A 237,028-nucleotide genomic window follows, 5' to 3' on the forward strand; every position below is an offset into this window, starting at 1 on the left:
AGAGGTGCAACAGGCGGGGAACGAACGAGACGGCAGCAGGAATAGTACCAAACGCTATTCATATCCGTGGTGGGACACACAATGTCAAAAACTGTTCAACAAAAGCAGAGCGGCACAGAAACAATTTTTTTCAGGACAGAACTCCAGAATCCTACTATCACTCGAGACAGGCACAGGCGCAATTCAAACAACAGATACAGAGGAACCGACGCACACACTGGCAGAATTTCTGTAACAGCTTACAAAAAGGGACTAGCCCCACATCCATTTGGAAGTACATTAAGAATGCTCTGACAAAACGTCACACACATTCTGGATTTCACTCTCCTCCCTCTTGGTTGGAGGAATTCCATACTCGTGAAATTGGGCGAGTAGCGACTCGAGAAATTTCACTTCGTGGATACGAGTTTCTTCTTTCTCTGACTTGGGGGCAAAGCGAAAACATTTATTCTGGCATGAGTCTTATATACTCATCTACTCGAGACATTTTACAAGTAGGCAACGTTGAATGGTTAATGACTGTAAAATGTTGAATATGAAGAAAGTGATAGGAAATGGAGAACCCCGAGAATATCCACAGGGTGTTGTCCATCACAAATTGTCACGGTCTTGGGATTGAACTAGGGATCCTCGTGCCAGATGGGTGCACTCTACCAATGGATCAAACTGTTTCCATTTAAAGAAGTATTCCGTACAGTGATAATTAAGAATGTTGTCTAATATTTTTCTCGTAGGTTTTCGTGCTCATGTTGTTAAATAAAGATTTTTTCTACTAGCATTACAATGGATAAATGATGAAAGTGATTATGTATAAGAAATAATAAATATTAAATGGGCGTATCTCTAATATTAAAAGTTAAATAAAATTGAATTACTCGCACACAAATCGTGTTCAAAGAATCAATATATATAAACGTTTCATCCACACCTGTATCACCCTCCTATAATGCAACTAGATAGTTCGTTCGTTTATTATAGTTTAAGTTAAATGCTTGTTGCGATGAAATTTCAAATACGTATTAACAGTCCAGATTAAGAAACATTTCGTATTTTGAAAGTTCATTTATCGCTAATTTTGATACCAACAGATGTCTCGTGAAATTGTTGTTGTCCATCATCACTACCCATGGAATTTTTGTCCATCACAATTGCACATGTTCTGAGATTGATCCATGTAATACCATTTTACAAACACTACCTGGTTTACTGTTAGTTTTAGCTACTGGCATAAGCATACGAACTCATCATCTGAGAAAAATAATCGTTATATTTAATGTTCAGTCTCAACCATGGATAGTCTCAGCTTAAAAACAGAGACTGTTTACCTTAATTCTTTTGCACGGTAGGAGTTTTCAAGTTTATTTCACCTCAGCATGTTCTTATTTTCTTCATTATGTTTAAAGTTGTACATTAAATTTTAAAAGATTCCAGCGAAAACATTTATTCCAACAGGAGTCTTATACAACCACCTAATGGCCTTATAATTTTGAATGCAAGTGTATAAAGCTGTAAAATTGAAACTGTAATCCGTGCACCATAGGTAGTCCTTGAAATCTATCATTCTGGTCCTCTTAAACATTAGTCCAAAAAGAACAAAATAAAATTCATGTAACCTTTGTATCACATAGTATACTAAGAATCTCAAACAATTATTGATACTACTGTGGGATTATAAAATATTCTTCATCGCCTTCAAAATCCTTCACTTCTGGCGCATGATGGATCCATGGTTCGATCTTAGCCCGCCAAGGCATAGAAATCGTATTATTATTCAATTCAAAATCTTTTGTCATTGTAAACTTATAGTAGTAGGGGTCCGCGTATGGCGAACCGAGTCAGCAAAAATTTTCTCGATTCTGATTGGCTGATAGAGGTCACGTGACATTGGGCCCGCCCACGCGGGAAATTCAAATTTTCAGGTCACGTGGTATGACGTCATGAGTCACCCCGCGGGGAAATCCCTCACTCTCTTTTATGACCGGGATTTTTGAAATTCGTTCCCTTTTACGGGTAAGATGAGTGCTTTGATACTTGATTCTGATTGGTTGACAAATGTCACGTGATCTTAGACCCCGGGATATTTGAAATTCGTTCCCTTTTATGGGTAACATGAATGCTTTGGTACCACGATGATGATTGGTTGATAGAGGTCATGTGATTTTAGGCTCTGGGATTTTTTAAAGTTCGTTCCCTTTTACGGGTAAGATGAGTGCTTTGGTACCTTGATTCTGATTGGCTGATGGAGGTCACGTGATCTTAGGTCCAGAGATATTTGAAATTCGTTCCCTTTTACGGGTAAGATGAATGCTTTCGTACCATGATGAAGTTTGGTTGATAGAGGTCACATGATCTTAAACCCTGGGATTTTGGAAATTCGGGTATCCTCTTTGATGTATACTTTGGTACTACGATACTGATTGGAGGATAGAAGTCACATGATTTTATACCCATCACACGGTGAATAGGTTACATGGAAATCCCTCACTCATTTGTTTCATTTTATGGGTAAGATCAATGTTTTGGTATCTCAATTTTGATTGGAGGATAGAAGTCACATAATCTTAGCCACAGCCAATGCTAGAAATTCAATTTTTTTTTTTTAGATTACGTGATATGACAGTGATCACCCTCGACCGGGATTTTAGAATTTTGTTCTCTTTTAATGGTTATCCTTTTTGGTACCTTAAAGTTCCCGTGGAGGGTTCAACACCATCCTTAAATAACCCTTTTATGGTATCATGATATTGTACTGAAGTTTACATTAAATATTATCGTTCTCTTTGACAGATAAGATGATTACCAGCTTTTTTACCTTGATGGAGATCCTGTCCTTGAATTAGTAGCCTATGTCTCTGGAAGTAACAATGGTGAAAGAGGGGTCCATCCTTGTCGCTTGTAGATTTCTTATAACACATTGTTGTGAGTTTAAGCGATTTTTTAAACGCTCAGTAAGCGCTTCATTAATGGAAACAGTGTTGCCAGATTTTTCTTACCTAAACTGCTCCGATTCTTTTCGAAACGGTTCCGCAGAGTGCAAGAAATTTTAAACTAAAAATTTTTCGAACTAAAAAAATTTCAAAACTAAAAAATTTTAAACAAAAATTTTCAAACAAAAAATTTTCGAACTAAAAATTTTGAAACAAAAATTTCAAAAAAATTTCGAACTAAAAAATTTAAACAAATGTTTCGAAAAAAAATTTAAACTAAAAACTATCGAACCAAATTTTCAAATCAAAAAATTATCGAACTAAAAAAATTTTAAATTTTCGAAACCAAAAAAATTCGAACTAAAAAAAATTAAAAATTTTTAGAAAAAAATATTTTAAACTAAAAACTTTCGAACTAAATTTTCAAATCAAAATTTTTCGAACTAAAAATTTAAAAAAAAAAATTCGAACCAATTTTTAAAAACAAGTTTCGTACTAAAGATGTAAACCACATTTGAAAATTTTCAAATCAATTTTTTGAACTAAATTAAAAACCAAATTTTGGACACTATAAATTCTTTAATTAAGTTTTCGAACAAATCATTTAAACCAAATCTTGGATATATTTTCCACCTTAAATTTTCAAGATTACCATTACTTGAAAACAAGTGTTCAAGGTTTCAAGAAATAATAAAACACATTTTTTTTCAACTTGTTGTATTTTAACGAAAGGTATGTGCTTTTCTCATACAAGGTGATTAACATAATAAATACAGGATCTAATTAATGAATATTTTGGACGTGTCATCATCTTCGAATCTTGTAGACGTATCCTGTAAAGAAAAAGAAGAAACAATGGATTACTTTATGAATTTCTTTTTTCCTGAAACAATAAAAACGAGTAAATATTGATAAGAGAGAAATAAAACTTACTCGTAAAAGATGGATGTGTTTAGGCTCATCTTCCTCCTCGGGTACGAGATGACTGCATTTTTTCACCGATGGTGGTGTTGGTGGTTTATGAACTCTTCTGGGTACTGCATTTTTCTTGGTGTTGCTCCTTTATGGTCAAGGTTCCCCCTTGGATACGAGATGACTGCATTTCTTCCACTGATGGCATTGGTGGTTTATGAACTCTTCTGGGTACTTCATTTTTTTCTGGGTGTAGCTGCATTGTGGTTAAGGAGGTAAAAAAGGAAAAGGAAAAAAGAAATGGCGGCCTCATTGGGTGTTTACAGTTTTTTCTTTATCTTCTTCTTTTTCCAGTTCCAACTTCTGTTTTTTAACGTACCCGTAACGGAACCGTATCATAGGAATTGAGTTCTTTAAATCGACGTTTTGTGTATCGGATGCTGTACATTTTTCTTCTTTGCGTGTGACGATGGTATGGTCTTTGTTCCTGCATATTTTATGGGGGATGGTAATGGTGACTTGTCCACGGCATTGATTTGTAATCATTTCTTTTAGCGTGCTGAAATTTAATTGCTGTCCTGCATCATAGTTTAATGTAAATCCTCTAATTTTACATATGTAGCTGGTGACGTTGGTGTCCGGATTGTATATTTCTAAGCTGTAATTTTTCGGCCCTCCACTGACAAATGTCTTGATGTACGCTCGTTGTCCATAAGACTCCATCTCATCCGATAAGCATCCCAAGTACGTTGAAGGTTCAATGGTTGGCTCTCCAGGCTTTTCTGTAAAAATCACAGAATCCGTGTCGAAATATAAAACACGTTCCTGTAACATTTCCAGGTACTTGTACAGTTCCAAACGTGCCTGACATGTTGTAAATGCACCTAACACGACATTGGTGATTCGGTTTTGAACAGGCACATGTTCATTGTACTCCCAGAACGCATATAACATGGTATCATTGATGGGTACAATTTGATGGAGTTTAATGTCGGGGGAAGTGAGTTTTTCATAAAATTCTTCCGGCCGATCAATAATTGTGGTCTGGCTAAAGTTTGAACGTTGCGAAAGCTTTCCCCATAATGCGTTAACAGAAAGCTTAGATAAACTTCTTCGTGCAGGATTATTTTCAATTTTGGACGGATCCAATGCAATACCTCCACGCTCCAGGACGGTTTGTATAAATTTTGTTTTGTCTTCATCGGTGACACAGGAACTGGGCCAGCCAGAAGCTTCCATTTTCGATTTCAAAAATGTATTGATATATTCCGTGAACAAGCCACCTGTTTTCGTGATGGGATCATATTGTTCAATGTCATAATCCCAAATTTCAAAGATTTCCACCGGTTGATATCCTAATTCTATTGCCTTCTGTATTTCATATGATACCCATGTTCCAGTGAGGCACCGCTCCTGATCGTTGTGCGTACACGTTGCTGTAGGGTCTGGGTTCATTTCTTCGGCACACGCAGCACACAGTGGAAACAATAGTTTCTTGTTGCATCGGTAAGGCAGGAGACCATGATAAAGATGGCGACTTGGTAATATCGTCATTTTGATCAGACCATTGAGTTTATTTATTGGTGGTATATTTTCATCACCCTGTAGATAAATTCTAGGATGTCCTACAGGGTATTTAGCACACTTATTTATGTAAGGATAAAGCGAGACAATATCGAAATATTTTATTACTTCTCCTGCTTTTTCGTCGACTAGGTGGTACAATTTCACACAATTGGTCCTTCCTCCAAAAAAGCTATCTCTTGGATTTAATGGTCTGCGGTTCATGTACGGGTGATTCTTCAGATACGTCGCCATTGTTGGATTTTGTTTTAAGAACTGATTAAATTCGCACTCCCACATTTCATGTACAATGTACCCCAATTCACGCAGTCTTGCATTTTTTCTTTGCGTTCGTTCATAACGGAATTCCATGGTGTCTTCTGGATTGCTGTAGATGGGCTGATTACGGCCTGTAGTAATACACACTTTACACCCGTGAAAAAAGCAGCCGGCATGCTCGTAGACGTGCTCCTCTAACGTCTCAGGATCTTGGTAGTAACCATCAACATGGAATCCCGCAATAAACACTTCTTTTTGTCGGGCCGCATGTAAGATTTGTTTCCCTTCGCTTTTTTCAATGTAGGCCAGCCATTGCATTGCAGCGATCGATTGGGTACTTCTCCATCGATAGCCATGTGCCGGTAGAATTCCAATGGTGTTGGGTTTGAGGAAATTCCGGCGGAATACTAAATTGGAAGCACTTGCAATCGTGATCGTCTCCAAGAAGGGATTCACTTTGGTTTCTGCTTCAAATGACGTCATAAACGAAACGCATGCTTGTCGCAGTACATTGACATCTTGAATACAATAATTGATAATTTCTTTCTGGAAATCAAACGTGTCATTACGATGATCGTTGTACCAATGCATGAACTTGTTTCTGTCTTCGACGGCCATTTCATCTGCACCATAATACTTCGTTTCTGGAAGTGGTCCAATATACGATTGATTTTCTTTGGTGTTGAAGAAATGCGGGAAGTATCCTTTGGTTGCGGGTAAATTGAACGCTTTTGACAATTTGCTTAATGCCATAGGCAGGAAGTTCAAAGAGTCAATGAACGTCAGATTATTCAAGGTTAAACTCAGTATCTTGGTCCCATTTAATATGACGTCAGGTCTCCATTGACATTGTTCTACCATGGTCTTTAGAATAAAATGCCCATCGTAGCCCTTCGAGTTGTGAGCGAGACAGAAAATCCTATTTATATTGGAGAAAATCAGTACTGGAGCAGTACTGGAGAAAATCATAAACTGGATCCTGTCCTTGGAAAATATGTTGGCGCTGACCACACGTACTGCAAGACTGCTGGATATTATCGTTTTCAACACATGCGTAACATACTTGTTGTGCAACCAATAAATTCGGAACGTGTACATACATATTATCATCAATATTCTTGTCTTGCATGGATTCTATATCGTAAAAAATCAATAAGGCTTTCTTTGCATGCATGAGTGAAGGAACACCGGGTTTCAAGCATTGTCGATCAGGAAGCATAAAACATTGATGTGATCCCGGAACAATCTTCTTACAAACATTACAAAAGATCTCATTACAATCATGAATGCGTTGTCCACTTCGTACAAAAGAATATACTCTGTAACATTTAGTACATTGCTTCACCATTCTACATACAGGTTCCCCATGATGATATACAATATTACGATGATTGTTAAAACATTTTTCGCCGTAAAATTGACGATTGCAGTCGTTGCACAATATCAGCGTTTGATTCTTGTCACATAGAGGTCTTTGTAAACATTTGGAGCATGTTACAGGACAATTTTTCACATGTCTGTTACGTTCACTATACTTTTTATGGCACGCTTCACAGTAGAACTTGGTTGCAAAACAAGCCGTTAAAGATTGGATGATGTCAAAGTGTCCAGCCAAACAAATCAAATTTATGGGAGTGCGATTTTCATCATTGGGCCCCTCGTACATGATGTCGCGGCCTGTGAAACTGGTGTACACAGTAATTTTATATTCTTTGAGGTATGACTGGAATTGTCGAATTTCATTTACACTGGCACCATGATCCAAATTCACTCCTGCATTTGCACATAACGCATCCACTTCATCGTCCACAACACATTTCGATTGATCTTTATACTGCTTATGTCGTTTCATATCTGTATTCTTGTATGCCTTCAGGCCAATAGCAATAACAAGGGCGTACGCCAAGCACCTTGAATCTTGATTTTTTACACGTACAATCCCTCGCTTGATTCGTAACAATTCTTCATTTTGTAGTATTCCTTGCCGCAAACCGCCGCCGTAGCCACGTGGAATATCCACACGATGAAAATGAACGGTGAATGGTTCGTGCAGGAGAAATGAATTGTTACTTTGTAAAACTCTTTCAAACGAGGCCCACATCGTTTCCAATGTCAGGTTTCGGGCTTGGCGAAAACTCACCCAAAATGGCTTATTGGTATTGCGTGGTGATATTACCGATAAACCAACCATCGCCTCATCGTCGACATTGGCTAATAAATGGTCCAGCATTGCTTGGAAACTATTATGCACGTATTGGATAATATCGGTTCCTACGGGTGGTGCATTAAATTGAATTTCGAGCATTCTGCCCTCAATGTTAAATCGTCTATAATGACGAGTGATTTCATTACGAACAGTAAAACCCGATTCGGCCATGGTTAAAAAAAAGAGAAAACAAACAAACAGGTACGATAAAATATGTAATGGGAAAAAAGGAATTGAGCAGTGTGAATTTACTACAAAAGAAAAGAAGAAAGAAAAATCTTAATCACCTGATAAACAGGAAATCATAACATTCATGATAAATTCTTAACTAAGTAATTCATGTAAAGGTCCTGAGTTTGATTCTCTGGCAGTGGCGTTCAGAATCTCATTATGAAAGCACACGTACTAGAAATCAAAGTTGTTTTTTAATAATTATGTTACTGAAATAAGTGTTTTATTGCTGTCAAACTCGAGACCATTACATCAGCATATAACTGACCTACGGCTCTGTAGTGATAAAAAGAATGCATGAAATGAATGAATGTTTCAACAGTGCTGAGATGTTAGAAAGTACGTGTAAGCATTTTCCCACTCACAACGACCTTTAAATGATGCGTTTGCAAGTTGAAGAGAACCATCAAACATTAACCTTACGCATACGTAATTGTCAAAACAAAATCTGTATAGCGTAAAACTTTTAACCAAATATTCATGCACTCTTTTTTATTTAAGCGGTTAGCGTACATGCTTCTAGCGTGGAAGGCCCTGGTTCAATCCTCGGTGGGTTTGCTTTCCACGTCGGGTCGCTGTCAAGCTTTTTTCTGAAACTTAATATTCTCATGCGTTATCATACATTATTTTCAAAACTAAGCTAAGTGGTTGACGTACACAACTCTGGCCCTGGTTCAATCCCGGGTGATTGCTCGAATATCACGTTAAGCTGAAGGGGACGCTAAACTAAAATAATGCTTTCAAAGGGAATCGAACCATATTATTCTCAGGCATAGAGTTTAAAATTTTGTAATGCATTCTTTTCAAAACTAAGCGCACACATCTTTGGCCATGGTTCAATTCCCGACGGGAGTTCACATTCAACATTAAGCTGAAGGGACGCTAAACCATATCATTTCTCGTGCTTAGTTTTAATGTGTGGGTTCGATCTCGCGAGTTTATTCGCGTTACTCCCACTTTCCCATTCCACTAATTCCTTCATAGGCTAAATATTTCGTACTAAAAATAAAACAGTGTATTCGTGATGCGCCCACAAATATGAAATAAAAATGATTTTGGAATCTTGTGTGAAATATAAAATCTCATTAAACTTACCTCAAATTCAATGAACAAAAAGTCGGTGCAGTAAAACTTAAATGAAGACACTTTTAAAAGTAGACCTTCTCACTTGATAGTTGAGAGCGGTGTAGGATTTGAAAAATGAAATTTAGATTTTTACTTAGGTCGCTGTGAAAACGATGTCATCATCAACCAATCAGAAACGAGGAAATTCATAAAATGATGTCACAACGAACCAATCAAAACGCTGCTTTTCGTCATGAATCACGAACCAAAACGATGTGTAACAATCGATCGTGACGTCATTCACGTTCCTCAATAGGTACAACATCTAGTATCGCAATTCCGATCATGACATCATCCCAAAATGCTTTCTGCCAGGATCATGTCACTACCTGTCGTAAATTGTGACGACATTTCATTTTCCTCCTATTCCGTAAGAAAATGTCAATGTTTCCTTTTTTCATGAATCATGCTGACACGTTCGTAGTAAAACTAAAGTAATACGATACAACATCCGCTGACGTTTGCATTTTCAATCATATGTGCTTCTATGTCAACACACAAAGAAGTCTATCAGCATTAATCCACGAACGGAAGCGTTACACTGCCAGATTTATTTTCTTAAAGTATAAGTGTATCATTTTCAAGAACCATGGTTCGAAACCCACCAAGCACGATTAAAACCGAATTCATTCATAGCTAAGCTGTTAGGATACACGTCTTTGGTTTGAAAGACCTGAGTTCGATTCCGGGAGAAACATTTCCTAGGATTTTTCTTTTTAGTTTTCTAAAAATTGGTTTAAATTTCTAGTTCGAAAATTTTGAAAGTTTAGTTCGAAAAGTTTAAAAGTTTAGTTCGATAAAAAAGTATGATTTGAAAATTTTTAGATGTGATTTACATCTTTAGTTCGAAACTTTTGTTTTTAAAAAACGTTTTAGTTCGACAAATTTTTGTTTCAATTTTTTGTTCGAAATTTTTTTGAAATTTTTTAGTTCGAAAATTTTTTGTTTGAAACTTTTTTGTTTCAATTTTGTTGTTCGAAAAAATTTGTTTAAATTTTTTAGTTCGAAAAATTTTTAGTTTTGAATTATTTTTTTTAGTTCGAAAAAAATTTTAGTTTAAAATTTCTTGCACTCTGCGGAACCGTTTCGAAAAGAACCGGAGCAGTTTAGGTAAAAAAAAATCTGGCAACACTATTTCCATTAATGAAGCGCTTACTGAGCGTTTAAAAAATCGCTTAAACTCACAACAATGTGTTATAAGAAATTTACAAGCGACAAGAATGGACCCCTCTTTCACCATTGTTTAAAAAAAGTAAGAAAGCTGGTAATCATCTTATCTGTCAAAGAGAACGATAATATTTAATGTAAACTTCAGTACAATATCATGATACCAAAAAGTGTTATTTTAAGGAGGAGGTTGAACCCTCCATGTGAACTTTAAGATACCAAAAAAGGGAACAAATTCTAAAATCCTGGTCTAGGATGGATCGCCGTCATAGCACTCTGAATTTCTCGCATGGGCTGTGGCTAAGATCATGTGACTTCTATCCTCCAATCAAAATCGAGATACCAAAACATTGATCTTACCCATAAAAGGAAACAAATGAGTGAGGGATTTCCATGTAACCTATTCACCGTGTGGTGGGTCTAAAATCATGTGACTTCTATACTCCAATCAGTATCGTAGTACCAAAGTATACATCAAAGAGGATACCCGAATTTCCAAAATCCCAGGGTTTAAGATCATGTGACCTCTATCAGCCAAACTTCATCATGGTACGAAAGCATTCATCTTACCCGTAAAAGGGAACGAATTTCAAATATATCTGGACCTAAGATCACGTGACCTCTATCAGCCAATCAGAATCAAGGTACCAAAGCACTCATCTTACCCGTAAAAGGGAACGAACTTTAAAAAAATCCCAGAGTCTAAAATCACATGACCTCTATCAACCAATCACCATCGTGGTACCAAAGCATTCATCTTAATCGTAAAAGGGAACGAATTTCAAATATCCCAGGGTCTAATATCACGTGACCTCTGTCAACCAATCAGAATCAAGTATCAATGCACTCATCTTACCCGTAAAAGGGAACAAATTACAAAAATCCCGGGTAAGGGATTACCCCGCGGGGTAACTCATGACGTCATACCACGTGACCTGAAAATTTGAATTTCCCGCGTGGGCGGGCCTAATGTCACGTGACCTCTATCAGCTAATCAGAATCGAGAAAATTTTTGCTGACTCGGTTCGCCATACGCGGACCCCTACTACTCTTATATCGAGGAAGTTGAGGTTTTAATATACAATGACAATCGTACCTGTTATACTATATATTATGAAACATGATAGCTTCCTTACTCTGAAGAACGTTCTTTAGGTTAAGGGATAAGCCAATTAAGCCAATAAATGAATGCTGTAGGAAATGGAAGTACCAGGAGAAAAAAATGTTGTCCACCACAAAGTTCACTTGGTCGGTTTTAAATCACGACCATCAAAATGTCGTTCTACCACTGAGTCATAGTGCTCTCCCCATATTCGAGTATACCTCACTGTGGGTCTACAAGTTTCAAGAGGTTACCATACAATGTTTATTATCAGGATCAATAAAAGTAAAGCAAAGTTCTTCCAGAACTTTGCACGTACCACTTCTCAGGGACTTCCGCAAGGATCTTGTCTCAGTCCACTGCTCTTCAACCTCTACATATTGGAATTTCACAACACACTGAGGGAACACGTCCGCATTTTCAGTTATTTTGATGATCATCTGTTATATGTTCGCGGTTCCTCCTTAACAGAAATCCAAAGACGCTTACAAGTCGCTCTGAACTTTGTACAACAATGGAAGTTCTCGAACGGCATGCATGTAAATTGGACCAACACAACATATACCATATTCACACGGAAAAGACAGATAGGTCACATTCACCTGCAGATTGACAATCTCAGATTGACACAACAGCCGCAGTTTACTTATTTGGGAATCACCTTTGACCAGCGATTAAACTGGCAGTTACAACTAACATCGTTACATGAGAAGATACGACCGTATATCAACATCATACGAAGTGTTAGTCATAAAAAATGGGGGACGAACGTAGGCCCATTACTCCACATCTCTCAACAATGTGTGGACGCCATTCTTCTCTATGGAGTTTGTCTGTTCGCACCTACGCCTGTGAGACTTTGCCAAATACCACTGCGGCTTCAAGCTACCACTCTCCGTACATTTTTTTCTTTACCACAAACCGCTCCTACTAACGCATTATTAGAGGCTGCCGGTACAATCCCATTCGCAGTTCAAATGGAATACTATGTCTCGAGATTCATCATGAGAAGGTTAGGAACAACAACATCCAGAGTGATTCCGAAACTCGAACTCCTCTACACGCACAACAGACATTACCGTATCGACAGAGACTTCCATGGTTATATCACGCATATGCAAACCTGCGACGCTGGAAACAAACAATATACCGGAATCCTCGTCTACCATGCTATAACCTGCAATATCGAACTACATTGCAATCAGCTACACTGGAATTACCGATTTCTACTAACAAACGAACGAACTTACTATGCCCGCAGAGCGTGGCTCCCAGATGGGACTTTTACATGGCAGCAAACCATTCTCATCACATCCTAATATATACAGATGCTTCCAAAAGAATGCAAGCAGGAGTGGAATACACAGGGGCGAGTATATACATACCTCATTCACTACACGTTGAACGACAACGACTACCAAGTGAGATGTCAATTTTCCACGCTGAACTATGGGGTATACGTATGGGATTGCGACATGCTATAGAACATAACTACCAAAGTTTTGGAATCTGTAGTGACAGTCTTAGCGCCTTAACAAGCCTCCAAACCACGAGCCTCTCTAACCGCATGACATGGATCCACGGTAATATCAAACAACAGATCACAACCATCAAGGACAAAGGACACAGTGTCCTCTTTTTCCAGGTATTTGGTCACACTGGCATACATGGCAATATGGTCTTGCAGAGGAAAGTATACAGTTGGATCACATCACTGACTTCTCGATTCCCATGGAGAGCCTCCACGCCCTACTCCAAAAACAACGACTGAAAAAATGGAGACGATACCAAGATCAACATAGACATCGAGAAGGTAAATATTTTTGGGCACTATTTCCAAGACCCACGACGAAACAGTGGATTACGCCTGCAGGTTGATCGAGAAGACATGTGTGTTTACTTTTTAGATTGGGTAATAGTATACATGAGAACCCCTTGTCTTCCCTGCGCGAGGATACTTCCTACTGTTCCACTACGTAGGGAAATGATGTTATTTCATGTGCAAGTGGTAACAGAACACACAGGAAACCCAGATCACGTTGTATTCACACTCCAACATGAAGTGTGAATACACCGTGATCTGCGTTTCTTCTGTGTTCCATTACCACTTCTACATCTAATAAAATCATTTTATACGTAGTGCAACAGTAAGAAGCATCCACGTGCACGTGACATGCGATATGTATTTTAAATGCCCCACATACTCATACACTATGTACAAGGGCACAAGGACACATACCATATAAAAACATTCCTAGAAAAAGATCTGTAAGTACAAGGGCATATTTCAAGAATGCAATAAAAATAAGGGAGGGAGTACCAACCGAAAACGCGCACACAATAAGTATAATGCTTATATTATTTTTTAACATCAAGAAATATCAAGAACTGTAAAAGTTAATGCCTAGAATGACCTATTCACCAGCATACCACTGCTTACCGCCCGATTCATCACTTTTTTAAATATAATATTAAGCACACTCATTAAGTGCAATAGAAGACGAAGACTTCAAAGCACCAATATACCCACACAAATAAAATTACACGTGGTTCACGATCCACGCACACCACCCATTTTTTGTTCTTCTTCCTCATAGTACTCAGTGTGCCACCAACTACCTGGAGAACAAAAAGCACAACTACGTCAATGTACGCAGAACCATAAAAAAATGCTACCTCTACATAGGCGGAACCTCTGCCTAGAACTGCAGGACGTTATACGGCCCGCAAGAAAATTCCCGAAAATACAAATTACAAGTTAGGCGAGCTATACACTACGAGATCAATCCTAGGAAATATCTTAGGATTTATCTTCGGAAAAATGTTATGACATATCTTGTAGGAAATCCTACCCTTTTTGTGCCATACACGTGAAGAGTTTTCCTGTCTGACCGAATGACGTTTATCAACATTGTGAAATAGTTATATTTAATAAAAGTACAAAGTTGAAGATTTACTATGCTAACCACACTGCACTTCCCAATGATATTGATATCAGGCGCTATATTGTTAAATTGGATACCTCTAAAAAAAGAAAGAAGAAAAAAAGTAAGAAGGCTGCTGAAATACTTTTGGCGCACCACATTTTAGAAGATTTACAAGTAAAATTTAATACTTTGCATAAAAAGACATATTTATAAGGAACAATTTTCTGCAAGCAAGATAATTAAATACAAAGTAATACACCTGTATTTTATGTTTACAACTCTAGGGTTACTAGTGTAAAATCATTATAAATGTTTTAACGACGGATATAATAGGTGAGAGACAATGTTTAGCAGAAAGGATCCAGCAATTTTTCTAAGAAATGTTACAATTTCGGTAGTTTCTATTCACATTAGTTTAGGTTCGTTCAGGTTAGTTACGGTTATGTTACGTTAGATTATATTAGTATATGGGTCCAGCTCAAAAAGTGAAACATTTACCTAAGTGGGTGCATACGAAGATGGCCGGTGATACTATTTTCCACCACCAGTGCATTTCTGCATAATTTACAGAAGCTATAATTTATGTTTACAAGTGGAGCGCTACTACCACGATACCATGATAAGTGCTATTCAAACTCGTATCATTACCAAAACTCACTCGTTTTCACTACATTCACTGACGCGCCTGTTTCCTTCGCTCGCACCCCCTAGCTGACGCTCGGACCCCGCTTCGCCCTGTTTTGACTGGGCTAAATAGCATTCGTACTTTCCAGAGGCCACCTAGCACAACTTGGTTTGCGTTTTTTGCACTATACTTATTATACTATATATCCTTACCCCGTATTTGTACGCAAATCGTAAAAAAATGTAGTTTATCAACAATTGGTTTTGATGGTCTCCTTGAGGAATTTTATCTATGCTATGTGAGATATTTTTTTCATGTCGGTCAACGCAAATCATTTTGGAAACAGTGACAAATTATATTTTTTCAACAATTATATCGAGTTGTACACCTAAAGTAAACCTGCACGATCAGAAGATACCTCATCAGTTGTGTTTCATTTGTTTTGTTTTCACTTTCTCTCACCTGATGTCGCTTAAATCGAAATCTTACGAATTTTCTTTCCGAAATAGAGCGTGCTCTAAACAAGAGAAATCTCATAGGATCGTTCAGAACACAGAAAATGACATGCGATCTGATGCCATACACGTTGAGGTTTTGACTCTAGGACAAATCGTAAGAGATTTCCTAGGATCTATCTTATGGTGTATAGCAGGCCTAACAGAATGTAAACAAGAAAAAAAACTTCGCGTTGCGTTCAGCTCACAAAAAACATCTACGAAATGACGCAAACCTCTACGGAATAACCCCAACCCTTCACTTTTGTGCACAAAAACCGCTAAGGAATCACGCTAGTCCTGCTACTACTGCATACAACTCTCAAACATTTGAAGAGCGTTTGCCGTGAAAAAAAACAACAGGTAAGAAGAACAACAAACACGAAGACAGGTACGTTCTTTTTTATTTTCGTATCACTCGAGACGTAAATCAAAGTCGGTTTGTTACGCCCTTGCTAAGTGCGTAGATACTCAATGAATAATCCCTAAAAGTATGAGCGTCCAGCTCCCGGAACTGACGCGGTTTTACGTATACTATTAATTTAGAATGTAGTGTTGAAAAAAACGGTTTTTTTCTGTGAAGTTTTTTTCAATAAAAAACATCGTTCTTTTTCATGTTTTTTTCAAATGTCTGTTTTTTTTGGCAACTATTATTTATTGATTTAAATTGCAGATTATTGAAATAATCAACAGAACTTGAGTCGAAGCCCTCGTAACTTACAATTCGTTTCTTTCTTTGTACCTATACGAGCAAAATTGTGTGATTAATCCTTTCGGACCCAGGTCATTTTTGGCGTTTTCCTAAATTTTCAGTTAGTGACTTATTGCTCATAAATCATTTATTCGATTGATATGGTTAAGGTCTGGTTTTTAAGAAAATGGATATGGCTATTTTTTGGTGTAAGTTGCATTGCAGTGTTGTCAACGGGTGGGAAATTATTGAGGCAAAGGTAAGAGTGAAAATTTACAAAGAAATCCCTAATTGAATTTTATTTATTTATTTTTTTTTTTTTGGTATCTAGCACCACTGCCACCATATGAGTTCAAGTCACCTAAAAATTCTTTGGTGTATTTACAAGGTACAGTGAGATCCTGAAGTCGCTGGTTTCCATTCATAGAGGGAAAGGAAAAATTCTCTGTCATCATACACATGAAATTTTGACACTTTTTACGCCTCAGAAGCAAAAGTCAACAGATATGCCGGGGCTACAGCTTCTGTAATTATCCTAATGAAACTTTTTATGGTACGTTCTCTAGGTCAAAGAGAAAGCTTTCAGGTAGTGGTACGTTTGTTTCAATGTAGCCAGCAAGAGGGAAATAGTAGATGGGAAAAGGGAAATTTTTCAAAATTTTAACCTAAATTCGGGAATAAATTGTTTTGGCTGGAAATTCTGCCATCAGACAGACGAAACCTATCTGAAAATAAACTTTGGTACCACAAAAATATATCCTACAAGTATCATGACGATATATGACAAAGTAGTCATGAAATTAAAAAAAAATATCTCATTCTACCTCAGAAATTCACCATTTTCTTACCATTTACAGAACATGGTTTATTATAAACCTCAACTGTACTTCCCCTAATTATTCTAGTGAAACATTTTATAGTGCACTGTGTAGGCTAAGGACGAAGCTTTTAGACACTCGTACGTTTGTTTGAATGTAGTCAGCAAGAGGGAGATAATAGAAACAAAAAAAGAAAAATTTTCAAAAATTTCCCCCTAAAATCTGGAATTAAAATTTTCTGTAGCTGGCAACACTGCTGTCAGACACACACACACACACACACACACACAAACTATCTTAAAATAAGCTTTGGTATCCCTCTAATATATCCTACACATATTGTGTGACGATATCTAATAAAGTAAACATGTCAATAAAAAATCTCATTATACCTAAAAAAAAATCACAGTCATCTTTCCAATTAGAGAACAAGGTATACTGTAAACCTCAACTGTACTTCCCCTAATTATCCTATTGAAACTTTCTATAATGCGTTGTGTAGGACAAAGACGAGACTTTCAGATACTGGTACGTTTGTTCCGATATAGCCAACAAGAGGAAAATAATAGAGACAAAACAGATAATTTTCCCAAAATATCTCCCTAAACTTTAGGATTAAAATTTTCTGTAGCTGGCAACACTGCTACCAGACAGACGGGAACTATCTTAAATTAGACATTGGTACACCACTAATATATCCTACAAATATCATGGCAATATTTAAGGAACAAAGATTTTAATTACCAAAATTATATTACGGTAAACAAAAGTAGGGAAAACTAGAAAAGTCAAGGGTTAGAACCTAAGTACGAATTTTTCGTGCGCCCCCTAATTACCCCATTGTAACGATCTGTACCCGCGTTTGTTCAGTAAGGACAAATGTTCAACTAGCGTAAGTTGACTTGCACGGATTTATAAATAAAAAATTCAATTTTTTGCCCAAATTTAGGGTAATTGTAATTTTCCTAATTGGCAACACTGCGCGCAGGCCCGTCCAATTAATGTCAACAGTCAGGTATCCATCCGAGGTATCTGTCTGGCAAGTCTTAAGGAGGTCTCTACAACGAAGGAAGCTGCAGGGGAAAAAGAAGTAAAGGAAATTCAAAAATTTTCGAAATTTTGACTGGGGTGAAATTTGAGAAGGAAATTCGACACCCAGTACAAAAAGAATTTAATATGATAAACTATGGTCCAATCAATTTTGGCAAAAATAACATCCCGATATCTTAGTTAGTGTCCACACAGGAGCGGATTAAAATAGTGACATACCCGTGTGTGCCACTTTGGCCACTTGGGTTTGAAAGGGTTACGAGTGTACATTTGATTACATTCTTTTCATTACTAACCCGTGTTGCTGTAGTAGTTATAGTCTCGACTAAGACTAATATCGTTGTTGTAAACAATAACTTTATAAGGAAAATTTTCTCTCGTTTTCACATCTTAGTTCCAACATTGTTGGTGAGAAAAGCAGGGTGTTTCAAAATGAATATCGGGGTTTTAAGTCTTCGTAGTACTTATTACATTTTACGTACAATTATAAACAATACATCAAGTAAAAGAACACATCAAACAGTCTTTGCTACAAGTATTCGATGTAAGATTCATTCATCACACGGCACACATCTAGTCGATAGGCGAGAAAGGTCCATAAACATTCCGGCATATGGTACAAAACACATTCAATTTAGGGGAGTATCGTTTCAACTGTACCATCTCCTGAGGATTTGCTGACCGCCAGATGCGAACATTATGAGTGTTCACATTAGCTCTTAGGTGAAATGTCGATTTATCACTGAAGACGACACGATCCAGAAAATCTTCATTGTTGTGCAGCAATGTTTCACTTGCGAAGTTGGGCACGTAAACCGTAGTTTGTAGGCTTCAGACCTGTAGCAACTGCAAACGATATGGACGTAGTTGCAAGCGCCTCCTTAATATTCTTCACACAGACGGTTGCACTGTAACTACAGATTCAGACCTTATTAAAACACAACAAGCTTTCTGCTCTCTAGTCTCCATCTTTGCTTTTTGCTCTTTTTGCTGCAAACAGACGAAACAATGCATGTGCATGCGTCCGTACAAAACTGAGTTGATCTTTCGTTTGATATAATATTTATAATTGTAAGTTAATTGTAATAGATACTACAAAGTTTTAAAACTCTAATATTCATTTTGAAACACCCTGCATTACTTCAAATTATCTCATCCTATATTCATGTCTTGTAAATACATATCATCAGGACCAGCCCTACTCAATTTGTTGCAACGTGCAATGGCATAATTTTCCGCTTCCCCCTTTCTCCAGAAAGAGCAAATTCTAAAAGTCATGATTTTAAGTATGCTACTCCAGCATGAACAACGAAGAGAAGGGTAACTGCAGTAGCACTCAGAAAGGCTTAAATACTTACTAAAAATACAATCTCGTTGTGTCTATTTTTTTCTTTAAATATTAATCTATTATGTTAGTGAAAGATAAAGCAAATACCTGCAGAGGAAAGATGGTAATCCTTTTTACAGAATTCAATATCGAGCTTCAATCTTAATGTATCAGTTTGCAATTCCAGTGCAACTAAACTTAGCTCTTTTATCTTTATTTTTTGATTTGTTTTCTACATCTGTTAACATTTAAAAAAAAAAACTTGTTTCTATCTTCAATGATAAGGAACTTGTTTGTGACAAAAACATGACTAATTGTCACATCAAAACTGTGATAACTGACTAAATGGAACAGCTATTCGCTACTATTCGAGAATTGAATTCTTGCATTTGACAACAATCAAGCAATTTGTGCTCGGGTTTATTTGACCATTTGTTTTAGCATTGTCCATATGACCTTAAACTAATGCGACCTAAACATAATTTATGAATGTAGTATTCAAATAGGTCAGCTTGGTAAATGTAACTACCATCATCCTGAAGTCTGTTTCCAACAAGAAATATTTACTTTAAATAATATACTTATGACAGATTTTGCCGGATCCTTCAAACTTTCTGCTCTATGCAAATGCACCTGTTGCACTTTGCACATACGGTAGAGCCGGCTCTGCATATCATACATATCTAGTCAACAAATTATTTATATACGATATTTAGAAAAATACTAGTAAGCAAAGTAGTTTTTACCTTGAGACAAGTTATTTGAATTTTATACTGTTCGTGACATTATTTTCGTATTTATTAAAGGCCTACTTTCACGAAGAAACAAAATTTCATTTCTACTTTTATTTCTTAGTTGATATTGATGAAAACTGCTGAAACCCGATTTTGTTAGTAAGTATGCTATTAATATAAATTGTAAAATATTTGTAGCGTATCAGTATCTAGCGTTTAAATTATGTTGCATTTTACGGAGATTGCACGTACATAAAAATATTTCATACTTAAATAGACGTAAGATGCATTAAAAATGACTATTTGAAAGAAAAAACGAAATTTAGAAAAAAACGAGGCAAAGTTTTTTTTCTAAAAAAACGTACATTTTTGAAAAAATACGAACGTTTTTTTTCTATTTATAACACCGCACCAGAATTTTCTATTTATTAGATTGTACTTAGGAGTTACTCAAACACCGTATAGATTATACCGACAAGGACATCGTAACACACCTCTTTGTTATTGTGCCTAGCAAGAAGGGAGATTATCTTATCTCATATTTCAGTGTAAGCTAACTCCAGCCTACCGTACCACCCTCTATACTGTAATTCATCATTTCCACCATACCACACCAGTGACTGTTCCCTTTATCTTAGCGAATAATATTCGAACAGTAGTGTATCATCTCCTTCAATACATAATAATTAACAACATTTCGCTTTAATTATTTCTTGCACTACAGCTCGGTATAACTCTCAAGTGCGATATATCCTCCTGTAACGACTGCCAATAGTACATCTAAACCACTATAGACGAATCTAACAGAACTGCCCAGAAGACTCTTGTTCTTGTAACCTCATACAGAGGTCATACATAGGGGAAGATGCGGCACCGTAGTAGTTAAGTCCGCTATGGCCCTGGAATTGCTGAAAAAATAAAAAAAATTGATAAATCTCTACTAAAGTAATTGCTTATTGTACATTTGTAACTCGTTGTGTCCAGTAAAAACCTTGAAGAAGATACATGTTGCGTGCACTGAAGACCAGACCTCAAGAGAATAGTTGAACTTAGATATCTATGTTAGTAATGATCTTGAAAATTATCCTAGTGGGAAGATGAAAAATGTCAAATGGATTTCAGACAGTTCTCTGGTGATGAGAGTGATGCATAACAGGACATATATACCATGAAGATTGTCGAGCAATATCATGTTTCCACTGAGGATTGAGTCAGTTTATTATTATTATCATTATCACCACCACCACTACCACTATTATTATTATTATTATTATTCATTGGTGTTCTTGGCTTTTATATTCTGATAAGCTTTAGAAATCAAATTGGAAAAAAAATCACAGGTGAAGTCGATACTAGCACTTTCGCCAGATAAATTATCAAATGCCTTGAAGTTATTCCTTTTATTTTTTATTTATTTAATTTTATTTAAGGTATCCATATAAAAATGAAGAATATATTTGCATCGGGTTTAGTAGTTTTAGAGAGGGATACCATTTATCTATAAAAATTCAATCAATAATTGGATGAGAGTCCAAGAGGTCGTAGCTAAAATTTGTGCAACAGAAAAAGGTCCATAACCAAGTGCTCTGTGAAGTATATTGATCATATAAGATCTGCCTTTAGTAAATTGTTCGCAAACAAAAATTAAATGATTTAAAGATCCAATATCACGCTGACTCCAACATAAAGGTGTAGTCAATTTATGTATTTGATATAATTTATAAGGCGTTAAGGCGGTGTTAAAAAGAAAGCGATATAATAGAATTACTTTGTATCTTGACCAATTATGTATAGTAAACCATGGTTTGGATTGAGAGATAGACATGATTTGCCAATAATGTCGCCCTGGTCCAAGCCTATTTTTAGATTTCCAAGCATGTAACATCTGGACTTGATTTCCTTTGATGATAGGAATAAAATTTAAGTGACTAACTTTAATAAAAGCTGGTCTGTCATTACTTGCAGACTTTGCAGCTAGGTCTGTATCATCATGGAATTTTATATTAGAATGTGATTTCGTGTGTAAAAAATGTATAATATATCCTTGTTCTTGAAGTTGATGGTATAAAAATTTTATATTTAAAAAAAATCCAAGTTGTTTTAACATTCCAATGGGTGTGTCTCAAAGCGTTAAGAACACTGAGAGCATCAGAGCAGATACAGGCATCAGAAAGTTGTAACTTTTTTATTAATAAAAGAGCTTGCCTAATGGCAAAAGCCTCACCTTCAAAAATGGTAAAATATTGAGGAAGTTTGATTTTTTTGATAATATGAAGAGTAGGAACAACAACTGCTGCGCCGACATTTTGATGAATGTATTTAGATGCATCTGTAAAAACAAGTGTACAATTTGAAGATAGCTGATCCACACAAGAGTGCCAAATTTCCTGAAGTCGAAGAAGATTTGTCTGGGGAAGAATTGTCTTTATTTGTACCAAACTCGTTGTATAGTAAAATATGTAGCACGGCAGTGATAGAGATTGTAGGATCATTCCTTCGTACATGTGAACTTTAAAAAACGCTTTGACTATCCATGGTGATTTATTTCTATACGGCACCTTCTGATGTCTGTTTTCCAATATATGTTTAATTTGATGAAGCTCTGCTATAAGAGGATTATTCCTTTTCGACATTCGTGACAAAATAAAAGTTTCTGCTAATTTGCAAATTTGTAAGTCAATAGGAATCATACCAGTTTCCTCAAAGAGAGCATTTTTCGGGCAGAAGGTAGGCTGAGAAGGGATTATCTTAAGTGCATCATATAAAAGTTTGTTTATTCGCTGGTAAAAATAGTTCATCTTCTCCTCATAAAATATGCTTCCATAAATAGTTTTTACCATCATACAATGTGTAATAATTTTGTATAGACAAGTTGGATTGAGTCCCCAACGTTTTGCACTTAAGCTTTTGAGAATGTTGTTGTATGAATCCAATGCGGTTGACAACAGAGCTAAGTGAGGTTTCCAAGTCATTTTTGTGTCCAAATAAAGCCCAAGGTATTTGAAGTGCCAAACATAGCGTAACGTACGATCTTCGATATGAATGGTAGGGCGTGTATAACAACGTCTTCGCGTGAAGACGGAGTATACAGTTTTCTCCCAGTTGATGTCGATACCATTATTTATAGACCAACGTAAGAGTTTCTGTAAGGTTTGTTCAATAAGAATTGTCCCTCGGTGAAGATCATCCGTAGTCAGTATGAATATAATGTCATCAGCATACGAATACAGTTTTACTTCATGGTTAACTTCTGTTATGAGGTCCAATATATAGAGATTGAAGAGAGTAGGACTTAACTTACTACCCTGGAGTAAGGCAACCGATGTAGTTCTAGGTTTATTGTAATGTTTGTTAAGTTTGATAAAAATCTTTCTGTTGATAAGTAAGTTATGAATGATTCTAATAAATTTGGAAGGTATATGTAACAGGTATAGCTTTTGAATGAGAAGATCTAAGATAATTGAGTCATATGCGTTTCTCAAGTCAACGCTAACTGCAATAACAAATTGTTTTTCAAGATAAGCCTGATAAATGTCAAGAATGAGAGGCCCAAGTGCGTCGTATGTTGAGGTGGCTTTTCAAAAGCCGGTGATAGTAGGAGAAAAAATTTGATTATGTTCCAAAAACCACTGTAACCTGGATAAAAGTAAGTCTTCAAATATCTTGAGAGAGCAAGCAAGTAATGCAATTGGTCTATAGTTGTCCGCTTTGCCAATATGTTGTTTGTTTTTAAAATAGGAACAATAAGAACTTGTTTCCATTGAGATGGAATATGGGCAATGTCCCAAATTTTATTATATAATTGTAATAATAGAGCCTTCCTACGAACAGCAAGAGTGTTAAAATGTTTATAATAAATACCATCTATGCCAGGAGAGGTGTTGGTACGAAGATGCTGAAAAACAACGTCGAGTTCCACTTCTGAAAAACTAGTTTCCAAAACAGAAGATCCTTGTGAATAAAAGGTAAAAGATGAAGCCGAGAATTATTGACAGTGCAGGGAGCCAATTGTTGATGAAAACCTATGATCCATTTTTGGTCATCCAAGTGATGCATAGGCTGAGGTCGTGAATTATGACAACGATGAATTTGATGTTTGAAGAAATTCCAAATCTTATATTTGGGAGTGAGATATGAGAGATTATTACAAAAACGTTCCCAGCTTTTCCTTTTGTAATATAAGGTGATCCTTTTAACAATGGCTTTACATTTACGGTAATGAAGAAAATCGTCTTTTGTTCTGGTCTTAAAAAATAATTTCAAAGATTTTTGACAATTATTTATTGCTTGTTGACATTCTACATTCCACCAATGTGGATGATGAGATGTAGAGGTACGGTTTGATGGTTTCCTAGATGGAGGAGTAGTGGAAGTTGTCTTCTAGACTGATACAGCATGTTTGATAAAAGTATGTATGGTATTGACAGAAAGAGACTCTTTATTGATAAGGTGACAAGAATCTTCGATAGTATGTTGATATGTATCCCAATCAAGGTGAAGGATAATAGATTGTAATTTCGACTTGAAATCTTTTGCTATAGGATTATGAAAAGGAGATGTGATGGCTACCGGATGAGTGGAGAATAAGATAGGATAGTGATCACTTCCTCTCGCATCAAAATATACAGACCAGGTAGTGTGAATATAATACGAATTTTTCACAAGAGTTATGTCCGGAACACTCGTCCCATACTGGGTAATGCGTGTGGGAGTGCCATCATTCATTGCAATATAGTAAGAAACAGGTAATGCTTGGAGAAGATTATTTCCTGCAGTATTATTTCTAGAACTTCCAAATAATTGGCATTGGGTATTAGTATCTCTAGTTATGTAATCAAACTGATGAGTATCACAAAAAATAGCTTCTCAAAAATCTGCATGGGGAACAATAGTGGAGGTATGTAGATATTCAGGAAGTTGAGATTTTGAATATTTAAAGAGAAAAGTTGAATATCAGGATCCGGACACGGGATGGAAAGCTGATTGGTGATGTAAGAGAGATTGTTTCTGATACAGAAGGTAATGCCACCATATCCATCTGCTCGGTTTTGTGTTACAATATGATAGTTCTTGAGACGAAAAGGTATGTTCGGTTTTAACCAAGTTTCCTGCAATATAATGATATCAGGATCAAAAAAGATGATAAGATTATATAGAAAGTATAATTTGTTATAGACGCTTTGAGCATTCCATTGAATGATGAAGAGTGGACGAAATTCTTTCACTTCCATACTGGGTATCTATGAAAGATTTAAAGTATTGTAGATTTGTGTAACCAAATTCTCCAAGAACGTATGCGAAGCGTCTATATTTTGAGAAAGTAATGTAGTAGCCAACAATTTCTTCAATGCTTCGGTATTTTTAGGGGATAATTGTGGTGGGGAAAATGAACATTTCAGGGATGCAAAGTTACTAGTAGTATCAGATGTAAGAGTGGTAGATTAGCGTGGTCAGTGGAAATAGAATAGAGTCGAGTGTCGGCTGAGGTCTTAGGGGGTTTTTGAGGAGCATAAGGCTTCTGTGGATCCAGCAAGGTGAAATTCGACGCTTTAACAGAGGTGAGCTTTGAATCCAGTTTATTTCTTGTTTTATACGATTGTGGTAAATCGAGCTGAAATGGCTTATCCTTCTTGAAACGAGATGGCGTTACAGTGGACGAAGAAGGTAAGAAATGCGGAGTAGGAAAGGAAAAAACCGATGGTCCGGAAGACCCCGATGGATAATCCAAGCTCCTTCTCTTTTTTCCTGGGGGTGTATCAATATCAAATGTTAAAGCAGATTTTTTCATGTGTGTGGTAGACACTTTATCACCAGCTGAGGAATGAGATGAAGGAAGGTTAGTATATTCCTTAGGTTCGGTAGAAGGATCCTGCAGTATTGCGGAGAAGGACGGAGTATGTGAAGCTATTGTGGTGACCTTGCTAACAAGTTTATTCGCTTCATTGAACGAAAGTCGTTGTATTGCCATCAGTTACATGATTTGTTTCTGTCTGTGTCGTTCCGCACACTGTTCATAATCCGCGGCATGTGAAGCACCACAGTTAATACAGTGAAGATCACGATCACAAAATCCAGTACCATCAACATGATTAGAATCACAATTTTTACATAATTTGTTTTAATTTACAGGAACGGGCAATATGTCCGTATTTCCAGCAGCCATTTTTGCATTGACGAATGCTTGGAATATATGTTTCAACTGGAACTGATTGATAATAAATTTTAATATCTTTAGGTAACTTTTGAGAATCAAATGTTAGGACAACCGGGCGAGTAGGCTGCCGACCTCTTGTTAAATCATAACGAAAGATTCTACGTGCAGAGGTAATCGGGGAGTCACATTTACTATCTTTTAATAAGTCATCCATTGTGATATCCGTGTCAACGTCTTTGATAATGCCTGTAGTATACAAAACATGATTAGGGATATATGCTTCCCATTTGTTATGTTGAAGAATGTCATGATCCAGAAAATTATTTGCGTTCTGACCAGATTGAAAAGTAAGTTTAATTAAATTTCTACCAATGAGATTAATATTAAGAATACCAGGTATTTCAGCCAAGTGAAATTTGCGGCTGATGGACATTGGATGTTTTTATACCTAAATCTTCTGTAGTAGACTTCAGATAGACAACATACGGTGCAAGGTGAGTAGGTTTGTATAAATTCTTATCAGGATGGAGAAAATGCACATTCTGATTATCGGGTGGTAGCACAATAGTAGATTTCTGATTGGAAGAAGGTGTAGAAGTTGATTGAATATTAGTTGAAACTGCAAAAGTGGAGGAAGAATTGGGAGGAGTAGAAGTAGGTGAATCCAAAGGTACTTGTATTTCCATAGCAATATACTTAGTAACATCTGCATTATTAGCATCAGCATTGTCATCCTCCTCCATCTTGAAAAAGGAGCAAAGTGTAGACCAAGAAATATATAAATTGCAAGTAAATTATACGAGGCCAAAACACATCATGATTACATGCTGTAGTAATATGTGAATCATGAATAAATAACACAATATATGCAAAAAAACACAACAGTAATAATGAACCAGAGCACAGAAAGAAACACGGCAGTAAATATAACACTCTATACACCACACTTAATCAAATTGTAATCGCACTACACTTTCACTACTATTCACAAACTAGATTATAATCTGCCATTTGCATTCAACCCTCCAGAAGACTCTGCATCAGGGCAAAACTGTTCACAAGAAGAAGAAGAAGAAGAAGAGGTTACCAGCTATTACGCAACTAGTTAGATAAGGGAAATTCCCAGATTTCTGAACCGCAGTGAAGCAGGGCATCATCCTCATAGCAGCGATGAATCCAACCAAGTAAGTCGCTCATAGCAGTAGTGCAACCGAGTGTATAAAAGTAATTATTAGTATTACAAACTCCAAAATTTTGGAAACTTTAATATAAATATAGAACAAAATATTTGAATTCGTAAATGACGCTAGAGCCTATGTTTAGCAGAAGGGGTCCAGCTCTTTTCTTAAAAAATGTTACAATTTTGGTAATTTCTGTGCACATTCGGTTAGTTTAGTCTAGCGTAGGTTAGTTTAGTTTAGTTTAGGTTAGGTTAGTTTATGTTAAATTAGTGTAGATCCCCCACATAATTTTCCAAAAAATGATAGAATTTCGCTTATTTCTGCTAATATTGGGTAAGTTTAGGTTAGTTAAGGTTAGCTTAGGTTAGGTTAGATTTTGTTACGTTATGTTACGTCTAAGTATTTACATTATTCATTTCTTCTGTAAATTTTGTGGTTTTTTACGTGCTTCTGGACCTCTTGTAAGGGGTCCACAAACACGTAAAATATACAGAATTTACAGGAGAAATGGATGATGCAAGTACTTAGACTAAACATAATGTAACTAAATCTAACCTAATAATAGAAAGAAGATAAATCCTATCATTTTTTGAAAAATTATGATGGACCCCAACACTTACATAATATAACATAAACTAATATGAACAGCAATTCCCAAAATTGAAACATTTTTTAGAAAAAAGAGCTGGATCCCTTCTGCTAAACATAGGCCCAAAAAAATAAATGAACTGGTTTAGGCACACCACATTTCGCAAAATTTACACGTAAAATGTAATACTCTGCATGTAAAGACGTTTAGAAGGTACACATTTCCATGGTATCAGAATTAAGAGCATTACTGCTGTATCGCCGGAGCAGATTAAAATCGAGAAAAGGTAATATTACTTAGTTTCTTCCCCAAAATACTAGGTTGTGACAATGGCACACTTAGTACGGACACATGGGGCCGGCATTTATAACCAAAAATTGTTAATTCCTGCTGATTTTCAGTATTTTTTTAAAACTAAGGTTACTTTTGGTTAGGTTAATTACATACTACAGTTACTTTTCCGTAATATAGAATGATTTCTCCTCTACACATTTTTTTTTTACCTAATATTGGCTCCCATCTGTCCGACATAACCCGAAATACGGTGTGGACATATGGCTTAAAAACTAGTGCATAGAACACGAACCAACTTGTGCAAGGTGTCCACTATAAAGCACGAATGCTATCTTAACGAGTCGGGGTAGGAGCACAGCAGGGGAAACTAAGGTGGTGCGTCCATAGGAAGCTGGCGCGGCAGCGACATGAGTATACGCATAGACGAGGATAGTGGGAAAACACTTTATATGTTATAAAATGCCTGGATTATGTGTTGCGCAGTTTTGGGGAAGATACTAAATACCGTCAAAAATGTACCAAAATGCAATAGATTAAGTTTGATTAGGTATTCTTTTCTGCAGTGTCAATTCATTCTTATACTTAAGACAAACTGGTTGCTGTTCAGTAGACCATACCTTTCACACAATTTCTACAACTGACACACCTTATTTTTGTATAACTTGATAAAACTAGAACACGATGTGTAACAATCTTGTTACGTACACACCATTTCCACACTGCTGTTCTCAGAAATCATAATAAGTGTACCTGTTGGCCAAATAGTCCCTTCCGCTTCTACATATAGTGTCTCTTAAAAGTTCAATAACAACAAGTATGTTATTTTCTTACCTTCAACTATTTCCCTCACCTGGCTTCCACTCACTCTACCTAACAAACCAGAATATATTTTCTAGTCCGTCTGAGAAATTTTCTAAAATTTGTATGGCAACATAGCAGTTAACTCGAATTAAGTACTAAGTAATGCAGCTGTATTTTATGTTTGCAAGTGTAATATCCTCGCGGGCACACTAACTTCAGTCTCCCTTGACTTGGTTAGTTCGCGGCTACGCCTCAGGCCTGTATATCGGTGGCTACGGTTAGGTAGCATTTTGCTTTGTAGTGGGAACGTAGGACATGTTGCTTTTTGTTCCTTGCATTGTATTTTTTTTTTTTTTTTTCATTGCTAAACATCCGGACGTTATATTCACAAATCGCATTGTAATGTTTTAGCAATTAATTCTGATGGCTCCCTTGAATTTTTTTATAGGCTTACTATAGTATTCGCGCCGAGTCGTGAAGCTTGACCTACATCTGCCAATTTCACCACCCAATAGAACGCGAGGGTATGTTCCGGCCGTCAACCCCTACCCATCAAATTTTGTACTCATTTACTATGTGTTCAAAGTTTGGCAACATTATTGGTGAATTTCAGCTGTTTGACGTTTCCGCAAGTGTGCGCTCGGGAAGTGGCTCCACGAATTGTATCGAAGTTTCCCGATATGTCGGAGCTCAAGCAAAATATTTCTATGATTGTTTAGAGCCCAAGCTTCATGTCACGGCGCGAGTACTATAAATAGGGTAATGACATGTCGCCCAGCGCAATTGGTTTGGAGAACAATGAAATGGAAATTAGTGTAAGAATTATAATTTTTGGTTGAAATTTAGTATCTTTCCTAGTCTTGCACATATAAGATCTCCAGTGTTGCTTGCATCACAAAATATAATTGAGCGAGTAAAGGGGATTAGAAGTCCCGTTTATTTCTACCTTTGTCACAATTTAGACAAAAACAAGGTACTCTGTTCTGGAGCCATGAAACAAGTTGGGGGAGATATAAATGTTATTCCAATTTTTCTGCAGTTATTTTGAGCACTGTGCCTTAACTACTTACGTGGAAAATAAATATGTACGCAAGGAATTTGTGTGTGGGCCCCAATTTTATATCTGCACCACTTCGTAGTCACTGGGTGGTGTGGTGGTCAGAGTATAGGTTACCTTGTACCGTCCAAAGTTAGGGCACATTGTCGGGAATATTTAAGACCACTTTTAGTTTAAATATATATACATATTAAAAATACGGGACCAGTTTCTCAGGGTTTCGACAAACAGGAAAATGTAAGGAAACTTGAGAAATCACGCCATCCTGTTGAGAGTGATAAGCTGCGTTTCTGCAGCCAGCACTGTAATCAACCCCCTATTAACTCGATAACGTCCAGGAGAAAAATCCTTGAGAGTTTTGAACAAACCTTTCAGGTCACAGTAAATATCTTGTAGTTTGAAATTATACATTTATTTAGGATATCTTTCACTGTTTTTCGAATACATGTGTGTACCGGTACGAATGAAGGGGCACACTGTGAAAATCTTACTACATATAGCTTGTTTTACGATATGTGGGAATTTCAAAGAACTTTCCAGCACAGACTGCACATTTTCTGCATTTCCGGACACTTGTCACTTGTAATATTGGCGCGGCCAACCGTCCTCAGACGGCTTCAAAGGAAGCGGAACACTGTAGAAGAAAATTGAATGTTTCTTTGTTATATGAGAGGGTTAATTCAAGTCCTTTCAGTTAAAGCTGGTTTTCCAGTTGAGTTGCTGACCTCTTGCTTACTTATTCTTCAGTATAATCTAGGTAGAGACTTTGTGCTTTTTGATTTTTGAGTTCTGTTATAATTAGTTTTTTCGTTACTTTTGATCTCGTTTTATTTTTATTATTATTATTTCCTGATGGTTGGCCACTACTTCAGAAAACACGTGGAGACCTTGGGATACAAATGGAATAATTTCTCGCGCAAATTTTGCTGCGCATGAACTTTCGGATCCCGAAAAGCCCACCACCAGAACTTTCAGAGAGTCGAAGAAAAGAACAACACAAACTTTAAAATGGACATAGTCAAACATTTGCGAGCAATGTACACTTCTCGAAAACATAAATGCAAGTCTGAATTTTTCGAAGTCTCTTAAAATTGTTGGTTTGGCATCAACGCATTCAAAGTAATAGAAGGGGAAGTCACAGGAGGAAAAAACGAGACTTCCAATCACAGCTCTTTTTTCGCTGCTGGAAATACTCAACTTTTCTTTTGTTAATTAATGCAGTGATACGATTAGAACCAAATAATACTTTGGCAGATGTAGAAAACTTCGTTGTAAGTAAAACACACACGAGTTTCAACCAGAAAAGTCATTTTTCAAAAATTGAAGAGTCGTTAAAATGTTTTTTTCTGTATCCGTACAAAGGGAAAGATTTGTAGTTGTATCGATAGCCATACGTGTTGTTTCTTTTTGTGGAAGTTCAATACTTTTGAACCTGGTTCGAGTCCCAGTCGATGCTTTTATTTATTTTTATTCTGTAACTTTTCAGGTATTGTTGCCGTAGTTTTATAGTATATGTATTACACCGAGGAGACTGACAACTTTCAAACATATCCAAAGATAAGACGTCGTACAGGCGTAAAAGCCTTTTCTGTAATGTGATTTCTCCATAGTGCAAATCACTTCTTACATCGATCCATAAGATTTTGTAAAGTTGAAAGTAAATCCGAAATTCTAGTGTTCAGGAAATCACTGTTAGCCCTAATAACAGCTTTATCATTACGTGAACGTAGTTTACTATTATTATTATTATTATTAAAGTAGGAAACAGAAAAAGGTTTGAGGCTACTAAATTTGGTGAGACATTTTATTTCTTCTCAGTTTATTGATACATCTTTGAACTTTGTTTTCTTGATGCAACAGAATGATTTTAGACAGCTTTTCATATGATCTGACTCTTTTTTTTTTTTTTTTTTTTATTTCAATGCCTTATTACTTTGCAATAGTATACTCCAGTCACCAATCACCGTTTGCTAGAGAGTTTATTATAAGAATACCCTTAGATAGTTCCATAAAACACGGGCCATCATATTACCCCGAATATTCTCACCTGATTATTTTGGGCGTGGAGATGAGAGCAAAACAGGTACTGCTGTTTTGTCTCATGTTCAAAGTGGTGGATGTAAGTCATGTTCTGAATTACGAATTTTACTAAAAGTTGCTTATATCCTTTTTATATAGATATATGATATTCTCACAAGCGAACACTTGCTTACGTTTTCCTATAGAAAAGTTTGTTCGGGATAAAATCAAAATGAGTTGAGGCCACACTTGAACACTGGTTGATATATATATCTTAGCTCCAACCGAGTGAAGAATAGAAGAAGCATATCTGGAAAGAACACTGAACTCACTACTGACTGTTCACCACTCAAATGAGGAAATTAGTCTCGACAATATTTTTCTCATGATCTGCCACAAATTTGTGTATTCACTTCATCAGAGGGTGTTGTAACCTCTTACACGAAATGCCAATAGTTTATATAATACACTAGAGGCCTTCGATTCTGCAATAGTATTTCATGGATGGCATCAATGTTTTATGGGTTAGTGTTGTTGAAGCTGCACCTGAGCAAAGTTCATCATCAATGGGCATTTTATCCTTTTGGAAATCTCCAACTCAATTTCTCACAGTAGCATTAGAACATAACGTGGCCACTGTCCCTTAACGGTTTACACATACCAAGATGGATATTTAGGGTCATACCTTCTTGTAGAGGTACTCAATACCACCTCGGTTTTTCGTCCGCTGTTTCTTGGTTATGCCTATTCAAAGGGTCATTCTGTCGATTTGCGGGGCTTGGGGCAAAAGTAAATTGTAGGGCCAGTGATTTAAGTGAATTCTGTATCCATCATTTTGTGTGTGTGCACGCTAGTTTGAATTATCCATATCAATTACAACATTTCGCAAAATATTTAACACACAGAAACAACAACAATAATAATAGCATCCACTTCATAACATTAGAATATAGTACTTTGTATATACTAAAGAGCATTCGCTATCTTATACATTGCATGAGATTAATTCGAATTAAATAAAAATGGATATATGGACTAAGAATCAAAGGAATAGGCTCTATAACCATCCTTACGTTTTTAGAAAAACTGTGAGCTTCAGATGTGTATATACCTTCCAGTTTCAATTCTGGTTCTATTGGATCAGAAACTGAAATAGATCGAGAAAATTCTTTCATATGAATGTAGCCTGTGAAGAACGTGTTCCATCTTCGACCTTATCCCTCTATGGCAACCGAAAGCTGTAGATCTACCACTTTCGGTTTTAATATTAAAACTCATAGTTTCAAAATTTACCCTTGTTTCACATTACGCAACGCAATCCACCTGCTCATTTAAAATAAATAAATAAATTTAAAAAAAATTGAAGTTGTAAGTTAAATGTACTAATGGGACTGGAAAACATGTAATTTGACACTTACAACGGACTTATTCTAAAATATCGACTAATTATTTTCATTACCATTACTGGTGCTTTTATAATCACACAGTATTTTCAGTGATCCAAGAGACCCAAACTTTAAAAGAAAGGAACTTTCCGACGTTGTCAACTTCTTGTTAAATTAATTTTACACCTATTAATTTCTGGATTTCTTTGTTATTTCACTTTGAATAGAAATCAGTCAGTTCATTCAGGCGTTGTTGGTTCGTGTATGTTCTTAGATATTTGTTATTATTATTATCCGGAATGCTAAAATGCGTTTTCCAGATACAGTTGTAATAGAAATTCCCGGCGGGAGCTCATGTGGTTCGGATTCCACGTTAATCAGTAGGTCCACGTCTCATATAGTCTCGCTGCTGAACGGGACGTTAAACTCAAAATCAAATCAGATCAAATTGTAATAGAAATGGGAGGGGAATGCGATAGGTTACTATCATATTATGTTAGGACAATAGTCTACAAAATTAGTAGCCAGCGCTGTAGCAATCGTTGCAACAATTATTGGATCGATCTCTCCAGTGTTAACATAACATAATGTTATCGGTGAATTCACTTGTGAAAATCCTCTTATATGCAATGTTCCATTTTATTGAATACGGGACAGCCAGATTTAGAGTTCAATAATGTACAAATTCCTATTTAGTACACATGCGTTTTCTAACAAACTTTTGCGGTGTTAAAGTTTAAGTTATTGTTCTTATTCACCAAGCGTGATCGTATTCAACAATATGTTCATAATTTCTTTGAATATTGTCGAACAAACTGCATAACACAGTAAAAGATTCTGAATATTTTATTAAACTTTTCGAACGTCTTTTCAGCGTCCATGGGGCCGTGGTGGCTCAGTGGTAGAGCGTTCACCTCTGATGCATGGGGTACTTGGTTCGATCCCAGCTCGCGCCAAGCGAACTTTGTGGTGGACAAACACCGTGTGCGTGGGTTTTCTCGGGTATCTCCCGTTTCCTCCCACTTTTTTCATTCCACCATTTTATTTATTTCTCATCATCGTCTCCTTCAGCCTTGCCGGCATAACCATGGAACGTAAAACTCAAATATTTCTTTCTTCAGCTTCCATGTCTCAGTCATTCGAACAATTACCACCATCTACTTTTTCCAGTTTGGTAGTGATTCACGTTGCTCCTTTTCAATTCTTTTGCGTTCTGGCGAGTTCTTCGTTTGCAAGTGCATCTCGTGAAGATGGGATACAGCAATGTAAATTTTGTTACATCCACTGTCCACATATACTTCCAATTCAAGTTAATTTTTAAAGTGACAGTATTGACGATGCGACATGGATCTACTAGTGCTAGCTACTGCAGACTATCTGCAAATGAATCGATAGTATTTTGGTTTCAGCTATGTGTCCCTAGTGACGACACTAGCTTTAATTTCTTGGGGAGGATGGCAGAAACGTATTTGGACGGCAGCTAATTTTTGTATTCTAAAGTAATGGTTTTATATTACTTCAACTATATGACAATACAATGTCTAAGGATGGCGTGAAATAATGCTACCATTCCCCCTCTAGCGTCGCCTCTTTGTATCCCCCCTGTCTATAGAACCGTATAGCATAGTAATCTAGGACGTTCTAGAAGAAAACAAGTGCGAATCAGAATAATATGCTACACTAATATTTTTACAATCAATTACAGTCATGTGGAAATATATTCAGTTTCATCAATGCTTCATTGGCAATGTACGGTACGTATTATATACGAAACACTCTTCAAAATGGGTTGTTAGAGCGAATTATGTAAAACAAGATGAAAATAGTAGCTAACTTCGCAAATGGGAATTAACGCAACATTATTTTGAAATTATACAGAGGAAAACAGTCTTCTATAGCTCAGTTTAATACTCGAATTGTAAAACTCTCCAAGATTACAACATATATAAAGCGGGTAAAATGAGTCTAGTACTAACGATTCCATAGGTGCGTATTGTGGATAGGTTTGAGGATGTAGAGAAGTTTTTCCTCAGTAGCGTCATTTTAGATTTGGCTTTCGGGGGGAGGGAGACCCATTGATATAAGTAAAATTCCGCGTTTTTCTCTGACTTACTACTATTCCATTGATAAAATCTATATAAATCTCAAACTCATGGGGGGCAAATGCCCCTCCCTCCCCCCTAAATGACGCCCCTGTTTTTCCTACTCGTCTTTTGTTGACTTGATAAGTGATACACGTGGAACATTTTTCATGTAAAAATTTCATGTTGGGCATGTCAGTTTTTTTAGCGCGTTGTTGTAACACTTACAAGGAAAGCTATCCAACTCGTCGGCGAGTATCGCATTGAAACTTGCACAAGAGGAAGAACATATAGACTGAAATTGTGTGACGTCACATTCTTCTCGTTGCCATGGTGATCGCCATTTTATTTTCTAAACAACAAGTAGCCTAAATACCTAAAACCTATATCCAAAACGAAAACAGTGATGAAATATTTCTGAACTGCAAACATTAGAGTGAAAAAAACACTTATGTTTCTTTTTAAATATTTCTAATCAATGAAAAGGTAGAAAAGGTAATTAGAAAAGAAATATCTTAAATATTGTTACGTGCATGACAAGCATTGAAACTTAAATCAACGAGTTCACATGTATTGTGAAATTTTCCCTCTGATATCGTATATTTTGAGAATTTCTACATTTTCAGGTTAAATTAAACCTTAAAATGTCCTCACCTTGTTCATAATCAGATATTAACTTTAAATAATTCCGGAAAATTTTTGATTCAATAATATGAGTATGATATAGATATACTGTTGCAAATTTGAACAGGATTATTGTTTACTAGCTGTTTAAAATATATACTGAACCATTCATAAGTGAACACTTAATTGGATGTGTAATTATCGTACCTTTTTTTTACATGCTTTTTTTAAAAAAGAAAGTTGATAGAGAATATAAGAAAAGATGTTACCTATATCGACGGATGGTCTGGATTGAATATTTCTAAATGCTAGCCTTTTCTTTCTTTTGTAATGTTGTATACTTAGAAATAATATTGTGCACTCCCATTATAAAGAGTAGACATTAGAAGTGTAAATGTCCCAATAGAATTAACATTATTCTAAAATACTTTTTTTCTTTTTTTAAAAAAAATCATATATTTTTACAGCTTTCTCTGTGCCGACAGTTTGTCAATCTATACGTTACGGAGTTTATATTGCGTATAATTGCTTCTTATGGTGGATTACATGATAATTGTGCTTAGATTAACTATTCGATTTCTACCTTATTACTTAGGGATGCGAAGCTTTTAGAAATAAGCTCCTTTAACTCCATTACCATTACGCGTTTGTATATTAAAAAAACATGGCGATCACCATGGTAACGGAAAGGAAATGACGACACCACTATTCCAGTCTAAAAATGTGCGTACTCTTACGATTTGCAACGTCGTCGAACCGGAAATAGAATGATCGTTTCACCATAGCCTCTAAAAGTTATGTACTCTGGTCATATATGCCAGGAGGTGATACATTGGAACTTGTTTTCTCACGAATCCAAATATTGCAAACTCAAGATGATTACAGTCGGTGGTGACTGGGATCTCTAGTACATCACTGATGCGAATCGATGTCAAATGGAATACGATAAACAATCCTGAATTCCAAACTAGAGAAAAGGCATATGCTGTAACCACAACGCAGAAACGGCTTTCTATTATTATTATTATTAGTAGTAGTAGTAGTAGTAGGAGGAGGAGGAGGAGGAGGAGGAGGAAGAGAAGGAGTTGTGGTAGTAGTATGATTAGCATTATTAATATGAGCAGTATGATGAGTAAAAATAATAATGAGAAGACGACAAGAAATAGGCTATATTGTTGGGCTCGTTAAGTAAAGAAAATCTTCGGGTCGTCTTGAGTGTCCTATAGCACTGCTATAAAGGTTTAAAATCCACGAACAATCATACCCCAGCCGGGATTCGAAGTTGGGACCCTTGAGTCACTGGCTTCACGCCTCAACCAACACGAACATGAGGTCGGCAATAAGACGAAGAAGACGACAAAGGAATAATAATAATCCTATACTAGTGGTTCTCAACCTAATTCCGATCACGAACTCCATATTATCACATCCTCTTCCCAGCGACCCCTTATAATTTGTGGCTTGTAATAAGCTTGTGTCTGATTTTTAATATCCTATTGCGGAGATCTCACTATTATTTCTATAATAATAGAATCCATTTCTTGTATATAGTGGATACAGTAACCTCCCTAAAAACGAATGGATTAAAACCAAATTTGGTCCTTTCATTCATATTACAAATATGGAATCTGATACGTCGTACTGTTTCAAAATGGAGGCCGTTTGAAAATTTTAAAACTTCATAACTCCCTTAATTTTAGGTCATAAGATAATTGCATTCTTCTGATATTTCAATATGCAGTTCTCATTAGTTTCATATCCAGGGTGTCTATCGGTCACGAAAGTCATGAAATCAGAAAATAGTCATGAAAGACGAGAAATTTAGCTTTTGGGTCACGATTTTTTTTTAAATCTGTACAAATATGAGTACAGACTGGAAAATTTTGTTCTATAAATCGTCAAAATTCACCACCAAAAATGTCTATGGTAGGCTTTAAGCACTACCAAATCGCAAGCAAAGCGCGCTTCTATCACATGCATGAAAATTCAGTCCAATTCACTCGAGAATGTTACTAAATTGTATGGTTTGGGAAAGAAAAGGTCACGGGAAAGTCACGAAATTCTATTTAAAAATTTTAGTAGACACCCTGATATCGTACCTCTTTCATTTAAGTTGATTTGTAACTAACTGTGCGCTTGTTGAAAATGTTTAGTAGACCATTTTTTTCTTCGCAGTATGTATACAAATAGGTAAAAATTGTCTATCAGAATAATTCAAAATAATAATTATTTAAAAACATTTTCCGTTTTTAGATTCAAATTAGATTTCTTTCTTTCACTTATCTTCGCGACCCCCAGGTTCAGAAACCCTGTCCTATTTATTTTTTCTTACAGACCTCGTGTTCCTGTGGGTTGAGGCGTCAAGCCAGCGACTCAAGGGTCCCGAATTCGAATCCCGACTGGGGTTTGGTTGATTGTGGATTCTAAAACCTTTATAGCTGTACTAGAGGACGCTCAAGACGGTCTGAACACCTTAGTTACTTAACGGGCCCAACAATACATTTGTTGTCTTCTTCTTCTCATTATTATTACTAATCCTACTACTACTACTACCACTAATAATAATAATCATCGTCATTATCAACCATTTTTGCATTGTGGTTTCAGCGTGTCCCTTTTCTCTACCGGATAAACGTCTTCATTTGGAACTTACGATCGTGTATCGTGTTCCATTTGACATCAATTCGCATCAATGACGTACTAGAGGTTCCAATCACCACCAACTGTTATTATCTTGAGTTTGCAATATTTGTCTTCGTGAGAAAATAAGTTCCAGTGTATCACATTGTGGCATGTATGACCAGAGTACATAACTTTCAGGGGCTATGGTGGAACGATCATTCTACTTCCGGTTCGACGACGTTGCGAATCGTAAGAGTAAGCATATTTCCATCTTTCAATATGTTCTTCCACTTGTGCAAGTTTCAATGCGATACTCGCCGAGGAGTTGGATAGCTTTCCTTGTTAGAAAAAAATGACCACCGCCGTACTGCTCAGTATGCAATTGTTGAAAAACATTCACTTTGTGAATATGGACTACAGAGTAAATATTTGGTTTCATTCGCAAAACGGTGTTTACAATATAATCTACCCTCTCTTATTTTAAAAGCTGAAGCTTGTCTTTCCATTGTCCCATTGCATTCCATCAATTGGACCGAAATGAGCATCCCATGTCTGTAGTTCGCAAACATCTACTCCATCTTCAAATGAAATAAGCGCTTTTAGGTCTTGCGAGTCATAGGCTTCTTTCCTTGTTTGAATATCCGTATCCCTACTCAAGATTTACTGAGATTATTTTCTCCTTTTTCATGCATTAGGATGTAATGATAATCCTGTAATTCTAACGCATATGAAAGTAATTTAGGAGATCAGAGCCTGGAGCAAAATGGCGAAGTCTAAACAGAATCTTCGGATGTAATTTGTGAGACCGAAGAAAGATTTGAGATTTATAGGCGATTTGAAAGCCTTAATATCGTTTATTTTTGTCACTAACTTGGTAACCAACTGAACTAACTATTTGCCCAAGTGCAAGGATTTGTTGTGAAAGTTTGAATTTTTCTACTTACAGTCTTAAACGTACATTTTTTTAATCTTTCAAATACGACGGTATCTATAATATCTACCATTTAGTGTCAATCACTCGTGAAAATAAAAATGTCATCGATATAAAAAGATAAGTTTGCTTGTGCTACATTCACTAAGGTAATGGACATTATGCGCGTGTAAACAGCGGCCGTTGATACGTATCGTTGTGGCGGAACTCGAAGTATAAAACTTCCGTCTTCTGAGATGTTAAATTCAGTATAATCCCTAGATTCTCCAGTAATAGGAATTGTATAATGTAGGATTTTACTCTCTCTCTCTCTCTCTCTCTCTCTCTCTCTCTCTCTCTCTTTTTTTTTTTTTTTTTTTTTTTTTTTATTCTTCCTATTGTTTTGGTCCCACACAAAAACATTACTAAACTTATAGCAAAGCTCTATCAGTTTCTTCCTAACTTCCGGATCTGCTTTTTCTCCTATGACTAACTTGTTTTAGTCAAACTTTAATTTTTCTTTTTTCTAATACTTCGTTCTCCTACTCTGCAGTGTTATATAAATTACATTCTTTCTGTGTAGTGCAATCTTCACCATAAGCTATTACTGTGTTTACTTTTAACACTACATTCTTGTCTAGTAGACTTGTTATTTCTAACAAATTTTGGTCTTTTGATAGCAGTGTTCTAGGAACTAAAATTTTGTACTGATCCTCCAATTTTCTGTTAGGTCCTAACAAGTATTATTTCCCGAACAAGAATGTTGCAATTTTACTGGCACATATACTTTTGTCCTAGGTGGAAAATAGAAGTTTTGCTAACTACAAATTTAGGCAGTTAGGCAAGCTTAATTTACAGCTATTTTGTTTACTAAAATGGAATTCGGAGTTATCCCTTTGATTCTTGTCTTTATATTTCTGACTATAGCTCCTGGAGGAATTAGATTCTTATTAATAATTGATAACTGATCGGCAGAATCAGTTATAGCTCTAATAGTTTATTTTCTATATGTACAGTTAAAAATACCATGTCATTTTTACATTGAATTGAGGCTAGATTGTTTCTTTTTCAGTGCCCTATCTATATATATAAAAGAGAACGCACAAATCCTTTGTTAGCTCATCACGCTAATACGGCTGAACCAATTTCTTTCATTTTTGGGGGGTTATTAGGATTTGGACCCTAGATGGTTTTTATCATATCACTTTAATTTTTAATTACCAGTGTCTTGAGATAATTGACCATTCAAGTGTCCATCCTTTGTTAGCTCATCATAGGTATAAAAATAAACGTATTTATATGCAACCCGCATGACCGTGTCACTCGGCGGGTTAACATAAATGGCAGGCGATTTAACATAAATGACAGGCGATATAATGTTAACATTTAGTGCAATCTAATGGTTTTTATCATATCACTTGAAAGCGAAAAAGTAAAAATTATCTAAGTAACAAAGTTTATTGCGTTCCGGGGTGACCGCAGCGAAGCGGGGTGAACGCTGCTAGTACGCTATAAATATTCCCCGACCATTTAGAGGCGTTCTAGTTTAAATTCTGGGGTTGACCTTGACAATTTTAACGTGCAAAATACCTTGATTATACAGAACAAAAGACATTGCATTGTAGTTTAAATTTGGTTGAGGTTATGGTTGATGCTGTTCATATTACATGTGAATTTCAATTATTCCAACTTTGTCTTTAGTTATTATTATATTTTCTACCTTTCCTCTATTCGAAATATAATTTACTCTATTTTGACCATTGTGCCCCTTATTATTTGAATTTCTACCGTTATTCCAGAATTGTCCATTCTTACCATTTTGATTTTGGAAGTTCTTTTTTCATCACATTATATGATGTTACGCCGACCTCTTTTTCTATCTAGAAAAATCTTAATCCACCCTACTCTGACCTTCGAATACACCGGCAATAACGCTTTTCTTTCTATCATTGTCATATCTGTTTATCTGACAACAATCATCGAAGTCCCAAAAAAATGAGATATCGCTTCCGGATTTAATATCAAAACGCGGCAATTTACATAGTTCTGTCTCAACATTAACATGAGCCAACTCGATATGCCTGCATATTTATTGAACTTGCTCACTTTCGTTGCGAGAACTAATTGCTGATGTAAACTTTACTGTCGTGCCAGAAACCTGAGTGACTTTATATTTCGGTTTATCTTCTTTCCTTTGCCTAGGCGGTGTTAACATTGAATTATCTGATCAAGAGTAGAATATAATTCATCAATAGTTTGTGTTTGCTTTTGAATTTACTTTTCGGAAAGACATACCAGTAATAAATTATATTTAACTTGATACCACAAAACCTAATATTCCATTATTCCAATTCTTGTTGTTTTGGAATCGATGTCGGATTAATAAAAAATATACATATAAATTATGCGAATTCGTAAAATGCTAAAGTTCTTCTTCATAAGTTTAAACCTCCACCATGCAGTTATGCTATGAGTTATTTATGATTAATATGTTAAGAGACGTACGCGAGAGGTATCGTAGTCATAGCAATAACCAACTTTTTCGCAGAAATCTAGACATCCATAATTAACACACCAATATTCATGAACATTCTGTATATGATGAAATGAAAGAATAGTTTTGTGGAATGATTTTAATGCGTGCAATTTATGTTTATTCGTGTGTGTCAAAATGTTCCAAGTACCGTATCCTGACTGTGCATTGACAAATATGAAGTGAGTACATACCTTAGACTTATAGATCTTTGTCTAATAGAATTTCTGTAGATGATGCACTTCTGTATTTCTCTAATGTTGAGATCGGATCCACGATTATGGGGCGTTTACACTTAGTCGATTCGCGTTCGATTCAGTTGAATTGACGTCACTTTCAACTTAATCGACCGTGTAAACCAGACTTCAACTTAATTGCTTGTTGATCGAAGGCGACTAATCGACTGTCAAAGACGTTCTATTTTCTGTGGTCAATTCGATCAGATTGCCTAGCGAATGCTTCTAGATTGCCTAATGTAAACACCTGATTCCAAAATATTTTCAGGGAAAAGGAAAAGTGTCCGGCATGCGGTTATGCTTATTTTACATTAAATTACTTTTATAATAATATGAGAAAAATAAATGTTTATGGAATACAAAAAATACGCTTCACAGAAATATTGCTACTAGAGGAACAGCACTAGATTTATTCATCAAATGAATTTAAAAATCACAACTGCTGATCTACGTAATAAAATTAAAAATATTAAAATGCTTCGAAAAGGTCAGGTGCAAGTGTGGAAGATGTACCTCAACAAAAGATAGCTTGGTTCATTAAGCCGATCGCTTTTTACGCTAGATTATATAAGCTCCATTATAACGTACAGGTCTACTTTTGCCGCATCACTAGGAAGAATTGCTGAAAAATTATAAATCTTTCACTAATATCCTTGTTATTATAACCTAAAAAGTTTCCACTGAAGACCATGAAAATACCTCACTTGGCATAGATAAGATCCAAAGGGGCCACAAAAAGTAATTGCTGAAAAATTACAATTCTTGTACGATTTGCGTATAAATACGGCTTCCGGACGCGTATAATAAAACCTAGAGTGCGACTAAATCGACCAAGTGTAAACGCCCCATTAGGTGTGGAGTTCTCTTCTTACTGACAAGTAAACCTTACGTTTGGGTGAATCGAGTTGCTGACTGAGACACATATGAGAAAGTAGTACTAAATGTAGTCAGTATTTCAGTGAAGTTTTAGGTGCGAAGCTCCAGGGGTTTAGGAGATACAGCTACCAGAACATCACATGGAAGTACAGAATAGTCTTCATACAGTTGGAGGTAAAAGCTCTGTAAGACCTCTTGTAACGACAAAAGGTGAATAACAAATATATGGGTACATATTAGGACTAGGGGAAGTCATATAGTAAGGGTATACCTGACGGCGGCCATCTTGAAATCCGCCATTTTGAATTAAGGTTAAGTTTTTAAAATAGGAATAGGGTCATGTGATACATGATTTAAGGCGCAAATTTAATCAGAAGAACAATGGTGACGTTAATTTTGATTTACGCGCAATTGATAAAAAGTTACAGGGAAATTAAATATTATTGAAGTATATGTATTAGTCCTTTACCCCACCTTGTAAATTTTGTGTTAATGATAATAATTAAATAAAAAGCAGGTGGATAAATATTAGGTCTATGGTAAGAGTTGCTTTGATGGCGGCCATGTTCAAATCCGCCATTTTGAATCAGACAAAAGTTTTAAACAAAACGCATAACAGTGACACCTTATTAATAGCAAATTTTACCATAACTCCAACGGTATAACCATTTTTGCTTTATCATTAACCAGCATTTGTTATCGCATAAACAAGTCGCTAATTTAAGGAAAAATGACCAAAGTGGAATTGAGTCATAATTGAACTTGGGTCTTTGTTCCAGAAAAGTCCTCAATTAGTACAATCAGTATGTAGTTCAGAGAAGAGTGCATGACTTGCACAAATGCTCTGCTCACAGTGAGCACACCTGACAAAGGCAATCGAGTTACACTTGACACATTTGTCGTTAACAATTCCGTCAAAGCAGTAGTCGTAAGGAGCGATCCATTTAATTTTGTGCTGGTTAATGATAAAGCAAAAATGGTTATACCGTTGGAGTTATGGTAAAATTTGCTATTAATAAGGTGTCACTGTTATGCGTTTTGTTTAAAACTTTTGTCTGATTCAAAATGGCGGATTTGAACATGGTCGCCATCAAGGCAACTCTTACCATAGACCTAATATTTATCCACCTGCTTTTTATTTAATTATTATCATTAACACAAAATTTACAAGGTGGGGTAAAGGACTAATACATATGCTGCAATAATATTTAATTTCCCTGTAACTGTTTACCAATTGCGCGTAAATCAAAATTAAGCGTCACCATTGTTCTTCTGATTAAATTTGCGCCTTAAATCATGTATCACATGACCCTATTCCTATTTTAAAAACTTAACCTTAATTCAAAATGGCGGATTTCAAGATGGCCGCCGTCAGGTATACCCTTACTATATGACTTCCGCCTAGTATTAATATGTACCCATATATTTGTTATTCACCTTTTGTCGTTACAAGAGGTCTTACAGAGCTTTTACCTCCAACTGTATGAAGACTATTCTGTACTTCCATGTGATGTTCTGGTAGCTGTATCTCCTAAACCCCTGGAGCTTCGCACCTAAAACTTCACTGAAATACTGACCACATTTAGTACTACTTTCTCATATGTGTCTCAGTCAGCAACTCGATTCACCCAAACGTAAGGTTTACTTGTGAGATTAGCGCCGCAGCTGCTACAACTTAGGAAAGCCAGGTCGTTTTGTTTCTCTGCTAGTGCTGAGCTCATGCACTTAACTGTACTCGTGGTGAAATAGTAAGTACGTGTGCTCAAGTTTGTCAATGCATGAACTTACACAATTGAGTTGTGTAAGGTAGTTGACTTTTGGTACGTGGAAACATATACGAAGTCGACAGAATTATAAAGCAGATTTGCAGATAAAGAATTCATAAGTTAATCAAAATTGAGTTTTGAAATGTCCAAAGTTTCACTATCCTTTGTAACTCATTTTGAAGAGTATTGAACTAAAAGTACAATCACGGATAAAAGTTTAATGAGTTAGTTTAACTTAGTCCATGAGAATAGTTCGGTAACATACAACGTCGGTTTCATGTTCTTCCGCTCTACATTTATTGAGGTAGATTTAATCTTAGATTTTATTTCGAGTCTGATTTAATTTTCCTTTTAGTGGTATAAGTTTATGAAAGATTAGGAAATGTGGAACTGGGTGGAATTTGTAACACGATGTAAAGAATTAGTATACAATTTCGTCTGTGACTTTGCTGTGTGTGTGGAGTATAGTTCTGCTTACATAACTAGCGTTCTCATTATGGAAAGCTGCCACAAACATATTTCTTTCTTATTTCGTAAATTACGATTTTTTTTCTGGAACTTCTGAAATTCGGATTCGGAATAGTCATCTTCTTCCACTTGGTCTTACCTCGTGTCCACAGCCATCTAGGTTAACAACCCCAGCGAAATTCATAAATAAAGAATCTTAGGAAATTCTAAAGATGGCGATTCAGTGCATAGACGATGCACTCCATATCACTGTTACCTCCAAATAAGTAACAACAAAATAAATAAATAAATAACATGCGAAGGATGGATAGTTGGCCGTAGATAAAAGATATGTCAGTGTACGGTTTAAGGAAAACCTTTCCAATGTTTAATTTCTTTTAGTGATTGCTTTGATTAAATGCACTGCACATTACGTGAATATACTGAATAAAGTGACTGTCTGCTGCGTACACAGAATGCACACTATATTTCCCCATTCTCTTCACTATTCAGAAAAGAGAACACAATTTTGTTAAAAATCACTTTCGAATATGATCCTCACTGCCGGAAGGCCGCTTCAGGTGATTCATGGTAAGATAAATTCATACATTAAACCATTAAGCCAGGGAGTTGAACCCTCAGCTATGTTGAAGCAATGCACCACAAGAATTACGAGTTATGAAATAAATAAATGAGTTGTAAAAAAAAGAGAGAGAAAAAAGTTATTCACAATATAACAATGTAGAGCACTAAATTGAATTTGAAGCCAGACTTGCAGTTTTTAGCTTGGTCACGTGACTCGTGAGAAGTATGAGAGATGATACGAGGTGTGTTTTTTTAAGTAAGTACTGTTTTTAAATTCGGCCGCTGCAGCGCTGCGGTTGGCATTTGCGTATGCGCGCTGTGTACATATATGTATGAGTGTCTTGGGTTCGATCCTTGTACGTCCCTGTTCAGGAAGACATATATTACTGTATGTGGTTCTTGTCCTGCAGTTCCGGGGTTCGATCCTCTATGTTTTGGACGTCTCCTTTAGACTTCAATAGTAGTTTGGGCTTTCTACTAAAGCCGAACATATAAGCTGAACTGGACAACACGGTTCAGAATTCGGGTCAGAACATTCTGGGAAATCGACATAAAAGCTGATTCTAATCGTATTCTCAATGCCGATACAATTTAATAATACGAAAATTATTATGTTGTATAAGCATTAGTTATTTATGCTGGAAAAAAAAGTAAATTAGGTTATCTCAAACTAGAAAATATGAATTTACACCATGATAATTATTTTAATAAAAGATATGCGAAATTTCACTTTTCACTTTAATAAACAACATTAAAACTGCACAAACACATATTACATTACATTTTCTCACTTTGTTTCAAATAATTAAATATGAGAATAAAATTTAACACTTGACCCAATTATTCTTATTACAATCGCGGAAGACGCGGTAGTCGCTGGTTACCGGTTGAACTTCACTACATCGTTAGTTTCCGCAATTTCGCACTGTCACTTTTCACTCACTTTGATGCTGGAGAAAAATGATTTCTGGCGGTTCCAGGGGGATGTCCTTAAGGTTGGGGGGTTGAATTCCCTTATTTTTCATTTTATCTTCTTTTGGGTGGTCTTAAAGTTTCTTTTTCATTGTGCTGTTACTTTTGATGCGCTAAACACTGTAATTGTATGCATTACATTTTTAACATAGTTCGCGCAGTGTTATTCGTCTGCCTATCTGGAGCTGACATCTTCGTTACATGCTGTTGTTACACCAGAAACAATTGTCAGACTGATTTAGTTTTTCTCTCTGTCTCCTCGCGTTTCTACGCAACAAAGAGGCTTGCGATACAAACTGTTGATATCAGAGCTAAAAATAACTATGACAACCTATAGGCAGGAATTTTTGGAGACGAAGTTTGCTCTCTGTGCTGAATTTTAGCACCTTATTTGGAGAGACGAGAGGGTTCACCAAGCCTTCCGTCGCAGACGCGACGCGTGCACACATATGCATATTCCTTTGTTTGCTGAGAGAAAAATTCTTAAGAGTGCTTTTATACGAGGTTCACTTAAAAAGTTAAAATTTTCTTCATTAATATTCGAGAAGCTGAACCATATGGTTACATATGCAAGCCACAGACACCATTACAGAAGCATTCGACTCTGTTTACATTTGTTTGTGAGTATTTAAAATGCCTCCGCCGACTGTGAAACACGCGCCATGATTTATTTTCTTAGTGCTAAAGGTGTGAAAGCGTCTGAATTAATCGCCAATTTAGTGAAATATATGGGGAAAACATTATGAGCGATGGAATGGTACGGAAATCGGATAGAACTTTTAAAGATGGCTGCTCAGATCTTCATGATGGGGAACGGACTGGGCGACATTCTGTCATGACTGAAGACTTGGTGCAGAAAGTTGACGAAAAAGTGAAAGAGAGCAGATATTTTACGATTTCGTCGTTCTCTCATAAGTTTCTTCAAGTTTCAAAAAGTGTTCTTTATAAAACATCTGGGTTGTTAGCGCCACGACAACGATGAGGTCAAAATGGCTGTGTTGCAGTGGTTGTCAAATTAAACAGTTATAAGAGAATGGTATTCAAAAGCTTGTACACTCATGTCCAAAATGACTGTCGCATATCTATAACTGTCTTCTTGTAAGAATATAATTTGATAATGATTTTGCAGGGTATTTTTAATACTGATACTATGCGTATAATCGGGAAATGTATATTTGTGGTAAATTTCATAGGAAAAGAATTATAAATACGAAAATTATAATAAGTAAAACAAAGTGTTGCTAAATGGACAAGAAAATTTATTTTCGTTTTATTGTTCTTATTTACTGCTCTTTTGACATGAAATTTGCCACATGCATGTCTTTGCCGATTATACACATACTAACATTATGAGAAATACCGGGCGAATTCGTTATCAAATTATATTCCTACAACATATTTATAGACATGCGACGATAATTTAGGACATGAATGTACGTACAATACGATAAGTGCCTTAATATTGGCAGAAAATGTGTAGAGAGTAGATTAAGGTACAGGCTTCACCATATGAGAACAATAAGATTGATTTTGATATCTATGTATTCAAACTTCAGATACATTTTGTACCATGGAGAAGTTATATTATGCTGAGAAATGAAAGTAATTAAAATTATTTTATTACATTAAACTCTGCATTCTGTTCGTAGAAAACTAAAACTTTGCAGGCAACCTTACATGAAACTGTACCTAGGAGAACAAAATAATGAATTAGCACACAATATTGGTATTTAACTGCATACAGAATATATTTTAACACAATATCTAAGCAATGCTCGCCAGTTTCTAGTATTTTGAAATACCCTAAACAATGGCATCGTATTTTTACACATTAAACAGCGAATCTCTAAAAACAAGTTTATTTCTTCCATTGTACCCTATTTAATGTATCAAAACCCAAGCATTTCTTCTCACAAATTACATTATTACTTCTACACGAAAGTGCGTGTATGTATTCCTCCACTACTTTCACTCTAAGCTAACAACCTAAGGGAAAAGAAGAAAATCATGAACTATATAACGCATATATTTTATGACCTTGACTTCGCAAAAGATTTAAAAGCGGATTTAGTATTAATTCATGTGCGACTCGTAAGCAAATTATTTCAAAATATCTAGGTAAATACTAGGTACAGAGGTGAAATTTTGAAAATAAAATTACTAATGTTACGAAACGAATGCAGTGAACTGATAAATCAAACCAAAAAGTAGTTAATACTGAAAAAAAAAAAAAAAAAAAAAAACCTTAAATGTGCAGATTTAGAATTTACAGTTTTCTATCTACGAACTGAAAATAGAAATATACACATGGTATGGATTAAACAAAGGGGCGCTACATGTTTCTAAATTATAACAACTATTAAATATGTTGTGTAGTGCCAGAATATACCTCCCCCTTTATCTATTAAACGAAAATATATGTACTACGTGCTAAAGGTGGTTATGACCTGTACCAATTTGGAGAACATGTTAGAAGTACATATTAAAATGCATATTGCACTGCAAACAACTAGATCGAACAAAAGAGACTGGTGGAACTTTTGGTCATGTTCACGATTATTTAGAAGTTCAGTCCTAAACAAACACCACCGAAATCACTACCACACATTTTCTGAAAAGATAAACGATGTCTGAAACATTAAAGCAAAACATACATTACTACAACTGGAAACAGCTCCCTAGATCCAGAATACCTCTGGTTTCTTCCCATGACTTTAATGGATTTGGCTTCAGAACGGAATTCTGCTAGATTCTCCTTGCTGGAAAGAGCTTTTTGATACAGGAATCTTTAGACACCTTATCCGGTAAACAATAATAATAATAATAATAAAGAAAATGTCATCCAGGAACAGTACATTGATAGCAGTTTCAAATTAATATGGACCTCGACTACTGTAAATTAATACAATTTGTCCGTCGGAGGGTTGAATAGCAAATGAGGGAATTGTTTATGATAACAAAAATTTATTTATAACACTATTATTAATAATACATTAATATTGTTACCATTTTTTAAAATATTAAACATATGGAAAAATAATAATATTTTAAAATATTTTATACTAGCATTTTGTCATTTTAAGAAAATAAAATTTATAATGAATTTAAATACAAAGTGGGTAAAATATTACTTAAGACTCTTATGCCTACTTTTTTTTTTTTTTTTTAGTTCTTTCAAAGATATTGAGGAATATGAAAAAAATGTAGAAAGTGAGCCAGGCACACAAAACACATATCTACAAAATACTAATATATGAACTAACAATAGCTTTTTCAATATCGCTCGTATAGTGCATAAATTGGAGTGCCCAATAACTATTACATCATAAACCATGAACCCAAGTCTCTGGTCTATAAGAAAAGTTTGGAAACGGTTATTTTTTTTTTCTTATTTAATAGCATTTTGTAGACACTGCCTGGCTTACTTTCTATGTTTTATTATTTTTCAATGTCTTCAAGTTATTGAATAAATTTTAAAAAAAGTGAAGGTGAGGTTAGCGAAGAGCCTTCAGTTAATAAAATATGAAAATTTTGAAATGCTATCAATATAAATAATTATTGGGTTCTCTGAAATTACACATTTTCTTTCTTTATACAAAATAAAGGTTATTTTGTAATAAAATTTAGAGATTTGGAATTTTTAACATACAAAATTATTGACATTAGAGAACATATCAGGACCTTGGAAGAGAACGGGCGAATCCCGAAATCGGAGTGTTGGGAAATAAGCTGAAAGATTTGCAGGCACTTCAAGATAGCAAGGGCGAATTTTTGTTTATCTAGAAACTCTGAGAATACTAAGGGCGAACCAGGGCGAAACGCGGTATCTATGTGTTGTCCAGACCTGTCTTATGCGAGGAAAAGAACGAAAAAAATAATCGATTTTTCGAGTTCGCTCTTTCTCTTCCAAGGTCCTGATATTTAAAACTTAACAAAACATATACAGAGCGTCCCAAAATATTGATACTTCGAAGAATGAGAGGTATCAGCTAACCATGGAGGAACTTAGGTCCAGTAGGATTCAGTGACTTGATGATATACAGATGGTGATCAGAAAAATGGAAACACCTGTAGTTGGCAACACGTCAGATGTATGGGTTGACAGTGGTGTCGTGGCGCCCGCAGCGCCGGACCGCTGGTGGTGGTATGTTAAGTCGGTCTCCATACTACGTCAGGCGCAGTGGAACAGCGGTGTCCAGTGGCTGCAGCAGACGGAGGTAGTGTAAAATGGAAGACACCTCAGATTTTTAAAGAGGGCAAATTGTTGGTGCGCGGTTATGTGGAGTGAGTGTGACGGCAGTGGTTACTGTGTTAGGTGTGTCGCGTGGGACAGTGTCGAAGGTGATGACGGCCTACACAACACACGGGAAAACCACATCGGGGAAGCGGAACAGTGGGCGGAAAAAAATCATGAGTGACAGGTCACGCCGGATATTACAGCGCATTGTCACGCAGAACCGTCGAGCCACTGCGGAGCAAGTGACGGAGGAACTTAATCAGCACCTCCCCCACCCTGTTTCGACAATCACAGTCCGCCGCAAATTACATGACATGAACTTACGGGGTCATGTTGCACAGGCCAAACCGCTCATCAGGGACCATAACGCTTTCGCACGCCGCAAATGGTGCCGCGACCATGTAACTTGGACCGTTGAGGACTGGAAACGTGTAATATGGTCGGATGAGTCATCCTTCACTCTATTCCCAACCACGGGCCGTGTTTGTGTGGAGAACGCCCAAAGAAGCTTATGATCTGCAGCGTCTCCGCCCAACTGTGAAATATTGGCGGCGGTTCGGTGATGCTGTGGGCCGCAATATCATGGTTTTCATTGGGTCCTGTGGTCACACTTAGCGGACGAATCACTGCCAACGATTATGTCGCAATTTTAGGAGACCACTTGCATCCTATGCTCCGGATGTTGTTCCCGGACAATGACGCCATTTTCCAGGATGATAATGCACCCACTCACAGAGCTGGCGTTGTTTCAGCGTGGTTTGAGGAACATCGGGATGAAGTTCAACACCTCCCCTGGCCCGCCCAATCCCCAGATCTCAACATAATTGAACATCTGTGGTCCGTCTTGGAAACACGACTCCGGCGACGATTTCCACCTCCATCCTCTCTCACAGAACTGGCCGATGCCCTGTACGAGGAATGGTGTAAAATTCCACTTGCTACCATTCACGACCTCTATGCCTCCATCCCACGTCGCATCAAGGCTGTTCTGAAGGCGAAAGGAGGCCTGACACCATATTAATCTGGTAAGTTGCAATTTCGTTCAGGTGTTTCCATTTTTCTGATCACCATCTGTACCTATGTAACTCGTCATAGGATAGTGATATACTTAATCTTTACTTGTGTCAGAGACTGAAAATTTGTTGAAGTGAAAAATATACATTACTCGCTATTAGAGCTTATAGCTCATGTTAAGTTCATTACCGCCGATACATAGGGTGATCGGCACTCTGTTAAACGATGGACTAGAAAAGGACTACTAGACACTCAGATTTTAGATATGGTTGACTTTTTTATTTGGGAATTTCAGACTTAGAAAATTATCTGTTTTCCTCTAACGATGTGTAACAAGGAATATGATCTACAGCTGTGCAAATTTTCTTTTGTTTTCGCGTATGCAATGGAATAATTGGTGAATCATCCATAAACTACACTTGGATCATAAATGAAATGGGAAATTCATTTTCAACGCACGCATAATTCCAATTATTATTATTATTATTATTCGTTCCCAGTAGTTTCGCTTTTATCGCAGTTTTCTGTCTTGGATCAAGTGAAAATAGCTTATCACCGAAATAAAAAGATTTTGGATCACGGTTATTCGTATTGAGCTTCTATATTTCCATTGTTATATATATATATATATATTAATTTGCAAAGAGATTTTGTTAGAAACTACTTGTAAGTTTACGAAAAGTGCTGATATGGATAGCCGGACTACGTAAATATGCGGTATGTCTACAGATACTAAACCGTACTTTCTAACTAGTACATATAATGCAATATTTATTAGTTGTCATACATTTGAAGGTTCGTTTTTAATCATTCTCCCTCCATCAATAGTTATACATTTATAATAATTTATTAATGATGATGCAACAGTTTGCTAATTATAGGCTTTGTTTATGGCACACTTGTGTTCAAATTTTTTCCGCATATGTAGAAACTACATAAATAGAAGCAATTCCCTTCCTTATGATAAAAAATGTCACATGTCTTCTTGGAAATATGCAGAAAAAGAAAACATTTCCATAAAGATATTTCGATAAAAAAAATTAAGAAAAAAGCAAACTTATAATTTAAAAAAGAGATCTCTGAAACTTTCATCGCAGGATTCTAATTTCCATTTTCGTAATTTCCATTTACTATAATAAAAAAGAGAGTTATTTCGATTTATGTAATTTCTACAGACATGCGACAACGATTTTGGTCACAGGTATACATAAGTTCAAGTCAAGTTACGATCTCTCTCTAATCATTCTTTGAGCCAGATTTTGTATCTTTTTTTTCCGTTGGCAATAGAAATGTTAATATTCTATAAAACAAGATTCTTTCAGACAAGACGTGTAAAAAATATAACCTTAATGCAGCATTTGAGGAAGAGGCACAAAAATCCTCTTTAGACGGGAGGTCATGCCACTTATGGGAAATCCTCTGATAGCACGCCTCTCCAAAACTAAGTAACAGATACGAGATTTCTCTATTTAATATCTCAGAGCAATGAAAGAAAAGAAAAAAATTGTGGTTAGAATTTGCGGGTTCAAATTATCTTAAAAATGTACCCATTTATTTTAAGTATGCTGTTGAAATAAGAGTACTTCATAATATGCAATTCCTGTTTTAGTGTTGACATCTTCCAGAATTTGCTAAAGAAAATTAAAATGTGCTTGGCAACAATGAGGAAATAAAGCGTTTTGAGGAATTGAACTAAGTTACATGATTACTGATATTTTTTTCTAGAGATATATCATTAACTTAACTCAGTCAGTGTTATGTACATACATCGACCTATTTATGATTAGTCTCACTGACATTTTCCTTTCATATGTGATGAAATTTTCATCATGCGACTAAACTTAAAGATTTCAGTTTCAGGTAAGAATTTTCATTAGATGCTTTATTTTAATTAGGTATTTGTTCTGTACATTCACAATGAAATATTATTGTAATTGATTAAGGACCTGTACATTCACAATGAAATGTTTTTGTATTATTCATTATTGTAGTTGATTAAGGAAAAATAGGTTATTTATATATCATTATTGCCGTGTTTTCTTGGTCTTGTTTTTCCATCGACATGGGAAATTCTGTGTGTCTGATTATAGAAAATTAAAAAACAAAATTCTGAGAAACCGGGAAAAGTCAGGGAATTATTTCGTGTAATTCTTGCAGTTATCTTGTTAATAGGTAATATGAAGCATTAATAATTGGCTTTCACTAACCAGTTTCAGAATATAAATGTTACTCCTGGCTTAGAGAAAACATTGCGATTTGTTTCGAGGGGATAGTAATATTTTTACTGAGGTGTGTTTGCTATTCGTTTATAGTAATCATAATTATAGCTTAAAAAGCATATTGTGACTTTTAACTCCAGTGATGTTAATACTATTGTTTGGCACTTCTGCTGTTTACATAAAAAAAAAAAGAAAAAGAAAAACTATTGTGTCTGAGTTTCGTGTTTTGAAGTTGAATATTGAAAGTTTTATCGGTTTACGATTTATTGAAAAGAATTTATGAAAATACAGACATGAACGCTTCCAAGTGATCAGTGTAAAACAATAAAATACTAAGAATTCAGTTTTCTTTCTTTTTTCTTCCATTTCTTAAAGGAAGCAGTAGATTTTAGTTTTAGCTGTTACCTACATGTACACTTACGTATAGGATTTGAACAACCAAACTAAAGAATAATAATATACTGATTCACCTGTAATGTTCCTTCATAATATATTTTTAGCCAATATTTCAACTGAACTGATGGTTAGTCTTCCTCAGGGCAACAGGCTAAAATTCTTTCCCTGTATGCATGTCTTCACATACGGTAGTTATGAGAACTAAAAGTAAATTTATATTTTTTAAAGTTATTTTGATTATGAGTTTCTTTGTAACATTTTCACAGACATCTTGTACCTCACTGGTTAAGAACTCTTAACCTGTTACTGTTTATATAAATTCAATTAGTTTCTTTTTTCTTTCTTTTTAAAGAAGTCACTCAATGAGATTTTGCGCTAATCATTATGTCTATCAATCGTTGAGCGCTTAAAATTTCTAAAAGTTCATAGTTGCCAGATCAAACACTGTTACCAATTCCGTAACCATTACAATCCAGAATTGATGATTTTTTTAAAATTTTTAACACCAAACAGATTTTAATAAAGTATTTTGAAGTCCTAAAATTTAATTTTGTAATCCCAGTCTTTTTAAGTTTTCGTTATCTGTGTTTAGTAAAGGGTATTTTATCATAGTGTAGTATGCTTCAAATATATTCCTTCCTATGGTGGAGGAGCCCTAATGTAAAACTGTTACATTTCGTTATTATTATTATTAAATATTCTGCTTGTTGGTAGGTCCTAGGACTAAAGAGGTTTTTTGAAGTTTGGGCCTGGAAGTGTTTCTTCCACGTTTCTCGATCTTGAGCTTCCTCGTTTAACTTTCAATATTTTCTCCTATATTTCAAATCATCGATCAGTTGTGTTCTTCTTTCTACTCCTCGCTTTCCTTCCATCTTTCCTTCTATGGCGGTATGAAGAAGACAATTTCTTCGCAAGATGTGTCCAATCCAATTGGTCTTGCTACGAAGGATGGTGGCTAAAATCGTCCTCTTCTCTCCTGTTCGTTTTAAAACGTCTTTGTTTGTTTCTCTCTCTGTCCATTTTATCTTCTCCATCTTCCTCCAACATCACATTTCGAAGCTCTCTAAATATTTCTTCTCTAGTTTCCGTTGTGTCCAAGTCTATGAACCATACCATCCAATACTCCGTATATAGCACTTGACCAACTTCTCCCTTCGTCCAATATTAAGCCTGCTAGTTAAGAGTGATCTTTTCTTGTTGAGTGTCTTTTAGACTACGGCAATTGCTGACCTGATCTCTTTGGTGCAGTAAGCGTTTCGTGAAAATACTTCCCAGATACTTGAAATTATCGACTTCTGCAAGTTTTCTTTGTTCTACTCTTACCCGCAAGAGCGCGTTTCCACAGGATAGTTTCATTACTTTTTACATTTCATATTGAATGTTTAGTGATTTGGAGATATATTGACAATCCTGATATAGCTTTTTTTATTCTCATGAGATTCCCTAATATGTTCCTTCAGTCTGGTGCCAATATTTCTCTTGGTTATCGCTATATATATAGTATCACACGAACACGTCCTAGTAAATACTATTAAATGAACGTATGTCCACGAAAAAGTTTTTGTAATGACTTAATGATATTTTCATATTAATAGGAGTCTTAAAACTAACTCCGAGATGTATCTTTGTACTAGTTATTTCTTTGTTTTTTAATTTGTACGAGATCCCTGAAAACAGCGGGAGGGAGATCCAACTAGTATCACTGTTACTTTTTACTTTTATTTACTGTTGTTATTTTTACGACGTATCACTGTTAGTTGACTCAACTATGTGAAGATCTGCATAGGAATATAATTTAATCCCTTTGTCCTGAGGGAGATAGAGAGTTAGTTCAATTGAAATATTAGCTAAAAGTATATGTAGGGGTGATCAGTATATTGTTATTACTATTGCAAATTGTGTTCTACATGCCCAATAAGTAATTATAAACTAAAGAACTTGGTTTGGGCATAGAATTGTATGTAACCCATGTTATTAGGTCTAGACAGCAATATATATTTCAGTATCTGTGACCAGAAGCATTTTGAGGCATTCCGCTTGTAGTGACAGACACATTATGTAATTCTGGTTGTGTTATATGTTTCCTTGAATAATACAACAGTGTGTCGATAATGTTGAGATCGGGTTACTATCAATATTTTTCTGTCATACTATAATAACAATACTATTCTGTCAATATTCTTGCTTATACTGGCACTTGGATACATGATGATGCCACTACTGAATGCAGGTTGGAACTAGTGGGTGTGTTCCAGAATAATGAGTAAACATTCCAGTACTACACAGCCTTTGATTTGCATTAATTGCATTGTTGGAACTGGCATTGGCCTTAGTTACTTTACATAAAAGATATAATTATAGAGCATAATTCTCATTGACATGAATCTCTCATCGAAAATTCTTACAGAAAAAGGAACAAAGTGTCGTTCCTTTGTGCACTGGCGCAGCTGTAATCTTTGTATTCGTACCAAAACTTCCACAGTTATTCCTGTTTTATGTGTTTCCCGCTTGATACGACCCCCATCTTCAACTATCGTAGATACTGTGATTGTAATTATCCCTCAAGTTCAGCACAACAGTTCGTCCTGTTTTGAATTCTGATAGCCGCCATTATATTTCGTTATTCTAAATGTTCGATGTATTTGATAAATGGAGGAAATAACCGATTCTATGTACATATCCCTCTATAGATTCGAATTTAATTATATACAAAGTGAAAGATTTACGACTGGACCAGGAATCGAACACGGATCTTCGGGTCACCGTGCCGATAATTTAGCCATTACGCTGCTCGGTCAGCTGTCTGAACAGCCATGTATTCTATCACCCTTGAGGTCAGTGTTTGGGTACTCAATGACTGTGCTCCAGCTGTGATATTCAATTATACAAGAAAAATTACCAGCATAGTTGTAGAACGTGGACCGCTTTATTTATCGGTGTTTGATTCATTTTCGAGTGCCTATATATATATATATATATATATATATATATATATATCTTACATGTTTCAGAGTAAATGTTAGAAGTAGGTGTGCAAAATATTCAATGGCGTTATTTGTATCAAAAGCATTTTACTTCAGATTCTTGTAATCAAAATTAGGTAATTCAAGGCAGTTAAAATATATACACAATATGCAAATAACATGATAATTAGTTAATTGCTATTAAACAAATATAAAAGAGAAAATTTTTAGTCGAAACTTGAACGTTGAAATCGGTTCAGCATAGAGTTCATAATATACACTGAAATAACACTTCAGGGCAGGGATAAAAGTGAGGGTAACGCAGGCGGACGTCGTTTCCCCACTTTCAAAAACTATCTATGGTGTCCCCCACTTTCTAAAAAAAATACAATAGTCAAACATAGGTAGGGGAACGGCATGACATCAAGCGTTCCCCTACCTTTTCAGATCCACTTTTACCCGTGCTTCAGGCGATAGTAAATATTCATTTTTTCACAACGATACGTTCTTCTTTTCATGTAAAATTAAATGTATTGCTGTTTCATGAAAATAAAATGTCAGTCTCCACGAAATACAGAACGACAATGTGTTTGAGGAAATTACGCACTGTATTCTGACTTTTGCGCTATGGATAGAAATCCTGTCTACAGAAAGATCGTCACTATCATCCTTACAATATCCAAGTTATCCATAAGCTTGCTGAACGGTATAAATCGAAGTGACTACAATTTTGCATCTAGTTCTTGGAGCATCAAGCTGAAGGTGATACTGTGAACAGGTTTTGGATGTCAGATGAAGCCCATTTTCACTTCTCCGGATATGTAAACAAACAGAACTGTCGTTTCTGAGCTTCAAAAGACCCATGTGAATTGATGGAGCGTCCTATGATAGCGGAAAAGTGACAATATGATGTGACATTTTATTTTATCCCAACATGTTATCGGTCCGTGTTTTTTGACTGCACAGTGGGCACTTACGCAATGCTATTTTCAAGAAATAGCGATACATATTAATTCTTCGCAACTAAAAGAATGTATCGTGAAAAAAAAAAAAAAAAAAAAAAAAAAACCTTTGAAAGCTATTTTATTTTCGAAACCGTAAGGGGTTTCCGGCTAGCTATTTTTTTTAAATGTAGATTAAAAGGTAAGTTTTAATATTTATAGTTGCTCAGAACAAAAGGATACCGAATTCAAACTGACGTGTTCAACTGAGTTTCCTCACCTACTCCTTTATTATTTACACTAGTTTTAATGGTACCTGAAATTTGTGCTAAAAATGAATTCAAAGAAACGTAGAGGACACACTTAAAATGACGTAGTTAGCACTTGTTTTAGATGAGGTACACCGAAAATTGAGTTCATCGCACGGCATAACCCTTAATGGAGTAGAATTTTAATCTTTTTACGGACTATTTCCAGTCTTGAAAAGTCAGTGTTGTCCAAGTGGCCATAAGTCATGCTAATTCAGTTTTAAATAAGAAATTAACAGCTTTTTAAAATAAATTTTACCTTTAGCTTACGTTTCTTAACAGGAGTCGAATTAGTCTGTTAAAAATTTAATTCATTATGTTATTCAGAGGAGCATCCTCGCTGATTTCAGAACTTTCGTAATAATAAAATTAAGAGAATGTGAGTGAAGCACACAAACTTTTTGCTCAGCTATGATCCATTACTGGATTCAACTCCTATATGAATCTTATTCTCTTATAGCTGCACATCTTCTGACGTAAAAAGTTGTATCAAATTGGAAAGTAATTCTTTATTTTAAACAGGGTGGATTGATTTAAATCAGTCTGATTTAAATCACGATTTTAATCAAGATTTAAATCACTTGATTTTTTTAATAAAATCGTTGATTTAAATCAAATTTCGAAATAAATTAATTTAAAGTGAAAATAAGTAAAATCCCGTTTCTGTTCTGTTATTTCGATTATGGAAGATAATAATCATAATACAATGAGACTCAAATGTATGTACAACACAGTATGAAAACGAGTATCATGCAGAGGATGATTAGGAAAATTCCCGTTTTGAACGGGTAACGGGAGAATCCTGCTTTCTTGTTTTCGTAACATAGGGTTTTTAAATCGTTAACTATTCCAACGGAGAAATCACCATCGACATTTAAGACAAAACTTCTTTTATGTCCACGTCTATTTGTTTGTTTCCAGATAATAGGGGCGTATTTAGAGGGGCCCGATCCCCTTTCCGAAACAAAAAATAAATAAATATATAAAACTTTAGGCGAAATTTATGTACTAAATACATAGAACGAAGTTCCTCGGGATCGTAATACGGCAAATTTTGGATGCGTTAAAATATCGAATAATACTTTTGATAAAGTGGATTCTTTCAAATATCTAGGATCAATATTAACAGACGAAAGCGATATCTACGAAGAAATTAAATGTCGACTAAAAGCAGGGAATTCGTGCTATTATTCAGTTCAAAATCTCTTGTCACGAATTCTGTCCAGGAATTTGAAGATTAAAACATATATGCTTGTTGTTCTCAGGCTGTCTAGCAAGCAAGCATAATCAAATTCCATGACTTTCCCTGACAAAATTATAATTTTCCCTGACTCTGTCATTCTTTTTTTCTTAGTAACTCATGAAAAGTAACTTATATTTAAATCATGAAAATGAAATCTTTCAGTTTTACGTCCCACGGTTATGCCGGTTAGGCTAAAGGAGACGGTGATGATGAGTAATGAATGAAATGATGGAAGTGGGAGGAAACAGAAGAACCCCGAGAAAGCCCACGACCATGGTGTTTGTCCACCACAAAGTTCACACGGTGCAAGCTGGGATCGAACCAGGGAACCCAAGCACCGGAGGTGAACGCTCTACCAGTGAGCCACCGCGCCCCTAACTTATATTTAAAGTGAACTGTAAGTTTTCACCATTGTTTATATGCTTATACAATATTCTACAAACGTACAAATGAACCAATTCATTTATCTATAATTTATGACTATTTTAGTGGCATTTCTTCACCCCTCACAGCCTGGGAAAGATTTTTCCCTGATACACAATGAAATTCCCTGACATTTTGCCGATCCTGCAAATTCCCTGACTGGTAGACACCCTGCTTCTGTATGGTTGCGAAACATGGTCGCTTACTATGAGGGAAGAACGTAGACTGAAAGTATTTGAGAACAAGATCCTGAGACGAATATTCAGACCCAAGAGGAGCGGGAATGGGGGAAACTTCATAACGAGGAACTACTTAATTTTTACGGTTTACCAAACATTGCTAGGGTCATCAAGTCTAGGAGACTCAGGTGGGCAGGTCATGTAGCCAGGATGGAAGAAAATAGGAACACTTTCAAATTCTTAACTGAAAGACAATCGGAAAACGGCCATTAGGAAGATCTAGGCGCTGATGGGAGGACAATATTAAGATGAATCTCGCAGAAATAGGAATACAAAGTGGAAACTAGATCCAGTTGGCTAAGGATAGAAGTCAGTGGAGAGTTTCCGTGAACGCGGCAATGAACCTCCGGGTTCCATAGTCCATAGAGTTAAACAGTTAATTTTGGGCGAAATTTATGTACTTTAGATGTATTTCGTGCCGCTGGGTAGTTTCGATGTTTTAAAAAATATACTCCTGCAAAATATCAGGAACTCTCGTGAAAAGAAAAGTGTCATGTTGATAAACGTTGCTGTACGTTTTTTCCTTAATGCTTAAGAAATATTGTTTCGGATTGAAATAGGTTAACGATTGAGGATTAATTCGAAATTAAACCAAAATACTTTCACTTAAATGGCATAATTGTCATTTAATATTAATTCCTAATGTTTTTTCTCCAGTTCGCGACTTGTTTTATACGAGGAGAAAGATTTGATTTAAATCAAAAAAATCGATTTAAATCAAAAAAATCAACAAAAATGATTTTTATTAAAAAATCATGATTTTTTTCCACCCTGATTTTAAGCAATATGACCACAATAATTAAGATAGTTTTCCTGAAAAATCCAAATTTTTAATTTTCATTCGCTAGTAAAGCACTCTTCCTATCTTGTAGTGTAGGGTAAAAAATTTAAAGAAAAAGTCCATGGTAGTTGGGTTAAAAGCTAAGGTTAACTAACTCTATGGTCTATGGAACCCAGAGATTTACAAAGGCTCTCCATTGACTTCTATCCTTAGTCAACTGGATCCAGTTTCTACTTTGTATTCCTATTTCTGCGAGATCCATCTTAATATTGTCCTCCCATCTGTGCCTAGGTCTTCCTAATGGTCGTTTTCCGATTGGTCTTCCAGTTAAGAATTTGAAAGCGTTTCTACTTTCTTCCATTCTAGCTACATGACCTCCCCACCTAAGCCTCCTAGACTTGATGACCTCTAGCAATGTTTGGTAAACCGTATAAATTGTGTAGTTCCTCGTTATGAAGTTTCCGTTATTCCTCATTCTCGTTTCTCTTCAGTCCGAATATTTGTCTCAGGTTAAATTTCGCTCAGGTTAAAAGCTAAGATTAAATTTCGTCTTCTCTTTTTGAATGATAAGAAGTGGGATGAAGAAAGAAGTAAAATTAAATTAGACAGTGAAAATTCTACAACAGAATCATCGATCATCGCAAAGTTAGTATATCTGTAATCGAACCTACGAATTTTCACTGAGGGCAAATAGATCTCTTTAGAAAAGCTTATTTAACAAGCAAGCTTGCGCTAGATGTTCAAAGGGACATAGAAATAACACCTAACATACATACATACATACATACATACATACATACATACATACATACACACACACACACACACACACACACACACACACACATATATATATATATATATATATATATATATATATATATATATATATATATGTCATGTCTGCACGGCAACTCTGAAATAATATGACTGTATTCTCTTTTTAAGTCTAGCATCCGCTCTCTACTCGTAAACAGTGGTTACAGCTTAGGGGAGACAAGGAGTGCGCCTGACTTCTCTGTTGCGCTTATCATTGCCCACTCTTTTGAAAGTTGAAATTTAGATTTTCGTGTATTGGGAGTGTTGATGTGATTTCAGATTTTCAAAATTAACACTGCGTGTGTAATTACTGATATGAATATTTCTATTATCGATTATATTTTACTGTTCAAGATTCCAAAGTTGGATATTCAATGAAGTTTCAGCATTGTCTGTCATACCCATCTATAGAAGTTCTACTAAACATAACTGGATTCTAATAATCTAAGATCAGTTTGTTATGTACCAGTAAAGTGGGGATTGTCTGAAATCAAGGACAAGCCTTGTCTTCTACATACAGCGTTAAATCTCAAAGTAATCTCCATTAGCATCCAGAACCCTTTGCTAACGCACTTGCAGCTGCACTTTTTTTTTTCTTTTTACAATAAAATTTAGGGGCCTTGGAAGCAAAGAAGTTCGTGAGTGCGTGGCACATGTCTGTCTCGTTCTCGAAGAATTTCCCCATGAAGGTGGTTGTCCAGGAAATTATACAGATAGTAATCTGATCGCGTTAGTCCAGCACGTACAGTGGATGGTATAGTGTCTCTCAACCAGGTCATTGAATAGTATTCCTGGTTGTCCTTGTCATGTGTGGTATCGCATTGTCGTGAAGGAACAGCACACCCTTGCAATTACCTAACGCTGGCTTCTGCTGTAACGCATGTTGCACTCGTGGCAATTGCTACGAGTACAGATGCGTAGTGATAGTCTGGTCCGATACAAGGAGCTTGTAATACACCTTTTGGTGACTGCGGTGCGGATAAGTCTGATTCCTCGGAAACCTAGAGTCGTTCGCCAAGTTCACATGTTTGACTGCTGTTCTCTGTTACTGCCTTTAGTACTTCGTCATCCAACATCTGTGGTCACCCACTGCGAGGTTCGTCACAAGTTTCAAGCCTCACGACCTGAAACTGCCTGGTAGTGCATTCATTCACAGCATCTTCCCCAAATACCTGATGTAATCAACGGATTGGTGCGGCCGCTGAGAGTCCTACCTTCAAGTCATATAGCAAACAACCACGAACGAGCTCCTTCGATGTTTTATTTTCTACGATACTAGCCAAGCTGTGATTGTTTGTGTGTGTGCGTCACGTGCCTGTCACGTGTGTGCAACGTGCACCACGTGGGGGGAGGGAGTAGGCCAGGTCACACTAACCCCCATCGCTTTACCAACACGTGAATCAGTTCATTTCCTCTATGTTAGCGCTTCATCAAATGGGAGGTCAAAAACAGCAAGAACTTTCTAATTCCTTTGTATACTTGAAATCATAAAGAGAACCACAATTCTTATTGGTGTCGGGTACTGATTTGACATTTGGTACTTACAAGTTACGAGAAATTTAGTTCAGGAGCTGATTAACCCAGGCAATCTATAAAGCAAACACAAATCCTTCATTGAGAACAATAGGTTCTCTGGTGTATTCGCTGGTGAAAATGGGAATAAATGCATTACTAAATGGGAATTACTAAAAATAACTACATAACCACTTCTTACTTGGCCTTACAAGGAACATCATAGCACAATTGTTCAGCAGGAAACTGCTAGACCGCACATGCCAAAAGTCATCATCCAAAATACTTGAGATTTCGATGCTGACCTGATATTACTAGTTATTTCTTTTTCTTTTATTTATTATTAGTCTAAGAGACACTAAGATGTAGCTACAAATACGACTATAGCAAATAAAATATCAATTTTTACTGCAGGTTCAGCTTTAATTTTCTTTGTAGTTAATAAAGTCCATCAAAAACAGCAGGCAGCCTATATTTGTCAATAATCATTACGAATTTGTGTCAACAAAATAGAAATTTGCTCAAGTTTTTAATAGGAAATTGTAGGAAATTGATTTCTGTAAATACTCTACTTTTTAATCCATTACATGCCTCGACTCTGTGTCCGTTCCGAACACTGCCCGAAATAATGCCCGTTTTTGCGTTTTTAAGTGCGGTCCCGATTGAAATTATAAGTTAATGATAAATGCCTGTTTATTAAAATTAAAATTGGTATCCAGATTTTCACATTAAACACTGATTTTGAAACTGGAATTTGTTTCAGGCTCTTGGAATAGCGTAAATGAATGAAATGAGTCAATCAATCAGTGCTGGTAGCCCCTGTTTAATAATTACACAACAGAAACACCAGGTACAACAGTTAGTTTGGCGGCAGCTCAGCGAAGTGTGACACCAAATATTACAATGACTGCAAATTTCACCACACTGAATGACAGTAGTTTAACGGAACAGGATCTGTCTATGGCAGTACCTCCATTTCAGCCTCAACCAGCTACTCTACCTGGTGTACAAGTTCTTGGCAGTGGAGCTCCGACTCAGAGTCGGGATTCAGCTCGGTCAGCAGACCCTGAGATAATAAGATTGAATCAACAACATAAATGGATACACCAGCGTTTGGTGTTACTGTTGCATGCCCACAAGTGTCAGAGAAGAGAGAGTCAAGCAAATATGGCAGGTGAAGTATGGCAGGTAAGTGTACCTTTCCTTCAGTATTATAGTGATACTGAAGCTTTAATCTAGATATACTAATTTCACCACACAATAAAACGCAAGGGTGTTGCCGTCCTCAAGCCCTAACCATGAAATTTTGCCAGTGTCTCCTCTCGCGCTACATGGATAAAATTTCCTGAGAGTACGGTGTTGTCGAATTTCAACTAAGTTTCGTTATGTTAATTTTTTGTTTTATATTTTTGCTGTTATTATTGTTACCGTTTTATTCAAATGTTATAGTTATCTAATATTTTTTGTTGTTTGTTCACCATGTCTGCAAAGTTTGACATAATTGGTGCACTTGTCCTTTTTGACGTTTTCCCAAGATTGTGTTGAGAAGGAAGTTCCACGATTCGTACCAAAATCTTCCAATGTATTACAAATGACGCAAAAGATTTCTGTAATTGGTGTAGACCCTAGGCTTCACGAGTCATTGGGGCCATTCTAATTATTGAAGTTCATATATATATGACTATTTTAAAAATTATTTTCCTGAAAAATGTTGGAAAAATTCTTTTAAATACTATGATAAACAGTATATTAAGGAAGAACATAAAATTTAAATAATTGAGAGGGTAATCATTAATCTTTAGTAGACACGAAAGAATGGCTATAATCTGATTGAACCCCGTTCGACCTGCTGAATTCAGTAATTCGGGTGAAAAAGTATTTGTCTTTGAGGGAACTTTTTTCTTTTGAAGTATCATAGCACTATTCGTATATTCGTAAAGCACTTTCGTAAAATTTTTGCTTTATACACAACATTAAAGGCTTGAACGAATAACTTTGTCGTGTAGTTTATATGTACAAAAAAAAAAAAAAAAAAAAAAAAAAAAAAAAAATCATATAGACTTCAAACAGAATATATTATAAACAAATAGACTTGCATTTTCAGTAAGTCACAGACGAATTCTAAATTCTATTCTTTGCATATAAGTGATACGGTCAATGATGAAAATGAGAACAAATGTGTTTAGTTTTGTATTTCGAAAAGACTTTGATGCCAATATCAGATTATTTTGTAAATACAAAGGAAAATAATATAGTGGAACTTCACGTTTGTCGGATAGTGGCTGATATTTCTGCTTGCAAATTTAGCAGTCAGGAGAATTAAAATGAATTCAGGCCCTACTGAGAGAGTTACCCCAATGGACAGTGTGACAATTTTTGTTATTGTTTACCCAGGTACGTTGTGCAAGTGCATACAACTTGAAGTTTAATTAATATTTGAAAATATGGATCACAGTTTTTCGTTTTCAGCACAACGAAGAAATGTCATCTAAATCGCACGCAACCTGTGTCAGCTTGTATTTTGTAATAAGCAGAATTTAAAATCACATAGTAGGTTTAATTTAGAAGTAAGCTTTTAGAAATTCTATTTCTGTCAAATATTTTTCCGAATTAGACTCAAGTCATTAACTTGATTTGCAGTAATAGCGAAATATTTTCCAGTACATTGTTATTGTACTGATAGTCACTAACAGTACAGTATTAATTTTTTTTTCTTTCTTTCTTTTTTGCACAGTGTGATTTACCTAACTGCAAGATGATGAAAAATGTCCTAAACCACATGGCGAGATGTCAGGCACGAATATTGTGTTTAGTTCCACATTGTTCATCATCTAGACAAATTATTTTACACTGGAAGTATTGTAGGCGCATCGATTGTCCGATTTGTTCACCTTTAAAAGAAGCCAAGATCAGGAAGCCAAAATCAGGTGAGTACTTATTTAGGAGACTTGTCAGGAAAGTAAAGATATAGAAGAAAAATAAGATATGCAAGTAATGTATTGGACGAAAAAAAGAACTACACTAGATATACTGCTACATAGGCTATTTCTTCACGTAAGTGATACCTTTTTCTAACACGGAACAAGTTTTTGTATCCGAAAATGTTAAAACTCTGGCACTTTCATCTGGAATCTCGTTGTTAATTCTTCCCTTATTCTCGTCGTGTGATTCAAGTTTATTGTCAGTTTTGTCAATTGTGGTACACGTTTCCCCCTAACATGCAAATGTCTTTTTGTATTTTTACTTTCCTCGCAAGCCTCGTGTATTTATTGAATTTGGGTGAACTAATGGTGCACAATAAATTGAAATAGGAAGAAGTATCTTTCTCAAAGCAATAACAGTGTCTTTGTTGTGTAAGCAATGAAATCTTCCTGGGTCAGCTTAATTTACTTCATAAATAATGCTTGGAGGAACTAGGTTAAATCCTTACTTAAATGTAATTAATAAATCACAGTTTACAAAACATTATAGGAAGTATATAATTTTTGTATTTTCCTTTAATCGACTTATTTATTCAGGGGGGCGCGGTGGCTCAGTAGTAGAGCGTTCACCTCCGGTGCTTGGGGTCCCTGGTTCGATCCCAGCTCGCGCCGTGTGAACTTTGTGGTGGACAAACACCGTGCTCGTGCGTTTTCTCGGGGTGCTCCGGTTTCCTTCCACTTTCTTCATTCCACTATTTCACTCATCTCATCATCACCGTCTCCTTTAGCCTAACCGGCATAACCGTGGGACGTAAAATTAAAGATTTCATTTCATTTCATTTGTATTTATTCAGGATTAGAGTACTATTAGCAATAGCGATTGTTTTCAGTTTCTGATCTTGTATGCTTACTCCTCCCGTCCCCGTTTTTGCGCAGCAGACCAACTTCAACTCACATCGGATTTGTGTGTCAGGAACAGAAAAAAAAAAAAAAAAAAAAAAAAACCATAAGCGATATGCAAGCCTTTCCAATCTGAGCACCAAACATGACCTACTATAGCGAATGAAATAGAAAAGCTTGTTGTCATGAAAAACGAAAAGCTGATGTCAAATTGTTCTTGTGGATTTTTTGCTTTTTAGGGTATTGATTTTTTTTTTTTTTTTTGATGGGTAAAAGCCAAACTCAGTGGCTCAGTGGTAGAGCGTTCACCTCTGGTGCTTGGGGTCCCAAGTTCGATCCCAGCCCCCGCCAAGTGAACTTTGTGGTGGACAAATACCGTGTGCGTTGGTTTTCTCGGGATTCTCCCGTTTCCTCCCACTTTCTTCATTCCACCATTTTCATTCATTACTCATCATCACCGTCTTCTTTAGCCTAACCGGCATAACCGTGGGAAGTAAAAATCAAAGATTTCGTTTCATTTCATTGTTTATCTTTTTATAAATAAATACTTTATTAACAACCCTACACGCAGAATGAATCATTGCTCTGAAAAAATACAAACGGTGTAATTTACTCTATGGGATTAGTTCTTTTCGCACAATTTTCTCAATCACATTTCATAAATAAATATTTTACCAATAATACTATATAACTAATAATACTAATAATAATTTACTATATAACTTAACAATATGCATAACTTGTTTATCATATAAACATCAGAAGTGGTAGTTTATCCTCATTGTTTTTCCCGACGATTTTCCCATTAACGCCACAGGTAATATTGTTCATATTTCGTAAAGAATTGTTTCGTTAATAACCTAACGATAGTGTATAACTCATTTGTCCCGAAAGAATGCAGGAGTGGTTTTTTCAAGGGGTGAAGTTTTTTGACAATTTTCTCAGAAATAACTGTGACGAATGTGTTCATACTTCATTAATAAACGATTCAATAGTAACCTTACAATATGGCATAACTCGCTTGTCCCGAAAAAATCCGTAAGAGGTAGTTTTCTTTAAATGTGAATTTTTTCCCGTCGATTTGCTTAAACATGACTCGAGGTACTTGGTCCATATTTCATGCATAAATGTTTCATAGATAATTTCCAAAATGGCATAGATCGTTTGTCCTCAAAGCTACAGATGGACTAGTTTACTTTTGGGGTGAGTTCCTTCCGATGACCTCAGAAACAACTCAGGAGATGTTCATATTTTATAACATAAATAACCTAAATTATGTACAATTCCCTCATCCTGGAAATCCAGAAGGGGTATATTACTTTTAAAAGTAAATTTTATTCTGCGATTTTCTCAAGAATGACTCAGGCGATTTTGTTCGTATGTCATAATAAATGTTTTATGAAAACACTAACAACTTAGTATTACTCGTTTGTCCTGAAAACGGGTAGTTTATTCTTGGGAGTGACTTTTTTGACGATTTGCTCAGAAATTACTCAGACGCTTTTGTTCATAGTTCACAAACAATTATTTCTTTAATAATTCTAATATATGGCATAAGTTATTTCTAACGAAAACATGTTCAATAGGTGCATTACTTTTTGGGTGTAATGTTTCTTCGAACAAAATTTCCGAAACATTATTTTATTCGTATTTCACAATAAATGTTTCAGTAATAGCTGCAGCCTAACACGATTCAGTTTAAGAAATTCGAGCGAGAAAGTTTAGTGCGTTGGTCCCTACCCTTTCTTAAATATATTTTTAAAATGTTACACTTAATCACAATTTTCCTAACAAACTAGAAACTTTTTTTTTTTTTTTTTTAAATGTACCTCGTTGTGGCCAAGTGGTTCAAGTACATTGGTCCTGGATTTGGTTCCCAATGAGAGCTAGTGTATTCATCCAACGTTAAGGTATAGGTAACCACGTCGGTGCAAAAAAGGGTGTTTCAATAAGCCTAACCAAGCTAATCAATCATACAACAAATAATACAAAAATATCGAAGAAACGTTATTAATATCGGATTGATGTGACTGAAATGTCCAACTGATGTTTGTCAATTTCAAAGGTAAAACAATGAAAAATACATTACCAGATTAATCAGTGGTCTCTGGGTAAAGCTATCCAACTAAGATGTTATGGAGATACAAAAAATGTAATCAGTGGGAATCATGTTAAGAGAAAGCAATGGGTGAGATAGAATTTAATACTGCAAATCATGGATAGTTTGCACCTTGGTTTGAGGGCGAATATTAAAGTACGTATATAGACGTCCATTAAAATAAACATTAGAACACAATATCTGTTGAACAATGCTGGAGGCTTGCGGACAAGGTTTACAGTGCATTTCACGGGGTTCGATATTGTAACGATCCTACCGAACACCTGAGCCTTCCTCACTGTACACTATAATTTTAAATCGAGCTTAATTAAAGCTATACTTATTTAAATTTAAGAAATGTATAATAATAATAATAATAATAATAATAATAATAATAATAATAATAATAATAATAATATTTGAACATAACATCTATTAAGGCAGGTAATTGCAATGGACTTATGCTAATTCTCTCTTTCTCTCTCTCTCTCAACGCAATAACTCTTAGGATGCGAAAGCGTAGAAGCGGACTTGTGGTAGTCATGACTTTGAGGTAATGTGTGGTCAGAACAGCGGCTCCCTTTGTTCTTAGTCCTAGCTTTCTAGACCGGATGGAGTTATCTACTTACAGAATACCAGAAAATAGTATTTTCTATTTCTATAAAGTAAATAATTATACTCATTTCAACAATGTGATATTTGTGTCAGCTTAACTGTATACAAACAGCTGATCCGTGGAAAAATCGTTGATAATAATAATAAATAAAACAATCTCAACAAATACTTTCTTTAATAATAGGTAAAAGTTTGCAACGTTACACCAGTTGTCGCACACTGGAATATAGGGTATGGCTTTCTGATTTTCCACAATTATTTTAACAGCTTCAATTGAAATGGATCTTTAATAATGAGAGAGCGAATTTACGTCTTCGATTTAGAAATAAAGTGCGCAAAAATTTTAATAATAATAATAATAACAGTAACACGAAGATTATTATAGAGTAGTTTCTTTTTATTCAAAATTACATACCTTCCTGTAATTTTCGGAGGTTGAAATTATTTATAAGAGAGAAGGACTACTTTATGAAAACTTGATAACGAACACGTTTATTTAAAAATACCAGCTTTTCATGAAACTTGCTTATACTTTCTTTCAAGTTTTCAATAATGTTTATCTTGAAGGCTAGTTAAAATTGCTGAAGAACAAGCGAGCAAATTCACTTCTAGTTTAAGTTCATACCTGTCATAATAATAATGATAATCTTAAATAAATTAAAAGACACTCTGAGTTTAGTGCATTGGCACAATTCCACGAATTAAAGAGAATGTGTTTCCTTTTCATGTAAGTCTAGAGGGACCTAAGCCCTGTTGTTTTCAATATACAGAGAAAATTTCGAACTATCAAGTGATTAGCTACATAAAACACCCTAAGCAACATCATGTAGTATAGAGTCTTTCTTTCTAGAATATCTGATGAACACTTTTTTTTTTTTTTTTTTTAAAGCACAGAGAGGAAGGAAACAGGCAATGCTCAGTTTTATCAGTTTTAACATGTGTAGACTAAAGGCTAAATACCAAAGACAAAATCATTGTCAAGGTTTTATAGCCTTGTATTAGTAGCCAATCAAAATACTGGTTTCTAAGCTTTACGACTACATATATAAGGCAACCCATTCAAAACGTCATTATATCGGTGCAATGGCAGAGAACGGGAGTTCGAAAAGAAAATTTCTTGTTTTGGTTCAAGAAGGTTATAGTGCAAAGTAAGCCGCTGAAATATGTTTGATTTCCTCACGAACCGCACAGTTTTGATTACAGCGGAATCAAGAAACAAGGGAAACTGCACGCCGTCCTGGAAGTGAAAGAAGAAGTTTTATCTCTCCTGAAGATGAGCAGACGCTTCTGAGGACTGCAGAAAGACCATACCTCATTTCCAGACAGTTGAGGCCAGCAGGAACTTTCCCTGCGTATCGCGATACCGCGAGGAGGTGGCTGAGAACTGCTAATCTCTTTGTGAGGAGGGCAGTAGTCAAAGAGTTCCTGTCGGAAGGACACATTTAACGGCGTCTTGCATTTGCTCAAGAAAAAGTGAATTGCGACTGGAACGATGTTCTCTTCAATGACGAGTGCATATTTTCTTTTTGATCTCGTTGTTGTGTACCGCTTAAACGGAACGAGACATGACTCACTATGCGTTTATCAGAGAAGATTCTTTAGTAGGGTATCTGTATCCGCTTGAGGATTTATCTCCTCTCATAGATTTGGGCTACTTCACCGTGTAGAGGAGAGATTAACAGCAGCACAATATTTACATATCCTTCAGGGAGTAATATTGCCAGCCGTTCGCAGTCTCTATCCAGATAGAGTAATTCATTTCCAACGTGATAAATCTCCAATCCATATGTCTCGATTGGTTCAAGGATGCATTTCTGGTGAAGCACATCTGGTGCCCTAGATTGGCCTCCCACAGGTGCTGGTATGAGAGATATGTGGCCCCTACCACCTCCAACCACATAAAACGATTTATGGGAGTTAGTAGAGAAGGTTTGGAAAGAGTTGGCAGAAAGTCATAATTATATCAAAAAGCTGTAGCAAGCATGTCACGACGACTTCAAGCCGTAATTAATGAAGAAGGACGTTGGACTTCATACTGAACTCCCCGAAACAATTACTCAGCTACATTTTATGAGCTACATTTTAAATTCCATAATGTTAAATTATAAACACAAAGTAACATGAATCCGTTATTCTAAATAATGTTAAGTAAAATAGTTTTTTAAAAAAATATCTGAGCGGATTCGAACCGCTGACCTTCAGCTTAAAAAACACTATCTTTCCGCTGCTCCACATCCCATTCCCTACAGAAGTCACTTGAAAAAGCAGAATAAGAAGCACAAATTTAAGTAGAATAATTTCTGTGTTTTAACATTGTAGATAAACGATAGTAGTGTAATAGGATTATTATTGTTCTCATTTTAGAAAACTAATCCAGGGAGGGGCAGATTTAAAGAAGAATAATTCAGAGAATTGTCGATTATTCAATGAACTGTAAATAGTTGTTTGAAATATACTGGGAGTGACAGCCATATACTCTATGTCCATGGAAATGTCGAAAGAGACGTTAATGTGTTATTTGCGAACTATTTTTGAAGAGAAAAAGTTAGGGAAATCTCTAAAACTCTGAAAACACAGATACAAATTGATTGTTACATAAAACTCCAAACTTTGAATGGGAAATGAATGTGAGAATTTATAGGTTTTCATAGTTTAGCTACTTACATTACTAAAACAGTTTTGATGATTTTGATATAAAATGGCACCCATATATATATATATATATATATATATATATATATATATATATATATATATATGTGTGTGTGTGTGTGTGTGTGTGTGTGTATGTGTGTATGTATGTAGTGTTGTAAATAGAAAAAAAAACGTTCGTATTTTTTCAGAAATGTTCGTTGTTTTTTTTCGATGCTCCATTTCTGTAACACACAACAAAAACACAACTTTACTGATGGCGCTGTCAAAAATAATGTGTTAGCTGTACGGAGTTGTAACTCGGACTGAGGAAGTGGAAGGGATAAACAAACCGGTCTAGCACAGGTCGGTAGACACGACGTTGCCAGATTGCCCGCAGTGTTGCGTCTCATTACTTTTGTCTCACACCTTATATATATATATAACGGATTTATCAAAAGTAACTTACAATTTCGAAATCGTGTTCTGGTAACGCTAACTAGATTGGCGAAATTAATCTGTGATAGCTAGGTGATGTGTAGTAATTTAGCGTGGATGGGTAGATAATTCAACAACGTATAGGAATCATTCAAATTTATCATCAAAATTACTGTTTCACGGCGAAGAGTACGTGGCTAACATAATCGACCTGAAGAACGCTCAATTTACTGATTTGGGCAGAAGAAAATCCGCATTCAATTCCAGAAGTGTCCCTTCATTTTTAAGAAAGCCATTGTTGTGTCACTATTTGGGACAAAAATATGATCGGCCCTAATTTTCTGAGGACGAACATGACATCACATTAATGTCAATGACAAGCCACTTTTTGCGTGCTCAAATGTCAAATTATAACATTATCAACGACTGCACATAAAGTTTCCAGGATGCATTATGTCGAGAAATAGTAATGTGAATTGGCCGCACAGATGAGGTAATCTCTTCCCTCTAAATTATTTGGAGTTACCTGAAGTCTCATCTCTGAGAATAAGCCAAGAATAATTCGTGAAGTGAAAGGGAACAGTGAATGAACCCTTACGAATATACAACGCAATATAAGTCTAAAAAAAGGGGCAAAATCGAACTTTTAGAATCCATTCCACCCATCGAAAAAGGGGAGTTCATTTGAACGACATTATCTTCAAGATATAATGCCATCGTTTGCTTTTCACAACAAAACAAATATTGTATTCTTTATTATTATTATTATTATTATTATTATTATTATTATTATTATTATTATTATTATTATTATTATTATTATTATTATTATTATTATTATTATTTTAAAAGAAATGAGAGAATATACTATTCTAATACCATGTTGAGCTGAATGTGAAACAGCCTTCGTACTCTAATGAAGTTTTGTAGATTCATAAGATAGACAAATATATAAATATAAGGAATAGATAAATGGATTGCATATAAGATATTTAGAGGAATATTTATCTTTGAATTGTTAAATGATGAATATAAAATAAGTACAGTTTTCAAAACTGTGGGAACGATGTTTGGAGGAACCACTGTCGTCGTGTTGAGTCAATTCTGTATGTAATTTGACCTTAAATATTATTAGATAGTACAGTTGAAATAATAGTTTGTTTCATTATTTCCAGCATTGTCGAGTCAACCTGCGAACACGCATCAAAATCCACATCCAATTCCATCAGACGTAAATCAAACATATGACGCATCAGGAATTCAAAGTGCACCGTCTATGCCAAATGCTGCTTGTGTCAGATCTGTTGCCCCTACTGCAGCATCACAAGGCTCAGCACCCAATGTTAGTGTGCCTCTTGTTGTTGGTGATCAGGCGTGGCCAAATTCAGCATCAATTCAAGTATCAAATATCCAGACTCTGTATGCAAATACCCCAGAGAATCAACAGAATCAACCTGGAAATGTAAGTATTATACGTGGTTTTTGTATTATTCTTAAGTACTTAAAAAGCATTTTACTATTTTATTTGTAACTAAGTTGGATGTTACTGAAAAAGATACTACCAGAAATGTGCGAGTAGAAGTATTTGTTTCCTGATAGTAAATTTAAAATGCATAGGCGCCTCCTGATATCTGACGTTCAGGACAGTCGTATTCATTTGGTAATTCTACGGCCATAAGAATTGTTCATTTGGATTGAGATTTGTGTGGTTAGAGTAAACTATTGCAATGTCCTTAGAACTTAATTGCGTCCAGGCAATGGAACGTGTGGATATTTTGCCTCGTATGCTGGCGAACAATAACATATGCTGATGACTACATTGAATCTTCTGCAGCAAATCTGTTATGAGCCACAACTTGAAACAGACCTCGTTGAGACACCACCAAACTCTGAAACTTTTTCACAATCTTCATACAAGAAGTATATGGTGCGTCCGATCTTACCGTGGTGTCCCTACTGGCAAGGAAGAGAACATACGGTAGAGATCCAGATTACATAATACCAGGCCCTTTCACGAGTGAGTGAAGAATTTTCCTGATATCCTTCTCAGAGGATCTAGCAGGAGAGCAGGTTGTCATTCAAGGACTTCAAACCTTCCCTTCAACACGTCGATGTCTCTTTCCTCCTAAAGATGATGATAGCTACCGAACGGACCGTGTTCGTCTGGTCTGACTATCAGGAAGTCAAAACCCTTCGGATGGAATAGGAAGTTTTTCCGTGAACACAAACGCAGTGAAGCGTACCTGGGTCTAACTGAAACAACAGTTCAAGATTTACATCCTATACGTTTCGGAGAACATTGATCGGAATGTTTGTGGTATATGTTGAAACAACGGCTCTTTGACGATCTGGTAGATAGTAATCCGTAAGTAGTGCAAGTTCACATCACTGCCAAATGAGGCGAGATATCTCACTTCCACATTATCAGAAAAAGCTATTCCTTAGTGTGCTTTTGGTTTTGTTCCTAATGAGTAGTGTTTGTGCAGTAGAACGATATGCTTTCTGCTTGTATTCCTGTTCGATCGTCGTCCCGGTAGTTTAACCGATACGAGAGAGAGAGAGAGAGAAAAAGAGTATATATATTATCAGGAGTGTCTACATATTGGTGTTCCGCTTACAACCATCAGTGCCCGGACACAGAAGTTTGGAATGTATCTAAACATGTATAAATAATTAGAATTTTTATTAGAACTTTAACTTTCACAAAGTAGGCAAATTTTAACTCACCTTTATAGAGTAGTTGGTTAACGTGTAGCCCTATGCTCTTTATGCTTCACTTTTTCCATGATCATTAGTTGAAGTCTCATAGTCTAAAGTAAACTTTTTTTTCTTTTTTTTTTTTTTAAAGCTTGTTTCTGCCAGTTCATTAAACAACAATCTTTTGTTACAAAAATTTTTCGTATTATTATCCGTCTCATTTGAGTTTATTTGAATATTTGAGGATTTCAAAATCCCGTCTTTAAAAATATTAAATTTATCAAGATTTTATAAAAGGAGAATATTCCGTTTTAACCATTGTCATAACCAGAAAGGAAAACTTGTAAATATTTGAAACTGTAATGAACATATGGTCGATCTTTAATGAAAGAATACTAAAATAAAACACAATAAAACATTACTCTGGATAGTTTTTGCAGGTTATATGTGCAAAATGGACAGAAATAATAAACGAATATTATTAAAAGTACAATAGGAGTAGTTCTCAATCCAAGTAGAAAATCACATTTTGCTTCATAAAAATAATAAACATTTTACAATAATAAATGCAGAAAAATAATTTGATAACATTTACCGAGGGAATGTAGGTCAACTCGGGAGTCCCCAGATTCTGATTTTGATACCAAGGATCCTAAACTGGTGATTTTGCAGTTCCACCAGGCGAATGCCGGGATACCTTTAATACATAAGCCTTCGCTATCTTTCTTTAAAAGTTTATTCCTTTGTTATTAATGTTTCAGTGTAAAATGGCCCTTTATCTCCTAAAATCTTTTTAATAAATAAATAAATAAAAATACATCTGACGTTTAATGCAATCACCGAGGCTTGATAGTTGATTGAGTACAAAACTAAGGTTAAAAAATACTGTCACCAACCGTTATACTGTGAAATGTAGAAAGTAACTATAAATTATTCATTCTAAATAAACTATTGTAAATAAGTGAGAATAGAATATGGAATTTTCCGATAAACTAATAATTTCCAATGATTTCATCATCTCAGTCATCAAGTTATAGTGATCTGGGTATACATCTACGTCTTCTCCATCCTTGTTGATGTCGTTTGCATTATTTAAATTCTAAGAAAATAGACTTGATTCAGAAGCATGAAAAGCATTTAATCAAAGTTCGGTAATTTTTACGAATTTTCTTCGGAAAATTTTCACACACACAAATCCACATCTCAAAGTTGTCTTTTGTAGTAGTAATAATAATGATATATAAGATGTAGTAACACAAAGTGTATACAGTAACGACTCTCACGTAATAATGTTAGATACAGGAAGGATATATTCAATTTTATACACCAGTCCAAATTGTGGTTTTATATTGCTAAGATGAATAATTTCAATGATTTGTCTAATATGACGAATAGCTTGTAATTACGTATTTCATATTCAAGATATTTGTTTCATTAGTTCATTAAGTAGTCAGATACCATCGAGAAAGGAGATCGAATAAAATTTCGATTTAAAGAATACCAAAAATAATATATATCTATATTATAAATATGAAAACATTGTTTGTAACATGATAGCCAGCTGAACTATTTGAAAATAATTTTTGAAGATAACTAACATTGTGCTCGGTCTAGAATTTTATATAAAATTTATGCCAGAAATGAATATCTCAGAATCCTCTCATGTCATAAGATGTATTTGATTTATGCATTTATTAAAATGATTTTAGATGCAGCTGAAAGCCATTTTACACTGAAGCAGTAACAACAAAGAAATAGATTTTTAAAGAAAGATTACCAAAGCTTATGTATTGAAGGTACCCCGGCATTCGCCTGGTGGACCTGCAAAATCATCTGTCACGATGTTTGGTGTCGAAATTACAATTTGGTGCCGAACACAAAGCACCAACGTTAGCCATTAACTTACGTTCGCTCGATAAATGTTATCAAATTATTTTTCTGCAATTAATTAGTATCGTAAAATATTTATTATTTTTATGAAGCAACGTGTGGGTTTCTACTTGGATTGAGAACTATCCCTGGTATACTTTTATCGATAAATAATAGTTTACGTTTATTATTTCTGTCCATTTTTCACATATTACCTGCAAACACTATTCGGAGTAAATATTTTATTTTAGCAACGTTACATTGAAGTCCGGTCATATGTCATTACAGTTTCAAATATTTAAAAGTTTTCCTTTCTTATGTCAAAAGTTAAAAATGGAATATACTATTTTTATAAAGAAAAACTTGATAAATTTAACATTTCTAAAGACGGGATTCTAAATTATTTGTAAATATTAAGATAAACTCTAATGAAGCGGATAATACTCAGAAACATATTTGGAACAAAATATTGTTTCTTAATGAATTGACAAAAACGAGCTATAAAAAGAAAAAGTTTACTTTAGACTATGGGACCTGAATTGATGATCATGGAAAAAAATGAAACACCTAGAGCATATGGTTAATCAACTACTCTACAAAGGTGAGTTAAAATTTGCCTACTTGATAAACGTATACATCCAAATCAGTAAGACAAAATGCCTGATCGGTTCGCATATTTGGTGTTTATTTCTGTTTAGTCCTTTGTTTACATGTAAAATATTTGATGACTATGCATATTAGAACTTTGCCATACATACAATAGCTAACATTATGTGAAATTTATTTTATGTTTGTAATAATAAATCATAAAATTCCCTCTATTTTTGTGGTAAATTTCGCTGTGCGTTTGCCATATTTACAGAAACAAAAAAAGGCGATGAAAGTTTGAGATTTTTTTTATTTCTTGCTTATTTAAAAAAAAAAATCATGAAACATCTTTTAGTAAATGTTTTTTTTCCCTGCACATTTCGATGAAGACATGAAATTTTCTTTCATCAGAGAGTTATTTCTATTTATGTAATTTCTGAAGACATGCAACACATATTTTGGACATGAGGTTGTCTATTAAAACACGAAGTAGGGAAAAATTTTTGAAGTTAGTTTTGCAGTTGAAATGCAGGTTTTAACATTGTAGTTTACGTTGCACAAGCTAGAGTCAGAATCTTGTACTAAACAATATACTTTAAAATATGTATATATAGCAATTGAATCTTTATTTTCTTCAACCTGCTACGTCTACATATGTTTGTTTATCAGTTTTAACGTTAGTCATCATGCTCACTATATGACTAACTTATATATTGTGTATTTAAGACATAGAGATGCAAAAACAATAGTTAAGTAAAGTTTTGTCAGCTTGTACAATGTAGATATTAGTTTTGTCCTAAGTTAAATAAAAATGTGACGTGTCATCTTATATCCATATATCATTACATCGGATATAATTGTTTCTAAAAGATAAACTAAGGTGATGGTTTATTTTGTATAGGAAATAGCAGGAGTTAATGAAGCTGCTGCAGAGAATAGGTTTTCTCCTAGTTTGCAGATCCCTGGTGACGCACAGCCAGGCGAAGTGACTTCTACCTCAATTCAAGGAACTAAGGAGTGGCATCCGTCTTTGATGTCAGACCTCCAAAGTCATCTTGTCCAGAGCTTGTGGGAGTAAGTATTCGTAAAGCTTTGTATATATACTTACCTCACAAATAGTTTTTGCTAGGCTTGGTTCTGTATAAATGAAATTTTACCTTATTATTACGAATTAAGTGAATTAAGTCTCATACAGTATATAAAGTAAGCGCTTTGCCCATTATAGAACCTGGATATTTGCTGAGATTTCAGTCTTTGAGTTAGAAAGTAACAGTTTAAATCACGAGTAGTAAATTATTATTTTCTTTGTAAAAGGTGATGGTATGAGCTAAGACAAGGAATTCCGTTAAGAAATAAACCTGGGCTTCAAGTTGTGGTTGGGCATCTCTATTTAGGTTTATTATGAAATAATACACTGTTAAGCAAGCTAAAAGTATATGAAGTGAAACCAGAGTTGCTCGTATCTTTTCACCATATGATGAACAGAAGGTTGATCGGCTTACTTGACTGACTTGGCAGCTGTTGTCAGCTGTGTAGTTAAGCCAGAAGCATGAAACCGTTGTTTTCAGCGTAATGTCTCTGTTTATAGATGCCGGAGTTTCATATTGATGCTACTGAAATACCACCGAAAATAAACTGTTACTGGGAGGATGGCTCTTTTCCACCAATTATTTCGTTCAACCGAATGGTGAAAAATTGTCGGAAAAATGGTTTAACCATCGGAGTGACTAGAGCTTCAGATATCGTGGCCAAGCAAACAGAAATGAGGCCCATCCAAAAATATTCGCCAACAAAAGGGGCCATTCGGAGTTTCCAGCTGTAGTATCGCGTGAAATACTTCGTAAAATTCGTCGACTGGCAAGCCAGGAGAATCTATCAACTAAATTGTACCCCTCCCTTCCCGTCATTTTGCTGAGCGTACTACTTCCGGTAACTGTGTGAAAGACACTTGGCAGGATCAAAATGGAAGATGATTTTCACATTGGATAAGGCCTACATATCTCACGCATACTGTAATTACACATTTGGGCAATTACGTACCGTAACATTTATAGCAAGAAGGTACTGAGTTTCACGGAGAATGCGGGTTCTCCAAGGAACCATGATTGCCGCCGGACAGGATTACGAGGACAAGTTCGAGGTGGAGAAAAACGAAAGTGAATTCTATCCATTTCCAGGAATTCATCGTGACCTCGTGTTGATAAGGATATCCTTCCTTTGTACGAAACTAACAAGAACCAGATGCGGATCCACATGGACAAAGCGTCCAGCCATACCGTAGCCATAACATACTTCATTTTTATCGTGAATTGGAACACAAATCCAAAATTCGTGTTATTTCCTTACATGGCATTGTTGTTTAAAGCTTTAGCGCCAGCTCAATGGATTTCCACGAAATTGGACTGTTAAATCATCGTCTACAATATCCAACATTAATATTCTCACTGGGCTATGGCAAACTTACCGGGAGGAATGGAATAGGCTTCGTATGCATCTGCTCCAATGAAGTTTGTTGCAGTGGAATTTGCTGTTTGGGCAAAGATGTATAATGCTGAATATCTGATACAGCACAGCAGGTGGTAGTGGAACGGATTTTCATAGAACAAATACACTTTGAAGATCAGTCAGATACAAACCGATCAGCCTTCTATATTCTCCCTTTACACTATCGATGCGAAATTTCAATAAATCCCGGACTATCAGGCATTTTGTGGCTATTTTTATTTTTTATTTTTAGGAAATCTTCGTACCCCTTCAATTTTATCTATTTGAATGAAACAAAGTGCTTTATACTCAGAATAGATCTTTACGATGGAATCATTGTATTTGTTATGAATTGTGTAAGTTGCTATATCATATGATAAAAGTTAGAAAAGTGGAGGGAAGTTCCCCGCTTTAAATTGATCTTTGATATCATTGTATTAGTTACAGGATGGTGACAAACTTCGAAAAGTGAGAAATATCAGCGAATTTGAAAAATCAAGAAAAGGTCATAGAATTTGTGTGGTAATAATAAGGGAAGCAAAGATAGCTCATCACACAAACGAAAGTATCTTGGAATAAAGCTACTCGTATTTGAGCTTCCTATTTTATAGTAATCTATTTTAATTTCCAAAGAAGTTCCGAAGTGCTTTTGTGTTTACAAAAATTGCTGATAAAGTTGTATTCATTTCATCAGCGTATTCATTTCATCAACATTCAGTGAATAATTCATTCGAACTAATTTCATCTGACCGTTGATTCTTAAATATGTGATACATCAGTAGATACCAAAATGTACTTTCTGCTTTGTGCCTATAATGCAATATTTATTAATTGTTATATATATTTAGGTAGGTCATTATTCATTAGTAGTTATATATTTCTAATGATTTATTAATGATGATGCATCTCATTGTCTCGTTTTACAATTATCCGGACATTAAAAAATGCAGTATTTGCGAACAAAATTTACGTAAATCAGTTCAAATGAAGTTACATTCTCTCTCTCTCTCTCTCTCTCTTTCTTTCTTTCTTTTCTTTTTTTCTCATTCTTTGTGCCAAATTTTTGTATGCTTTTTCAATGCCAATACGAAATGTTTGAAGTTCCATAAAAAGATTCAGACAAGACATGTAAAAGATACTTTGTAACTGGAATGCAATTTTTGAGAGAAGGCTTGAATTGGAGGGTGTGCTATGCATCGGGACATCCTTGTTCGGACTCCTCTCTAAAAATAAGTAACAAAAACTGAATTTCACTATTTAGCAGTTTGCAGTGAAATGAAAAACAGAAAAAAAAAGTTAGAATTTGCAACTCAGATTATTGTACGATAATATTCCTTTGTTTCCTGTGAAAGTTACGAAGTTCTATGATATGGAATCCGTGTTCTATTGTTAACATTTTCATACCTTACTGAAAATCAAAATACTGCAGGATTTTTTCACATCTTAAGTGGTATCTGTGTCATCTCCATATCTTTCTGTTCTATATATATGTGTGTGTGTGTGTGTCTGTCTGTCTCTCTCTCTCTCTCTCTCCCTTCCTCCCTCTCTCTCTCTCTCTCTTAAAAACCGTGGATTGTGGAACTAGGGAAACAAACATATTCATTCTTACTGATGTTATATTCGATGAAGCAAAGTGATCCAAGGGAGCGATCAATGTAAGATGTTATGCGGAATTGACATGCAACTTGACTTTAAGGACAGTTTGCATCCTCAGTTTGTGGTGGATTGTACAATGTAATGTTAATTGGGCCTCATTTAATGATTTGGCTGTAGTAATGCTGTGGTAGTGGATTGTCACAGGCTGTCATATCCCGGAGGTTCTTTTGCAAAGATCGTGTGAATTTGACTGATGCCCTCTTTAAATGTGATTTCGTTAATAATGTGCGTTATGGAGGATGTTATTGTGCATAACGTTTATTTATAACACTCCTATTGTTCCGTCCTACTACAAAGCCATTGTTACGTGCCTGTCCTGTTGCGCGGGAAATTCTAAAGTTTGCATGGGAAAGAACAATTACATTTCCTTTCAATTTTTTTTCGACGGCATTATAGACTGTAACATTTTTACTGTGCTACACAACAACTGAGAGTCTAATACACATATGCTTCTCTCATCTGACGAAACAGATACACTAGGAATATGATACCCACAATATAATAGTTTCTCAAAAATACATTATACACCAATTTATATAAATTGAAGATGTTGAAGCACAAAGCATGTGAAGGTCCTACTGCATAATATCATATAACTTAGATTTTTGTGATATATATATATATACAAGCCAAAGAACTATAATGTTTGTCCATGTTCGATATTTTACAAACACAGTACAGTCAAGGTACTGCTCATAGACTGCTATACTCCTGCAGAAGAAATTCCTTTGGTACATAAGGCTCTTCTTCCGCGTGGTAAACCAGGGTGAGTATTTTTTGTGTGATGCAAAAACTGTTCCTCACCTCTATTACTATGAGCTTCGTTAAGGCAGTACTCTTCATTGCAATAGTTACCATGGAACTGTCAGTAGCAAGGAAGTTTCTCACGCAGTATGGTCAAAATTGTGAATGTAGCATACATAATAAATTTTACGATAATTGCTTCGCGATAGTTAAGAAATAAGCAAGTGTTTTTACGAGGACTGCAGAAGAAGTTTCTGCAAACTACTGCTTACAATGGCGATATAAAATTCGGAAGAATAGGCTTCTCTATGTGTAAATTATCGTTGATTGTTTATTCCAGCCTTTTCGTTTATTTTTCATAGCAGATTGTAAAAACCGCAGAAACCGCTGTTCGGAATGCATCAACAGCTTTAGGAATGCATCTGACAGAAATCGCTCACCACACATCTTATTTCTCATGTAATGGAACAAAAAGAAGTCGTCCAGATTATATCAGGTGAGTATGAACAGTGAGGCAATAATTCGATATTTTACTGGAAAAAATTCAACAGTTATATGTGCTGAGTGGGAACTGGCATTGTGATGAGGTGAAGAATGAACCGAAGATTTCGGCTTATTCTACGCAATTTATTGGTGGCCTCTGGCCCATAAATTGTCTATCGCTCAACACTTACAGTTCTACAATTTTATAAAGCTATGGTTGCTGCATGTTCAGTAACCGGAGAAAAAGTAATCATTGGTTTATTTCTGTTCACTTTGAAGCACCCAAACGGTTGTTAGTTCCGTGTTCGTATGCGCAGATGCAAGTGTAAAGGAACGATATACAGGGTGCGGCACGTAAAACCGGCCCGTAAAGTGAACACATAAAATGAAATGTAATGTATTGAATATGATTAACTACAACACATAAATGAAATGTAATGTATTGAATATGACTACTCACCTTCACAGCAGCCTTCACAGCAGGTGCTGAAAGTGTCCTCCGCCCACTTCAACATACATGTGAGCACGATTGAGGAGATTCATATATACCCTTGTCAGTTGTTGTGTTGTAATGCTATTGGTGACATTCTGGATCCTGGTCGTGAGTTCTTCAATTGTGTGTGGATTTGTTTCGTATACTCTTCCCTTTAACAGTCCCCATAAGTAAAAGTCACACGTGGACAAGTCTGGTGACTGAGGAGGCCACAAGCCTTTGCTGATTGTCCTCTCTGGTGTAAACATCTCATGCACAAGGGACAATGATGCAGCTGATGTGTGGCATGTTGCACCGTCCTGCTGAAAGTAACATAACTGACGCTCCTCTTCGGTCAAGTGTGTATAAAATTCCTCCAGGATTCCCATATACACGTCACTATTCACTGTCGTCTCAAAGAATATGGGCCCAATAACGCGTGTGGCGAAAATGGCACACCAAACACCAATCTTCTCATCATGCAAGGGTACCTGGTGGATTGCGTGTGGATTTTCTGTCGACCAATACCGGTTGTTTTGGGAATTTACGTACCCAGACAGGTGGAACCACGCCTCGTCACTCATGATGAGCATTAGTGGATCCAAGAAACCAATAGCAACATTGCTCAACAGCCATGAACAGAAATGTACCCTCTTCTGCAGGTCAGGTTCCTTCAGTTCTTGCACAACACTTATCCGGTACGGTTTTAACTTCAGTCCCCTTAAAACACGTCTGCAACTTCTCTCACTCGCATGAACCTGTTGACTCAATCTCCTGGTTGACTTTCGAGGACTTCTTGTCATTATCTCCTCCACCTGCATCTTTAATTCAAGTGTGCAGACAGATGGTTGTCTGTTCCTGGGAGCATTTTGAACCGATCCTGTACGCCGCCATTTTTCAATCAATTCCTGAATGGTGCTTTCTGCTGGCACAGAACGTCCTGGAAATTTCTCCCGAAACAAATTCTTTGTTTTCACAAAAGATCCAGTGAGAATGAACCCTTCAACAATGGCAACACGCTCGGGTATCGAATACGGCATTATCACACACTGACACTCACCCGGCTTAACACAACGAGGCCTTTTTCTCAACTGGTTTCGACAAGTTTCACTGGCTGCGGCTGCACGTGACTGCTGCAGGTCACGTAAGTCGACCCGACCTCGACACGCCATCTCTTGGTAGGAAGGTAGATTATTTAAGTGTTGCCAAAAACACAATATACCAGAATATTACGACGGGCCGGTTTTACGTGCCGCACCCTGTAGTACACCAAATTTAACTGACCTCGGCTGTATGTTTTGAGCATTTCTGTGCGTCGACACAAGCGTATTTTTGAACTTTGGTCAAGTTGTACGGGGTCTAACGGTTTGAAAGTTTCCTTACAATTAGATGGCCATGGAAAATCGTATGTATTGCTTTCATGTCAATATACAAGGATTCCTGAATCTCACGTTATGTCACATACTGATGTGTCTCAATCACTTCACGCACAGCGTCAATATTACTGGCAACAACCGAGGTGGATGGACAACGGTCATGAGAAATGTGCAAACACACTAGAATTCAAAAATCCAATTGTACACAGTTATATGATGTCAAATGATGCCGCTCGATGCATTATTTCGATGTTAAACTACACTTAAAATTGTAAAAAATCATTGCCAAAAAATGTTCATGAGAAATTTCCATTTCTCACACGAAACTACTACTTCAAACTGCTGTGAAAAATAAACTAATAGATTTAATAAAACAGCCAAAGGTAATTTAATTATAGAAATATCTATTCTTCCGAATTTTATTATAGCGGAGCATTAGCGTCATTGTAAGTAGTAGTTTTCAGAAAGTTTTCCAGCAACCCGTGTACAAGAAAGAAAACAAATGTTTTAAATTTTATTTCATTATTTTATTCTACTAATTTTATTTTATTTTATTTATTTATTTTTGAATGTTCGGTCAAAGTATCTCTCTCTCTCTCTCTCTCTCTCTCTCTCTCTATATATATATATATATATATATATATATATATATATATATATATTAGTTAGTTAGTTGAAGCGACATATAAAGTGGGTGCAGCTGTCTTCACTTGTGTGGCTGAACAGTCGTGATCTAACAACGTAATTTTGTTGCTAATCCTTTGTGGTCTTGACTGCATATTTCAGTTTTCCTGAGACTCGTCCCAGCGCAGAATTCAGTGAAGGGCAAAAACAACATATCAAGGAACATGACCTTTGTAATGCAGCTTATTTTGGAAATGAGAAAGAGTTGCGACAACTATTGAGGAAATGGAATGTGCAAGATAGAATAGATATGAACTGCAGACCTTTACACTATGCAGCACAAGCTTCTCAGTTACGTTGCATGAAAATCCTAGTATTATATGGAGTGCCAATTGATCAGCCAGACTGTCGTACATGGAGACCTCTTCATCATGCAATCGTTTCTGGCAGTCTCGACTGCGTTGAGTGGATTCTACAAAGAGGTATGCTTTATAAAAGTATATAATGTAAACTGTATAATACAATTGATCTTATTTGTAACAGATCAAAATCTACATTATAATAATTTTTCATCAAGATATGAATAGGGAAAGAATAAATGGTGTATTGTGAACATTCACAATTTGTGTTTGTTTATAAATGTGTCTACGGTACGATATAAACATTTTGAAGAAATTACGTATTACTAAATTGAGAAAGAAAAACTTCCTGACGGAACTCCCCCGAAAACTTATGACTGATGAGATGGGATTTACTTAGGTAATATGTGGTCAGTCAACTCTTATTACAGATATTCCTGACATTTTATTTAGCTCCCTACAATTCAGTTCTTTCTCTGGTTGCCTCACCCTGCTTATTGTGTGTAGTGAATGAAATAGTTTCTCTTTTTAATTTGTAATTTGCATTTAAAAGTGGTATGTATGTGTACATTTCTAGGCAGTATATACTTAAAAACAATCCAATTTGCTAATAAATTGGTGTGAGTAGCCATTTTTAAAAATGCCAACACGAAAGACAAACAGAACTTTCTTGTGGTTATATAGGTAGCTAATTTTTGTCCAGAAACATAACGATATCATTATGTGAATTATAACCCCCCCTCCCCCCCCCCAAATGCTTTTTGTGTGTTATATGACATTTTAAGATAAAAAGGTGCACGCGTTGGCCAGCGCGTTGAGCGGGAAAAAAAAAATATGGAAAATTGACCTCAAACTCTCATATGGAAGTCATTCATCACAGCTGAAAACACGGTGAAAAATATGACAAGGTGACACTTAAGTAGAGCTCCCTTGTTTACAGGAGGTGTGACTGAGATAGTTGGAGAATAGTCATTAAGCTTTTGCAGACACTATACTGACTGTTGCGAACCGAGACATCTGACGTCTTTTCAACTTGATTAAGAAAGTGTAATAAATAAATGGAAGATAATAGAGAACGAAAATTGAAGTTTAGCGTCCCTTTTCAGCACCAAAACTATATGAGACAATGACCTCGTTATAAGGTGAAATTCGAAGCACCATAATACGTTCAAAAATTTCCACCGGAAATCAATTCTTGGAGTGAAACGTATTTAGAAAATATAATTATTTAAAAAAAATAGATAAAGATAGCAGAGATAATAGGAAAGTGTATAGGAAATGAGGGTTAAGACCAGGAGCGGTTCGTGGAGATGGTGGTAACGTGTCTTCTCATCTCTGTCTGGAAGACATGGGAGAATCTGATAGAAAGGTTTTGAGAATACTTATACACAGGCGTGGTGTAATGTACTCTTCTGGTAGAATGTACATATTTATATTTAATTTTTCAATACTCTTTTCGCATGTTACACACATTTTCCCCTTCGTTTATTATTTCCTCGTCCTCGTGCACTTTTAAAGACTCATTTGCTCCATTGAATATTTTTCGATTCATATCTGTCTGTTTCAGACTGGTAACTCCATCACGCGATCTTGCACTCTAACTTGGCGCCCGCCTGGACACTTTGTAGTTACTTGACTGTTCTGTAAGTTTTTCTCCCCCTACTTCGTCCGTTTCGTTAGTTAGTTTGAGTTTAATGTACTTTTCAGAACTGAGACTGTATGAGATATGGTCCTACAGGTTAACGTAGAATTCTAATCCAGGCAGAGTTCTCACCCACCCAAAAATCCTGGAAAACTCGAAACGTTAGGGAATTCAGCTTACCTGTGAAAAATCCTGAAAAAGTCAGAGCATTTCATGAAAAGCTGAAAAACCGTGGAAAAGTAAAGGAATTTTAAGTACGGATTTTTACTTCTCAGAATCCATTTTTTCTTTACCCAGCTGTTTGATAGGGTATATTTTATGAAATAAATTTAGTTTATTTTCCAAATCTTCTGTGCCTACACGCACTATATACATGCATAGTATATGAGGAATTTCCCTGTCATGAAAAATATACTTGCTTATATATAGACTAAGATGTGTAGACGGACGTAAGCAGAGGGAATGTCAGCACCTCTTACCAGTTAAAACGTGAGATTGTTGTGGGGACTACGCCGCTAAGGCGTCCTCAACTGGTTAAAAGATGAGAGAGGAGAAAAATACAAGATACTGACGACTCTCTCTTGATTATTGAGAGACGAAGACTTCGTGATGAGACCCTTCTGCTTACTGCGTGCAGAATATTATTATTATTATTATTATTATTATTATTATTATTATTATTATTATTATTATTATTATTATTATTATTATTATTATTATTATTATTACTACTACTACTTAAAAAACAAGAAAGAAGAAACGAAAAATGTGATAACTAACTCTCAAGTATTTCCTGCCCTTGAAGTTAATTTAATGTCAGAATATAAGTGTACATTTTGTTTGTTCGTTTATTTGGTTCTTTGGTTCGCTTATCAGTACGCTATACACCGTCCTTATCTAATAAGATCTTGAAATTTGTAATTCATGCTCGCTAAATAACTGGGAACCCTGCCAAGTCTTCCACTTCAAAAGTAGGTGCGCTAACTATATAGCTACGAGGAAGCTCGTTATTTTCCTCGTATCTGATATTTGACGAGGTATGCGCTGACTTTCCCCAACTGTAAGTAGTTGTGTACGATGCATCGCAGGATATTTCTGGGTAGTCCTGTCACAGCCTCCATTTCAGAGAATGTGATGCATTTTTACTCCTGAATGATAGTCTAACCACGGCAATGTTGGCTGGTATTGTCACTGTCACTTTCCTTCCAGAACTGCTTCTCTTTTTCGTCGAGACGCTGTCGACCTTCCAAACTTCTACCCAGTTGTACACTATTTTCCGCGACGGTGCATGCCCTCACACACTGCTACAAATCGCCTATGGATTTCAGCAGCGGTTACGCCCTGTTTTTACAGAAATCACGACGCACAGTGGGGCCAAACACCCGTTTTACGGACAAAATTCTCGATAATAGGGTAATGTTGGTAGAAGAAACAGACGATGGTGTGCTCCCTTGTATATTGTGGTGGTGTATCAAAGTAAACCATTTCCGGAACATTACGACTAACTGCACTCAAGATTTCTCGAGATATCTTCGCAAACAGAACATTAAATTGATCTATGTGAACTTCTGATGCATACAATGGATGATGCTAGTCGGAAATATCTAAAAAAGTAGAATTTAAGGAAGCTCGACTCTGTATAATATTGTAGAATAAGTAAATCATAGAGAAATAACATATACAAAAAGTATAAATACAATATTGTGTTTTTTTATATCTTAATTATAATACAAAGAAAGTGTACATTTATATGAGTGTTTTGATAAGTCCGTGACTTGGAAATTACAAAACATAGATTGCAGTCTTCAAAAACGATTTTTGTATATGATAAAGTTCTTCTCGGGCAATCAGTCAGGTGAAAACTGGTGGATAGGCCAACGTTTCGAGAGCTGTCATCGTTCTCGTCATCAGGGCAATTATGTAGAGATCAGCGGATATAAGTAATATATACTCTGGGCTGGAGAAAATGCTGGTTCCTGATTGGCTGGTTCAATCTGAAAAACTGGAGCTGTGATTGGCTGGCTATGTTCCGTAGTCCGTGCTATTGATTGGCTGAGGGTTATCTGGATGTTTGTGTGTCGTTTTCTTTGCTGTGGTACTGATGACCGGGTTCCACAGGAGGCTGAGTTGAAATCCGTTGTTCGGTTCATGAACTATGGCGAGAGATTCGGCTACTATCCTGGTCCAGTAACTGGTGCTCTTGGTAATGATGGATGTGTCCTTAAATAAAACTTTATGGCCTTCTGTTAAACTGTGTTCAGCTAAACCTGATTTTTCTGGATGGAATAATCTAATGTAATTTTCATGTTCTCTGCAACGTTGTTCAATGGTGCGTCCTGTTTGTCCTATATAAGCCTTTCCGCATTCACAGGGTATACGATACACGCCTGGTGTCTTTAAGCCCAAGTCATCTTTGATCGGGCGAAGTAAGTTCCTGATTTTTGGTGGCGGCTTGTGTATGGTCTTAATGTTGTGTTTTTTCAGAATCCGGGAGATCTTTCCAGAAAGTTGTCCAGTGTATGGTAAAACTGCTATACTCAATGGTTCTTCAGTTTCTTCTTTGGATTTCCTCTGTTTAGAAAAGGTCCTTTTCAGGGCCAAACTGATATCATGCTTCTTGTAATTATTCTGGAGTAGCGTCTTCTTGAGATGATCCAGTTCCCGAGGGAGGGATTTTTCGTCTGAGATGTCTTTCGCTCTATGTGCTAGTGTGCTGATGACGGTGTTTCGCTATGACTTATGATGAAAACTGTTGCCATTGAGATAGAGGTCAGTGTGAGTAGGTTTCCTGTAGACGCTATGGCCGAGACTACCATCGGGCTTCCGGCGGATGAGAATGTCCAGGAATGGCAAGCATCCGTCCTTTTCAATCTCCATTGTGAACTTGATATTACTATGTTGTTTATTAAGAAATTCGAGGAACAAATGCAGTGTCTTCTCCCCGTGAGGCCAGATGACAAATGTATCATCTACGAATCTATAAAGACATGACGGCTTGAAAGGTGTCAGTTCTAATGCTTTTTGCTCAAAATCTTCCATAAAGAAATTCGCAACTGCTGGTGAAAGTGGTGATCCCATGGCGACTCCATCCGTTTGTTCATAGTACTGTCCATTATATAGAAAGTATGTTGAAGTTAAGGTGATTCTGAATAATTCCACAATTTCCGGTGTGAAGTGTTCACTAAGTAGGAGTAACGTATCTTGAACTGGAACCTTGGTGAACAATGAAACCACATCGAAGCTGACTAGAAGGTCTCCTGGAGCTGTGCGTATTGTTTTTAGTGTATTCACGAAGTCGGATGATTTTTGTATATTTTGAAAGTGAAAAAACAACTTGCTTTATTCATGTCAGGAAAAGGCTGTTCATTCTATTAACAATGGTGTAAAAAATATATATTCTTCTTTTATGTATAACACACTTTAAAAATAATTTACAGGAGGAACTGAAAAGACAAGTGTTTTTCAAAGAAAATCTAAATGAATAATCCTGTAGCTTCAGTAGTTAAAGGAAGATGGTTCTTCTTTAGTTCGGGCCTCAGGAAAGTTATGTATGGGTCTGATGACTCGAGGATTTTATGGAACGCATCTTCATTGGTGACTGTAAGGGAACATTTTCTTGTGTGGTGAAGCCTGTAATCCTTATAATCTTTATGAAAAGTTTCTTGCGCTTCCTCTGAAAGTAACCCGATAGGTAGAGCTGCAGCGTGTATTATTTCGGCCCCCGTGTATCAATACTTTGTGCACTGTGGAAGGCATATAGTACCACGGGTATAACTAATTTAGCCGTTTCCGCTGTGTACAATCTAAGTTTATCCGAATCAATTGCAGAGTTGCTGTTAATTACCTCCAGTACTATACCAAGCCGGCGAATCAAGTTTTCATCTATGTGTGTAATCTCTGCTATTAGAGAAAAATGTCGGAAGAATATCCTGGAGGTATTTCCGGTATTCGTCGAACCATAACCCTGTTTTACATCAACTTTAATCCCGAGCTCATTCATGAATCGTTGTTGGATGCGTTTCTTTGCAGCTTCTTTGATTGGGAGAGTATCTTTCGTAGTCCTCCACGACTTGAATTGTTGATTGTAGCTTAGATGTAGTACATATTCCATGAACTTCATTCGAGCATGAAGAAGTGAAATCCCAAGCTTAAGTCCTTTTTCATTAGATTGCTTCAGTTCAAGTTTCGATAAGTCGCTCATCTCCGATGGGCGAGCCCCACAAATGAAGCAGCTACTTGCTGCAGATGTCTCACTAATATGTTGAGCAACTTTTCCGTCCAACATTGTCATATGTAAAACATGTTTTACAGTGATACAGTTGGGCCCTAGGTTCAACCGTGTTTCTTGCAAGTTCTTGATTTCCCTTTCAACCCTCAATTTCTCAGTTTTTCAGTTGTCTCTTTTATGAATTGATACCTGAGTGATCGACAGTGTCGCGTGGAGGAAGGTCGGGGATTGACCCCAATTGATTTATCTTCATTCCCAGGTAGGGTTCTTTGTAAAGGCACAATAGAAGTCATAAATAAATTAGCATCTGATCTCGCGTCACTTTCAATCGCAAACCGTTGAGAGAACTCGTTCTGGCCAGACGGGCCATTTTGTATGCATTGTCAGTGCCTGACAGTTCAACTTTTCTAATTCCTTCTCATTTATTGTTTTTAGGATCCTTTCGGCTGTATGATTAAGTAAACTTTGAAGCGGGACTTCTGAGGAGTGTAGTGGATGGAAAGTGCATATTTCGTTAGTAGCCGTTTTAATAATGTAGAAGAAAAGTGTGTAAATTAATTTGTCTGTGAACTTGTTGTCGTTTATTATTCGGTGAATAAATAAGGAATTATTAGAGTAAAATGATTGATGATTATTTTTCCAGTTCTTTTCAACTAACTATACTGGAGTTTTATGTCCAAAGTATTTTCGGCGTATTCCTGGTTCTATGTCTTTGTATCATAGCAGAATGTATTACTATCATATGGAATTATATGAAAACGTCTAAAGTTAACAAGGAAGTCTCGGTAATTTTGATATCATTAGGGTGACAATCTTTCTTTCCGCGCTGGATTTATATATATAGCTGGGGAAAATATTGAACCCTTTTTCTTTTGTGGCAGCTCTGATTGCCTCGTATTGATATTTGGAAAGTTAAGCCTGTGTAAAGATTGATAATGCAAAATCAGCACTGAAACTTTCCGATGTGTTTCCTGAATTCGACGAAGCAGCAGCATCTATTACGCTTTGGAAATGTGATGCTCTTAGATCGTGAACATTACATCTTTTACTTCTTTCACAACAATCTGCAAAACACATTTAAGGCCTTCCAACAGGATTGGAAGACTTCGACGAATGAGCATCACCACTGGGGAAACTAATCACAAATTCACTATTCATCCATTCGCGATACTTCTTGCGAAAATATGTTTTACTGTGATTAACTATTTTTAGTTTTTGTACATAATGCGGCAATTTTTTTTTTTATTATTATTATTATTTCATCACAAATTCGAGAAAGTTTATCTTCATGCATGTGCTGATATCTTTCGCGAATAAAACACTCCACTGATCCACCTGTAAGTAGCACTTCACAAAGTTCGGCATATTTTACTACTTCTTCCATTATGCGGAACGAGCGCACACTCTCACTGAAACAACTACTGTAACTACTGAATAGAAACTTCATGACAGCCAATTGATTTCATAGTACTCGCTGCACACTTCCCTGTTTATACTTCCTACTATGTTGCTCCACACGGGAACTGGATTTTCTTAAAGCAGTCAGCCAGCTTACAACGGTGCTATGGCTACATTTTACGGCATATTGTGGTGCAATTTACAGAGAAAGTAGTTTACTACAGTAGTTTCATGAACACGTTTTAATTAGAGCGGAGTTCAGCAGAGCTTTTTTTATAAGCCTAGACATGAGTGCAATTCCTTGAAAAATTCTCTATTTTGCTCAAATTACCCCTCCTATGTAACTTTTTTTTGGTGAACCAATTGTTTGTCGCATGTTTGCCTGTATTCACATCAATCACGTTAGAGCAGCTATTTTTTTCCATAAAGCAAAACTGTATTTTACCCCTCAATAAACCTACGTAAACTAAACAAATTCAACAATATTGCGTTTTAAATACAATTTACTAATTGCAAAAGAATGCTAATTGCAAAATCATTATCACAACCTGATTCCTTGGTTCATTTACTATAGAAAACATATAGATTATCGCCCAAATTGTCACTTTCATGACATTCCATTTTGTCCGCCTTGGCCCCTCTGTGCGACGTCCAGCGCTGTCATCCTCAATCACCTTCCATGTTATCTGTTAGTAAGACTCACCGGGGTTCAAGAAAGGGCTACACAGAATGCTACTGTGTCCCCATTGCCAGTGACGCTCCCATTATAGTACACCGTTCGTATATATAATTCTGTCCTTATTCCTATATTGAAACTGGAAATGGTAAAAGTTACCATTTCCGGTTCTAATATTAGATTTCTGTAGAGCACAAAATGTGAATACAGCTCACAATAATATGTTCCGTGGCCGTCCTTATCTTGCTAGTGAAACTGAAAGTGGTAAAAAATTCCAATTTCAATATTATATCTTCCGGAACAGAAACTACAAAAGATATCAAAATTCAACTGACTAACATAGGGTTCGTGTCTGCCATTATCGCTTTGCTGAAATCTGAAGTGTTAGATCTCATTTCGGGTTTCAGTTATTTATTTATTTTAAAAAGATCGTTCACTGAGGCTAAAGGAGACTAATGGTGAGATAGGAATAATGGTAGAATAAAGGAAGTAGGAGGAATGGGAGAACCCCGATTAAATCCAAGCAGACGGTGTTTGTTCACTACAAAGCCTACATAACAGAAGCTGAGATCGAACCAGGAACCCCTTGCGCCAGAGGTGAGGGCACTATCACTGAGCCATCGCGGTCTCCTATAAATTTGAAGTCTAGCGTAGTTTCACAATGTGAAACGACTCTAACCTGTTAGTCACACTGATGTACTAAAGCAACAATTTAGACACCCAGAATGTAGTTAAACGATGATAATAAGTCTAAATAATGCAAATTGTACATCTACTTCTAGAAATTTTCGTCTCCTTTCCGGTGAATACTTGCGAAATAGATTGAAAGCTTTCCTATTTTAATTTCAAAAGCATTTTGGTGAATGATTATATATTTCATCAGCACCTTGTTTCTGTGGTAGTTAAGTCGTATATTGTATTTTATAACGGTAACCAAGTAAGTTCTGTCGCTTCGTAGAGATTTCTGTTCAATAGGGCCTCACACAGTGAGTTGAATGAGTTACGGAGATAAACGCGAAGGTCAGTTGTTGGTGTGGGCATACAATCTGGTTGCGGCAGTTCGATTACACCGTGAACTTGCGTAGGGACAGAGTGAATATGGGACCTCCATAGAGCGTCATAAGGGCGTGTATGCTTTACGAATTCAAACTGGGAGTCGAACACCGCTGCAGCGGAGCAGAATATATGCTAGGCCTTTGGTGAGGGTGTCGTGACTACGCGGACAGTGCAGCAATGGCTTAACAAGTTTAAGGACGGTGACGAAACACTCGAAGACGCACCACGTGTCGGAAGAGCAACATATGTATAAAATGAAGATCTATAGGCAGCAATTGACGCGAACAGTGGCCAAACATATGAGGAACTGGGAATACAATTCAGTGTGAGCGGAAGAACCATTCGGCAACACCTCCATCAACTTGGGAAGCAATACAAGTTGGGTCGATGGGATCCACATGATTTGACTCCAGGCCAGAAGGCAACGCGAGCAGACACCTGTGTTTCTTTGCTGTCTCGTCTGATGAAGGAGTCATTTCTGGACAGGGTGTTTACATGTGATGAGAAGTGGGTCCTGTATGAACAGGGTTTGCCCAAGTGGGCCCAGCCCGAAAAAACCCGGTGGTTTTTTTCGGGTTGGACCCACTTGAAAAAAAAAACACTTTAAAACCCACCTGGGTTTTTGACTTATTTGTTAGTATATTATTGGTACAACTAAGGTGATCACATTGTAAGTGATTTTTATCAGATTTTAGACTTTCCTTGGGCGAATTAGAGGCTTTTACGTTAAGGTATACAACAACATTCAACATAAGAGCTTTATAAAGTTCTGAATGCACTAAATGAATTTAAAAAAACACCTTAGCTAGAGATAGTTATAGAACAAATTAATGTATGGATTATGCTTATAGCCTATTTGAAGTGAAACAAGCAATTTTGTACGGTACTTTAGAAAATATTTTCCGTGAATAGTGTGCTCGTTGACTTCGTGACATCGAGGGACATTATCACTCATACGTTTGACGGGTTTAAGGTCATAGGTGCCGGTACTAATAGTACATATGTAAATACATTAGTGAAACTATTAGTATTATTTCTTACCTTTGATGTAAAACACAAGTTTCTTCAACTAAAATTTGGTTTTCCAGCAACAACAATTTAGTTCAGTCATTTGTTGCTACTCTTGAAATAAGCACTCTGTAGAATCAACACCAGCAATAGCGTAAAAATTCTTGTCAAATTTAAGAAGCTTAATGCTCGGGGTTCCGAAGACTATGTAACGCTTACTATTTCAAGTGCTGAGTACAAATTTCCGTACTAGTGAAAGTTCTGATGTACACGCCGTGAAAGAAGTGCTCGGGAAATTCCCGAATTAAACGCAGAAGGACCGGAAATGAATACTTCAACAATAAAACTATTTATTTTACGCTTAAGCCTGCCATACGTCCCGTAAAAAAACAGGAATGTCCCGTTTTTGGGCCCGATTGTCCCCGTAAATTTAGTTGGGACAGGGAAATGTCCCGTATTTTAACTTCGTTCCATTTCTGCTATCAATATCAGTAACAGTTTCCAGGAAGTTATTACATCATCCTGTTCGATTTGATAGCGAGCGAAATTTGGAATGCTACTTTTTCCATTGCACTTGATGGAAACTCGGATACTCTCCGTATTAAAAAAAAAAAAAAAAAAAAAAAAAAAAAAAAAAAAAAAAAAAAAAAAAAAAAAAAAGGCTTTGAGTGTTTCTACATTTACAAACACAGGGCAGATCACTAACTTTTTCTCCAGCAACACATTAGATAAATTAACAAGAATCATAATCTTTTTCAGAGGCTAGGGGCACAGAATTGTGCTTTGGTCCAAGTCTTAGAAAAATGTAAATCTGGTCCTGACAGTTACACACGACACAAGGAGAAAAATCAGTTTTTCATCAGATTAAACTGACGAACGTAATTTTGGCAAATACAGCCATGTAAATGGTGGGGTGCTGATTGCCACGGGTGCTGACTGCCACATCCAATTATTGGTGCTGATTGCCAATATCAAGGTGCTGATTGCGTGCTGACTGCCACGAGCCTGAGAGAAAGTTGCTAGACGTAACATTACCGGACGCCAAGAAGCATGAAAGAAACGTAATGAACCTTAGGATCATGTTGTTCCATCCAACTCCTAACAAACGTAAACATTTCTCTGTATGCACAGTGTTCTCACTTCAACTCCCTGTGTCAGCATGAACTGTATACATCTGCGTAAATTATTTCGAGGAGCTCTTGGAAGTTCCATCAAAAAACACTGCTGGCTGTCCCTCACAAGGGAAGTCCGGGAGAAAGCACTCGCCTGCAGAGAAACTAAGCATGCCATTTGAAACCCTAATTCATGCTGATTACAACAAGCTAATAAAATTTCTGTACAGTTGAGAACTGTTCGAGATATTCGACTTGGAAGTTTATATGAGAAATTGAGGATATGCGCATTTATACGCGTTAGTAACGAATATTGACATACAAATTGAAAGCTATCGGAAGTAACAGAAGAAAACTGTTTCGCAATAACTAACGGGTTTGTTAGATACAATTAGTTATTATATTGTTCACAATAATGATAACTTAGAGATGAAAATTTATCACTGTTGTTTTTTTGTTTTATGAAGAAATGACGCAGGCAAAAGACTCCCTTGCACCATGAACATTTTATATGTGCAATTGCGTTGCATCCTTCAAGGTTCGCAGAACCAAAGCAAAAAGCAAATTCGACAAGTGATTCAAAAGTTATAGGCCTATAATTTGTTCATAACCTGCTGCTTTGTAGAACGGAAACTGAAACAATCCAATGTATCGCAGTGATCGGATCTGATTCGTATGGACACGAATTGTATTTGATTGTTTCGTTGGTACATCATAACGTCCGAAGAAGTTTCGTACTATGCACAAATCTCCTGCCATAATCATTGTTGGTCGGAATCCAAACATATCAAATGGTTGTAAATATCGTGTACAGTTCTTTTGTATCTTATCAACCATTACGTCTTTGTCATTCGTCATGCAACTTGTAATGGACAATTTGTCAGTAAATGGACCCCAGTGATCAAGCAATAGCAAGTTCAAACCATTAGGCTTCGCCATGGGAGAAAACACTTAACGCATTGAAACGTACATACACTCATTTTTTCATATAAACTTCCAAGTTGAATATCTCGAACAGTTCTCAACCATACTAGAATTTTATTACCTGTTGTAATAAGCATGAATTGATCTTTCAAATGGCATGCTTAGTTTCTCTTAGGCGAGTGCTTTCTCCCGAACTAACCTTGTCAGCGCTGGCTTCAGACCATCATATCCAAAACAAAAAATCAGTTTATCTTATTCCAATCTATCGTACTGCAGAAAGGAAGTTCCGTCTTCGAAGCGAACATGATCCTCCGGAAAATCTAGTTCTTTAGACTTGGAATTGTTTTGCTTTATGCCAAGAGCTGTCCTTGCATTGTTTTAAATGGATCTTCCTTTGATTATATATATATAAAAAAAATAATAATTAGGGTGAATAAATACACACTATTTTACTTTATAATATTGATACATTAAATAATACAATAAAACAATTAATTTAAACAACGAAATATGCAAATTGTACATATAACAGGAAAGACAATCCCTTTGTAAGCATCCAAGCGTATGTCGTTCCACTTAGTGAGTAACTTTGTGACTTACAGGATGCCACATAGATTTACTATGATGATTACTAAATTAATCCCTACTAAGTTAATTACTAATCATAAATTTAGTATGAGGGGTTAATTCCGCTCTTTCCAAATACATTTTCTCCCAGACTTGTGGCAGTCTGCACGCCGCCGTGACAGTTAGCACCTTGATATTTGCAATCAGCGCCAGTCGTGGCAATCAGCACCAATAATTGGCTGTGGCAATCAGCACCTATCCATGTAAATAAATATTGCTAAGCGCTCGAAAAATATTTTTTTGGCATCTTAAGTTTTTAGGCATCTTCAGTCTATACAATTAATTGCAGGGTGCGAACAGAGAAAAGCAGCAGCTGCTTAGTGAACTTTCGCCTATTATATTCTTGAAAAAAATAAATAAATAAATAAAATGAAATCTTTTAGTTTTAGTCTCACGGTTATGCCTGCTATGCTCAAGGTGACGGTGGTGATGAGAAATGAATGAAATGACGGAATGAGAAAGTGGGAGGAAACGTGACAATCCCGAGAAAACCCACGCACAAGGTGTTTGTCCACCACAAAGCTCACTTGGCGCGAGCTGGGATCGCACTAGGAACCCCATGCACTAGAGGTGAACACTCTACCACTGAGCCACCGGGGTCTATTATATTTTTGTTCATAACCAGACTACAGTTCATTGCATTGTGTTGGAAAGTTGACGGGGGGGATCTGAGGTGTCCCATATTCTCATGGAGAAAATATGGCAGGTTTATTTACGCTTAATTTCATATAAGACATTTTAAAACATTTATTTATTTCATACAACATGAATTGTACCTTTGTTTTAAATGAATAGACCCCTTTTGGTATTCATATTTGGCGAACGTCAGTCAGGCTTCTGGATGACTTGATCTCGGGGGCGGATCCAAAGGGGGGGCGGTATCCCAAAATTTGGAGCCCTTAAAAGTAGCAGTATGACAACCCATCGCACCCCCTGTTCCCCAGAAGTCGGTCCTGGATCCGCCGCTGCTTAATCTACATTTGTTCGTTTGTCTGCCGAGCTCCTTCATGGCTATGCGGTTAGTGTACGCGTCTTCGGCGTGGGACCCGGGTTTGCTTCCCGGAGGGAGTTCATGTGGTTCGGATTCCACGTTAATCAGTAGGTCTCGTCTCATAGCCTCGCTGCTGGAAGGGACGTCGAACACAAAATCAACTCAACTCGTTTGTCTGCCCCTATCACACACACTACAGGCTACAACTTTCGACCTTTTAGGTTAAAATTTTCAGAGTACAAGCACGAGACACTCTAAATTTCCTGTATAGATTTTGGCGGCATATCAACGTAAAATGTCAAAATGGGGCCATTTTTTCAAAGCAGCGAGTATCCATGCTACAAAGCACAATTTTTCAGTCTTTTAAGTTGAAATTTTGACGGTGGAAGCACGAGATATGCTAAATTTGCTGTATAGATTTTCTCGGCGATCGAATGTAAAATTTCAAAATGGCGGCCATTTTTTTTCAAAACAACAGTAAGTAGAAAATTGTTGCAAGTTGTGACAATGACAATCTTGAAATATAAATCACATTTTAACACTTTTACCCCAAAGACATTGAAATATTTCGAAAAAAACCGATTAAACCCGAAAAAAACCGAAAAACCCATATGGGCCCAGGTGGGTTGGGCTTTTTCAAAAAAGCCCGGGTTTTTTCAAACCCTGTGTATGAAGCTCCACGGTGCCGTCATCAGTGGTTAGTATTCCATGAGCCGGTTGCAAAACAGCTGAAACCAGCACTGCACCAGACTATGTGTTTGGTGGACTGCTCGCGGCATCATGCATTGGGAAGTGCTGCCAGCTGGTCAGAGCATCAGTGCAACTGTGTACTGTCAGCAGTTGCGACGTGTTGAAGAAAAACTCAAAACTCTGGAGCCAGCACTTCTGAATCGCAATGGGGTCCTCCTGTTACGTGACAACTTTAAGCCCCACGTGACTATGATGATCCGGGACACCCATTCTACGCCTTGGATGGGTATTGCATCTGATATACTCCACGAACATTGCACCGTCCGATTATCACTTGTTCTATTCCTTGGACAATCACCTTAGAGGACGCCAGTTCAAATCCCTAATAGAGGTGTAAAATGCACTTGATACTTTCTTCGCTTCATGGCCCACCAAGTTCTACCGCGATGGAATCCATGACCTTCCAAAACCTTGGCAGAAGGTCGTCGATGTTGATGGGGACTATTTTTAATATTCCAGGTACGTCTTAGGTGACATATCAATGTTCGAAGGTGATGGGTGAAAAAGTGAGAGAACTTTCTTGGTTACCTTATAGAAAAAAATCCGTGTGTATGCTTTTATAAAATCAGTTATTAGTTTTCAGTTATTAGTTATATAAAATATGGCAATCATTGCAAGCATATTATCAGTTAACACTAATTTTTATTTCAAAGTAGTTCCATTATCTTACATATTCTGTTAGTTGATCAGTTCTGAGTACAATCAATCGGAAGCAACATAGGCAGGTTTTTCTGTAGGTTGCAGTGCTAATTAACTACTGGTAAAAGAAACCAAGAGGATGCATATCTGCATGGATATAATAATCATGATATTTATTTCTTCAAGTAGAGTACAATCTTCGATGTCTTAAACTTACGAATTGCGATAAAGTAAAATATTGTTCCCCTGAGATATCTACCTTACATTACGTAAGAATTAAATTTGAGGTTGGCTGTTTAAAGCAAATAGTAACCGGGAATTCAGACAACTCCTAAGCTTCATTTTCTAGAAGACAAGAGATCAAACTAGAATACCTAGGAAGAGTTCAATGTTGTTTTACTTAAACATAAACTGAATGTTTAAATTTTTTCTTATCCTTTTCAGATAAATTATATGCATACGATGACCTTTACAGCCCTTTATTAATAGCTTTCTCTTCGAAACCAATTTCATTAGCAATAGTGAAGCTGCTTTTGGAAAGAGGTGGGAATGTTAACGAGAGAACACCAGATGGTCATTCATACATATACAAAGGCAAGTAAAAATTTTCATATTTCTAATTCTGCTTTTTTAAAATCAATATATTCAAATCAAAGACACTGCCATGGGGGACCTACGTGACCTTTTCCTACACCAATCTGTTTATGGGGCGCCTGAAACAACACACATTCAGCTCACAATTTCAGTATCTGGCTTCGATTGACAGAAAATACAGGGTGATTTAAAAAAACTCACTGATTTCATTTGAGTCTAGAATTTCTGACTGAAGTCTGATTTTCATGTGATTGGTGGCAAATGATCAAGGAAAGATGGGAGACTTATGGGAATCCCATTATAATTGTCAGGTACAGTGACGAATATTTGCTGTTTTCGTGATGCGTGTCCGATATTTCCGATGAATTTGAAACAGTAAACATAGTCTCATTTTTTCCCATCCTTCCTTGATCATTTGCCGCAAACCGCATGAAAATCAGACTTCCGTTAGAAATTCTAGACCCAAATGAAATCAATGAGTTTTAAAAAAATCACCCTGTATATTCCTAACCAAAACCTACAGCCAACCAACATAGGAAATTTTAAAAATGATTGTTCCTTCCTTTTGCTTTTACATTTAACATTATAGCGATAGTATTTTTAGATGTAATTACAACAAGTTTATGTAATTATATAATTCTAAGTAATGTTGCAAATTTACCAATTTTATCAGTGTTACAAACATCCGTAAACGTACCAATTTTGGAGGCATCACAATAGTAATAACGTAAATGAAGTGGACGTGTCAATATACATCAGAAGTATCTTACTGTCGAATATTATGACCATAATTTTATATATTTGTAACAAATATGAACAAAGTTACAAGGGATTGAAAATTGTTCTTTCTTCCAACGGCTTTATTCCAAGAAAGTCCTTAAATAAGTATCATATCAAATTACATAGATGATTTGCAATAAACGAAAGACCACAATGCCGTTTGCATAAATTTGATTGGGCTGTGGTGGCTCAGTGGTAGAACGTTTATCTCTGATTTCTTGGGTCCCTGGTTCAATCTTAGCTCGCGCCAAGTAGGTTTTGCTGTGGACAAACACCACGAGTTTAAGTTTTCTTCGGGGCTTTACCGTTTTCTCTCACTTTCTTCATTCCACTATTTCATTATTCTCATCATCATTGTTTCCTTTAGCCTACCTGATATAACCTTGGAACATAAAACTAAAAGATTTCATTTTATAGAGGGAGAGAAATTTCGTAGATATGATATGGGTAGAGATTGTTTTACTGCTTAAAATGACGTAATTGTGGAAATTTGATTTTAAAAATGTTTTCGCCCTTTCTGCAAGATTATTGAAATATTTTTTGTAGTTGTAATTACAAGAAATTGTGACAATTACATAAATTTAAGCACTGTTGGAAACCAATCTTCATCATACCTCCGGAATGTGTTGAAATATCAAATTTCTGTGAATGGCGTTATGTTCTCTTCGTTTATTTTAAACAATCTGTAATAACATGCCATATTTATATGAGCACTTTTCGAAATAAACCATTTGAAGGAATTATTTGAAAGAAAACAACAACAACAACAACAACAAAAAACGCATTATGATGTTTAGTCTATTAGTAACTCCTTGGATATGAAACTTATCTAAAAACTTTTTCGAAATAAAGCCCTCATGAAAAAGTCAAATTTTGAGTTCGTTGTAACTATGTTCCTATTTATTTGAAATACATAATATCATGTTTATAGTATACGATACTAATTCGCTTTAGATATGCATCACGTTGTCCCCGTCAGTTGATTTATTACTGTTGTAAAGTTCCCTAAAATTTGGGTATTTTTTATACTGTATCATCCTTAATTGGGAACACCGAATACTAAATGTAGTATTGTAAGTTTTAGATTTATGTGTAGATTTGTCTAGTCCGACAATATTGCAGAGTATGTCAAAATACTTCTCTTCTTGATGTTTGCTTTTTATCAAATTTCATCTTTTTCTGTGTGAATTAGTTTAGAAATTACAACGAGGGATCACTACAAGTGGTTCACACTGTATATATAGAAACCATTCCGGTACTTTAGTGAGTACACACTTCATTAATATTTGTACTTAAAAAATCAAATAAGACCACATAGTTATTTACTAGTTCTACAGAATTACATGAAGACATTTAAAGGAAGAAGGGGGAAAATAGCAAGCAGTCATCGAAAGATACCGTTATAAATAATAAAGAATCAGAAAAAAAAAGAGTTTGAAGTGAATACTGATTTCTAGTAGAAATGAAAAATAATTTTAAAATAAATATGTTGGTCATACATTAATACAGCTGCTGTTTACGAAACTAAGTTGATTTAAATATAGTTATTAATAAAATATTAATGAAGTTTTTTTAAATAGCAAAGCACTAACGATCACTCACAACTAACATAATAGCAGGTATGTGATGAAATCTTGACATGACTAAAAAGAGACTTGTAATAAACAGTTACTTACTGAAAAGTAATGAACCCAGAGATACCGAAAACGACATGAATTTTGATGTGAATTCGTTTGCTTAAACGCAAAGATGCTCATTGTAAGCTCTTCATCTAGAACAAGTCATCAGCAAATGACAGTATTATGATCTTACTTATATGGAAATACTATGTATGTATGAGCAACCTAAATGAAATCTATTATGCTATTAATGTGCTACTTTCTCTTTTTTATAGCTGCTCAGGATAATAGATCAGATTTGGTCAGCCTTTTGCTGAAACGAGGAATTAAAGATAAGCATATAAGAGAAGCATTTTCCCTTGCAATAGACAAAGTAAGAACTTTTGTCTAGAGATGTTTTATATAATAACTTATAAAGATTTAATTTTACGGCTAGTATTTCTATATTGCTGAATAAATAAACGTAGCATCACGAAGTATCAGGTTGTCTAAATAGTATTGAGCGTTTACATACATACATACATACATACATACATACATACATACATACATACATACATACATACATACATACATACATACATACATACATACATACATACATACATACATACATACATACATACATACATACATACATACATACATACATACATACATACATACATACATACATACATACATACATACATACATACATACATACATACATACATACATACATACATACATACATACATACATACATACATACATACATACATACATACATACATACATACATACATACATACATACATACATACATACATACATACATACATACATACATACATACATACATACATACATACATACATACATACATACATACATACATACATACATACATACATACATACATACATACATACATACATACATACATACATACATACATACATACATACATACATACATACATACATACATACATACATACATACATACATACATACATACATACATACATACATACATACATACATACATACATACATACATACATACATACATACATACATACATACATACATACATACATACATACATACATACATACATACATACATACATACATACATACATACATACATACATACATACATACATACATACATACATACATACATACATACATACATACATACATACATACATACATACATACATACATACATACATACATACATACATACATACATACATACATACATACATACATACATACATACATACATACATACATACATACATACATACATACATACATACATACATACATACATACATACATACATACATACATACATACATACATACATACATACATACATACATACATACATACATACATACATACATACATACATACATACATACATACATACATACATACATACATACATACATACATACATACATACATACATACATACATACATACATACATACATACATACATACATACATACATACATACATACATACATACATACATACATACATACATACATACATACATACATACATACATACATACATACATACATACATACATACATACATACATACATACATACATACATACATACATACATACATACATACATACATACATACATACATACATACATACATACATACATACATACATACATACATACATACATACATACATACATACATACATACATACATACATACATACATACATACATACATACATACATACATACATACATACATACATACATACATACATACATACATACATACATACATACATACATACATACATACATACATACATACATACATACATACATACATACATACATACATACATACATACATACATACATACATACATACATACATACATACATACATACATACATACATACATACATACATACATACATACATACATACATACATACATACATACATACATACATACATACATACATACATACATACATACATACATACATACATACATACATACATACATACATACATACATACATACATACATACATACATACATACATACATACATACATACATACATACATACATACATACATACATACATACATACATACATACATACATACATACATACATACATACATACATACATACATACATACATACATACATACATACATACATACATACATACATACATACATACATACATACATACATACATACATACATACATACATACATACATACATACATACATACATACATACATACATACATACATACATACATACATACATACATACATACATACATACATACATACATACATACATACATACATACATACATACATACATACATACATACATACATACATACATACATACATACATACATACATACATACATACATACATACATACATACATACATACATACATACATACATACATACATACATACATACATACATACATACATACATACATACATACATACATACATACATACATACATACATACATACATACATACATACATACATACATACATACATACATACATACATACATACATACATACATACATACATACATACATACATACATACATACATACATACATACATACATACATACATACATACATACATACATACATACATACATACATACATACATACATACATACATACATACATACATACATACATACATACATACATACATACATACATACATACATACATACATACATACATACATACATACATACATACATACATACATACATACATACATACATACATACATACATACATACATACATACATACATACATACATACATACATACATACATACATACATACATACATACATACATACATACATACATACATACATACTGAATGAATGAATGAATGAATGAATGAATGAATGAATGAATGAGAGTAACATAAATTGAAGTTTCGTAGTCGGAATGGCAGTATTACAAGTTCCTGGTGTATTTCAGTTCCTCTCAGGAGATGATGGTCAGATCGTTGCGCAAGGTGAACATCGACGAGTTCGTATGTTAACAGAGATTAAAAATTAAATACAACAACGTATAACATTTAATAGTTTATTTTTATTTTTTCACATTTCATTAAATACACAATTCAATTTCTTACATTCATAATTCAATTATAACACAGTTTTAGCACATTTGGCCTGAAAGCTGGTGCAACTAACTAATAAACATCGTTAAAGCCGTGTCTAACGTTTTCAGCTGAGATCATCAATCCTATATAATAACATGGTGAACATCTTTCCAAAGTAATTATGAAAACTATTTGTCTTATGCAGTTCAAAATTTCTCCAGATGTTAACCTACCCCAATACTACATATTGACTTTTTTCATTTTTAAAGTAGCTCTTATAGTTCATTAATATTACTTTTTACAAGGAAATGTGACAACGCTGGAAACAACGTTCAGGTATTGCAGAATCGGCTGGGTTTGATTTCCTACTCGTGGAGGTGAAGAAATAAACACGCTCTTCTGATCCACTCACACCATTGTTCCTCACTGATCTTCAAAAAGTTGGTAGAGGAGGGAAAGAAGTTACGAAATGAGATAAGATCGTTCATCTAAGAATGTGGAGAATGCATATATTCGAAGTTACGTTAGTTGATAACTGATCATATGGTCGGAAGAAGCAAGAGTTGCAAGAGGCAGGACTGACTTCTGTCAGAAATGAGACAAACTTATCTACCTTCACATTATTTACTTGTACTTTATAATAAACCTTGTCAAACAGGATGCACTTTCCCTATTTTCATGTTTCAACCATTTTCGATTCTAAATCTTGATTATTGTGCGGTGAAAAAGGGAGACACGTCAGAAGAAACGCAAAACTAAAAGCATTATCAGCAATATTTTGCTTTCTAAAATACGGAAGTAACTTTAAAGAATACAACTTTAAAAGAAATATCTGGGAAGATAAAAGAACAAATCATGGCATTTCATGCGTGTGCGTAACAGTAATATACAACAGAAAGAAAGAAATATTACAATATTTGTGAGGGTCTAGATCATTTGAAGCCGATATTGGTATTCTAAGGATAAGCAAGTGAAATATTTTTTACTTGATTTTGACTGAAAACATGATTTACAGAATTATATATATATAGAAAACCTGTAATATATAGATGTATGTTTGTATATGTATGTATGTATGTGCGTGCGTGCATTGTATAGTATTTTGAGTCAGTTTCCTGACCAACGTTACGTTACATCTTAGGAACCTACAATTACGTCACTTTTGAACAAGGAGACGTTTATCCTTGTTTCCCCTACGTAGTTCATAACACTCCTTAATTCTAGGGAAAAATACCTGGCAACGTGTATCACTTCTATTCTCCTGATTCATTTAAAGAACCAATTACCGGTTGGTCGCAAACTGGAATTATTATTTTCGATTGAGGGATCTTGTCAAACTCTCAATCAAATTTGGCCGATACATAAACTTGTTGCAGATTGGAATAATCACAAATCGCACGGAATCAATAAAAATATATGCACAGAAAGCTATATTAGTCCATATATCCACATTCGTGTGTACTTCTACAGTATTTTGTAGTTGACCATCCATCAAAACAGAGTTAATACTTGATCTGTTGATGATTTGTGGATGAACCATCTCAACCAAATTCTCGCGGTCCACGATCTCCCCTGGTGAAAACCTCGCGGACCAAAATCTTGCATAGCCGAAATCTTGCAGGACGAAATCTAGCCTGGCCATCTAAATCTCCTGGTATCAAATCTTCCATTAGCGATTTCTTATGCGTAGAATGTTTAAAATATATATTTAAAATATTCACAGTACAATTGGAAAATAATAATATTATAAATAAATGACAAGGCGGAACATAGTAAGTGATTGTATTAATTTTTAAAAGAGGAAAAGAAAGATAGGTAAAGAGTTAGTTCGCAGCTTATTAATATAGTAACACTTGCGTCGAAAACAGATCTTCACAGTTCACACTCTTCTTATAATATAATTAGATAGAGGTGCAGAACAAGAATGAGGTGCCACTTTGTTTTGGAAAACTTACGGGTAACACCTTTTAACTGAGAAACTAAGAACATATATATGTAGCCGGATAACGCGTAGCTCATGTAACTGAGATACAGCATTGAAAAGTTTGCTCCATCACCATGATATTGCTTTATGTGAACAATGCAATGAGCGTAAGTATTTAGTAATAGTATAAAGCGCAATTTACATTTATACATTAATAATTATAACAAATATGTTTTGCTCAATAACGCATTTAGGAGGCTATTGGACTCAAGTTCCTACCCCCCCCCCCCCCGGAATAATTTCATTATTATTTTTTCGCATTATATGTACAACACAAATGCTTCTTACTGATTCTCAAGCCTCCCTCTCCGAAGCAAGATCCTAAATACGCCACTGGTTTTGATAACATTTGAATCAATATTATAAGTAAAAGTACTTTATAGGAAGTTCAAACCCTAATTATTAAAGAAATAAAAACACGTAAGATGTTAGTAACTGTAGTCGTATTGTTTAACAAACTCCTAAAGGACTGACCTCTTGAAAGTGTCAAAGACACTTGTACAAATAATTTGCATTTGAAACTAACATCTCTACAAGTTCCTTGGCAGTTTACACTGGAAAATATTTTACTATGGCGTAAGAAAAACAGAAATTGGATATTTATCGATATTCAAGGTGTATTTAAATTTTAGGAATTCGAAATGTATATTTTATTTCTAGTTCACATAATGGTTGGATAAACTTCTAGTTTATGCACAGACCCACCGTTGCTAACTCATCTGCTCCCTACAGACGCTCCCCCGCGCAGGTCCACCAGTTCATCTTTTCTGAACGTAATGGTGTCCACGAGACCAGCAATTTCTCGTCTCGTCTTGATTATAATCTCGAGAACCACACAAGAAGTACCTTTCTAAATTCGAGACGAGGCAAAAAACACAACAATTATCGTCTCGTTTTCGAGACGAGAAATTTCTCGAGTCCTGTGGGCAACAAAAATTCACCCAAGTCTTTTACCTCAAACACTGTTCCAGTGTCACGTGATTCATATGTTTAAAAAAATCTACAAAGTGGTAAAATGATGGGACGAAAGCAATGAAGAGCATTTATTTACGTTTAAAATATCCAAGTCATTACACAATTTACTCCAATAATAAGTATACTTTAAATGCTGTTATATCGCACTATTTGTGGACCAATCGTGACGCGGAACGATATGATAACTTCGAGATGAAATTATGAAAAAGATTAGGGCATCTATTTTTTTCTTTACATAAATGGAACAATAACATTTCGAGACAAGCGTGAAAGAAGTTTTCGAGAATCGAGACGAGACGAAACCTATTAAATTTAGGAGACGAGACGAGAAAATCTTACTTCTCGTCTCATGGGGAACACTATCTGAACGAAATAGATATCATTCTTGCTGGTAAGAGATATCGAGAAGGGTTTTCCGGAATCTATCTATCTAGCGTCCTAAGAATAGGTTCCATATCTTCCGTTAATCTTAACTATATATAAAACTTCATGAGCTGACATAAATTACACTAGTTAACAAATTTAAACTTTTTGTTTGTTACATGAGAAAAATCACCTGATCTTAAAGGAACTTTTTGCGCTGAATTCGAATATGCACTCGGTTTCTCTTCATCACGTACAGTTTTCCCGTAACAGAGGGATTTTCGGGAAATTCCCTCAAAAATTTCCCTTTTTCAGATATTTTATTCCCCTAGCTCCTGTTCCCTTACGTATAGTAACATAGAAATTATACCTAAGTATACCTTGATTTATATTTAATAAACCCTAAAAGTTTCGTAAAAATCGCTTTGTTCTTTCTAGAGAAATAAATATATTTGTATGTATACTGTGTGCACTGTTTATTGCACCTGATAGTAATGCTTTCAGATCTCCTGAGTTGGGGTAAAAACGATTTGCTTTATTACTACAAACACAGACATAAAAATGAATATTTACAATAGTCAACAACACACTTGTATTGCTCTTTGTAAATACTTCCAACGTATATTTTTTTTTAAACGTACAGTATATGTATATCTTAATACATATATATACAATTCTCCAAGTTTTTTCGTTTTGTTCATGAAATGGTTATCAATATTTGTTATCAAATGTAACAGAATGCAAAAGAAAGAAAGAATGGAATACAGACTCATTGTTGACAACCATGAACTAATGCAGTCTGAATTTTCCACTACGGTATCGTTTCCCCCCTCCCCCGCGCATTTCTTTCTTTCTTGTGTTCTTGACACCTGGTGAGGGAGTTTTGTACATTTTTATATTGACGTGTGGTTTAACACTACTTCACTTTCAAAGTTGTCTTTGCTGCTAAGAGTGCTTTCATGTTTGATCTTAACGGCATTATACCCAACTAAGGCCAGAAGTTTAGTTTGTGATCAGTACAATGGCGTCAAGAGGACGGCGTTCGTGTGTTAACTCACCAAATAGTTTTTGTTATGTGTGTGGCCAGTTTGTAGTTAAAGGACAGTGTAGATCCATTACGCCATCGGTGAAACTAGCATATTATAAATATTTCGGATGTCGTGTGGGAGATCAGGACAAAACTTGGGCACCCAACATAATTTGTGCGTCGTGCTACGTCACTTTACTTGCATGGGCCAAAGGGAAACGGAGGTTCATGAAATTTGCTGTACCAATGGTGTGGAGAGAACCCATCAATCATCTGGATGATTGTTATTTTTGTCTCACAGTAGTTAAGGGACATTCTAAAAAAAGCAAATACACAATAAGTTATCCCAACGTTAAATCCGCAATTAGACCTATTCCGCACGGGGATGAACTTCCACTTCCCGAGCCCCCTACCAACTGGGAAGAGATATGGCCAAAAGACTCTGATGATGACCATGACCTTGATGAACCATCGACATCAACATGTACATCCAAGGATCCAACGTTCATCCCTGACTGTGTTCGCGAGCCACATTTCATCCGGCAATGTGAACTTAATGACCTAGTCCGTGATTTGCACCTGACAAAACAAGAGGCGGAACTTCTGGGATCAAGGCTCCAGCAGTGGAACTTATTGGATGCAGAAACGAACATATCAGTGTACAGGAAAAGGCATGTTCAATTTTCAAGCTATTTCTCAATGCAAGATATTGTGTGCGTATGTACGGATATAAATGGGTTGATGGCGGAGCTAGGAATTCCTTACGTTCCAGAAGAATGGAGGTTATTTATCGACGCGTCAAAGGTCAGCCTTAAAGCTGTTCTTTTACATAATGGAAATAAAAAACCTTCTATACCACTTGCGCAGTCAGTGAAGATTAAGGAATCCTATGACACCATGTCAACTTTGCTAAATCTTATAAGTTACAAGGACCATTGTTGGCAAATATGTTGTGATCTCAAGGTAGTTGGTATTTTATTAGGACTGCAGTGCGGTTACACGAAGTACCAATGTTTTTTATGTTTATGGGATAGCCGAGCTGATGACAAACATTATGAAGTGGAGGAATGGGAACCTAGAGTGAATTACGTACCTGGATAATGCAACGTCAAATACGCTCCTTTGGTAGATCCTAATAAGATATTACTACCGCCACTTCATATCAAGTTAGGACTTATGAAAAACTTTGTCAAAGCCATGGACACATCTGGTGAAGGTTTCAAGTATTTGCGAGATAAGTTCCCTAACCTGAGTGATGCTAAGATTTCAGCGGGGGTGTTTATTGGTCCCCAAATTAGGAAATTAATGCTTGATGATAGCTTTGACAGCAAGTTAAACAGTGCTAAGCTAGCTGCTTGGACAGCATTTAAGTGTGTTGTGCGCAACTTTCTGGGCAATATCAAAACTGAGAGTTACACAGAAATCGTACAGGACATGATACAGAAATACAAAGAGTTGGTTGTAGGATGTCTTTAAAAATCCACTTTTTGCACTCCCATCTCAGCTTCTTTCCTGCTAACCTAGGTGCTCTCAGCGACGAACAGGGGGAAATATTCCACCAAGATATAATGGCAATGGAGAAAAGGTACCAGGGACGATGGGATCCTTCAATGATGGGCTAATATTGTTGGGGTCTTGTTAGAGAATGCAACATTTCTTACAAAAGGAAGTAGTGTACGTTTTTGTAACTCAATCGAAGTTTCATATATTGTGATAGTTTTGATTGTCTTTTCATGACCGTTTGGTACGTTTGTATTATTGTTTATTGTAAATTGTCACACTTTATATTGTATTATATTTTATATATGTGTTTGTGGTAATAAAGCAAAACGTTTTACCTCAACTTAAGAGATCTGAAAGCATTACTATAAGGTGCAATAAACAGTACACACAGTATACATACAAACATATTTATTTCTCTAGAAAGAATAAAGCGATTATTACGAAACTTGGAGGGTTTGTTAAATATGAATCAAAGTATACTTAGGTATAATTTCTATGTTAGTATATGCAAGGGGACAAGATCTTGGGGTGTAAAATAAACGAAAAGGGAAATTTTTGAGGGATTTTCCCGAAAATCCCTCTGTTACGGGAAAATCGTACGTGATGGAGAAAAACCGAGTGCATATTCGAATTCAGCGCAAAAAGTTCCTTTAAGAACAGGTATTTCCTTTTATGTAACAAAACCTTAGTTAACTAGTGTTATTGAACACTTCCTGTAGGGCTACAAAGATTAAATTTGGCATGATTGTAGCTTTTTGGGATAAACCCACAGGAAAATTGCCAGCAGTGAATATTTTAAATTTTTAGGGGGTCTAAAGAGGGGATGAGGAATTTCCCCATGTTATTTAAATGGACCTTTTTTCGGACCTATAATCTAATGTTTTAGGCACATACATGGAACATCCGTAAAGTGTTGCACGCCGATTTCAACGAAATTTTGCAGGTAGATACTAGGCACAGAATAAAGTGACCCGTATATTTTCGTTTCTGCGGAAAAACGGTTTGAAGGGGCCTAAGCCCCTCCCAAAGTATTTTCAAAAAAGCTTCAAATCTCAAAAAAAAAAAAAAAAGAAAAGAAAACACGAGCAATTTGTAGAAAAAGGCGTATACACATACTAGGTACAAAATTAAGGAATACGGGATTTTTCTTTTGTGTGAGGAAATGGTTGCAGGGGGAGCGGCCTCTATTCAAATATCTCCAAAAATAATGACAAAGGCCAAAATCAAAAATGGTACAAGCGAACTACGCACGCAGGTACTAGACTTAAAAGTAAGGAACACATATTGTTTCGTTTATGCGGAAAACGGTTTGAAGGGGCCTAAGCCCCCCCCCCCCCGAAATATTTTCCAAAAAGCTTGAAATCTCCAAAAGAACATGAGCAATTTGCAGAAAAAGGCGTATACACATACTAGATAGAAAATTAAGGAATATGGGTTTTTCCTTTTGTGTGATAAAACGGTTGCAGGGGGAACAACGGCCCCCATTTTGTAAACGGGGGATTTTACTCGTGGGTGGAAGGAGGTGTCGCCCGAAGTAAGGAAGAAATACAATACTCTCATATCTGATAATTGAAATCATGAATAAATTTTATTATTATTATTATTATTATTATTTCTGTATATGTTCATTTTCGAGTTAATCATTCCATATCGGATTTCCGAAGAAAAAAAACTATCGAAACAACTTATTGACCGTGCTGATACCGACTACTCCCCATCACGACCCCGTTTTCAATTTTGTCAGTGATAGGAAAAAGAAGAGTGAGAAAGAAGAGTAGCAGAGGGAGGGAGGGAAGAAGAGAAAAAGAGAAAGAATGAAGAAAGATAAAGGATTGGAGGAGAAAGGATTACTGGATAATTCAGGAAATATAGTAATAAACTTGAATGGTTATTAACGAAGGATCAATTCTGAAGTGATCCGGAAATAGACACTTGTCCATACATAGGAGCTTGACCTGGGTCTAGGCGACTGCACAAGAGGGAGTTGCCCAAACCCAGCCCAAGCTAGGTGAAAATGAAATTTAATTGGTTGTAAGGTAATCCTGAATGGTAAATATTAACTATCCCGTCTCTGAACTCCATAATCTGAGATCGACCCATACATAAATTAGCCGAAGAAAGGAAAAAAAAAATCAAAGTTATCAACTTAATATATTTATGTATTGCATCAATAGGAATTTCAACTTTTCTGACAGAAGACGTCGTGTTCAGGCTCATCCTACTATTTTGGCTTCTCTCTTAGAGCCGATTTAAATCAGTTAGTATCGGTCCTTCATGACCTTGGTTATTAACTCTAACACATATCATAAATCATGACACATATAAATGTTAATACAACTAAACAGTATCACTACTACAACTTAAAAACTAAATTTATCATTCAGACACACTCATTCACACAGGACAGTGTATGGGGTTAGCATATATCATTAAAGAAAACCATCTAACTACGATTTCGCAGACATTTATTACATTTATGGAGAAGAAAGAATAAAAACAAAATTTAGTGAAAGGACTAGTTCTTAGTTATACTTCAACAGAATACATAGCATTACTTTGAATTTAGCTTTATATATTTAATCACATTGACAAAGGAAAGAAAAAAAATAATATAATTACATGTATCACGTCTTAGGCATGCTAAATCAAATTTATAATTCACAACATAAGCAAAGGAGACATTCATTTTACATTAAAAGAAAATTGAACGAAGAGGAAAGAAAAAAAAAAAAACTTTTGAATATAGTGGAAAATTGTCTCCATCTCACATAGAGACATTCTAAAAATTCTTATACGTCCTGTTGCGTGTATCAAAACTGAGCGTTCGAAATCATTAGTAATGCACTATTCATAGTGTCCAAACATTTCTCTCCATTTAATTTCGTTTATATTTATACACCCCCGCCAAGTGAACTTTGTGGTGGACAAACACCGTGCTCGTGGGTTTTCTCGGGGTTCTCCCGTTTCCTCCCACTTTCTTCATTCCACCATTTCACTCATCTCTCATTATCACCGTCTCCTTTAGCATAACCGGCATAACCTTGGGACGTAAAACTCAAAGATTTCATTTTTTTATATATTTATACATATATATAGATATATTCATACTAATCATTTATTGAACACATATGAACTAACAGTTTGTAGATGCACTCGCATGCTGAACAGTTTTTCCCACCTAAGGACTTCCAAAGACAAAATTTGGTCAGAGGATGTTTTCCCCTTGTTTCAGTCCATTTACGACTTCATTATTTGACCAATGTCAGGTTACTTGTTCGTCACTGAGACACCTCATAACACCTTTCAGTTATCACGTGTAACTTTGTATATAGTGTTTAGATTTAAGACTATCTTTCACAGGTGTGAGGATTATTATTTATATTAAGGAAACCACTGGTTAGGTTCTAGAATATATATATATATATATAGGTAAGAGGGATTCAGGGCACACTTTCCAAAAGAATTTTCGGGTTGGTCACTTAAGGATAATATTCATTATGGTTTGGGTTACGTTTTAGACCTGCCATTATTTCAAAACACATGCCATCGACAATAATTCCACAGAAGATTGCTAATTACATCTATTCAGAACTGGAAAAAATGTATATAGTTTCGCGGCGGTATTCTTAAAAGAAAATCTACATATTTACATTCGTCGGATAATTGCTTCGAAACTCTGGCAACCACTTTACGTTCGGGGTAGACACGAGCGCTCTTACATCTATCCATATAATCCATTTAATATTCTACGTTTTACTTTACTATCTTATTCACATATTAAACACATTTACATTTCGACGTATACATTTAGCTATATATATATATATATATATATATATATATATATATATATATATATATATATATATATATATATATATATATATATATATATATATATATATATGTATATATATATATATATATATATATATATATATATATATATATATATATATAATATGTATATATAATATGTATATATTAAACGCGCACACATTTAATACATTGACTCCCACAATAATTCTTCAAAAGGTTGCAACATTGTACAAAGAACAAAGAACTTCCCACATATGAAAGAAAAAAAAAATATTTATACCGCGTGTCTATGAATTTTGTGGTTTTCACATATGTATTTCGAAGTAATCCAAAAAGTACTTAAAGCAGGCACGTAACATAGAACATTCCTAGTTATATATGTATAAAGAGATAAACTAAACACAATATTAATTTTGGGCCCAGAATTATTACAAGATTTACGAAACCAAAAGGGAAGGAAAGCGACCAATGGATTTAGAAAGAATCCCAGAAGGACGACGGTGAAGGAACGTAACTGAAATGTCGTCAAGTACGAAGTCATTATTCACTTCGGCAAGGGTCAAAATATGATGGAAAAACCCAGTCACTATATACTTCATCCATGAATCGTGTCTCGCAGTGTTTCAGCTGGTAATTTCAGATCAGAGTTATACGTTAAGTAATTGGTAATTAACAAGTTCGAAATTTGGGGGGGGGGGGGAGGTTGAGATTTTTAAAAAAAGTCTTGAAGAATGGAGAAGAAGGAGAGAGAGAGGAGAGGAGAAGAAGAAGAAGGATGGCGCGCCAAAGACTTAAGTGAGAATAACTAAACCTACAAAGATAGGGGTCGAATTTCACTCTCAACAAGTCCATAGCCAAAATATTCTTGACATGCCGAAAAGGTGGTCTACCCAAATACGTAGAATAAAATAAGTTGTCTCCAAACTCACAGCGAGTCCGTGCCCTCAAGGGAATTTTCAAAAAGGCGGAAGCTTTAAGGAAATTCCCCCCTCACCGTAATCTGGCTGTGTCCTTAGAGACTCCGGCCCTACCGGAAGGTTGGTGTAGTCTCTTAATTTAGAATTTCAAAAAAAAAAAATTATCCGACCTCGTCGAAAATGAGAAAGGTCGAGAGGAAAGTACGAAAATTAAACTAAAGTCGATGAAGTAAGAGAAACCCTAATTATGGATTTGCCAAAAATTAAAAAAAATTAAATTAAATAAACTGAATTTTTCACTGGTGATTTTCACTTGCCAAAACTCACCAGTAGCTCCCCTTCGCAAGAGTGCCAAATCTTGAAGGTGTCGATTAATTTCTATAACTATCTAGTTTTAAAACTAAGAAAAGAAATGAAAATATTCAAGGGGGAGAGGGGGTTCGACACCTGGGTACGAAAAGGAAAGTTTTCAGTAACCAGTTAATTTAATTATTTAAATCTATCCGACCCGTCGCCTCTGCGAACACTGTATGTTAGCCAGAAATAGGTGACGTAAAAAGTATCAAGTCGCAGGATTTTCTATTTGAAACCGACCGAAACATAATTCACTACAGCCCCAAGTTCTACAACAACTATTGTCTTTTCATAATTGATTATTAAACATGTCTAGTCAGCGATTATATGATGCTACCCGTGCTGCCAGACGAGATTCTTATGGATAAACACTACTGCTATAGCATACTAAACTGTGAAGTAATAACATAGTCCAACAATATATCGCCCTCCTGTTCGCGTGAAGTTCCGGCGTAGGGGTCAGAACCCGAGATGTTTATAGCACGTACAGATTTAATATATATATAGGCCAACACGTGGCGAAGTATACACTGGGCTCATATATATATATATATATATATATATATATATATGGGTGTCCTATCACTTATATTCTTTACTACAATATATTATATAATATTATATTATCATTTTATTCATTTATTACGACGCCGTATTTTATAAATACCCTATTTCATCTATCTATACCCAGACTATATACACATTTCATTATAATATTTTAAAATCTATAAATCACTATAAACATTTCTCGTTCCGATCACTACACAAAACCTCACTCGAACTCAAGACTCTCTTGCCACACACACAATACTACATAATACTTCGCAGCTTCATTAAAAAAAATTATATATACGTTCACAGAAAGTAAGATTATTTGCGATAATATTATTTAATTTTATAAAATTCTGAAATGAAATTATTCTGTAGCCACGGAAAAAAAAATAATATTGTAATTTCAGAAAGAAGACTAGCATCATATCAGCTGACTTCTGTTAAGAATATACGCAATGTCTATTTACTTAAATATTTTAATTTCTAGATTACGTAGAATGTTGTAATTTTTGGAAAACCTTGGCTTCGGATCACTTTACCTAAATGTATGTTCATATGGGCTGGGGATTATATTTGCTCGGTGTTAATCAAAAAAGAAAGGTCAATCTCATAGAAACTAAATCACAAAATGCTTGAGTATCGACATGAATGACGGGTAGTACTAAATTTTGATACTAGGAGTTAACAACGATACGATCAACCCTTGAACCACTGAATGTGACCTTATACACGGAATTTTGATACTATATCACTCTCATTTCCTGACATTGCTATAAATCAGTATGATGGGTTTAGTTATTAATCGAATACGAAAATGTAAATAGCACATGATATACTGTCCACACTTAATTATTTCACACACTATTCCATCACTCAACTACAATTGTTACTAATAATACTACATTACACACATGCCACATCTATAATGACAGAATACATTAATACATGTTATAATACATACTAATCATTACTACTAACTCACATAAACAACACCCAAACTTTACCATATTAAATCGGCTCTATCGGTTTACGAAAGGAAAGGGAAAGAAAGAAACAGGGCCAATTGGCCCTTGTATTCACTAAATCACATTCTTAATTCAAACTGTTTAGTTAATGCCCAAACTCTTTATTGAAAAATATAGCCCCCTTTCCTGAAGGGAAAAGAACCTTATGACAACTATACGTTCAACCCATCCCTGCTGGAAGCTGTACCCCCAAGTTGGGAGTAAACAGGAGCCCTCTTGAAACTTTACACATGCATTATGATCATTATCCAAACTACAATGAAATTAAATACCGCCATGTTACTTCTAGATACGTAAAAAAAAATCACATTCACTACATACACGAACAGAAACGGCACCGGGACAGGCCTTACGTAACCCTAATAGGAATAATTTTCAGGATAAAAGATTTAAAGGGAGAAATACTACTCCTCCGAAACTGTTTATGGATCTTTAAGGACAACTAACAAACTGATGCACTTCACATGGTAGAACCTGTCCATCACTAATTATATCTCCAAAACATGGCGTCACTGACTTACACTTCCTATTTCAGCTTTTCAGTCCGGGTTTTTACTCTGAAATTTAGTAGATTATGGCTCCGTGGCTTCCTAGATGGTATTGATTCAACTATTAAACTAGATTTACCTTATTAATGCAGCTTTTCTAGCTAATTTCTACATTTTGCTGAGCTGGGAAAATCTGGGTCTGCTGTCTTCGGCTTCTTGGTGTAGTATATGGATGCTCGCGCGTTGATATGTCGCGTCGGTAACTGCACCAATCAAAACAAAGCTTTTTTGGCGGTGTAGCATTTGAAACGAATAAAAAATGGTAAAATCTGGATTAAACTAGATTTTAGACAGACATAGATATCTAAAAGGGGGTGAAGATAGGTCCAGACAATTCTGCCCAAATTTTAGATCGGTTAATTATTCCAAAATTTCAGTCCAATGGTGGGCCTATATTTCCGAATAGCACTGACACCGTGAGATTTGTAATCATCCGTTTAAAATATCCATATACGAGATTTATAATTAATTAATATATGAATAAAGACATTAATCCTCAAAAATATGATTCCTAATGAATTTTTACCATCTTCCATGTTGATTTGGAATAAGATAACGAACAAAGACATTAATTATATAAACAGAAAGAAATTTTTTGCTAAGTGGGAAGTACAGTCGGTGCAAAAAAATTCTGGCACCCTCCTATCAAAAATATCATTACATCAGATTGTAATGGTACATTACAATTTAAATATCTCCAAAAGTAATGACAAAGGCCAAATTCGACAAAAGGGTACAAGCGATCCCGAGGAAACTATGCATGCAGCTAGTAGACTTAAAATTAAGGAATACGTATTTTTCTTTTGTGCGGAAAAAACTCTTTGAAGGGGAGTAAGCCCGTTCCGAAATATTTTCCAAAAAGCTCTAAATCTCCAAAACCTCACAAACAATTTGCAGAAATTTCCAACATATATTTCTGGGGCCCGTATATCTTTCTATAACGAGCCAATGTATATGTCCCACTCATGGAGAAACTACACGTAAAAGAAAGAACTTCTGAAACGACATACGAATATCTTACATGTTAGTCTCACAGACAAGAAGCTGTTACAGTATCATTTACTGAACAAACAATGCGAGAGATATGTATTCTGAAGAACGGTTTCAAAGGTTGAGTGCATATAATTGGGCAGCAGAAGATATCAAACTGTATTATGAAATATGTATAATGTTATTTTTAGTAGCAAGCCTACGAGGTGGTCATGCTCATCGCTGCATATGATAAGTTTGAGCGATAGTAATTTTATCTGTATGTGCAAAACATATGACCGATAATTGACAAGGCGGTGTGCAATTATACTTATCTGGCCCTTGGCTTGTGCAATAACTTGTTTACTTGTGATAATGATACATGAATGCCACAAAAGAACAATTTAAGATAATGAGCCACACGTGCAAAATGAGATATCAGTATCTACCTTGTGTACATAAGTAATCAAAAAGTTAAGTACATTGCGTCAGATACTCATATGTGTATGATATAAATTCGTTGTTCCATCAGCATGTTAAAGAAGAGAAATCCAGCATGAATCCCGCTAACATTCTGCATTTACTGTTTGTTGCTTTTGAAGTGATACATCGACCAGAGTCGCCAATAACAGCACAGGAAAGAAATACAGCACGCATATTGCAATGCTTGCTGGAATACTGGATGGACGATATGGTTATGTTGGACACAGAAGAAATATTAACATTAGCAATTGAGAAGGACGACAGGGAAGAGAATACCGCCCAATATTCTCCTGTGGATGACGACATAGAAGAGTGCTTTGGCGGCACAACCATACATGGTCAAGGAGACATCACCTTTGCATACAAACAAAAGGCAGTCAACTACTGGAGAAGTGGTATTTAAAGACCGCTATCCCTTCGATCCGTACAAGCAAAATTTAGAAAGGTAACCTCAAAGCAGCAGCTAGAACACTGGGAAAAGCAAGTCATTGGTGGAGGAACACGGAAGGATAAGATATCGCAGGTATTTCAATACGTTCTTCGAGAATTCCAAGACGCTCGTGAAGCACACTTTCCAGTACACGATGTTGATCTACGACGATGGGCTCTGCAGGCCAGCAACAGATTTCACCTTCCATCATTTAACGCATCAAATACCTGTCTGTGAGGGTTTAAAACAACACACAAAATAGTATCGCGAAAGGTGACGAAATTTATATCTACGACACATACGTCTGAAGCTAAAGAGGACGTATTGAGAACCGTAAATGTCTTTATTGACAATGTAAAACACCATATTATCCAATTCAGCCCAGGTAATGTGTACAACTCCGATCAAAATGGTTTCCAACTAGAAATGCATGGCGGTCGCACCCTGGCTGCCCAGAGAATGAAGAAAGTGGAAACAGTTGTCCAATCCATGAGTGCGACAACATACAGTTATACAATACAACCGACCATTACTCACTGTTCTGAAGGAGCCAAATGTTGAGTTTGGCCCACGCGTGCACAATACTTTGTTCCGCCCCCGTAACGTATATCTTGCCGCCTCAAAATCAGGAAAACTCACAAAGGAACTTTATCGTCGTTGGCTAGAGCACGTGTATTTTTCTACAACACAGCGTCAAACAGTTCTTCTATTGGACGCTTGAAGTGGACATTGTGAAAATACCCTACACTCCATTGAACCGGAAGAGAAAAATACTGTGCTACTTACAATACCTCAAGGTTTAACTTGGAAGCTGCAACCACTAGATGTGTACTTTTTTCGCTTGTGGAAGACATTTGTGCGCCGCTTTTCGGACACGGTTATCTTACAACAGTCTGATATTAATTTGCATCTACGGGATAACATAATCAAACTACAATCTCTGACACAATCAATTCTCCTCTCCAAGATACAAAGATGTCATCAAATACGAGTGGTATCACATTGGCTATACAACAGACAAACCGGCACAATTTCAGACCCCAGCAGAGTTCTCCTTTTCCACGAATCACATCCCGACATGTGACATTTGTGGACAGGTTGCTGTGATTCGTTGTGGTTGGTGTAAGAGATCACTTTGTTTAAAGCATTTTTTGTGGAATATTATTATTGTGACACATTTGTTGCGTAAGATATTGTGTTTATCAAACTGTTGGTCTGTGTTATAAAGTGGTCGATAGTACTTGCAATATGTATTTCTTCATTGCACGTCTAACAAATGCCTTTATACTTTCATCCGAATTGTTTGTGATTATTTGTGGATTGTGACCTTTGTAAACTATTGGGATGAATTTGGTGGGGATGTGGCTCTCCTTGCAACAGTTTTTCCGCAGGAAATAGCAAATACGTATATTTTACCTGTATATCTAGTATGTACATACTCCTTTTTCTGCAAATTATTCCTATCCTTTTAGAGATTTCGAGTTTTTTTTTTCTAAATATTCCGGGAGGGGCTTAGGCACCTTCATAACGTTTTTCCGCAGAAACGAAACAATATGTGTTTCTTACTTTTAAGTCTAGTACTTGTATACGTAGTTTTCTTGGAATCGCTTGTGCCCTTTTTCGATTTTGGCCTTTGTCATTATTTTTGGAGATATTTGAGTAGAGGCCGTTCCTCCCCCTGCAACCATTTCCTCATACAAAAGAAAAATCCCATATTCTTTAATTTTCTATCTAGTATGTGTATACGCCTTTTTACAAATTGCTCATGTTCTTTTGGAGATTTCAAGCTTTTTTGAAAATACTTCGGGAGGGGCTTAGGCTTCTTCAAACCTTTTTTCCGCAGAAACGAAAAAATACGTATTTCTTACTTCACGAAATTCACTGTTGATGCAAAGGCCGATAGATAAGAAATGAGGGGCCGTAGGGCGAGCAGACTCGGGGGTCTGGGGGCAGAGCCCCCAGCTAGCCAAAGGCTGGTCTTCTATATAAATCGGAAGTGATAGAGATTGACCACTTACGGGCCATAAATCAAAAACTATAATAGCTAGCAACGAGGGTTTTCGGAAATTGATTCAACGGCTCTAGAAAATATACCTCTTCATCTCTGTCTGTCTATTGAAAATCGGAACTGGTAAAAATTTAATGCTATTTCCGGTTTCAATGTTGATTTTCATAGCGCAAAAACGATACGATATATATCGAAAAACAGTTCTCGATCGTTTTCTTCTTACACATATATTAACCATTTTGCAGTTCGCTACATATCACAAGAGGGTAAATCCTCTTTGATCTCTTTGTGAACTTTTGTTAGTTGATGCGACAAATAAGCGAGTTTACTTTACACTACGCAGTTCAAAACTACTTTTGTAAGATGAACACTTCCCTTAGTTAAAAGCAACATAGACAGATTTTCTGAAACTTTCGTACGTCGTTAGTTCCAATATGCCTCTAGAAGTAACTATTCTCGGAGATCTTGTAGTATAAATGAAATCTTTAAGATCTATGAAGAGAGAGAATTTGCTCTTATCTGCTGTCAATCTGCATTCCATCGGTTTCTTTATCTGCGGGGACAACCCAAAGTTCACGCACGTGACCTAGCGGGGGGCAGAGAATGAAAGAAACCTACCTGATTAGCCTCCTATCTGCTGTTCTGTGTTGTTGCAAAATGTGGGGCCATGTTTAAAACAGCTTTTATATGGAAGAAAATTAACTTTTAATTGGCGCGCTCTAATATTACCTTAGCAAGAAAAAGTAAAGTGAACATACAATATTAATACTAACAAACATTCGGACGAATTTTGAAATGTATAAAATAAATAGTTTTCATAATATTTTGGAAAGAAATATGCCATGTTATTATATAGGGAAATCCCAACGCATTCCGAGTGTTAGACATAGCCTTAATGGTGAAAAAGACAAGGTAAGACAAGACAAGACAAGTTTTCTACAGCTGTTTAATGCTAGTGTTACGAATAAGTTGCAATGCGAAGTGTTTCCAGTAGTATATCATTCAAAAATAAGTTCTTCGAGCACAAAGAAGTTTAAACTACATCATTTTTCAACCAGTCACACATCAAAAAGCGCAAAATGACATTCAGGGATGTAGGAATAATAATAATGTGAATTTCCAGTAGCATGAGAAGCAACAGAGATTACTGAAAATAGAGAGCATAATCCAAGTACATTTTGATGCGTAAATTATGATATTTTACAGATTAACATTTCACACCGTACTGTGACACATCGAAAAGTATTCATCTTTTTTAAACCACTGTACAATAAATCGAATTGAATTTTCGATAATAAAAGTTTAAGAAAAAAAGTATAAGTTTTCTTCCAAGGTGTTATCTCGTAACGGTTTTGTTGGTGATGTAGGCCCACCTGACATGTTACGTAGTCGACAGCACATTCAACCTAATGTTATGACAACACAGGCAACTCTACTCAAACCAAAGCATTAATATTTGATGTCAAGGTATTAACTGCTTAATTTTTAATTTATTAACCGTGTTTCATATGTAACTAGAAGACTGTTTTACGTAGTAAATGTGAACAATGTAAGATACATGGATGTTTTTAAGGAAGTGCACCAAAACCTGTGTATTAAACCTATTATCCATCCCGGCATTCTTTTAGTAGAGCTGAGGGAACCCTGAGAATAACAGTATGACGGGAATAAGGATTCTAACGCAGGATCTGACTACTATAGAGGAGAACGTAAACAACCTGAACAGTAATACATACTAATACAAGTAATACACAGGGAGATTATAAATGATTAACCGAGCTTGAAAGGGCTGTATTGAAAACTGTATAACAGATACAGTAACGAATGATACACGAAAATATACAGAAACTGTTCGTGTTTCATACATACTGTTACAAATGTTCAGTGTATGGCTTCCTTTTGTCATACATCACCCGAAGTTGTTGGTAATGGAGACACATGCAGTGTCTTTCACATACCCCCGAAAGAAAAAGTCACAAACTTCCAGATCGGGGAATCTAGGAGGTATGGGAAAGCGCTAAGTCATCTTCATCTTTAGCACAACGCCCAATCTAAAGACTTGGGAGTATATCATTCAAGTAGCGATGCACTTCAATGTCACCAATGCGACGGTACGGAATATAAAGTTATTGGAATTCTCTTTCATTGTGGAAACAAATACAACTATAGCGTATTGAAGAATGGCATACCCCTCACAGTGTTTCCTGCCTAGAAAAACGAAGCATACACATTTATTTTGACAGTACCGAAATACATTTACTTTTGAGGACTCATCTTCGTTTTGCGGTTAATCTTATTACTGAAATGGAATGTCGTCTCGTCACTAAACAGCAGAAGGTCAAGAAAATCATCATCCTCCAAAGAATGTTGCATAGAATTACAAAATTCATATCGTTTGACAAGGTCGTCCGGTATTAACATTGGCAATAACTGTTGCGGTTCGGTTTCAGTTGCAATAAAATTTGAAAAGTCTTCCAGACAGGTGGTTGCAGAATATCAAGTTCCCGACTGATGCACAGTATTGACTTCTGTATGCTACACACGAAACTCGCCCTAATTCGCTTCTTTGTTTCATCAGAAATGCTTGGACATCCTATGATTTTACTTTCACACATGGAGCAGTGTCCTTACACTGTTGATACCATCTCGGAATCCTTTGATGACCTGATGGTGCAGTTGCAAACTGTGTACGGAATGTACGGAATGTGTGCTGTATAGTAACAACGGAAAACACTTCTCATATTCCAAGTCAGAATACTTTCTGCTTCATAGACGCCATTATGCAAGGAAGGCTTCTGCTCCCATATGTCACTACAGGCAAAGGTTACGAATATAAGAAATTAACCTTTCAAATGTGAACAAATTATATGTAATAGTTTTCGACATATTTCACTTTGAAACCCAATGAATCATTGATAATAGGCTGTACTGTTACATATTATGTTGTACCTTGTTTCTAACGGATGTAAGTTTTCAGTTAATTTTCTCGTATATGTGTTATATTTTATAACATTATCATGATATAAAAGTGTATCACGTTATATACAATTCTTAATACGCTTTTTGTTTGTTTAGTTAGTATGTAATAATCATTAACAATTTGTAGTGATATTGTCGAAATGGAAATTGCTTTTATAATTGTAGGTCTTTCCCGATGTGCTTATCGTTCTCTTGGAACATAATGGTATGGCCTTATATGAATTGGACGATCAGTTAGGAAATCGATCGATTTGTGATATATATGGCCATACACATGAAGTTAACAGGTTTGTATATTTTCTTTTTCCGTTCTGCTCTTAAATATTTTGGTCAAAGTTTTTAACACTGTGATTCCTTTCAAATAGCAGCTAAATCTGTTTACCTTGGTACGATAGCTCAGTGGTAGAGCACTAACCTCTTGTGTGATAGATTTTTGTTCGGCTTCAGGCCATGTGAGTTTGTGGTGGACAACATCGTGTCCGTAAGTATTCCCGTTTCCTCCCAGGCTCTCATTCCTCTAATTCGTTCATGATCCAATCATTTTCATTAATAGAACCTGTTTCCTTTAGCCTAAAGGACAAAGCATGCTGTTTAAAACTAGAAGTTCCTGAATCTTCAATTAAGTTTACTTACTTGAATCAGCGTTGTAAACTTAAATACCTAAAGATTTGCAGTTAATGTCCGTTTTCAATACCGAAATTATATGACATGGATAGATCCAAGTTAATGTGGGATCCAACCATATAAACTCATATTGAAGATAAACTCATGTTGCAGAGAAACTTAGAGATCTCTTGCTCCAACCACTACCCATTTTCCCCCACACAGCTCTCGGGTAATCTTAGACAGCACGTGCGCTGTCGTTCCCTTCAATGTTGCCGTACTTCTGTAACACTTGTATGGATTCTATCGAAAGAAACAAAATTCAGCATTTTTTTTAAAAAAAAAAAGCAATGAATGGAAGATAAAATAAAGGGGAAACAGAGAGATGTGGCAACGTTGAGTTTTAGGTAATAGGGATCATAAATCTCGAACAAATATCGCCAAGAACAGCAGGGAGAGTTGTGAGGACTTTCCAGATTCCAGGAAAAAAGTATCTTTAAGTATGTCTGCTAGTATATATATATATATATATATATATATATATATAGTCAAATATCAATAGACAGTAATGACAATAGAACATAGGCGTCTCTATACGAGTAAGGTGAACTTCACACCCTCTTAGCTGTGACTACTGTAGTCTGGATTGAGAAAGAATACTGTTTATTTTTTTTCCATTACTGATTGTGAAACAGACCTTAGACCTTCCGATGAATGCACATTTTCATTAGAAGCGTAACTGAAATAAGAATTTAAAAAATTAAAAATAAAAATAGAAGTATGAGAGAAAGGAATGGATCGAAAAATATTAGAAAGAAAATTCGGATAGTTTAGCAAATAAGCTAAAATTTGAAATTTCGTACTTTAGTTATATCTAGATAAAAGGTAAATTAAATCATGTAAACGTAAACTTATACGATGGTTCTACACACAGTGTATAAATCCTCGTGCCTGGGAGGAAAATAAATCATAAAAGTCATACATAAACTTAAAAAAAAAAAATGCTAAAATATTATTTGTATTATGCAGCCTCTTCACAAACTGTGAAACTGGAGATCAGTCCATTATTTGAACCTGAAGTTCTGTAAATTATTCCTAATAATGTTCAAATATTATGTTCGATTTGGCCGTTGTTGCGTATGGTTATAAATACTAGGAGATATTGAGAATATGTTCAAATATTATGTTCAATTTGGACGTGTTACATACATATATAAATATTATGGTTACTTTACTTGAAAAGTGTCAAGAATTGTTTAAAATACAACAAAAATTTCTGTAAGGACAAGATCTCTTATTGACCCACTTCTTCATGCCCTATGCTTCGGAGTAGTTTCATCCATCTTCTGCTATTTTTCCGCTCTGCCTTCGGTCTTTTTTGATTCTTTTGATTTTTCGTAAAAAAAGAACAAATAATAATAATTAAAAATAGTCATAAGGACAATATATATTTGTACACATCAGTGAAACTCATCCGATCTTCTGAGAACTTGATGTGCTAGTAGGCCTTAGGGAAAATTTCTTAATCGCTATTTAGAGCTAAAATACGTGAAACAAACATGTTCTTAAACGTGTCTGAAATATAAAAAGGTGAATAATGAGACGGTTTGTTAGCTGTGGTAAATGCAGTGGGAGAAAACATTTAATTCGGTGAGACCGGAGTTTGAAGAAAGATTTCATTTTCAATATATTTTCTTAAGATTTTATTAAAGCATCATTATCATCATCATACTGCTACCACTACTACTAAAATAAAGTAATAATAATAATAATAATAATAATAATAATAATAATAATAATAAATATACTACATAGGTGCTAATGTTTTTAAGTCTTCTATTAGTTATTCTGTTAGACGTTATGTTTTCAAAGAATTGTAATGTGCTTTCAATATGTAAACAGAATACCCAATATTATCATTTCTTGCTAATTGTTAATTTTATATGAAGAACCCTATTATCAAAATCGTAATGCGTTTTGCATGTATTTAATTTCCTAATTATGCATTTAATAGTATGTTTACTTTGCAGCATTGACCATGCACTCCTACATGCTTCTGAGAAAGGAGACGTTTCGTGTGTGAAGGCTTTAATAGCATATGGAGCAAATCCGTGTTGTATATATAGAGGGAAAATGCCAATCCACAGAGCAATAGAAAATAAACATTCAAGGTAAGTGTTCTAAAATATAATTAAAATTGACCACAGTGTAGAAAACAGTCTAAGTAAAGGAAGAGGAGAAGTATTTTACAATAAATAAATAATTTCCTTCATTATTGTTTTTACTATATTCTTTTCCCCATAATTTTAGTTTAGTTTCATCATCAAAGTTCAACTGATTGAGTAACGGTTACTAGCAAAACTTGAAACATTTTGAATCTATATTTTCTTTTATAATTTTGTTTTTGTGTCGAGTGATCTGAGGTATAACATGCAGGTTTATGGAAATTGGATCCTCTGTTTTCAGAATGGATGAAAACTAAAACTGCGTTAATTATAAACTTCTTTTGTTATTTAATCATGATCATAATGTTTTTTACACTAATATATTAAATAAATACTAGTTCAAGAATAAATTTAAAGATTCTCAAAATACTTATTGCGACTTCATTATTTTAGATGTGGAGACGCGGAAATTCGGCTACTGCTGCCTGGCCGAGTGTGCTTTTTGTAAATTTTAGAACAAATTTTGCTTCTGTTCGCTAGGTGCTGTGACAAAAATAATTATAACGTTAGATGCAAGTAGCTGTTGTTAAAATTGATCGGACGTTTCTGAAAATCATATCAAATAAAACTTAAACCGAGTTGACTCAGCCACATAATCTCAATTAATGGCAGAGTTCCGACTTCAAGAGGAAGAGGAATGAAAGTGTTTGGCTGTGCTGGTTAGAAGACAAACTGAGTAGTGTAGTGTTTAGTACAACGATATGGAACCCGCAGACAAGGACTTAATTCTCGAGCCAGTCGCACTTTGTCACCCTTAGAATTTTATATGTGTGCCTTTATTTATTATGTATCGTATAAAAGAAAAAGAAGTAAGTAAAAAAATGTCCTGAAATGTTTCGTGAAGTGAAAACTGACAATATGGCTTGCCTACTGAAAGTTTGACATAATTGGACAACATACTTAAAATTTTTGACTTCACTCTTCATACAGCCTAAAGATTTACTATACCTACATAGACTGCATACGATATTTTTTCCATAAAATAACCAGCAAATTTTAGTTGATGTGGTCATGTGAGAATTTCTAATGATTGAATGCCAGGGCCGGTGATGTGGTCCTGTAGGCCAGTTCGTTTGGAGGAGAGATAGTGTACTGTTGAATGAACTATTGAGGGTTGATCTTATGTGATGTTCTCTGCACGGGATTCAAGTCTAGGGCGAGCTCCGAAATCCACTTTAATAGTACAACACATGACAGTTGCTTGGGAAAAAACGCTTTTTTCATAACTTTTGTTCATTTGGGTCCATCCAGGCATTGTCAGAATTATATCAGTAGAAAGCGCTAGTGAACCATTGCACCAATCAGTTGAATTGCTGCGTCAAGAGACTGGCGTGCTCTGGAGTATTGTTACCAGGAAAAGACAGCGACACTAAGTGAATACTCACGAAATATAGTCAAGTCGTGCAAAGTGAATAAGTCTGTTGGAAGAATGCGGGAAGAGTTCATCAAAGTGATTATGATCGTCCCAGAGCTGTTGGTCGGCTGTAGATAGATCAAAATGTAGAGACGTTCCACATGTGATGGGCGTATCAAAGACTGACATTTCCTGACTTCAGAAAGACTCTTTAGAGAAGAACAATTGTTCGTGTCTATGGCGGAAATTGTGGAAAGTTTGTTGGTTGATTTTTATTTTAGGTATCTTTTCAGCACCAAGGTTATGTGAGACGTGCACCTGCAACTTAACGGGGATCCGAACCATTTGAGCTCCCACCAGGAATCGAACCTGATTCTTCCACACTATAAGCGCGTGCTTTATCCATGTAACCATAAGGAGCTCAGTCGTCGAAGATGTGTAACAGTTTAAAAGATGTGTACATAGTCTAGTTAGTATAAATTAATCAATTTATAACTTCAGCCCAAATTGCTTATGCATTTGGCTATACTTATGATGTCCATATGTCCTCTAGAACCATTTCATGACAACTGATTAGTGTTCAGTTGTATGAATGGAAGCTAGTGTAGTGTGTTCCATTATCCCCACCCACCATTGTATCAAATTACGGTGATGTAGGGAACATTATGACAGGGACCAAGGAAGATGATTCAATCTATTGTTCTCAGATGAATCATGATTTTGTGTAACAAGTGATTCTGGACATCACAGAGTATGCAAAGAACGGGGAGAACGATATCATCCGCAGCACATCCGTAAATATGACAAGTTTTAGGTCCTGGAGCTATATGTTAGTCGGGGATACTGAAAAATAGATAGAACACCATTACATATCTTCGATACAGAATTCTTTACTGTAGAATGATATTCTATCAAAATCCTGAAAGGATATTTCCGTAATTTGTTTATATGAATGACAACGCGCGCCCACACAAAACTACTCAAAGGGCCGGGATTGATCAGTGGAAAAGCGTTCACCTCTGGTACATGGGGTCCTTGGTCCGATCTCAGCTCGCGCCAAGTGAACTTTGTGTTGGATAAACACTTATGCGGAGGTTTTCTCGGGGTTCTCCCGTTTCCTCTCACTTTCTTCGTTCCCCATTTCCTTCGTTTCTCATCATCATCGTCTCCTCTAGCCCAGCCGGCATATCCATGGGACGTAAGATATATATATATATATATATTTGTATAACAAAACTTATCCATTCTATAGAAATGCTGGAGAGTGATGGTATCAACCGTATGGATTGGTCAGCACATTCCTAAACCTTAGTCCCATCTTGTATGCCTACAATGCTCAGAAAGTGAGTTGCACATAGGAATTCACCGCTCCTGACCCTCAAAACTCTTCAAAAGTGCACTTAAGTAAACAAGAGGACAACACCCCAGGCTTTCCTGATGCTAAACAGATGCCGAACAGATGTGCTGTCCGAGGTGGCCATATGGCTTACTGATGTGATCAGAACTCTGCACTCATAGTAACTTGGAAGCATTTTATGTCATCTACTCATATTTGCTTTGCACCTCTGGTGTGAATGGTCCCTAGTTCGATACCTGGTCATTCGAGTTGGTGGTGGACAACATCTTTTTCGTAGGGTTATTCGAAGTTCTCCCCTTTGTTCCCACATTCTCATTTCACCAGCTCATAATAATTCACTTGCATTAAATCATTCATCTCATTTAGACTGAAGGGCATAGCCATGGATGTAGATTTACAAATTTCATTCCATTTTTTATATTGCTTTGCGTTTTTTTTTTTTTTTTTTTTTTGGTTTATCACTTCCCATTTCTTTGTAAGGAGAAGAATTCCAGCCATCTTTTGATAATAAAAGCTGGACCAATTAATATCGGTAATTGGATGTTCTCAATCTGTTTCCATAAGTTCTGGGCCAATTTGAATTGTTCCTAGCAATGGTCAAGCAGTGAGCGCCCGTTCTTCATAAACTCGATACTGTATTAGGACACAAAACCTCAAACTCTAATCATACGTGGTAACGAGTGAGGTCTAGTTATTGTTTGTAACCTGAAAAATATATAAAATGCATATTCATCAGTATTCAAATAAAACAGAGAAAGATGAAAATGAAAGATTCTAAATTTTACATTATTGAGCTATACTTAATTATTAGTTGAACCACGTTTCTTTCGTATCCCAAAGTCTCAATGAAAATTATAAGCCAAAGAGATACATCCTTAGCTTGAATTGAAATGTATTTGTGTGTTTGTGTGTGTGTGTGTGTGTGTGTGTATGTGTATGTGTTTCATAACAACACCGACAACGTTTGGGAGGTGATTCCTGACACCAAGGTAAGACAAAAAGTATAGACCAACCTGGGTGCACAAATGCTTCCTTTCGAAGTTATAGGCTGACGAAAATATGAAAAAATGAACTTTAAAGGTCCATAGCTCCAAAAGTATGGGACCTACCATAGTCGGGTCAAGACTTTACATAGGAACTAGTATATGCGCTATCCAAAAATAGATGTTTTAGAATCCTAAGATACTCACGCAACAATTTTTATAGAGGGAGTTTTGATACGGGCATTTAATTTGAAGTACTCACCAACTACCTCTATAAAAATTGTTGCGAAATTACCGCTGGATTCTGAAACATGTATTTTTGGATAGCGCACATACTAGTTCCTAAGTGAAATCTTGATCCGACTATGGTAGATCCCATAGTTTTGGATGGACATTTAAATTTCATTTTTCCATGTTTTCCGCAGCCTATAACTCCGAAAGGAAGCATTTGTGCACCCAAGTTGGTCTATACTTTTTGTCTTATCTTGGTGTCAGGAATCACCTCCAGATGTTGTCGGTGTGTTTTGAAACACCCTGTATATGTATTGAATATTGAATTACTGATTTTTTATTCGTCTTTTTAGTTCTATAGTTTTCTTTCAGTAATCTATTGTTTTCTTGTTTTTTAATGTAGCTCTTTGTTTCTTCAGCATCCCACAATTATGCTCCAAGGTTACGTGAAACAGTGATGACGAGATTTAATGAAATGGTGGAATGAAAAAGTGAGAGGGTAGGGAGAACCCCGAGAAGACTCACGAACACATGTTTGTCCACCACAAAGCTCACTTGGCGCGAGAGCTGGAATTAAACCAGGGACCCAGCGCAGGAGGTGAGCGCTCTACCATGAGCTACCATCGTTCCCTATTGTTGGTCGTAATATGGATGTTGTCTCAAGTGTTCAGAAGAAAATTTAAGGTTTCATACAACGGTTGATTTATTGATTATTCGAATTTTTCGTAAAGTGTTCAATTATACGAGTAGTACAGAATTTTAAGAAAACAACTGTATAAACACGTGATATAAGTTCTTACAGAAACGAAACTAATAATGATGGCTGTATGATTAATAAGGCAAAGGTTAGGAATGTTCGACCTTCAGATTCATAAAGCGTGGCCTTCTGGGCCTGTTGTGAAAAAGGCTAAATAAGAAATATTAATCTTCTTCATTATACACTGCTAAGGCTCAGATGAAATACCAGACAAGGTGTTTCGTTAAGTTTGTATTTGACTCAGATATAACGTACAAGAGGAAATATACAGTAGAAAAATCGAGTGCACATTAGTGTTGGAGCACGAAAATCGTTATTCATATGACTCAGGAAACAAGAGGCAATATGTGTACCTCTCGAAGTGCCCACGAAAACAGGCAAGACAACAACAGTAATTGTTCCCTAGTAAGATGTATGATCACTTCGAACAGTCAACACTGCCTTACACCAGTGTGACATGGATTCGATGAGATTGTCAATGTGTTCTAGCTGTGGAATGGTGGTTTAAGGTACTGGCCGAGCCGCAATTCGTCTGCCAAGCATTTTCTAGACAGGCTCAATGAGATTGAGATCTGGGGACTCACCAGAATAAAGCAGAAGAAAAGGTTACAGGATTTCATCCCTATACCCGTAAGCCGTCAAAGAGCCGTTTCGGATGATTGGAGCTCAGTATGCCCACCAGTGCTGATTCCTGCCCACACCTTAAGTCCACCACGATAATACTGGAATCTTTCTCGCACAAACATGGGATTGTTTTGTGTTTCACACTCCCTCCAGATCAAAACACATCGATTGCCAGGTTCCACATTGAATTGCGACTCGTCAGAGAACAAAACATGTCTCCATTCGTTGCGCCTCCACTCACGATATTCCTCCGCCCTTAATCTTTGATCAAAACGATGTCTTGCTGTCAATGGCACACATACCATAATCCTACATGTATAAAGGTCCTTTTCTCGAAGGCGATTGCGGGCCGTTTGCCTGTATGTTGGCGTGCTCTTGCTGTTTGGAAGGCTCGCTGCAGCAGAGTTGCATTCTGCCGCCGATTCCGTCGGGCTGTTAACAAGAGACAACGATCGTCTCTATCTGTAGTTACCCGTGGACGGCACTGTCCTCGTCTTCTTGGAACACTTCCAGTCGTTTGAAATTGAGTCCACAATCGGGAAATCACACTTTGTGTCACTCCAATTACATTTGACGCTCCCGCTGTGACTGGCCAGCTTTCAACCTTCCGATGCCAGTGATTCTGGCAATTCAAGCTGTTCAGCAATTTCACTACTTGGACTTGTCCCACACTGAATACTCAAACTGAAAACAGATGACTCCTGGAACTTGAATGTGTTGCCAGCGCGACATTACAAAACGCCCTCTGGCAGCAGTAGGTCATAGGTCACGTCTACAGGTGTGTGGAACGATGCTTTTCCACATTGTGCATTCATGCTACTCGATTGTACTCCTAACTGGATCAGTTAGTGTTGTTGCACTCTTTAGTAGGGTGTTTTAGGTGATTTGTCATCTGATCCTCTAATTGTTTTGAGCAGTGTAGTTTTGGAAATGTTCAGCAGTATTAATAATAATAATAATAATAATAATAAAAACTGACCAAACACTAGATATATATTAATAACATTTGTGTAACACATGTCTGATGAAGGCGATATTACATTGTCGAAACTGTTCTTAATATATATTTAGTGTTTAGACAGTTTCGTTTTATTAATACTGAAGAAATGTAAAATATACGAGAAATAAGTGTTGAGGATAACATAGTATAGTTTTATATTTTCACGTACATTATTAATATAACTAATAACTGTAAAATAACTATAAAAAGTAAGTCTATTCAAAAGTATCATATTAAGCCTTGTTGGGAAATCGGCATTGTTAATGTGGCCTTTAGAACTTAAAAGGTTCCTCACTCCTAGATAAAGTAAACTTGTACAGATTATTTATAAAATTACCTAAATACAGACTTAGGGCACATTTTCTATTAATTGAGGAAGTCCAAGAGCACAGAAAAACAGAAATAGTTTCCAGAGAATTTTCTAGTTTTGCTACAAATTCGTATTAAAATTTTGATAAAAGATAGAAAAATGTTAACTTCATCCACCTTGACTCTGGAACTATTACTCAAACTTTACTGACAAGAATATATACTTATTTTAAAATTGTAATAAATAAGTATATACTCTGGTCAGAACAGTGTTAATTATTTGAAGAAAGTATGCTTTTACATTCTCATAAAAAACAGATAATTTGCATATTTTCTGAAGACATTCGAGTTGCAGCAGTAAATAGGATATTTTAGTACTGTATTTTGTTTTGAAATAGGAATCTCAGGCACATCAAAATATTAACGGTAGATATAATTTCAGTTATGAATAAAAAAAAGAAAAAAAGTAAATGGGCGTTCTTCGCTGGTCTAGTGGCTTACCCGCGTCTTTGTTACATGAAGTCTTGGATTCCATTCTTTGAGAGAGAAAACTGAACTCATAGTATGGTGCTTCTGATTCACCTTAACTGTAGGTACACGTCCCATATTCCCTTGATGCTTAAAAGGAAGCTAAATTTCAGGAACCTACCAAATGCAAACCAACGTAGAGTACAGGACTTTTGAATGAAAGATAGGTTGCCAGATTTTCTCAGACACATTTGTACGTAATTTTTATCAGAATTCTATGATTTATTATTTTCCTTTTTTTTAATCCAACAACGATATAGCTCTCAAATTATAGGAATTTATTTATAATAACATAATGTGTTATTATATACATTAAAAACAAAAGAGTACGTAATCTAAAAATTGTTCTAATCTTCGTTCTGGTGTTCTATTAGATTGGTGCGAATGAAATGTCCTTCCGGTAGTCATTTCCAAAGGCCAGAAAAACTAAAACTACAATATCTGGTTAATTTAAATGGCTGCCATCTACACCATACACTTTTGCCATCCCTCAGCCAACGACAGGAATTTGTGGCGAAACAAATCTGGAATCTATGATGTGAAGAAGTCCTCCATCGCACGTTGCACCACCCGATCATAATGGAAAGTCTTGATTGAGATGCCAAGAAGAGATGGTAGTGAGTGGGAGAAATATCAGGAGAATACAGTGGGTGAGGAAGGGTTTCGTGGTTCATGGAGAGTCTGCGTTGTTCTTTGTGCGGGATGTGGACGAACATTGTTGTCTAACATGAAAACACCATGTCTTTTGACCATCGCTGGATACTTGCAGATAAGTTTGGAGCTGCATTTAATATAGTTCAACACTATAACGATCTGCATGAATGGTCTCTATTCGTCTTAGAAAGATATGTTGGATCATTTCCACCATACTAGCAACAACACCTTCTATGGGTGAGGAAGTGGTTCAGAAAGCCATTTTGGACACAGATCACGACCCAGCCATTGTTCTGACCGTTTACAATTGAGGAGTTTGATGTAATAAGGGCGTAAGCGAGGTTACGCCCCTTTCTTTTGCTTCAAACGCATAAGTAGCTTTTACCATGGTTATTTAGCTCCCTGTCAAAATTTCCACTCAGTATATAGATTCTAGAGATCTGGGGAGCTCTTTGAAGCAATAGCAATGTTAGTCAGAGTAGCGTGAAAACATGGGTTATCAGCTGATAACATTGTTTCTATCCCGCCAAAAGCTGTTCATTTTCCTCCAGACCCCACAATGCAGTCGTGTATCGTACTAATTCCGAATATGAGTGACTTAAGCAGTGAATCTGGAGATGAAAGGCAGGAAAGGAAGAAGAGAAGAAATAGTGGTAAAAAATATAAGAGATCTATTGCAAGTCATTGATGGCAGTGCAGTTTTAAGAGACTGGAAGAATCTTTTCATGGACTATTTCTACCCAAAACTTAAGAGCAAAATTCTGTTCAAACTTCTATCATATGTAAGGCTGCAGTGATACAGTTCTAGCATCAAATAGCTACGTGCAGAGATGTAATAGAGCAAATACAGGGATATACGGCGTATACTCACCTAATATTTTCATAGTTTACTTTAAATAAAGGGTGTAAAATGGTGGACATTCACTATATTTTTCAAAGTATCCGAGGGTATACCTAGCAAAAAAATCTAGCAATACATTTCTGACTACGTGCCATTGTATACGCCATTCCAATATATCATGAAAACCGTTTTCTGAAAATATAGTGCTATTATTGACACCAGTAACGAAACCAAGGATAAAAGCCTCCAAATTATCTGATCATAGAAATCTATCGGTTTGTGTCAGAAGCTGCTAAACCATGATATGAGCATGTTTTGTCCCAGAGCTTTCCGCAAAACGAATAAGAAAATTGAGTTGATGGGAAATAGATCAAACGAGGAAGAAAATTCGGAAAGTGATGACGTTTCACATGACAATGAGAGTGACTAAAGAAACAGCACTGACAAGCGTTTCAAATAGTTTTCTTATATATTCTTACTTTTGTTTCTAAGAGTTACTAAAGAGCAACAGTTTAGTAAATATCTTATTAATTAACTTTTAGTTTTAGAGAACACTTTTGATGCAAAAAGGGCGTATAACATCAGTTGCTTTCTACACAAATACTTCTAAACAGAAAGCTAGGTACAACGTTAAAAACGTATATTTATCTTCATTAATGTGTGATTTAGCAACAGCAGGAAAAAAATGCTGCATATTATGTTGTTTTGTGTAAGAAAAACACAACTTAAATTTTCAACATTGTTTTTCCTCAAAATGCATATTTCAGACTTACGCCCTTATTGCATCCAACTCCTCAATTGTCATAGCAAACCCATTTTCCATCTGAAATGACAATCTGATGCAGGAAACTTTCTCAGTTATTCATTACACTCTGGGAACAACACACCTACGGACAGCGATTTTTGTTGACCAAGGTGATCTCATGTGGCACTCATGTATGTCCAACTTTTTCACCTTACCAGTTACATGGAACCGCCGAAAGACAGCGGTGTGGTGTATGCCTAACTCGTCTGCGATAGTACGAACTTTCCCGAGGGTCTGTTTTCACAGTCCTCCTGAGGAGCTCATCCAAACATGATGTTGGTCGGTGCCCACGGGCCCATTTTGCAATGCTGTCACCAGAACGGAATTTAAAAAACAAGTAGCATTTTGAATGTTTTTTTATGGTTCGCTGTGCAGAATGTTCTAGTTTGAATTCATAAAGAAAAATAATTTACAATTGTGTGTTATCTATAGTGCACTTTCATACAATCCTGTTCATCAACGTACTACCTCCTGACCATAAGCAAAGATAGATGGAACGCAAGCTGCGGGGCACAATATCCCATATATCTCGTATCTACCAAATTTGACCAGAGTCCGTTACCTCTTAATTCAGGCAGCTCCCTAGTTCTCTCATGATGCTGAATTAATACCAGAAAATCTCTAACAGGGTGACAAGAAATCATGGAAATGTCAGGGAATTTTGGTAAGAACCCGGAATTTCGATTTGCTAAGAATGATATTTTAATCACGTTTAAAAATGAAAATTTGAAGATAATTTCAGAACTGGCAGAGTGCTTTTTTTTAATTTATTATTATTATTTTTTTTATTTGGCAACTTCAAACTTAGGAACTTTACTGAGTTCTCCACTATCGATATGTAAGAAACTTATGATCTGCAGCTGTGCCCATTATCTTTTGTTTTTCGCCTTAGTAGTGGGCCACAAAATGCAGTAGAATCAAAGATGTAATGGTAAATTCATTTTGACGCACGCATAATTCTAATCTCTTTTTTCTTTTCGTTCACACTAGTTTCGATTTTATCACAGTCCCTGTCCTGTATTAAGTGAAGATGGTTTATCACACAAATGAAGGGATTGTGAGATACAGTTGCCCGTGTTTGAGCTTCTGTGCTTTCATTGTAATGCATATTAATTAACAGAGGTTTATTTCTAAAGTGCTTACGAGTTTACGAAAATTGTTAATAAAGTTGAGCATAAGCGTATGCATTGGATAAATATTCAGTGGATACCCGGAGAAACTTCATGGATTCCTGGATTCTTAAATATGGGATACGTCTGCAGATGCCAACGGGTATTTTCTACTTTGTGCTTATAATGTTATATTTATTAACTGTCATACATTTGTAAGTGCGTATTATATCATTCTCAATTAATAATTGTACATTTGTAAAGATCTATTAATGAGAACGTGATCTATTAGTGATCTATTAAACGTTGAAAAACTATTGTTTATTATTTTAAAACTAATATGACATTATAAATGATGCAGTTGTTTGTGGACTATATTTATGGTACGTAATTCAAATGAAGTTCCATTTTTCCTCTCATTCTCTCTAATTATTCTTTGAGCCAACTTTTTGTATGCTCTTTCAGTGCCAATACGAAATATTCAAATTTTCATAAAACAAAATTCTTTCAGACGAGACATGTAGTGTAATGGTGAAAGATGTACCACCCATGGATACACCCTTGCTAGCACCTCTCTCGAAATATACGTAATAAAGGTTGGACTTCTTTGTTATATTGGGGGCATTGACCCCATGCCTCCCTGCATCTTTATCTATCCTCCTGACTGTGTAGAGACTCCAGTCTGTTGCTGGATGTGTATAGAGTTTGTGACGTTAAAGATGACTTTAGTCCACATCTGTGTTGTTTTGCTGAGATAAGTCCTGCCAGACGTTAAAATGTACATTTCGCACCAACCTAATAATTGTTTTGATCTAACATGTACGAGAATAGTCGGAAAATTAGTTTCTTTCCCTTGGCTGCTATGAAGCGAGATGTTTACGCAACGTAAATAATATACTGCGTTAATAATGAACAAGATGCACTTTATTTTCCATGTAAGAACAAAGAACGTTTTTGAATTTGTAGCACTTTACAGGATTTAAAATCTTATTTTGAAAAAAAAATGCGTGTTTTGCATAGGACAAATTCCTGCTTGGTTCAAAGTTCTTTGGCGACCTTATTGACTGTGACACCCCTGTTCGCTTGAATAATTTCGTCCACACGCATTTTCTTCCAGTTCCTGTTTACGTCCATCCACGTCTCAGGGTATCCATCATAGGTCACTTTCCTTTACAAGACATATGGACTATACGAGCCGGTTATTGATTTCAGCACTCGATGTCCCAGGGGCGCATTCGTACCAGATAATCGCTCGCGTTTCCTCCTTTTACTACGAGTTCAAAACACCTCTTCTCTCTATAGTTACCTGGCACTCAATAGCCCGCTCATCCGCCTCTGTGCTAGCACTGCAACAGTGCTATCTATAGAATCTTGGTCGTACATCACCAAATAAAATATAGACGGTTTTCATTTTAAATCAATTTCTTATTTACCCCATTGCTTTACGATTTGTCGGAAGAAAAACAAAGGAGAGGAAACTTAGTTACCGACTTCTCTTCATGCCTAATCTGTATCGCTAAATGATTGATGTTCCTACCTTCGGTACCATATATCAACATTTGTGCAGAGATGTTCACATTTTGAGAATTTCCGACCGCATACATTTTCCGAAATTCCCTATTTGTTCGCATTTCGTAAGTTCAAGTGTATTATCTTCGTAATGCTCTATTGTATTGGTAACAATGATCAATGAACAATGTAGACATTGACTATCTTGACATGACAGTCGCTCTTCTAGCGCTTTGCGTTGGGTTCTTTTTTCTTTCTATCCTTATCTATGCGTCCTGTTCCTACTGCTAAGCTTTGCTATGCTACTTTTTCGTAAACATACTTAATGTGCTATGTTTAAATATTAGATGGTTAAATCTAGGCTCACCATGATAATATTTCGTATTATTGTTCTTGTTATTGTGAAAGTTAATATTTATATATAACGAGTTAGCCGGATAGAAGTGTGTCCTCACTTTTTCATTTCAAAGTATGATAAACCTAAGTAACACTTGTTCAGTTTCCATTTGGAGGACAAATGGATCTCTCGTAAAGCTATAAGGTATACTCATCATGTAATTCTAGTTCAAAAAATGACGTAAAGAAAAGTAAAAGGAGGAAAACTCAAAATACAATTCTCAGAATCGAAGTAAACATTAAAGATATAAACTTAATTAGGGCATTCCATGCGTCATATCCAACTTGTTTCACATTTCGACGTTCAATTATTTATGCTTTAACTATTTTTCTTATTAACCCGATTTTATTCCTTACTACTGCAATTAGTAGTTTATGAACTTTTATAACACTTGGAACGTGCACGGAATCTGTAATAGAAAATAAATTACTTTAATGATTCATAAATTTTATATAACTTTTCAGAGTACTTTATCCCATTTCTAACTAAACAGTGGCAAAACACTGTGTGTGAACTATCTCCAGTTTTGCATTGGAAACTTCTTTTTAATTTGCAGAGTTGTGAAAGTTTTGTTAGGGAAAATGGACCCAACGGTTCTTCGTAATATTTATGCTTCACCTGAAAACTCAAGGTTAATGGGATTGGTGGATTGTGCACTTAGCGTTGGTAAAAAGTGGTAAGTTATTTGATTCTTTTAGTGTTTTTTTATAGTAATTCTTTTGAAGTTTTTTTTAGATAATAGACCGTTTCCAAAACTGTGGGTTTACGGAAGTAGAAGTAATATTTTCGTTAGTCATATAAGCAAAAAGAAGTTCGGTATTGCGATCACTGTGGTCAGAGCTGTCGCAATTAATAGAATTAACAGATTCAGTCAATTAATTAAAAGTTCATACCTAGAGCCTTTTTTTCTCTTTGAAGATTGATTGCTTTAAGCTATTATTGTTTTGTTTATTACAGCAATGTTATAGATTTATTTTAATTGTTAGTAAGTGTTGCGTGTTTGTGTGTGTGTGTGTTACATAAAATTAAAAAAATTCTGCCGGATGTACGTCAGATTGAAAACAGTGTCTGTGGAACTTTTCATAATGCAGGGGAAATAAAAAGAAATATTCAGAGAATTAGAAAACAAAAAACAAAAAAGTCAGGGTTCTCTCATGCAACACTTAAAGAGTACACTAAGCGTTTGCAATTGTTTGGAAATGGGAACCATATGCTAAGGAGAGTTTTGTTAATATACAGAGTACAGTACTTCGTTTTGATGTTTGAATACAGATTCATACAGCTAACATGAAAAGAAACCTCAAGAGCTTCAAATCACATCTTTCTCGTAAATATAATAATTATTAACAAGTGAGTTCTGTTTCACATTGTGAAACTACGGTAAACTTTCAAACTATGCGAACTCAATACTGAGACTGGTCGTAGTAGATCTTTAATTTCCAGTTATAATACAGGAATAGGGTCAGAGATGGACCTTACTCTTAAGACACTGAAGCCAATTCTGGCTCTCTTACAGTTTTTGCTATAAAGGTGAAAGTGGTAGTAGATTTCTACAACTTCTGGTTGCACTAGAATAAAATCGGAGATGAAACATAATCTTTGAACGCATAATCGATTGCAAAAAACCGCTTGTCATTATCACTTGCCGCATTTGTTTTATGGCGATCGACGTTGAAACCGGAAGTTGTTTCTAACACTTTCACTTTGAATAGAGGTAACGGAAGAAATGAAACCTATTATTGTGACCCCGAACGATTCCAAAAGACCGCTTGTGGTTATCACTTACCGTTTTAGCTCTGTGGAGATCAATATTAAAATCGTAAGTAACAGTGAATTTCTACTGCTTCCGGTTTTAGTTGAGAGATGGAGATGAAGGTAGTGTATTCTCTTGAGATGCTGAGCAGATTCGAAAAAAAGAATTCGTCGCAATCTGTTCCCACTTTTGATGTATGGCGATCAACATTGAAATCAGAAATGATTAATTTCAACTACTTCCAGTTTGAATAGAAGATTAACAGATATGAGACGGAGCTTATTCTTTGGACGCTGAATTAATTCCAAGAACGTCTTCTTGAGACTTCTTATCATTTTTACTGATATATGTTGACAGACAAACAAACAAACGTAGTCATTCTAGAAGATTACCAATACCTGTGCGTTGCTTAGTTTGGAAGTATAAAATGAAAGTTGGTAGATTCGTATGAATATTTTAAGTGGCATGAAATGATTCTTATATCTGTTATAATCTGTGTTGAATCCAAAAGAGAATATAATTGAATCAACTAGTTTCTGCCAATAAAAATTTATTAGAAATATAAAAAATCCAGTGAAGATAATCTAAAATGCTTACAATATGTCCTTGATTCCTTGTAACTCTTGCATGGCCTACTGATCTTCAAACATAAGATTTATTTCATGTACACTCAAATAAAATTTTTATCGTATCATGCATACTAAAGATGTTCTTTACCAACTATCAGTTGAACCAAGCTTCTTATGAATCATATTACCTGCGAAGCTTTAATCTATGATTACCTACCATCTACGACTTTCTTTATTTTTGATAGACCTAGCGAGTTTAGCTGATTTGTTCCGTTATATTGCTATAGTACAGCCTTTTTCAACCTTTTCCACACTGCGGCTTCCTTTAGAGTCTACCGACGTGTTTAAATTATTAGACTTAACATTCAGTTTCTGAATATTTTACTGTTCTTACAATATCGTTGTGTGCATATGCTCCTGAGTCTTACCTGGTCTCAGAACACAGCGCACATTGAACGTTCTTGTCTAGATGAGGTTTCCGTACCTGCAACCTAGAACGTATCTTCATTTTTATATTTTTAGGGAGAGCATTTTGGGTGAATGAAAGGTACACAGTTTTCGAGGAGGAAATGTACGAGTATAAAGGAAACATTCATTCACAGCAAAGGCAATGTGTGAGGCTTTAATGCGAGTGCCTTTGTTTCTTAAAACGAATCTAATTTGAAATTTAATTCCCGATAAAATTTTGGGTTAGTGTTGGATTGGAAACAACACAGCCTAAAAGGAAACATTCAGATATGAGAGCAGAACGGTGAGTATATGTATAGAAACTGCAACTGACTCGGATTAGTCAATAAATGAGTACTACTTACGGCTTTGGTTCCATCCATTCCAGTTCGTTGTAGTCTGTATTAACACTCACACTAACACTTCACTAATACACAGTTCCTGAAGGTTGTTAAGTGACACTTGTCTTAGTCCGAAAAATGAGGTGGGAAGGTCTTTAGTCTATTAAGCATCTAAATTGCTTGGAGATTAGCTCTGGGCGGCGACCAATTAGGAATCTGGACTCCAGCATCGTAGACTGCTAGGCAACCATCTCTTCCTTCTTTTCTGTATGGGCGAAGTTTTCGGTGATTTTCCCTCTTTTGGGAGGACCACGAGGGTGTCTCCTAAGGTTCTAAAATACCTTAAAAGTCTATGACAGTCCTTTTCTCATTTTAGGTATTTTCTTCAGATTCGTATATGCTTGAATAACAAAATAAGACAAATCGGAGTATCTCGCACACAGAGGTGTTGCGAGTTTGAAATACCGAGGTAAAAAGCTCAGTGTTACAAGTTGTTGCTTCTATTTGTAACTTCGCTTGGCGTTGTTCGAAGGATCTAGCGTCCCTATCTCAGCAAATCAATTGCTTGTGATGAGAACGTTCTCTTCAATGTGTTTCCATCTTATGTCTGCAGTTTCATTGTATGTTTTTTTTTTCTATTTTCTGCTCTATCTGCATGTTTGCTTCCGGCTAATGTTGAACGATTGCAAGCTAATTGCATGAGACACGAAAAGAAATCGTTTCTATGCAATGTAAAATTAAATTTAGAATATTCGCGTTTCTTGATTATTTCCTTTTTACTCTTTTCTGATTTATTTTGGTTTCCTTTTAGAAATTACAAATTAGATCTGTTTTACGATATGTCAGAAAACGCGTTTGAACTTGGTCCAAATTACTGTTCTGTAACTCTGATCTAATTTCTTGTGGTCATGGCACATGGTTTTCAATATCAATAAAATAAACGCCCGAAGACAGACATCACATGTCAGACCATGACTAAAGTAGGATGCTTCACAGTTTGTTGATGGCATTCCAACTTGAATTCGTCCCAAAGTCGTCGTCGCACATATTGTGAACATTAACCCTTTGGGGATCTTATCGTACATTTTGTACGATACGCATTTTTCATGGTGCATTGCGTTATTTCTCTTCTATTTGAGCTTTTTCGTCCGGTTTTTTTGTTTTTCAAGTCCAGATACATTGTAGAAGACATTACGTATGGTTTCAGACCGTCCTGCGTCCAGACATAGGAGGTGATGACGTCATAAGTCTAAAAGTTATATTTTCGTGTAATACTTTTTTGGGGGGTTATGTAAAGTATTTTTGGCGGGCTTATTTTTGCACGTAGAAGATTGAAATTTTGCACAAACATTCAGTCCACCGAGTAGTATTTACCAGATTTTATGTTCCGATGTCAGTGCTAAAACAGGGGGGGGGGAACCAGAGGGGCAAAAGGGTGAAAAAAGGATATTTTTACCCCCAAAAACCGGTTTCTCGTCATTTTCCCGCCTCACATACATGATGGGGACACGTGAGTCATACCGTCTGAAAGGCAGTTCCATTCTGAAGAGAGTGACGGTCGAATCATTATCCTAGGGTAATTAGGAACGTCTCAGGGATTTTTTTGAAAAATATACTTCTATATAGGAAAAAATGGGACATGGTGGGTATATTTTTTGACGGGCTTACTTTTGCACCTAAAAGATTGAAATTGTGCACAAACATTCAGTCCACCGAGTAGTATTTACCAGATTTTTTTCAGATTTCTGCGTTAAAACAGGGAAGTACAGAGGGGCTAAACGTTGAAAAAGGGAAATTTTTACCAAAAAATACCTTTTACGGGATTTTCCCGGCTTAGATACATGATGGTGACAAGTAAATGGTACCACCTGAAAGGCAATTCTATTCTGAAAAGAATGATGGGCGAAACATGACCCTAGGGTGATTAGGGATGTCTCTGGGAATGTTTAAAAATTTCCCTCTGTATACGGGAATATGGGACATTGTCGGTATATTTTTTTGGCGGGCTTACTTTTGCACCTGGAAAATTGGAATTGTGCATAAACATTCAGCCCACCGAGTAGTATTTACCAGGTTTTTTGTCAGATCTCTGCGTTAAAACAGGGGGGTCCAGGGGGGCTAGAAGTTGAAAAAAAGGATATTTAGACCCAAAAAATCTCGTTTTTCATCATTTTCCCGCCTTAGATACATGATGGAGACACGCGAGTCATACCGCCTGTAAGGCAGTTCTATTCTTAAGAGAATGATAGGCGAAACATGACCCTAGGGTAATTAGGGATGTCTCATGAAATTTTTTACATGAGTTCATGGTGTTTTACAGTGAATTGGGGCATGGTGAGAATTCCTGATAAAATTTCTCCCGCCCTTGGTATTCCCGATAGAAACTTGAAATTTTGGCATACACATTCAGCATACCAAGTACTATTTATCAGATTTTTTAAAGATAGCTACGTTCACACGGCCGCTCCAGAGGGGCCCAAAGTGCGAGAAAAAAATTTTCAATCCAAAATTTTCTCTTTGACATCATCTTTCCCGCTCCTGGTATATGGTATGAGCATGCAAGTAGTATCATTTGAAAGCCAGCTCCATTCTAAAGATAATGAGGTATGAACCATGATTCTAGGATAAATAGTGACGATGCAGTAGCTGCTTGACTGAAAGTCTAAAAAATAGCTTAAAAAGCCAAGATCCCAAAAGGGTTAATTAGACACGAAGACACATGAGCCATCACTGAAACACTTATTCTCCAGTCATCACCAGTCCAATATTCTAGGCCTCCTGCCCACTCGAGGCGCTTCGTTGCCATGATTGGAGTCATTTTTGTTTCCTTTCTTGACCTGAGTGATTTTATTCCCTGAGCACAAAGAATCCTTCGAACATTTTCAGGCGAAATGTCTACCCCACCATACTCAGCCATTTCTATGCTTAAGTCTCTAGAAATTGCGTTTCTGTTTCCCAGAGCCAATCTGTTTAGTTTTCTGATACTTCTTAGCGATAGCTTTGGTTTTCGCCCACACTTCCCAACCCTATTTTGCTGATACATTTGTTTCTTGCTCATTACAACGTAGATTTTACTAACAGATTTTTGCCCTACCCCAACTCTACTAGCAATTTGTCGTTGCGTATATCTTCCCTCCACCAGAAATGCTTTGACAACTTCCACTTTATGTGGAGAAAGGTCTCTGGCTTTTCCCATTATGCCGCGATTACAGGACTTCAGAGAATAAAAGATTAATACACAAAACATGTCGCGATCACTTAAAACGGTACCATTGGAACTGTTGAACGCTTTGAATGTCGTAACTGCTTACGACTGCAACCACAATACTTCTGATTGTAACTTGTTACTAAAAACCACAATAGCTGTCTACAACTGAAATACCACTTTCAGAACTCCCTCCCCTCTACTAATGCCATCTGCTGTTCAACGGTAATATCACCATTTCAACTGTATAGTAAACAAATGAAGGATCTTATATTGGTGGTTTAACCCATTAAATTATGAAGAAAAAAACATTTGTTTTTATTCTTTCAAAAATGTATCAAATTAACGTAAAACTTTTTTACTTCACCTGGTATCTGGAGGATAGCGACTCAGTATATCGGCGATATAATTTTCTCTTCCCGGGATGTGTTCAAATTGTAAGTTATATCGTTGCAACTTTAAGATTAATTTCGTCGTTCTAGCGTCTAAATTTTTCATTGTGAAAGCATTGGTTACTGCGCTGTTGTCGCAGTGGACAATAGTTTTTCTCCCTAATATTTAAGTTGAAAAATATTCACAGAGATACAAGACCGAAGCTAATTCTAATTGGAACACACAGATAATTCATGGAGTTTCAAACGTCGACTGGCGTACGCTATTACTACCGAATCAGTAGAATTATCTTGAAATTTTGCGAGAAAACCTGCTAAATTTCGAGCACAAGCGTCATTGTATATATGGAAATCCTTAGTGAAATCAGGTTGAGCTAAGGCTGGAGCCTCGCTGGCCACAATTCGTAGGACATTGAAAGATTTTAGTGATTCTTCATCAAAAACAAATGGACGATCCTTTTTAATAGATCAAATAGAGGTGCAGTCAGTTGAGCGAAATTTCTTATATGTCTATGACGCCAACCAATGAGACCTAAAAAGGCACGTAAATACTTCTTGCTTGTTGGTATTGGAAAGTATTTTATGGGCTCATTCGACTTTGGATTGATTTTCACTTGCTTCCCATTGACTACATGACCCAAGAACACTATCTCTTTTAGGTAGAATTTACATTTTTTAATGCTGAGGGAGAAATTTCCTTTATCAAAGATGGTAAAAACAGATTCCAAATGCTGTAAATGATCCTCACAAGATGCTGAGAAACATAGAACATCATCAAGATATACTATAACGTAATGTCGGGTGTTCATTGTGAAGAAACGGTTCATAGTTTCCTGAAAGATAGCAGGCGCCGAACGAAGTCCCATAGGAAGCACAAGCATACAATATTGCCTGCCCATATACACAAAACTCGTACACTGGTAAGACGATGGATGAAGCCGAACACCGTAATATCCTGATGAACAATCAATATGCTTGCCCCGGATAGACGTGATAACAGTTCCGTAATGGGCTCCGCCTGCACCTTAGGAGAAATAACTTTTTGATTTAATCCCCTTAGATCAAGCACTGGGCGTACTCCTCCATTAGATTTGCGGACGCAATGCATGAGGTTGCGGTAGGGCGAAGCCATTTCTTTAGCAATACCATGTTCGACCCATTTGTTCAGTTCCTTCTCAAACTCGGATCTCATAGCTTGAGGTATCCCATATAAATTACCATCTACAGGCACATTATCTGTCAGCTCTATTTTGTACGGGTCCGTCTTAATACCTCTGGGATATTCAGTAAATAAATGTTTGTATTTGGAGAGAAGTCGAAATAATCTTAGTTTAATTTCTTCATTTAAAACTTCTCTTTCGTAAATCATTTTCCTCAATTCATCCTCAGTAACATTAGGGTCGGAAATAAGATAATTAATTTGAGGTTCTATTTCATCAGCTTCGTGATTATTATTGATTATTGTCATGAATAGATAAATGAATATGTGTAGGTTGCGCTGATTTAATAATAATTGCATTTCCATCCTTGTCTGTTAATTGTATCTCTTGTCGGCCACTATCTACTATACCTTGATATCTTCTTAAAAATGGGCTACCCAAAAGTAAATCAGGTTTCATTCCTTGAACTACAAATACGGGAACTTCAAACAAATGATCTTGTATACAGAAATTTAATAATTGCATTCCCTTAATGTGATACTGTTCGTTACCAGCAAAAGTTCGAACTTTGATATCGGAATATGTTCTCAATTTAGCAGACGGAAATTTTGATTGAATTGGTTTCCAAATACGATCACAGTAAATTTATCTCGGCTCCCGAGTCTATTATTCCAGTTAAATTAATAGAAGCAACACTGCAAAAAAGAGTAGGAGACGGAAAACAGTAATCATTAATTCCCAAAATAGCTTCCTGATCTACGTCTTCTTCTATGACAAACAATACGGTATAGTCTACTCCCTTAACATCATCTTTGGCAGGATAATATTAACTAAGCAACTCATTTCGGAATTCCTCAGAACAATTGAATTGTTTTAGATTTCTAAAATTTTGTGTACCTATAGATTTTCCCGTTAAGGTACTCAAAATTGCACAATTTCTTAAAAGCTTAGTAACAATATAAGATCCAGTATATGTTAACATATATTTATGAACTTTATTTTTAGAGGCTACCGACATCGGATGCGTTTTAAGCATCACTAGATCATTCTCCTGGATTAACAACTGCGAAGAATTAATTTGTTTACTTTTTTTGCATTTCTTCTCTTAGCTGAAGTGTCTATTAGCACTTGTCGATCTTTTACGTCTAACGACAATAATTCAGACGGCCATGGAAAGTGACGTTTGAAGTTGTTCGTGACAGAGAAAGATATAAATTCTTCAGCAGGGCATTTTCCTGTAGAAACACTAAGGGAATTATTTAACAAATCTTGCACTTCCTTTAATATGCTACTCCATTTTGTGTGGTCCTGATGACATTTTAATCGGAGAATCCTATTCAATTCCCGATGCTGGCGTTCGATGAGGCCATTCGCTTGTGGTGAGTAAGGTGACGTGAGATGATGAGCTATGTGATACTTTTTACAATAATCACTCCATACTTAGAGAGGAACTGTGGTCCTTGATCAGTAACAATATGTTCTGGATAAGGGAAGTTATGAAAATATAGACGTTGTAAAACACTAATTATTTCTTTTGTATGCGCCGTTCTAAGTGGATAGAAACACACAAATCTGGTATATACATCGACTACTGATAGAATGTATTTAAAACCTCTACCTTAGGCAACTTTCCCACCAGATCTAAACACAGTTTTTCGTGCGGCTGGTTCGCATCAATATGGCAAGTTCCCTTTATTATTGCACGATTTCGATATTTCGTTCTGGCGCAATCTAAACACTGTCTAATATGAAATGTGAAATCCCGTTTCTGTCCTCTCCAATAAAATAACGACCTAGCGAATCCGACACATTTCTTTACACCAAAATATCCCTGTTCATGAATTTTTACCACATATTCCGCAACAAGAGATTACGGTATTACCAACAGCTATCTTTAATTGTTTTTATCTTTTACAAACAAAACACCTTCCACTATAGTCACATTTTCCGCCCGGTTACCACTATCAATTACATTCCTTAGTTTTCTACATTACTTCTCTGTGGCCTGCTCTTCTAAGCTTTTATCCGATGAAAAGATGTCGGCATCTTCAGTATATACAAAATAAGATAAAACTTCGGTGACTTGTGGAGGGCTTTTCATCCTTTCGCAACCGTATCCCCCTTCTAGACCCGGTTGCTCACCATGTTTCCCGAGTTAACGGCTAATAATGTCTGCTCGGACGAGAGATTTTCTGGACTGCCATCAGTTGTTTGACAGCTCTGATCAGTACGATAACGTCTCCTGTTATTCCGATAAAAATTGTTACGCCCCTGAAAGTTGTTATTAAAGTTTCTTCCTCTTCTCGAATATTGCCGTTCATTATCACTAGATCTACTTGCTTGCATATTAGATTCATTATTTTGGGCCTTCCAATCGGTCTGTGCCACTCTTACATAAGGCGTTCCATTTACGTTGTTGGAATTGCTTCGATTCGATGGCACTTCCACAGATGTCGCCTCAGTGAGTCGTTCTACCAGCTCTTCTATCGTTTTAATTGGTATTACCCTTACTAATCGAGATTCTTCGGGTGGGAGACATGTTAAAACGATATTCACTAATTCCTTTTCATTATATTCCTCCACTATTCCCGAATATTTGTCAATTAATGCAAATACATATTCCAAAACAGTTGAATATTTAGATTTGTCATATTTCATCGACAATAAATTTCTTATTTGTGCCCTTTCCAGAGTTTCAGATCGGTACTTAGCCTTAAACAGTTCTTCAAATTCCGCAAAGCTCGAAATCTCTTTCTCGATTTTCCGATACCATCCATAAGCCGCTTTAGTTAGGCATTGAGGCACGAGTGCAAATTTCTGTTCATCTGTTATTCCAAACAATCGGGATAATCTGTTGAATTCTTCGAGAAAATTTCTGGCGCTACCAGGAGTCATCTGTCCCGAAAAACGCGGAAAATCACGCACATCTCGAGGTTTAAATGAGGAATCCGCAAAATTTACTTCCTTACATTCATTTAACCTATGTGTTTTAGAGTTTGAATTTGAACAAATATCTCCAATATGTAAAGGGTTAGTCATAGAACTAACGTTGAACGGGTTTCTATGTACATTTTCTAAATTAACACTAGGAGATGACATATTACCAAACATCCACGTTTCCCTGGGTTGACCATTGCTTACACTATAAGAAAAATTACTGTTAGAACCAGCTACAGTCGTTATCGTATGCGTAACACAGGTTACATTTGATGTAACAGTAGGTACTACAATAGCATCATTATTAAAATCAGATTGGTTAGGACTTACTAAATCACATGTAGCATTCGTAACTTCAGGTAGGTTTCCTTGTTTAGTTTTCAAATAATCTACTTCCTTCTGAAGTCTGATTAATTTGTGGTTCACTTCTTCTGTATGTTGAACACATTGCATTTCAATGCCTTTTGTTTTGGTAGAAAGCTCTTCAATTTCTGTCTTACAAGTTTGCACTTCCTTTGCCAATTTCTCTACTAGAAGCTGTAACATCATCTGAATTCTGTTCAAATTCACCGTCTACTTCTTCATCTGTTGTTTCTTCACTTCTTACAGATTTTGTCTTTCTCCCCTTCTTGCATTTATTACAAAACCAGTCAACTTGCATTTTGCTCAATTGATCATATTTAGCATCTGGGATATTCACACAGCAAAAGTGAAACCAACTTTTACATGTCCCACACATCACAGAGTTCACCAAGTCTTTATCTTCTAAAGCTGAACTATCACAACACATAAGTTTCACTACCACTGTGTCCTTTCTTTCCTCTAAGAACTTTCATCTTGATTCCATGTTGATTCCAACTTCTAACAACAACTTCGTTTTCGTTCCTCTTCTGTGTTTTCTCACTCTCTCTTCACTGACTGCCATTCCTACGTTGAACTACGTCGTTGGTCTACGTAGTTTACGTTGTCCTGTCACGGTCGCCAAAAACTTACGCTGTACCTTGGGACGGGATGTAAATCTTGTTACAAGGCTTCTAACAAGTATGTGTTACTTCTAAATGGTTCCATCGCTGTGACGCATCTCGAGCTACGCACGGCGATTTAACATTGTAAGAAGACTGCAGATAAGGGAATGGACCTCAGTAAAGAACGAAGCAAGAAGAGGTGTAAGTAGACTCCAATCTAGATTACATGAACTGTAAATTTATGTTTATACATGTTGATTAAGACTATTATTCAATCTTCCGTTATGTCGTTTATTAATTCCATATTATTTGTCGGCAGTTTGTCAAACTACATGTTCTGCTGCATATAATTACATAGTATAAAATACATAGTATTTCATATCCTTTGTATTTATTCATTAATTTCTTTTACCATATTTCATAGTATATATACTTAACAAGCAGAACTACATTCATAAGCATAGATACACACTTCTTATAAGTTACTAAACAGACATCGGAGATACATATTTTTGATTGGAGTTCACAAAAATATGAAGAAATTTAGTTGCTTGGAGCAGAATCAGTTTAAATTAGCAGCTCATATTAAAGTAATTCATAAACACAATATTAAACATTAAACACACGTTGCTTAAAAATTACTTAATTATGTCAGAATATTGTGACAAACTATGACAAATAAATATTATTTTCGATAGAATTAGAATCAATTATTGGCGAATAATCGTCATAAAATTATTTAACTTCTATATTTTTTTAAGAATCACAGAGTAAAATCATGTCAACAACTTCTTTTTATTTATTTTAAAAAAAGAACGAAAGTGGCTCAGAATTTTAAGTAATTTTTGGCCAATACCCTGAAACAAGGTGCAGATAAAGTATAAGTCGGTCAAACCGAATTGTGAAAGATCATAATAACGTGATTCAAACATGAATAAACACGAAATAAAAGACAATCTGTAACATCCCGTTTCAATTACAAGTTCTAGAACTCCGAAACTAGAACTGAAACATCAATTTTGCAGTTTTCATGCGTGAGTCCAATAATTTGAACACGTCTGTACAATACATGTGAAGGACCCTTGCATTATATACGGTTAGTATTTATATTTCTTCCCCATGTAAGTATGTATATATATATATATATATATATATATATATATATATATATATATATATATGTGTGGATGTGAGTGATTTTGTTTTTCTTTGCAGTGATGTAATCATGTTAGAGTGGTATGATGCCTACTCCTTAATTGGGTGGTCCTGGGTTTCAAACCTGTGGCCCGACACCTTGACTAAGGTGTTGCAAATATATAAATAAATCCAGTACGAAACAAAACTAAATCACAATAGCCTACCCATCAGGTATAGAAAATGTAGGTACAACAGAAAATAGCTTAGACAAGGGTTTCTGACAAACGAAAGGATGCCGAGCAAGAATTTCTCATTTCCTCTTTTCTTTTCGAGTCACATATTGTAAAAAAATTTCTTTCGAAGATATTTTACAAAAGCGTTCATCAGTCTCTACACGCTTTCTAGCTCTGTCCAAAAGAAAGAAAAAAAGCGTTGGATTATAGGCAACTTCTTACGCAAATTGACATCATTATTAATTTGATCATTTAACTTAAAATGGTATATTTCTCACCACTGTGTCTGCCTCTTACAGATTAGCTTGCGGACCCCCTGAGATCGTCTTGCGGACCCCAGGTGGGGAAAGGCTGCTATAGTATATTTGTGAAATGTACCGTATGAGAATTACGTTTTTCAGTTTTCATATGGAAGTACAAAATTACGGTACTGTTGAAACCTGAATATATAACTGCCAAATCATGTTAATGTAAATAATATATTCAGAGTCCAATGGTTCCATTGGTTCAGACAAAAGTGTCCATGGAAAAACCTTGTTGTTCGTATACTTTTGCGATTGGTGGCAAAAACTAAGTACCTGGAAAATAACTTCCAGCGCACTTTTCCTCCATCACTGCTGCCCTAAAACTGACAACGGATATCAAGAACATTGAAGTCAGGGAACTGAACTAACTAGGGAACTTGTTGCAAGTATGTTCCTCAAGTCACACCTAAACACGCCTGGTTGTTGTGTTCGCGCATTGTCATCCTGAAAGACTGAGTCGTTGTGAGGATATCTGTACCATAGGATTGTCATCTGAAACATCCATGTAATCCTTGGCAGCAATCCAACTTTTGAGAGTAGTAAATGGATCCACAGATTATCTTAAAATTGTGGCTCACACAATGCAGAGCTGTGACCATATTTAATGGTGAGAAGTATATGCCTTCGGAACATATGCCTTTTTGGGCATCCGCAATACCTAAACGAGACCTAGTATTGGATGGAAATAAAGTGAAAGTTTACTGCGAGGGTGGATCAATAAGAAACGCATAACAGTTAATGTAGAGAAAAGTATAAGGTAAGGACTCATATTAAGGTGATTTTTAATATTGCCGTCAAGTCTCTCAATTTATTTCTCCCACCAAACACAAGTTTTAAAATAACTTGCTCATAGATATCCATCCTTTTGGAGTATAGGCACTTGCACAAATATATTTGACTTCCCCATATTACCTAAAACGTTGTCCATAGTCTCTTGAGAGATTCCTCTTCAGACCAACCTAAGACTCATAGACTCATTACTTGGCCGAACTCACTAGTTGTCGTCACCAGGATAACGATAGAATTATTTCTCACCATCCGTTACGATTTTCTGCCATAACCCATGCCATATGAACTTTTCAGCAAATCCGCCAGGACGCTGCTGAAGTTGCTTTATATTGAATCAACAGAAAACATATTTGAAGAGGATGTTTTAAGTTATTTTCCTTAAGGTGTACGTGTACATACACCACTTGTAACGATCAGGGGTGCATTACGAGGGAATTTGAGTAGTCATTATTTGTTTAATTAGATTAATAATAGTATTTATTGTTGAATTCAAGTATTAAAGGAAAAAGATAAATCTTACGGAGCATGATTTTTTTTCCGTCTGGCAATGTAGAAGTCTTTTTTGTAAATGTTTGTGTCTCCCTGTATCTCCGTACAGCTTATCATATCATCATATCATAATTTATTGCATCCGTTCATCGTCATACAACAAAATTGGACATGTCATTTATATACAGAGTGAATCAAAAGTCTGGACACGGTGGAATAAATCGAGAACTTAACTTCGGATCGAAAAATCAAAAAACACGTGTTTAGTAATATTAAAAAATCTATCTGATGAAACCAAACTTGACTCTCTAGACCCACCCCCTGGGGGTTGGAGTGGGGTCAATTTTGAAATTTCTAATGGAAACCCCAATTTTTGATTGCAGATTTGGATTCTGCGACCCAAACTATGTAAAGTTTCATCAACACTTTTCCGTCGATGCATAACATGGCGCAGTAATCGGGGAAAATAAATGTCCCCTAAATACTCCCATTTCGTTCATGAGCTTGGTAGTCTTTCCGATCTCTGTTCTCGTTCAGTGTCACTGGTTCACTTCTCTGTTCCTTCTCGTCACTGGATAGAAGCACACTACACACAGACAGAAGACACAGAGAAAGGCACACCTTCTTCATTCGGGCTTCGGGCAGTATCAGTGTTGCAAACCAGAAAATTCAAAAGCGGCGAGTAGAGGACAAAAAATAAAACAATTAAAAGTAAAAGGAAAATTGAAGAAAAGTATAGCTATTGAAGTATCTGCTTATTGCACTATGGTGTTTTTTGACTTCTGTGTCTAAGATGAAAATGTATTGATATAACTGTTTTCTAATCGCTAAAATATGACATTCATTAGGGTCGATTGTACCATTCTCTGATAAAGATAAATTATCGGAATGATCCAACCTTGTCGCGGTAGTAGATCTCATCTTACACAAAATAACACATGACCACTGCGACCAGTGTTATCTTATCTGACTATTAAAAGATATCAGGATAGTGTAGAATTGGCCCTATAACGTGCAAATGTTCGAATGGTGTGAAATTATCAAAATAGCATGTAACTGTCAAGCTAATTTATGTTTGAAATAACGGGTGAACCAAAAGTTTGGCCACGGTAGAGTAACTGGAGAAATACACTTCTGATCATAAAAGCGCAAAAAAACGTATTTAATATGTTTCAAGAAGCTATCCGATGATACCAAAGGCAACACTCCGCCCCCACCTTCTGAAAAGGAGTGGGGGGAATTGATTTTTCAAATGGGAACTCCAATGTTTTATTGAAGATTCGGAGACTGCATCCCAAATAATGTAAGGAATAATCAAAACTTTTTCGTCGGTGTGTGATATCATGCTGTAATCGGCGAAATTAGATGCTCCCCTCTTCGTTTATGAGCTTGATATTAGCTCCGACCGTCTGTACAAGGTGTAGTATTTTGAGAAATACGCGTCGTATAAACAAAGTTATTCAATGGTACCAAACATGATACCGCACCCTACCGCTAGGTGGGGTTAGCTGAAAGATTTGAAATGGAAGCTTTTATTTCTTATTGCAGAGTCGGATTCTACGCACAAACCTGTATAAGATTTAGTCGAAACATCGTTGTCGCTGTGTGACGTAGCGCTGTAATGGCGAAATCAGGAGAACTTCCTATATAAACTTTAATTAGATCAATGCTGTAGACGTGATGAAAGAAGTATACATGTGATCAAAAAACAAAAGAAAATGTGACTATTGGGTTTGTTAGGGTGTTTATCGTTCCTTGTCCGCAGTGGGACGAGAGAGACGGGACCTACAGTTGAAAGAGAGATCCGAACCTCTATTAGGTTTTGGAACCGAGACGTTGCCCATGAACAATTGCCGACGAAGTTTGTCCGACCGTCGTCGATTATTGGGTGACAGCAGCGAAAAGAGTGTGCTAGTGCTGGTTCAAAGGTGGCTGCCTATTTGTCGGCTTGGCAGCGAACACCGTGACGGCCCCGCCGCTGTTCAGGAACGGCAGCTATGAGACAGACGGTTGTCTTGGCCCAGCAGTGGCACGACGTCGTCCCCCGAAGCGACGGCATCATGATTTTTCGCCATCATTTCGCCTGATTTGTGCGAATAGTCGGACTGCGACTCACGAGACTGCTCGCAGTCTCGCATAGTTTTAGATGGGTGAAATTATTATTGAATTCTTTCTTTACTTCTTCTTCTTCTTCTTATTATTATTATTATTATTATAGTATATTATATTATTATCTGCTAGTAGTTGTAGTAGTAGTAGCAGCAGTAGTAGTAATAGGAATTGTAGCATTAGTAGTAGTTGTTGTAGTAGTAGTTGTAGTAGTAGTAGTAGTATTAGTAGTCTGTAAAGGGTAGTAGTCTGTAGTAGTATGTTTTATTTATATTTTTAATCCTTTCATTCTTTAATTTTTAAATGTCTATAATGTGAGTGGCGTATTTAGGGGGTGGCTTCCTGGCTTAAGCCCCCCCCCGAAATCTTACTTAGTATAGTAAAGTAAATGAAATATCTTGCAGAATTTTCACATTTCCAGGCAAAGTCCCCCCTAAAGTTAGCAAAGCCTCTCCCGAAACAAAATCGTAAATACGATATTATTAATGTGCCATCAGTAAATTGATTACATCGGATCCTAGACAAGATTAGATTCTGTCGTTCCAATATAATTTCAAAACTAAAGGAGTTACCACTAAAGAGCATTGTGTAAACAGAGTGCACATTTCAATACATATGTACGGTACCACCTTAATTTCGTGGCATGGATGGGGCCACGGTGGCTCAGTGGTAGAGCGTTCACCTCTGGTGCTTGGGGTCCTGGGTGCAAAACCTGCTCCCGCCAAATGAACTTTGTGGTGGACAAACACCGTGTGCGTGGGTTTTCTCGGGGATCTCCCGTTTCCACCCACTTTCTTAATTCCACCATTTCATTCATCTCTCTCATAATCACCGTCTCCTTTAGCCTAACCGGCAAAATCGTAGGACCTAAAACTCAAAAATTTCATTTCATTTTCGTGGCATGGAGTTCTCTTAAGTACGTTGATCGAACTTTCGTTCGGGATAGACATGACGAAGGTTATAGGCGTAACCTGTAATTTGGGCATTATAGTGGAGCATTTGTACAAGAAGTGATACCTGTGTGTGAGGGTGTGTGTGTGTGTTATTCGTTTCATTATTGTTTTCTCTTCTAACATGCAACGTATGGATGGTTAAATTATCACACGTTTAGTGGCACGTGACATGGGATTGCAACATTGGGATGGCATTGCTCGTTCGTTCATTCACATGTTAAAGCGACGTTCACCTGAGCGATTCGCTTGTAAGTGGCAGGTCGTTAACCGTGACGGATCTGTTGGTAACGATTCTCGGTCTAACAGCAAAATGTCTTTCTTTTTCACCCCAATCAGTTAATTTACTTTCGCCGATTATGGCGCCATATAATGCATCGACGGAAAAGTGTTGATGAAACCTTACATAGTTTGGGCCGTAGAATCCAAATCTGCAATCAAAAATATGGGTTTCCATTTGAAATTTCGAAGTTGACCCCACCCCAGCCCCCAGGGGGTGGGTCTAGAGGGTCGAGTTTGGTTTCATCAGATAGTTTTTTTAAATATTACTAAACACGTGTTTTTGGTTTTTCGATTCGAAGTTAAGTTCTCGATTTATTCCACCGTGTCCAGACTTTTGATTCACTCTGTATATACCAGTATACATAAACATACATACTATTCTTACATATAGATTCTTATGGTTTCACTAATTTACTTACTATACATTTAATTTTACGTATACGAATTATTTTCTACATATTCTTCAACCGAGTAAAAGCAATGTTCTATCAAGTACCTTTTAAGTTTGGATCTAAAGCTATTGACACAGACCTGATTTTTTATACATGATGGAAGTAGATTGTATAATAGAGTACCTTTGTGCGTAACTGATTTATTGAATATATTTGTCCTATGTGCATGCAAGTGAATGTCGTCTTTACTTCTTGTGTTATAACTGCGAATGTCTTTGTTAACAATAAATTCACTATGTTTTTTCAAATACATTAATATTTCGAACAAATGCATTGAGGGAAGAGTCATTATTATAAGTTCCTTAAAAATATTTCTACAAGAAGAGTTCCATTTTACTCCTGCAAGTATTCTTACTACTTTCTTCTGTAGCCTAAAGATAGCAATACTTTTAGGCGCATTTCCCCAGAACATCAAGCCATATTTTATTGTAGAATGAAAATTTGAGTAATATATACACTTAGCTGTTTTTACATTAATCTTATCTCTTACAAATCTAATTGCATAGCATAGTTTGCTTAGCTTACTTCTTACATGTTCTATATGTGGTTCCCAGTTGAAATTATTAGATGTTTTAACTCCGAGAAAGGTAGCAGTTTCTACATATTTAACTGTTTTATTATTTTATTTTATTATTGCATTGGCTTGATTACTTTAACCATTGTTAAAATTTAAGGCACATGTTTTATTTACATTAATGATTAGGTCATTTTTATTCATCCAACTTGAAAATTGGTTCATTGTCGTTTGGCAGTTTGAAGCTAATTCGCATTCATCTTTCCCACTAACTATTATGTTTGTATCATCTGCATATAAAGTTACACATGAACTATTAATACTTTCAGAAAGATCATTTATATAAAGAAGAAAGATAAGTGGTCCTAGAATTGATCCTTGTGGTACTCCACGATTAATAATTTCTTCACTTGACACACATTTCTGAATTTTATTTTTAACTATTCCTGTGATTTCAGTTACTTGTTTCCGATCTTTAAGGTATGATTCAAACCATTTATTTGCTAAGCCTCTAATACCATAGCAACTAAGTTTTTCTAGCAATATATGATGATTTACTAAATCGAAGGCTTTTGTTAGATCTAAAAATATTCCTATAGATAATTTTTACTCATCCAGTAACTTTCTGCAGTTTTCTAGAAAATGAAAAATTGCTGTCTCAGTAGATTTACCTTTCAAGAAACCATGTTGTGTGTTGGATATAATAGAATATTTATTAATGAAATCCATAACCCGATTGAACATTATTTTTTCCAGAATTTTACCTATAATGGGTAGCAATGATATCGGTCTATAATTTTCTATTTCATTGAGTTTACCTTTTTTGTGCAAAGGTTTAACTTTAGCAATCTTTAGTTTATCAGGAAAGGTTCCTGTGGCGATTGAAATATTTGAGAGATAACATAATGGTTTAACTAAATATTTGTAACAACTTTTTACGAAATTGTTAGATAATTCGTCCGACCCAGCCGAATTCGAATTTTTCATTTGTTTTATTATGATGATTATTTCACTCTCTGTTACTGGTTTCAAGAATATAGATTTATCACATTTTTTTAATTTTAAGTTCCGATAAGTTAGTTTTACTAGTTCCTTTGTTTTTAATAAGAGTTTGCCCTACATTTGTGAAATATTTATTAAAAAACGTTGCTATGTCCTTTGGATTTGTCATGTTCACGCCCTCATAAATTATGCTATTTATATGGGTACTACGTATTTGCATGTTGAGCTCTTCTTTAATTATTTTCCACATTGCCTTTGTTTTATTGTGTGACTGAAGAATTTTCCTACTGTTATAATTTTGTTTCGCTATCTTCAACAATTTTTTGTAACTAGTTTTGTGTTTTCTGTAAATTAATTCATTCATCCCGGTAGGGTACGCTTCCTAGTTTTATTTAGTTGTATGTTTACCATGTTTGCTTTTAAGATTTCAGGTGTAATCCATTTTATTTTTTTCTTCTTTATTTTACTAAAATTATTTTTTATTGGAAATGCTACTTCAAAACTATGTTTTACAGTATCATATATTTTCTCATATACGTCATTCACGTCGGTTAGTTCATAAATATCATCCCACGTCTCCAAGCTAAGCAAATAAACAAAATAACTAACATTATTAGAACTAAAACATCTCCTTAATATAGGTGTTTCATTGGGTTTCTCTATAGTTGCAGGTGTTTGTTTTAAAATGTTTACTTTTACAATTTGTGCTTCATGATCTGAAAAACTATATTTATAACTTCTGAATAATTCATTACTAATGGATTTACTAAAATCTGGTCAATGTTAGATACTGAGTTTTTTGTTATTCTTGTAGGCAATTTAATTGTGGGATTTAAGTTGTATGTTTGAAGTAAAGATTCAAAGTTTTCATTGAGTTTTCCACTTAGAAAATTTACATTCAAATCACCTACAATAATTGGAAAGTATTTTTTAACATGAAAATACGCCAAAATTTTATCCATCTTATTGATAAATATTTCAATGTTACTTATTTTCTTTTCACTTTTATGAAGAGTTTACATCGTCGACTTTAGAGTATAACAGAAGGTTCTTCTGTTTATGTTAATAGATCGAGTCGGTTTCATGAAAGGACCTTCTTCATTTATAAGAGGGATCTTTGTCGACATAGTTTTCATCGAAGAATATTTAACAGTGTTTAACTACGTCGAACACTACGTCTAGTGTTTAACTACGTCTAGTGTTCTATCGAAGCACTGAGGTCGTGTGTAAACGTATATTGAAATTGAGTTTTCGTTTGAATGGGTTTTATAATTAGATTTATCGAAAAAAAAGCATTAATTTAAAGCATATAGAAGTTAATTATATAGAATTGGCTACTAATAGTGAAGGTTTTTCTAGTTTTGAATTTGAAAAATTTGAAGAAAATCGAAAATAAAACTCGTCAAAAAATAGCTTTTACTTATTACGTAATACTAGTTGTCATTAAGGCTCGAGCGAAAAATTATTAGAATGTCTTTTTTAGACGACTTTTGTGTTTGTTTGTTAGGGTCAGATCTTAAAACTTAAACTTCTATACCAACTAAGGCACTGAAATTGTGTACAGATATATTAACCTGATAACAATACAATATTTTCATGTACTTTTCGTTTTAGTTTATCGTTTTACTGTAATTATTTAGAATAAATTATCAAGCATCTGCTCCTTGTAAAACCCAAACTTTTATGCAAGTATGATTGGTTGCAGACGACTAGGCGTTCCGTTGATTTTATATCAACAAGTATGAGCATTCACAGTTTGTATATCCTTTTTCAAAAATCTTGAATGAGCTGTTGTAAGTATTGTAAAATGTCCTTGAACAATAACATATGACAGCTCACACAGTGGAGTCAAGTAGTATTTGCAAGTGAAGGAATTGTAGAACATTGAATTAAAACTTTAAAAAAAATATAACCATAAAAAACTTTTAAAAACAATGCTTTTATAAACACTTGTTGATTGGTTGATTTTTTCCAACTGCTGATACTTCTCTTGGGCCTTTGTCCTAACTTATCGTATTTCTGGGGACTTCTATCTCGTGAATTTTTTGTTTGGCTTTTTCCCTATGTTGTTAAAATTAAAATGAGCTTTCAACCATGACAGAACATTTCCAATCTGATTCGTGTGTTGTATCCACTGCTAACATTTGTCTTCTTTCTCAGCAAAGTATGCTTGGAAATTCTAGTAGATGCCAAACTTGACAAAGAAATCTATTTTGGTAAGAAACTTCCTTGGACCAATGAAGTTGAACCTGGTCTGCTGTATTATAATCTTCCTGTGAAATATGAGAGAAGTTCTTCTCTTTTTGTTCTGTGGGATGTATATGATGGTAATGATTTTATAGATTTGCTGCCACTTTTAATCAAAGCAGGTAAGAACTCATAATTAACTTTATTTTTGACTTCTTATTCCAACGATATAAAATAAATAATACTTACGAAATTAAAGTTGAATTCATTCATTTGAAAATATTATAAATATGTTTCTTATTTATTAGCAGAACTCGAAGTACGACTTAATTAAATTCTTTACCGGTTATCCCAAAGCATGAATACTGTTGATTGGCATAATTAAAGTATTGAAAATAAATTGCTAATAGAAAAGAATCAGAGATTAGACTATATGATCCGATGTTGATGTTTGTACACACGGAAAAGAAAATATTTGATAGTTGACAAATATTCTTTTGCTAATAACTCAGGAACAAATGAATTAATTTCGATACGTTTGTTGTTACCTTTAGAATAGTTATAATTTGATAACTTGCCAAAATTGGTACTCTAATACGTTAATTTATTTTTGAGTCATTAGGGAAAGAAAATTTCTCAATCTTTCTTTCGTGACTGTACAAATTACCAGGAAGAGCAATTTTTATAACATAACTTTTCTTTATTATTCACCTAAATGTTATAATAAATTAGAAGGCCTGTAGACACATGCATGCAGATACATACGAAAAGACGTTGCAAATCATTGTATGTACAAAATAATGAATTTAAATGTAATTAAATACATGGTAATATTTAAAATTATAAAATAGTAGTAATAGTAATTATTACACAAGGAGCAAAGAACTCAATTGACAATAGCACTTTTAGAAAAGAAATTGAAGTAGCATGGTTTTACTTACCTGTTTCCCGACTCAGTATAAATTTAGAGATCGTTTATTATAACATTTTTTTTTATCTGAGCAGTCACACGTCTAGTATACAATGGTAAATTGCGAGATCAAAAGTGTAAGTTTAATAGATTTATTGTGTCCATTGTGTATGCGAATATCTGCATAATTGAAATTATTTGAACGTTTCTTAACAAACACAGCATCTTCATATTCATTGACCGAAGACTGAATTATGACCACCTTCCGAGCAGTGGGTTTGACCTTGTTTCCACGTGAATTTCGTGATAGGGTAGCATGCAACCCGGTGATGCATAGCTACACGTCCATGTGGTCAGGCAGTAGTGAGAGTTCGCGCGTAAACGCCAAGATTTATCAGGATTTAAGAAAGATCAGATCGTGTCATCTCGAAAGGCTGGTCCATCAATCGCGAAAACGGCTGCACTAGTAGATGTTCTAGAACAGCCGTAGTGAAAGTGCAAAAAACTGGTGTCAGCAAGGGCAGATGATGAAATATCGACAAAACTGCAGAAGACGGTGCAAGGTTGGTCGCATTCAGAACTGTATAGGTTCAGAGGCGCAGGGCTGTAGGGTACCTGCCTACCCAATTTAACCATAGTCAATTTGAAAACGTCTCCGATGACTATGCTGAGTTTCATCACCTTCCATGGTCTCCATATTCCCCAGATTGCAATCTGAAATGAAGTGAAATGAAATTTCTATTTTTATGTTCCGTGATTATGCCTTTACGATAACGGACACAATGATTAATGAGGGTGAATCATTTTGACAGAATTGGTGGAATGAGAATGTGGAAATAAACGGAATAACGTCGAGATTGAGCACCTGCGTGATACCATGAAATATCGCAAGCAGTCTCTCGAAATTCCACCACCACCTCCATTTTGACGTTAAAGACCGCATGACACGGAATTTGATTGGCCACAGCGTACTACTACCGACATCACCTTATATCCCTGCAACATCAGGTCGCTGTTATGCGGAAGACGAAACGAGGACATATACGTTATTAAGTAGGTGGTGACAACTGAGGGATTGGCCGATGTATAAGAAATGCCTAATTAAGCACAAAAGAAAGCACTGATGCAACGTCAGTTTTGGTCTGTAATATTGTACCGTAGTAAATGAAAGAAGTTAATGGTTAGAATCATTAATCGTAGGGCAAAATTTAATAATCAGAGATAACAGCAATTCACAAAGAGAGCATACCATTGTACATGTTAAACCGACAGAGGTTTCCCAGAGAGCTATAAATAATGAGGATATAAGTATAGGAAGTCAAATCTTAAATTATAATATGGAGAAAATTAATTGAAAAATTTTGGAAAGAGAAAAGCTTGTAAATGAAATACACTACAACTATCGAAGAAGCTACAGAAGAAATACAAAAGGAACTTAAGAAGTAATAATAACATTAACGAAAATTAAAGAAAATGTATAAGTTACATATGAACAAAATGAATTTCAAACTTAAAGCTCATAGCAAAGTACAAAAACGCCGAATTATCAATAGGTCTAAATTCAAAGGGAACAGATAAACTGTGTGGAGAAACGAAACAAAGATTCCAAAAGAAGTACTAAAAAATATAAGCAGAATAGTTAGTGAAACTTTTCCTCAATGGAGTAAATTTCGTTCTGTGAAAGATAAATCATAATGAGAGAAAACGACGACGACCTTGTTCACCTTGAGAGGATAGATAGTACATGCAGGGAAACCATGAAAATAGCTGCTAAGAGACGATGAGAAAGAAGATCAAGATACGCAAGAAAATAAAATGATAAGGGAAGAATTTAAGTAAAATTTGATAAAAGGAAGCACAGTAAATGACAGATGGAGAATTAGAGGAAAGGATGGGTCATGATAAGGGCCATTTTTTGCCTAACAATAGATTGTTATAAAAGTTGGTACCTGTAATCTACACGATATTCCGCGTGAAAGGTCGTTTAGATTATGCTGAGATCATGTGCGGTTGTCCCTGTAGAGCGTCCGGAAGTTACCCCTGACTCCAACCTTCGAAAAGTCGAGCTGGGTTATATATATATATATATATATATATATATATAGGGTGGCTCAAAAGTAGGTGTACACCCCTGCATTGATCAATTATAACATTCCAGCTTATAGCTTTATTTGCTTCGGCTGTTCTGAGCTTAAGATATAAGTAAAAAGACATTAAGAACAAATAATATAGAAACTAACAAGGAGAAAGCAGACTTTGGTAAATGAACTTCGGGGCCATTTTTTGCAAGGTGATAGTGCACATTTAAAGTGTTCATATTACAAACTAGGAGAGCGTAATGGCCTAACACAGCAGAGAAAGGCGTCTTAAAGGTTTCGACTCGCCGCATATGTCATACGTTGCGCAGTTTTATCAAGTAGACTGTAGCATCTGGGACTCAGGTGCGAAGGGTCCCGGGTTCGATTCCCGCTGGAGTTAACTTCGTTTGTTTTTTGCTTCAACTAATAAAGTGGCCACTTGTAGTTACAAGTAAACTGTTAATTCACCATATGTATGTTTATAATGTATTAAAACAATAGAAATATTCAAATCAGTTTTAAAATCTTTCAATGGTCCATGTTAATTAGCAACGAAATGTAATCTATTTCGTAAATATATTGATATCACGAGTTATATTATGGTTATCACAGTCGTTGTGTAAAAAAAATAAATGTTCTTGACGCTTCGTGTCTACAACTGTTGACAGTATGTGTATTAAAAGCACTGGCGCAAATGGCACGAGGGGATGTCCCCTCCAGTCTTGGAACTCAGGGACTATCCCCCCAATAATCCTATTTGAAATGTGTTTTTTTGGGGAGAAATGTGATGATTTGCGTCGGATTGCCACAAAGAAAAATGAGTTGAAATTGATATCCCCCAGAATAAGCCACAAATCTGCCCGCCTCCCACTGTTGAAGACAACTCTGTTCCCCTGATCATCCAAAGTATTGTTTTTCAACTTCATAAATATTTTGAACATCGCTTTAAAAAAATATAGGAACGGTCTTACCCATCCTCCCCCCTTCAATGTTGAAAACAGATTTTCGCCGCTTATTTCAAGGGGAATAAGGGGAAATCTCATTTCGTTATAGTAACATCCAGTATTACCAAAGGGGATTTTCTTCTCATCCCCCTTGTAATTTTCACACTGTCAACAGATGTGCGTTAAGAACGTCACAGGAAGCGTCAAGAACATTTTTTACAGAACGACTGTTCTAACCATAATATAACTCGTGATATCAATATATTTACTAAATAGATTACATTTCGTGCCTAGTTAACATGGAACATTGCAAGATTTTAAAACTGATTTGAATATTCCTATTGCTTTGATTCATTATAAACATATGGTGAATTAACAGTTTACTTGTAGCCACAAGTGGCTACTTTATTCGTTGAAGCAAAAAACGAAGTTGACTCCAGTGCGAATCGAACCCGGGACCCTTCGCACGCGAGCCACAGTTGGTACTGATTCTTCCACGCCGTCACTTGACAAATTTGGGCAACGCTTTAAATGTGCACTATAACCTTGCAAAAGATGGCCTCGAAGTTCATTTACCAAAGTCTGCTATCTCCTTGTAAGTCTACCTGATGGATTACAATAAGAAATGATATAAAAAGCAATGAGTTGATCAGTATGGGACTGTATACCTGTATATATATATATATATATATATATATATATATATATATATATATATATATATATATATATATATATATTGAATAAAGTGTTTCCAAAATTTATATATAAAGCATTTGAGAAACCTAATAAAGTTATAAATAAAACTCTTTTAAAATGTCAATTACTTCTAAAGATAATATTGGGTACCTGGAAAAGTTCTACCAGTGTTCGGTGTGCATATGAAAGTGCGAACAACACTAAAAGTAATTCACCTAGAACTGTGTATAATCATGAGCATAATCAGTGACTTCTTTCCATGTTTCCGGTAGAAGATGAATCCCACGTCGATAAAACTCCGCAGATTTGAAAACTCACGTAAGACCATTTTCATATCCTTCACGTCGGCAAGGACGTTCTCAGTGAATTAGGTTCGCAAAGCGCGTAAAAGATAAAAATCTATAAGGGTGAAGTCAGGGGAATAGGGCAGAGAGGTAAAATTTCCCAACCAAGGCCCATTAATTTCTGATGTGTCATCGCAGCAGAATGTGACATACATATAACATCCGTAAAGTGTTGCACACCGATTTTACCGAAAATTTGCAGGTAGATACTAGACACAACATAAAGTGACAAGTATTTTTTTCGTTTCTGCGGGAAAACGGTTTGAAAGGGCCTTAGCTTCTCCCGAAGTATTTTCAAACATGCTCGAAATCTCCAAAAGAACATGTGCAATTTGCAGAAAAAGGCGTATACACATACTAGATAGAAAACTAGGGATGGGGCCACGGTGGCTCAGTGGTAGAGCGTTCACCTCTGGTGCTTGGGGTCACGGGTTCGATCCCAGCTTCCGCCAAGTGAACTTTGTGGTGGACAAACACCGTGTGCGTGGGTTTTCTCGGGGTTCTCTCGTTTCCTCCCACTTTCTTCATTCCACCATTTCATTCATTACTCATCATCACCGTCTCCTTTAGCCTCACCGGCATAAGCGTGGGACGTAAAACTCAAAGATTTCATTTCATTTTTTACCTTCTTCGGCAATTCCAAGACGCTCGTGAGGCACACTTTCCTGTACACGATGTTGATCTACGACGATTTGCTCTGCAGACCAACAATAGATTTCACCTTCCATCATTTAAGGCATCAAATACTTCGCTGTCGGAGTTTAAAACAACACATAAAATCGTATCGCGAAAGGTGACGAAATGTATATCTACGACACATACGTCTGAAGCTAAAGAGGGCGTATTGAGAACCGTAAATGCCTTTATTGACAATGTAAAGCACCATATTATCCAATTCAGCCCAGGTAATGTGTACAACTCCGATCAACTCCAACTAGAAATGCATGGCGGTCGCATCCTGGCTGCCCAGGGAATGAAGAAAGTGGAAACAGTTGTCCAATCCATGAGTGCGACAACATACAGTTATACAATACAAGCGACCATTACTCATTGTTCTGAAGAAGCCAAATGGTGAGTTCGGCCCACGCGTGCACAACACTGTGTTTCGCCCCCGTAACTTATGTCTTGCTACCTCAAAATCAGGAAAACTCACAAAGGAACTTTATCGTCGTTGGCTAGAGCACGTGTATTTTCCTACAACACATGTTCAAACAGTTTTTCTATTGGACTCTTGGAGTGGACATTGGGAAAACACCCTATGCGCCTTGAACCGGAAGAGAAAAATACTACGCTACTTACAATACCTCAAGGTTTAACTTGGAAACTGCAACTACTAGATGTGTAATTTTTTCGCTTGTAGAAGACATTTGTGCGCCGCTTTTCGGACACTGTTAGGCTAGTTTTAGACGGAAGCATTTATCGTAGCAAAAGTCGTATCATCGATATCCTATCGTGTAAAGTAGCAAATGCTATAGCATTTCCCATGCCATGGCATATCCTATGGCATTTCTTGTCGATAGAACCTGCTCTATTTCGTAGCATTTCTGGTCCGATTGCAGCGCCGTGGTGTGTTAAAAAGAAGCGACATATTTTGTGCCAAATATCCATGCTCTTTGTTTCGTGTGAGAAATTGAATTGTAGTAAAGAAAAATGAGTTGGAGTAGGGATGCTCTTTGTCCACATACTTCTTTGTGATTTTCGTTTTTTAATATGACCGACGAGAACTGTTGTTATAATTACTATAGCTTTAGCTACCTCACGCTTAATTTCGGAGCCATAATTGCGCTCTTCTCCAGTGATTTGTTTGCTACCTCACAACAGATGCTTATCAAAATGCTACCGTTTAAAAGCACTATATACTTTTATTGCCATAGAATATTATATGAAATTTTTGGAAGCACATCTGCTACGAGAAATGCTACAATAAATGCTTCCGTCTAAAACTAGCCTTATCTTACAACAGTCTGATATTAATTTGCACCTACGGGATAACATAATCAAACTACAATCTTTGACACATAATCAATTCTCCTCTCCAAGATACAAAGATCATCAAATACGCGTGGTATCACATTGGCTATACAACAGACAAGCCGGCACAATTTCAGACCCCAGCAGAGTTCTCATTTGCCAAAAATCACATTCTGACATGTGACATTTGTGGACAGGTTGCTATGATTTGTTGTGGTTGGTGTAAGAGATCACTTTGCTTACAACATTTGTTTGTGGAATATCATTATTGTGACAAATTTGTTGCGTAAGTTATTGTGTTTAACAAACTGTTGGTCTGTTTTATAAAATGATGGACAGTATTTGCAATATGTATTTCTTCATTGCACGTCTAACATATGCATTTATACTTTCATCCGAATTGTTTGTGATCATTTGTAGATTGTGACCTTTCTAAACTATTTGGATTAATTTGGTGGGGATATATCTCCCCTTGCAACAGTTTTCCGCAGGAAATAACAAATACGTATATTTTATTTATATATCTAGTATGTATTGTACATACGCCTTTTTCTGCAAATTATTCCTGTCCTTTTGGAGATTTAGAGCTTTTTTGAAAATATTTCGGGAGAGGCTTAGGCCCCTTCAAACTGTTTTTTCCGCAGAAATGAAAAATACATATTTCTTACTTTCACGTCTAGTATCTGCATGCATAATTTCCTCGGAAACGCTTGTGCCCTTTCGTCGAGTTTGGCCTTTGTCATTATTTTTGGAGATATTTGAATAGGGGACGTTTCACCCCCTGCAACCGTTTTCTCACACAAAAGAAAAAAACAGTATTCCTTAATTTTCTATCTAATATGTGTATACGCCTTTTTCTGCAAAATAGTTCGTATTCTTTTGGAAATTTCGAGCTTTTTTGAAAATATTTTGGGAGGGGCTTAGGTCCGTTCAAACCGTTTTTCCCAGAAACGAAAAAATACTTATTTCTTACTTTTAAGTCTAGTATCTGCATGCATAATTTCCTCGGAAACGCTTGTGCCCTTTCGTCGAGTTTGGCCTTTGTCATTATTTTTGGAGATATTTGAATAGGGGACGTTTCACCCCCTGCAACCGTTTTCTCACACAAAAGAAAAAAACAGTATTCCTTAATTTTCTATCTAATATGTGTATACGCCTTTTTCTGCAAAATAGTTCGTATTCTTTTGGAAATTTCGAGCTTTTTTGAAAATATTTTGGGAGGGGCTTAGGTCCGTTCAAACCGTTTTTCCCAGAAACGAAAAAATACATATTTCTTACTTTTAAGTCTAGTATCTGCATTATAGCTTCCTCGGAACCGCTTGTGCCCTTTTGTCGATTATTTTTGGAGATATTTAAATGGGGACCGTTGTTCCCCTGCAACTGTTTTCTCACACAAAAGAAAAAACCCGTATTCCTTAATTTTCTTTTAGTATGTGTATACGCCTTTTTCTGCAAATTGCTCATATTCTTTTGGAGATTTCGAGCTTTTTTGAAAATACTTTGGGAGGTGTCTAGGCCCCTTCAAACCGTTTTTCCGCAGAAACGATAAAATATAGGTCGCTTTATTTTGTGTCTAGTATCTACCTGCAAAATTTCGTTGAAATCGGCGTGCAACACTTTACGGATGTTCCTTGGTATCGTCATCTTATAGGGGGATAACCCCTTGCCGATTGACAAGGCCTGGCCGCTTCGACCTTTATGTCCGATTTTTCGCGACACACAGTCCTGTGACTCTTCACGTTCCGGTACATAACCCACTTCTCATCTCCTGTGGCAATCTGTGTCAAGAAAGGGTCATTTTTATACCGGCAAAACAAGGAAATCCATGTGATGACACTCCTCTCTGGTTGAGTTGCACTCAGCTCATGTGAAATCCAACTATCAAACTTTGTGGTAAAACCTACCTTTACAAGCCTTCTTTCCATTGTTTCCCTGTGCTAATCCCTCTGCGATTGTATTCGGATTTACTATTATGGCCTAAATCAGATTATCTTCGGAAAATGCTAATGGTCGCCCAGGCCTTGGCTGATCTTAATAGCTTCTGTCGCCGTCCCTGAACTTTCAAAACCAGCGACGATATGTGCTTTCGTCTATTGCATCCTCTATTAATTTATAACGCCTTTCACCAGGATATATTACAAACGGGTAGAACTTTCGTAAATACTTATTACTAAAATTTGAAAGAAAGTAATGTTATTGGCAACTTCAGGTGATGAAGCGAGTTTTGAAGATATCAAATACTCTAAAATTTAGATAAAATCAATAAAATCAGTAAGAACAAATAGGTTTCCGACGTCTTTCCTAACAATAATATTGGGAAACAACTAGCATAATCCACGTTAGTATCAAACGTAGAAGAGAATAAAAATAGAACATATAACCACAAGGGAACTCTAACTCAAAAAAAGGAACGCTGAGTCATAAATAGTAGTTTTTATTATTGACACATCACTCTGGAATAAATATACTTCGAAGTACAGAAAAAAAAACAATCATGAAAATAAAATGTTGATATTAATTTACAATATATATATATATATATATATATATATATATATATATATATATATATATATATCATAGTGTAATAATTCCACAGTGCAATATTGCTTATAAACATTCATTGGCAATTTAAAATACATATTATTGTAGATTCCATTTAAGCTGCAATTGTATATAAAAATATACGAGATATACACAGTGTGGCATTTGAAATCGAGACTTTTTTTTTCCACAACCTGTGGTGCAAAAAAAAAGAGAGATGTTTCATGAGTACCTGATACCAAGTGTATTGATCTTGACTGATACTTACGTGTGTGAGGTGGCGAACGTATATAGGTGTTGCTAAACTGTGTCGTGAACCCAACATAGAACAACGAGCGAACAGTGCGCGTCTGAGTAGGACTGCTACAGAAACTTGTCAAATGCTGCAATAAGTGTATGGGGCCACTTGTTTATCCCGTGTACTTGTATTTCCATTGCACAGGCGTTTCAAGGAGGGGCGGAAGTCAATTGAACACGAACATCCAGGTCCAGCGAGGACAGTGAGAACACAAAAATTGGTGGAGAATGTGAGGACACCGACGACAGAAGACTAAAATGCGACATTGGGAATCCTTGCCGAGAAGTTCCACATGAATAATGAAACTGCGCGGCAAATAATAACCCACGATCTCAACAAGACGAAGGTATGTGTCCGTTTCGTGCCTCATTCCTTAACAAATTACCAACAAAGGGACAGGATTGATACTGCAAAGACTGATCCGTACCGCCAAAAAGGATTCTAACTTCCTCCTGACTATCGTTATTAGTGATGAGACATGAGTTTTACAATACAAGTCGACAAAACATCAGAGTGCAGAGTGAAAGTCTCCTAACTCTCAACAAGCCAAACAATTGCAACATCCAAAATCCAAATTAAAGCTTTTGCTCATTGTTTTGTACAATAGTAAGGGCATTGTGCGTAAGGAATTAATGCATACAGGACAGACAGTTAATGCCTCATTTTACCTTAAGGTATTGAAGTGGTTACTGCAACGTACCACACGTATGAGGCCTGAATATAGGGGTGATGTTCAGTGGGTCTTCTCCATAACAATGTCCGAAGTCACAAGGCACTGATTGTGCAAGACATTTTGTTCCGCTAGCACTGTGCGATTATTTTCTGTTTCCTAAGCTGAAGTCTGCCTCAAATTTTCGTATTTTGATAATGTAACGGACAGACAGTTTCTACTTCGGATTCCCATTTCTGTGAGATCTTAATATTGTCCTCCCATCTTCACCTATATCTTTCCAGTGGTCTTTTCCTATTGGATACCCGACTTTCTAATTTCTTCCATTCTGGCTACATGGCCTGCTCACCTAAGCCTCCTAGACTTCAGTGTTTGCTAAAAAGTATAAGTTATGCAGTTCCTCGTTATGAAGTTTTCGCCATTCCCACTCTCGATCCTCTTGGGTCCGAATATTTGTCTCAGAATTTAATTCTCAAATACTTTCGGTCTGCGTTCCTTCCTCAGCGTAAACCACCATATTCCAAAACCATGCAGCACAGCAGACATGATTATCTTTTTATATATTTTAAGATTCAAATTGCTCAACAGAATTCGGGAAGAAAAATGATTTTGAATTGAATAATAACACGAATTTCCTGCTTTTAATCGACATATAATTTCTTCGTTTATGTGGTTTTTGTCCGTTAAAGATATTTGAAAATATCTACTTTGTCAAAAGTATTATTTAATATTTTAATGCATTCATAATTTGCAGTATTACGATCCCGGCGAACTTCCATGTATTTAGTTTTCTCCGTACTTACTTCCAAACTCATGTCCCTGCAAGCGTTTAATAATACTTCAGCATTTCTTTCTATTGTTCTTGTATCACTCCTATCACACTTATATCATCAGCATACGCCATAACCTGGTGAATATCATTCAGCTCTAGATCCTGGCTGCTGTCTTTCCTTTTCCCTATAGCGTACTCCAAAACAAAGTTTAATAAAAATGGCGACAACACATCTCATTGTTTCAAGCCATTCTCGACGTGAAAGCTCGTAGACAAGAATGTTCCTACTCAATATTTACTTTGAGATTCATTTAAACACATCGTAATTAATCTAACTTGCTTTTCGGCATTCCAAATTCTGTAAGAATGTTACACAATATTTCCCTTCTGAGTCGTAAGTCTTTTTAAAATCAATAAATAATTGATGTACCGGGGTATCGTATTCCCATTTGTTTTCGAGTATTTGTCGAATGGTAAATAGCTGGTCCATAGTTGATCTATTTTGCCAAAATCCTCACTGATAGTCTGCAATAATTTCATCTGCGTATGGGGTATTATTATTATTATTAGCTAATGTATCTATTTTGCTTCTATTTAGGTATGAGCGTAAATGCAGAATGTGAAGGTAGCGCACCACCCCTTGTTGATATTTTATATCTCCAAGAAGTAGATGAAGAATTTGCAATGCTATTAGCTCAAAAATTGATTAAAGAAGGAGCAGATATTGATTATCGATCACAGTAAGTTGATAATTATTTTGTTTCTATCTCCTGTGTTTATGTGTGGTATCATCCAGTATATCACGTTTATTCATGTACATCAAAATATAATGTTGCCTTTCAATTTTTCTCCTTGGATCTGTGTAAAATGGAACGGTAACTTTAAACTGATAATATCGCAAATGGAGGGTACATTACTGCAGAGGTCAGTTTTGTTTCACTTAAAGAATTATGCATAAAATATAAATAGAAGTAACTAAAGAGAAATTGTAACAGTTTGAATGAAAAAAAAATGTATTTATACAAGAATTTTGTGAGTTTTGTATACTTTGGTCACCATGTTTTCGTCAGAAGAATATAATTTTTAGTGCAAGGAACTGCTAATAGAATCAAAATATTAGGAAATTTCAGTTCCTTAGCTCGTGGAATTTGAACCTGCAACCTTTCGATTATGAACGTTAACCATTGAAGCAAACAAACAAACAAACAAACAAAAAAATTTTTCGTTGTGTAAAACGGAGATGCGTTTGTTTGTCCGTTATGCCTGTACGTTAAATGTGATTACTATAAAACCATATGATGTCAATGTGCCAGTCACGTCTCTATGAATTCTTTCCAATCCTTAATGCGTTCACTTCGTTGAACTTTTCAGATCGTCAAGCTAGTACTTGTGATTATCCGTCTGGCGCTTTGTAAGGGTTTTACATTTCATTCTGTTTTCAAGATCAATTGGCAGTCAGCTCTGAAACTCAGTGTTCAGTTCTGCTGATGTTTAAAAGGACCTGACAATAAATAGTGTTATCAATGAATGGCAATTAGTATAGTAGACGTATTTCAAATAACTTTTATGTAAGTAATTCAGATTGTTCGTAACATACCAAAATAGTAATTCAGTTTGTTATTGTGAAAGTGAACGTGTAAGAACTGAATTTGAAAATCCAGAAATTTAATGAATGTCTTTTGTCACTTCTTTGCTTCTAATGTTGCCAACTTCGTCTTTTGTTTGTTTATTTTACAAATTAAGTGCATTTTGTTTATTAACAGAGTAGTAATCGCCCCACTTGGTCTCACTTTGGACTTTGACCCCGACCTTTGTGACGTCATAGCTCAAAGGTCAATGACCTTGGCCCGGGGTCAATGACCTAGGGGTACCTAGGACCAACCCCTCTAAATTTTGGCAGGGGTACCTTGGCCCACCCCCTAAATTTTGGCAGGGGTACCTAGGACCACCCCCTTAAATTTTGGAAATTGCCAAATCTAAAAATTTGGTATGGTAGCCTAGGACCACAGTATGTACCTCTAACAGTATTGGGTGTCTATGTCGTTCCCTTTTATGGGTAAAAAATTGCCAAAAAGTCAAATTTCGGGGGTTTTTGACCTAATTTATCCCCTTTGATGAGGTGTTATTACCCTATATGGTTATATGGGCGTATACAGGGGTCCATTCCCTTTCATAGCATATGGGTATATTAATGCACCCCTTGAAATTTTTGGGAGGGGTACCTTGGCCCACCCCTTCAATTTTGGAAATTGACCAATTTAAACATTGGGTATTATAGTATAGGACCCTAATATCTATTATGATAAATTTGGGTGGTCCACCTCATTCCCTTCTAGGGGTACAAAATTGCCAAAACTATAAACGTAAGCAATACGTTATACCACGTGTTTGGTTTTTGGCTCAATTTATCCCCTTTGATGAGGTGTTATTACCTTATATGGTTATATGGTCATGTATAGGGGTCCATTCCCTTTTATAAGATGTGGGTATATTTGTGCACCCCTTGAAAAATTTGGGAGGGGCACCTTGGCCCACCCCTTAAATTTTGGAAATTGACCAATTTAAACATTTGGTATTATAGTACTGCACCCTAACATGTATTATGATAAATTTGGGTGGTCCACCTTGTTCCCTTCTAGGGGTACAAATTTGCCAAAATTTTAGTACAACCACGTGTTTGGTATTTTGGCCCAATTTATTTCCTTGGATGAAGTCCTATTACCTTATATGGTTATGTATAGGGGTCTATTCCCTATCATAAGACATAGGTACATTTGTGCACCCCCAGGAGGGGTACCTTGGCCCACCCCTTAAATTTTGGAAATTGCCCAATTTAAACATTTGGTATTATAGTACAGGTCCTCAATATGTATCATGATAAATTTGGATGGTCTACATCGTTCCCTTTTAGGGGTACAAAAATTGCCAAAATATAAACGTTGTACCACGTGTTTGTTTTTTTGGTCCATTTTATCCCCTTTGATGAGATCCTATGATTACAAGGGGTCCATATCCTATCATAAGACATGGGTATATTGTTGCACCCTTCTTAAATTTTGGCAATGGGGGTCCACTGAAATTGTCCAATTGAAGCATAGTACAGGACCTCAATATGTTTCGGTGGTCCTATTTTCAAATTTTTAAGTACAACCATGTGTTCGGTTACTGACTCAATGTATCCTCTTTGATAAGGTATGGACGGTATCTCCTTTCAATTTGGTAGTACCCTTCGGGTGTAGTACGGTCACGTGATCAATGATTTGGTTTTTGATGCGCGACGAGGTCCCTGGTCAATGTTCTCTAGGAAAGATTCTTGGCATTTAAAACTTTTTTTTTCAACTTTTCAAACTAAAAAAAAATGAAAACAAAAATTGAAACGAAAAAATTTCGAAACAAAAATGTTCAAACAAAAATTTTAAACAAAAAATTCGAACATTTTTTAAACTTAAATTTCAAACAAAAAGTTTTTTTAGTTTGAAACAAAAAAATTTTAAACAAAAAAAATTGGAAACGAAAAATTTCAAAACAAAAATTTCGAACAAAAAAAATTTAAACAAAAAATTTTGCAACAAAAAAATTAAAAATTTTCAAACGAAAAAAATTTCAAACAAAATTTTGAAACAAAAAATTTCAAACAAAAAATTTGGAAACGAAAAAAAAAATTGAAACATTTTCAAACAAAAAATTTTGAAAGAATAAATTTACAAACAAAAAAATTTCAAACAAAAATTTGAAAAAAATTTGAAAAAAAAATTTTCAACAAAATTTTTGAAACAAAAATTTCAAAACAAATTTGAAACGAAAAATTTTCAAATAGAATTTAAATCAAACAGTGATCAGCTTTCACGGTTAACCGTTAAACTTTATCCGGTTTTTAACTATTCGATTAACAAATAAACGGTTTTCAACTATTCGATTAACAAATAAACGGTTTTCAACTACTCGATAAACAGATGAACTGTTTCTTTCCTTTTCACACCAGTGAGTGCAAGAATTTACAAACTAAAACAAAAAAATTTGTACTCGCTTTAAATACGCATCATTTTTGAAACAAGGTGTTAGTGTTCATCATGGATACACAGTGGAAACATCCATTTACCTGTATTCTCGCAGGGCCTAGTGGGTGTGGAAAAACGTATTTTGTGAAGCGATTACTGTCACATCTCCCAACCATGATCAATGCAAAATTTCGTAAGATATACTGGTATTATGCAGAATGGCAAGACGTGTATGCAACAATGCCAGTTCCAGTAGAATTTCACGAAGGACTTCCACGAATGAAAGATTTTCAGCCTCAAGATGGACCACATTTGATTATTATTGATGACCATATGCGAGAAGTGAATAGTGATATTGTTGATATGTTCACAAAAGGATCACATCATCGAAATATTAGTGTGATTTTTATAACACAAAATGTATTTCATCAAAGTAAAGCAAATAGAAATATGAGTTTAAATTGTTCGTATTTGGTGTTGTTTAAAAATCCACGTGACAAGTCACAAATCAAGCATATGAGTTATCAAATCATGCCTGAGCATCCACTGTTTCTACAAGAAAGTTATGCAGACGCAACAAGAAATCCACATGGTTATTTACTGATGGATCTTAAACAAGATACACCCGATGAAATGCGATTTCGTACAAATATTTTTCCCGACGATTTGCATCATTATGTTTACGTACCAACAAAACATGTTTAAATTATTGTGCATGTGAAAAGAATGATTTAGTCTGTCACGATGTCTCCTACAGTGAAACACGCTGATCTGCTACGTGCTCTGCACAAAGCTAAACCAAGATTGCGTAAAGCTATTATTGCCAATGCAGACGCTTCATTAATTCATAGTATTTGTGAATGTTGTTATAATGTCTTAAAAGGCAATGTTCCACTGACAAGTGCGCAGAAGTCAAGATTAAAGCGTTACAAGAACACGCTCCGCTATCTGGTGGACAATACAAAATCATTGGATAAAAAGAAGAAACATTTAGCCGTACAACAAGGAGGATTCTTACCTGCATTACTTGCACCTATTTTAGGAAGTGTGTTATCCAGTATTTTGTTCAAACAATAAACATCATGGAACATAGCAAGAAGATGGTTTTAGTGCCACCAGAAATGCTTCAACGAATGCATGCATCATCATCCCGTGTGAGTGAAAATCGAGAATCTAATCTCGATCGTGAAATGCAATCTATATTGAATACATCGTATCCAAGTGATGAAGAAAAATGGAATCAGTACAATAGAATATTACAGAAATATCTTTATGTGATACGTAAACAAGAAGAACCAATACCACTTACAATTACATCAATGAAACCTGATGGTGACGTCCCGAATGTTGGCGATAGCACGAAACAAGAAATTTTAGCCGCAATACCACAAATGTATCGTAAGAAAGCCGAACTACTATTCCGTCGTTTAAAACAAGATGACGCAATTACGTGGGATCATAAAGGAACAGTGTACATCAACGATAATAAACTACATGGATCCAATATTGTAGATTTAATGTGCGATGTGACTCGACCGAGGAAACATTCTAATCCTCAAGGCTGGGAATTGTTTTGCAACTACCTTGCATCGTCAAACACACCTCAAGAATTGATCGGTAATCCACGGAGATTAAACTATATTGTCAAGCATAATAGTACAACAGCATCTGAAGGATCTGCACCACCAAAACCGGCACCTGAATTATTTTCTTCCGGAGAAGCAGAAGAAGAAGAAGATGATGATGATGATGTTTTAGAAGTCCGACCAAAAAGAAAACGTATCATTCCACAATGGTCAACGTACAAACCATGAACAAAAAGTTGAAATCCATTTATTACAATCCAGCACATCCTGCATCATTTTCTACTGCAAAGAAATTATGGCAAGCCACAGGAAAATCTATACCTCTAGCCAAAATAAAACTTTGGTTAAACAAACAACCTACCTACACGTTACATCGTCCTGTACGTCGTCGTTTCCGTAGAGATTTTTATCTTGTCAACAATATTGATGATCAATGGGAATGTGATTTAAATGATTTACAATCACTTCAAAACTATAATGACAATTACCGCTATATTCTTACAGTGATTGATGTGTTTAGTCGGTACGGGTGGGCTGTACCACTAAAATCAAAAAGTGCCGAGGATATAGTGAATGCATTTGAAATGATTTTCCAGGAGAGGAAACCAATTGTGCTACGTAGTGATCAAGGAACTGAATTTACCAACAAGACAGTACAAAAGTTTCTCAGGAAACACAACGTGCAACATGTTACAACAAAGGATCCAGATATTAAAGCCAGCATCGCAGAAAGATTTAATCAGACATTGAAACATCGTATGTGGAAATACTTTACCAAATATCAAACATACAATTACATCAAAGTATTGCCTTTACTTGTAAAAGCATACAATGAAAGTCGGCATTCCAGTATTAAAATGGCACCTGCAAACGTTTCTCAGGACAATTTACTGGAGGTGTGGCATAACTTATACGACAAAAAGCTACAACGTTCAAAACAAGATACGGATTTATCTGTTGGTGATACTGTTCGTATAAGTAAAACAAAACGTATCTTTGACAAGGGTTACCTCGAGAACTGGACTTGGGAAATATTCAAAGTAAAAGCCATTGTACCAAGAAACCCACCAGTGTATCGACTAGAGGATTTAAATCATCAACTTATCGATGGTGTTTTCTACAGAGAAGAATTACAACCAGTACCGCTCCCTTCGACGTTCATCATCGATAAAATATTACGTACAAGAACAAATGGTCGCAGAAAGGAGTATCTCGTCCAGTGGAAAGGATATCCTTCCTCATTCAATTCGTGGATCCCTGCAACTTCATTGAAGAAGAAGAAGAATGGAACCTGATCAAGATTTTTACGTTACACTTCCCAGTAATAGTTCCATGGATTATTTTCCAGAAAATACATTGACTTCATATATTACGAAATTACAACGACGTGTAGAGTTTCGCCAGAAATGGGATGTGGCAATTGTAGAGATTCATTATCCACATTCTTTGCTGAACATTAACAGTGAAAACAATAAAATATATTACAAATCATCAAGTAGTAATGATCAAGAACCGTGGAAGGTTGTAACGATCCCTGTACGCTATTATAACAATATACGGGATCTTATTCATGCAATTAATATACATCATAAAGAAACCAATTTATTTATATCTCATGACGCAACTAATAATATATGCCTCATAAGACATCCCAAAAAGGAAATCCATACTTCTGTACAAATCTCACCAAGTGTTAGTTTAATGCTTGGATTTGAACCGAAAAGTGATTTAAAAGATATGGAAAAGGGACAATATACACCGGATGTACGATTAGGCTTACCATCACAAATGTACGTCTATTGTGACATTATTGAATCTGTCATTGTTGGAGATACAATGGTACCCTTGCTACGAATTGTCAACATGGATCCTGTGAATCATACTTTTGGAAGTCATGCAGTACAAATCTTTAATCCTGCACATTATGTTCCGGTGGAAAAAATGAATTTTGAGCAAATACAAATCTATATAAGGGATAGCACAGGTCATCGTATGCCATTCACCTTTGGAACGGTGTGTACAAAACTACATTTCCGTCGTCGTCGTCATGACTGATCCGTATTTGCAATACTACCAAAAACAAGCGTTGTCCGGTATCGGCAACGTCTATGTGGGAAGTCCCTATCAAGCAGGACATGGCATTGGAAGTTTCCTTGGTGGCTTATTTCGTTCAGTGTTACCACTTGTGAAGCAAGGCGCTAAAACTGTGGGAAAAGAATTATTAAAATCAGGTGCCAATATGATTAATGATGTTGTGATCTCGAATCAACCGCTGGAAGAATCGTTTCATCAACGTATGCAAGAGGCAAAATCAAATTTACAAGAAAAAGCTAAAAATAATTTGAAAACTATGCTGGGAAGTGGATATCATAAACGAAAATGGGATGACAGTAGGGTGGGGACACTTGGGCGAGTTTTTTTTCCTACTGCGCATGCGCAAACCCTGGACGCTGATTGGCTGGGGCAGGTCACGTGACCCGGCCACGCCCCCTGACGCTGATTGGTCGTTGCAGGCCACGCCCCCCGGCCACGCCCCTTGACGCTCATTGGCTGGCCACGCCCCCCGCCACGCCCCTTGACGCTGATTGGTCGATGTAGGCCACGCCCCCCGCCACGCCCCCTGACGCTGATTGGCCGGCCACGCCCCCTTGACGCTGATTGGTCACGCTCTTTTACGACCTCCGATTGGCTGGCAGCGGACCCCGCCCCGTACGCGCCGATTGGCTGGCGCGGGACCCCCTTCCGATTGGCTGGCGCCGGACCCCCGCCGATTGGGTGACACCGGACCCCCGCCGATTGGCCGGCGCAGGACCCTCCCTCTTTACGCTGATTGGTCGGCCACGCGCACGGTCTGCGCAGATCGGTCGACGCCGGATCACCGTCCACGCACATGTCACATAGTAGAGCAGATATCACATTCTTCATCCACCTATTTAACATAGCACATATCGTTCCCTTTTATGAGCACTCTTTTAAACAGCAAAGACTCGTTCCCTTTTATGAGCGCTTTACGAACACATAGCAGAGCAGATATCACATTCTTCATCCGCCTATTTAACATAGCACATATAACATAAGACTATCTAACATAGCAGGGGTGCACTCATTCCCTTTTATGAGCACTTTACGAACACATAACATAGCACATATAACATGAGACTATATAGCATAGCAGGGGTGAACTCGTTCCCTTTTATGAGCACTTTTTTTTCAACATAGCAGAGAATAATGGGGGAGTATTCGCCCTCCATTTTGAGACCAATTTTTTGACCTACTGCGCATATGCGCAGAAACATAAAATAAGACATAACACCTCCGTTCTCTTTTACGAGCACTTTATAGCAACATAATAGAGCAGACTGCAGATTTTTCCAGTTCAGGAGCAGACTACGGCTACGCGCAGAAACATAAAATAAGAAGCAGAGAATAATGGGGGAGTATTCGCCCTCCATTTTGAGACCAATTTTTTGACCTACTGCGCATATGCGCAAAACTGTTCCAATTCCGCCGTTAAAAAAAATAACAACACACACAGCAGACCGCAGACTGTTCCAGTTCAGGAGCAGATTACTGCTATGCGCAGAAACATAAAATAAGACATAACACCACCGTTTTCTCTTACGAGCACTTTATAGCAACATAATAGAGCAGAGAATAAAAAAAGATAACAACACACACACATACACACAGCAAATCGCAGATTGTTCCAGTTTAGGAGCAGATTACGCCTATGCGCAGAAACATAAAATAAGACATAACACCCCCGTTTTCTCTTACGAGCACTTTATAGCAACATAATAGAGCAGAGAATAAAAAAATAACACACACACACACACTTGATTGCTTATGCGCAGTAAAATTAAATTTCCAATTAATTACACATTGCACGCATGCGCAGAAAAATTACACTAGACTACAGACTGTCCCAGTTGCAGTGCTGGTCCCTGTTCAATAGAGCAGACTACGTGCAACAAGCAGGTCATAAAAGACTATGACCTATTTTTCATCACCTAAATAACATAGTATACTCCCACACTTGGTTGCGTATACCAAATCCGATTTAGTACAAATAACACGCATGCGCAGAAACATTTACATTTCCGATTCGACCATGCTGGTAAAGAATACCACACCTATTTCTACCAGGGTCTTATAGTTTATGTGGGATACGCCCTTTCTATAATAATTTTAACCGATTTGGATGAAACTCGGCATATGGGGGTTTTCGACCATGCTGAGTACGAATATCATACTTATTTTTAACCGGGTCCTATAGTTTTTGTGGCATACGCCCTTTCTATGACAATTTTATCCAATTTGGATGAACTCGGCATATGGGGGTTTTCGGACATGCTGATTACCAATACCACACCTACTTTTACCTGGGTCTTATAGTTTATGTGGGATACGCCCTTTCTATGACACTTAAAACCTAATAACTCAAAAACGGATCCGCATATTGAGATGGTGTTTCCAAATCTAGTAATTGGTCATCAACTAGTACATGACGTACCGACTTTCGAGGTCAAAGGTCAACATACTTAAAACCTAATAACTCTTAAATGGATCCACATATTGAGATGCTGTTTCCAAATCTAGTAATTGGTCATCAACTACCACAAGTTCCAAAATAATGACCATCGAGGTCAAAGGTCAACATACTTAAAACCTAATAACACGAAAACTGAGCCACATATTGAGATGCTGTTTCCACATTGAGTAATAGGTCATCAGGTACCACAAGTCCCAAAATAGTGGCCATCGAGGTCAAAGGTCAACATACTTAAAACCTAATAACTCTTAAATGGATCCACATATTGAAATGTTGTTTCCACATTTAGTAATTGGTCATCAGGTACTACAAGTTCCAAAATCATGACCATCGAGGTCAAAGGTCAACATACTTAAAACCTAATAACACGAAAACTGAGCCAAATATCGAAGTGGTGTTTCCACATTGAGTAATAGGTCATCAGGTACCACAAGTCCCAAAATAATGATCATCGAGGTCAAAGGTCAGCATACTTAAAACCTAATAACTCGAAAATGGAGCCAAATATCGAAGTGGTGTTTCCCCATTTACTAATTGGTCATCAGGTACTACACGTTCCAAAATCATGATCATCGAGGTCAAAGGTCAACCTACTTAAAACCTAATAACTCGAAAACGGATCCACATATTGAGATGCTGTTTCCACATTGAGTAATAGGTCATCAGGTACCACAAGTCCCAAAATAGTGGCCATCGAGGTCAAAGGTCAACATACTTAAAAAATAATAACTCTTAAATGGATCCACATATTGAAATGTTGTTTCCACATTTAGTAATTGGTCATCAGGTACTACAAGTTCCAAAATCATGATCGTCGAGGTCAAAGGTCAACATACTTAAAACCTAATAACACGAAAACTGAGCCAAATATCGAAGTGGTGTTTCCACATCTAGTAATTGGTCATCAGGTACTACATGTTAAAAATAATGATCATCGAGGTCAAAGGTCAAAATACTTAAAACCTAATAACTCGAACACGGAGCCACATATTGAGATGGTGTTTCCACGTTTAGTAATTGGTCATCAGGTACTACAAGATCCAAAACATTGACCATCGAGGTCAAAGGTCAACCTACTTAAAACCTAATAACACGAAAACGGGGCCACATATTGAGATGGTGTTTCCAAGTCTGGTAATTGGTCATCAGGTACTACAAGATCCAAAACATTGACCATCGAGGTCAAAGGTCAACCTACTTAAAACCTAATAACACGAAAACTGAGCCACATATTGAGGTCGTGTTTCCACGTTTAGTAATTGGTTATCAGGTACTACAAGTTCCAAAATAATGATCATCGAGGTCAAAGGTCAACATACTTAAACCTAATAACTCGAAAACGAACCCCCATATTGAGATGTTGTTTCCAAATCTAGTAATTGGTCATCAGGTACTACATGCCCCAAAATAATGACCATCGAGGTCAAAGGTCAAAACTCGAAAATGGATCCACATACTCAGGTGCTGTTTCCACATTTAGTAATCGGCCACCAACTACTACATGTCCTAAAGGTACTTACCACGGAGGTCAAAAATCAGACTAGTAAACGAAGCAACATATTGAGGTGGTGTTTCCACATTTAGTAATTGGTTACCAGCAACTACATGCCCCAAAAAGGTCAAATATTTAAACCAGAATAACTCGTAGATTGAGCGTCGGAAAATTTTTGTATCAAGGAGAAAATGTGAAGGAGGAATAAATTTGAGTGCCCTATTGAATTTTGTACCAACGAGAAATCTCATTTGCAACTAGCTTAGGATTTCTGTACCTGTTTGGGTTATTCAAAATTTGGATAGACTAACGAAAAAGAAAGCAAAGATATGCCATTTTAGCTAGCTGAGAATTTAAATAAATAAAAGGGAACATACTCAATTTTCTAACGACGAGAAATGCCATTTCAACTACCTCAGAAATAAACGAAGGAATATTGTACCAATGATAAATGCCATTTTTTTCTAGACCATGTTCTAATATTTAAACAAACGAAGGGGTGAATTTGAGTGACCTATTCAATTTTGCACCAATGAGAAATACCCTCCTATTTTAAATAAACAAACGGATAAATTTAACCGGCTCAAAAGTGTACTATTTAAACAAACGAAGGTCTCTTGAGCGAGGTTTCCAATTTTGTAGCAAGAAGGACTATTTTCTAACTAACTCAAATTTGGATGGAGTGTTTAGTTTTGTTCGAACCAGAAAAATTTGATTGGATTATTTCCTTATGTACCAACTGGGAAAAGTGAAGGAATAAATTTGGGTAGAATATCTAGTTTTGTACCTAGCAAAATAAGAAAAAGAAGTGAAGAACGAATAAAATTTGGATGGACTATTTTCTTATGTACCAACAAACAAAATGGAGCACCAGCGACAAAAAAGAAACCGAAGGAGGAATAAATTTGGGTGACCTAATCAGTTTGTAATAAGCAGAATCAGCATTCTATACTTTTTTTCTGCCATTCATTGGGGTTGTCCTATTTCCTTTTGTACCAACGAGAACCATTTTTAACAGACAGAATTTGTACCAAACAGAAAAGAGGAGCTACACGATTAAACAAAGCACTCAATTTTTAACTAGCTCAGAATTTATGTGCCTTTTGTAACGAAGAAACAAATTTGAAGGAGGTTCATTTTAACTAATCCTTCGGCTAGTAGATCAATTAGTACATAGTAAAAAAAAATAAAACAATGTGGTATTATTGCGACTTTCATTTTCGAATACATACGAATTAGGCCACTATGGCAAAAAATTCTACTCTCTCCTTATGCTTTAGAAACCCGCTAGTAGGGCGTCGATTCAGTAATCCATATTGGAGTATACCTTTTATACAACAAACAAGTCTACGGTCTTCGGCACGCATTTTAGACCAAGGGCAGCAAGACACTATATTAAATAACACTTCTGCTGGATAGAAATTCGATTCTCTCGATCTTCTGCTTTACTTGGAAATTATCCACATCTTAGAATTTATCAGGTTACATCTAGTAAAAGAAAACGAACAGGTAATTTTGAGACAGTTCCATATGGGTAAATACAGTATTAGTAGAAACGATAGTTTTTAATTAAGTAGAGATAAGGAGAGAGTGAAAAAAAATGGAAAATTAAATTTTAAATCATTATTATTATTATTTTAGAGGTCAAAAGGAAGAATAAATGAATTTGAGTGGCATATGTACGGAATTTAGTTTTGTACCGGGCAAAAAAATTGAATGGAATATTTTATTTTGTATCAGCTGGGAATTTAGTGTTGTACCATTGTATCAATTTAAGTATTTTGTACTATTTAGTACCACCGAGAAGGTGTAGAATATTTAGTTTTGTTGGCTTCTTTATTTTGTATTAACGACTAAAACCTTTAACACATACTTGGTTGTGTGCATTACAATGGCCGAAGTTTTTCATTTCCCTGTGGTACAACGTAATGGTCGCCCGCTTATTCTAGGTCTACAGTTAGATATTTTCGATTGGATAATGGTATAAAGCCACGTTTTGTTGAGCACAATGCCCACTATAACGATGTGGTAGACAATTATTTGATGGATAGATATTTGTTTAATAGTCGCTATAACAAATGGTATATGGTAGAATTTGTTAAGCATTTATCGCAGGTAGATATTAAGATAGACTTTTTGTCGTTGGTTACTCGTTTAACTGCACACAGTTCTCTTTTCCAATCAGCTACCTTTTTCGCCATGAAAACTAAGGGTAATAGTTATACTGTGACAGCTTTCTTTCGCTATGGGGGAACGCAGGACACTTTGGATGAGTTATTAAAGTTTTGGAATCATGTGTGCGAGTTCAGGCCAAGTATCCAGATTGCGGATTTACTTGGTTGCTTTACACGATGTGGTAAAACTGGACTTTTTGCGGTATCTCCTGATACCTATCTGTTGGACCTCGCGGTATTTGGAGACTTGGTGAAAAAGAATAACAAATGGTTTTTCTCACAATAAAGCTATACATACAGAATTATCCATTATGGCAAAAAAAAATACTACTTTCTCCTTATGCTTAGTTGGAGTAGACTTCGATACATTGTGTAAGAATTTCCAAATAATAGCGGTATTGCACTGTACTTATAATAGTCTGTAATAGTGCAGTTTATTGTAGTCTACTAGCAATAATTATCTCTAAGAGAGTTATTAGGTAAAGATAACCATTACACCGTCATTCTGCGAACACATTTATACGATCCAATTTCTCAGATTTAAACAAAGAAAAACCATATTCTGCCACTCAAACAAACGAAGGAATAAGCTCAGAATTTCTATACCTTTTTGTGTTATTCAAGTAAACGAAGGAATAAATTTGTGTGACTTATACCATTATAACACGCTCACTATTTTTATACCATTCTGTATTACTCTATTTCATTTTTGTAACAACCAGAAGAAAACAGCTCAGCATTTTATACCTTTGTGGTGTTACATTTTGTATATTTTTGTGTCATCCAGAGAACAATTTAAATTGCCTCTCCCGTCACTATATGGGTATTGACGTGTGTTTAGCGAATTAGGTTTACAAAATACTAACGGCGACGCTAAAGTCCAAAGTTTCCCGGTCACTAACTAAATATTTGAGCATGAGATTTAACAAACCGGAGTTGCGTAATAATTGTGTAGAACAGACTACATAGCAATTAGCGTAATATCATGCATGGCCATTTTTGATCACCGCAGAAGAAGAGATTATTTCAAAGTAAGAAAAGTTTTCAAAGTTCCATGTTGCTGCAGATATTTAAACAACGTTATGAATGGGTTACCTAACAGGTGTATTGCCTATTGCTCAACGATTCAATTATTTTTAAACTTTCTTTCCTTGTCTAAGTCCAAAAAGACAAATATATATTTTTGCATTTATGTATTTTATTATAATGGAAAATAAGATTATGGAGTATATTTGGAAATAATAGAACATACATCATGACGTTAAATTAACGAATTATTTTGCATTGCCTTGAAACATATTATTAAACACGGAGAATGCATAGAATGCTTTTATTGTAGGTATATAAGTAGATGTGTCACACTTGATTTGTTTTTGCTGAAGAGCAGAAAAATGACTAGCATGGAAATTGTTTATGTTTCTCCTAGAGAAAAAGAAATTCAGCGTGAAAACGAAAAACCTATACTGTTAATTCACCCGTCTGACCCCGATTTGCCAGATGAATTACGTGATAAAGTGAGAATCATATATCCAACACAGGAAATAGAAGACGTGTATTATTTTAGACGCTATAATAGATATAATGATGAAATACTCCCGGAAAGTGATGATGAGAGTGTTTCAAATATTACCTGTTTTGAACTGGAAGCTAACGAGTGCGGATGTACTAGTGAAAGTATTAGTCATACATGTGTTATACAATTATTTAATGAGTATACACCAAATTCAGTATTATTATGTGAAGCATGTTCTAAACATAATGAGAATGAAAAAGATCACAACTGTTTGCTGCAGTATGATTACGAATTATTGCAAAAGGTGTGGACGATCTTAATTAAACGTGAAATGAGAGAGAAAATCTATAAACTCTATTTAAAGAAGCATTTTAAAGGTTGCAATATTAAGAACACTTATACTTTGGAGAAAAAATTTAATCTGGTATATGAATACATTACAGAGTGTGATTATTATATCAACAAAATAGTAGAAATGTTTTTAGAAAAAGATAAACAATTATTTAATTCTGTAAATGAATACTGAGCCCACTGTAGCATATACATTTGATTGTGAATGAATAGAAGAACTTGAACTGATAAATGGATCAATTTGTAGTATTGTAAAATTAAGAATTTAATAGATTACAAACATTGGACTCTGGCAGCTGATTTGTCAGGGAGAGGCAATTTAAATTGTTCTCTGGATGACCCAAACATATACAAAATGTAACTCCACAAAGGTATAAAATTCTGAGCTGTTTTCTTCTGATTGTTACAAAAATGAAATAGAATAATACAAAATGGTATAAAAAATAGTGAGCTTGTTATAATGGTCCTTCTTCCCTTTTTGTGGGTGGTACAAAACTAAAAGTGAATAGGTTTATTTGAATAGCACAAAAAGGTATAGAAATTCTGAGCTTATTCCTTCGTTTGTTTGAGTGGCAGAATATGGTATTATAAATGTGTTCGCAGAATGACGGTGTAATTGTTACCTTTACCTAATAACTCTCTTAGAGATAATTATTGCTAGTAGACTACAATAAACTGCACTATTACAGACTATTATAAGTACAGTGCAATACCGCTATTATTTGGAAATTCTTACACAATGTATCGAAGTCTACTCCAACTAAGCATAAGGAGAAAGTAGTATTTTTTTTGCCATAATGGATAATTCTGTATGTATGGCTTTATTGTGAGAAAAACCATTTGTTATTCTTTTTCACCAAGTCTCCAAATACCGCGAGGTCCAACAGATAGGTATCAGGAGATACCGCAAAAAGTCCAGTTTTACCACATCGTGTAAAGCAACCAAGTAAATCCGCAATCTGGATACTTGGCCTGAACTCGCACACATGATTCCAAAACTTCGCACACAAGACAGTAGACTTGTTTGTTGTATAAAAGGTGTACTCCAATATGGATTACTGAATCGACGCCCTACTAGTGGGTTTCTAAAGCATAAGGAGAGAGTAGAATTTTTTGCCATAGTGGCCTAATTCGTATGTATTCGAAAATGAAAGTCGCAATAATGCCATATTGTTTTATTTTTTTACTATGTACTAATTGATCTACTCGTAGCAGGATTGGTTAAAATGAACCTCCTTCAAATTTGTTTCTTCGTTACAAAAGGCACATAAATTCTGAGCTAGTTAAAAATTGATTGCTTTGTTTAATCGTGTAGCTCCTCTTTTCTGTTTGGTACAAATTCTGTCTGTTAAAAATGGTTCTCGTTGGTACAAAAGGAAATAGGACAACCCCAATGAATGGCAGAAAAAAAGTATAGAATGCTGATTCTGCTTATTACAAACTGATTAGGTCACCCAAATTTATTCCTCCTTCGGTTTCTTTTTTGTCGCTGGTGCTCCATTTTGTTTGTTGGTACATAAGAAAATAGTCCATCCAAATTTTATTCGTTCTTCACTTCTTTTTCTTATTTTGCTAGGTACAAAACTAGATATTCTACCCAAATTTATTCCTTCACTTTTCCCAGTTGGTACATAAGGAAATAATCCAATCAAATTTTTCTGGTTCGAACAAAACTAAACACTCCATCCAAATTTGAGTTAGTTAGAAAATAGTCCTTCTTGCTACAAAATTGGAAACCTCGCTCAAGAGACCTTCGTTTGTTTAAATAGTACACTTTTGAGCCGGTTAAATTTATCCGTTTGTTTATTTAAAATAGGAGGGTATTTCTCATTGGTGCAAAATTGAATAGGTCACTCAAATTCACCCCTTCGTTTGTTTAAATATTAGAACATGGTCTAGAAAAAAATGGCATTTATCATTGGTACAATATTCCTTCGTTTATTTCTGAGGTAGTTGAAATGGCATTTCTCGTCGTTAGAAAATTGAGTATGTTCCCTTTTATTTATTTAAATTCTCAGCTAGCTAAAATGGCATATCTTTGCTTTCTTTTTCGTTAGTCTATCCAAATTTTGAATAACCCAAACAGGTACAGAAATCCTAAGCTAGTTGCAAATGAGATTTCTCGTTGGTACAAAATTCAATAGGGCACTCAAATTTATTCCTCCTTCACATTTTCTCCTTGATACAAAAATTTTCCGACGCTCAATCTACGAGTTATTCTGGTTTAAATATTTGACCTTTTTGGGGCATGTAGTTGCTGGTAACCAATTACTAAATGTGGAAACACCACCTCAATATGTTGCTTCGTTTACTAGTCTGATTTTTGACCTCCGTGGTAAGTACCTTTAGGACATGTAGTAGTTGGTGGCCGATTACTAAATGTGGAAACAGCACCTGAGTATGTGGATCCATTTTCGAGTTTTGACCTTTGACCTCGATGGTCATTATTTTGGGGCATGTAGTACCTGATGACCAATTACTAGATTTGGAAACAACATCTCAATATGGGGGTTCGTTTTCGAGTTATTAGGTTTAAGTATGTTGACCTTTGACCTCGATGATCATTATTTTGGAACTTGTAGTACCTGATAACCAATTACTAAACGTGGAAACACGACCTCAATATGTGGCTCAGTTTTCGTGTTATTAGGTTTTAAGTAGGTTGACCTTTGACCTCGATGGTCAATGTTTTGGATCTTGTAGTACCTGATGACCAATTACCAGACTTGGAAACACCATCTCAATATGTGGCCCCGTTTTCGTGTTATTAGGTTTTAAGTAGGTTGACCTTTGACCTCGATGGTCAATGTTTTGGATCTTGTAGTACCTGATGACCAATTACTAAACGTGGAAACACCATCTCAATATGTGGCTCCGTGTTCGAGTTATTAGGTTTTAAGTATTTTGACCTTTGACCTCGATGATCATTATTTTTAACATGTAGTACCTGATGACCAATTACTAGATGTGGAAACACCACTTCGATATTTGGCTCAGTTTTCGTGTTATTAGGTTTTAAGTATGTTGACCTTTGACCTCGACGATCATGATTTTGGAACTTGTAGTACCTGATGACCAATTACTAAATGTGGAAACAACATTTCAATATGTGGATCCATTTAAGAGTTATTATTTTTTAAGTATGTTGACCTTTGACCTCGATGGCCACTATTTTGGGACTTGTGGTACCTGATGACCTATTACTCAATGTGGAAACAGCATCTCAATATGTGGATCCGTTTTCGAGTTATTAGGTTTTAAGTAGGTTGACCTTTGACCTCGATGATCATGATTTTGGAACGTGTAGTACCTGATGACCAATTAGTAAATGGGGAAACACCACTTCGATATTTGGCTCCATTTTCGAGTTATTAGGTTTTAAGTATGCTGACCTTTGACCTCGATGATCATTATTTTGGGACTTGTGGTACCTGATGACCTATTACTCAATGTGGAAACACCACTTCGATATTTGGCTCAGTTTTCGTGTTATTAGGTTTTAAGTATGTTGACCTTTGACCTCGATGGTCATGATTTTGGAACTTGTAGTACCTGATGACCAATTACTAAATGTGGAAACAACATTTCAATATGTGGATCCATTTAAGAGTTATTAGGTTTTAAGTATGTTGACCTTTGACCTCGATGGCCACTATTTTGGGACTTGTGGTACCTGATGACCTATTACTCAATGTGGAAACAGCATCTCAATATGTGGCTCAGTTTTCGTGTTATTAGGTTTTAAGTATGTTGACCTTTGACCTCGATGGTCATTATTTTGGAACTTGTGGTAGTTGATGACCAATTACTAGATTTGGAAACAGCATCTCAATATGTGGATCCATTTAAGAGTTATTAGGTTTTAAGTATGTTGACCTTTGACCTCGAAAGTCGGTACGTCATGTACTAGTTGATGACCAATTACTAGATTTGGAAACACCATCTCAATATGCGGATCCGTTTTTGAGTTATTAGGTTTTAAGTGTCATAGAAAGGGCGTATCCCACATAAACTATAAGACCCAGGTAAAAGTAGGTGTGGTATTGGTAATCAGCATGTCCGAAAACCCCCATATGCCGAGTTCATCCAAATTGGATAAAATTGTCATAGAAAGGGCGTATGCCACAAAAACTATAGGACCCGGTTAAAAATAAGTATGATATTCGTACTCAGCATGGTCGAAAACCCCCATATGCCGAGTTTCATCCAAATCGGTTAAAATTATTATAGAAAGGGCGTATCCCACATAAACTATAAGACCCTGGTAGAAATAGGTGTGGTATTCTTTACCAGCATGGTCGAATCGGAAATGTAAATGTTTCTGCGCATGCGTGTTATTTGTACTAAATCGGATTTGGTATACGCAACCAAGTGTGGGAGTATACTATGTTATTTAGGTGATGAAAAATAGGTCATAGTCTTTTATGACCTGCTTGTTGCACGTAGTCTGCTCTATTGAACAGGGACCAGCACTGCAACTGGGACAGTCTGTAGTCTAGTGTAATTTTTCTGCGCATGAGTGCAATGTGTAATTAATTGGAAATTTAATTTTACTGCGCATAAGCAATCAAGTGTGTGTGTGTGGTTGTTATTTTTTATTCTCTGCTCTATTATGTTGCTATAAGTGCTCGTAAAAGAGAACGGGGGTGTTATGTCTTATTTTATGTTTCTGCGCATAGACGTAGTCTGCTCCTAAACTGGAACAATCTGCTCCTGAACTGGAAAAATCTGCAGTCTGCTCTATTATGTTGCTATAAAGTGCTCGTAAAAGAGAACGGAGGTGTTATGTCTTATTTTATGTTTCTGCGCATATGCGCAGTAGGTCAAAAAATTGGTCTCAAAATGGAGGGCGAATACTCTTCCATTATTCTCTGCTATGTTGAAAAAAAGTGCTCATAAAAGGGAACGAATACACCCCTGCTATGCTATATGTGCTATGTTAAATAGGCGGATGAAGAATGTGATATCTGCTCTGCTATGTGTTCGTAGTCTCTGTGTAATATCTGCTATGTTCAAAGTGGTCATAAAAGGGGACGAATACATCCCCTGCTATGCTATACGTGCTATGTTAAATAGGTGGATGGAGAATGTGATATCTGCTCTGGTATGTGTTCGTAAAGCGCTCATAAAAGGGAACGCATCTTATGTGGGATGTGGCAGGTGCGGTGTTCCGGCGTCGACCGATCTGCGCAGACCGTGCGCGTGGTCGGCCAATCAGCGTTAAGGGGGCGAGGTCCGACGCCAGCCAATCGGCGTGAACGGGGCGGGGTCCGGTACCGGCCAATCGGAGGTCGTAAAAGAGCGTGACCAATCAGCGTCAGGGGGCGTGGCCGGTGTCAGCCAATCAGCGTCAAGGGGCGTGGCCTGCACCGACCAATCAGCGTCAAGGGGGCGTGGCCAGCCAATCAGCGTCAGGGGGCGTGGCCGGGTCACGTGACCTGCGCCAGCCAATCAGCGTCCAGGGTTTGCGCATGCGCAGTAGGAAAAAAAACTCGCCCAAGTGTCCCCACCCTACTGATGACTGCTCTCAGTTTGAGGTTGACCTTCCAACGATCAACAACACCATCAATCCTACAAAGAGACGTAAATTATCACATAAGAAGAAGAAGAAATCATTGGCATCGTCACCAGATATTTTTGATTAATTCAACGATGGCTTTCTTACATCATCAATCCTGTGAATGTGTAAAAAGTGAATTGGACATTTTTTCAACGTTGCCCACGCAAACCAGTGTTCTGGACAATCGTATTATAGGCTACAAACCAATTAGTTCAATAGCTGAAAATTCACCAATAGAATTTGTAGTGAGTGGTAGCAGTGATGAATATATTGATTTGCCACAAACCTTATTGTACATCCAAGCACAAATTGTGAAACCAGATGGTTCCTCCTTCATCAATACGGATAAAGCAATTGCACCTGTCAATGATTTTCTAAATGCTATGTTTAGTGAAGTACAAATCTACTTGAACAATAAACTGATTTCATTTCCGTCACATAAACATCCATATCGTTCGTACATGGAAAAACTGCTCAATTATAGTGATGGAGCTAAAAATACACATTTACAAACAGCAATGTGGTTTCAAGATACGGCTGGTCATATGAACGCAACCACAAGTGAGAACAAAGGATTTCAACAACGCTATGAACTGACAAAACAAAGTATGAAATTCGATATGATTGGACATCTTCATTGTGACATTTTTAATCAAGATAAATTTTTAATTCATGGAGTGGAATTACGTGTGAAACTTATTCCTGCAAAACCAAACTTTTGTCTCATGGCCGGTGAAAGTGGTGTCAGTGCAAAAATCAATATTCTAGATGCATCGTTGCAGGTGAAAAAAGTCAACATTAGCCCTAGTGTTAAATTGGCACACAATAAAATTTTACAATCTACACCGGCAAAGTATCCTCTGACAAGGGTTCAAATGAAATCATTTACCATCCCGAAGGATATACAATCCAAAACTATTGATAACCTGTTTATGGGAACATTGCCAAATCGTATTATTGTAGGATTTACATCGAATGAAGCATCCAGTGGAACTATTACCACCAATCCATTTGAATTTCAACATCTAAACATTAATTTCTTTACACTGTACGTGGATGGAAAAGCTGTACCTTCAAAACCATTGCAACCCAACTTTGAAGAAAATCTCTACATTTCATCGTACCACACATTGTTCTCAGGCTCTGGCATACATTTTACCAATACTGGAAATACAATTTCAAGAGCCGACTACAAGAATGGATATACACTGTTTGTATTTGACCTAACTCCCGATTCTTCTGCTGGAGATTGTCACTATTGGAATTTACAACGACATGGAGCCATCCGATTGGAAGTTCATTTCCAAGAGAAATTAGCAGCACCTGCAAACTGTATTGTGTATGGAGAGTTTTCCTCACTCCTAGAGATCGACCACCAGCGCAACATTATCCTGGACTTTTAAATTACAAGGTACGTATACGTTATGTATCATTTCCATTCACGATGTTGAATACATTACAATTAGCTAGTGCTTTACACGGTAGTCCGTTGTTCAGAAATCATTTTACCGGGGTATTTGCAAGCGATGAGTTGCCCTCACGGATTTCTCTTCCTCTGGCAATGATTGTAAATACAGATCCATCCACAAAACTAGGAAGTCATTGGATTGCAATTTATATTGATCATCGCGGTGTTGGAGAATATTTTGACAGCTATGGCCTTCCTCCTTATGTACCACAACATGTTGCATTCTTAAAACTTCATTGTATGTACTATAAATATAATAATAGCCAAATGCAAAGTCTTGGTTCATCCGTATGTGGCTATTATGCTTATTTTTATTTGTGCTGTAAAGCCCAAGGAAAATCTCTGCGTGAAATTCAATACTTGTTCACAACAGTACCCACGGTTAATGATCGTAGACTGCTGCAATATACCTTCCAGGTAATTTTATCATATTTATCATTGCAAATGTATTGTTTAATCATCATCTATTTCTATACTAATCATCTTTTTCCTCGTTCTTTTTTACAGAATTCACAATACGAAGCTTTGCAAACGGGTGCTATGCTGCAAAACATGGAAACAAATCATTACAATCAAGAAGAGGAGGCGGTCTAATGAAGAAACCCAGCTCAATATACAAACATTGTCAATAAGAAAGAAAAAGAAGAAACCAGAAATATGAATAAAATACAATTTATACTTATTTATGTGTTTTTATTGTTCATTCCACATACAACGTTATCAGATTCTCCTAAAGAACTGTGCGATATAAGACGAGAACCCTGGACAAAGTTTCCACCTAATTCCTAGAGAACATTGACCAGGGACCTCGTCGCGCATCAAAAACCAAATCATTGATCACGTGACCGTACTACACCCGAAGGGTACTACCAAATTGAAAGGAGATACCGTCCATACCTTATCAAAGAGGATACATTGAGTCAGTAACCGAACACATGGTTGTACTTAAAAATTTGAAAATAGGACCACCGAAACATATTGAGGTCCTGTACTATGCTTCAATTGGACAATTTCAGTGGACCCCCATTGCCAAAATTTAAGAAGGGTGCAACAATATACCCATGTCTTATGATAGGATATGGACCCCTTGTAATCATAGGATCTCATCAAAGGGGATAAAATGGACCAAAAAACAAACACGTGGTACAACGTTTATATTTTGGCAATTTTTGTACCCCTAAAAGGGAACGATGTAGACCATCCAAATTTATCATGATACATATTGAGGACCTGTACTATAATACCAAATGTTTAAATTGGGCAATTTCCAAAATTTAAGGGGTGGGCCAAGGTACCCCTCCTGGGGGTGCACAAATGTACCTATGTCTTATGATAGGGAATAGACCCCTATACATAACCATATAAGGTAATAGGACTTCATCCAAGGAAATAAATTGGGCCAAAATACCAAACACGTGGTTATACTAAAATTTTGGCAAATTTGTACCCCTAGAAGGGAACAAGGTGGACCACCCAAATTTATCATAATACATGTTAGGGTGCAGTACTATAATACCAAATGTTTAAATTGGTCAATTTCCAAAATTTAAGGGGTGGGCCAAGGTGCCCCTCCCAAATTTTTCAAGGGGTGCACAAATATACCCACATCTTATAAAAGGGAATGGACCCCTATACATGACCATATAACCATATAAGGTAATAACACCTCATCAAAGGGGATAAATTGAGCCAAAAACCAAACACGTGGTATAACGTATTGCTTACGTTTATAGTTTTGGCAATTTTGTACCCCTAGAAGGGAATGAGGTGGACCACCCAAATTTATCATAATAGATATTAGGGTCCTATACTATAATACCCAATGTTTAAATTGGGCAATTTCCAAAATTGAAGGGGTGGGCCAAGGTACCCCTCCCAAAAATTTCAAGGGGTGCATTAATATACCCATATGCTATGAAAGGGAATGGACCCCTGTATACGCCCATATAACCATATAGGGTAATAACACCTCATCAAAGGGGATAAATTAGGTCAAAAACCCCCGAAATTTGACTTTTTGGCAATTTTTTACCCATAAAAGGGAACGACATAGACACCCAATACTGTTAGAGGTACATACTGTGGTCCTAGGCTACCATACCAAATTTTTAGATTTGGCAATTTCCAAAATTTAAGGGGGTAGTCCTAGGTACCCCTGCCAAAATTTAGGGGGTGGGCCAAGGTACCCCTGCCAAAATTTAGAGGGGGTGGTCCTAGGTACCCCTAGGTCATTGACCCCGGGCCAAGGTCATTGACCTTTGAGCTATGACGTCACAAAGGTCGGGGTCAAAGTCCAAAGTGAGACCAAGTGGGGCGATTACTACTAACAGCTTATTTCATGTTGTTTAAATTGCTTTTTTTATTTTTATTTTTCTTATTTATTTTATTTTATTATTTTTTTAGGAGTAATACATTTCCAGCTCCGGATATTTTCGTCCACACAATCTTCGTTAATCCGAAGTTTTTAAAATTATTTCTTCCACGTACAAGATATACTCATATTGACATTATCAAGTGGTGTTGTATTGGCTGTGAATACTGTGATTTTTCAACAGAATTTCGTGGATGTAACCTCCGTGGTTTTCTAATCGAGCAGTTGGGAAATGTTTTGAAGTATCTTCTTCAATTTGGAACATGCGGTGTTCGCAAATACATTGCGAAGGCAGAAAGGGATTTGTGTATTCAGAAATCTAAGTGGAAGGATATCCATGTAATATTAGGTATGATTTCTGTCCTTAAAATAATATTTAATTCTTTAGTGTGTAACTTGAATATGGTATCTCTATATGCTGTTCTTTTTCTTATTTTTATTATTTACTTCTTTAACAAAATTCAAACTGAATTACATAATTTGAGTTCGAATATGCCATAGTTGAGTGTAAGTAACTTTTCTTAACTTCTTTAATATTCATTTATGTACGATATAAATATGATCTTTCAATAGTAGGGATATTTTCAGGTTCAAAAGTTAAACTAAGGAAAAATATTCTGAATGAGAACCTTAAATCGCTTCCTCTTAGATATGTTGTCATCTGAAATTGAAATAAATTATAATCCTGAACGAACTAAATGATGCACATAAAGCGAAAAAGTGCGTGATTGGACGAGAAATCGAAACAAGAATCTTCGACGTACCATGCCGATGCGTTAACCACTACGCTACCCAGTCCACTCTCAGAAGAGCCATACACTCTCTCACTCTTGAAATCAGTATTCTTTTACTCAAACCATATGGCTTATACCACAGTTCTAATTGGACAATCCGTTCTCCATATTCAGAACACCTCTAACGGTTGTATTATCATTATATTAACGAAAGGAAAAAAACAGTCGGTTTTTAACACACTTATTTCTCTGTAGGTACAAACTCAATGCTACACAAATAGCGAAACAATGCATGGCTAAACCGCGACTCGAACCCAGAATCCTCGGTGTACCTTGCCGATGCATTAACCACTACGCTACCCAGCCTGCTCCCAGAAAGTCATACACATTCACACTTGAAATAGGTGTTCTTTCACTCAAACCACATTAAGAGAACACCGATTTTTGTTCTGCGTATATCATTTGTTACATATTTGTTTCAGTGACACAGCACCACGCAATTTTCAGATTGCTGAACCATTTATACCTAACCGGAACCGCAGAATTTGAATTTAATTTAATTTAATTCTAATTCTGAATTCAATTTAAGTTCATTAAGCAACTTTGACTCACGCCTGACGGACGATGAAAGAAGAAATTGGTGGAATGAGGGAGTGAGAACCGTGAGAAAACTCACGCACATTGTGTTTGTCCACCAGAAAGTCCACATGGTATGAGCAGGGATCAAATCAACATCCCATAGCACCAAAAGTGAACTCTTATCATTAAGCCACTACGGCCGTACACAGGAATCGTCTATCTTATCGTTACTGATAGAATTTTGAATTTATTTATGACCTTACTAGTCTTATTGACTAGTAGGAAACAATAATACCTAACCAGACCAGGACTCGAAATGTGTCCTTGTGGTACTAAGTTAGTAAGCGGCTGCTTTAATGAGCTATTCTTACAACCAAAAACATATGTCCAAGATTTGTCTTTTTAAAACGCCATCAGATTGAGTCACGCTAAATGAACCATTTTACTATACATCAATCATTTTAGATAAGGAAAATCAGAATGATTTAGATTTATAATAATGAAACAAATTTACTGGTTTCATAAGGAATGATATTGATTTCTGTCTATTGATTTCGTTACAGAACAAGCCTGTCGATGCTTCTTCTGTATTTAAATACAGAATGTATATTTTGTGCATGTAAAGCCAATATAACAATCCAATTCGTTAAAACAACTGTTCTTATGTATGAAAATTCATTTATGAAAACTATTTTTATTAATATCGTATTTCTTAACGCCATTTTAAGATTCCTTTGGCGAATGTTGACTAAATTGTTTCCCACAAGGGGAGTGTCGTGCAAGTAACCAGTCACATGCCAATTACTAGTTGTTACTTGTTTCTTGCTGCTCACAGCTCAGTGCATTGATGATCATTGACAGATGCTCAGCTGAATTACTTTATGGGAATTGGAGGGCTATACTGCAAATGCAGCTGGTAGCGAATAAATATCGCGGCGTTTGCATCCAGGCAAGGGATTCGGTAGTATGGTACTGGTAACGCGATCTCCTGGTCGTCCTCGTGTGTCTACCGAGGCGGAAAATTTGAGATTAGTAAACGAAGCATGGTTGACCCAGTAAAGATGTCTAGACAGCTAAGGAAAGCTTTCCACTTTCTTAGTACTATGCAGACAACGCTCCGAAACCTTCGTCGTGCTGGGTTATGTGGCCATGTTGCTACCGTGAAGGAAAAACTCTCAGACGAACACAAAATTTACCGTCTTGCATTTGCAAATGGTAAATGTCATGTATCTGTTTCATGTTAGGGTAGGACTTCCAGTCACATTGCGTGACAGCTTCACAGAATTGGAGGGCACGTGGATAATGGTCATTACAATGGTCATTATAATGATACATTACACATTATAAGTAACATCACGATGCCATGAGTACGAGTAATTTACCCACATGGCCATTCAGTCCCAGCAATACCAGTCCCCAATACTTTCCATGTGGTTCAGGAGTGGTTCGCAAGGCAATCTGAGAATGATTTAATTAACTGTCGCATCGTGGAGCAGACCTCAATCCCGGAAAAATATGTAGGTAGAAGTGAAATGTACCCTAAAGGATAGTTAACCTGAGGCAGATCCATCAAGAACTCTGGATGACCTGTAACGTTCTGTTTCCTTAGCATTGCTTAGGTGGGGGAAGGAGATAAATTTGTCGGCCATCTAATAGATTCCATGGCCAGAAGAATGGAATGTGTAATACATGTAAAAGGGTCTCGGACACAACATTAGTGCCCCCACCCTAACTCCCAAAATAGCCCTTTTTAGGGCTACCTAAACTTTTTTCAAAATATTTCTTGTACCAGCCACTCCTTGTATCATATTTTTTCTACATTATACTAATAAAGAAAAAGTTTTCAGGATTTGAACTCAAGACCTTACGTTCGGTAATCCCGTGCTTTACCAGTGAGCTAACATCAACATACTGTTACGACTTGCTTTTTGCAATTCAAAAGATTAAACCCTTTATTTAAGTGTATTCATCATCATACAATTTCTGCCATTATTGGCAGGTCACTTTCTCCAACTGAGAAGCTTCCGTGCTACACGGTCTTCCGCTAACCTCTTCGCCTTCATGTACGATTTATCTGTTTTGATATCGTTTATTAATTGTGGTATCCTCTGCCCCCTCCTTCTCTTTCCTGCCACCATACCCTCTAGCACATCCCTCATGATACAGTTCCGTTTTAGCCAATGCCCTAATTAGTTTCTCTTCTTCTTCTTCTTAATAATATCTAAAATTGTTATTTTCTCCCCCACTATTTCTAATACCCTGTCATTTGTTTTCCGCTCGACCCAGCTAAATTTCTCCATTCTTCTCCACACCCTATTTCGAAAGTTTCCAGTTGTTTTTCATGATTTTTGCATAATGTTCGTGTTTCTGACCAATATAGAACAATACTCTACATGAAGCATTTTATGAGTCTTTTTTCCAACTTTTTATTCAAAGTTCCACAAAATAGTACTTTCTTCCTCTTAAAGGCTTCTTTTGCTATTCCCATCCTTGCTTTTATTTCACGTTCACACTTTATATCATTACTAATAATACTACCCAGGTATCGAAAACTAGTCACCTGTTCTATTTTCTCTCCTCCTACTTCTATATTTGACACCGACCTCTTCGTTCCAATCATATTATGGCTTTTGTCTTTCTAATTTTTATTTTCATCCCATCTTCTTCAAGGTTCTTCCTCAAGTTTTCTAATATCTTATGATTTTCTCTTCAGAATTCGAAGAAAATTTTTTGCTTCATGAGATATGGGACCAATAGCTCTATAATCCTCACATGTCTTTGGATTCGACTTCTTAGCCATCGGTATCATGATCGTATTCAAGAAGTCTTTTGACCACTCTCTTTTTCGTATATTTCAGTGCACAATCGGAACAATTCTTTCTTGCGCTTGTCTTCTATATTCCTAATGAATTCGATTTGTATATTATCTTTCCCGGTTACCTTTCCATTCCTAATCTCAGATATCAAACTCATCCCGAAGAATACTAAACACTTTATCATCCTCGCCTACTTCATTTTCTAGTTAATATCTACGTCACATGGTCTATTCAGACTCCCGTATAAGTCCTGAACATATTCTTTCCATCTTCCCAATACTTCACTTCTCTCGCTGATTACCTTCCGACTCTTATTTTCTATTGTCATCGTAATAACACCTTGTTTTCGCCAAAGATCTATAGATTTCACCTCCTTGTACCTTCCTCGTATTTACAAACTCTTTCTAATTCTTCTATTCTCGCAGTTTCTTTCGTAAAACTCTTCCCTTGGTCTGTCTGTTTCCCTTCGCAACTCGTTTAATTTCCTGTACATCTTTCTACCCTATTCTATATAAACCTGTTTCCACGTCTTCCGTTCCCTCATTTTCTGACTTTGCCCAAGGACTGCCGCTATCTTCTGATAAACTTTAGGTACAAATTTGTTGTTGCTGTTTTAAATAGAGATCTCTAGATAGTTCAGTTAACCTCCTTTTTCTTCCTCTTCTGTAAATTTTGTTCCAGGATTTATGATGTTTAATTTCTATAACAAGAACTCTTAATTGTTTTTATTCCATACATGAAAACCGAATCCGTAACGAATCTATAAGAACTCGTGTTTTTTAAAACTCGTCTGTTTCGAACGAAATAGTGTTCACCAGCGTCGAACACCATTTTCCGAATGCCATTGGAGGCACTAACGTTAACATTATGACCAATTTAACTCTGTATATGTATGTATGCGCACGCGCATGATGTACATGCGTGTGTATAGAGGTTATATGACGGACTAAAAAAGTATATATATATATATTGTGGCTAAAATTTCGACCCAACTTTTTGCGATGTTTTTGCAAACATCCTGCACATCCACAAGTTTTCATCTACATACGTTTCAAAAATTTACGAATCCTTTGGAATAACTCTATTTCTTAAAAATTTAGAAAGAACACAGATATTAAGAAATGTCTGGCTCCCTTCCGTTTCAGACATTCCTCTCAACCCTTACGACCAAGTATGACATGATAAGATTCTTTTTTTCATCTCTTTTAAAATGGCTTCTCTGTTTTACTATGAATCATCTCGCCACGTACAACCGTTGGTGCGACCTCCTGACCATAACACTTGGTTTAGTCCGTTCCCTATATGTCGCTATTACCATATCTGATACCAATGTTACCAATCTCTCTTAGAGTATTACCCCTAGTATTAAATAAGAATCTATATTTAACGCTGACTCAATACGTTTGAACAGCTGCAGAGTTTGACCTTTGTACTGAACACTGGTGGTGACTATGCGTCATCCCATCTGGTGTAATGTTCTACAATATCAACTGGTTGTAGTTGGAACCCATGTGTGTATTTTTTTATTTTTACCATGTGTTATCTTCGTGAGGGTGTGAGCATTGGAAATCTCAAAATCACTTAGTTGATGCGAGCCTATCCTGCGTCTTATGATATCATCCACAACCAATCAGATGTCACCAAGTAGCCCAAACTATGACCTCATCGGTAGGCAACCAAATTTTACAGAATCATCCCTAACAATTGCACTATCTGATGCGATACCAACACACCTAAATTCAATCCACATAAAATCTCGGATCTGAGATCTCTCGGAGGTCATTACCAGCGACGTCCGCGATGTGCACGTAACTCGTGCTTTAGCCAGAGGCAGGACTCTGCAATTCTTCCAGGGTTAAGATACTTGTATTTTACTTAGATAAGACGTCGAACTTATGCCTCTGGCGAGGCATGTACTTACAATGGTGTGTTTGTTAATTCCTGGACATCTTTGGCCTTGTTTAGTTAATTACGTGAACTGTGAATTGTTTTGTGCCAACTCTATAAGTGTGAAGTTGCAGCTACCATGTCCACATCTTACAAGTGGGACTTATATTTCCGTTTGGGCCGTAAGTACTGAATCGCCTATGGTCCACTCAGAGGGCCGTTTTCTTTTGTCAACTGTCGCTCTAAGCATTTTTTGAATTATTTCGCAAATTAAGTGATTTATCTCCGCACCGATTCTTTGTGCGCATCTAACAACGTTCACTATGTCGACTTTGATTTCTACCAGAATACCACACCTACATCTAAATTATTCGATCTTTGGAAACCTGTGAACTCTGATCTTATCTTGGGACTTACCAGTAGGTCTTAAACACTCCTGTAATTACGGTCTGTAAAGAAATTGAACTCTTCAATAAATCTTACTGCAACACATTCGCTTTGTTGTTAATCTCGTCATTGCTCGTACAGACCGGTATAAAAATCCCAAACCTTATCGTAAGCATGTATTAGGTAACGCCTCCACCTTGGACCACACGCTGTGAATGAAGTGATAAGCCGCCTTCCGGTGGGCCGTCTTGAGAGTGATTTCTGCAAACTGTCTAGTGTTTCAGAGTCCTATTGACTTCCAGGGATATCTTTCTACATCGATGGACATCATCTGGGTAAGTTACGCCGAGATTCTGTCTTCACTAAAATGCATGCAGTTGACGTCTCCGCCGCCTCCACCTACAGGTAAGAACTAATCATCCTTTAGCCAATGTGCTCGGGCTACTAATAATCCTTCTTCAAGAACCGACTGTTAGTGTGTGAGTTAGTTTCGTCTACGATAATAAAGTGTTGTGATTTGATTCGCAATTTGTGTTGCGTGGCACCAGTGAATAGTTTAGGAGGGCTTTGGTAGGAAAGTGCCTCTTAACGTCACCGTCACCCTATCCTTGCGTTTATCAATCTTGCTGTGGTGATCTAAATTTTTGTAAATGATTAAGGGGAGTCGCTTCCTCAATTGGCCTATTATTCGATGTGTAAATGAATAATTCTTAAACCTTTGAATGTAATTAATTACATTGATAATGTTCTTTTGTAAAATTGTGTGGTCGTTTAATTACCGTACATTCTCAATTGCTCATTTGCTCGAACCCTCTATTTTATGGCGACGGCGCACTTATACATTGTTGTTTCGTCCGCCTCCTTTTGATGTAACTAGTGATAGCGGGATGTGTTTGAAATCCCTCCTTTGTTGCACGAGATCTGTGGAGTATCACCTATGGCCACCCGCGTGGCCCACTTATTTCTATTAATTTATTATGTGTTTCAATTACTATAAATGTGTATAATTTAATAATATGGCGGGCAAGTAATTCCTAACTGTCTATTTTCATCATCTTGTATTATGACTTCCGACCGGGTTTGATGATTTATTGCGCCACTATCAGATTGATCGACTGACCTATTGTTTAGGCCTTAGCCTCTACTCTAAGAAACATAAATCACACCGCTCCTTGTTCAAGTCCAATGCTATCGGTGTGAATCCTAGAGAATTCATCTAAATCATTTTTATTGTGTTGGCCATGTTTGTATTGTCTTATTAAGAAATAATAATAATAAAAAAAGATTGATTGCCATAGGGCAAGCAGTATAGTGCTTGAAAGGAGACAAATAGATTCTTAAAATAATAATACAAAACGTGGGTTTATTGCATATGCGTACATAATATATGACCGTCACCAAAATGATAAGAGAGAAATGAATAACATTTAAAGTAACTGAGGGTATGGAGAAGATAATAAATAATATTTTGATTTACACGGGGTTACATATTCTCGTTCTTATCGTAAGACTGACATGTGTATATTTCATTATGATAACGGACAGAGTTCATGGTTGCGTACTTACACTTGGCTGAAGTCCATGTTCAGGCACAGTCAATTGACAGCTGAATCTGCACACTGCTAACGCTAAGTAGAACGCCCTGTAAACGATGTTGTGCGAATGCGTTGAGGTTGAGTTGTGATTGCAATATGGTGATTTTTGTAAGATTTCTAAAGTATATATATTTATTTTCCATACTTTCATTTTTCTATTTCGGATTTGAGAAAATAGGATTTTTCATTTTCTGCTGTGAAAGTCTTCCGTGTTTACAATATTTGTTTTTAACTTTCACTATTTACCAGGATGCTTTTCGATACTTTATTTAAAATATTTCACTTTTACTAGTTTTTTGTTTGGTTTCCCCGAGAGATTAAGAAAATACTTCAATTTTTAATATCACAAAATAAAAGAATGTCTTATTATGGATCTCGTAGCCAATTGTGAGATTGAGGAAGCGACTAATCGACGAGCTTTTACCTTCAGTGCAAGAGATAGAAGTAATGTTCTTAATATTAAACATTAAAAAATCCTACCGGTGACTTCGCTTCGGGCCTGGCCCCTGACGGCTCGGGCGTACGCTACAACGGTAACCCGTTCACCTGTGAGTGTTGTGGTGTGAAAGTGGAGCGGTAAAATGGGCGACCTGATAGACTTCCAAAGAGGCATGATCGTTGGTGTCCGTCTGGTTGGAGCTTCAGTGGCAACAGTGGCGAACCTTGTGGGGGTATCGAAAGGCACTGTGTCCAATGTCATGAGGGCATCACAATTCATGGGCAAACGACGTCTGCAAAGCACAACAGTGGTCCAAAGACAGTCCTGTCAGATAGGGACCGGAGGGCATTAAAACGGATTGTAGCAGCTAAAAAGAAGACCACTGCAATGAAAATTATGTCTGAACTCAATTCCGGCCTACAGAAGCCGGTTTCATCGAAAACAGTGCGACGTGAACTTCATAAAATGAAAATTCATGGCAAAGCCGCTATCGCCAAACCCCTGGTCACAACAGTAAATGCGAAGAGGCGTATCCAGTGGTGCAAGGACCACAAGACGTGGACTCATGATCAGTGGAAACACGTAATGTGGTCCGATGAAACGACCTTCACCTTGTTTCCAACAACCGGTCGTGTTTACGTATGGAGAACACCGTTGCAGGCCTATGATACAGACTGTCTGCTCCCAACTGTAAAGCATGAGGAGTGGTTCTGTTACAGTATGGGCAGTGATATCGTGGTTTTCCGCAGGTCCCATCATAGCCCTGCACGGAATGATGAATGCTAAGGCGTACGAGGCCATTTTGAGGGACCAGGTTCTACCCATGGCCCAAATATTGTTCCATGATGGTGATGGCATCTACCAAGATGATTTGGCACCCTGTCACGCTGGAAAAACGGTAAAATCATGGTTTGAGGAGCATGACCAGGAGCTATCACACCTCCCCTGGGTCCCACAATCACCAGATCTGAACATCATTGAGCCATTGTAGTCTGTGTTAGAAAGGTGTGTTCGGTCTCATTACCTTCCACCAGCATCCCTTAAGGAACTGGAGCATGTTTTGGAGGAACAACGGTATAAAATTCCACACACCACGATTCAGGAGCTGTATACACCCATTCCACGTCGTATCCAAGCTGTTTTGGACGCAAACGGAGGCCCTACACCATACTAGTTATGATTTTCACACTTTGGCAAACATTTTAGATTTTTTTGTCTAACCCCTGTATATATATATATATATATATATATATATATATATATATATATATATATATATATGAAACGTATATATACACGTTCGGAAAGTTTATATATTTCTATACCTTACTAGTTTCTTCTTAGAATAATTTAGCAGCAGTCTGTTCGCGAATGAATTTTAAGTGAGGATTCAAGTGACGCGTCATAAAAGCCTTCTAAAGTCATTTCCTTTTTGTAGTTGGGGGCTTATTAAATCGTTCTCTAAAGCAGTGGTTCTCAACCTAATTCCTATCAAGACTCCCATTTTATCATACCCACTTACCAGCAACACCCTTATAATTTCTGATTTGTAATAAGCTTGTGTGGGACTTTTGATTTACCTATTCCGGAGATCTCACAACATTCATTTTTTTCTAAAATAGTAAAATCCATTTCTTGTGTATAGAGGGTACACTAACTTCCCTAAAACGAATGGATTAAAACCAAATTTGGACAGTTCATTCATATTACAAATACCGAATCCGATCCGTCATACTGTTTCAAAATGGAGGCCGTTTGAAAATTTTCAAATTTTTAATTTTGGATCACACGATAAAAAATAAAGTGATTTCTAATTTTGGTTTTAAAAACTTGGACAGTTATTAAAATGGTATTGAGTATTTTAATTTTCGAGAGGACGCCATTTTGAGTTACCTCATATTGTGAATTTGGTACATTATTGTGTATGTGTTCAATATCACCAAAACCTGTTAAAACAACTTGTTTACGTTTAAAATTTAGGAAACAAAATCCCATATCAAAATACCTTCATTGTGGCCAGCTTGCTGAAGAAAAAAAAAAAGACTATTCGCTTACACACACACGTGTACAATTCTGCAAAGAACGACAAAGGATCCTGAACAAAAGCAATCCCTTCTGTCCATTGTTGATTTATCAGCAAGCGCAACACAGCTATTGCGGATTAGTGTTTTGGCTCTGTGATTACCTCAACATCACAGCGCTGAAAAAATAATAAATTCTTATTTGTTTCACTTATATATTTTTTAAACAACCTATAAACCTAGTGATTCGGGTACTAACGGAGAGCACTCATGAAAAAAAAAAAAAAAAAAAATGCGATATTGAAATATTTTGAAATAGGACATGTCATCGACTTACTTTGCGTAATCCTTCTTTGCGATCGAAAACGAACCGCAAGTTTTACGGGTTATTTACAAATATACCTGGTGCCATTGTTAAAGATCGTAGACTTGTTTCTTCTCATTCCAGGTTCATTATTGTTCAAGCAAGTTTCTTGATCACAAAGAAATGAACGAATTTATTGTTAAATATTTTATAGCAAATTGCCTCATAACTTCATCTGTTGATATGTCTTCAACTTAAGTTGAATATAATATCTATCACACTGTTGCCAGACCGATCAGTTAGAAAAGCAGAAGACTCGAAGATAAAAAAAACAGGAGAAAGCAGTAGACACATAAAGTGGAGGAATTTGAGTGCAAAACCAGTGGAAACAAAAAAAAATGTCATTCTTAATGAGACGGTGGACAAACAAGTAATCCAAAAGTCGTTATTACTTTCATTTCAAATTAAAACAATACATACTAAATATACATTTGAATTTTAATTACTTCAAGATAAGTTTCATAAAGAAAATTTTATTCGACGATTAGGTAATCTTTTGGAGGTAGAAAGACCATCATGCCCTCTTTACATTAATAATGTTTGATACATACGTGTGTGAAGTAAGAAGGAAAAATGTATTATCATGAACCTAGCGATAGTATAGCTATATGATACACTCGCAGCTGATCGTGACATAAGATGACTTTTCGCTGACGATCGTGGAGAGGTGATCTAAGCTACTCTTCCAACTCAAGTCCCAATCTAAAACAACACATACTCGTAAATCTTACAGTAAGTCATAAAGATCGCCAACCATCATACATTTACAAAATGACGTATAGTGTATCCTTGTATTCATATTATATACATCAAACCTCTAGAACTATATGCTCTACGAAGCTTTGTGTATACATACAGAGAATGTTTTTTATGTAAGGAAAAATATGAAAATTCAATATTAATAATAATATATTTCTTTAAATTCTTGAAGTAGAGAAAAATCAGGAGATTGTTCACTTTTCATTTTCTTTCGCAGTAGATCAGTAGAACGTAGAAAAAGCAGGAGATCTCCTGTAAAATCAGTAGCTCTGGCAACTCTGGTCTATCATTGAGTTCAGTCAGTTGCAAGGTGTTTTGTTTGCGTCACCAGTTTTCTGTGCACAAAGGTAGCTAATACATGAACGTTGTTGTGTTGTCGGTTGGCTTGTGATAGTGTGTAGCGTCGTGAATTGAATTCTGTGCTATTAGTAAAAGGTCAAAATGGACAAATTTCTTCAAAAACCTGAAACTTTTCGTTCCGCAGATGATTAACCATCACAGAGACAGAAGATTACAAGATATGATAAATCGTATTTGAGGTTTGGTTTTACGGTACTTGGAAATCAACCGCAGCGTGTGTGTGTGTGTGTGTAATGAATTGTTATATGCTGAAAGTATGAAGCCTTCCAAGGTGTTACAGCACCTGCAATCTAAATATCCTTCGGTGAAAAATAAACCATTCGAATTTTTTCAACGCAAACTCTTAGTACTTGAAAAGCAGAAGTCAACCATTACTCACATAACTAATGTGTCAAAAAGCACTTCAGGCATCATATCAAGTATCTCTGAGAATTGCTAAAAAAGGCAAACCTCATACTATTGCAGAAGATTTGATTCTTCCTTGTGCACATAATATATTGTCAATAATGATAAACCACGAAGATACTTAGAAACTGTCAAAGATTCCATTGTCAAATGATGGATGAAGATTCCATTGTCAAGGCGTATTTCTGATTTGGTCCAAAATGTTCGCGACCAGCTGAAGGAAAAGATCAAAAAGTGAATAATTTTTATTCAACTGGACGAGTTCACAGATGTAACAAATTGTGCTCAGTTTTTGTGTTTCATCCGATTCCAATCGACTGACTTAGGGGAAGAGGATATATCGTTTTGCAAACTCTTGCCTCAACATACAAATGGTGAATCTCTATATGAGGTGTTTCTTGGGGCTACAAGTCCATTTGAAATAGGCTGGGAAAAGTGTATATCAATCTGCAGCGATGGTGCCAAAGCCTTAACTGGTAAGAAGAGTGGGCTTATGGAAAGACTTAAATCATTAAACGTATTATACCAAATGCGAAATGGGTGCATTGTTTGTTACATCGGCAAGATCTAGCTGGAAAAAAAAAAAATGCCCAGTGAACTTCAGGTTCTACATGATGCTGTCAGAATTGTTAATTATGTGAAGATTGGCCATTGCAGTGTCGACTGTTGGAAAAGTTGCGCAAGGAAATGGGTTCCGACCACAAAAAACTATTATTGCCCACCGAAGTAAGATGATTGTCTCGCAGAAAGGTGTTGAATAGATTGTTCGAACTGCGCTCGGAATTGTTACTATTTTTTCAAGAATCCAGTCTCCTACTAATGATTTTTCATCTCTGAAATATGGCTACTTGAACTGGCTTAACTGACCGACATCTTTACTCATCTAAATGACTTAAATTTTACCTTACAAGGGCGGAACAAGACCATTTTATTTGTTCAAGACAGAGTAAATATTTTGCAGAAGAAATCAGAAGTTTGGGCTCTAGAGTCAAAACCCACAATTTTGACAGTTTTCCTCTGACGCAAGACGATTTCACCTGGCGATTATTATTTTGATATGGAAGAGTTTTCCAGTTAATCTGTAAACATCTAGAAGGGCTTCAAAAGCAGATGGTAGAATATATTCCTTACGATGAAAGTGTTGGTTCAAGATGGATATTAAACCCCTTCCTAGAAGAGGCCATCAAAGTAGCTGGTCTAAGCCCACAACTTCTTGACCAACTAATAGAATTATCGTGCGACAAATCCTTGCAGCTGGTTTTCTGTAACGAAGACTTGGACACGTTCTGGCTGAAGAGGAGAGAAGAATATCCTCGTTTGGTATCAGATGCTTTAAAAGTAATAATTTCATTTGCTACATCGGTACCTGTGCGAAAGTGGCTTTCCTTCCATGATAAGCATTAAAACAAATACAAGAAATCGCTTATCAGTTGAAAATTATTTGATAATGTGCGTCACGAAGATTAAAGCGGATATTGCCGCACTAGTGAAATCACACCATGCTCAGGTATTCAATTTTAATTGTATTTCAATATGCACGTTGCGTTTGTATTTTTCTGGTATTTCAATTCTTATTAGTTTCATATAGTGCCTCTATCTTTTAAATTCATTTTTAAACAACTCTGCACCTGTTAAAAATGTCCAATAGATTTTTTTATTGTTATTGTTGTTGTTCTTAACAGTATGTATAAAAATGAAAATATGCCTATCAGAACAATATTCAAAACAATATTTAAAATAATTTCCGGTAAAAGATTCTAATTATATTTATCTCTTCTGCTTATCTTCGCGACCCCCATGAAACCATCTCACGACCCCCGGGTTGAGAAACCCTACTCTCGTGTGATGGTAATTGTATCCCTTACACTCATGACACCTCTCTTCAACAGAAAACGAACTTGTGTGTGTCACTTCAACTCACAGAATGATTGAATGAAGCGAGCTCGGACCAGATGAAGCGAGGCGAACAATGGGCAATAATAATAATAATAATAATAATAATAATAATAATAATAATAATAATAATAATATAGTAGTAACTACAATATCAGCTACACCAATATCAACATCAAGAAATAATAATAACATTAATGTACTAATATTAGTAATAAATATATGATAAGCTAATAAGAAACAGTAAGGTACAGGGGTTTACAGACTTTCTCGAAATACTGTACATAAGAGAGACAGAGATCGTAAGGAAAATTTGTACTAGCGGAACGCTGCCTTCAAGGATTGCTGCATTTAATGAAGGTACGAAAAGTTACATGTCATGCAACGAAATAAAAATTGAATTGGCCAGGCATTTTTCTCAGAATTCATAACTCGGAGGGGTACTGCAGCTGTGAGGGCAGTTGTCAATAGTAAATCTTAAAATATTATCAGGAACGCAAAATTCCTCCTGTCTTTTGAACATTGAGGATATGAGAAGTTATTAGGAGAGTAGGAATATCACTAAACACACAAACAAACAAACAATAAGTTGCACGATAGGGGGATTGGAGAAGTCAGTATTTAAATATGTGCAACCACACCCACGTCACGGGTTCTTTTATGAAGTGGGTATGGTATTTTCTAAAACAATTTACCTTGTACTCCCGCCAACAATGAGTTTCTTAGATGGAGCAATGCTCCCATGAAGACGAAGAACTTCAGAGCCATGCATTTTTGCTCCGATGTAGACGGCGCCAACTGTAATGGTAAAATCAAGGGGCTCCCGATTACCAAACCTTCTTTCTGTTCAAATGTATTTCTTTAAATAAAATAATTACTATCCAGTCGTACCACTAACATCTTCGTAATCTCAAATATTTCCTAATCTGACATTTCATCTCTTCTAAGACGTTTGTTTACAAAATCTAGGTGTCCTAATATTATGAGTTGTACATCTATAATATCAGTGGATGCCATTTTCAAAATATTTGCGTTTACTAATGAACTGATTTACGTTTTAATATATATGTATTTATGGAAGCTTACTCAAAGTTTGAGATATTTGTGGTATGTATTTGGTCCACTATTTCACAATACGCAGGATGGCTTTTGCCTAATCTGATCGGTAGCAATGGTTCCCTAATTAACCAAGCCCCCTAATTTTTGTAATTTTTCTATCCAGAGTTATTTTTTTTCTTAATATTTTTTTATGTGTATTATGAAAGGAACTACCAATCGTTATACTAGATAGAATATTTTCCAGTTCCTTACATTTTTCATAAACTTGTTTATTTATTAATTTATAAATGTATTGTTTCGTTTATAACCTCTGCAACAGAGCAATAACTTGTTCAGATGTATTAGAAATACTTAGTGCCTCTGAGTGATCAGAGTTTCCATTTCCAGTAAAGATTCCATCTTGATTGAAGAATTTAATTGATTTAGCTAATAATATTTATGATACTAATGTATGTATAAGTAATGCTCTGTGTCTTTAACAGATGAACCCGATAGTTTGGAGCAGTTATGTAGAGTAGAAGTGCGAAAGTGGATGAGGAAACAAGTGTCAAAAGAAGTGCCACTAGCGAAAGCATTAGAAAAATTGTTGTTGCCTGAACCCGTAAAACGTTATCTCATGTACCAGGAACGTTGTACGTATAGTCCTCTACGTGCAAATATTGAATTATTTTACTCGGATGATTTTTGAATTAACTCGAGAAATAATAATTTCTGTGAGTGTTGGAAGAAACCGTCCGAAAAGAGACTATTCTTACACCCGTGTCTGTCATTCTTATATTACGACTGTGATAACTTATTTTTTCAATATAAACGAAAGGCTAAAAATTACTTACCACATGAACACGTGTTCGAAACGATAATGCTGGTTCATTGATTGTAATCTACTAATTCCATGCAGATGCTTGTTTGAATCCATGGACATTATACAACCTTTTACTTATTGTGATAATTAGTTGCACACTAAATCAACTATACGTTGATTCGAGAAACTCAGATTAAGGGTTGTAACAACAACAACATTTCTCAAAAAATGTGGTGAACATTTTTCGAGTTGGAAGTATCTGAGCAGGACCAACTAAATACAGTGAATTAACCGGAATCATAAGGCACGTGGAAATGTGATGACTAATTTTTAGTCATTTTAAAAATTTGTAAATGAAAATGAATTAATTAACTATTATTTTGTAATTATTACATCATTCAGAAATATTATGTGACTGAAGTTTAATACAGGTACAAAAGTTTTATGTGAAATAAATTCCCTATCTTATACATAACAAAACAGTCTTTCCTTACTATATATATATATATATATATATACAGTGGCGGATCCAGGATATGATCAAGGGAGGGGCTAAACCATATTTTGCCGTTTTATCCAGTGTAAAGCAGGATTGAAGCCCATTTTATCCAGTGTATATCTGAGCGTCAAGGGGGGGGGGGCTATAGCCCCTATAGCCCTCCCCTTGGATCCGCCACTATATATATATATATATATATATATATATATATATATATATATATATATATATATATATATATGTGTGTGTGTGTGTGTGTGTGTGTTTGTGTGTGTCTGTGAGTAAATTTTTATTCAGTAAACTATTTGAAATTCCTTACCGTTGATCACAAACTGAAGATGGGATTGTTTGTAAGGTTTTAAGTAAATATTGCTTTCAAATATTGTGCTTATTCTTGTGGAAATGGTAGTTTTTCAAGAGTGGGGGAAGCAAGTAGAACAGGTTTTAAATCTGGAAGTATGAAGTGTTTTGGGGACCTTAGTATCCAATCAATTTTGAAATAGAGTATTTAGATTTTAATCACTGGGCAAGTTAAATTTACTGGAACACCACATGAAATCGACCAATATTCGAAACGTAATTTCTACATATTAAAATCTTTCGAACCATTAATGAAAAAAACTTGATCAAACACAGATCTAATCTACATTATATAGAGTAGCAGTGACGATAAACAAATGTAGGGAAATTCCACTTGAAAGAAACTAAGTTGAACCGAGCTCAGAAGCACCCAGCGTGCAAACTGTGAAACACAACCACTGTTGCCGAGCAGAGCCTGTCCTTGTTCTATCTCATCTATGTTTATTCTTTAGACAATGGGTTACTTGCCCATCAAATTTCATTGAGATCCAGCCAATAGTTACCAGGAAATAAAGTACCATGTACACTCATGTCCAAAATGATTGTCGCATATCTATAACAGTCTTCTTGTAAGAATATAATTTGACAATGATTTTGCAGGGTATTTTTAATACTCATACTATGTGTATAATCGGGAAATGTATATTTGTGGTAAATTTCATAGGAAAGGAATTATAAATATGAAAATTAGAATGAGTAAAACAAAATGTTGTTAAATGGACAAGAAAGTTTTATTTTCGTTTTATTGTTCTTATTTTCTGCTCTTTTGACATGAAATTTGCCACATACACGTCTTTGCCGATTATATACATACTAACGTTATAAGAAATAGAGGGCGAATTCCTTATCAAATTATATTCCTACAACACATTTATAGACATGCGACAATAATTTTGGACATAAGTGTACATACATATACGTGGAATGAAACTATAAGTTTCTGTGCCCTCCTTGCTCGTATAGTGGCTAACACGTGGTCCTGGTTTCAATTCCTGGTGGGAGAGCACAAAAAATGTAGGGTTATGGCACTATATATCGAACACTTAAGGGCATTGGTATGAATTGGTATGAATATTTAATCAATATTTTTTGTCGGTGAGGAACAGGCCCCTGTATGAGCTATAAAACTTTAAGGGTCTTATTTATTGGTTGAATCCAGCCCATTAGGCAATTATAATTAACAATTTTGAAGTTCGAGGTACATTTAAATAGCAAAGTTGTATTACTTCTTGTACACTCAACCACAAAAGTATCTCCCCCCTAAGTGCTCAAATTCCATTACTTGGGGTCCAGGTCATTTGCAGTTGTGAGAACGCCTAGACAGATGCAACCCAACTTACACGTAACTTTTCTCGGCACTGACAGCAATTGGTAGCACTGAGTCAAGTCTGTATGCAAGTAAAATTGTGAGTAAATGACGCAAGAAACATTTCTCCATTCAGAGATCAATCTCTCTAGTTCAGACCGTGTTGTCCAATGAACATCATATGTTAATCTCAATATTGTTGTGTATGTAATGTATTATTTCATTATATACTGTAATTCAAAGAAATAAAAACACTGATCACACATAATCAGAAAATGCTTGAAAGTAGACGAAAATATCAAATCTAGAAAAACTGCTAGAAATAAGTTCGTAAATCGCTGTTTCCATTGACAGACCTTCTCTAATTCTCCTTGGGGGCGCGGTGGCTCAGTGCTAGAGCGTTCACTTCCGGTGCTTGGGGTCCCTGGTTCGATCCCATCTCGCGCCGTGTGGGTTTTGTGGTGGACAAACACCGTGCTCGTAAGTTTTCTCGGGGTTCTCTCGTTTCTTCCCACCTTCATTCCACCATTTCATTCATTTCTCATAATCACCGTCTCCTTTTGCCTAACCGGCATAACCGTGGGACGTAAAACAAAGATTTCATTTTTTCCAATTCTCCTTATTCCAACATTTTTTTCCTTCTAGGGAAGAGAAGAACTTGCTTGTCACACTGAGTATGCATTGAAATTGAAATTGAAACAGAAACACTTGAAAAAGTTTCAGCCTGGCCGCGATTCGAGCCCGGGTCTACCGAATAGAAGTTGAGTACACTAACCACTTACCTACCGCGCCACTTAACCTTCCACCAAAACTAATACCTAGTTAAAATAGTTTCATGGAAAAATATAAACAAGATACTCAAACATAACAAAAACAAACAAATATAAATAAGAAAATAAAAGCAACTTGTGTGTGTGTCTTAATGACTTACTCGAGATTTACTTGTTTAACTCAAAAACTAGTTATATAGACGTTGCTCAATTGAAGAAAATATCACGATATGTTTTTCAAGTTGAGCCTAAGTCATCAGTACAGCCGTAACTTGTTGGAAGGCAACTGACCCACCAGAGAAGCTCCCCGCCGTCCGAGGGGGCTCATTTTGAGAAAATTTTCTTCCTCCATATACGATACGAACATGAAATTAGAAATGAAGCATCAAATAGGGTCGCTACATTGCATAAACAAAACAGCACAGAAAAGGTAAAGAAAACAAAAATCAGTAGTGGACCCATTTGAGTAATACTTATTCGTATGGCTTTGAAATTTATCAATAGTGTCTCGTTAAGAATTTTGTCATGTTTGGAATGGGCCCTGGGAGTAACTAACAGACCTTGCCGTGCGGGAGGGCTCCCAGGTTCCTGTGGGCCCATAAAAATTAAGAGAAAATTGGATAGAGGGCCCAATAATTAGAAAAACAACTTTTTCTAGGGGGCCCAAATAAGCTTATTAATGATTGCCCCCCTCTAGAAAAGAATCTAAGTTACGGCGCTGGTCATCGGTTTCAGGGATGGTCACTTTTTACATTACATTTCGTCTTCACCGTAACTTTTAATTTCCAAAGAAAAGACGACAGAAATTATTTTAACATTCTTTGAATTGTATCAACACGTGTAGAAATAGACGGTTCTATGTTTATGTTCCATAACTACTAATTTATTTTCTTATATTCATATGAGGAGTTTGTGGCAAATTGAGCCGGTGGCACTAGCCGAGTGATCTCGGGCGTTCGGGTTCTGATCATGAAGTGTAATCCACTAGGGATTCGAATTCCTCTGAAGAGCAAGGTCGGAATTCTAACTGTCCTCAGTATTTCTGTGTTCGTGTTCCTATAGTGCTTGGCATACGTCGAAGGACATGAGGTGCCAGTGGCGAACAATACTCCGGTTGGGGCGATTTGTTTTTTAAAAAAATTGTGAAAGCAGGAAACTCCCATTGCAGCTACTTGGGTTCAAATCCCGTCGTGGTAATTAGTAATTTTTCTGAATGGGAAGATGTTTATGTAATTGGTATTGTAATTATGTTATTCCTTTATTATTATTATTATTATTACCACAATGGAAATACAAAGTAATATAGTCGAACAAGGTATTCATAGGAACAGAAAAGATATAGAGTATTTCAGATGTTTCTTAGGTTTACACATGAACGCAATATTATTACATTTATGGATTTATAGATAGAATTATCATTTTATGAGATGAAATGGAATATAAATATTTGTTAGCTAGCATAAACAGTAAGCATTTTGTTTCGCCCTTCTTCTAAGTAGAAAGGTGAGGTGACATCTTAAATAGGATCATTCTCGTCACTAGCGATCCTATTATAAGTTCGATCACTAGTTGCAATTTGTGCACAGCTACGAACAATTCCTTGGAACTCATATTTGGGCCATACTACAGCAGTAAGTACGTGTTTAGCCCTTATGTGTGTCATCAATTCTTGTCCAAACACGTTACTTGCCAGACAGTTACGAACGATGGTTAATACAAATGAGGTAATTTTGTGTTGTTGGCATTTCATCTGTAAAAGAAGTCTCAACTCTTAGACCAAGAGAAATTGATAATTTTTCTTGTTGGTATACATCAGAAGTGTCAGTTTTGTATATTTAAAAAATTCCTGAATTGCCACAGCCGGAATCGAACTCTCGCCCCAACATTATGAAACTAACGCTTAAGCCAATATAAGACATCGCTGTTCTGGGAGAAGGAAAAAATTGAGCTGCAGTGAATTCAGTAATTACACACTTTTACGATTCCAGTGTAATAATGGTGAAACTTTCTGATTTCAGTCATAATAAAATAGTAATGTATTGTGCAGAAGGAATAGTTCGGAGAAGTCAACTTTAAATTGACAATTTATATGTACGGAGGCGCTGGCGTATGCTCTCGCCTCGGGCCCTAATTTTTCACGGCACGGCATTGGACAGATACTTATATTGATTAGAATGTGTTTCAGGATACTGGGTTATTTTTCTAAAGTACACTAATTTAACTAACATTCCTTAGTACCTTGTTTCCTATTTTGACGCGTTTTACTCAATTTTACAGTTTTCCACTCTTTAAGAACAGGGACAAAAACACAGAAACATGGAGGATATTAAAAATCACAAACAGTATTCGCGCGTTCTTCCCTTGCCAGAAGTAAAACAATAAAATATGGTTAACATGCAATTCTTGGTCTTCCATTTTCTGTGGTGTCAAATCCAGAGTTGGAGTGGGTCAGTGTGTCAAATGGATCGAGTTTTCTGAGTGGGTCAGTGAGTCAATAGCATGTGACCCACTGCTACGCACCACCCACCGTAACCCACCAGTCACTGTGACGCACTCTGACCCACCAACCCTCTGCTCAGTGCATTGTAGACAGCATCTTGTGACGTGTCAAAACGCCAATGAACCAGAAAATTACTCCCCCAAAATATGTTAAATCGCCTATATGTGTGATTTTATTACATTAAGGTGAGTCTAAAAAACACTAAAAAAGTACCCAGGAGGGAGCTCGAACCACCAACATTATGATTACTTCGCCACGGAGGCGATGAAGGAGACGTCGCTTGTAAGGGGATAAATCGTTGAGATCTTTTTAATTTGGTCAATCAGATTGCTCCTTTAACCGTGTATACGAGACAATAACTGTTTGGGATAAGATAAAATGCGTTCGCCATGTAATTTTATAACAAAATGACGCATGTCTATTTACTTTATTTAATAGTTCTCCCATACTCACTTTCTAATGATCGACGACAGTTGCCATCTAAATTCATACAATTATCGCACTCAAGATTTTTCACTTCATGATGTTGAGGCAGGGGTTATTTTTGACCCCCGGAGCTCACTTTAGGAACAATTCGTCAGGAAAAAAATAATATATCCGCATGCACATGACAGGCGATAGTTCGTGTTGGTCCCTTCGCGATTCTCCGCGACGAATCGAAAGAGCGCGGACAAAAACGAAGTCCTCGCTGCTACGCGATGGTAACTTCAACGCCTCGACTCGACGAAACCCTGCCGCCAGTGGGACATAAGCGACAATCCTTCGACTCGTCTCTATATTGACGATCGACGTTTACCCACAAGTGAGCCAGTAAGTGTTGGCAACGTTTACGGCATGAGGTAGGTCTATGTCTCATATAGCCTCGCTGCTGAGAAGGACGTTAAACTCTAAATCAACTCAACTCAACAAAAAATACAGTGCTTCGCGTCATATATCCATATATGGTTAACATGCGCTTTATAATAGTTGCTAAAGCTTGTTTATTATATGGAACGCTTAGATCACAGGGCAATCAACCCATAAATTTGTGAGAAAAATAGACAAACTTTGTAATGTAAGCTTCTGTATGTTGGTCTACGTACCTTGATTTGGGACTTTCAAATTTCATCCGTTTTTCCACTGAAAACTATCGATAATTCAACAAGGAAATAATTATACCGTGATAATTTAAATGAAATTCATCTTAATATTGCCCATGACAAACACTTTACCATTTTATATCGTAAAGGTCAGATGCATCATTATTGTAATAGAGCGGTGCTTGAGCGATTGACCGTAGAAATTCACACTCCGATTAGTTAGAATTTGACAATCTGGTTCTATTACAAGTATAAAGTCTAGTCGGTAAAAAAGAACGTGGATCATGTGTCAGAGTTGATTACGATGTGTTTTGGTGTGTCAGTGGTTCATTGTGGGTGGTAGGTCGGAATGGGTCATGGTGGATAGTGGGTCAGACTGGGCCAAGGTGGGTGGTGGATCATGGGTCAAAGTGGGTTGCGGTGGGTCAAGTTTTCATTGACCAACGCCATCTTTGATCATATCTGTAAAACCAAACCAAAGAGGAATATTAATACACAAAACGCTCAACATCTTAGCTATTCATGACAAACTATTGCATGATCTGAATAACTCTAGCATATCCACAAACCATCAATTGTCATATTTTACCGAAATACGTTATGACTTTTCTGACAACCTGATACTTTAAATGTTATTACGCTCATCATTGATCTCATCACTTATTCTCTTATGATTATCACAACCTTTACGGTACTTCCCGTAGATATAGAAAGATGAAATGTAGTATCCAGGCTTGGTGTAACGTGAAATAAACAAATGAAAAGCAACAGGGTAATATTTCCCTCCCCCAACCCCCTAAAGTGGAGTGTGTTGATTATTTAACAAAAAGACTTGAAATCCAATCAGAAAATTCATAAAATATAAAATATGTAGCCAATTCTCGACTTTGCAACAACAACAACGATAATAATAATAACGAAATCAATTACGTAAACAATACCTTCCAATTAAGGAAAAATGATAGCCAGGACACAGGGCCGTAACTTGTGGGGGTAGGGGGCCACTGCTCCCCAAGGAAGTTCCCAGCCGTTCGAGGAGTTCCCATTTTAAGTCAAAATGTTCTTACTCCATATACGATACGAAAATGAAATTATAAGTGAAGCATCAAACAAGTTCGCTACATTACATAAACAGAACAGCACACGAAAGGTAAATAAAACAATGAGTCGTGGGCCCATTTCAGTAAAAAATGTCTACTATTAGAGGCCCATAGAAATAATATATATTCGTATATTACTGTCAGATTTGTCAATATTGTCCCCTTAATTAATTTGTCGGTATGGAACGGGCCCAGAGACGTAACTAACGACCCCGCAGACCTTGGTGTGCCAGAGATTCCAAGAATTTCAGATATCCTGTAATCTTATTGGCAGATACAGATAGCGGAAATTAAGGCCAACTGCTGTCGGCCCTCGTGGCCGAGCATTCTTGGACAACGTTCTAGTAAAAAATTAGTTTTTGGCGTGGGTTCAAACCTTGCCCAAGGATTTTTAAAATTTTCATAACACTTTTTTCATTAAAATAAGCATGCAGTTTTACTATACGGATCCATAATAATAATAATAATAATAATAGCAGAGGCAGCAGTAGTAGTAGTAGTAGGAACGGGTTAGAAGTCCCGCAGGGATTGGTTAGGTTATGTTCTCTTCCTCAAATTTTTCTGTACGTTTTACATAACCAACTTCAAACAGCAGGCTAGGGTAGCGCACGAATACTGAATCTCTTGGTATCGGCGTAAATGCTGCCGGCTCTTCTTTGGAAATAGAAGTTACGATGAGGAAGAATAGTAGTAATGTAAATCGGGAGCTCTTAAAAACGATGAGGTAGCCTCAACTTGAAGAACGTTTCGTGATATTTTCCTCATAGACGAAGGTCTATATAACTTGCTTTTGAGTTAAAGGAAATCTTGAGTAAGTCATTGTGATACTTAAAAGGAACGTCTTCTTATACGAGCATTAGCATTTTGTTTAGTCTTACATGCAACGATTTTAACCAGCTAAAAGTTTAGAGAAAAGGTTAAGTGACGCGGTAGGTAAGTGGTTAGTGTATTGAACTTCTGTTCGGCGAGCCTAGGTTCGAATCCCGGCCAGGTTGAAACTTTTTCAAATGTTTCAGTTTCAATTTGAATACATACTTGGTGTGACAAGAAAGCTCTCCTCGAGAAAGAAAATAATGTTGAAATGAGAATTGCAGAGGGTCTCTCAATGGAGTCAATCATTTACTAATCTATGTCTAGCAATTGTTCTAGATTTATTTTCGTCTACTTTCAAGCATTTTCTGATTCATGCGTGGTCAGTTTTTTATTTCTTCGAATTACAGTATATAAAGAAATAATACATGCACAGCAATATTGTGATTAATATATGGTGTTCTTTTTAAAACACGATCCGAACCATACAGATTCATCTTAGAATGGAGAACTGTTTCGTGAGTCACTTCCTTTACAATTTTACCTGCATAAACACTTGGATCAAGTCTACCAACTGCTGCCAGTGCCGAGAAAAGTTACGTGTAAGTTGGGTTGCATCTGTCTAGGCGTTCTCACAACTGCAAATTACCTAGACCCCAAGTAATGAAATTAGAGTGCTTAGGGGGGAGATACTTTTGTGATTGGGTCTACCGAGCAGGTTGTGCTATATATCGATCAATGACATTTTAATTATCGAACAGGATGTTTTATATACTGAACAGCGGGATTTAAATATCGAACAGAATATTTTATTTTAAACAAGCTGACTTTAAGGTTTATGTTGATACAATAACATTATAAACACATTGCAATAATTCTAAAATAAAGACTAAGATAGCAGATGCAGAGAAATACAATTAAAATGTTCTCAGCTACATAATATTTGTTTCATATCGCCACTTTTCAGCACAGAGCGGAGCATGTCTTACATTGATCTTTTTTGTTTCCTTCTTCAGTTCTCGGTTTTCCTCGGGAGATGTTACGTAAGTATTCTTGAACTAAATTTATGAGGTTTCTCCTGGGCTTAAGAAAGTTGGAGAAATTCTTTGAAAGAACCATCCCTATTACTTGAGGAAGACAAGCATGCTAATTCCGCAGCGATCTTATCTTGATGCTGGGCCGCGGTGGCTCAGTGGTAGAGCGTTCACCTCTGGTGCTTAGGGTCCCCGGTTCGATTCCCAGCCCTCGCCAAGTGAACTTTGTAGTGGACAAACACCGTGTGCGTGGGTTTTCTCGGGGTTCTCCCGTTTCCTCCCACTTTCCTCATTCCACCATTTCATTCATCACTCATCATCACCGTCTCCTTTAGCCTAACCGGCATAACCGTGGGACGTAAAACTCAGAGATTTCATTTCATTTTTTATCTTGATGCAGTAATATTGGCTTGTGAATTTTTACCCCATATTTCGAAATGACGGCAACTGGAAGATCCTTCTTGGGTGAAGGTGCGTACACTTCTATGCATTCATTATTCCATGTGAATTCGCTATCATCACTGTTTTGCTCTTCGTTTTCTTCTGAGTTTGAACCACTTGTTTCGTTTTGATCATGTGCGCACTGTACCGAGTTTTAACACTTTTAAATAAGCATACAAATCTGGGTCATCATCTCTCTGTTCCTCTTCATCACGCCTTAGTTTGCCATGGAACATTAAGAACACGACGAGGCAGGGATTCTTCCAAATCATCAAATACGAACTTTAGTTTCTGATGAGAAGTACGGTACAGTTGTTGGGAAGATAAAGGGATACTCTGGTCATTCTGGTGCTTTGGTTTTCTCACTGAGGTCTTCAGAATATCGGCAACACATTTGCTATAGTCCACGGCAGCAGAATTCAATGGGATAAAGATCAAACTTACGACATGCACTTTTCACAATTTCTTGTTTGATGGCATCATCCCAAAATTTCTTGAACAGGGGTGAAAAATTTACCTTCGTTACAGATGTTCCGAGGGAGCAGATTTTCTAGTCCTGATGTGAATTGTCCCATGCTCGTTTCAAGGGTGAAATTACGCTTTCGTTTGCTGATTGTAGAAGACGAGTGACGTTGGAAAAAACACAATACAACAGCATTCCATTATCGTGACAATATTCACTGACCCGAAGTGATAGATGACCCATGTGTCATTAAGAAAGAAAATAACCGGAAATGTGATTTTTTCAGTCTAACCACGACCTAAACTATTGGAGGTAAATCAAAAATGCTGTAGCCTTCATCCAGCCAGTGTCTGTTTTCTCGTAGATCCATGGCTCACGTACACTATTTTTAATAAGTTGCTGAAGACTCATGTTGCCGTAGACGATCATGGTTGGGGCGTAATTGAACCCAGCACAGAAATTGCCATGTACTGTTATGCTCTCTTTTTCTTTAGATGTTGCTGTAATTTGAAACTGTTTTCGTCTCACACTAAGGTACTTTCCCGAAACCGTGTGGAACTGGAAGTTTGTTTCGTCTGCGTTGAAGATCCTTGGGTCTTCCATAATTGCACTTAATCCTTCAGATTCGTTAAAGCTCAAAAGTTCAGCAAACCAGCCCCGTATTCTCTCTGTAACGGCATTTTCACAATAAGCCAGCATTACCTTCTGCAGGTTAAACTCCTCGCCACTTACCGCACGTTCTTGGTGCCAGGCTTCCAGTTGTTGTCTTTCTTCCCCGCTTCGCGACTCAGGGTCATAGTACTCAAGAGGAGGATAAAGACCGACACAATTTTTATTCTCTTCTGTATTAAACAAATATGGGAAATCTCCTTTAAATTTTGACTAAGGCCTAAAGTTTTCGGTAATTTGGATAATTTAACACCAAGGAAAAGAATCACGGAAGAAGATACGATTACCTGTGCTGATATTAAAAATTTTCTGACCCTGGATAAGAACACTAGGAATAATATGCTGCTGTTAGAGTTCTAAGGCAGAAGAGGTCATTGTAGCGTCTACACATATGGGCGATCGCTACTATCTTCTGAAAGACATGACGCTCTACTAACACGTGGTTCATAAAGGCCGTCATTGTCTTAAAAGAAAACGAACGATTTCCAACATTGTCTCACGTTTTACAAGGCTTATCGATGCCATTCCTTATACAGTCGTGGCAAACATTACAACAGACCAGTATAACTTCGTGTTTCACCGCGTTCATTTGGTGCCTTCAACATCGTCTCTACATCATAGGTTATGTACATAAACCTTTTCGTATGAACAGGCCGCTGTCTCTGAACAAAACCTGTTTGGTTTTGTATCAACATGTGCACTACAGATCGAACAGAAATGTTAACTACACACGTGATCAGATTTTGGGCGCCTGTTATCAACCGTGACACCGCAATCGATGCAGACCGTTACATTATCGCATACAGATCTAGCCGATTTATTACGGTTCACATGGTTATCGAAACATACACCCTCAGCAAACTATTGCACGCATTGCATTTAATTTTGTTAGCTGTATAATTGCGTTCGTGAGTGTTCCAAAATAGTTTCACACTTGCGTTTCCATGACCTTTCATCATACGCTTTCAAACAATAATAACAATACTTCCGAGCCTTGAGAAAAGTTCTAATGTTACGAATGGGCTCGAAATGACCAACAATGTTACCTCTTTGATAGTGGATAAAAATCTAATTTTCTGCCTGTTCTCCCGAGTAACATAGTAATTATATTTCCGTTTATTATTTTCATGCTCCTCATAAATCACGATTTGATACTCTCCTTTCAAATATGATTGGAAACCACCAACATCTGAAAAGTCACAGCCTCCCTTTAAACGTTAACTCCTGCCATCTCGCAGAGAACTGCTTTAAGAAGCCATCTATCTTGGTCTTTTGTTCTTAAAAGATACAAACGTTTAAGAGCACTTGTATGCTTGGTTATCCAATATACAATGGCCAGAGGGAAACAATAAATACTCTTATTTTCAATGCGTATTAAACGCTTTTGCAAATGGTCTTGGTATTTTGAATATTTGTCAGCCGCACTGGCCATGCAAGCTGTCGGCTATGTAAGACCAAAACAGTACTTCATGCTCCAAAAGGAACACCTCATTCGAATTTAGTACACGTTCGATTGAAGTGAGTACTGTCCTAGCAGAGATATTGCCTTTTCACCTCCACGGGACATATACTGGTTTGTTGTTGGTATTGTTGCTACTGTATATGTATAGACCAATGTAGTCCGAGAGGCGTGCATTGGAGATCACATGTTCCAACGCGGAATTGATTAAACTTTCGATATAGGCCTCTGGTTTATTAATATTCCGTTCATCACCCACAGATTTGACTGTAATTTCATGGCCCGTAAGATGAAACTTACGAAACCTTTGTCTGCTTTGTCTTACAATTACTATTTCTTTGATTCTGCCCATCAATATTATTATCACTACTACTACCACTTGTACTAACACTATTAGCACTACTAGTAGTACCAGTTGTACAATTATTGTTGATGTTGCCATGTCCAACCATTGCTGGAACACTAGCATATGACGGGCCAGGCTGAGGAGGAAATGTTTAGTTCCCATAGTCATGAATATCCTTTAAATAATGTTGAGGGGAATTGTATACAGGATTTTCTCCTTGCACCTGTTGCGTGGGTATAACCACAGAGTTCTCATTTTGAGCTAATCTCCTAATTTCTTCAACTGGTATTTCATCGAAGTTTAGATTGCCAATCCCATTTATTTCATCTAAGAAATCCAAATCTTCATTGCTTAATTGATTTATAACAGTGGTGTCCAATTATAATGAGCCTGAGGGTCATAACCGTCTTTGCTAACAAGATGAAGGGCCGCAGCTAATAATAATAATAATAATAATAATAATAATAATAATATTAATATTATTATTATTATTATACTACAAAAGAAAAATATAAAAATGTATTTGAAATGTTACATTCAATGTGATAAATGCGGGTGACTAGGAGAGTTTACAAGGGCTGGGATATCTACATCCAATCCTGTTGTTGCGAGCCGCAGAAGATGTAAAAGAGAAGAATCTCCAAGACAGCTTCTGAAGCGGTTCTTCACAATTTTCATGGTGAATTGGTATGGTTGGTTTGGTTTGGTTAATTGAAGTAATCCTTTCAGCAACGATGCCTTGCCTATAGCTACATTACCGACTCCAGTGTTGCCTTGGATGTCCGGGCCTTTTTGTTGTACAGAAGCGCTAAATGGATGCCTTATTTCGAAAGAAGTGTGAAAACATTAAAAGAATGAACATAAATGAAAATATTATCAGTAATAACAATCTATGTTGTGAGAGCTTTGTGGGCTGTAGAAAATGGTTTGGCGGGCCGCATGCGGCCCGCGGGCCGCCATTTGGACAACTCTGATTTATAATATTATGACTCAAGTTATGATTTTCTTGAGGGGTCACGACTGTCGTATTATTTTCAGGTGGGTTATGCATGGTTCCGAAACAAAGCGCCTGCCAAAAACAAAAAAGCTCGATAACCCTGTATTTTATCCTATCCACATGACCTTCCCCACAAGATAATAAATACATAAGTTTCTGCTGAGCCTGATCATAAGTTTCTTTAGTACGGGAAAACCCATACACAAACAAGTCTAGGACGTCGGCACTGAATACAGTGCTGGAGAATTAATATATCATTACCTTCAAAGGCACGAGGGGCGTGTAGTAGTGCATCGCATGTCTCCAACCCCCGATGTCCCAGACGCTGCATCTCCATGATACATTTCCAGGGTAATCGTTTAGACCGCGCACCAATTCTTGCATGTAAATTTCGTCAACCATGTTAATTTTCTCGCTTGGGCAGAAGAAATCCATTTGAAAGAACAACTATTTTGAGTTATCAATTTCATTTAATATATCACTTTAATAAAAAAGAGACCAATCAATTATTTTCAAGCTTCAGTTAAATTATAATATGTAAAAGTGGAAGCAATCAATTATTTTCAAGCATCAGTTAAGTTATAATGATATACAAAAGAGAAAGCAATCCATTATTTTTAAATCTCAGTTAAATAATGATATGCAAAAGAAAGCAAACTGCTTAGTTTATAAGGAATGAGTAAATATTTACTTTATATCTAGTTGTAAACTATTATTTTTAAAGAAATAGGTATAAAAATAGTCTCTGTTCATTAATAATGGTTAAGAACAAATGAACAATTAGGATATGTATGATTTCCTTCTTTTTAAAAAAATCAATAAGTATGAGATATAAATACAAACCTCTGAAGCCATAATTGATTTTAATAATGTCTCAAAACAAGAAAAATATCGACTCTACGTCATAGTAAGACGGCTCAACAAAATGGTTGCTTCCCCTCAACGCTGTTATCACCACTTCCAGTTAAGCAAGGCTTCTTTGTCTGTAATATAATAGGGTTCAATGAATATCTTGAAAATCCTATATACTTTACTATTAAAAATTGTATATACTTTAATTAAAATACGCTTAGTTGGCAATAGAACTCGTCTTCGATTTTCTACGTACGCTGGCGTAAAAGGAAATGACGCCCGCTCACACCAAATACACGTTATATCATGTCCTTTCATGTATCGCGCATATCATGTTTTACTACCAGTGACCCCTAGTGGCAGAATTCTGAATTAGACCTTAGTTGAGCAGTGGATGATCTTCAGTGCACACGTATATGCTAGAATGTTCTATATAATTCTAGATATTTTAAGGCGAGTATAGTACTGTTTATCTCAATAAATAGTATATTTGTATTACTTCTTTCCAATGCTTGATAAAGCACTAGCACATATTCGATATTTCGATCTTAATGTAAGACAGTAGGTATTATTAGCAGAAGCAAAACGTGTCTTCCATGCGTTAGGTTTCCTCTCACCCACAAGATTGAGGCAATTTTCAATACTCCCATAAATATGAATGTATGCTCTGGTGATCTTAATATAAAGTTAACTATTGGCTTTCAAGACAAGTATGAGTAAACTTAAATAAAGTTGAACTATTGGCTTGAATAGAGGCATAAAACCCGGTCTTTCAGTAAACCAAACTATCTAGTTGGGGGACCCTACTACCAATATGCGGGCATAGCTCCCTCTTGCAATATTGGTGTAAACGTTTCGTTTGAAATCCTATTACCCAAAAGATGGAGTAAATGGTCTTTCAGTAAAGCAAACTATTTAGTTGGGGTCCCTACTAGCATCAATCGCGGACATAGCTCCCTCTAGTACAATTGTAGTAAAAGTTTAGTTTGCAATCCTATTATCAAAAAAGGAGTGAATAGCGCTCGATGATGCAAAAAGTCTATAGGGACTACCTAACAACAAATACGGGCAAAGGCTCTCAGCGCGGAAGGAAGTGTTCGCTTTGGAAATGTTTAATAGAAAAATACGAATAAATATTTCTTACGTCTTCGGAAGCAAGTCAGCGCTCATTTCCTTTCGCAAAACTTGCTATGGCAATACTGACCCACCGTAAATCCAAAGAAAGCCTACCGCTTCCATCATCAAAAATAAACAATCATGTTTCTTTCTTTCGAGTCTAACTGTAGAAAAGCGCCACAAATCTACAGGAATCCCAGCACATCCACGTTAAAATGGCAAACCCAGTTTCTAGGATGATCAAATCTATCTCAAGAAAACTCTCGCTGCAAACTGAATCCGCTTTTCCCTCACATCTATGCACTTCTAGCTGATTACCTTATTATATCTACATTTTTTCAGTATAAGATCACTTTTTCGAACACATTTAAAACATTTTTAAACATTTAATACTAATTGATTTTTAAATACCTCGCAATACATTTATATTATAATTTTTCTTTCCATTCATTCTTGTTATGCAAAGCAAGACAAAAGTCAATATTTCTGTTGAACTTAATTATTTTACATTACAGTAAATAAAACAATATTTACTACAGATGTTGGAAAGTATATAAGCTATATGTTTTAGTCTTCTTTATGTATAAAGTACTCATTTCTGCGGAAACACTTCCCAATTTGGTCAGATTCTCAAAAAATAGTTCACACAATGTTATAACAGTATCTACATTATATTTACTCAACATAGTATTACAAACAATCAAAAATGTTGGCCAGTACGCAATTCTGTTTATTCTAGCTTTCAGAAATACGTATAAAGCATGCAGTTAAGAAATTGCAGTTAGTTTCAGCACTAAACTATAAACTATGAGCGGTAAAAATATTTTTTCTTTCTTCACTGATGGCTCTGAAAGACATCGCCAAACCTTTCTAAAAAAGCCTGACAATTTTTCGTAACTAGTCGGTTATTTTCATGTAAATAACACGGTAACTTGTTCAAAAAATAATTGTTCCCCTCTGCCATTCTTTCAGATGTCTAGAAATACATCGAAATGTGTACACAAGTGATAATAATAATAATAAAATAATAATAATAGTTGCTAATCATATAATGTATCTCGTGCTATACTTCTTTCCTGGTTAAGTTGTCCAAGAAACGAAGCAATCCCACACTTCAAACAATAGACTTTTGGATTGCTTATGAGACGAGACAAAACACACATACTCTTCAAACAACAGTTTAGTTGGCCCTAAAACAATTTTCAGTTCCGTTTACATTAGTTAGCTCTCGCATGCCCGAAAATGCTCACCTCCTTCAATGCCTAAAGGAGTCATTTTGACTCCTTGAGAGAGAATATATTTTGCTGTTGTCTTTTTTTACTAAATGTATGATTGTTATCAGTTTCTTTACATTAGAAAAGGATATATATATATATATATATATATATATATATATATATATATATATATATATATATATATATATTGCATTGGTTGTTATACCTTTTGTATTTATATTGTTATATCACACCATATTTATTTTGATATATCACATTACAAAAATTGAACTACATCTTTCCACAATGATAATACATTTTATAGTGATATATTACTGTATAAAGCACTTCGGTATCTTCTTAAATCCACTAAACTAGAGTCCATAATGTAAAAAAATCAAGAAACATATTGCAGTTTTTTTTACCTCTGGGCTTACACAGCACAATTCACACAAGTATACTGGATTTTAGCACTGCAAGTATCACACACTGCTTTGTGGCATCTAGCACATGAGCCAATGGTGCTATTCTTACAGTTCTTTCTCACTTGACAGTATTTTGTGGTTCTCGCTCCAGGTGAAGTCGCCTGCTCCATGTTTACATCTTCACAGTTCTCAGTGTGAATGCCTCTTCTGTTTATATTTGGCTGAGCAAGCTCTTTGGACAGATTTTGTAATAATGTTCGTCTTTCGATGTTCTCTCCTGTACCCTACCTGTAAACGATCCACGCATTTATGGCTATTAAATCAAGAGTATTTTGGAAAGACTGAACTGGCCACCTTCTTGTGCTAGTTCTTACAGAATATTTTCTTCCCATTTGGTCTACTACGTCGACGCCGTACTTGGTATCATTGTAGCACTCAACGGTCTCGGGAGTTTTCTTCTTGTCCTCAGATATGCTTGCTGACTTGCTAGTGCTTGCTACTTAGAATGAGAACATTTTTCTTAGAATTACCTTGGAAACAGTGAGAGTAATTTCATCATGCTTGTATACCTTCGTAGATTATAGTTCTGATTTCATTGTTTTGATAACGACTGGTACTTCGAGTCACAGTTTATTTACTGTTCCCAAAAGCGTAGTGTTTTTGGCTCTCAATTTCTTAGCTAGATTGAGAGAGAAGTAAAATAATTATCTGTAGTTACATTCCTTCCCATGCTACATACGGTTTCATCAGGCGCATCACTACATGGTCAGGCAATCGTTCTTCTCTACGTGATTCATCCTTTTCCCTATATGGAAATCCGTTTCAAATGTACTTGCGTTTTTTGTAACAGCAAGAAAATATTTTTGTCCGTACTTGTGCGGTTTTGCTGACATGTACTATGTAAATGAGCCTCTGGTTTTGCTGGAGAAATGTTCGTTGATCGTAATGAAATAACCAGGCCTAAAACACGAAATACAATTTTCTATAAACCTATTCCAAATTGTTGAAAACAGAGCAAACTTATGTTTTCAGTCGTTCGGAACGGTTACATTTTTCATGAAAGCGCAGAAAACGTAGTATTTCACAAAAATGGCTTCTGGACATCTCTTGTTGACATAACGGCACTCCCCAATCTTTCGTCCACAATAAGTGCAAGGGTAAATTTC

At 36.2% G+C, this 237,028-nt stretch overlaps 1 protein-coding gene across 4 annotated transcripts; it reads left to right on the top strand.

The window, feature by feature from the left end:
- Positions 1-27,372: 27,372 nt before the first annotated feature.
- Positions 27,373-218,893, top strand: LOC145686460 (uncharacterized). 4 transcript variants are annotated; one of them, XM_081759782.1, is made up of 15 exons: positions 27,373-27,516; positions 65,169-65,593; positions 67,140-67,332; positions 75,184-75,470; positions 80,064-80,236; positions 87,164-87,483; positions 102,856-103,005; positions 105,680-105,777; positions 128,686-128,807; positions 131,154-131,294; positions 144,363-144,482; positions 165,998-166,206; positions 177,853-177,994; positions 202,352-202,668; positions 218,100-218,893. In XM_081759782.1, the coding sequence occupies exons 2-15, from the start codon at positions 65,309-65,311 to the stop codon at positions 218,303-218,305; spliced, it is 2,763 nt and encodes a 920-aa protein (XP_081615908.1). In that variant the 5' UTR covers positions 27,373-27,516; positions 65,169-65,308; the 3' UTR covers positions 218,306-218,893. The 4 variants fall into 4 exon arrangements, with proteins under 4 accessions (XP_081615908.1, XP_081615910.1, XP_081615911.1 ...); XM_081759783.1 differs by lacking the exon at positions 27,373-27,516 and adding an exon at positions 28,367-28,388; XM_081759784.1 differs by lacking the exon at positions 144,363-144,482.
- Positions 218,894-237,028: the final 18,135 nt, after the last annotated feature.

Source organism: Thermobia domestica, chromosome 5, assembly GCF_964235325.1.
Source record: "Thermobia domestica chromosome 5, izTheDome1.hap1.1, whole genome shotgun sequence".
Taxonomy (NCBI): Eukaryota; Metazoa; Arthropoda; class Insecta; order Zygentoma; family Lepismatidae; genus Thermobia; species Thermobia domestica.

What these genes read in the sequence shown, in the direction of transcription:
- LOC145686460 (XM_081759782.1), top strand. Translation starts at nt 65,309, where the DNA reads ATGACTGCAAATTTCACCACACTGAATGACAGTAGTTTAACGGAACAG. An exon ending in TTTCCCTTGCAATAGACAAA is followed by an intron (nt 105,778 to 128,685) that starts GTAAGAACTTTT and finishes TTATAATTGTAG; the next exon opens with GTCTTTCCCGATGTGCTTAT. An exon ending in GCCACTTTTAATCAAAGCAG is followed by an intron (nt 166,207 to 177,852) that starts GTAAGAACTCAT and finishes GCTTCTATTTAG; the next exon opens with GTATGAGCGTAAATGCAGAA.